The sequence below is a fragment of the Ptychodera flava genome, chromosome 16 (assembly GCF_041260155.1).
Source record: "Ptychodera flava strain L36383 chromosome 16, AS_Pfla_20210202, whole genome shotgun sequence".
In the NCBI taxonomy this organism is placed as follows: domain Eukaryota; kingdom Metazoa; phylum Hemichordata; class Enteropneusta; family Ptychoderidae; genus Ptychodera; species Ptychodera flava.
This window is the reverse complement of record NC_091943.1, coordinates 37552689-37796481: the sequence shown is the minus strand read 5'-3', so window position 1 is coordinate 37796481 and position 243793 is coordinate 37552689. Positions and strand designations below refer to the sequence as shown.

Here is a 243793-nt window from a genome sequence, read left to right as displayed (position 1 = left end):
TTCTGATTGTAGTTTCTTTTTCAAACATGTATGGCTTGGTATGATATATGGCTTGGTATGATATATGGCTTGGTATGATATATGGCTTGGTATGATATTCTGATCAACAAAGATGTCTCTAGAGTAATAACCTGAAAAATCAACTGACATTTAGTCTCACAACTGACAATGAGAGTCACAATTTGACATTTAGAGTCACAAATGACGTCGAGTCACAACTGACATGAGAGTCTCACAACTTGACATTGAGAGTCACAACAACTGACATTGAGAGTGGTCACACTGAGTCTCACAACTGACGTTGAGAGTCACAACTTGAATTGAGTCACGATTAACTGACATTGATGATCACAATTGACATTGAGAGTCACAACTGACATTGAGAGTCACAATTGACATCAACTATAATGATCTAGTTAGCCACAATCTGGTGTGAGTGATATCGACAAATCTGACCTGCTGTCTATTTTTCCCAATATACACAAAGCATCCGGCTAAATCAATGGATACGAGTAGTATTGAAAGTGCAGACTTCTTTCATCATAGCATAAAGGGTCTTGCTTGTACTGTCACGGTCTAAAGGAACCATACAGTGACAAAATTAAGACCTGTGTAGGACAACTTAATAAAAGTTTAGATATGGTTGTGGCCACTATCACTATCACTATTTGAATACGAACAATGATTGATCCATGACATTGATCCAATCATAGCCATGCATTAGGCCACAACCACCTGCCATGTAAACTTTTTGTTAAAAGCATTAGCATAACCCCAGTATTAAAGGTTATTCAAACAACGGGCTACAGGGGCATGATCATGGGGATGCTCTTTCAATCCATTGTCCTGCCAGACACTGAAAAATGATTGCATGTTATTTAAAAGTAAGCTAGGTAGTTTGAAAATACAGGTCTTAGAGCACCCTGGTTTGGCAAAAAAATTGGTCACACAGGGTGTCCTTGATTGTTACGGGCATTACAGCACAGTCATTTAATCAAGCTGTAGACTTCAACAAGGAGGTGAAGAAACCATCACATTAACAGCCAGCATGTATAACATTGGACGGGTAAGTGAATAATCTTTACCAGCCGAGCTTATTACTGTATACAGGCTACTCTGCAAAAACCAAAGTCTCTGTCTGACTACAGCTGCAGTCTTCTATGGAAGATGGAAGCTAAAAAGGCATGTTATGGTGAAAATACTACATAAACGCATAAATAGGGATACAGATCTGTATTTTGTACATTTCATATGTTAAAGTCTGTACCTTGTCCATCATTCAAATTTTAGTTTCATGTAATTAGCACAATACTGCATATACTGGTAAATGTTCACTGGTCTTGGAAAATTAATTGCCTCAATTAATTACTTTTATGCAGAATAACTTACAGCTATCACTTTTGCCTGGATATACACCAGGCCCTATATTTTCAAGTATAAGACTTAATAGAAAGTATAAGAAACTACATTCCTCTTAGACAAATATTCCTACATAGTTGCTATACTGCTATCAAAAGAGCACATTTTCCTTGAAATCATGTTGTCTCTGAAAGTTACACAAACGTGACCATGACAACAGTCTCCATTCTCATATGACCCCAATTATGATCTTCAATTCTGGTTATTAGCATGGTAGTTACCTATCCAAAAATTACCATTTTGCTTGAAGTAGAAAATTGAAGTTGCTTTTGAATGAATTCTTAACACAGCTGCTATTCAGTACATATCAACTGCTAAAGAGACTGATGAAAGTCTGATAAATTATACAAAATGGAATACAGATATGTTTAATATGTCATTTAGGGGTCATAAGGCCAGTGAGTGTCTTGCATGAGATCTTAATCTTCACATATCATTTTCCAATGCAGGTAATTTGTAGGCAGGTCAGCTCTTTAAATATTCCAATTGTGCTCAGAAGAACAATAATGTATTCCCTGTCATCTATCAACCCTGATGAGTTCAAGAGTGTCCAGTACACCACCAAAGATAAAGTGGCTTATATCACCTTGAACAGACCTCATGTACTCAATGGTAAGTTTGAAATTAACTACAGTTTGCTATTGGTGACAGTTCGCAGTTTAATTTTAACTTGTTTGAACCATTCTGATTTCATCAGGCATGTTTTACTTGTGATAGAATATAGGGATATAACATTCTGTTATATTCCACATATGTTGAATATTATCACTTTGTTGGATGTAATAGTAACTTGTTGATGACGATAGCCGCCTTAGTATGGCATCAACAAGTACATCAGATTCTATTCCTGGTCAGTACACATGTCACTTCAAAAAGACCTGCAACAACTTTTGTTCAGTGTCTTCACAGAGTCACAAGTTCAACAGTTCCCTTAACTCTTTTCTAAAATCACTAATATTTCTACAATCCAGTGGATTGTTCAGCAAGCGCAGCATAGTACGTCTTTTTACTTCACACAATCCTCCCCAGGAAAAGTATTGCTTAAAGGGACGAAGTCAGCCATTTTTCATGAATTTTGTTTGATACGATATAATATTGTTTGACATGTTGAAAGATACTGAATGAATGGGTAACCATGCATATATTCAACTCTGATTTTAGACAAATTAAATGAAACCATGCATGGTGAGAAAGAATTAATGGTCATGACCATGCATTTAATTTCTTTCTCGCATTGGTTTCATGTATGCATGGTGTCTAAAAACCACGGTTGAATATATGCATGGTTAACCCATTCATTCAGTATCTTTCAACATGTCAAACAATATAAATAGTGTCTTGTATCAAACAAACTTCATGAAAGATGGCGAACTTTGTCCCTTTAAGCTGACATGACTGAAACTGCATGACCTGGAACTATTTTTAAGTTGATGAGAACTTTAAATAATCAAATTACACAATGTTTCATGACAGATAGCCAATGGTGTAATGTCATCTATCTTGATAAATGAGATAAGCAATCCTGTATTTAAAGAACTATGCAAGCAAAAGCAATGAATCATAACAGTGACTCAAATATATTCATGCTTCACTCAATGATAAAAATCCATGATTTATCCATGATCGAAATCAAGTGTCTGATTTTTATTTGCTTAAACCAAACCAATAAATTGGCACGAAAGTTATGGAGAGTGGTGTACAAGGAAACAGGACCGTCAAGGGACATGTTCATGCCATCTGGGCAGAAGAACAGATACCCTCCTAATGTTTTGCAAATGGTCACCTGCCTGCAGGTCATCTTGAAACAATAATAAATACACTGTGTAGTATGTGTACAACAGTACACAGAATAAATGAATATTCACTTCATAAACTTTTAAACACATTTAAACCATGGCTCAAAAAGGCATGGGATCGGGATTATGGTAAAGAAGATTATTGTCATATTTAATATGTTGCTAAATTTTTGTATAATTATTAGAGTGTGATCATGAACCAAGGTTTAATAATGCCCATCGGCTCATGTTTTATTGACATATTTTGTTTTGTTTAGCATTGTCAAATTATGATAAAGTTATCCTGGTTTGACGATCTGGGTATAACTGCCACATTATGAATCAATTAGCAATTTTGTATTTAATACTACTCTAGTCAGGTATACTCTACACTGGTCTAATGATATGTCATCAAAGGCTTTCTCATCAGTGAATAATTTATGATATATACCCTAGAGAGATGGAGACACAGTACAATTTAGATTTATAAGATTTTTATAAAATGTGGTGTCTTCATCCACACATGGTATTAAAAGGAACTGTGTTTATCAATGTGCTGTTTGGCTATGTTGAGGATAATATGCAATTGTGCTGTCTTTAGACTGGGAACTTATCTGATCAACATACTGTAAGTAATAACTTACAGTATTGTTGAAAAGGATAGGGAATTAAAGACTGGATCTATGATACTCTGAAATGTTTTCTCTTGCCAGCCATCGATGAGCACATGCCAAAGGAACTGCAGCAGTCAGTGCAGTTGGCTAATGATGATGATAAAGTGAAAGTAATTGTGTTGTCTGGAAGTGGTAAGGCTTTCACAACAGGTCATGATTTAAAACAGTATGCAGAAGACTCTGAGGGAGATGTACCAGGTAAGTACCGCAAATGAAGTCATTATACACTCGGTGAGATTTGTAGACCACAAGAACTACACTTACACCACAGGCACAAATAACTGGCAAAACAGCCAGTTATTCAGCAAGATTGCCCCGGGCAGTCTGAGGGCGCTCTGAGTAATGAGGTGAGAGCCTCCTTCACTGATATCAGCTAGCAATAATGCCAGCAACTAAGTGTTTTCACAAATTGCTGTCTCTGCCAATCATGGACACGATCATTGAAGTAAACAAACGGATTTTGAGGACACAAACCCTGCAACCCTTTCATGGACTATGCAATAACTGCCTGGAGTCCTATCCTTAGGATATTGGGAGCATAATACGCTTTGCTTGCACCGTCTGCCTCAAACCAGATCTGACTCGAGGCTCGAGACTTTTTCACAAGTACCAGTGCCACAGTCTTTAGGATCTCTCCATATTGTCTTTTGGCCTTCGCCCACGCTCCATCTAGCCTCAGAGTTCACTTTCAACTCCATAATATGCAAAACCGCCTAATATTTAAATATTTAAATGTGAATAGGCTCCAGCAAAGACCATGATGTCACTGGCGTCCCTTTGATAGTCAATCACTGAAATGATCCTGTTAAGTGACTTGTTCTGGGGTGGAGTTACTGTAACAGTGTAATTACTGTGAGGGAAAACTATATAGCCAGAGAACATACGTGTGCCATATAATTGGGCAAAATGAACATTATTAACAAGCAACACCCATTTAATCGTAGGCTAGTCATGAGAGGACCAATTGAGTGATTGACTATCAAAACGGTGCACTCAGTATCATAACTTGCTTGTAGTCTGACTGACGATGAGGTAGCTTGAATTTTATTCTGTGAAACTAATTTATTACAAAATTTAATTTGATTGACAACTGACACATTTTGGCCCCAAAATGTGCAAAATATCCCCTCCAAAAAATGGTACTGGGAGACAGTGTCCCCTGGTTTAAAATTCCCGGGTGCAAAATATCTGAGCTAATTTGTTACAGTTAAATGACTGCGGCCCCTGCACACACTGTGTGTAGTGTAGAGTTCATAAAGCACTCACTCATACATATTTGCTATCATACATGCAAGAGAGACTTAAATCAATAAATACATAAATTTCTCCATGTTGAAAACTGATTATGTACTATATCTTATATCCGACGCAACAGGAACCCAGAAGATGCCTTGGGATCCATTCATTGATTACAAGAATGTTGAACCAAGCTTAGAAGCATTCATGTCATTTTGGAAAAGTTACAAACCAACACTCTGTAAAGTTCATGGTTATGCTGTGGCTGGAGGCAGTAGCTTGGCATTGTGTTGTGACATGGTTGTCATGGGAGAGAATGCACGGATTGGATACCCTCCTGCAAGGTTCGCAAATATTAATAAATTTTGGGCAATTTTTCTTGTTTGAGTGCCAGTCAGATTATAGTCTTTTTTTAGCATCGGATAGGACACTGTGTAAACTTTGTATTAATTAAGTCGAAGACAAAGCAAAATATTTGTACTATATGAGCATATAGAGCAAAACAATTGACTGTTTTATCTTGACTTCTCAATGATGTCTGTGAAAGTAATTTAAAAGAAGTATATGCATAAGTTATATGTAAACCCTCCTTTACAAGCAATACATTTGTCAATTTATATTGTGAACTAAACATATGATATACGTATGATATCACCACGGTGACCACGATTTATACCAAACCTGTTGTTATCAATGTAGTTAGCAGTATATAGTGATTATTAGACCTCTTTAAAGGGCATCGATTGGGGTGAACAGGTAAAAGCTTCATTTACCGATGACTGGTGAGTTGTAGTGTCAATTTTTTGTGTTTTCTTTTGTGAAATACAGTACTGTTATAATACACCAATAGTAATGTCAGAATCTTATTGTTCAATGTGTCTACATAGCTTTAGCATATATACCAGTATATTCAAACTTTAAGGAAATCCAACATTTGTTCAGAGTTAGTCAATTGTCAACAATAATAACAATGCAGTTTTTAATACAGAGAAAGTTAAGTCTACAGCTTTTGCATTTTCTTTCTTGCATGGTCATATGTGCATGACATTCTATAAGAGCCTGATTTATTCAGTACACATGTCCCAAATGTTTCAGGGAAATTTATGCAAATGAGTACAAGACACAAACCAATCACATTGCACAACCTTGTGCATATGAAGTACCGGTATGTTCCACATTGCATCTAGTGAATATTTCACCTGTACCAAGTTCTGTGCACTCCAGCTGGCCTGCACAGAAATAGAGCCTCGATGTAAATACCACAGTGACAGCTTTGAGCTGTGCAACTATGTATATATCATTGGTTGCAGGGTGTGGGGCTGTCCAATTACAGCTATGTGGGTTTACAGAATTGGAGCAGAGAAAGCCAAGAGGATGTTGTTCACTGGTGACTTGATAGATGGCAAAGAAGCTGCCAGAATAGGACTTGTTCTCAAGGTAATGGCAAGATTCACTTAAGTTTCAAGTTTTATTGTTGTGTTCTCATCATTGTCTCAAATTAATAGACTAAGTATAATATATTCCTTTGAAAAAGATACATCAGTTGTTGCCATTCATGAGCATAATCTTTAGTAAAGCAGTTGCTTGGAAAGTCTGTGCTTAATCCTTCCTTGTTGAATTTTAAATCAGATGCCCACAACAATATTAATGGATAAATGATGATTATGTTCACAGCCCATGTTTGAGGTTGTGGCTTTCAGGCCATGGTCAGACAATGATGCATTCAGCTTATGGCTGCATGTACATTACTCTGAATTTTAAAGTTGAAATGCATCGCCTGAGCAATACTCCACACTGCAAGTAGCAATAACAATTGTCATATACCTACATTCACGTGCCTGTGCAAAGCTATGGGAGAAAGCGCCCTCAGATCCGTGCATTTTTTTTACGTATCACGCCCCAGCCCGGTTCCCAAATATGGGCAATCGCGTGCATTTCTGAACAATCTCAATTCTGGTTACTACGCGTGTTGCTATCCGCAAACGTTCCATTCGTACACAAAGCCAGCGCGAGATTTGGAAAACGTCTGCTCGCTCAGATCGTAGTTGCGCGTGGCGACAGTGAAGCCGCGCCGGTAACATCAGTTTTTATTTCTAAATTCTAGTGAAATCCAGTGTATACTAACTGCGTGCCTGTTCAGTGTAAATTACAAGAAACTGACATCACGCTTTTGTCCTTCTTACACCTCGATTTCAGCCTTGATCTCTGTTGGTCACGTAATAGTACGGATGTTGCTTTGCGCGTTCTAGAATTCTGCAGGTAAACAAATGACGTCATTATGTATGTCAATTCGCGACGGGAAACGGCCATCGTATTTATGAAAAACTGTAACAAATGGCGATGAATTTTTGATATGGCACGCATTTTTATGTCCTAAACAATGTTGAATATTATGTAAACTACATATTTATCATTCCATAAGGTATATGATAAAACCTTTACGGCCCTGATACGGCTTTTGCGGCCCTTGGTCGTATGGCGTACGGGCCCTCGCACGCTCGGGCCCTTCCGCCATACTACCTCGGGCCGCAAAAGCCGTATCAGGGCCGTAAAGATTATTAAGGCATGCATCTATAGTGTAATTCATGATGTTCACATCTAAAGGTGTTACTTCAGAAGGTAATCTTATGAAATAGCTTTTTCAAAATGTCCTTGCTGAAAGAGTCCAAAGCTGTAACCAAACAATACATATTATGTCCATCTGTCAGTTAACTTACAAAGTTTCCCTTACGACCAAACAACGGTGATGAATAATACAAGTGCACGATGAACTTGTCTTCATTCATGCAACATTGCAAAAACCTGCAACCCTAGAATGTATGATATTTTGCTAAGGGCGATCATCATTCCATTTGTTTTTCAACTGTTTCTGTCTATTGCCCAAATTTCCATAGGCAGTTCCAGAGGAGCAATTGGATGATGAAGTGGAGAGACTAGCAAAGAGAATGGTGAATGTCCCCAGTAACCAACTCTTCTTTCAAAAACAAGTCATCAATCAGGTATGGTGGATATCCTAGGGATTTTTTATTCATTCAAAGCCAAATAATTGCTGTCTGTGTTCCGCAGTGAGTGTACGGGTAATTTATGAGTGCAGTTAGGACCCTTAATTTAACCCTTGCACCCTGGTGGTTTGGCCCAAACCCATTGTTATTGATGGTGAATCAGAGTGTATATGGGCCTGTTTACAGGGAATTTGGGTGAAGAGATTTAACCCAATAATCACCAGACCTTGGTATAACATCCCCGTGGTTTTCAAAACAGTAGTTGGACCTATACACGAGCAGGCCATGGGAGGGAAATGGTCCAGTAGATCTTGAAGTACATATAGTTTGTTTATACGTACAGTATAACACAAAAAAGTACAGTGTTTAAAGTAAAGCCAAAAGAAAAATTAGATTATTTTATGGTCATACTAGACCACTTCAAGACCTGCAAGTCATAATATCTTACTTGTGTTCCCTTCAAAGGGTGTGTTAACTACAGAATCCTCATTGTAATATTTGTACATGAATTGCTAACATACAACCATTAATTGCCATAACTGTTCATGATATGATGTTACGAATAGAATTAACTCATGATGCCTTTAAGTTAGTAAATTCCATTTATCCAAAGATGTAACAAAGAGACAATATACTGCAGGTAGTACATACAGATAACACATAATGTTGCTGATATGGTAACTTATGAAGTGCATATAAAAATACATCTTGTCACTTTTGCCCAATATCATGGAAAAGAAACAATTCTTTCTCTTGATGCAATGTTAGATATGTTACATACCAAATTTTGGAAATTTGCAAAACTAAACTAACTAATCAATTACAGTACATGTATTTATAAAGTATTCCTGTACCCAATGATTAAATTTTGCCCATATGATCTAAGTACCTGTGCATGTACATACCACATTGTGCATCACTTATTTAGATTTGACTTTCATATCAGTATTCCCATTTTTTTCATATTTGTATCCTATTTTAGGCCATTGAAAATATGGGCTTATTTTCAACTCAGAGACTTGCTACACTGTTTGATGGTATGTCCAGGCACACACCAGAAGGAGTTCAGTTCCAGGAAAGAGCTGTAGAAGTTGGATTTAAGAAAGCTATTCGTGAAAGGGATTCTGGGGTACGGTAACATCTCTTGCATTTTAGAAATCTTTTTACGTTCAAACACAGATTATAACTATGACAGCTCAAAAGAAAAACACACACACACTAAAAAAAACAAAAGACAGCAACACACCTACAAACACAAACCCAAAACATTTAAAAGATCACTTTTCAGCAAGATTCTCACTTGAATATGGAGCATTGATTTTGAATATTTTATGTAACATTTATAATGTAAAGATTCAGATTTATTGAGGTTATTGCCAGAAAAATAAAGTCATACTTGACTTTCTTGATCATGTGGAGCTGAGATATTAAACATTGCTCCATGTCATTCTATTGATCTTTCATTCTCTATTTCAGGATGACACACAGTGGTCTGGGCTGAACTCTAAACTCTGACAGTTGTGGTCATTTTGCTTTGCATTCAAGGACAGGTCGAAAGGTTCATAGACAATAAATGATGCCAGCAAGTTGTCCAGGTTTTTTGATACATCAAAGATGACGTGAATGGCATCAATGACGACCATGACTCATTAATAATAGCTATCTTCAAAATATAGTACTGTATATAAGATAAATACCTGTAAATGATTCAATTAATGTTTAATGCTATTTTACAATACTTCAATACAAATGTTTAGACTAATTAATTATGCAAATGAGCCTTCATTATGAATATGCTTGCCAGTCCTCATAATTTTGTCGTGTGTCACATGTCAATTACATTGGATGGTAAATGGAATGCACAAACAGACTCATATACTCAAACAGCCAGGAAACATCTGGTCTTCATGAAGTATAACCAACCAATTTTTTAGTGAATAATCTTCATTATTTGTCAAATTTTATGCTGAAAGTGACTGTCTTTTTACGGTTGTTACTTTAATGATTACAAAGTTCCATGGAAAGAAACGAGGGTAGACTTTGCTAACCCTACTAGGAGCTTTTCTGTAGATTCTTATGTTAGTTTGTAAATTTATAGTTGTGGTTTGACACACCCAGCTGCTTTTACATCAAATGAATTATCACCTTAACCTTTAGACTGCTATCTGCAAATATTCTGTTAACTTTTTGGGTACATTGCTAGAAGTCACATTCTGAGGAAACACCTATACTGGTAAGTTCAATCCATAGTTCTGTACTTTACCCCCAGTTCTCTCTGATTGTTGTCTGCAATAACTCTCTGTCCCACATCTTCACAATAATATTTTTATGATAAAATATGTTTATATGTTGCGGCAAAAATTCAACTTTGCTGTTTTGTAACCACAAAAGTCACAGTTTGTATAATGTACTGCAGTTTTGTAAAGCAAATTATCTCTCAATGACCTACATGGTCACTGTCTATATAAAGATAGCATGTAAATTTCTTTTTTCAGATCAATTCATAAAAATCAACACCCCTTTGTCAAACAAAATAGCTGCAACAAGTCTCCTCACTTTCAACATCCTTTGTATGACAAGCCATACAAAAAGTTTGGACATATACACCTGTCAGAATGTTACAAAGAAAGACTGTCTGCTTTTTTCAATCAAATATATTTTTTAACGCATTTAAAATGGGAATTGAAAAGAATGAGGTACCTAAAAATCAGTTGGAAGCTTTAAACTAGTGCATTTGTCTAGACATGGAAGACAGTACGCTATATACCAGACTTCAGTGAGGAATCTGCCTTCAAAGAACATTTAGAATGGGTCATGTGGTACTTAAACTGTGCTATCTGTAACCTGAAATGGCCTGAAATGGCCTGAAATGGCTTGTATGGATAGAATTTAGCCATTCTGCTCTAATTCACATAAGGAGTGTAGTAATTTTATGAAATGTATTCATAGAAATTAATTAAAAGTCCATGTCCTGCTAATTGGTGTTCATGTGTCATTAATAGCATTTGCCTTCTATAGTAATTTTTAACTGCAACATAGGATCGTTTTAAAAGTAAGCTAGGTAGCTCAAAAATATAGGTCATGTCACTCCAAGCGCCATTTACATAACAGTTTGATGAACTCTGTACTTAGGGTGACCAACGTCCATTGCAGAACAGTAAAGCCAGGTTTTTGTTTGCAAGGTAGCTATAGGTGCCATTTGTACAGGTCAGGGATTCAGAATTCACATGTACAGGCATGTTTAAGGTTGGACAGGTAGGTCCCTTGGTTCAAAGTACAATATATCACACCACGACCTCTGCAGTGAATTGTGACCGAAAAATTGTCAGACTGAGAGCTCTTTGCCAGCCATGCTCCATTCTCACAGTTGTTACGTGAACTTATAATAAGCATTGCATACATGAATTTTCATCTTTGTTGAACATTTGTGGCTGTAACTCTTCATGGACACGAATACATTGTAAGTATTGCATTTAAATTTAACATTAGTTGCTGAAGGATTTGATCAGTCTACATGTAGTTTACAACTTTGCAAAAGATATTGTTTCTATGTTTAATGACCATTATCATTGAGATAGAATCCTGATGTTATTGACATGCTTTCAGATTACAACAGCAAGTGTTAAGAGAAACAAAATAAATGCAAAATTCATCAGACTTTGCTATTATCTTCAAAAAAGAGAACAGTCAATTTCAAGGAATAAGTTATACAAACTTGACAATGACAACAGACCCCTATATGACAATCACTGCAGTATATTTTATTCTCTGGTGACTAGGATGGTGATATAGACATTTGAAAATCACCACTTTGTTGCAAGAGAAAATACAAAATTGTGTTTTTAAACAAAGTGCTATTATAAAGCAATAAAGTACAGAAGTCTGTGATACTGGATGTTTAGGTGCTTATCATTCAAAGTCTGGTGAACTTTGGAACACAGGAACGTTATTCTTGAGTCATGAATATGGCCAATTGTGGCATCAAGATCTATAACTGAACAGTGCAAACCAAGCATTATACAGCTGATATCATCTTGTCCTTTGCATATTATTTTCCAATGCAGGTAATCTGTAGGCAGGTCAGCTCTTTAAATATTCCAATTGTGCTCAGAAGAACAATAATGTATTCCCTGTCATCTATCAACCCTGATGAGTTCAAGAGTGTCCAGTACACCACCAAAGATAAAGTGGCTTATATCACCTTGAACAGACCTCATGTACTCAATGGTAAGTATAATATTTGTGTTCAACTTGATTTTTTATCGTCGTACAGCTTTTATTTTAGGCAAATATCAATCAATATGTCAATTCTTTTGAGAATTTAGATTTCGCAGCCACTGAGCATATTGAAGTGATGACAAGCTGCACTGTGTAATCAGGACAAGAAGTTTTCTTGATGCCAGGCAACTATATAAAAGCTAGTATTGGAACCATATGAGTTCCTGATCATTTGTTTTAATTATGAACTACCTGCCTAAACAAAAGTTCTCACAATGATAATCATAATTACAAATACCCATATATTCACTGGTCAGTAAAAAAGATCCAATGTTCTGGTAACAATAGATTATGAAAAAAGACAATCATAGTGTTTGTAAAGGGCAGTAAACAACTCTGTATTTTGGCATATGTGCTAAAATTTAATAGTGTTTGACTGCATGAATGTTACAGCTTAGTTTTCTACCAACGGTATCGTCCTGTGCACAAACTAATACAATGAAGTTATGCAAGTCCATGGTCACTCTGAGTCACTGGTTTGTTAATTGCCAGACTTCATGTTGAAATGCAAAATTACCTCTTTGAACAAGATATTTTGTGACCCCAGGCATTTAGAACACAGGATTTGTTCATCAAAGTTTCCAAATCGTTCAGTCTCTGTACCAGTGAAAAACAAGACACTGTTGATGCAGATGATACCATGGAGGTCAAAAAAGAAAGTTTGAAAGGGGATTTTATGTCGAGGTAAATAATGCAAACATAGTACATGTATAACACATACACTACATAATAGTTTATTGTGAATTACTGTATACTTTGTACATGTGTACAATGTATATATATACCTAGCATATTGTATTATCAATAACAATGTACAAAATGTCTGTGATATAACAGCTATCGATGAGAACACACCGAGAGAAGTATTTCAGTCTGTACTACTGGCCAATGATGATGACCGCGTCAAAGTTATTGTTTTGTCTGGTAAAGGAAAGGCATTTTCATCTGGTTATGACCTGAAGAAGTTAGCAGAGACAGAGAGAGGGGTATCACTTGGTATGTATTAATTACAATACAATTTCCAATCGTTGTATTACACTCATTGTCTTCGTAAAACAGAAAACGGTCCATATGGCTTATGATGGCTATAAGTGAAGTGTGAAATGAACAAAGTTTACTTATCTTCTTTGTTGTAAACTCATGCTGAAATAAGGATGACATCGTAATTTATGTTTTGTTGTTTTGTTTCAATATTGAACTATGACATTTAAACATGAAAAAAGAAAATCAAGGATCAAATAAGTTATTGCCAGAATGCCATATGTATCTTGTTATGATACATGTACCAATACTAAATCATGACATCTGATTTAAAAGTGTTGCTGAAAACTTTGTTCAAAGCAAAGATCTGAGAAAAATTGACTTTTACACACTTTGGGTCAAAGTCACAAATTTTGTTACTATCTTAATATGTGATGTAGTATACAGAATCAGTTGGTTCACCATAATGTATCAAAATGCATAAGCTGTGAACCCCTTAGACACCACCAACCCCCTAAGAAAATGTACAAATTGATCTGATTTTTTTCAGTATATGATTTGTTTCTGACTTTAAGACACCAGATGTTAAATTTGATATTGAAAACACAGAAATGATGTCAAGAGTGACACAATGACAACCATCATCATTATCAGTGTGTACAAGGGGGAGTGGAGGACTGAAACCATGCAGGCACTTAAATGATAATCATGATAATCCATAAACCAAAGATCTTTTGTGAATGTGATGATCTTAAAATTTCTTTTCACTATAGTAGCTTTTGACATTATAATATACCTGGTAAAGCACATCATGCATCTCATAGAGTCTGTTTTTTGCTGCTTGTACCATTTCACCTTCAATTTTCATCAGGTAGCAGCAATTTCAAAGTGAAAGCAAGCCCAGCTGCCATGGCTACCGTGTTTATGTTGGATTCTAAATTGAAAATATACAGCACACAAATCTTCCCAACAGTTTTTGTATGGATGATAATAAGGCTTTCACTTCCTTTCTAATTCTTTATATTGGTATATACCTATGGTTCAATTGTGAATGACTATTAAGTGATGTTGACTGAAAATTTATTTCCTTTTTTCTGTCTTTTATTATTTGATGGGCACCTAATTTAAATTTTCAAGAGTCCTTGCTAAAAGTATTAATAAAACCACTCACAGTGTAATTGGTTTGGATGCTTCTAGTCCAGAATTGTTAAAAAATACCGCAATTATACGGTGTCGCTCAAATTTGATCAGAATTGGTACATACCAAAGATCAACAATAAGTGTTATTTCTATCTGTTCAGTGCAGGAAAATTATACGTTGATGTTATGACAATTTCTGCATAGTACAACCAGAAAAACAACAAGAAATATTTAAACCAGAAAATTAAGAATGACAAAAGTAAATAAGGTCTGAAACTTTAGGTACTGAAGGTCAACTTTAGCAACATGCATAGCAGAGAATCTTTCAACCATGGATGTACAAAAATAGACATCTATGGTTTCAGCAGATCTGTTAATATGTCACAGTTCATAAACAATGACAGGAAATGACCAATTAGCTGTTTCAGTTACTGCTACCACTCCCGAACATAATAGGTACCCTGCATACAAATAGGTTAAAGGTCAAAATCCTCTTATTCAGATGTGTGGGCTGATTCAGTTCACTGCCACCACTCCTGCACACTTGCAGTATTTCCCTTTTTCTTGCCTCATTTGCACATTTTTGACACTAATGTGTTCATTTGAACAAATTCACATCTCAACCCCTACATCTACCTGTACACCAAATACTGAGACGGTAGCTTTGGCGGTATGGGAGCCTTTGTGTGTGACGGACATACATCCGCACATACATACCCACAAATATACAGGCATACAGACGCCACTCAGACTCATCATATAAGCTCTTTTTGGTATTTATATATAAAACCAAATATGAGCTAAAAAGTCATGAGGAACTGCCAACATTGTAGGTCTGTAGCTGGTGTTTATCTATGAAGTTGTGTTTTCTGAATCACGTCTTCAATACCTGAATTCTAGCACCGTACATAAACAACCGACTAAATTCTTTGCCAAGTTCATTCTGAGACTCATCAATGCTTTCAAACGTGCATATTGCTGCATCACGGGCCAAGCCTTACCATATAAGTACAAATAGTATATTGGGAATTACCACAATGAATTCACCCTAGGTGATGTAAGGGTTACTGTATAGATCAAGTCAAGTGAGCGTTAAACCACTACATGTAATCACACTCCTAAGGTTTTATGAGTAGTAACTTTGATTGTAATATTATGATTTTCACACAATCATGACATCCATCACAAACTCTACATTTATGTAGTTTTGATACATAAATATAAATATAGACTTATAATATGCATTTTTTAAAATTTCTCATAAAAGTTTGGTTTTGCCCTTTTTTTTTTGGCCATTGCAGCAAGTCAGAAGATGCCATGGGACCCTTACAAAGACTACAAGCTAGCCAATGCTTGTACACAAGCTTTTATGGGGCTTTGGAAAAGTTACAAGCCTGTTATCTGCAAAATTCATGGCTTTTGTGTGGCAGGTGGTTCAGACATGGCATTGTGCAGTGACATCATTATTATGGCTGAGAATGCAAAGATTGGTTATCCTCCTACAAGGTATGATGATAGTAATATATCTAGTCTTCTAACATCTTTTACGTCTTCACCATCATCATCATGGTTTGGCCTAAATCCATTGTTATCAATGATGATTGGTGGACCAGCATATTAGGGAATTAGGGTGAACGGCTAAAACAGGGCTCAGAACTATACCCAGAGTCAATCAACATTCCACCTTGTAATTATGCATGGATTACGTAAAACTGATCAAAAAAGTTATTTTTGACAGACATTTACTGGTAAAGGTGCGGTGAATTAACAGTTTTCACAATTCCATGCTGTCACCACTAGTCGGTACCTGTTCAGTTATTTTTCAAGTACTGGAAAACAGAAAAAATGGGAACTCAACCCTGATGTAATACAAGATGTCATAAACCATAATCTACGGTTTGGCCACATCTTATTATTGAAATTCAAATACAGAAATATATTTAACAAGACATCATTAACATCGTCAAACTTCTCAAGGTAAAGCAATTAATACAAAGAGGACAAAATTCTTGTCATTTTTATTGACACAAGGTGTTAGTTAGGTCCTAGGATCCTGTCTTGCATGGCTTTATAGAATACAACCAATAATGAAAGAATCAAAACGCCATATTAGAAAAAGCTCCTTGTTCATGTTTCCTTTAAGGTAGTGTGCACCTTGAAAGTGAAAGACTTTAACTTTTGCTCAAACTTTCCTCAGAAGAACTTTCAACCTCTGACTAAATCAAGAATAAAAAGTCAGGGTCACTGTGGCAAGTTTAGTACAGAGAAACAAATTACCGGTAACTTACGTTTATCGATATTTGAAATTATAATTGGCTGCTATCCCTGTATATACTTTATGGGAAAAAAAAAATTTTGGATTTTAAAAAAACTGACAAGGTGATACTTTTTCTTAGTCCAAAAGCTTTAAAATGAACTCCAACAAGCAGTAGACCAGAAAAGTGTTGGCAAAATCTGAAAATCTGAATATCTGTGCCCGAATCACATTCTATCTTACTATGAAGTACATCATAAATCTGCAAATACCAGTAGTTTGCTGTTTGCAGGGTGTGGGGCTGTCCTACTACAGCAATGTGGGTTTACAGAATTGGAGCAGAGAAAGCCAAGAGGATGTTGTTCACTGGTGACTTGATAGATGGCAAAGAAGCTGCCAGAATAGGACTTGTTCTCAAGGTAGGTCAGTGTCAACTTAAGCTCTGGATTCATTATTCGTTTTTGTGAACGTTTATTTCCAAGGTCTGTTGACTGTAAACAGACTTCTAGTTTAATAGCACCGTGCCATTCCACAGTGCTTGCTATTGACAAGTGACTTTGCTAATGAATAAAAATATTGCCAATTCTCCCTCCAAAGTCAAATGCTCAATCACATAATAAAGGCAAAAATATAAAGTCTACTGAACTTGAGAAAATGGGCAATGTGACTTTTCAAATTTTCAACTGTAAGGTAGCACACAAAAAATTGTGTAAATGAATGTCTAGAATATCAAAATACATGATGAGTTGTATAGTCTACTGCCAGTACTATCATCTGGGTGACAAAATAATATGCTTTTTACCTTCTGAATTGCTGATGAAGGCAGTTCCAGAAGAGCAATTGGACGATGAAGTGGAGAGACTAGCAAAGAGAATGGTGAATGTCCCCAGTAACCAACTCTTCTTTCAAAAACAAGTCATCAATCAGGTATGTTTGTACTACCTGTCAATGGGTCATTTTTTCTTTGGTAGGAAATATGTAACATAGCTGTTGCACACATGTAGTGAGACCGCTGATGGAAGGATACAATTTGGTGTACTGATATATCAATGCTTTACACAGTATGTCCTAAACTTTCTCTTCAAGGCTGTAGAATCCATGGGCTTGGAACCAACACAGAGATTGGCCACTCTGTTTGATGGTATGACAAGACACTCACCTGAAGGCGTTGAGTTCCAGAAGCAAGCTGCCAAGTATGGATTCAAAAGACCTGTGCTACAGAGAGACTCTGGAGTAAGTGTTGATGTGTTGTATATTCCAATGGATTGGGGACTCGTTTCTTTCATCGTGTTGTATGTGACACTCTGCGTGACTTTTTAATTGGCAAATATATTTCCGCAATATTAGTATTTAGTGACAGTCAGTGTTTTTTATCTCTTGTACTGAGTATTTGGTCACAGCACAAATGCTGGAAATATAGGACACTCATTGTTTTATCTTTTCATGTGTACCATTACCGATAATTACATGTACATCATATTACTAACACTAAAGTCCTTTCATAGCAAGCACACACATTATTCCTTGATGTTTCTGCATAGTGTAAAGTTGCATAAAGACAATTGCAACTCCCCACCCCTCCCAGTAATCCCGATAACATCCAAAATGCCAGGTTAAATTTATTTCAGTCATTTTTCATATGTACAGAAAAAAACAAAGCAAACACCAACCAGTAACAAACAAAATCAGAATATTTTTGAATAGAACAGGTCTGCCATGATCATGAATATATTGTTTTTGTTTAACAGTCCTAATCAGACTGACTTGAACGATATTACCATAATATAAATTAACGTATGATATCATATTAAAGTGGTTTTCAATTTTTTTTTCTTCTTTACAAAGGAGGAAACACCATGGTCTCATATGAATTCTAAACTCTGAAAATTCCACAAAGATGTGAAGAAGGCTGGCACAGATTTGTGAAATGGATACCTTGGTCACACAGGATTAGTATTGATGTCAGTGTACATATGACTGCGTCCTAGAACTCTATGACATGCCGAGCTCTTTGGGGGAAAACACAAGTTCAAATAAAAAAGTGCTCTATGTTTCAGTCTGTGTGAAATGATTATACCAATCTACTGGCTACATATATTACTACACAATACAGTTCAAAATCTTGCTTTTCACAAAGCCATCCACAGGCTGGCTTCAAAATGCATTGCAGATAACTGATTGAACAAATCAACATGATACATCCTTGTTGGATGCTGTAGATAGATGCCCGTTTTAAAATAATATCAAGTCGATTGACATTGCCCTAATGTGGCCACTAGTACTGAATGATTGCCGGAGAAAGCCGTTTGCAAAATGAGTAAACACACACACTGGTAGGTTACTTTCTCTAGTATTTATTGACTGAACCAAATTTACATCATTCAGTGATTATCTCATGGTTAGAGAAAGACTTTGTTGGCGGAACTTGTAAGTCATGTATAGAGGATGACAAACTAGTATTCCAAATCAAGTTCAGTTACACCACCGAATGATGGGATCTACCCTGTGTTGTTAGCATGTGTTGGAAAATAAAATTTTGTGACCTTGAAAACAACAAATGAACTGTTTGTACGGTTCAGTACCTATCCTGAACATGTAGCTTGGTTACACAGCATCACAGATACAGCTCATTGATTTGTAAACACATGCATGGTGAATCTGCAAGTCAAACAATATTGTTGTCGTTGACTTGCCTGCTGTACAGTAACTCCCATCTCCTAATAGTGCAGTAGCACAAAAACTTCAGAAAATTTTTCACAAGTCCTTCATTGAAAGGATTCTCATCAGTGTCCAGTTCTTTCAAATAGTGGATCCTTTGCCGAGACATGAATTCCCACGTGGTCGTATTTGTGGCAATCAAAAAACTATGGCAACCAAGTAAAAGTCCAGTGACCAAAAGTCCAAACAGCAAGATGCAAAATATTAGTACAAAGAAGATGTTGTAGCTGAACCAGTCTTTCCAGTCGTGTTGGAATTTAAATGCTTTCCTGAAAGAACCAAGTCACTTTGTAAGTCACTTTGTAAGCAAAAATATGGAGATGACTGATTTAAGTGTGGAAGCAGAGTATTTCATTATGGTTACATGAATGAACACAGCTTTATGGCAGGGGCAACATGCTCTTTTGCACCAGGTTAGTGTCTGTTGTTAGGCAGAATGAGCTAACATACCGGTATTACAATGCACAACAATGCCCAGTGGCCTGCCAAGAATATTCATGGATAAACAATTGGTAATAATGCCACACAAAAGCTGGAATTGCTAATGATTTTCTAACAGAAGATAGAGAGTTAAATCTGGTGAAAAACTGAAATTGAATTTTGAGGATAAAAATCGCCTGTTGTGACGGGTTACTTGTTCAATGTACATTTCACCAGCTTGCAACAAATTACGCCATGGACGTAAAAATTTCATTGTAAAATGCAGCCAATGTTGTCTAGTACAATATGTATATAGCATAACATGTGTAAGAATGTGTCACAGACAACATTTCTGATGGTTCTCTGAATATCATCGACACTATCCAACAGTTTACATACTTAGGACTAAGAGCAATAGTATCATGCAAAATACATATGGTACAAGTACCCAGTCAACCTCTTCTCCACTCAATGGATAACACAGTTCTAATATACCAGTTAAGTTAAACTATGGTTCACAACACTAAGTGGAAAATTTTACTTCCAGAAATTTTAGAACAACCACTGTGTCCTTCATCAGCTGGACTAATGCTGGATGACGTCAGAGCGCACATGCGCTTTGACAATCTTGGTGTAGATCTCAGGTAAATGACAACACCTCCCGTCTTTAGTAAGGGATGGTTGCAGGGCCCCGTACGTAGATAGCCTCCTTCACATCTCGTTTAAACCAACGTGGATCTTTGTCTAGGATCTAATAACATGTTTTATGTCAATGGAATGATTCAGACTAGTCTTATGAATGTGGTGTGCCACTTCAAAACTCACCGAAAATTTATGGAGGTAAAATTTTCCACTTAGTGTTGTACAATATCCCAACAAGATGAATTTTCATACACAATTCTAATATCTTATAATAGACCGGTTTCTTTAGACTAGCCATGGAGTAAGAGAACAACTGACAAATGTGCAGTGGAATTCCTAACATACTTGCAGCTTCATTTTCAATGTGTAAATGGTAATACCAAAGTATCCATCAAAACAAAAACATTGCATGTGCTTCAGTTTTCAGTTTACTTATCCTTCAAGAATTCTGTACTTGACACGTTTTAATATTCTCATGTAGAGAGACACAAAAATAAAGGACCTAAATATGTACCAGAATATTGGAAATGCCTGTCACTTAAGTGTCCAACATGTTAAGCAAATCAAAATTGTGTACTGCAACACAAAATATCTGCAACAAAAAAGAATACTAGAAAGGATAACTGTACAGCTACAACACAGTGTACTTTATGCGGCAAATACAGTATACTTTATGCGGCAAATACAGTATACTTTATGAAGACTTTACAGCTACTTCTACAGTGTTCTCCCCAGGATCAAGCAAAAGCGTAGCGGCTAATTTGCATAATCGTTTGCATATCATTAATTTATATTTGCATATGGATATAAGCTTGCACATGCACCCACGCATTCATGTACGCTCACAACAAAATGCAATGGTATCACACAAGTATGCAATTTGAACATCATGGAAACTCTTTATTACACTTAAATAAATAATCACAGTATAGTACAATTGCAATTAAAATAGAAGATTCAAACAGTAACAGCAAGTTCAGATTGAAAGCAAGATATGGTTCGTCTGATTGGAGTTCCATTTATACATATATTGCTAATAAAATTGTCAAAAATTGCCAACGAAGAGGAAAATTCATAAGTTTAAGCTTTACACAATTAAAAGGTAATTGAGTTTTAGATCATTTTTGAACGACAAACACCGCGAATAATGTTTGATCACGGGGATCAATTTCAACCAGCCCCCCCCCCCCCCCTCCCCCCCGGCGTAACTACCACTGCCACTGAACATCGTCGTTCGATTCTTGATTTTAAAAATACCACCAAGATGATCACTAGACATGAACTAAGTACGACTAGAATCACTCGAAAATCAGGTGTAAAATCTTTCTGAGAACGTGTCAGAGTGGAACCACACGCGACGCCAGGATCAATGTCAAATAATCACAATCATACCAATCCATAATCCAATAACACTAGGTCAAAATTTGTAAGACAATAGTTGTAAACATAGACACAAAACAGCACAGAACAGACAGTAAATAGACGGTACAAACAAAGTCAAATTCATGAAAGAAAGATATATGGACCTCTGGCCAAAACGTTATAAACACGTCGGCCAACATGGCTGCCGCCATATTGGAATTTATGCAATGTGAACTCGATCGCGATCGTGATCGTACTCGGACAGAAAAAAAGATCATCGTTGTAAAATCATAATCAACCTCACTAGTCAACTGCTTCTTTTGTTTCTTTTGCGGTCCATTTCGTTGATCAAAGCATGGGAATGTGATCAAAGGCCCCGCTAGTGCTACACCGCCTAACTCTGTGAGTGTGAATACTTGTCCTCGATGTATACCGACTAAAGGTCTTTGTTGGTCGTAATAGTCGTTGTAGAATGAAAACTTGTGAACAACCCAGCCGATTCTTCTATTGTTATAACGTTCCTCTCAACACTTACGGACAAGTTATCGGACGCATACCATACTTCACACCTTCCACTCTTTCACCAGGTTGAAAGTTGCAGTGAGCGCTAATGTGTAGACAATGCATGCAAACAGCTGGTAGCTTCGCAGAGCGCTGGCGTGTGAACTAAAGGATGGCGGGAATATTTTAAAGCGTAGCGGGGAGAATCAAAGTGTAGCGGGGAGAGGCGAAAGCGTAGCGGGACCGCTACGCTAAAATGGCCTGGGGAGAACACTGTTCTAAAAAACATGAACATACATACCAAGTAATTACTGTTGACCATATTATAATCCCAAATTCTGTTAGGAGGAATAACCAGAAATATCTGTGATTACGCTCTCCAACGCAGTTGTCAAGCCAAGGGCAGTGATGATCAAAGCGGCGAACACATTTCCCACAATCTCGACAGTGTTTTACTCGCATTGGTTGCTGAAATAAATGGGGCAGAAATCAGCAGTGACACTCAATTAGTCGTCCAAAGGACTTTTGAAAACACAGTTGTGAGCGACATTGAACACAGAATGGACACTACATCACAGGTAAGCGCCAGCAAATTGCAACTCTACCTAAGGATTCTATATGCAAGTGTAATAGAACAGATGCTATTCTGTGCACAACTGGATCTGTAGCATTCATTTCCACATGCAAAGACTGACATGACTTCATGAATGAAATATCTTATGACATTTTGGTGCAAGAAGAGATACATATCTATCTTTCAGATCACTGAATTATAAAGTTTTTTTTGGTCTTGGAGACTGTAGTTTGGTTACTTTTTTCAAAAACTTCAAACTCTTTGCAAGTATGGTACTAGAAAGTGTTCATACAGGAAATTTCCTATATCTCAAATTATGTGATGATTTGTTTATGTCACTAAAAGAGTAAACAAGGCAGTTCTGTCTTCATGGTTGTGTACCCTCCCAAACAAACACTATATCTGACACTAGCATTGTTGACCTTGACGTGAAGTTAAATGTACCACCCATAGCTCTGCTTAAGGTGGTTGGAAAGGCTATTTTTGCACCAATTCTTTTCTCAGAGTTAATGTCAAATTTCAAGTGTTAGAATCAAGATATTTCGTTCAAATTTTCAGGATAACTCCCTTAGTTAATATTTTCTCCAAAGAATATAAAATTGTATATTTGCAGCCATGATTTTGAAATATGACACCAGTAAATATTGAAATTTAATTTTTCATATTTTTTTTTACATTTTTGAATTAATAATAATTGGATAGTATTAATATTACCAAATTAGTTATAAATATGTTGACACTATTTATTGTAAGATTTGTACGGCAGGATTTGTAAATAAAATTTGTTTTTATGATTTTATATGGGTTTATATATCAAAAAATTATTAAAAATTCTTTCAAATTTCAAAATGTGATTTTTCAAAAAGTACTTCAAATACAGGAAAATTGTGCCGTACAAATCTTATCTGTAACCTTGTTAATAGGCTGTAAAAATTCCATGTCCATATCTCATTTCAAAGTTGGATTAAATTGGTATACAATTATGTAGGAAAACTGTTATTCTGTCAAAAATGTTGAAAACAAGTCATATTTGCACCCTCTTTTGAAGTCATAGAGCAGGTTTTTTGGTTAATCTCACTTTTGACACCTCTTTGACACTCAAACAATCTACAAATGCATTTACAATAGCAGTCACTCACTCTGAATGCCAGCACCGCCTTGTCAACTTTCCTGAAAAACAGCAAATAATGACCTTTCCTTTTCAAACATTTTATTAAAAGCTAGGGGACCTCTACCATAGTTAATACATTAAGGACTCCCCAACTTCTTCTTATTTGGTCAGTTTTTCAGAAGTTTTAACAGGCTATAACTCTGCAATGCCTTTGTGCCCAAATGTCTAGATTTTTTATTCCACAGAGAATGTTGACTACTTTTATATTTTTATAGTTTTGTTGAAATTTATAACTGACGCTCTAGCATTTCCAACCACCTTAACATCTTCCATATTACTGATACATTTTAACAGTGGCATGGTAAAGATAAATTAGACTGGATCACAAATACTAGACCACTGGCTTAGCTTTAGATTCAATATGACATAATATCAAGAAGAGTTGCCAATCCCTGCATTGGACGTTGAACCAGCGTTTCTACATATGTGAATACAATACCACATACAGTAGTGCTGCTGTTGTAAGCGTTCTAGCTGATATCAGTCTAATTCATGTCGGATGGCACTTTTGAAATACCAAAGTAATACTCACAAAAATTTTACAGTAAGAGCATCTTTTCGGTGTAACCCTGGTTGGTGAATCTAACATTTTAGAGACTTCTGATGTGTCCTCTTCAGCATCTGAACTGTCAATAACATTGTGTTCTACATCGCAAGGCCTTGATTTCTATGCAAAAATGAACAATATCATTGTGTTTTACATTGCAAGGCCTTGATTTCTGTGCAAAAATGAACAATATCATTGTGTTCCACACCATGAGGCGGCCTTGATTTCTGTGCAAAGATGAACAGTATCACTACAGGTATAAACAGTCACAGTCCCTCCACATACATTGTACAATGTATATCTCCATTCAACCCATGATTATACTGATATTGATGGGCAATGTTGACAAGGCAGGAGGACAGTGAAAGACTACACAAATGATATACTTTTCATACATATAGATTACTCTGTTGTTGTTGTTTATTTTTACAAAATATATCTGAACAGATTAGGAACTTGCTTTAGAAGTTTTCATAATATAATGACAGTAACGTGTACCTGTGTTGGTAAATCTTCTTTATCTACATATCCTGGATTGATAAGACTGGCAATGAAGTAAAGAATCACAGGTATTGTCACACAGATGAGATACAATACTGGAAGAAAGTAGTCTCCACTTTGCAAAGCTCTGCTTATGTCTGTTGGAAAGAGAAATTGAATTGTATAAATGATGTATCCTCAGGCCAAAACAAATTGTGCTGTTCTGATAACCCAACCTACCCTATTTTTTAACTGCCAACCCTAGACTTTTAGAGCTACATAAAAGTGGAAGTAAAAATAAGAAAGACAAACCCTGCAAAATCACGCGTTCATTACCTGGCATTTGATTTTTGTTTGAACGAGGATGTCTGTTACGTTTTTGTTCCTTTTACATATGCACAATACATTTTTCTGGAAAAGTTGTGGCCAGTGTTTAATCGCCCTGCCCCTGACCCTTGAAAAATCGTATTTAAAAACAAAAATGTTTTGTGAAAAAATTGCTGCCTACCTACACGTACCAACCTACCCTATTTTTGAAAACCATGTTATCGGAACAGCACAATTCATATTTTTTTGGCCTCAGAGTTTTAAAATTCCCACACCTAGAAATATGACATGATGATAATAGCTTAAAATATATGGTAGTCCTTCGGTTAAAGGGACTGCCAGGATGTAGATATACAATGAAACTCATGAAGTTGACACTTATTTTGATAGCAGGAGCAAAAAGTATTAGTTATAGCTTATACTTTATAATTATAAATGAAGCCATCTTGCTAGTGATTAATCATGAATATCTTCCTACCAGGTAAGCTTGGTTTCGGAAAACAGTTCATAATTTCATGTCTTTCTGTATAATAATGACAATGCTATTTAGTTTAACAGTCCCTCCATCCACCAGACTGTGATTAAAACATTACCTTCCATATAAATATAGAGCTAGAAACAACAGGACTTCTTTTTCGTAGTTTATTGACATTGGACATAGTAACCAGGTTGATCACCGAAATTGATATTTTCAAGGTAAAACTCAATAAAATTACCTGCAACACCTATGGAGGTATGAGAAAATCATACTAATTTGGATTAACTTGCAGGTCTGAGCTTGCAGGTCATTAAACACTGAGACAGAACTCAATTCAAATCCAATCACAGAACAACAAACACCCCTTTGTCACTCTCCTTGGTTCTAAATCTGATGTTTTTGTTTATAAAATTACAACAACAATAATATTAGGTACATAATGTACATAATAACGTACTGGGTGCATTTAATAATATCTATGCGTTGCTTGCGTGCTTGTAATAAAGATTTACATCGCATCTTTGTGATGTGTCTGTGTGTTGCTTGCGTGCTTGTAATAAAGATTTACATCGCATCTTTGTGATGTGTCTGTGTGTGCGATGTGTATGGACACAGGGACAGACACTGTTGTAGGCTTGATGTCTGAACTGGAACTGGTTACTATATTGTCCAAGAGTAAAGACTGTAACATATCACGTCATGGATGCTTAATCCGTGGAATGTCATTGTCAAGTCAGTATATTGACTTCAGGATGTTTACTTGATGGAAGTGAACAGATGCGAGATATATGGGGTTCACATCTAGGCCCAGGGCCGGCCAGAACTAATCCGGCAGAATGTGAGAAGATAAGCTAATCTATTGTCAGCGTTCACATTACGTTCAACGCTGTCGCTGCAATTCTTCGCCTAAACTGCAACTGTCCACAACCGAGCCTGCAGCGGGATTTACTGCAGGTCTGCTGCCCTTAATCTGGCTAAGTTCTTCGTAAAACATACAGGTCTTTCTTCCCCGACCGCTTGTCCAATTATTATCAGAAACTTTTTTGAATTCGGACTTCAAATGTTTCATCTTACGTTTGCATTGATCTGGGCTACGATCAAACCCATGCTCTGACAAACGCTGTGAGATGATATTGTAGGCGATTCGATCCCTTGACGTGCCGTCCATCAGATTTTTCACCATATCTTCGTTCCAAATGCCTAAAAGACACTTGATTTCTTCCGTAGCCCAGTTGACTCCTCGACTCGCCATGTCTAAAATGATACTGAATCGTCGAATAGGTCAAAGACTACACTGCATGTCAACTACAGAGGGCGTCAACTGGGACCTGAGTCGGACAAAACGCGTTCACATACGCTGTTTACTGCTCGGCCAGAGACCTGGGTCGGCCACAAACCACCCCTCTCGACTAGGACAGAAACTGTCCGGACAGTGGCCGGCCAGAACCGTTCACACCTGTTTTTTTGGTCGGCCACGAACCTGGCTAGGACAAGGGCCTAGTCTTTTTTGGCTAATGTGAACGGCCCTATAGTGTTGAAACACTACAATCTTTGGGGCAATAAAAGTTTAAAATCGAAACATGGTGAAGTTCTCACTTTAATTAACATGGTTTTGGTATTATGATTTACAACACAGTCTGCCACGGGTAACCATCATAAGTTATTATAGTAACTCAGTGTTTGTGAGAACATGGAGGTAGACAGAAAGATGGTGAGAACAACATGATATTCATATGACCTGAAAATGGACTTGATGCACCGGAAGCTGCTGGACAGCCTAATTTGGCAACCATGCTCAAGTCCTAAAGCTTGAAATGTTGCATGCCCAAGTCAACCCACGGTCCCTTCGTGAAGGGACCTAGCTGCAGTACAGTGGCTCGAGGTTTCGCCTGGGTATTTGGATCGGACGGCAAAACCGGGACCCAAATACCTATGCAAAACCTCGAACTACTACTGTACTGCAGCCTAGGAGGGACCGTGGTCAAGCGTATCAAATTACGACTTACCACTTTCCTTCAGAAATAATACGAGAACCACAGCCAGAGTTAGACCAGAGTGCATCGACCTAATGAAGATACCTGTAGTTATCTCCCAACATAGCTTTCCTCTTGTTTCCATGATGAAGTAAGCGTACTAATGAAATATTGCGAAGATATCCCGCAAGTCGACGTGCATTGCAACCAGGCGAAGCGTTTGTTATTTAGGAAACAACGCAAGGCGACATTTGGTAAACTAAGACTATCTCATCGATACTTGTTTCCATCAGCAAGAAGACAATAAAATACGGGATAAGTATTTTACCCCAATGTATAAACCGTACAAGGTGCAAGAAAGAACAAGAGAACTGAATCCGACTGACTTCAAGATAGACAAATTCACAATATTCGACAATGTTCTCTTCCGCGAATTCTCAACACGTAAGTCAAATCTCGGCAACTCACGTACGTGTTCACTCATAACGCGAGATCGGCATTATCCTGACCCTATTTATGCATTTTGAACACTACGATAAACAAGCCACAGGAACATTCCCATGATCACCACGTTTTATTTCAGTCATTATCCAAATATTTTATTCATATATTTTGAATTATATAGAAAAGTTTTTAGTAAATTTATAGTATCAAATGTAACAGATCAGTCATCCAACTCAGACGAATCATTTACTCTTAATACAAAATTAAACTTTTATCAGCTGTTCCATTTCCTGTCGACTGCTCACATGTCCCTCGTCTCTTCGAAGTCAGTGTATTGCATACATGTCATCGATCGGTACTAAGGCCTCTAAATTACATTCATCATAATGGGAAGGTCTGTTGTTGCCGAAGAAATCGTACAAACGTACGTTGAAAGCATGTTCGGTGTTCATCAATGGTTATTTGGACTGATCATCGGTCAGGTAAATAAATACATTATCAACGGGAATTATGACACTGGGTCTGTAGGTCAGTGTTATTTTGTCAGCCGTTCTCCAACATTTAGATACCTGGCTCAAAATGAGACAACGTTTTAAATGGGTCCGCTACACGACCGGTCGTACGACCATTTTCAAGTCGCAATCTTCAGTTGCGAAACCCGGCATACCGTGCTATGTACGTGTAGGCCGTAATAGTATTGTTACATATGGAAGACCGGTCACGACATGCGACATGCGACCTGCGACTTCAAAACTGCGACCTGCGTCCCGCGAGTTTGAAACATGCGACCTGCGACTTCGGCATTTAGACCTACGTGTAACCTGCGACTTCACAACAGCGACCTGCGTGTTTGTCAAACTGCGACCTGCGACTTCACAACTGCGACATGTGACAACAACACGTAACGTTTCATGGTGTTTTCCTCAGTATTAGATTGGAGGCGTCTTGCGTGAACTTTAATCCTTTGAGCGCCAAAGTCTATTTTTGTCCCCTTTATATAATAAACCCCTGTCAATTTTTCTCCAATTTTTGCAAAAAAATTGGGAAAAACCTGTAGCCAATGAAATGTGATGTCGATTTGGTCCAAAATTATCAAAAAATTACAGAAAAATCATACAATTGGTAAAATTTTGCATTAAAATTTTGGTGGGAGAAAATTACAGCGCTCAAAGGGTAAAACGTGGAAAGGAGATTTAACGTTCAACATCGATCAATTAATAAGCCATTGCTTTCGCTTTGGTAAATCGTTCACCAAGTCTGGCAAAACTCAATTCATGTACACACCAGTTCACTCATTTTCATCTGGAGAGATAATTTTATGACGGAAATGTTGACAGTCCGTGTTAATGCATGGAAAATAATATGCTACGTGATAGGCATTTATATGTTTATATTATAATTTCAAATTATTTTAGATATTCTTCGTCTGCCTTACCTCGCTTCTTTCCTTATGTTATCGACAAACTTTTTGATTTTTAGAAATCTCTGGTATTTATCCTCATTTCACTGTGGTATAACCATCTAGCTGTCTGTTTAATTCATCAGTTGTTCCCCCTGTATCATAACTGCGTCAGTGTCATTGCAAACATTCGAATTTTCAGTTATTGTCGTTCATTTTCTAACATTTCCAATTTTGTTCCAATTCTCTAGTGATTGATCATCGGATGTTGCCATCTTTTCGTCTAATTTTATTTTTACTTTTCGTCAAAAAATCGAATTGATCCAACTTTTGTTCAGTAAATTGGAAAATAAAAATATTCTTACTGGTTAACTTCGGACTACATTTGTCTACACAAATAACATATGCAAAGTAAAGCAGTTAAAATAATACTGATATTGACAGAAGTGCAAACATATTTGCTAACCATGAATAGCCAGAGACCGACTCAAGTTCTTTATAGATAACGCGAGTTAAAACTGTAAAACAGGACATAATTAAACCCTCCTACAATCCTATTTTCAGTCTTTAAGCCTAATATGTACATACTATAATATGTACATATTATTTTTTGTGTGTATATAATATTTTAGATCATGTAGGCAGAAAAGTTCCAGAAACTATTAAACACTGATGTAGACGTTTAAAACCCTATTGCTATTGCATTATTTCAGATCGGTTTGCCTTTCGTAAGAAGGAAAATAAATTTGTGCTCTTCGTTTGTGGAATTCTCTACCGTCACAGCTTCATACACTTCTATCGCTGGTTGAATTCTTTCGCTGGCCGATTTTTGCGTAGGCCAGCGGTGCGAAAATAATGCTCTGGTCGCGAGAATGCGGTAAACCGGCTGTGCAATGGTGTCCCTCGTGTTTTTCAGGCTCGTGTTCAGAGCAATGGTGCGAACAAATCAAGACTGATATCGCAGTTTGACAAACACGCAGGACGCAGGTCGCTGTTGTGAAGTCGCAGGTTAGGCCTACACCTTGGTCTAAATGCCGAAGTCGCAGGTCGTATGTTTCAAACTCGCAGGACGCAGGTCGCAGTTTTGAAGTCGCAGGTCGCATGTCGCATGTCGTGACCGGTCTTCCGTAGTTACAAATGTAACAAGGGTCAACTTCACGCAAAGTACCCGATGTGCGGTAATGACGAAATTCGGCGGCGCGGCGTCACATCGCCACATAAAAGCAAGTAGCTTGTGTGTCATTGGGTAAAGAACAAGCATGAAAGAAAAATGAATAAGACACGTAACTTACACGGTTAACCATTATTTTATTGAATTAAACGCATTTCAGAAATGACAGCAAATATTCACTTTGGATCTAGTTGTAATGTTGGTGCTATGATAAAGTATTAAGTTGCGAATGGATCAATATACATGACACGGCACTTTTGAATCACAAGTGCAATGACATATTTCATGACGATAAGTCACCAGTTCGTGATTTTTTTTTCATTTGTTACTTTAGGTCGCGGATTTTTAGATTCAATTTTTGCAGATATTTTTCTCCGCGACCGGTCGCAAGGTCGCAGATTTAAATAGGCTACTGAGATTTTCTACAACATATTTTTCTACGACCGGTCGCCAGGTCGCGGCTTTTTCGATTCAATTTTTGCAGATATTTTTCTCCGCGACCGGTCGCAAGGTCGCGGATTTAAATACTGAGATTTTCTACTACATATTTTTCTACGACCGGTCGCCAGGTCGCGGCTTTTTAGATTCAATTTTTGCAGATATTTTTCTCCGCGACCGGTCGCAAGGTCGCAGATTTAAATACTGAGATTTTCTACAACATATTTTTCTACGACCGGTCGCCAGGTCGCGGCTTTTTAGATTCAATTTTTGCAGATATTTTTCTCCGCGACCGGTCGCAAGGTCGCAGATTTAAATACTGAGATTTTCTACAACATATTTTTCTACGACCGGTCGCCAGGTCGCGGCTTTTTAGATTCAATTTTTGCAGATATTTTTCTCCGCGACCGGTCGCAAGGTCGCGGATTTAAATACTTGGATTTTCTACTACATATTTTTCTACGACCGGTCGCCAGGTCGCGGCTTTTTCGATTCAATTTTTGCAGATATTTTTCTCCGCGACCGGTCGCAAGGTCGCGGATTTAAATACTGTGATAAGCTTATTTTACAACATTTTTTTCCACGATCGGTCGCAAGGTCGTGGCTTTAAGTTTAGGTTTTTTTGTGTTTTTTTTTCCAGTATTTTCCGAGCTTGAGGTCGTGGCTGTGTTGAATTTTCCCCGACAACTTTCCGTCGTGGCACATACTTTACGATTGTTTGCCGTTTTTGAGACAAAAATGCGTAACATTTGTCGTACGTCGATACGCGTGGACAAATGCCTTTCTGTTCCGTATTTTGCTGCATGCTGCGTACCATGCTAACTTGACCCCTGACCTCTCCAACATGGGGCATCGTTTTAGAGTTTAGAGTTCGCAACAACAGTGAGAGCTCCGTCTATGTGTAGTTTTGGACGTGCTGTTTATCGTCATCGTTTGTCGTCTTGTCATATCATAGTATTAGCGAATGCATAACAGACAAACACGATGCTAGGTGGATGATGTCATCCACCTAAACGCCGTAAAATACATGTCTCCGACTTTTCTTTACGCCCATGAATGCTTCGTTGATCGCTAGCGATTAAGCTGATATGTTCGGGTTTTGAAAGTCACGTTGCGTTGCTCACTGCATCGGATAGAGTTTTTGCAGGAACAGTAATGATGCGGCTATATTGAAGACTTTATTTCATGTCTCGGGTTTGCTGCGAATCCGTAGCCTTTGCCACTCGGGTAGCTTGGTCACTCCCAAAGAACATGTCAAGGAGTGGCAGGGCTCGTTTTCGCAGCAAGTCTCGGGTATGGTCTCGGGTGTGATAGAGTGTTGTCGAATGGGATGTCAGCTCTTATCTCGGGGAGGAGCATCACTCGATCGTCTGGGTGTAAAAACTTGTAGGTTTAATAAGCTTAGGGAGCCTTCAGTAATTACAGGGGCTGGGCCGGGGGAATTTGGGGGTCACTTTTTAGAAAACTGTTCAAGGGGGATGGTCACTTTTTAGAAACCTATACGGGGGAGGGTCACTTTGACAGGAGCTGATTTTATGGCCAAACCATTGATTGTCCATTTGATATTTCCTGAATAGGAAACCAAAATAAAATACACCCATTCTTTTAACCCTTGAGTGCTGTAATTTTTCCTGCCAAAATTTTAGTGCAACATTTTACTAGTCTTTGTAAATTTTTCTGTAATGATTTGATAATTTTTATCAAATGTACATCACATTTCATTGGCAACACTGTCTTATCAAATTTTTTGCAAAAATTGGAAAAAATAGATTTGGGTATATTTTATAAAGGTGACAAAAATTGACTTTGGCGCTCAAAGGGTTAAATACGTACATATTAGGCCTATCTACAAGTTTCACAAGCAAAGAAGATGCAGTGGTATCCTAAATTAAACACTTTGAACAGTTATAATCGATAAAAGACAAGTGACAAAACATATGCAAATTGCATAATGCAATAGGTGAACAGTGTATATCAATTATCAAATGTACATAAATGCAAAGATTTTGTTAGTTTTATATAGTAAAAAATTGTGCATAGTTCTCTCATAGACCGCCATGCATAGTGAATCAACGTTTCGGTGAAATTCCAAAATAAAATTTCTTGCACAACCATGGACTTGTAACCACTCTAGTCTAATCAAGAACGTACAAGAACATAAGCTTAAATATCAATAATCAAGTGTACACAAATAAACTTAGTTTCATCATAGACAGTTATGTATAGTGAACCACGTTTTAGATGAAATTCCAAATCAATTTCTTGTTCACAAATATACATTTTCCTTCCAAATTCAAGCAAAGTACATTAAAATACATTATCAAACATACATAATATACAGATATGGCATGTTTTGTGTGTGTGTGTGTGGGGGGGGGGGGAATTGTCAATCATTTGCTGATAGACTCCATGTATTATGGTTTGATATTTTGGGATAAATAATATATCAGCCACACCTTGGCCTGCTTATAGTTGCACAAAATATGGTGACCCTCCCTTAAATGTATGAAAAATACCACATCTCTTCAAAAATCCTTGAGTGATAAATTGCGACTGTCACTCCAAAAACACCATAATGTAAATTGGCTGGTACTGATAAAGTTATTCCTCGGGAGAATACCACAGTTGTTGGGGAGGGTCAAGTTTTAGAATGTCGGAAAAGGGTGAGGGTCACATTTTACGGTGCAGGTTTGCTCGGAATTCCCCGGGTCACCCCAATATAATTACTGAAGGCTCCCTATAGTTTACCTACACAAGCCCTCCCAAGTTCCGCTAGTGGACACTAGATTCTGGCTATTAATCCTGGTACCTCGGGTTAATTTCATGATAAATTTTGTAAGAAGAGCAAGGGGAAAATATCTCAAAATGTCGAAGGAATTTTGTATTTTTTGTATGCCACTCGGTGTACATAGAAGTTTTGTCTTACCCAAATTTATTAGGATATGCAATGCCATGTGTGCTACACGACCATACGACTTGGAGATTTGTTTCAGCTCGCGACTCTCGTGAATTCACAACCCTTAGTGATTGTCGAACCTGATGTCCTATCCGTATGTTGGTGTCATATCTAAAGAACTAAAATCTGCTCTAAGATTTTGTTTGGCTGTGGCAAGAACTGGATTTGTACGCGTGGCTTGCATTTTGTGCGTGCCATTTAAACGCGGTTTCAAAGCCTCACTTTTTGACTTGTATTATCAGTGATTTTTTTGGTTTGCGGTACATTTTCTTCACCGCAGGACTACTCTTGTTGTGTGTTCTTATCCCTGTCACTTGAGTATTTTGTAAATTTTTCATATTCTTTTGTGTGTTCTGTACAGGGCCTGTGACGTACGTGTATTGAGTTTGTTAAGAAATCTTAATAATAATAATAATAATAATATTTTTTATTTTCAGAAATCAGATATTCATTAGTTTTATTATGGTTCACCGTCTTCCATTGGCGAGTAGCCAGCGAGAGGTCTTTGGGAAAGAAAAATAGAGTCGCGGCTCAAAGATATAACCTCTTAGGGACCGTTCAGTTTTTACGGCCTGGGGGGGGGGGGCAAAATCTTGTCGCCGGTGTTCAAAAAATATAGACCCCCCTGCATTTTTCGTGAAAAAAAGATGACCCCCCTTTGTCAGATGTAAAATTTGATGACCCCCCCACCCCACCCCCCGGCTGAAAAATAACCAAAACCCATATGTCAAATTTACCCGCACAGTTTGGATTTGAACTCCGGTACGCGGCACACTTTATTCGTGTAGCAGAGATGCCAGTGCACAAACTTCTCAGCCACATCCATGCAAACGTCTGTTAATTAGGACGACTGTAAGGCAATTTTTAACTTCATTTCCATAGACAACTTATGTCCATGGATATTGTATAAAGTAAACTTTATTGGAGTGGTTCGCCAAAGGCAGCCCTCTGGTTAAGAGGGTCATGGGCCATTACATAAAGTTAACGTTATTCTTGTGGGCCACCAAAGGTGGCCCGCCGTTAAAGAGGGTCGATCATGGCCATTGCATGAAGTAAACTTTACTGGACAGGGCTGCTGAAGGCGTGCGGCCATTAAGATTGTCATGGGGTATTACATAGAATCAATGTATAGTAGTGGGCCGCCACAGGCGGCCCGCCGTTAAAGAGGGTTGATCATAGCCATTGCATAAGGGACCGTTCAGTTTTTACGGCCGGGGGGGGGGGGCGGCAAAATAAGGGGGGGTCATCATAATTTTGGAATCCGCAAAGGTGGGGGGGTCATCGCTTTTTCACTGGTAGGAAAGGGGGGGTCACCACATTTTTAAAAACATAATACCAACAATAAAGTTCACTTTATGCCATGGCCATGATCGACCCTCTTTTACTGGCGGGACGCCTTCGGCGGCCCACTACAATAAATATACGTTATGTATTACCCATGACCCTCTTAACGGGCAGACACCTTTGGCGGCCCACTCAAATTAGGTTTACTTCATGCAATGGCCATGATTGACCCTCTTTTACCGGCCGCCTGCGGCCACTACAATAAATTGACTTTATGTAATACCCCACGGCAATCTTACATTGAGGACCCCGGACATGCACGAATAATGTAATGGCTGCGCGCCTTCAGCGGCCCTGTCCAGTAAAGTCTACTTTATGCAATAGCCATGATCGACTCTCTTTACCAGCGTGCCAGCTTTGGTGGCCCACTAGAATAAAGTTGACTTTACGTAATGGCCCATGACCCTCTTAACCGGAGGGCTGCCTTTGGCGAACCACTCAATAAAGTTTACTTTATACAATGTCCATGGACATGAGTTGTCTATGGAAATGAAGTTAAAAATTGCCTTACAGTCGTCATAATTAACAGACGTTTCAATGGATGTGGCAGAGAAGTTTGTGCACTGGCATCTCTGCTACACGAATAAAGTGCGCCGCGCACCGGAGTTCAAATCCAAACCATGCGGGTAAATTTGACATATGGGTTTTGGTTATTTTTCAGGGGGGGGGGTGTCATCATTTTTTTCATCTAACAAAGGGGGGGTCATCTTTTTTTCACAAAAAATGCAGGGGGGGGTCATATTTTTTTGAACACCGGCGACAAGATTTTGCCGGCCCCCCAGGCCGTAAAAACTGAACGCCACCTAAAGTAAACCTAATTGGAGTGGGCCGCCAAGGCGTCTGCCCATTTAGAGGGTCATGGGTATACATAAAGTATATTTTTTGTAGTGGGCCGCCGAAGGCGCCCCGCTGGTAAAAAAGATTGATCATGGCCATGGCATAAAGTAAACTTTATTGTAGGTATTATATTTTTGAAAATGTGGTGACGCCCCGGGCCCTTTCCTACCAGTGAAAAGCGATGACCCCCCGTTGCAGATTCCAAAATTACGATGACCCCCTGGATTTTGCCGGCCCCCGGCCGTAAAAACTGAACGGTCCCTTAACTTTAATGATGTATGCACAACTCCCTTTAAGGAAAGAAAAGCCTTACAGAAAAAAATGAGAAAGTTGATCAAAAAAAATAATAATAGTAAAATCCTGCGGTGCTTTCTCAATTATATACATGTGAGCATGCACTGTGCTAGAGCATTTGATGTGGTTTTATTAATCAGCTCTCATCTAACTCTATAGGTCTGACATGAAAACGCAAATTAAGTTCGTCACAATTATATAACATTTATTTCTTGTCATAGTTCTAATGGATGCCATCGCCTATAATATTTCTTAGCATAGATCTAATGATGATCATGGGAGAGTGTAGACATACCTCGGAATTGGGAAACAGTATCATATGCGATGAATCCATTGGAGAAGAACATTAACGAGAAAGGGAATCCTCGTTAATGTGATCGTCTACCTTCATGTTTTTTTTTTACTTAGGGAACGAAAAAGACACAAAAATTACACAACTTTCTGACATTTGGAAGTCCTATCATATCCTCATATTAATTATGCCCCATGGCAGATATTTCGACCCTTAAAGGTGTATATATTTGGTCTTCCACTTGTGGGGATTCATTTAGAAGCTCATGGAGTAAATAACGTTTACACTAGCTTCATTAAAATTGAAAATGTTATTTTTTCCCACAGAGTTCACACTCATACAGAGGTCATTTTGATTTTCACGTGTCGGGAAATATTAGGTATTTGTTTCTCTTGTATCAAATTTTGCACGGTGGTCCCTGATATTTATTCTTGCTTTTAAGAAGGAACAGTTTAAAGTCTTCTTGAAAAAAGTTTGGCAAGTGCCAAATTCTTTGAATTTCAAGGCGTGGACTAACATAGGGACTGGTTAGTTTCTTCAGCCTGGGGGTTTGTGGATTATTAATAGGACATCAAAAAATGGCTGATCCCCATGGAAGAAAATAAAAAGCCCCCCCAACAGGGTGGTCCCAACCTAGTCAAAATGGTGAGTGTGTACTTTTAAAGTTATATCATAAACATTCTGTTTAGTTGACATGATTTTTATTCAGTATATGAAAGACAGAAATCCCCAGACTTCTGTCAGTCAATATAGCATGCAAATAAATAAAGCAGACATGTTATTGCCAATTCATAAAATTTTGGTTTAAAATTCATTTTGGCCTATACATATATATTCAAGCTATTTCAACAATCTTAACGCTTAGTAGTACAACATTATTTTAAGCCTTTTAAATTTTGGTAGCGTTGGTATTACAGAACAAGAAAAAATAATTTGAAAGAAGGTATATGAAAACAAACTATAACTTGGCTCCCGGAAAGAAAAATAGTGTCACTGACACTTTGCTCATACATGTATTTGATTACATGTGGTAGAACACACTAGCTCTTGTAGGCCTATAGCTTGTAATATTCGATAATGTCAAGTGTTTTGAACACTTTTTGATGCACTGTCCATCGAAGTACGTCATGTTCGGCATTATCTGTTGCAACAGACACACACATACACCACCGTGCGGCTTGGTACATCAAAAACAGCAATACAATCAAATCAACCATACCAAAGTAAGGGTGTTCTGTTCTTTACATTGTATTGCATGGAATTAATGTAGAGAATATTTGGTCCCTGCATTGTCTATAATTACATATAAATGAAGACAAAGGTAACATGTGAAAATTGGTTTTCAGCAGAGTCTACTCTTACAAAATCCATTCAGGTTCATAAACATGGCAAAAATTTAAATTCACAGACAAACGCAATATATACTGAAGCAACATATAATGAAACATGTGAGCATTTTCAGTTCATATCTGGTTTTCACAGCATACGTTACTTACATCAACTGAATCTGATGTAATTAAGATTGTAATTAGTAGACTGACATTGCTATATTAAGCAGCCTAGTTTGCTATCTATACAGATAAAAAATTGTTTGTGTGTGTGTATATTTATGTCACCCTTCATACTTGCAAATGAAAAAGTTGGTTGTTTACAAGGTCTGCAGCAATAACTTCTTGAAGACTCAAACCTTTGGCTACTTGCATACTACGTTTTTTGTTGAAAATGGCGAGTCACTGGAGTCAGCCACCTAGGTTACAATTCCAGATATGAGCTACAAAGCAACCAACGTATATAAGGTTTACTTGAGATATATTTTCTAGACAATCTGACTAACAGACAGACTGCCGTACTCAGGGCTCCCCCTAAGTCACCAAAATGATAACCAAATGATTAGCCAAATTAAAAATCTTGTAGCCACTTTGAGCAACTTTTAGCCAGTCTATAATCTCAAGCGTGGCAATTACAGCTTTCTCGGCATTCAGGGGTTCTTATTTTCACAAATCAAGATGTTTTGTATGATGTTCCTGATAGTTTTTACATTGAAGGAAATATTTGTTCAGTTTTTATTGAAATAACCTGCATGACATTTCCAGGATAGAAATACTTTTTCATTTCAGATGGTAAACTTTTACCACCAGAAATAAAATAAGGCATCAATTGAATTCTAAAAATCTGGTAGCAAAGTGATGCAGGGTTCGCGGTAGAGGTCGCCACAGTCGCAAAATGCGACTAAAACTTGTTTGTGGCGAACAAAAACCATCGGCAATCGCCACGATCTCAAAAGCGTGGCGACAGCTGATTTCTATAGTCGAAATTGATAATAAAACAGTCCAAATCTTAATGCTTTTCCACTGATATGCTAAAGACAACATAAAAAACTCTTTATTTAAAGCACTTACTTGAAATTGTAAAGGAAGACAAAATACAGAAAACAGTTATGATTACATTCTCGCGATCTCGATCTCCATGAATTGCATTCCCATCATGTTGATACTAAGATAGACAACCATAGCCAAAAGCAGCAAAACTCACGACGATTCCGAGCTTTATTGACACAGTATTTCATATCAGAGTATCAAATCAAACTGATTACACAATCCCTGGATCAGCGACATTTTAGTGAAATTTCCACATTTATCATAACTTGAAAAAAGTAAACGTGAAACAAAGACGTCGTGTATGCTGTCGATCAACAGCATAGTGTGAACCGTAAACCATGGATGAAAAAATAGGGCGCGGCATGGCATGTGCATTGACTGCACATAAAAGCAAGTCGACGTTGCAATATCAAACGGTCTACATCTTGTGAAAACAACGACACAGCATTGAAAGTTGTAATAGTCACCGGTAAAAACTCTTCACTGATGAAAGGATAATAGCGTCAAACAAATGAAATTGCATATTTAGAGAAGGAAAACCAACGTCGTGGCCTTGAGTGAGAATAACAATGGCGGATGTGCGGAGTGGGACTATTCTATTTAGGTAACGGGGGTACGGAGGGACACAGATTCATGAAGGTACTGGCAAAACGTGCCATTTTCCTAACGATGCTGTCGCGGGAACTTCAATGTCTCATTGTTGTAACACCTTTTAATAGTTTTTCTGATCGGAAAAGTAATTTTACTAACTGTAATGATCTATTATACGCTCATCACCTTTCTGTATCGGGGTTTAACTAGGGTAGGCATGTAAAGTAAAGTGAAGTAAGCCTTTATTGAAATCCTATCCCAATTGGGGATCTTGATCATAAAGTGCAATACAGGTTTTGCAAAATCAACAACAAAAGAGTATATATAGATGAGGATGTAACATGTTCATCAATATTTTACTCTTTTTCATTTTTATTTTGGTCTGAGTTCAAACAATTTTCCCAAATCACATAATGATGATTTGACTGTTCTTAAAAATGTTTATAAGGTCTTGGTGTCTCTGAATGTGTTTTTACAAACGTTTAGTTTACTTAAAGATCATGTCTACCGTCTGTGTAGCCTTTGCTGTGAAAAGAGAAATGTATAACAGCAGAAACGTTAAAAATCAAGCAGTCATGGCCATACTTTAAAAGTTTGTTAATCTTCGTCTTTAGAAAGATAAAAAGAACCACTTAACATTTAAACCTTTTCACATTGAATGCAGAAAGAGGGTATAGATGTCTTATACCAATTTAAGACTGAAGCATGTTTCTACCAGCATTTAGTATGTGTGGCTAATGAAAGTTGCGTGTGCTAATAAAATTAGGACCAAATTAGCCACACTGAGTAAGTGTGGCTACTAACTTGAAAATCCTACCGCTAACCCTGTGATGTGTATATTACAACAGGTACAGAACATTTCTGCGGCATTCATTTTAGTGTTCACAGTATGAGAGCTTGTCATAAGCTACAAGCCTCTCATGTGGCAAATTTATGCAGTCTTCCATGACCAAAATGTTTTTGCCACAAGAATAAAAAAATGGTGCAGAAGTAGCAAACTGGCAGGGTAGATACAATTGGCCCCAGTGTTACTTGTATGTCATAGTTGTGGTCAAGCATGCTGAATAGCATTTTGAGTATGAGTATTTTTCTTGAGACCAGAGGGTTTGGCCAAACACAACTCTTGTAAAACAAGACACAATGATATATATTCATTTAAATTACTCACTGCTTGAGAGTGTGCATTGTTTTAATGACTATGATAACATTTTAGCACAGATATATTTTCATTTGATATTTTGATATCATCAAGAAATGTCTGATGATGTTCACTTCTAGATCATTAAACTGGTGGAATTTGCAAAAATATTAAAATCATTCAGAATCACATAATTTCTTGTATAAGTTATAGCAGTTTGAAATAGACCAAATTAATAATTTTAATGAATTGTTGCTTTAATGTTTACATGCAAAAGTGCAATTCACCAACATGACGATTTGACAATGGATATGCTTACTGCAATTACTGTTGACAATTTCCCTTTGCAATGACTCTTAACAAAATTTAATTTAAAACTGACAGTCAAGCTGAATGCCATCCGTGTCAGACATAGAATAATATTATCAATAATAGGAAAAAATAAAGAATACAAATAAAAAAACTTCACCATGCCATCATTTTAAAAAAGCTGACTGAGGTCACCCCTTGGAATATGCATACCAGTCTAACAAAATTAGACAAGCAATTTCAGAGATGAAACTATTTTCAACCAAAAATGGGGAACGTTATAAAATTTTAAGAATGATACCCCCCCCCCCCCCCCCAATTTGAACAAACCTGACTCAGGTTACTCTTAGGGACATGCATGCCAAGTTTCAAAGCAATCTGACCAGCGCTTTCGAAGGGCAATTTTTTTGACCAAAACGAAAAAAAAATTACCTAAAAAATACAATCATGCAAATTTCACCAGAACCTGAACGCACTAATCAGGTTATCAAACGATTGCAGATTTCATGAATACGCTTTGCAAAAGAGAGTGAATTTGGAAACATCCGTCTTTGATATTTATCTCTGGTACAGTAAAGTTATGCGCCCGAAGGGCCCTAAAATGCTACTAAATGATCGAATTCTTGATTGGTATGATGCATTTTTCGTGATCATGAGCCAGTCTCAAAAACACACAGACACTCCCTCCTCTACCCAGTGAACTTTTCAAAAACACAGTGACCCCTTCACCAAATCAAACATAGAGTCCCTGACCAAAGAAACATGATGAGTCCCTGCATCTAAGACATCAGATTAGGATAGGCAAAATGTCTGAATGCTTAGGTTTCCATCTGAGAAGGAAAGGGGTATGAGAGAATCGTATTTTATCGATGTCGGTACGGTCATATGACTTTAAACACGACACAATATGCAATAATTACGCAAATTGTCCGAGTCGAAAACGTAATGAAAACATCAGGTCGGGCAAACAAAATTAATGAAAAGGCTGGACAAAAATGTTAGAAAGAAATCTGATGTTGGCCTAAGTAAGACTGTGTTTAAAAGAATATTTCATTCATAATATTCAGCAACGAACTCCGAAAAGTAATATATTGAAGTGTGAATTTGTCGGCGATGTTCGAACCTCTAGATATCACCCAGGCTGTACATGGACACACATGCTTTTAGGCCATCTGCACATCGCAAAGTTGTCTAGTGTTTTTTTGAAAGTTGTTCTCTTGTTTAATCAAATGTAATACATTTATGCTACGGTCATTTCTTGTTAATTTTACGACTTCAAATCGTAATGATTTTCTCTGACCAGACCGATTATAACGACTGCGTACGTAGGCTGACCTTGACCCATAAAACATTGCCGGCTTCACGCATGCGCTACATCCGCTATTGCTAAGGGGATACCCACAACACTAGCGACGTGTGCATGGCTGAAGCCGTGTAGAAATACAAGAAGATTGAACTTTATATAATCTAACTTCATATCCATTACGACCAGTATACAGTCGTGGAGAAGAAATGCCAGGAAAAATGTCAAAAACTACTAGCCGCGACCGGTCGCGGAGAAAGATGCGGGAAAAACACAACTCTGCTAAGAGCCACGACCTGCGACCCGTCGTGGAGCAAAAAGGTCAAAAACTAAGAGTCACGACAAGCACAGGTCATGGAGAAAAATCACAGAAAAAACTCTACTGAAAGCCACGACCTGCGACCGGTCGTGGGGAAGAAGGACAAAAATAATCACGCCACGACCTGCGACCGGTCGTGGAAAAGAACGGCAACTTTGCATAAAGCCACGACCTGCGACCGGTCGTGGGGAAGAAAAACAAAAATAATCAAGCCACGACCTGCGACCGGTCGTGGAGCAAAAATTAAAGGGAAAACCAACGCTACTGAAGGCCACAACATGACAACTGGTCGTGGAAGGTTCCTGAATGAAAAAATTAGTTAAAATTCGCCCAACTTCTGGTGTCGGAAAGAACACCCGGTTGGTAGAAAAGATAGGTCGTACACCTCACCGTTGTGGTAATATTACCTCATCACGCATGCGTGTTTAAATCTGTCATGACGGCGCCTAATAGTAATACTGAACATTCGCGACCGAAATTGAGTCGTACGACCGGTCGTGTAGTGTGCTCATATAAAACGTTGTCTCATTTTGGGCCACATATGAAACATTTAGAAACAATATATACTATTTTTATAGGTATCAGATACAACTACTTTACTTAAATCTGCTATTTAGTTGTTTAGGATAAAAGAACAACTAAGAATATTTAATTTCGACCTCCATGGTAAGAGAGATGCACTGTATACTGATAGTGATGTGAAACATATGGAGAAATTACTGTTTTATAAACTGGTATCTACAGAGTAATAGTATCGTATTGCATACAGGATTCATGTGTTTAAACCGGTGTGCGGGGTATAAAAGGCCCCTAACTTATTGAAAATTCATAATGGCACTTGAGTGACAACTGGCAATAGCTAGGTAGACCGCTCCGTGAGAATCGGCCTAAACGATTCTCAAACATATATTATTGGCATATCATGAACATAGACTGTTTCATAAACACCTAGGCCATATAGGTATTTGCAAAGTTTCACAAAGTTTTTTAAAACTACGACGATTAGGGGAAAAATCGCTTTCTGAACAAAGGGAATGGCCCTCAGGAGACAGTCGTTCCATGATTCAAACAATTGTCAATCATTCGGTGACGCGCAGAGGTGTAAACTGGTCAAACATTGCTGTGCATACGAGAACAATTACGATGTAAACAAACTATATGTAAACTTAGAGTTATATCAGCGGGCGAAGGATGGAAACTTGTGTTGCCATAAACTTTTGCTAGCGTTTATGGTGCAATGACATCACGAAAGTGAACCATTTCAGACGTGACTTAGCAAGAGGACTAGTCAGTAAGCTTACCCGTAGTACGATGTTTTCTAGCGAAAAGCGCGTAAGCAGAGTCCGTAGTTTGCACTGAGAATGGCATCGAAAATAACCATCAAAACATGGCGGTAGCCTCCATGATCAATTTAATTATTGTCAGTCGAAGAGATCCACGTTTTTAACAACTTCCCCTTCCAAATCTACGGCCGAACGTGACGGTACTGAACAGTTGTTTTGGATATATATGCTGGCCCCGAAAACGGCCGTATGTACACGTGTTTTTACACGTGGAAATGACATGTCGTGTTTGGAGGGCTGGTACTAGTAAGGTTTTGACATACCGATTATCCCAGTTACATTTGGACTTCTGTGATGAGAATTTAACAAAAATTGTAAGATATTTGAACAGTTCAAACATTCAATCTTTCAGTTCAAGATGAGCAAGTAAGCACCATCAACCAATCTTGTAAACACTTTAGGATACGCGTGTCTGAGGACAGCTCATTGATTCCGCGCTACATCGTTATAATATTTCGGCAAAAGCTGGACTTTACATGTAATTCCTTTTAATAAACATGGAGGTAGAAAGAAAGACGGAGAGGAACCCAGTCTGTCATTGATTCCAGTCGAAGGTTAACAAACGTTTCGAGCAAAACTTGCAATTATTGCTCCGAAAATAAACATAACTCGATATCACTCCGCCGCCAAGCAACCGAGCAACTAACCGCGATCGCTATTACTGATATCATGATACACGAGATTCAAGGAAGTCTCGACCCTTCCGTGAATTTCCTTTATCTTTTGCGATCGGTCATGACGTCGCCGTTTATCTATTTCCTACCATTTTCCTGACGTGTTCCTTTTCCTTCCTAGTTTTTCTTTCTTTCTTTTTTCTTTCGAGTATTGCCATGGCATAACTGAAACCACGGTCCCTCCACAAACGAACCGGGAAACGAAGGCTGTACGTACCCAAGCCTGAGTGTGATTTGAGAGCAAACAGATTACGCAGATAATGCGAACGATCGCAACCGTTGCCAACAGACTCATTATGCAGAGCCATGCCCCAAAACGCCCACCCAAACTTGGCACTAATCCTGATCCCGGTCCATTTCGAGCCGGGCTTTAAGTGATAGATGCATGCAGATAGCACTATAGGTGGATATAAATTTAGGTAGGGCAGGGGAGCCAGTGTGTCTCAGCAGAGATCGATAATAGAGATGAAGATATGGGGGGGGGGGGCGTTTATGAACAAAGTTCATCATAAGTGTGCAAAGGTTTAACATTTTCCATAAAAATTGTATCATTTACATGTTTAGCCCTTTTCCAAGATTTATTTTAAGGAAGTCTACTTATACAAAGATGATAAAAGACAGGACACAACTGGTTATTCTCAAGTTTAGATGGAAAAGGAAGTATCCAATTAAAGCCCAAATGCTCAGTGATGCACTGATGGTCTTACCGAGCAATTTAGCCCCTTTTTAGTCCCCGCAGACGCAGTCCGGCTGGGACTTATAGATTGGGTCCCCTCCGTCCATCCGTCCGTCCGCCATCCATCCGGCCTTCCATCCATCCGTCAGTCATCAGCCGTTTCTCTGTCATCCCTGAGCCGATATATTTCAAACTGTGTGCAAGGATAAAGTACTGTGCCATACAATGCACGTCAATTTATTTCGCAATACGATCCAATATGGCCACCTGGTGGCCATTTAATTGCCATTTTTTTCATGTTTTTGAACTATAACTCAACTGTCCCTGAACCGATTTCATTCAATGTTGGTACACAGATAAAGTACCATGGCATATATATGCACATCAATTTATTTTGCGATATGATCCAATATGGCCGTCAGGCAGCCATTTTGTTGCGATTTTTTCATGTTTTTGAACCATAACTCAACTATCCATGAACAGATTTCATTCAAACTTGGCACACAGACGTTGTATTAGTGTGCATGTGCATCACAATTAATGGTGCGAGCGGGCACTGTGTCATCAGCGATGACTTGTTGTGTGACATTTTTTATAGTTGGTAATATTTTTGTTAGGCTATGTATTACAACTGTTTCAACTTTTTGAAATTCATGTATCTCTCCAGTCTTCATCACCCTGTTTTACGTTAAATTAATTTTACAGAACAGTTCACAAAAAGATTTTGCTATCCAGCTCATAAAAACACCTTCACAAGATGAAGATGCAGACAGCAAAGAAAAGGCAAAAAATAAAGCAAGGCTTGACAGCATAGATGAACAGTGGATAGCAGAACACGCAAGACAGGTGAGCTAAGCTGTCTCTACGGGCTGCTTATTATACAACCTCACTTGTAGGTGCCTCATGATTAACATTTTCTGCACACTTTGGGTCATATATCCCAGTTACATTCACTGAGTTGAAGATTCAACAGTGAACCATACAGGTACAACAGGATAAAATCATTCATGAATAAATACACCTTATGTGGTATTTTGTGAATAAATATTTAGTTTATGTAGACTAACTTGCCACACTCTAAAAATTAAAAAATAATTTGAGTTTCAGTTCAATTAACATACCCAAAATGGATTTGACATAGTTAACCTGTTATGTTGTTAATAGGATATGTTTTTGAATCATAAAGAGCTTGCATCAGTGGAAATGCACAATGTTAACAGGGCTATCATTCTTAATGATAAATGTATATAAGTTACATTTAACCCTTTTCCTGCCAGACAGTAATAACTGTATTACTTCCCCATCAGCCAAATCAGTAAAAAGCGGTATTGAACCAAAACATGACGTATTTTCACCCGCTTGGCTTGGTATGTTATAGCATCTTTTGTCCAAAAAAAATTAAGTTTACAGTATTATGTTTTCAACAGCCTTCAAATGTACAGTATTATGTTAAAATAAATCATATGGAATACGTTGTGTTTCATTAATTTTAATCATCTTGTCCTGGTGGTGAAATATGGACTTGGCAGGAAAAGGGTTAAAGGCGGAGTCTCCCTTTAAAAGGACGAGACGCTATGGTGGCATTCATTGTGTAAGTGGACACCAAACAGGCAACACGCGGGCACAGGCTCAAGAAAATGCCACTTTTTAGTTTTCTTTGGCCGCAAAAACGCAGACAGACTGCCAAGCGGCCAGCGCAAAACTGTTGCCGCTCGAACTCTGTGGTTATATTCAAATTCTAACGCAACTGGAAGACAATTTTTTAGGAAATTCGAGCGTTGGTGGTGGAGAATCAATGACCTGTGGCGATTTGAACCGACCGTCAATCAAACGCTTGAATAAACTCTGCTTGCAGGATCAGCAAAAGGTGACAAAAAGTTGAGATCAGTTTGTATAATTAATGTTATAGAATTCAAACATTGTACTGGCCAAGTGTTTGACCGGGAGGAGAACTCCACTAATGCGAGAACCTGGGATAGAAAATTGCAGCTTTAAGTTTATCATAACCATTTGTACAGTATTATGTGTGTTAAGATAATTACCGTTATCAGTTTCATTGTGGTTGCTGAATGTTTAATCAATTTTATTTTTGTAGGTTTCCAGAATGTTGCCAGGTGGCATCTCTATCATTGGTGTCTTTGCCTTGGCTCCGCCTGACATGATGAATAAGTCACAGGCTAAACTAAGACAGATAATCTTTGAAGTTAGAAAGACCATGAAGAAACAAGAAATATTGGCAAAAGAGGACCAAGTCAGTGAGAGAATTCTACTTCAAATCTGTACAGTCACAAGAAAGTATCCTTTGTTATTGATAAACAGTTACCATCATTTGAATTTCAAATGTATTCACTCAACCCCTTGCTGCATATATGTATTAACAAAACAATCAGAGTGCCCTGGGGGAGACAAGATATAAAATTAAATGCGTTATGTACAGAAGAAGTCACATTTCAATTTCCATAACTTCATACAATCATTTTATAAAGCAATGCTATGTCGTTTGCTCTTTTTCTCATTCAAAAAAGGTCTTTTGGTCTATCGATCTCTCATGGGAGAAAACTTGTCATTAAAATATTCAAACTTCTATTTCCTGTGGGGATTAGAGGAATTAAGTGAATTCAGATCACGTACTACTGGTAATGTGAATGCCAAGTTTACTCCTTAATGCTTCATTATATAGGACTGTTTGCAGGACAATAGATGCATCAGACCCCAAAGTGAGTCATTCTATATTTCAACACTCTCCAGCGTAGTCTCATTTATGCAGAGTTCTCTCATCAGCTTATATTGTCAACAGCTGCTTATGCCATTGTTGCTGGTCATTGCAGCTCAAACATTTCACTTGGCCCGAGTATGACATTTGCTCTTTGTTGTAGGCAAAAGCATATTCATTGATGATGAAAGAGTTACAAGATCTAAGATCAAAAAATTGTCAGTGGTTCCTGTAACAAATAAGGATTTTTATCGAATAGGATTTCCTGTAAATAGTGCCTATCAGTGGAATAATATTGATTTAAATATAAGATCCAGTAACTCATGAGTAGTTTTAAAACTTCTTACCTTAAAGCTTATTGGGAATAATTTTTGTGTTTTGAATTTTAGTTTTCTTGTCAGCGAATTGTTTTTGTTGTTTAGTGTGTGCATTCATTTGTCTCTTGTGTGCTGGTTCACTCCAGCCACCTTTTATTTCTGTGCATTGTATTGTGCAAGCTTTCACTGTCATGTTTCATGTAGTTCTGCTCTGTATCAGCTTGTATGTTCAATTGAGGGCCCCTGGGAAGATAAGAATCTTTACTGAAGCATACCAGGCTACCCTCATCAAATAAGGTTTACCAAAATGAAATAAAATATTCTACCGCATTTGCCACAATGGTTTATATATCAGTGTTTTAGGCGAAGAAGGCATGAGGTACTGTTGACAGTCTGTCATGAAATCTGCTGTTGACATCAATGTAGATATAATAAAAAAGACATGGAGGCCGGAATGAGATATGTTTTGACCAGGCAGTGAAGAAAATATTACCTTATGTTAAAGCTCTGCTGGATAGCTGATCTCAGCAGACTTGGAGGAGTGGGATTTAGAACAAGAAAATGTACAACATTTGTTGTCATGTACACTTATTTATCTTGGTGTATTCCTGAAATCTGCACAAGACATTTTTAGCCATCAAACTTTGAAACTCAAGGGAAATATTGATGTTACACATACATGCTTTTGAGTTAAGTCCATAAATTTACCACTGGCTGATCAAAACTTTATCATGCATTAAATGTTACCATTGTTTTTTATTTCAGAGTACTTTCAGACCAGCAGAGTGGAAATATCAGCCTTTTATTAACAGATGGGCAGTTTTACAGAGTAGAGTCTCCTTAGATATCAGGATACCAATAATCAAAGTCAAAGCAAGTAAAAGTGGCCTTCAAAGACAAATCCAGGTACTTAGTGTAGGAAATTATTCAGATGATACAGATGTCTATAATTTCAGAGTGTTATCAAAGTTCAAAGTCTCGTCAACTGTCACTGGGTCAGAAATTTCAACTGTCAAGAATTCTAATGCATTTGAGACATACACACTGTTTTAACTAGAAAATACTTATATGCTTTCCAAGAGTAGACAAAGAAATTATACATTTAGTTAATTGCAGTGAATGAAAAATTCAGTACATGTACTTGAAAATATGTCAATGTTGCTGTTACTGGCGCTTTATGGCTTTCAGTGATGGCTTCCAATGATAATCTGAAAATGTTGAAAAATATACATGTATCCAGTAAGTGGGATGTACAATACACACATTGCAGATGGTACACTTTGTGATAGAAACTATTGTAAATAGGCTGACAACTTGTACATTATTGTTCTCTCCTCAGAATGGGTTACAGCCATGGTGCAAAATTGTGTCTGATTCATTGACTACCATTGGAGGAAAACTAAGGAAACCAAGTGAGCAACTTGATACTACACAGTCACATAAGGTATGTCACATAAACGTCAGTTTCATCTCATTTTATCTAGTTTATCTAAACCATGTACTAGTATTGTACAGTATTTCAACATCTACATGCTCAATGTTGTTTCCATGTAAGTGACCCTTTCATTTTTCATTACATCAAAGAGTCATAGAACCAACTGGAATGTTTGAATTAACCCTTTCACCCCATTTGCCAGTATAGTGGTCCAATTTTGCCATGTTGAAACAATGTAACTGGACCAAACCATTATGATGAAAAGATTAAAAACTTACATGAAAGAAAACTAAAAAAGCTTTATCTACATTGATATTTGTATTTGCAACATATCGTGTTTATTGGACGTTACGCTACTGGATATCATATTTAGCGTTTCAGTCTTCCTTTACATTTTAACTTTCAGTGAGATATGTGAAAGAAACCTACTTAGTTTTCTGTGTGTACAAAATTTGTGCATGTTAAATTTGCAGTTTAAAAATGTTATTATATTATTATAATTTATTATTATTATTATTATTATTATTTTTATTATTGATTGATTTATTTTTTACAACAGAGGAAAGGAACATCAAGTTCGTCTGCAGGGTCACAGACATTCCATGTTCAGCTCTTGTCAACATTTGTAAGTAAATACCCAAACATTCTCCACTACTGCTTTGTAGTGTCTTGTCAAAATCTCCATCAAAATGTGTGTACAATGTGTTGTAAGTGACATCAGGGGTTGTCTATGCTTTATGGTTACATTGACATTCCACTAAACACCATTATTTTTACACTGATTCATATTTGTTTTCTATCTCATATTTTATTTATCCCAGGATTTGAAAAGCAATGGAATTGTGCAAAAAGAGTGTACATCACAAATCACACTGAGAGGCACTGTACATGGTATGGCCTACGTCAACAACAAAGCTACTGTCAGTGAAGCAACTCAGGTAATATTACGTCTCTCTTGATCAGCTAATGCTACTAAATGTGTAGACACATTACAATGCAGTACACCTAGGAATGATCAGCTAATGCTACTAAATGTGTAGACACATTACAATGCAGTACACCTAGGAATGATCAGCTAATGCTACTAAATGTGTAGACACATTACAATGCAGTACACCTAGGAATGATCAGCTAATGCTACTAAATGTGTAGACACATTACAATGCAGTACACCTAGGAATGATCAGCTATGCTACTAAATGTGTAGACACATTACAATGCAGTACACCTAGGAATGATCAGCTAATGCTACTAAATGTGTAGACACATTACAATGCAGTACACCTAGGAATGATCAGCTAATGCTACTAAATGTGTAGACACATTACAATGCAGTACACCTAGGAATGATAACCTGTATAGTAAATACATTGAAAATAAAAGAAGATGTGTATACCCGTACACAATATATTGATAGGCTTTTAGATGATGGTTTTTGTTTTCCAAAAACTAAATGATTGCCAGATATTTGTCCTACATAGTAGAGCAACATGCAAGGTTAGGAGTCAGTGGATGGTATCCTGCTGTATGATATGGTATGATATGATTTGATATGGTCAATGGTATGATATAGTATGATATGGTTTACAGATATGGTATAATATGGTCAATGGTATAATATCGTATGATATGGCTTGATATTGTATATGATCAATGGTATGATATGGTATGATATGGCCAATGGTATGATATGGTTTGATTTGGTATGATATGGTCTATGATATGATATGGTACGATATGGTCAATGGTATGATATTAATCTTTTCCACTCAGTGGAAATGATGTACTTATGATTTGCAGATGGTTTAATCATTTTGCACACACTTGTTACATATATGTTGAGATAAGTTAACTATCTCAAGACCTATGATCAGCTCCATATACTGGTTTGTCATTCTACCTGTACTTGATGATGGTAGTGTGACAGTAATTCGCGTAATAATGCTATCAGCACTTCATCTAGTGTGTTTGATTTTTGCTGTCACTGAATATCTTTACTCATTGCTGATATTGAAACTATTCTTTTTCTGTTTTGCAGTTTTTGAAGGAAGATCTTATCAACAGTTTGCAGTCAAGATGTGAGTTACTCCTTGAGGATTTAGAGCAGAGTGAGGAAGGTTGGTTCAGTTTCATTCAAGAATCTACTTTCTCAAATGTATTCTAAGTGGTATAGTCTCTCTTTCATGTTATTATAACTACAGAAGAGTGCAAGGAATAACAAAATTATTGCAAAAAGGAAATTGAACAATATAAAACTCAAGTGTGTGTGAAGGTCATTTGATTCTCAGGTATGAACTGGAGAAGACATTGAAGATCTCACTTCCAGATGTTATAACATTTGAATAATGAAGTATAAAAGCCATACTCTTGTGTTGACCAATGAACCCATCTGTCACACATCAAAGCAAAAGTATCCTCATGAACTCATAACATTCTACAGCCATACTTTGTGAAACAAGTTTTCACAAATCTGGTACCTGTGTCTTCATCTCTTTCAGGTGTTCATGACGTGAACATTTTGCCAAGGAGAGTCTGTGTGACATTGCCTAAAGTGTCAGTCAATATCAGTGATTACATGTTCCAAGATGAGGTTGTTCAGGATTCACTTGACAGGTTTTCTGAATTGCTTGGTTTGCCAATCACAGAGAACCAGATACAGACAGACTTAGAATGCTTGCCAGGTTAGTGACAATGCTTTCCAACACTTTCTATTCTTTGTATTATTTTCACATGGCTTGTTTCCAAGAGCCAATTCTGTATTGATGTCATCATGCTCAATCTGATGATATGAAGTTCTCTCAGAGATCACTGATTCTACATAAGAACCATTTGTATTTTTTGTGCCAAATAATAATGTAGACTTTCCAAGAATTCTACCACCATTGTTACAGCTATCAGAAGGATTATAATAATATTCTGATCATTAGAGCACTACACAGATTAGCAGGTAGTATATCTGGTGACTTGCAGATACTCCAAATCTGCATTGTATACTGATGTATTTTGAAAGCAAATTTTGGTGAAGCAAGGGTAGTTATACAGTCGGTAAATTTCAACTGGGGTGGTCATGTAATTTCAACTGGGTGGTCATGTAACACATTTTGGTATTTTAGTCTCTCACACATACTGCTGGTATGTGATAGCAAACAAAAGCCCAAGTCACTTGAACTTTTGACAGTTTCCCAACCAACTACAGTTGGCCAAACCTTGTATGTCAAATTATCCCTTATACAGTCAACACAGCCTGTGTATGTACAGGTAACATATTTCTTGTTGATTCTGGGGGAATATTTAGTGTAACACTAAAGAAACTCACAGTTCTTGATCAACAGTAAGGTGAGTTTATTCTGTTTCAACTCACGGTGATACAGAGTAGTACGCTACATTCTTATGTGTGCTCATTACCGGGGTAAAAAAGCATGATGGAAAATCTGGAAGTCTGGTAGGATGAAAAGGTTAACTTCAGAATTATAACACATAATTGTGATAAATTCAACAGTTTGAAGTAAACTCTTGCTTAAAAGTTTGTAACAAACATGTCCATGTTAACACAGTCTGTTCAAACAAATCACAAAAAAGGTATGGCAATAAGTGTTAATTATTTCAAAGAAAATTCTGCCATCAGCTACATGGATTCTCATGCTGCACTCCAAACTCCAGAAAGTTGTTTAACAAAGTTTATAGTCATGCACAGTGTTTTGAACATCAACTGTTGTTTTACATAAAACTGAATGTCTTGAACAATGGTGAACTCGAAATGAGAATGATCTTCTTGTCTAAATTTGCAATAAAACAAAACAAATTATCAGCATGAATTTTAGAGCCTTTTAATATCCCATACAATTTTATGGAAATATGGAAATATGTAAAAAAAAATACTGCAAAACTTTCAGTTTATGGGGCTTTTATATGACAGTACTGGTGGCAAACAAATTTCTACTACATGTAGTTTTATCCCAGTGAGTGCAAACATATATATCTGCTCTATAGCATATTAAAGTTGTCTAATTCATGTATTTTTACAGAAGAAGCAGACTTAGAAATGCCTAAAGAGACAATTCCAGTGAAAGCTGATCTAAAACAGAGAGAAGATGAAGAGGACAGGGGAAAGAGTAAATCACAGTATCTAAGTGAGTATTACTATAGCGCCCTCAGTGACAGATTTCGTCAATATGTATCCTCACTGATTATGATTACGGAAACAATTTTATCAATATTGATGATATCTGAAACTGTAGCTACACTGGGAATTATTATTATTACCTTTGAACTCCACTGTTTATTGTATATCTGTTGCAAAAGAACCCAATTGTCATGTAGTGTCATATTGAAACTTGAATGACATAACTTGAAGTACATCCACAAAGTGTTATGTTTATGTTAGTGACTTCTGGAGCCGTAGTACAACAGGTTGACCATCTAATCAGTCAGTAACTCTATTCATATTGAGTCTTTAGTTTAAGCCTTGTTTTTTATTATGACGTTGATCAAAAGGTTAATGTCTTGCAAGTTCTAATATACTATTGACAGAAGTTTAATAAAAGTTGAATGTATGTCCAATTTTTCAAAAATGAGGATACAAAGTGGATCATAATGAAATGTCATCTTATTATTGTCACTATCCAGGCATACCAGCATAATCATTGCAACATATGATAAATCACAATAGAAATCATTATTGAAATGGTACCAGTTACATGTGTGAATTCAAATTAACTCTACATTGCAGTAATATTAAAATCATTGCCCTGAAAATTTCACTCAGAATGAACTGTAGGCAATGTAAGTAACATCCTGGTGCAGTAATTTTGCCAAAAATTTCAATACAACCGTGTCTACTAACTTAAAGATGATATATCGTCATTACTGATTCCTTGAGTTTGAAAAAGTAGCCGGTCTTCTATTTTACCTCTGTATATGAAAATGAGTTTCTCTCTCAAACAATGTAATTGTTAGTAGCACATCGAAAATTCCTCACTTTGTCGTTTGTTCTTTGTTACAGATGTTGCTGTCAGTGCAGCAGGTGCAATGTTAGCAGTTGTTATGTCATACTTACTTCTTGTACAAGATACATAGCCGAGAGAGAGAGAGAGAGAGAGAGAGAGAGATGAGATTGAAAAGTGCAATGAACTGGTGAATGTGTAGTTGTATATATGGCATTTTATATTTTAATGAATATCGTCATGGCTACAAGCCAAAACAAGCATACTTACCAACTCAGTGTTTAAGCTGTGACCATAGCACAACTCTCTGCAGCAGTTATAGACGTGTCAAACTTGGAAACCTTGCATTGTCATTTTACTATTGATCTTTATTGAATCAGGAATGACATTCCTTACAATGATCACATTGTAAATATCAGTCTATTTATGTCATCATGTACAACCACAGTTGGAAATCTCAAATTGGACGGATTAAATTCCAGTCTCTGTCCTGAGTAAGGACTGAGAACTGAGTATGTGTTAAGTAAAATGGAATAAATGCTAAATGATGATCAAGACGATGACTTGTTACACTGGTGAATATTTCTTCACAAAATATGAACTTTCATAACCCATACAAATACATGTGGTACACACAATACTTTGTAAGTGCTTAATCCTTTGAGTGCCAAAGTCAATTTTTGTCGCCTTTACAAAATATACCCCAGTCAAATTTTGTAAGCATTTGCTCCAAAATAATCTAAACAAATACGGAAAAATTCATAAAGATTTGTAAAGCGTTGCACTAAAATTTTGGTGGGAAAAATTACAGCACCCAAAGGGTTAAAGACCAGAATTCAACATCTGCTCATACTATGGGACGTCTGGGCTGACCACAATGATGCATACAGTAGAGCGCCCTCACACTGCCAGCACCCGCCTGTTACCTACGGCACAATGTTGTGCCTACGGTAACGGTATTACATACTGTCACAGAAATCACTTCAGCTGCTTGTCTACAGAGGACAGATGCATGATATCCAGATCCAAAAATCTTATTTGAAAAATACAGTAGAGAAAGCTTAACAAGTGATACTGCTATAATCAAAAGTCTGTGCCAAACTGCAATGACTTCAAAATACTACAGTGGTGAACAATATACATGGAGTCATTTCATAAATCAAGCGGAGTATGGTATAGACAACAGATTAGAATTCTCCATTATACATCATAGGTGTCCAGCACAAATGTAAAAAAGTCGGCCAATGGTTTCAAAATAAATATTTTCTTATATCTACATGAACCTATCCTTTGGCATGTTAAAAATTACAACAAATTGGTACATGGCGGAAAATCAAAACAAAATGAAGCTATTTTAAGCATATGTATGAAACCATCAGAAAATGGTTATATAATTATAAAAAGGGGGCAAGAAAGCAACAACTTGAAATTTATGGTGGATACATGGCAAGTGTGTATGGAGTAAATTATTGAAAAATGATGGTACTTGCAACATTTGTAGGCGTGTCACATAGGGGAAATAATCATTTGAAGGCATTTGTGATAGTCTGAGGTAGATTATTTGATGTCGAATAGTTTATTCTGTTTGTTTCTGATATACCATATGCTGAGCGTGTCCTGCCTTGGTATTATTTAGTATCACTGAGTAAGCCAATACACACAGAACACTGGGCATTGTGGCTGAACAGATAGTCATCTGGGCAATGTTTTGAGCACCTGTACTCTCACCATGCAAGGCTTAACATGCATACACTGTTACATAAAGTTTGGACCTCATGCAAGCTTTTGCAATGATAGTGTAAACTGATGGTATGTTTCATACAGAGATGGATACCAGCTTTCCCTTATATTGTGGCAATGTTTATTTGTCAAAAGAAGGGCAAGTAGAATATGAAAAATCTATTTTGTCTAGTAGTCACAAATGTTATGGGTTTTTTTCGATACTTTTGAAATTAGGCATAAACATCATTTTGTAAACAGTCACTTTTTAAGTGTTCTCGATATCACAAAAAGATCACAACAGAATGACTTTAACCCTCTAAACATGTGATTGAGCCATTGCCTGTTCTTGTTTTGTGTTGGCTGATGTGATGGCAACTCTCTATAATTTCAAGATGCTGACCAATATAACATACATTGCAATAATACAATATTTACAAAAATAATGTCTGAATAGCGCAGCTTTGTCAGTTTAGTTAGAAAGTCAAGCCATCATCTGAATCACTGCATCATCCTATAAAAATTGTTGTGCTTTAAGGCCAAGGTAGCACTGTATATTAGAAGTTCTCTTTGGTCAAGGGATTTCTTTATAATATAAAATTGTTGACAAATACTGTATCAAGATCATCAAAAGGCCGTGGAATTATTGGAGACAGAGGCAAGTTCTGTTTGATGACACTTTGATTTTGTTTTCATTTCTGTCTTTCTACTGCATTTTGTTACCTTCCAGGACATTCCTGTTCTATGACATCAAGAGCAATTTTCACTCTACTTTGCATGAGATCTTTGTTATTGAGTAAATGTACTAACTCTTCTTGACCAAGTTCCAGCAGCATTCCTGTGAGCTTGGCTGCATGTTTGGGATAATCCCTCTCTATGACCTGATATAGCTGTTCTCCCAGTGTTTGTTTATTCCTTGTGAAATCCTCTCTGGAAGTGTCCCTGACAGAAAGAGAAAAGTGAAAATAAGAATCAAATTAAACCTGTCCACAGATGATAATTTTTTATATTTCTTTTTGCGTAGGAACTTTGAATTTGTTAAATGCATACATATCTACTTATATTCGACTTTGAGTTGGTAATGCCCTTAAGATACATGGCACAGTTACATGTATGTGATAAATGGATACAGAACAAGATCACTGACAAGGAGAAAAATCATTTGACGCTGTTTATCATAAACATAAAAAAAAATCATTCTCCTGATCGTCCAGGTAGACTGACCTGCTTTGTTCATGTAGGAGTGCTTCTTTTGCTTTGCTGACAGCAGATTGCAAAGCATCTTGGGATAGCAACAGCTGTTGAATTGAATAGCTGTCCATCTCTAGTAGCATTCCTGAAATGATATTGTATTTACTGATGACATTTAATCTGAAAATAAAGTGACTCACTCTTGCAATTCTAAAAGTCAGGTAATGCTGTGCATTACAGGCCATGAGCTGTAGCTTGTTGCTTTCAGTAATTTCCATGATTTTATTTGAAAACTGAAATTGCTGTACATCTACTGACTAAAGGACAAGCGCATATATACAAGTTTGAACATGATAAATAATAAATGGATGCCCTGCTCAAAGACTGCTACCTCTATGCCATTGTGTGAAAAAAGTGTGATGGATGAAAATCGAACCCTTTGAGAAACAAGACATTGTCATCCATTGGCACTGAATGTACTCTACTTAAATGTTGTATTCTCTGTTCTATTTGGAATATGACCAGTTTTGAAAATGGCAGGAAATCAAAAATGAAGGGAAAACTTGTATTTCTGATTCTGTCACAAATGAATGTTATTGTACTGCCATTTTCTAGATGTTTCTGAGAAAAAGGTGTGAAATACAAGGATTTGGCACGACTTTCAAGCAAACAAACCATTTCCCCCTGACTTCGATCAAAATTCAAATACATTGGCATTCAAAGTCTGGAAAATGACATGGTATTTGAAAAATGATCATATTGCAATACTCTGTAAGGGTGTTCCTTTTTCGTTGATCTTCCATACACACAAATTTGAATGAAGGGAACCATTGACAGAGGTCTTTTCAGAAACAGGTGATTTTGCTTCTATTGTCTTCAGTAATTTCAATGAATCTTCAGTAATTTCAATGAATCTTAATAAGTACAATTACATTTGCTTTCTAGTCCCTGGTCTCTTCACAACCAAAGGCAAAAATTGGACATGCACTCAAAATTATTTTTATTACAGAGCAAAAGTTAAAGGGTAATGGGTTTATTAACATGCCATGAGACTTAATTTACTCCATTGTCTGTCATTGCTGAAATGTAACTCTATCTCAAGAAAACCTATTCTGCATGACCAATAGCTCAAATTGCAATGAGCACAATACAATCAACTGGTCCTGCAAACCATTACCTGTGATTTTGGCACACATTACAGGTTCCAACTCTTCTGTTCTTGAGTAAAGTTTTTCACCAAGCAAGTCCTTATTTTTGGATTCTTCTCGCTGCAGAACCTCCATGGCAACTTGCAGCCGCTTCTTTAAGAGGTCATCATACTGCAACATTTGAATGATCTCTTCATTGTCAAGTTCAAGAAGCATCCCAGTAAGTCTCTCTGCATGCTGTGGTTGTAGTGCTTCAATGGCACAATACAGATGTTCGCCTAGTATTTCCTTTGTTGTTGGCAGGCTTGACATTGTCCTTAGTTAACCTTTTTCAACACCAAAATCTTGGACAATATCGTTTTCTTATAAATGTTTGGATGTCTCTGGAAAACAATGAGCTGAAAGAATTACACATGACACATATTTTACCCCTTTTGACGGTCAAGACAACTTGAAAATGACATGCCTGATAGAAGACAGAGGGATCATGTAATTTCGTCATGTGTGCTGTAGCATCAATATTGTTACTTCAATCAATTTTTCAAATATTTGTTAGTCTGTTGGTCTGTCTGTCTCTGCGTGTGATGTATGTTTACTATGGACTATTTTATTTTCACGTGAGTTTATTTTAGCTGAAAACAGATTTTCAATGCTTCATTGTGATCTCATTTTCACTTCCTCGAGTCTGACTACTTGCAAAGTACATGTATAGGAAATTAACATTTTTATTTGGATTTTATTTTAGTGGAAAAAGTTCCAGCGAAAATAAAGTATTCCACAGTGTGTGTATATGTGTGTGTATCTCTCTCTCTCTCTCTCTCTCTCTCTCTCTCTCTCTCTATATATATATATATATATATATATATAATAACAAAATTACTTCAAGTACAAAGTAATGATATCTGTTACTTAAAGGCAGGGGGAGCCTATAAATACCCCCTATCTCCCTGGGCATTCATAATCCAATATGAGTGGCGTATGGTAACAGCGTCAACGAATGCTGCCGAAAATCTGGAGCTTTCAACAACCATGGTGTAAATTAAAGCACTGTTCCAACATATTACGTTTTGTGAATACTTGTTGCATCACCTTGTTGGTGAAATTCTCTCATTTTGTCCATTTTAAGTTGATTTTTGATGCCAAAACTGCTTCGATGTTGTGTTCAAAGCGTCCACAGAACAATAGATGAAAACATTCAAACAGCTGCCAATCATGAGGGGACGCGAAAAGGTGCAAACGATCAAACATTTGTTGTGTACATCGGATCGATTACGATGTCAACAATGAATAAACGATTCTTACCACTGAGCAAAATACTTGACCAACGGTTACTGAACACGAGTCTCAGATGAGTTCAGACACAAACGGACTGCTTCATGGTTTCAAGCAGATTGCCTCTCCCTGTTTGTTTGTTGATCTGTGTACCTGTAGGTCTATGAATGGGTGATGTGTATGTTGACCTGCAGTACGATATTTTATGATAGATCTCTTTTGGAAGTACTAGTATAGTGGCCTAGCCCTGCGTACGATGCCGTGTGTTCCCGGCGTTATATGGCCTCCCACCACGGCTCTGCTGATTGCCATGGACAAAACCGGCAACATGCAAATCCAATTTGGACGGAGCACAAACAACTACTTTTCTGACTATTTTCGGCCGAAATCAACTCCAGTCCAATCCAAATGCAATTGCTTACCCAAATCACTCATAAAACCGTTGTTTGCTGGCGATGCATGGTCAATGGCCGAGGCAGTGGACGCCCATTGGATACGTGGATAGAGGGACGGTGGTTCATGCCACGATTATGCAGGTGCCCATGAGCTGCATTATTTCCTGTCGGGTCGGGGCGATGAAACTAAATCGCGATTGACTCATCTCTGTCGGATTTGACCAAAAAGAGACACTTGAAATAGATTATAGCATCAAATGTTGACATTCAGACTGAAACATGATGAAAGGTCTGAAGATCGCCGTGATGTCGTTCTTCTCTACACGTTTTTCTGAGCTTGTTTTTTACTAAATTGCTCTAATATTATCTGACGTTTTTTTGATCAATTTTTCTTTCCCAACCAGGGCACAACATTACCTTTTTACTTTCATAGTAACCTAGGATTCATTTAATTCGCAGATTACATGTAATAGACTCTTATGTTCTTCCTCGATTGTCTGTGACTGATTTTGCTTTCCCGATATCGATATTGCGTTCGCACTCACATGTCTTGAACCTTACGTCATTCACTGAAATAATTTTCGGACAAACTCAAGAAATTCGACAACTACTAACGAAAGTCGGCAAAATTTACAGAGACTAGCAATAATAATTATGGTCATTTTACCATCGTTAGCTAAGCGGATTCGCTTGGCGGAAGCAGTATATAACGATCTGAGTTCCCAGTTTTACCCTACCGTGTGAGTGTAGTATTCGAACGAGTAAGATCATAATCTTACGATGTTCCGAGTGGCCTGGAGATTTTTTATAATATACAATAAATTGACCCTATCAAAATTACTCTGTTTTACATTGATTGGATATTGATATTTTTTTCTATACTTTTTGACTTTTGATTTTTTTATTCTCCATTGGCGGCAGCACATGTACGGTTACAACCGTCATGTGATGACCGGAGTGCGATTGTAAAGTTGTCGTGAACAGTTGTTGTTCAGAAGAAAGATCATTTTGTATTTAGAGGCTGCAGTTCGGGATTGTTCATGATAAACAACCAATTATACATTTCCTACATCTTTGGAACGGGGATTACGCTAATCTTTCATGTGATGAAAATTTTTTTAACGTGTTTGCAATGTGTTCCCAAGATAGTGTGAACTGATTCTTTGTCAGAGTAAAAATCGTCAGAAATGGTCCAGTAACCATGGTAAAATAGACACAGATGAAAAAAATCATTGCGAGGAAGATAGTAAGAAATTCACATTGCAATATTTGCTGTCGTATTTCTCAGCAGGAATAACCCATTTTTACACGTTGTGTATAAGAAGAGCAAGCAGTTGTTCGGCGGTCAATTGCTTCTATCATAATGATCTTGATCGCAGCTATTTGGCGAGAAGACAGCGGGTACTTATAATCTCGCAAAATTATTGACATCATGTCTTTGTAATGACAATTTTCGATCGGAGGCAGTTCAAATCAACAGCTGTGGTATATTAGGAATCGTTTTTATCACTGGACACCGAACTACCTGCTTTGAAAGTACGTTATGTACCATCGGCGGTAACACATTGGTGGTAATCTTGTCTAATTCTGCCCCGCCTTTTGCACCGTCCTGAAAAAGCTATAATTTTTTTACCCTGACATATAATACAGCGACCTTGCACACTAATGATCATTCCAATGTTTCTGTTGGGGTTTGTTGGCTTTTTAATTTGCTCCGTGGCCCTGGTAAGATTTTTTTCAATACAATACACAGTTTGATTTTTTTTCAACGTAAATTTAGTATATTGCCAGTTTGTTGGGTAAAGTTGTCTGGAATGAAAGTTTGAGTTGACGCTGACAGAGTAGACGTCGAGCCCGGTACAGTTGACTGAGATCCGGTCGGTTTGGGGTCGTTTAGTCTGGAAACCTGCAGAGTTCTGTATGATCATCGTTCGGAAATTAGGTGAATTTTTTGGTCAAAGTAATTCAGTAACAATGTACGCAAGATTCCTTGTGTTGTTTTTGTCACCGTCATACGCGTTTACGGACGGTTTTCGATTAAAAACGGTAAAAATATCCAGTGCTTGTAAATGCATGCACAGTTTATTCAGTGACTGTTTACGCAGCAGTCGTCGATTCGACTAGGATTTGCCACCACGTAACAACTGTAAACACTGCGTCAACAGTCAATACGAAAATTTTGTGCTGAATCGAGTAAGATAATAATTGACTTGCAGTGGGAAAGGTCAGTCCATCATCCGTCAAAGTTGTTGATCCAAAAAATATCCACTGTGCACCAACTACATGAGTGGCTGTTATAGTTGTACACGTAGTTCCATGGGCTTTCCTCTGTCCCTTGTTACGAGCTATGTTCAAAGAGCGTCAAGCTACGAATATCGGTGAAGTACCGGGTACATTGATTTTGTTCAAAGCCACTGCCTGTTTGTTCCCCCGTGTCGTTTTTTGTGTCCCTAACGTTGGCTGGCTCTATATGCGTACAAACATAGCAGTCGGGATTAAGATTTCCTGGATAAATAGATACACTCATAGTTTATTCCGCCTCTGACGCAAAGATACACACTGTTTTACATGTGCCACTCCTACGCCCTGGGATCGATTTCCATACCTTTAAGTTTCATGCATTCTGCAATCATCAGACACAAGAATTCTTGTGTCTGATGATTGCAGGATGCATGAAACATATATCATTACTTTGTATTTGAAGTAACTTATGTTATCATTTATAACGCTCTGCTTTAGCATCGAGCACTGTAATTTCCAACGACATCTGTATAATTCTATATATATATATATATATATATATATACATGTATGTATATATATATGTATATATATATATATATATATATATATATATATATATATATATATATATATATATATATATATATATATATATATATATATATATATATATATATAATAAGTGAAGAGTATGTCTAGTTTTATTTTTTTTTCATTGTAGAGTAAGTTTTTTTGTGTGTTTTCCTCTGGTTTTATGAGTACACTCTCGAATTAAAGAATAAATAAATAATATATATATATATATATATATATATATATATATATATATATATATATACACACACACACATATATATCTATATATATATATATATTTATATTTATACACACGTGTGTGTGCATGTGTGAGTACACATACATATCACACTCATATATACAGAGAGAGAGAGAGAGAGAGAGAGAGAGATACATGGATACAGAGAGAGAGAGAGAGAGAGAGAGAGAGATACAGTGGATATGAATGAATTGAAGTTTATAACTGTACTGAATATGTACGACATATGACTTGCAATTATACCGGACCTACAGTCGCTTTATCGTGCCAGTGGGTTAATTAAGAGCCAGTAAAAGTATTCCCAAATTTGTCTTTGCGTACCGGTTACTTTTTCTCATAAAGGACACTCCCTCCCATCCCTTCAACATTTATTTCATTACAAAATCTTTAATATGTACTAGCCCTGCGTACAGGTCGGTTCCCAGACACTTCGCACCAAAACCAGTTCGCACCTCTCCACCTCGTCCCATACCACTTCGCACCAAAACCACTTCGTACCAAAACCATTTCGTCCCAAGAGTCACTTCGCCCCAAAACCACCTCGTCCCAAGAGTCACTTCGCCCCAAAACCACCTCGTCCCAAGAGTCACTTCGCCCCAAAACCACTTCGCCCCAAAAAATCACTTCGTCCCTTATACCATTTCATCCAAATTACGATTCACTGCTTTCCTTACTCTACCGCTGGGCACCAACCTGTAGAGCTGCATAAATATAGCCAACTAATGCTCACGAATATTTTCCCCTATTAAATCGAGTGGCGGCCATATTTGAGAAACCGACGCGTTGTGTTGCGTTGATATCTGAGTTTAGCCACGGTCCCTCCACATGCACAAAAGGAGGGACCGTGGTTTAGCGAACACACACCGAGAGGACACACAGCTACTTCTCAGGCATTACTTTCTTACCATATCTGCCGTCTTATGATCTCGGGCATATGCTAAGTTCGAGCGCGCGTTCAGCCGATGTCCAGCCACGGAGGGACCGTGGTCCAGCCCACTACCCGAAGTCAATATTGCATCGTAAACCCAGCATCACATCTGATTTAGGTATGTACAGTATACATCCACAGCTAGTAAATAAAGGTAAAGCAACTCCAGACATCGTTCATATATTGGTTGTTTTGCGTTTAATGTATAGTAGTCTGTATTTTCTGTTTCACTGTCTTGTTGTGTGTATCATGTATTATAGAGTCGATTAGGCACGGCGAGACATACACTCTCACAGCCCTAGCCTGCTTCACCTCTGACAATAATACCGCCCTCAGAGGGTGAGTCGAGCGAATTTTAGCGTCATTAGCCTCTGAGATGTGTCTATTATTTTATTCACCTAAATTTAGTGAAAGTCAAACATATTTTCTTCCACCGTATTCCCTATCAATGTCTTCCACGGCTGGTTTGTAAAAAAAAATGTTCTGTGAGGAATCACACTCATTTTACTAGGGTCGTACTATGGGGAAGTGCAGTAAGATACCATTCTCAATACATAGGTACAATAAATCTTACAAATAAGTGACATTTTGAACATGTACAAACATTTCACAATTTGTGACCTTTTAACACAAGGCGAAGGGAGTGCTTTTCATACAAAACGAAATGGATGCAATTGGATTAAGTGTGGACAAAGGCCAAATGCGAAGTATAGAGTCTAAAGGTTATAATTTTCCGGTTTCTTAATTAGGTTTGTTTTAATATGTGTCTCAACTGAAGGTCATTGTATAGACAAGTTTTGTTGTTACAGCGCTTACAGGCAAGCCTTGCCACTTCGATGCCTGGTATGCATGTTTTTTTACACACACCAAACGTTTTCATATCATTAACAGGAAGGAACCTAATGACTAGATTGTTTGTACAGGATAAACAACAGAAAACTGACAGGGAAATATATCTGACATGTAAGCCTTGAGACAGATTACTATCACCAGTCTTGGGTGCAAATTAATGTCTTTACGACCAGATGCCTATTGACTCACACACATCCAAATTAAAGTCAGGCACACTATTACAAACAATCCAGTCATTAGGTTCCTTCCTGTTAATGATATGAAAATGTTTAGTGTGTGTAAAAAAACATGCATACCAGGCATCGAAGTGGCAAGGCTTGCCTGTAAGCACTGGTAAGGTATACCATACCTCTTATCTTTGTCAATGGTTTGTGGGTGGTATTGCAAATTTGTGTCATTCATGTATAACAATCTGCTGTACAGCAGAAACAATGCAATTTATGGTAACTGGGAAAATGTCTATTATGTGTACTTTATGATTTTGTCAATCTTCATTGCTATCTTTTCACTGTTTTCAGCAATTTCATTACCGGTAACTTAATTCAAATTAAGAATTCTCAATTCATTCCTTGTTTACAGGAAATTGCGGTGGCTTATTGATAATTTCCGATACTTCCCTCTCACTTTGTTAAAAATGTAAGTTGGTGAGTACTATGACAACTCTTAGATTCTTGATTCAAGTGTCTATGACATGCCCCAACAACATTCTTGTGAAACTTTCCTCCCGGGGTATTTTGTCCCATCATGCATTTGTATCAATGTAAAATGTGAAAAATAAGCAAAAATTTCTGTTTCTGCCTGGCAAGAGCATGCTGGCACAATGGTGATGTGATTGTGACAAAACTGAGTGACACAATGACAAGATTGTGTTGAAAATTTGCAATATTGGTAACGTCTTGCTTTAAATAATGAGATAACATATAATCCGTTTGCTCAAAACTCTATAGCTTGCGTACCAAATGGTGGTAGAGTTTCATAAGATAACGGATAGGTTATTGGGTTGGTTGATAAGATATCAACTAAAATTAAAGGATGTATGGCTTGGTACTCTTAAACCCTCTTGGGAGAACACTAAATGGTATTTTGTCTCAGTAACAAAATAAAGTTGCAGTTGATTTAATAGATGTCAATGTTAGTTTCAGCAAATTTCATAAGCTACTTGTCACAAACATCTCTACATTTAATGTCCAATCGCCCTTTTATTCCCATATTTCCCTCATTCATTTGGCAAAATTGTAAATCTTCAGATTCTTCATAAGTTGTTGCATCTGGCTGACCGGAAACTAAAAGCTGAGGACTTGTCGAAGTCCATATTTCACAATCAGGTCAAGATGGTTAAAATTAATGAAACACAACACATTCCATATGTGGTATTTTAACATAATACTGTACATTTGAAGGCTGTTGAAAATATAGATACTGTACCATTCCCTGTACCATTTGACATCTCTGTTCATCTTTCAGGAAAGTGATTGTTCAAATTTATCTTGTGGTTAAAGTGATGCTACCAGAATTCAAAAACTCTGATATGTGTCATCAGTATTTGCCTACTGTGTGCCCATGATCCTGTAACTTCCCGCTTTAACTTAGAGGGACAAAGTCGCCTATTTTTCATGAATTTTGTTTGATACGAGATACTACTCATTGTCTCACATGTTGAAAGATACTGATATTTGATGCATATATTTGACCCTGATTTTAGACAAGTTAAATGAAACAATGGCGAAAATGAATTAATTGTCATGACCATTAATTCATTTTCGCCATGGTTTCATGTATCTCGTATCAAACAAAATTCATGAACAAATGGGCGACTTTGTCCCTTTAAAGGGGTGAGTCCCAAACAACACCTTGAAACGTTCACAGTAGACAGTTTTAAAATCAAATTCATGTCATCAAGTCATCCAAAATGTTCGGAAAATCATGTTTCACCCATGCAAAAAACTCATAAAGCACATGTTAGGTAAAAACTTTTTTATTGTTGAAAATAGTGTCAATGACACACTGCTCCCATACAATGTACAATGTAAGTCAAATTCGGTTAAAATATCATTTCTAGAATTGCATCATTCCTATATATAACAACTCAGCCTGGAACAGCACTGTCATACTTGTCTCATAACAAAACCATTCACACAGGCAGTACTTGAATTTTGATGGATAACCTACTATATTTTAAACGTGTGTATTGAAAGCATGGCAAAGAGTACCAAAGCATATGCAAATTTCATTCACCAAGACACTTAAGGTCACTCAAGGAATCCAATTTGAAAGTATGGGCATACAATTTTGAAGAAGATTTTTTGACCTCAAAATTGTCCAAAAAATACAAATGTCTAAATTTCACTGTTATTTCAATGAATGCTATTTTATGAATCACAACAAAGCCACATATCAAATTTTAAAGCAGTCATACCATTGGTTTCAAAGACTAAGATTTCTTTACTATAACAACAGAGCAATTGAGAAAAGATTCATTTCAAATAGACAGTACTTGAGTCGGATGAATGACCTACTACATTGCACTTTCACTTTACCTACTACATTTCACTTTGCATGGCAAAAAGTACTAAAGCATATGCAAATTTCATTCTTCAAGTGATTTCAGGTCACTCTAGGAACCCAATTTGAAATTAAAGGCATACACAGTTGCAAAGAAGATTTGTTTGACCAAAAATGGCACAAATTGCACAAATTTAACTGTTATTTCGACGAATCCTATTTGGGAATCACAACAAAGTCACATATCAAATTTTAAAGCAATCCGACCATTGGTTTCAGAGACCAAGACTTTTCTACTAAACCAACAAAGCAATTGAGAAAAGATTCATCTAATATAGACAATACTTGAATTTGGATGAATGACCCACTACATTTCACATGTGTACATTGAAAGCATGGCAAAAAGTACTAAAGCGTATGCAAATTTCATTCTCCAAATTATTTCAGGTCACTCTAGGAACCCAATTTGAAATTAAAGGGAAGAAGATTTGTTTGACCAAAAATGGCACAAATTGCACAAATTTCACTGTTATTTCAATGAATCCTATTTGGGAATCACAACAAAGCCACATATCAAATTTTAAAGCAATCCGACCATTGGTTTCAAAGACAAAGATTTTTCTACTAAAACAACAGAGCAATTGAGAAAAGTTTCATTTATAATATTGACATCAAAACAATACGGTTAAATGAATTTGGCCTAAAATACCTAAAAAACCAAATATGATCAGAGAAGTAGTTCCTGAGTTCTTGATTTGTTACACTTTTTGAGATTGTCAGGTTCATTTCGCAGTTACTCTTGAAGAATCTGTGGTGCATTGCCATACAATGTAGCCGATGCCCTCAGGAGTCTGTCGGCACTTATCTCCTTGCTTTGAAATTGCTCCCACAAGGTAAAGAGGCGGCCATGAACATTCTTGTACAGCGTCTTCTGGTGTTTCGCAATTTCCTCTCGGAAACCAAGCGGGTTTGCAGCCGGACAAACATGGCTTCACGGTGAAGAAGGTTGACTAACACGTAGAGGCCAAGGTTTCCTTTTCTGCCACGTTTGTTAAGTCGTGAATGCCAACCCTCTACATCATTGTTGGTACGAATGGATTGCTGGTAGCATGACCATGTAGAGGGCGGCATTATTTGTAGAATCTATCCATTGGTTCTGGACGTAGTTGAACACCTGTTGAAGAAGAATGATTAGAACCATTTGTCAATTGAAAACCATACCACTCTGGCTACTCCAGGAAAAATTCCCTAAACCACTTCACAATATACATACCAGAACAACATATCTTTTGAATTTATGTCATTGTGAGAAAGCACACTATGATATTGACTCAATATTAACGGTAAGAATTTATTCTTTACTCCCCTGTGAAATTTAATATACTCCATTTAATTAGCCTTTTGAGTGCCACAGTCATCTTTATAAAATACAACCAAGAAATTTTTTTTTTCAGATCCAAACATTTGTCAGACTTTTCCTAAGATGTTGACTAAAAACTTGTGAAAAATGCTGTCCATTCAGTCCAAAATTTGTAAGAACTGCAGAAAAATCTGTCAAAATCAATAAAGTGTTACACTAATATCTTGGTGGGAAAAATTACAGCAGTCATGGTTAAACTGCCAGAAGTGTTGAAAGTAGCAAACACATTCATGCGTTTTAACATCATTTTAGAGTTTCCACCATTTTCAAAAACTAATCATATGACAGAGAAATTAAAATTTGGGGTTGGGCACCATTTCATGAGTGCAGCAACCCTTTATTCAACATCTTATTAAAATGTGTAGGCATGGTCCAAATCAGTGAGCAGTGATACTTCTACACATGTCCTTCAGTAAGCACATTTACACGAACCAACTTTAGTTTTAAAGTAAAATCATGAAAATAATGCATAAAATTAGCAGCTATTGGGGCTCTAAAGGCATATGGGAAAGAAGTCATCTCAGAATAATGATTCTTCAGCACATTCAGTATAAGTACACAATAGTTGTTGATATACATACCTCCTTGAGTTTATCTGTATCTGCTTTCTGCTTTAATTTCATGAACGTTTCCGCAATGCACTCCTTTGGAAGACACGGTAGGGCCATCAGCCTCCTGAGAAGTTTGAAAACTTCATCCTTCTCCATGTAACTCCTTTGCAGGCCTGCATGTTGGATGTGTCTCCACACAGCCTGCTTCCAGTGGAAAGCACAGCCTTTGACGATCACTCTTGGGAAAACTTCCTTGAGTGCTAGCCATATTGCTGCCTCGAAGTCGACCATGGACTCCACCATCTCTATGTTTGGAGGGAGGAGAGACAACACAGCTCTGAAAACTGCCCTGTAGTCTGCCTTGCTTTTGCCAGACATAATAGCAAAGCAAAGAGGAACCTGTTACAAGTCAAAGGATACAAATATGGTATGAGTTATTGATGACAACAATATTTGTCTTAAGGTCAGTTAACAAATGACGGTCAATGTATGTATATAAAGTACAAAGCATCTCAGGAACACTTTTTACAGTATCTTTTCAGCCTACCACTTGTAGGGGCTCATTTGGAGCTTTAGGGGAAAAGCATGATTACAGCACTGCTGACTGGAAATTGGACACAAAACCAGCAAATTACCCAGCTGTATTGCCAGTCATATAGTGAATTTACTTGGTAGCTAGCGAACAACTTTGTTAACTTGTCAGCGATATCGTTTTACATTTCAGTCTGCTGCAGACACTTCTGGATTTGAGTAATTCAGTGGCTGGTTCTTGCTTCATGGGATTCAGAACTAACAACGAAAATCGTATATGGTTGGCAATACAGCTGCAGGGGTACCTAAGAAAGTGTAGCTTTTGAATGAAAACGATAGCTTTGACATCACTTCTCGGTCTTTTGGCCAGGTCCATATATCTTTCTTTCATGAATTTGACTTTGTGTACCGTCTATTTACTGTCTGTTCTGTGCTGTTTTGTGTCTATGTTTACAACTATTGTCTTACAAATTCTGACCTAGTGTTATTGGATTATGGATTGGTATGATTGCGATTATTTTGACACCGTGCCGGATAGCTTGGCTAGGGAAACGATAGTTGCTGGAATGGAATCGGTAAGTTTGGTCATCTAAAACGATAGCTTTGAACATATTTGATGTTGAAGGTGTAAAACAAGATGGCTGACAGCAAAAGCAGTGGCAGCGGCGGTAAGTATTTTACCCGTTTTCTCAACAAAACACCAAATTCTGTTGTGTAAGATGCCGCGTTCAGTGAGGTTCAGGTTCGATTACACTTCTGTAAAGTTTCTGCGCCCATTTTACAAAACTTGCAGAGAAATCACCATTCCCGTTTTCGAAGTGAACAGGCTATCAGGACGTCCTATTCTAATACATGTACAGGGAAGATAATGTATATGATAGTGTAAAGACGTAGTCGTTAGTGTTGGCAGTGCCTGTTTTCCAGAGTTAAGACTTACCAAGATTTCAAAGTTAGCTTCAGATAAGATGAATAGTTATCTTCTCTACCTTCAATGTCTGCACGAGCAATTTTTTATACACTATCACATACACAATCCATTTACATGTACTAGAATAAGACGTCCTAATAGCCTGTTCAGTTCGCAAACGGGAATGGAGATTTCTCTGCAAGTTTTGTAAAATGGGGGCAGAAACTTTACAAAAGTGTAATCGAACCTGAAACTCACTGAACGCAGGATCTTACACAACTCAACTTGCTGACTTTTTGTCAAAACGGGTAAAATATTTACTACCGCTACCACTGCTTTTGCTGTGAGCCATCTTGTTTTATGCCCTTAACATCAAAATATGTTCAAAGCTATCGTTTTAGATGACCAAACTTACGCATTCCATTCCACCAACTATCGTTTCCCTACCCAAGCTATGCTGCACGGTGTCAAAGCTATTGTTTTCATTCAAAAGCTACACTTTCTAGGTACCCCTGAGCTGGGTTATTTGCTGATCAATTGTCCAATTTCCAGTACCAATCGCAGTAGGAGTAGAGTGGCTGAAGAGAAAATATTTCATCATCTCCCTCCCCCTTAAAACTCCTAACATTTGTGCATTTTTGGATCTTTAAAAAAAATCTTTGCATTTTATGTGTCGTTAGAACTGATATGGATGTACTTTACTAGAATATAGCAAGCACAAAATGTAAATGAAACGTAGCACTTTCATTTGATAACCTAAGAAAACTTATGAAAGATTATATTTCTTCCCTGTTCTGTGTTATTCATTGGTATGATTTGCACTGATTGAAAAATTCAATATTAATTAAATATTATCCTTTTTAATGTAGACTTAGCTTACCTGTTTAGTGACACCATCCTTCTTCAGAAAACAGTGGATACTTAGCAGTTGAGTAAACGGTGCCCGAACAAGTTTAAATGTACCATCTATGTACCACCGTTTCCCTTTAGCAAGATACTGCAGTTGTTCACTTGTGGCAAAAATGAAATGTTTTTTGCCAGCTCGCCGCCTCATTACTTCTTTGTACAGAAATCCTGTCGAGAGAAATAAAAATAAAAGCAAGTAGTACCTCAAGTTGTAACTAATATATATTTGCTATTGTTCAAGTCACTCTAAGTAATAAAATATGGCTGGCTAGAAAGATCAAGACAAATCAAGTAGACAGGGGGTTCTATGCAAATGAACATGCTCTCAGAGAAACATCAGCTGTGAATCTTCAGATCTATGATCAAATATTTATTGATGTAATATTGACAGTAAAGAAAGAACAGCAAATTACCTTCTGGAAGAAAACTTTCATCAAGTTCAAAGTCTAGTAGATCTCTTGGTTCATCTGGCACCATTTTCTGCCGTGCTCTGTTTGCACAACGAGTGAGTGCATCAATGCTTGGGAGAGTTGGTGCAGGTTGATCAACACTTATTTGATTCTGCAGAATGTCTTCAACAATTTCTCCTGCAGGATCGAACAGGTTGTTGACTGCCTTATCCTTAATGCGTGATACAATAGTTGCCACCAAATCTTGACCTGGTTCAGGGGGGTGCAAATGATCATGTACACCACGTTTGTATGAATCCCCACTCTGAAAAACACTGGCAAGGCAGTAAACCTGCTTGTTCCGTTTTGGACAGCTGTAAACAAAAATAAAGGTAGGCCTTTTCAGACATTCAAAAATGTAGAGAGAATTCAGATTTGTCCTCTCAATTCACTATGTCGCTTAAGTTCAAGAAACAGAATTTATTCCTCCCAAATGAGAGTTCAACAGTGCGAAATGGTGATGTCTGCCAGAGAGAACCTCATAATCTTAACACCGGCTAAATTACGGTAGAGTTGACTTTCCAGATCCTCAGATTCAGATCCTCAGATTCAGATCCTCAGAACTCAGATTTCAGATCCTATAACTTCAGATGCAGATTCGAATTTACAAGCCTTTTACAATACCCGTATTAACAGTATGATTGCAATATTAAATTTAATAATTTGAATATGACATGTACAAGGCAGTTATGAAAAAAAACAAGTCTACGTGAACGTTTTCGCTCAACAAGTTTCAACGAACATGGGTCTACAATTACAGATTAGCTAATTTGCTTCTTCCGACCTCTGAATTCTGATTTAGCCCGGGGTAACTGGCCTCAACATGGATTAGTTATATTCCCTCGCCATCAATATTACGAACGATGGTAAAATACGGACTGTCGATAGCCAGCATTTACATGATCATCGCGGTCTTGATCGTTCGATCGCGGGTGTGTTTATCTCCGGGGTTTATCTCTATGAGGGAACGTTCACGTGATGACATAACAAGTGGAATCATTGCGCACCCTGTCTTCGACTGATGACGTTCTGATTCTGAGATCGAAGTTTTTAAGTTCAAGATTCAATATAGAAATAAAATAATTTCTAAAGCCTTTTCAAATCTAAATTATATTTTATTTATCAGTATATTACATCAAACTTTTAAAATTGTGAAATTTTAATTCCAAATCTGCGTCTGAAGTTATAGGATCTGAGGTCTGAGATCTGAGGATCTGAGGTCTGAGATCTGAGGATCTGAATCTGAGGATCTGAAAAGTCAACTCTACCGCTAAATTACTGAAACATAAAGCTGACAGTGCAGTACATTATGGTTCATCCCGGTATCAGATGACCATTGTTGGCTGTAGAATTTGTTACCCGCTGTGTTTGTTTATATCTCATCTTGCCGCTCCAGATAGGAAAACAGAGTTTGACTTAGTTAGTTCCCTTGGTATATTGCAATATGGCTAGCTAAATTGGTAGGTAATTACCAACTTGCCACACCCAAGAATAATGGCCTCAACTGTAGCAAGTCAGGTGGTGAAGAAAAATTTGAAAGACTTTACATATTACTCTTCTCATAGTTTCTAATTGAAAATATCCTACCCCAAGTTACCCAATGTATACACAAAAGGTTTGCCATGCTGTACCACTGTTTTAACCATCATCACAGGAAGATATTATTTACTTACTGCCACTGGGTGCCTTTCCTTGTGTTTCTCTTTACAGTGTAGGTGTACCCTCTTGAATCTACTAACTTCATCCTACGCCTTACGGTTGAACCTTCGATAATCTTGTACTGAATGTCGCTGCTGGTGGAACTGGTGGAACTGGAATCCGAGCCTGTTGAGGTGACAGTTGCATCTTGTAAAGAGTCCTCCTGGACCTCTTCAACCTGTTCAATACTGCAGTCTCTGCTGACATCTTGTGACATGTGAACCTGTGAAGATATCTCAGCTCTGCTCTCTACTGATGCCATGGATACATCATTTGATGGTTCAGAGGATGGCTGATTTGACAAATGAGAAGACTCGGCAATTGGATCACCAATTGGAAACCCCTCCTGAAAATGATGAATATGGCCTTGTTTAGTTCACAAATGTAATGTCCTATTACAGTGATATTATGCTATGATACATCATTTGATGGTTCAGAGGATGGCTGATTCTGGTTATCATTATGAAAACAATTTCTGTAACTGGACCTAAAAAGAAAAGAACAGGTTTTCTGTGTCATCCTTGCATGTATTTATCTAGACTTAGTCTCGGTTCATCATATTTTTGTCATGTTTGCTTGAAAATAAAATATATGTACATGTATATTTGTGTCAAATATGTGTCGTATGTGTCGTATAATAAAAATAAGCCTGAGACTGTTCTGGCAGGTTTAAAAGACATATTTTGTGAATTTATTCATCCAATATGACAGTTGTTCGGTGGCCCTTTTCAATACGTCTTCTATAAGTAAATGCATATATTTAAGGCGTAAAATGAAAAAATTCATTATCAATTTAAGTTAATTTTGTGTCAAATTGTATGTTTTTATGTGTCCAAGACTGTTCTGCAGGTTGTAAAGGTATATTTTGCAATACTGTTCATTTCTAAGTAGAAAACCTACAAAATTTAACTATTGGACTAGCACTCATAGAACCATAGCCTACTTTCAAAAAAACCATGTATTTTTTCACACCAAATACTAAACCTTCATTTTGCCAACGTTAACATGATATTATTAGTTCAGGTAAGAACACCTTCAAAGTACTATGCACATCAGACAACAGCTATAGCAAACACATACTTGCATATTTTGTCAGTATTTTGTCAACTCTTGAGAACTTTCAGCAATAGGAGATGGAGCTATGTCCTACAGGACATGCACAATATTTCTTGTGAATTACTTGTTATAACAGCAATAATCATCTTGTTATTTCCATCCCCAGTCTCTTAGTGTCGGTCTATTGGGCAAATTAAACATTTCAACGAAACTGCAACTGTTGATAATTTTTTCAATTTTCTATGCAGTATATCAAATACAGCTTCTTGCTGTCTCTCAACAGTATGCTGGAACACACACTTTTCAGTTTGTTGACAAACGCCGGCATATTATCATTATAAATGGAATTATTTTAATTTTACCAAATTAGTGTGATTGAAAATTTGAATCTTCCAGTAGTGCCGAATTTGAAAAACTTTGTAAAATTTTGTAAAACATCTACCGTGGCCAGAAATTCACAATTTGCATACTCTGTCATGATCGTCATTTTGTGTGCTCTTCAGCAGTTGCAATTAGCCTGGCCTGATCAAGTTGCAAGGATTAACTCAAGTTGGCTTTGGCTGATAAATAAAAGAGTCCACTGATGTGTTTAAAAGTGAATCAATTGACCAACTTGCCCATGAATATGGCTCTACCAACTGCTAATAACAGGTAGTGTTGGACATCTGCGAGCAGAACTGCCCCAATACATGTTTATTTTTCTCTCTGCGTGCATCCCTAATAAACATGCGGCTACATGACAATTGGGGGGGGGGTTGAAAATTTTGACTATATTGACGGAGGGGCTTGAAAATTGTTTCAGGTATCTTGAAAGGGTGTGAAAAAAAGACTTCAATCGCGATACCTCCACCCCCTCCCAACCGTTATTTTTGAACGCAGCCTAAAGGCAGTAATTTGTATCAAATGCTATCTGTATTATTTCACGATACTGCTTTTCAAAAACTATCTCGTACGTCCATGATTTAAAGTCTTTCCCCTAGCATGTCTTCATTGTTGTACTGAGTAGTCCGCACGTACCGGAATAAATGAATATGACGCCATGATGACACAAAGTAATTTGAAAACCACAGCAAAATAGTTTTAAAAGATCTGCTGGTAAGGCCAAAAAAAAATTGTGCTGTTCCGATTACATGGTTTTCAAAAATAGGGTAGGTAGGTAGGTAATTTTCTTTTTTTCATTTTTTATATTTCTCAATGTGCATTTTGTACGCGTTCAAACAAACTACCAGTGAACAATTTCCTCATAAAATGCACTCAAATTGAATACCAATTTATTAAAATAAAATATTCATCAGTAGAATTGAAGTGTGTGGTTTATTAGACTGCCACAGAAATTGATATGGCTGAATTACAATTCTTTGACAGGAAAGAGAACTGTTTACCCACAGGTAAGTCTGACTTGTAAGAACTGACACAACACGATATTTACAGTCATCAATGCAGTGTTTCATCTAGGATACAATACCAGGGGGGATTGGTCCCCTCTCCTGGAATTGTTGAGGGGGATTTTAAAATTTTGGGGGTGATTTAACTGAAACATTCAATGACATCTTATATGTAAGTTTTAATGTTGCAGTGATGTCACTTGTGATATACACACTTCAAGCCATAAATCACTTGCTTACACAATCCAAGGTGCTGGCTCCAAACACCATCCTCTGTAAGATTTTTTCAAAAGTCAACAAATTTGGGTATCACTGTTGTGAATGTATAGGGCTTCCAAGAGTGGCGGATGGCTCATTAATATTCATAAGCTTTAATATCCCTAAAAACTGTAGCATATTCCCTAATGCTTAAATATTCTGTATGTTTGTTTGCACGTATTCTGTAAGTTTGCTTTCATAGGGCTTAATGTACATTCAAACATTAAAATTAACAGCCAGCCATTCCCACTGTACCTTCAAGGGATTTTTTTATTTTTACTGAACTGTCTGCACTACACAAACCAAGAAAAAAATCTATTGTAGTTTAAAAGAATGTTTTGTAGCTTCTGAAAAAATAATATGCTTGTTTGTCACGATTTTACTGTGCGTATATCATCCCTCACTACTGTAAGTTTGGATCAACATCCTTTGCAAACCAGTGAGCTGTATTTTTCTAGTGACCTAGCTGGTCTTGTAGTTTTGTGCGCAGACTCATTAGAGCTAAAATAAACAACTTAGAGGGTCAGATCCCTTGTTTTGAATTGAATGCAGAGTCGAGTATTTCTCGATGTCAGATTTGCACCAGTTGATTTTTTCAGTCATTTTAGAATGGGGAAAATAACAAACAGAAAGGTTGGTTGTTACGACAGTTAATTTTAGGGTGATTTGCTCCGAAAAATGAGTCGGTGTCTATACACTGAATTCAAAAACCGGGCCATTGAATGACCCCACTGCACTGCACAGCTTGCTTCAATGCTTGTGCAGTCTGCACTTAACCGGTTTCTGTGACAGTAAAGTCCAATTTTTCGTGTCAATTTTGCTATCAGAATTATTTTCAAAGTGTTATGGACATTCATATGATGCACAAAACCTTCAGTTTGTCTCCTTTTCTCAATCGGACAGAGACGATGTGACACAAACCTTATCGGGCTAGCTGGGGCAATGAACTTTTGTGAACGTAACTCAACTGGCTGATAGGCTTTCATATGTAAAATCAGCGTACGGAAATTTGCGCGTGGTATCGTTTCAACAGTATTTTATTGAAGTAGTTCAAAAAGTATCAAAATCGAACTAAAATTGGTTTCATGCGTTTCACGTTTTTTCATATCATTATTTTTACTTCCGGGTTTACAAAACTCTAAAAAGTCAAGGGTCGGGGGGATAAAATTGATTTAGGTCGGGTAATCGGAACAGCACATATATATTTTTTTTGGCCTTTAAAAGCATATCGATATTGGGTTCCTCTGCATTTTTTCAATCCACTCAACAAAAAAGATACTCATTTTCGGACCAAATGATTGCGAATCTGACTGATGGTAAACAACGGTAACAAAAACTATCTATGATCACATTACGTGTAAATCCACGCAAATTAAACCCTTTGTTTCAACGTGACTTAATCCCTTAATCACTTTTTGCTCAAAGTCTCTTCTCTTTATCCGGTGATTGAGACTGCTACTGAGTGCGCATACTAGAAATACCACATTGGTTTGCATCGAGCCGATGCAAATGTAACTTGTTTTCACGTTGATATCCGATATTCCTTGAATGCGATGTGGACTTTTTGAAAAAAACACGCCGAATTTTTAATCCGAAATTTCTCACGGCATAGTCAAGGCCGGCCGCACAAATCAAAAACTATTCGTGAGAAATATGGTTGTACTGAAATCCCAATGCAATATCATAGTGACGTCTTACGAAGTAAGCTATGGATGCCTTAGAGAAACTCACCTCTGGTACGGAAGGCACTGCCTCCGGGCAGAAAGCTGTCGTCTCCAATGCTGAATTTCTTCTGGTAGTCGCTCCAGTCACAACAATCGGTACGCAAGGTGTACAAACGAATTCAAACTTTCCTCCTTGTCGAACAGCCTGTTTGTAAAGTGCCGATGTGATTCCTACGGGAAAAGATTAGGTTAGATTATTGTGTGTCGATAATGCTGACAAGAAAAGGTACTTGGTGACAATGCGGAAAAATTCACTCGGAAATAGGTTTACTAACCTTTAGTGCACCTAAGATGTTGCCATCGTTTGCATACGTCACATTCTATGGCCTGCTGTCTTGGTGTGACGTCTTGATGGCATTTTCCACAAGGAAACTGTGGAGTTACCACTCTTCTGTACTGCTTATTTCTCGTATTCATTGTAGAGATACTCGTAGTGTGAAGTCGTCGACAAGTCATTCACAGTGGTACTTTCAAAGTTTTTTCAGTGAAACTTATAGGGCTACTCACGTGATACTCCCATGCATGTGGCCAGAGACCGACGAATCAGCGATCAAAGATCTTTTTGGGCAAGTGTCGATCAATTTTGTCAAGCGTCATCATGAAGAAGGACCAATCAATGTCATTCGCTTTGGCTATCATTCAATTAAAATCAAAGATGCAAGAAACCTGCAAAACATCTACTAGCATCTATTAATGGACTTGGTACGAAGCAATTCCGTGAATTTACGATACCAATTTCGTCATTTGGTAAAGTTTGTAAAATAAATGTACATAAAATAGTGTAACGTAAAGACGAGAGGTGCGCTTTATTTTATTACAACGAATCGTGTGCATAGAAGTTAGTTACTCAGAACACGATTGGAACTAATTTGGGGTAATTGGATCTTCATATTTTTAAAATTTCACAAATATGTTAGGTGCCCAACGGCCGCATGTAACAATATTACATATTACGCACAAAAACAAGTGTTCAACTTAAAATGAAAAGCAGGTGAGCTTAGTTTGCAGATAAAACAGACGTTACTTCAGAATCCGATTGTCCCAAAATTAGTTTCAATTGTGGTTTAGGTAACATCACTAACTCCCTTGATGCTTAACTTTTTTTTCAGCAGGAAGAGTCGTAAGCTTACTTTATTCTGTATTACTTGCAAAAAAACTTACAAGTTCAAACGAAAACATGTAAGAAGTATTTTGGTTCCACGGTTCTGGTAAAGTTTGTTGAAGTTGAAAACTTAGAAGCGCTTTTACATTATAGATACCCCGAATCATGGACCTCCTAAAATACATCGGGGGTAAAGGATCCATAACCTCATTAAACATCATGGGCGGTGAAGAGGGAAACTTTTGGTGAATTTCATACGCTATAATACATGGTAAAAAACGGCACACTTAAACAGCATAGCATAACAGTGTACGATGAGCAGTTGTAGGCGCGAAATCACTTGATGTCATAATCATTATGTATTTGCGAGAAAGTGTCATTGATTATGACGATTAGCCCCCACGTAAGGTGTAATTTACAGTATGTTTGATAAGCGCATCAACACGTAACCCATTGTTGGCGATGATTGCATGATAAGTCCATCAACACATCGCTTTATTGGTGATGGATGCACACTGGCTTACCGAACGCACGGTTAAAACAGTATTGCACTGAACTGTTTCATGAACTGAACATATGATCGTCTTGAAGAATATTTTAAGCCAGATTGTCTGTTAATGGCAACGCAAATCGTAGTAGTATGTACACAGCCAAGTAGATTATGTTTGTGCGAGAAAGTGTCATTGATTATGACGATTAGCCCCACGTAAGGTGTAATTTACAGTATGTTTGATAAGCGCATCAACACGTAACCCATTGTTGGTGATGAACGCATGATAAGTGCATCAACACATCGCTAATCGCTGGTAATTGATGCATAATGGCTTATTGAACATACAAGGCATACACTATTTATGTATATACACTGAACTGTTTCGTTAATAAAACATGACTTCATCATTTTGAAGGATATTGCAATCCAAGTTGTCAGGGAATGGCGACGCAAACAGTATTAAAAAGAGGTGCAAACAAAAGCAAGTTAGATCCATTACACTGAAAGGTCGTCTTTTCTATGGTCGTGTCTCCGGGAGATTGCATTTTCTCGTTCCCAGCACTGGGTTTTGGTGGGATGGGGAGAGGGGTGTGCCGCAAAAGAAGCGAAACCCACGCTTGTTGTCACAGGCGGCGACGCAGATGGCTTTATTTCCCTTTATCATTCATCTTCGCTTGCCAAGATCTCTTGTCCATGCAGCTTGATGCTCCCCGAAATCAGTCTGTGGGAGTGTGATCGAACTAACGACCCGTCCGTACGGAAGATGATGATCATTGAGATTATTGTACCCGACCTTTATACATCAATCATGCATGATACATTGTCATTCGGTACCTTTAAACCATCACTTTTTATCGGCAGTTTTGCCATATATTTCCATTTGGATGATGCTTGCGCTGTTGTCTTTTTGTTAACAGTTGTCGAAGTTAGAGACATAAATAAGTAAAACAAAGAACAGTGTTGAATATGAAAGTGAAGTTGAAGACCAAACATCGATAGTGGAGCGGAACACAATCTCTCAATTTTCAAACCATGTTACAGCCTACTAAAGTATTGATCAATTCAATGAACGGTTTCCGTTATGGGGTACTCATGACTAAAATTACACAGTCAGTTGTAATTTTCTGGACTAATCACCCTTATGCAAAACAAAATACTTCGTACGAAATGTTGTTTTGCACGAAATAAAACAATTTAAGTATTTTTGCCCAGGTGACTGAGCTGTATACTTTCGTCAAAGTTTCTTTGCATATGGCGTTGTATGTGTCTCAGATCCTCATGCAACTTATTGCAGTTTCTGGCCTTTATGAACTATCAATAAATATAGGATTACGGATACGTTCTCTACGTCCTCTTAAGCCACAGTTCCCCCACCGCGGGACTGTGCGTAAACCAAGCACTACCGAGCTCTCTGTGAATGACCTCTTCTAATTTATCGCCAGGTCATGTGAATGTAAAACTCTCAAACAGAGGAAATAATGATTTTATACAAAACGGCCGCTCATTTTATCAGCTTCATCTACAAGTCTATTGACGATATTGATAGAATATCATTCATGGAAACTACAAATGTCAACAATGACTAATCAGCTTAAGAGAACCAGGGATTGAGGACTGTCCCTTTATTTAAGTTATTCACGTAACACAAATTCACACATACCTGTACACAATACATATTCTTTCTACGTGGAATGAAAATCTAGTAAAACATTCGTTTTCTCCACTATTTGCATATTTACAATATATTTGTCGTTTTCTCTTCAACTCCAAAGGCCGTCGAAACTAGCATAAACGAGTTTCAAAATCATTGATGGGAAAACATGGAAAAATCTATCTATGATACAAAGGTGACAAACTAATTACTTCGTTTATCGAGCATTGATGTAAAAAGGAAAAGGATACAGGACAGCTCGATTAGCCCTTTCACACATGCATTGTTCTTTTCGTCTACATACGCTGGACTTTCCAGTTGTAGCACGGTTGCTGCGATCAGGAAACACCTTTAACACTCACAATTTTGTGTACATCGAAATAGTAGCAAAATTCATATATAAACTTTCAACTTTGTGAAATTACTTGTGTTGAATCCCCTGACAGAACAAAGGAAATCGAGGCATATCAAAGGAAATCGAGGCATATCCGATCAAATTATGACTATTCTTTTGAAGTGATTTGTACAGTCCCCTGGTTCTAAAAAAACTCTCACTTACAAAGTATCTGGCCACGGAGTCTGATTTTTTTTCTTTATTAGGAGGTTAAAGGTGTGAACTCTAAAAAAATATTTGCCCTAAGTGCTGATGGCCTCGCCATTTATATTATCGTAATTTCAAGTTGGGCTCTATTTGCGGGAAGTCGATAATTTGTTTCCGTAGGATTGTGTGCATATACGGTCGTGCTTCATGCCGAGGTTCTTTTTGTACATCCATGTTTACTGTGAGGAGCCAGTTATTGGTTTCTACCTCTATGCTTCAGAAAACTTAGAATAGATAGATCAGTGACATGCGTCTGTGTTACCAGTAAATACTATAGGTGTTAATGATGTCACATTATCGGTTTGTTCATGGCTACTTTTTTCTATTGATTAATTGTGGTTAATTGTGGTTTCTCTCATAAGAATACCGGGTTTGACAAGTACAACCAATAGCTTATTCACATAGGACTGGGGTCTCATTAATAGTGTTACTCGTGAGTCCACTCGGCAGCCCGTCTTTTAATCACCGCCATCGGGTCGGTAGGTGCACTTTCGCCTCTCCCAAGAGATATACCAATTCAACTACAAAATCGATTGGGTCATTTTGATTAATCGTATGTTGGAGAAATATCACGACGAACAAAATAAAAACACGGGGACATTTAAGATAGGACCCGGAAGAGAACTCGAATCCTTTAGAAGAAACGGGACACTATAACTGTACATCAAAGAATCGTCTCTTTAGGGTGTCAGCAACAAAAATTGTTAATTCTTGTTGCATTCCGAGGATAAGCCTTAGTTTTCATTACTGTTTTATCTCCATTATTCATTACATCTTACATGGAGGTAGTAGAGACTCTACTACCTCCATGATCTTACATAGAAGCTTGCCACGAGAACAAATGAAATCATTATCGGCATGATGAAAGAAGAAGCGACTCTTTCAGTCTTTTACAGCTAGTTAAATGTTATTGTCCATGACAAACAGTAACGAGCGTATCAAATATGAACAGTAGATACAAAATAAGAGATTGAAAAAATTAGAGAAAGTGAGGGTTGATGAAAGCTCATAAGTGCATAAGATGCGAAAGTTCATAACGTCGGATATTCAGATTCCTGGAAGCCTTTTCGTGGTGTAGAAAGATAATAAGCTTGCAATCTCTACCGATTAACATCGACGATGTCTACGTATACATTTCTTTTTGTATTCTGAGTAGCCGATATTTTTCCAGTTCGAAATTATCGTCTTCTGACCTCGACAAATTGCGGGCATGTTTTTCAGCTTTGATATTACACAAAGACAGAAATATAACCTTTGAATAATCGAAACTAGTTGTGGAAGGACTGTGCTAGTTTCTGACTTCGTTCCCCGATCTAACTATCGTCGATTCCGGCATATTTTCCTCAAGCATGAACATTTAATTTTTTATCTGCCATTACCCCATAAATATTATATTTTCAATAAGCCAGATGTCGACTAATTACGTTTTTATGAGCATGCATACTATATCTGCTTGGTTTCCTGACATCAGTTGATTCAGAGAAGATGCCATCCGACTTCTTCATATTACATTTATTCTGTTATATTATTGTTCATCCGACATTTCTTTGGAAAAATATATTTTAAGTCTGTCATAGACCCATGTCACAAATTTCATGACCCGGTATAGTATGCAGAATATCATTTTAGTTGTGTCATTTGTTTGTCACCTTCGCTTGCCAAGTCGTGCTGTTCAGGCAGCCGGATGCTTCCTGAAATCAGGAAGTGGGAGACTACTGCTAATGAGCCGTGCTGGCGGACGATGTTTGTTTGTTCGTCTGTTCAGAGTCAGATGCCCCAGATAAAACACGCTGCCATGATCACATTCTACGATGTCGGATTAAGCTTATTTCTGATCTTTATCTTGTCTCGTTCGTTCTAATGTCATATAAATTAAGCATAAACATTTTCAGAGTCAGTTCATGCGCGTGAATAGTACGTAACGGAAATGCGAAGAATGACAATGAAAAGGTATAGGCTATAAAGTCATACAATTCAAAATTATATAGATACTAGAAGAGGCTTTCTGATCCTTGATACATGTTTTATTGCCCAAGTTACCTTCTCATACAAATACAAAGCCAGTATAAGTTGTGCTCTGTCTGTGTCTACGGATGTCAGAAGGTTACGCACGCACGAAAGAACTCTGCGAAAATGAATCTTGACTGGTATTTAACACAAAGCTATAGACGTAACTGACTGATCAGCACCACGGCTAACCTTTGGGAGAAGTGGTTTGGGAACGGGTGGTAAATTGGGGCGAAGTGTAGCCCTACGTACAGGTCTGTGTGTTCCCGGCGTTAGAGGCCGTATAACGCCGGGAATCGGTATTTGGGGCGAAGTGGTTTTGGGACGAGGTGGTATTTGGGACGAAGTGGTTTTGGGACGAGGTGGTATTTGGGACGAAGTGGTTTTGGGACGAGGTGGTCTTTGGGGCGAAGTGTCATGGGACGAAGTGGTGCTTGGGACGAGGTGGTTTTGGTGCGAAGTGGTTTTGGTACGAGGTGGCGTGGGGCGAAGTGGTTTTGGTGCGAAGTGTCTGGGCCCCTACAGGTCTGTGTGTTCCCGGCGTTATACGGCCACCACCACAGGCCGTATAACGCCGGGAACACACAGACCTGTACGCAGGGCCACATATGTACATACACAGTCCCTCTATAGATAGAGGGACTGTGGTACATATTATATTGTTAACTGCATTGCTCAGTTCAATCACAGTCCCTCCACCAAAGTTTTGTGGAGGGACCGTGGTTCAAGCTTTCGAACATCGGACACGGATTCAGAACACACACGGCAATCGACAAAAGGACGAAGGCCCGGCGACATTATGTTACTCTGCCAACAATACTCAACAATTACGTTCCATACTCACCAACAGATGATAAATAATTTTACACACATTCAACACTCATCAGTGAGGTCAGTGGGCTCCGAGCGGAAGTGACTTGAAGGCAGCCATGTTCGAAATTACCCACAATTCTTAATGGTCTTTTCACTCGTTTGTATAAATACGCAAGTGAAAAATAGTATTTTTTACCCGTTGAAGAATACAAGTAATATCAGAATTTTCCATTAACCACGAATATGTTCAAAATCATTTATTTCCAAATCATTAGTTCTATGTGTAAATGATAGAACTAGCAATACACGCTTAATAACTATTATGGCGGAGCGATTTTTAAATGTTGTTCGCCCGTGATCTTCCTCTTTAGCCCGAGAAAGGTGAGAATGATCCTCGTGGTGAACATCCTGAGGGATTTCTGCTAAGAAAACCCTCATGGCAGTCCTGCAATTGCCGCCGAATTCAGGACATATGTATTTTAAGTTAATCAAAGTCAATATTTAAATACAGTTAAGCACTAGCCGACTGTAACAAACCTTTCAAAATAGTTTGTTTATGGGAGACCAAGCTTCAAGTTCTCGTATATAGCAAACTCTAGCGTAGTTGTCACATGTGCCGGTGATGCAAAACAGTGATAAAAGTCTTGAAAGTTTGTAAGCGAATATGTCCATTGCAAACTAAAAGTCCTGTAAATTTTTGCGACGTCAGAGATCATACTTGCCCCAACCCGGTCTCCTAGACATATTGTGGCATGTAAATGGCAGCAAAAGGTCCTTGCTACTGTACTGACTGAACAGTCAGCATGTCATTAGACTTTCATTTCAATTTCAACAAAACTGCAGCGATTTTGTGCATCTTTATTCTTTCCCATTGTATACAATAGCTTTGAAGGTACTGCTACTACTTCTACCGATGAATGCAACCATAGAGCTCCATGATGCAACATATAGTCCTGAGCGTTAGAATCACATAGTATTTGATACATCATTGTAGGGTTAGGGATTTCTATGTCTATATGTTGTGTGTGGCTGGGTGGCCAAGTACTCCATAATTTGACATCAGTCATTTGGTCCCAATCCAGAGTATTGTTCAGTGTAACAGAATTAAAATTGTTCTTTGTAAAATGTCCACTGTAGTTGGGTTAAAGCTCATTTTCATATTGTAAAGTAACACTGAATATTGAATTTGAGCAAATTATATTATGTATCCTTGTAATTGATTAGGTAGCCAAAACAGCAGCAAGATGGTGTCCTGTTCTCCTGATATCCAATGGCTTATCATACGTGATAACTCCAGTTTCCTGGTGAAGAACAACAACATGGTTTTCACCAAGGTTAGTCATTCTCATCATTTTAGCATTTAATTAAACCCACTTATGTGTGGTAGATGTATATTAAGCTGAGGTGTGTGCAATAGCGTTTATCGCGATTTCGGGTTTGTTACTAAATACAGCTGCACGCGCGCAAATTTCGGACAAATATGCTGAAATTCTGACAAATTGTGTCGTTGTATGCGCGGCTGTTGTTGCAGCTTGTAGTCTCAGTCATCAATTCATACGATAAGTGTGACGCTAAATAGCCATTCTAACACTCGCAGGTTTTATTTTCGTCGTTTATGCGGAAAATGTGGACAAATGTTTATTTATCAGTGTTCTCCACGAGGGGTTTTTGACGGGCGGTGCGCCCGGCTTCTTTTTGTCGCTGCCCACCTTTAATCTCGCCCGCCCACCTTTTATCTCGCCCGCCCACCTTTGTTTTCTGTAGCCTAAACTGTTTTCACAGTCAGTTGTCCGAACAATATCTGAAAGCCTATTGAATAAAAATGACAGCAACTGACAACGTCGTGTAATAAAGAGGGGCCGTTCACACATCTGTCGGTTTGTTTTGCGACTGCATGCAATCCTCAATGTTCTCCCCAGGCCGTTTAACAGGATTGACCCCGATCCTTTATTTTTTTTGGCCGATCCTCTTTCATATCCGCCAATACTCTTTAGTAAATGTGGTTGAAGACCTATTGTTTCTCAGCGGCGATTTTGTCACGCTTTTATTTCAGCGAGCTTTTAGTGTGAAACGGCCGTAGTGCCGATGAACATTCGCTAAGACTTCAATTCAAAATGCTTGAAATGTGTTAAGCTGCCGACCGTACCGTACAGACACCGTCCATTTCATACAACGGACACGGTACAAGGCTCGGTGTTGCATTTTTGCCAGCAGGCACTCAGTCAAAGCATCTATACTATAGGCAACTACTGTTGCCGCCAATGTCTCGTACTTGTAACGATCCGAGGGTCAGGAAAAGTGATTTCGATCAGATGTGGCTAAAATCGTACGATTGGTTGACACAAATATCAGATGCAAAAAAGTATGGTACTTCGCGTGTTCAGGTCGTTGCGTATCCGAGCCGAGTTAGCCATTTTGAAATCCGTGTACGTCCACATGACGTTGAAGCCATGTGTGTCACTTCCTGTCACGCATTCGTAACTTGCATGCGATTCACTCGATTGACTTTGAGAAGCAGTTGCGTTTGATCAAGTTTCAAAATCCGTGACCGTTTTAAAATATGAAAGGCACAATGAAATGAAGTAAAAAGAAACTGCGCGAGCTAAAATCATCATTCGTGTGATCATCCGAATACAGCAGCTATGTACATACGGTTCTGTACTGTATAGTTCAAAGGTCGCGTGTGATCGAGATCAAGAGCGCCAGCGTGCTTCACACAAACATCATGGCAGCCTACGCCGCGCAGTTGTCAAAGTTTTGTACGTTTGCCGAACTATGAGTCGATGAAATTTCAAATCGTTTTCTTGGAAATACCTGGTATCATTTTTTTCGGGCCTCTCTTTATTATGAATTGAGTTTTAAAATCAACTGTGCTTCTCTGCAGGCATGCCTCCGCTGACTCCGCATTGTAACTTAGGCTAGTGCAAATATTCAGTCCCGTATCAACTAGTCATGGACGCCGCACGTAAAAAAAGACGTTCATGGCTTTAGCAATCGGGCTACAGACAATCATATAGTAACAGAGGATCATATGAAAACGTGCCACCATTTGCCACCGATTATTTCGAACACTGATTACTTCTTGAATTTTCATGTTGGTATTGTGCAATATATTTACTAAATTGTGTATTGTTTGTATTAGTTCAATGTTTTTTTTTCACTTTTGATGTTTTATTATTTATTTAATGTAAATAAAAAGGATTTAAATTTAAAAATAAATTGTATAGCTTGCCATTTATCACTGCTGAATGGAGAAAAATATTTAAAATGTCAGGAGTATATCTCATCACTGGAATGCCTTGTGAATAGCCCTGGTGATATGTAAATTGTATGCAAATGTTATGCAAATAAATATGCTAATTAGCCGTCCGCCTTTAATTTTCATTTGTGGAGAACACTGTTTATGCATATTAATGAGAGAGAACAGTGACGTCATTTGCGATCAGCGCTATTGCGGTTTTTTTTCGAGGGGTATTTACTTAGATGTTCATCTGATTTAATGTTGAAAGATAGACTCAGTTCAAGTTTGTGAATTTAAACAAAATTATAACATTTTGTAATGCTTCTCTTTTGTTTCTTGTGAACGTGTTATTGTTATTTCGTTGAGCAAAAATGAAAGCTGAAAAAAAGCTGAATAGTGGATTATATGTAGTAGACCTACTACATACAGATGAAGCTAATATTTCCTGATTTCAAATATAATTCAGAGATATCACATCCACCACAACTGTAGATGTTTGAAATGAATTTGACATATACAGTGTCACATGAGAATGTTTTATAAATGACTTTTTTACTAAAGAATGTTTTATAAATGACTTTACTCAAACTTTGGTAATGTTCAAAGAAGTATTTGGCAAAAAAATGAGAATGAAAGAACAAAAAGAAACTAACTTAGATTGGTCTTCCTTGTGTCATTAAGTTCCAGTCACTGCAATGCCAAGTTTACATGGTAGCATTATGTGGCAATTTTATGGCTAATTTTACCCCTGCAAAATAATAGAAAATTCCTTTACACATTTTTCACCTAATTTTGTTTCAGCTGTGTCTTGTCTTTCATGTGTGTTGTCATCCGTGCAAATCTGCTCTGATCAAAGAAACTAAATGAAGCTATCAAATCATACTTATGTGTTCATTATAACTTATTTGTTATCAATGCATATTGAACTGGAAGAGCGGTGTTTCAACTCTGTAATGTCTGTTGATTTTCCTGAGGCTGTTTTGTGATTTTAATTTCCAGGAACCTAACAATCTGAAGAACAAGAATTCATTCAGGTACAATGGTCTCATTCACAGAAAGGTGAGTGTCAAGTCACTGAAATAGCAATTTCAGTTAGTTGTCAACCCTTTGTAAAGAGGTCGTTTAGACAGGTTCCGTCAAGATACCATATACATGTATATCACACAACGTTTTGCTAAGGTTTTTTGGAGATATGAATTTAAGAAGCCCTGTACCCTTCTGTTGGACCCAAATAATAATAATAATAATAATAATGTGTATTTCTTTAAAGAATGCCTTCCATGATATACTGAGAGAAGCCAAGATCAGTCAACTTGGGAACCACCCTGAACAAAAACAATGACTGCACCTTCACTATTCAGCAAACTAAGGGGAAATTGTGCAATTAAACATTGCTAGTAATTGTATTCTGTCATTATGATAAATTTACACATTTAAAGTATGTATCAAGTACACATTGACTCACTTCATATTGATTTCTACTGCTGGTGTGTTTCTAACCATAACAGACTGTTGGCATTGAACCTGCTGAAGATGGTAAGGGTGTTGTCTTAGTTACCAAGAAACAAAATGGTAAGTGTTCAACCTAGTGCATGTTAGTGATATGAACTAGATAACCACTCAAGTGATAACATGAACTCTATAGGTAAGCAAACGTGTCAAAGAAAAACAAATCACCAGGGTAGTTTCTTGCCTTCAGTATTTCATTGAGTCACAGTGTTCATGTAGGAACTTATTGTGCTTAGTTTCAAAAGACATCTTGAGTATATTTCCATCATGTCAAAACGGTAATGAACAGGTATAGTCAATCTGACTAGAATCAGATGTAGAGATGGTGACGCTTCAACCTCAGCTTGTTCTTGGTCGTTCTCATTAGCTTATACTTTCCTCACTACATCAGACCCATTGCCATGGAAGATCAGGTTCAAATGTCATGTTTTGCGGGAGCCAATGAGGGCATGCTTTTTAAATACAATGCTGCAATGCATAACAAGTGGCTGTTGTAAACCTTTTTCTGAATGGCTGGCTGTTCCGGCCCAATGCAAACGATTTGAACACAATCTTCTACGCATTTGGTCAGATGCAGTGCACTGAGGCTACTGTCAGCCGATAAGAACATACATGTGATTTTAGTGAGATTGAGGTATAGTGGAATTGCCTTTCTATCAAGTTTAATTGTACATCAGAGTTCAGTATGTTTGTGAAGACAAAAATTGATTTTCAACCAAGTCAAAGGGCATGTTAATGATGGATTTAAAACTTTATTTTGGATACATTACAGTGAGTTTAAAACTATTCTGGTCATCAGAGTTTAACTAATTGTTTCAACCTTTTTACTGCATTTTCCATTTTCTCACTGCTACTGTTTGACAGCCAAGAGAAATCCAGGCAAGTGGCATCGCAGAGTCACGATGAAAAGGGATGCAAGACGAAACCTTACATCAGTCAGGAATGAAATTGTCAAGGGCAAATACCGTACAGATCTTAAAAAGGTGAGGAACAGCAGTCAGTATGCTAACTTTTCAGCAGCCTGAGAAAAACAATGCTTAAAATGACTTGCTATGCAAGATGTGTTGAATTGAAACCCATGTTTGTCATCGAATAATATATATATCACTAATTCAATCAAGAAAAATTATTGAGAGATAAATGCCAAAATTTTGCCTATAACTACAGTTTTGCTTCCAGAAGGTAAAATATAAAGTAATTTGCATTTCAGCAAGTTGATAAAATCAAACATAATGGAAAGGATATAAGCTTTTTAGTAAACCTCTATGAATGCCAGCACATGTTATTACAGCAGAGTTATGCAAAGATTGTAGCAAACTCATATCACATGCTGTAATACCTGCAAAATTTTTGTGGACACTACATTACTTGATGTGACTTAAGTTATGAGATCATGTCCACTGATCTGTAAAACTACCTTGTCATGATTTGAAGAGAGTAATGCCCTATGCATTGCCATGCTGGCCCCTGAAAATGGTAAGCATTGGATAAAACAAACTAGAACAATATTCTTTCTAATTGTACAAATTTCCATGTGCTGACTTTGTAAACTCTGTTGACTGACCATAATACTGGTTTGTGTTTGTAGGCTGCTTTGAGGCGTGTCAGTGCCATTCTGAGAAGTCAGAAACCAGTGACTACCATCAAAAAGAAGAAGTCGCGTGCCAAGCGTGAATAAGAACTTTACGAATTTACATTGAAGATGTACATTGAAGATGTAAATTAAACAAGTGTATCTCTTGTGAAATAAAAGTTGAGCACAGCTGCTAACTGTCAACTTTGTTTTGTCAGTGTGTGGTATACATTGCAAAGACATTAATTTTTAAGGGCAGGTATTGTTACTAATTTTGATATCTTGCGATGAAGGTGCTCTAAGTTATTTAGTGCATTGGGTTTGACAAACAGGGAAACATTTAGCTAGTTAGCATGTTCAAGTTTTGGAATTGGAATTGGAATTGGAATTATGAACAAACACTTGGCAAATCATTATGGAAGGTGTCCTTGTTCTACCCTTTCCTATTTCTGGATTATATGTTTGAAACATGAGAAATGAGTATAAATGTTCCAAGTCTTCAATGCTTAAATTTCCCCACTCACACACTGCCGTTGATGGTTAAGATTCATTGCACTCCAAACTATTTAAGGTATTATGCACCTTGAAAATGAAAGCCTTATTTTGCTCAAACTTTCAACTATTCTCTATCAAAGTCAAAGTCAAGGAAAAAAATCGGGTCACTGCAAATTTTGGTACTAGAGAAGCAAATTACCCAAGATTTACCGATATTTGAAATGGCTGCCATCCCTGTGTTAACTCTACGGAGAAAAATAAAATTTTCGAATTTTGAAAAAACTAAGCCGATTATAAGTTTTCTTACACCAAGAGCTTTGAAATGAACCCCAACAAGTGGTAGACTAGAAGAGAATTGCAAAAGTTCTAGAGTCCAACTTTGTGTCCCCAAGGGGCATTCTACCTGAAGTGAGGGGTGTGAGCCTAACCTAGTTGGTGGTACTTTTTAAAGCCCCCGCCCCCTATGACATGCAGTGACTTAAATCTGAGTGAGATGCAGAGCATGAAGAGTTTGAGGTTAATAGAATCTCACACCCCCAAGGACCTGGGATCAGATTTCTCACAGGAGTTGGGGATATTTTGTCTCACACGAGCCGCAGGCGAGTGTGAGACAAAATATCCCCAACGAGTCTGAGAAATCTGATCCCAGGTCCTTGGTGTGTGAGATTCTTTTTCTCACATGACTACAAAATGCGTTAAATTCACATTGGACACGTACAACATTATCCAAAATCGTGGAAAGTCTGTCGTCTGCCACTGTACTTTGACCTGCTTACTTTGTAGTTCTGGTCTGTGTGTTACTCGCCGTACCATTGGATAACATTTTGCGCGTGGAACAAAAAGACTTTATCATCCAATCAGAGCTCGTGTAATATTTACAGCAGAGTGTGGGACGGTTTCTGAGAGTGTGGGATCGATTTTTCCCACACTGTCGATCCCGCACTCCCAGCGGCCAGGAATGTGAGAAATATTGTTCCCATATTCGCTGGAACTTAGCATGCACTGGATGTGTTCTCAAACCAATTATGCGATGTTTCAGTTATGATTTGCTTCATCCATGGTTGTGAAGGGACTGTGCTTCATCCTACAAGTTACCTTGTGATCACTGCTCACCGCCATCTCATCGTCTCACAACCAAACAAGTTTAACTAAAAGAAGGTATGGGTATTGCACATGTGCAGCTTTATCTTCCATGGTTTAAATAGTTCAAACTGAAAGCTACCCAAATACAGTATACAGCAAATGGCACCAGACAAAACCAGTAATTCATGTACAGATTCGTTCCCTATGAAGATGGTTCAGGTGGAAAATAGTGCAGACCTGAACTGTTTTGATACCTGCACTAGTGCTTGTTCAGTTCAACTTGAATTTGAAGTATTTTTGAAGAAAAGATAATTGATCTCCTTAAATCAAACGGCAGACTGAAAGATTAATATAGCATGCATGATTCTGTGGTAATATGTTGAGTTGTATGGCCCATGGAAAACCGCCATGAGCATGAATTCCTGCAAAACACCACTGGGGGCGCTATATTCATTTCTGAATCAAAATTTCCATGGACATTCCCATACGAAAAATTTATCACTGGTGAAGTTGACAATTGCTTAAGGGACGTCTCAGATAGTTGCATAAGGTCAAAAAGCGAAATTTGTCAGTTTACAGAGGGAGGGGGGTTTGACCTTCATTTAATTAGTGAACTGCACTTTTGTGATCACAAGTTCTTTGTAAGTAAAAATAAAACTGCACACTCGCGCCAACAAATTTTGCAGTAACTGTTTGCAACTTGTTCTTGTCCCAAACATGTTAACATTGCATCCTAAACCTTTCATTCATCAAATTATACAGATAAAAACTAACATTTTTCAAATGTGCTATAAGCATCCGCCTGCACACCTGGTCATTTCACTGTCACTGTGTTGACAAAACAGCACTGAATACTGCAGTCTTCAAGATACGCATAATTCTCAGAGATGTTGAAATGTTAAAAAAAAACCACATATAGCACAACAAAGGACTTCATTTGGTAAACCAGTTGCTGGCTCAAAGCAATTCTTCAAAAAACACCATAATGACCATGAAAAGTTTGTGGAAGCCTACATGTTTTTACACCAGGGCAACTTGTCAATAACTAAACACAGAGATACACAGGAGGATTGGCAAAGGGTGTACAAGTTTTGACGCTGGAGAGCTGAAAAATATGTGACTGACTATAGCGAGAAGAAGTCATGAGATGCAAAAAGAGGAAGTAAAATAAAATGACACTTCTGTGCGGTTAGTACTCAAATTTGATCGATTACTTGACATTATAATGTGGTCAGGGGAAGATATTCTTCAGTAGCCATAACAAAATGTTACATTGTACTCTCATGCAGACATCAACATTCCACACTTTTGAACTTGTGTTCAGGGGTAGGGGGTTTTGATCTAAACGAAGGAATTTCATTTCTTGAACTTATGCGACAATCTGAGATGGTTCCGAACACCTTGAGCTGATGAACATTTCAAAAAAGAAAAGTTGAGCTTAATGCTACTGTAGTGGTCTATGGGAAATTAATTAGTGGTCTTGTGCCTCATGCTATACAACAGCTTGACATAGCCTACAATCCTTTTTGACATCCTATCTCACATCCACATTGGTTGTCTTTTTATCTTATACAACGTTTAATAGCTGTACCACAAATGCTCCACTTAAACCCCTTGTTATCACAATGTATCATAGAATTGATGTACCAAATGTGAATGCATATAGGATATTGCTGTAATTTTACAGCCACAGGATACATACAGTAATTCATTATGGAACAAGAGATTTCTGGAGTCAATAAAGTTAAGCAAAACTACAGTAAGGTTGATTGCACTGCCTTTTATTATACTATATTCAATATTTCAATTACAAAACATCTGAAAATAAACATCTCTGTAGCATAAAATTCAATGGTAATTACACAAAGAAAAAATTGCAAGTTGATTCTGTTTTACAGATAGGATTTAAGTCACACAAATTTTATTTTCATAGTAAACAGATCAATAACAAACTTGATTTGCAAATACAAGACAGTTTTCTTCATGGACATGTAAAATCAACAATCCAATGTGCACCAACAATAAACTACTTGCAATGATTATGGATCCAGTTTATGGATCCAGTTGATTGTATGAACCAAGCACGTGACTTAATGAGTTCAATGGATCTTTTGAAAAACTTCCTGATTCCAGAATTTTGCTTAAGTGAGTTGACTATTTGTGATTTGAAAAACACATGTAAAAGTAGTTCAATGTGTCAATACATCCGATGAAAAAAAATTTCAATTAAATTTCTCTTTATCACTCGTAAAATCATGACTGCTTTATCTTTCCAACCTATCATCCCTTGCAGACTTAGATTATGTTTCTAACGTTGTTTCCCCTCCCCCCCCCAAAAAAAAACTAAATTTATATTTCTCTTTTCTTGTCAGCCTTGATGTCAAGCTATGATGATTATGTCATAATGTCAGCCTTTGCATTTTCTGTGGGATCTTCTAAGAGTAATGTTTTAATTCAAAGTATCATAAATGATATCAGCCATGTAACTTTCTAAAATATCACTTCTTTCACTAAGAAAATTTCAAGTCTGTAATGATACAGATGTCACAATTGGAGAAATAACATTTGTGAATGTCTGCAATACACAAGTCTTACCAAAGGCTGCAGTATTTTTTGGATGTACCCAAATTTTTTAGCCATAAATTCAAAATGTAATGATGTCGCACTTGCTCTCACCAAATAATGAGGCAAATACACATCTCTGTGTTATTTCAGAAATGTAAGGTTACCAGGTTAAATTTCAAGCAATGTGAGTGCCCATGAACATCTGAAGCCATGGATCTCAATCCATAGAATATGATTGAATGTGAAATTTTCAGACAAGCCTTGTGTATGGTATTCAAGATAACCTTGTGATAACTATGACATATATTCATAAAATTGATGATACCAAGCTGAAATCATAATTTAAAATATCCTCTGATGTAGTAAAGAAGTAAGCTAACTTAGCAAGTTTTGATAACTTCACATTGTCATCTGATGCCATAAATTTGATATTCAAATCATAGTATAGCTTTGCTGTCGTATTTGTGGCTTACTTATTTTTTTGAATGTACTCATCAATGACTTTTTCCAACACTGATATTGGTACACAACCACAGCTCAGGAAAGCCTCATGGAAAGCTCTCACATCAAACTTATCACCTGCAAAACACAAGGGAAATGGTTCTTGTTAATGCAATGTTTACAATACTAGGGAACTAAAAAACAACAAACTATTTAATTCCCAAATTTGTCCTTTGATAATTTATCCATATGAACAAGGTAATTTGTAAGTTATGTGCCACTATCATTAGCCCCCAAGACTTGGAGTACCATCCACTATAAACGCTAATTTTTTATATACAAGTTTGTTTTGGGTTGTTCTGATTATCAAAGTCACAAACGATCCTAAAATGATCTCACACCACTGACCCTATGGCTTCTACCGGTACTTTCCAATGGAGAATTGCTTTAAATGTGAGTGATGCGAAATGAATCTGCATGAACCTGAAATAACTGCAGTTCTTTATTAAAACGGCAAAACAGATTTGTGCTTGGTTTCTGAAGAGTAAGGGTTAGTGATGTTTCATCTTCATCTGAAAGTGTAATTATTCCCATGATTCCAACTTCTGAACACTATGCCATTTATATTGATAGAAACCAATCAATGAAAGCCAAATTTCCCATGATTTAAAGCATGAAATGACAGCCCCATGAGAAGAATTCCAGCTTTGCAAGTATCGTTGAAAGTTTATCTCTAGAGGGCGCTGTTCAAAACTATTGAAGGGCAGCTGGTGAAGACTGCATTGACCATGCAGAAAAATACAAAACTTTCTTATTCAGCTGTTCTATTAAATTTCACATTAGGAAACATGGTCAATGATTACAATGAATATATGTCTTATTTTAATATGGCACAGTGAAACCCTTGAACATACTTTATTTAAGTGTGACAGAAATATCCCTAAATTCCTCATTTCTCATAAAACAAAGTCTGGAAAAGAGCATCAATACTCAAAAAATGAAAACAGAAATTGAAGCTGCAAATATGTAACTTAACTACAAGTGTTATCTAACTACTGTATCCCTTGCTTTCATTTCTTAGGAATTTCAAAAAACCCTAGCAATGGCAGCAATTGACGATGACAACAATGTGATATTAGGTGCTGTAAATTTGTAACATGAGAAGTTCAGTTATTATTGATGAGATAAAGGTTCTACTTGGATCCTATGTAATGCAACTGAAACATTGTTTTTCTTCATTAATCAGTATGTCGTACTATATTTGAACTTAATGAGCATTGAAGGTTCAGGCTGCATGGCATTGAAGTCATTCTTATTGCCAAATTACTGTACATTTTCTCTTACTTCCTGTCATTAAACAAATATATTGTATATCACATCATTTATTGGTACACTTCCTAGAAGTGTATTTTTCTTGCATGTTTTTGCTTTGTCCATCGTCAGTTATGTTGACACATCTTTCCATGTTAATGGTGGACATGTCTGTTGTTAGGGTTTTGTTTCATTCATAAACTTCAAAACACTACATGTTATCTGGTAACATTGTAATGGCAATGACAGTGGAATCATATGTACATGCACAATAATATATATTAAAAGTAAAGTCAGCAAGAGACTTACCAAGCTCCTTCTTGGACTTTTCTCTTAATTCCCTGATCTTCAGTTCTCCAATTTTGTAAGCACATGCCTGATGGAGAATTACAGCAAACTTAGAGTTGGTGTTCTGTAAACTTGCTAACTACTGGTAATTTATGTACTGTTAACCACAGCCCTTTCAGTTGGAGTCATAATGCCCAAGACCACTAATCAATTTCCCAAAAGCCACCACAGTAGCGTTGAGCTCAATTTTCCTATTTTATAACATTCAGCGGCATGAATCCTCTTAACAGGTGTTAGGTCAATGTCAGCTTGATTACTGATGAATTTTTCATGTGGGCAAGTCCACAGAAATTTTGAGATAGCGATGAAAATAGCGCCCTCAGTGGTGTTTTTGACAAAATTCAGGCTTATTGTTATGATTTCTATGGGCCCTAGAACAACTCATATTACCACCAAATGCTTCAGCCATTATTGACAACAGTCTGCATTTTGATTCAGGCAGAAAAATATCTTTACAAAAATACTTGACATTAAAGTTCAAACTAAACAAGCATCCATGCAGGTATCAAAACTTCAAGATCTGCACTATTTTTCTTCCAAACTATCTTTGTGGGTAACGAACCCGGAAGTGAATTAGTGGTCTTGTGCCATATCATCATCATTTTGAAATAAACATTTCACAAGTCCTATAAAATTCCTGAAACAAGTCTCTGTTTCAATCACACCACACTTGTATCTTAGTTTCATCAACAATTCTCTCTCTCTCTTTGCTTACATACAATTAGTTTAAATGGGCCAACTTGGAGGCTGTGAGTGGGACAGTCCAGGGACGAGGCAACCTTACAATTAACCATATTGGCTTTGAGCTGTGAGTGCTAGCCTATGGTGGCGGAAATTGGCTTACAGCCAGTTACCATACCGGTAAGTTGACCTCCCCAACACTTGTGTCTGTCTGAATTAGTACGGTATTAGTATAGGCAGCATTTAATAAATGGAAAAGATATGATTATTCCTGTAATATTTCATTGGCTGCTGTGACAGACTTCTCTGTTAACATTTCTAGCTATAGAGCAAGTTGTCAAACATTTTTTAACCAATCCATAAGAAGATTTTATACCCTATTGATGATGAGGTTGTAAAATTTTGATTGATTTACATATTTTGGTCCAAAAGCTTATTTTTTCAGCACTGAATTAAAATAGCGATAAACTGTTGTACATTTCAAAAGTGACACAATCACTACACTGTTACAAGCAAAGATTGTGGTTTGAAGGTTTATTCATGTGAAATTCACAGAGCTGGTTATACTGTAAAAGCTAAGTGGTTGATGGTTTTTCAGGGTGACAGATCAGAGCTGCATTCACGTGTACCTGACCCAAAATAGTTTTACAAGGTTTCCTGTGATTAACACACTTCTTTATCTGGTATTCAAATATTTTTCAAGCAACTGTCATTTGAACAAGCAGCCAGGGCAGAGGATCTCCTGTCAGCTATAGCTTAGAGACTACAACAAAGTTATCCTGTCACCAGGTAATAAAAGGGTACAATAGTGGCAAGAAGCTATAGTGGAAGGAGCCAAAGGTGTGTGATTTCTTCCGTTAACTTTTAGTACAAAGTAAAGAATCAAGCCATCCAAGAAAATCAGATACAGGATCACACCAACTTCCCATAGTCATGTGATCAACTGCGGTTCCCACAAGAGGTTCTGAATGTGCTATGCCCTTATATGGATGAGGAAATCTTTAATTGGAAAACTATGACAATTTGTGAAAAGGCCATTATTTGCCCAGTTTCCACTGAAAAATGACCCATCTTTGAATAAGTACAACAGATGCATTAAATCTTGAAACTAAAGTTTAGGGTTCAGACTTGCTGTACATCGCCCTTGCATGAAATTTTACAATGAATCCTTGAAATGTACTCATGTAGCAATTTATTATACCTGTCCAGGCCATGTTATATATCTGTCAATCTCAGATATGATGTTATGGTAACCCATCGCTGTATTCTCTTGCAGGTATTTGATGGCCTGGTCACGGCTCCATCCAAGTGCATGCATTCCAGTGTCAACAACAAGACGACAACCCCGGAGAATTTCCATGGAATATCGACCAAACCTGGAAATCAGTAGAGTGATAATATTTACCTGTCACTATCATGAGCATACTTGGTCCCTTTCACAGATCTCATTGTATGGGTATGTGATTGAGAGTGGGCAGGTGGTATTTGAATGTAATACTATCTTATAGTTCATCTAGTTTATTCTAAGTGAGAGTGTTTTCTTTAAATGTTTATCAATGGGGAAAGTGGACCAGCTCCTAACAACATCAGAATTCTGCATATTATAATTAACATAAAATTCCATTTCACACTGGAGACAATGCAGACAATACTGTGATGAGAGTATACTTACAAAGAGTATGGATCTTTGTACAAGCCCATTTCTTCACCAAGGTATTCACAATACAAACCCCAGCCCTGAAAAAAAGAGAAATACACAAGGGTTCAAAGTGTATACCTTAAACTGATGTTGGCAGTCCAAGCAGCATTATGGTCAGTTAAAACTACTTTAACCTGATTCTGTAACTGAATTGAGTGTTGAGGCAAAGCATACATTCTCAATACGAGAACATAAAGATGTAAGACAGTATCAGTCAAAGAGATACAATGTAGGTCTGGTTCAAGTGATGTGAGACAATACAGAGACATTTCAGCCAAATATTTATGAAAGATCTTTAAGTCCTAAGCTATGTGCACACAGTTCCATGACTATCTTGTGGTCACTATGTTCATATATGGTGTCACCTTGAACTCATTTTGAAGAAGTAACATACCTCAAGATAAGCAGTGTTCATTGCAAACCGTGATGGCATCTCATAGTAATGACGATCTTCAACATTACGTCTGAATGCAGGTAAGTTTTTCATTTGTACAAGGAAGGCCCCATTTAAGTGATGGCCGGGCTCTCCCTCATGCAGACTCAGAGCCATCATTTCATATTTAGGTCTGATTGTCAGAAATGAGACCAACAATTAGCTAACTAGAGTGATGACGTGTGAAATGTAACAGTTCAACATGGTGGTGAGTTTTTGATGGGGTATATTTCACTTTCAATGCAATTACCAAATTATATAATCAATAATTGAATCTATTTATCAAATTGACAAATTACTTTATGTTCAGTAGCATGTATAGCAAATTCATGTATATTTGCAACAGATTAATACAAATGACACAGACGACTCTAAATGTACAAGTACATCCAAATATTAACATTTCTTGAAAAGACAATATTTATCACCATTCATCACCTGCAGTACTCAATCTAGACTTGGTTCAAGTCTGTGATTTGTGAATGTTTGAGTGGAGTGAACGCAATGATTTGTATTCTGCTTTCATGTGAAACACGCACGTGAGTGGACGCGATGAGTAGGGTGAACGCGATGAGTGGAGTGACCGCTATACAGCGGAGTTTCACCCGGGTGAATCCGGCAGAAACTAACTCACTACTGCGCAGACTCAAACTTGACGCATTCAATAGTTGGGAAAACCTGGCGTGAGCTGCCAAATTCCGGATAGGTTTGTACGAAATAGGAGAGACACAACAGAAACTATTATAAATGATTTCATTTTTTTTTAATTCACCGACTTGAACCAAGTCTATACTCAATCTTGCACTAGTGGATGTTCCATCCAGAGTCAACATTGTATTGTTTTCATTGGTTTGTATCAACGGCTGCTATAGTAGCTGATTTATAAACATAGATTATCGCCTGCTTTGATAATGTTTGCATTGATTGATAAAGTTTGAGAGATTACAGTTGCTGCAACTACATTTTAAATAAGTCTGTAATCCAAGTCATTCATTGTATGATAATCGACAATGCGAGCCCACAAAAAGTTATATGTTTCCAGGTTCTCACAACAAATATACGTAGTAGAAATATGAATAGACCTTCTCTGGAATAAAATCTTGGATGCAAACTATGGTCATATTCTATGAAAAACTTACAAATATTCATGTCACTGTCAATGAGTGCATACATAGGCATACATATATTTTGGCATGTTATGTTTGTACCGTGGCAACCTGGTGTGTTCACATTACAGATTTCACTGATTACAGCTAGCAGTGTGCCACTTGGTGCAAGACTGTGTCTGCCACCTACCCACTCTAATACCACCACCACTACGACAAGTCAATAGATCAGTGCGCAAAATCACAATTTACATCTGTATTGCTCAAATTTCACAAATTCTTGGAACAATCATCTATTTTTATTCAATTTGGAAACATCGATATTTCAATCACATGGAACAAGCATTTTCTGAATATTGAAACGGTGATCATGATGTACTCAACCAGTCTACGTATTTCACATGACCAAGGTGGTAGTTGGAAGTTAGAAAACAAGCATGGATATATTAGTGTATTAGCATATTTTCTGAGTTGTGTTGCAAGACTTCATTTGATTTGGAACAAAAGAAGTAGAAAAGTCAGATGCATTTCCGATTCACTGTCAAACATGTGAGTTGTGACAAATATGCAGATGATTGGTGGAACATTTTTGCAACTTAGACAAAAGCTACCCATTTGACAAATCATGCACACATGTAATAGCGGAAGTATGCCGTGTCTGAAAAGGAACCACTCAGGATAGTGACCAAGCAGCTATTGGTCCACGCACTTTGCTGAACAGTAGAGGACTGTGACAAAATAAAATAATCCTACCATATCAAATGCATGTATTAATACTGTGGCAATCTAAAGGTACACAAAGTGGCAGTAACAACTGATTCAGGTCAATGACGGAGTCATCAGAAGAAGAGAAGTGCATGCCATTTTGCATTGTATCCCAATTTGCCGGTCATACCGGAACTTTGTCATCATAATGTATGAGGGGTAGCAGTCACTAAACCAAAGCAAATGGCCTTTTAAGGGCCACTAAATTTTCCAAAAAGAGAATTTTTGATAATAATATTTTTTCTTTATCACAGTTACCAAGCAGTTATCGACTTGCATGTAATCGGATCACATTTTTTACCCAAAGAAATGCAGCAGGTAGGTCAAAATTTTGGATTTAATGATAAATTGTGAACAAACTATTACCCATGTCTCTAAACACAAGAAATCTGGATACATATCTTTCATATTATATAGTCACTGTTAGCGGATAAGGTGAATGCTATTAAACGGACATAGGTACACATCTAGCTGACTCATGTTTTACTTTGCACAATGTTTGATTGACAATGATATTCAAATCATAAGTGGGGTCCCCTGGGTCAAGTTTCTCACTGGCCACACTGAATTACTAACTGAAATTGCTGTGAAACTGATCAGTTTGAAAAATAATAAGTCAATACACATTGATAACTTATCTACCATGCTGCAGAGCATGGTCACTTCATTGCCACAATCTCTAAGGAGTTCTCTATCCATGTGACTCATATGGCATCTCTTTGCATAATGAGCGTCTTTTCTAACCAATGGGTGCCTTTAAATGGGTTGTGTTACCTATATTTCCACAAATCATTGAAAGTTTTAACAGTAAAATGATCACTGGAATCAATTAACAAATTATTTGATGTCCACAGCAAATTAGAGAATTTACTTTCTTTCTTATTTCATATTTACACATCACTGGAAATTGTACATACAGGTCTCATTCCTATTGCAGTTGAATTTTGTAAGAAACAGTACATACAGATTTATTGGATTTTCACTGGCTTTTTATCCTTTGAAAAATCCCAAAGGCAATACCATACCTGAGAAATAGGTTAATAAAAATTCACAACAAATGGAAAGTGACCCTGTATCTTTTAAGAAACCTCTGTAGATAAACTTCCCCTTAAACTCTCCACAGTGTTACTGGGTTACATTTCACACAGACTAATGTCTTGCTCCAAGAGTATCAGTGAAACATAACAATTGAGGATGTGGTATTTATTTCTCTCATTTCATAAAGCAAATAGCTTTTAACAAGAAAAGGGTTGCAAAGAAAGAAACAATATAGCTCATGAATAATCTGTCAATATTGTTATGTAGGTCATTTACCCCACACTCATCATGACCTGAGTTCAATTAGTCTAGAACATTCTCAAGGTCACTGCCCTTGATGACCTAACAACCTTGAATTCAATTAGTCATGTTTGGAATGTTCTGGAAAGTTGATTAGTTGTGTAAGGGAGATAATTTTAGAACAGTAATTAGCATGTCAATAAAAGTTCTAGATTGTTCTTATATGCCTTTATAAAAGGGACGTGCTCAGCTTCCAGTCAGACTTTTGGGATCGTGTCTCTTGTGTGTTACTAAACTCCAGCAGTAGTCATTCTCAAGACTTTTCAAGACCTTCACTGCCAACGCTGGATTTATACTGTGGACTTTGTGCAAATTCAAGCCTGCAAGCCAAGGACTGTTCATTCATCCAACTGACTGTTACAACTCTGAGACTGGAGCTTTGCCGTCCCAGCTGAGATAAGTAGTCTGGTACACTTTTAAAGCTTGTACTCTGTCCCTGACTTAGCAATTAGTTTTATTTTCGTAATAAATTTTGTTTAAACGTTAACTGCTGAGTTCACCCTTTTGTTCGTTTTCTCTGCACGTAACAAATTGGGGCTCGTCCGGGATACGAATATTTTGAGCCGTTTGACAACATTTTGCCTACCTTTTCAAAACTACCGTATACTGTGAACTCAGCGAAATTCAATCATGGCGGAATTCAAGCCAGACGAATTTATGGATGACCTTGATCAGGACACATTTAATTCCCTCAGAAAAGACAACCTCATAGCACTGGCCAATTTCCTTAAAGTAGATGTCAAAAGATCTATGCGCAAGCGAGAAATACAGTTCAAGATTGCAAAACATTTAGTTAATTCTGGCCATTTTGAGGAGTCTGCCTTAAAAGATTATGAGCCTGAGTCTTCCTTTGAACTCAAAAATTAGAATTGGAAATACAGGCAGATTTCGAGCTAAAAAATTGGCATTAGAAAAAAAAAGAATTACAAATGAAAGAAAAAGAATTACAAATGGAAAAGGAGAGACAGGCAGTAGAAAAGAAAAAATACAAATGCAGTTAGAAATGGAAGAAAGACAGAAAGAGAGGGAATTGGAAATGAAAGAAAAAGAATTGCAAATGGAAGAAAGACAAAGGGAGAAAGAAAGAGAGGAAAAAGAAAAGGAAAGAGAATTAGCAGAACACCGACTGCAGTTAGAAATAAAACGTTTAGAGCTTGGACAGTCAGGAAAATTCTTCCCTTCAGACAAGTTTGACATCACTAAGCATTTCAGGTTAGTTCCCCCTTTCCAAGAAAAGGATGTCGATAAATATTTCCTTCATTTTGAGAAAATTGCTCAGAGTCTGAACTGGCCTAAGGAGTCCTGGTCTATGCTTTGCAGAGTGCTTTGGTGGGTAAAGCCAGAGAAATTTACATTCAGTTGTCAGTAGAGCAGGCTTCAAATTATGATTCTGTGAAGGAATTAATTCTCAAGGGCTATGAGTTGGTGCCTGAAGCTTATCCGTCAGAAATTTAGGGATTGTGAGAAGGTGAAAGATCAAACTTATGTTGAATTTGCTCGAACAAAAGAACAACTGTTTGATCGTTGGTGTTCTTCGGAAAAGGTCAGTCAGAATTATGACAAATTACGACAACTTGTTTTGATTGAGGAATTTAAAAGGTGCATCCGGAGTGACATCAGACGTTTATCAATGAACAAAAGGCAGATACATTGGAGGTTGCTGCACGTTTGGCCGATGATTATTCTTGACCCACAAATCTTCATTTCTCAGCAAACCATCCCAGTCCTTTTCATACAGAAACAATGCAGGTAAATTTAACTCCTCCTTTTCATCCAAGAATTTTTCAAAGGACAGTAGAAAATCAAATGACAACAGTTCACAAAATTCAAGTAACACTCCCACATCATCAGATCCCAAGTCTCAATCTCCTTCTGACAAACAGTTTGGTACACTTTCTTGTAATTATTGTAAGAAGACGGCCATTTAATGTCAGAGTGTTTCAAATTGAAAAGAAAACGTGAAGGTCAAAGTGGTCAAAGTGGATCTAAGCCAACCGGCTTTATTTCTTCATCAACTCAATTAGAGTCTAATAATGTGTGCAACACATTTTCTGAGGTTAAACCCCTCTCATCCCCAATTAATGAGGTCAAGGTCAATTCTTCTCAAGATAGCATTATGGGTATTTTCGAGCCATTTATTCATAATGGTTTTATATCACTTTCTAGTGATTTCTCTTCCGCTACCCCTGTCAAAATTTTAAGAGATACCGGGGCTTCCCAGTCTCTTTTGTTGGCAGATACCCTGCCGTTTTCTGAAAAGTCATTTTCAGGTTCTAAAGTTCTTATTAAGGGGGTAGATTGTAATGACTACATTCCTGTTCCTCTCCATAATGTCTATTTGTCTTCGGACTTTGTTTCTGGACCTGTGGCTTTAGGTATTAGGCCTTTTTTGCCTTTTGAAGGGATTCACCTTCTTCTTGGAAACGACCTTGCTGGGGACAAGGTCATTACTAATCCACTTGTGACTGATAATCCTAGTTTAGATCAGGATCCAGAGCCAATTGAACAAGAGATACCCGGTTTATTTCCTTCATGTGCCATTACTCGAGCCATGTCAAAGAAAACTTCCGAGAATCAAAATACTCTCAAAAATAATGTCACAGATGTTGACTTAAATGACACCTTTCTCAGTCAGGTGTTTGACACGGATCATTCCGTTATCCCTCGTGGATTTGAAACTTCCAGTAAAACTTCTGCTGACCAAAGTCAGACATTTTCTAGATCAAATCTCATTGCAGAACAACACAAAGACCCAGATATTTTGTCTTTGTTTGACAGGGTAGATGATGAAGTAAAACTTCAGATAGCTCTGTTTCCTATTATACAAAATCTGGTATTCTCATGCGTAAATGGAGACCTCCAGATGTTTTGGTTGATGACGATTGGGCTATAAAACATCAAATTGTGGTTCCAAAGCCCTATCGTGCTGAATATTGCGCCTGGCCCATGAAACCCCCTGGGCTGGTCACTTAGGAGTCAGGAAAACTTATCACAAAATTCTCAGTCACTTTTATTGGCCTAATCTCAGGCAGGATGTAGCACATTTCTGTAAAACTTGTCACACATGTCAAATGGTAGGAAAGCCAAATCAGACCATTCCAAAGGCCCCTTTACAGCCAATTCCTGCATTTCAAGAACCATTTAGTAGGATACTAATAGACTGTGTTGGGCCCCTACCAAAACAAGATCAGGAAATGAGTACATGTTGACAATTATGTGTACATCAACTCGGTTCCCGAAGCCATACCACTGAGAAATATAAAGACAAAGACTATAGTGAGAGCTTTAGTCAAATTTTTCACTTTATTCGGCCTCCCTAAATGTGTCCAGTCCGATCAAGGCTCCAACTTTATGTCTGGAATTTTTCAACAAGTAATGGATCAGCTAGGCATTAAACAGTATAGGTCATCCGCCTATCATCCAGAAAGTCAGGGTGCTCTTGAGCGATTTCATCAAACTTTGAAAAACATGATTAGGACCTACTGTTTTGACACAGAGAAGCAGTGGGATGAAGGAATTCATTTTCTGCTCTTTGCTGTTAGAGAGTCAATTCAAGAGTCTCTTGGTTTTAGCCCATTTGAGCTTGTATTTGGACATACAGTCCGTGGCCCACTTAAGCTCGTTAAAGAGAAATTCTTATCAGACGATGATGATTGTCTGAATATTTTGCAATATGTGTCAGATTTTTGTACGAAACTCTCTAAAGCATGTGAATTAGCCAGAGAAAATCTTGAGTCATCTCAGCAGTCAATGAAAACCAAATATGATAAAAGCACCTCAAAACGGAAGTTTGAACCAGGTCAAAAGGTTCTTGTTCTACTTCCAATTCCTGGCAAACCACTCCATGCTCGTTACTTTGGGCCATACCTAATTGATAAGAAATTGAGTGATTTAAATTACATCATAATAACACCTGACAGGCGAAAACAAAAACAGCTATGTCACATAAATATGCTTAAGCCATATTTGGATAGGGATAATCCTACTATAACTCAGCCTGTCAGTGCAGTCAGTTCAAAACATTATGAAGATAGTGATACTGAAACTGACTTGAGTGAAAATACTCTAAACTCAAAGCTGGGCTCGGTCAAGCTTCAGAACTCAGAAATCCTGGAGAAGCTGGAGTCTACAAAGTTGCACACCTCCAGCCAGAACAACAACAACAGGTGAAAGAACTGCTCCACGAATATAAACACCTGTTTCAAGATGTTCCAACGAGGACAAACGTCATCTATCACGACGTTGATGTTGGGGACAGTAAGCCTGTAAAACAACATCCATACAGACTGAATCCAACAAAAGCGAAATATCTCCAGGAAGAAGTCAAATACCTGCTGGACAATGACTTTATTGAACCCAGTAAAAGTAACTGGAGTTCGCCGTGCATACTTGTTCCCAAATCAGATCACAGTTATCGTATGTGCACGGACTTTAGGAAGGTCAACACTTTAACAAAGACAGACACTTTCCCAATCCCGAGGATTGATGACTGCATCGACCGAGTGGGAAAAGCCAAGTATGTGACGAAATTTGACCTACTGAAGGATTTTGGCAAGTCCCTCTGACGGATCGTGCTCGTGAAATATCCGCCTTTGTTACACCAGACGGATTGTTCCAGTACAAGGTGATGCCATTCGGAATGAAGAACTCTCCGGCAACGTTCCAACGGATGATCAACGACGTCATATCCGGGCTAGACGGGTGTGCAGCCTACGTTGACGACGTCGTCCTGTATAGTGACACCTGGGAGGAACACATCAAGCTCATGCGGAAGTTCTTTGAGAGACTGAGCAAAGCAATGTTGACTGTCAACCTTGCCAAATCTGAGTTTGGTTGGGCAAGGGTAACTTACCTCGGACATACTGTAGGACAGGGTGAGATAAAACCTGTTGATGCTAAAATCAGTGCCATTTCAAGTTTTCCCATACCAAACTGCAAACGACAACTGATGCGCTTTCTCGGTATAGCTGGTTACTACAGAAAATTCTGTCCAAATTTCTCCACAATTACTGAGCCTTTGACTAACTTACTTAAAAAGAAAGTAAAGTTTGTTTGGTCAGAGCAATGCCAACAGGCATTTGATACACTTAAAGCCATACTGCAAAGTGCTCCAGTGTTGTCTGCACCAGATTTCACTTTGCCATTCAAATTAGCTGTAGATGCTAGTGATACGGCTGCTGGTGCTGTTTTATTGCAAGAGGATAGTCATGGTGTAGATCATCCTGTTTGCTATTTTTCACGCAAATTTAACAAATCCCAGAGAAACTACTCTACAATTGAAAAAGAGTGTTTATCTTTGATATTAGCTTTACAGCATTTTGAAGTTTATGTTACTTCTTCAAATCAGCCAATAGTGGTTTATATTGATCACAACCCTCTTGTTTTTCTGCAGAAATTTAAAGGCAAAAATCAGAGATTGCTAAGATGGAGTTTAATGTTACAGGAGTTTAATCTTGACATTAGACATATCAAAGGCAGAGACAATTTAATTGCAGACTGTCTCTCTCGTATTTAGAGTTTATTGTTGTTCACTTTCAAGAAATTTTACTTTAGAGTAAAAAAATTTTGAGTACTTAAATCTTTTTCAAGATTACATTTGTAAAAGAAAGATTTTTCTTTGAAAATTTTCTTTTTTTGAAGAGGGGGTGTTATGTAGGTCATTTACCCCACACTCATCATGACCTGAGTTCAATTAGTCTAGAACATTCTCAAGGTCACTGCCCTTGATGACCTCACAACCTTGAATTCAATTAGTCATGTTTGGAATGTTCTGGAAAGTTGATTAGTTGTGTAAGGGAGATAATTTTAGAACAGTAATTAGCATGTCAATAAAAGTTCTAGATTGTTCTTATATGCCTTTATAAAAGGGACGTGCACAGCTTCCAGTCAGACTTTTGGGATCGTGTCTCTTGTGTGTTACTAAACTCCAGCAGTAGTCATTCTCAAGACTTTTCAAGACCTTCACTGCCAACGCTGGATTTATACTGTGGACTTTGTGCAAGATTCAAGCCTGCAAGCCAAAGGACTGTTCATTCATCCGACTGACTGTTACAACTCTGAGACTGGAGCTTTGCCGTCCCAGCTGAGATAAGTAGTCTGTACACTTTTAAAGCTTGTACTCTGTCCCTGACTTAGCAATTAGTTTTATTTTCGTAATAAATTTTGTTTAAACGTTAACTGCTGAGTTCACCCTTTTGTTCGTTTTCTCTGCACGTAACAATATTATGACTTCAATTGGACTTGTTCAATGACTGGTAGAATTGCACTGCATGGTTTGATAATCTAAACTGATATAATTATTTTAATTGTTTTTTTTTGTTTTTGTTTTTTGTTTTTTTGTTTTTGTTTTTGTTTTTTTTTTGTTTTTTTTTTTGGGGGGGGGGCACATTTTGCCGCTAAAACACAAATCAGTGTTGACAAGGTCATGAAAACTTAGCTCCTAAGTTAAGAAAAATCAATTTTCTTCTGAGTAAAAGAAATATAGCAACACATCCAGTCATGTAACACTAATATTCCTGAACACGATGACAACATACTACTTCCTACCTCAACATAAGCATTGTACGTAGGAAAATGAGATGGACAAGAGTAGAACTTTAAGAAGTCCGTATGGCGTTGAAATGATGGCAGAGAGCTGGTAATGTTAAAAGTGATCTGAAAATGGTGACCTGGTTCTGCCTCATGTAGACACAATGCATGCATTTCAAATTTGGTCCTACGGAATAAAAAATGGAATTAATTACTTTTTAGTAAGTTAATTCAAACATAATACATGTACATGTTGGAAAGCCATAATGAAATCTTTGACTTTGCTGTTTCAATGTCTAAAAATCATATGTAGGGATGGCATATGCCTAGAGAAGTGCCAAAAAGCTAATATGATTAGTAGTGGATGAGCAAAAGAGGAAATAATGACATCTCTACATCTGATTTTCATCAGATTGGAATGCAAATACATAGTAAGTGATGTTACCCACAACTCTCCATGATCTGTACACAATAAGACAACTCTTTGAACTGGAGCCAATTTCTTCTGTACACAGAACAGCTAAGTCCATATTTCAAAATTTTGACAACATTATTTTGATAATCATATCTTTCTTATTTCCCACTGTGAATAATGAGAAGAACCACCACTTTTCCATGGAGGACATAGGAAGTTTTTTTAATTTTATCAACAGATATTTCTGACAGTCATACACAATATTTTCAGGGAAACAAAGGAAATAAGTTGCATCTGTGTTGGCCAAAGAAAGAATATTCATTGTTTTTTTTTAAGTTTTCATGACAAGAAGTTTGCAAGTCTGACAGGTGGTATGATGAGATCATCTCAGTTGCTGATAACTTCACCTTGACAGGTGTACAATTTTTGGCACCTACAAACATCAGCTTCTTATTCAATTTACTTTTGAATTTTAAAAACAATCAACAATGTGGAGATTACTAAGAACACATAATCTTGTCAGAAATAAATCAAACTGAGTTAGCCTTTAGCAAACAACATCTGAGTGCACAAATCAAGGGGAATTGTGGATAACCTCACTTACTGTGGAATGTCTCTTTATACTGCTTCCAGTATGAATGTTATGATGATGCTGTAGGGAAGCGGCAGGTAGGTATAAATGTTGGAGTATCGATTGTGAACAAGCTATTTTGCATGTCTTTTGACACAAGGAATCTTGATAAATTTTTTGTTTATTTGTAGTCACTTTGGCAGATGAGACAAATAGTAATGGATATGGGTACACATCCAGCTGACTCATGTCTGACTTTGCACAAAATTTAGTTGACAGTGATATTCAAATCACAATCAGCAGCCCCTGAGTTGACTTTCTCACTGGCCAACCACAATTTCTTACTAAAAATTGCCCTGAAAATTTATTGATTTGAATAATATTGAGTCTATACATTGATAAGGTATTTACCCTGCATTGTCATTTCATAATTTTTCATAAAAAACACGTAAAACACCACAATATCTGTAGCTTTCAGTTAATATTACTCATACGGTGTCTCTCTGCATAATGAGTGTCCTTTCTTGTAATCCAGCATTTACAACCAATTGGTGACTTTAATTGGGTTGTGTTGGCTATCTTCTAAATATTTCAAAAATCATTGAAAGTTTTATAACAGGAAAATGATCACTGGAATGAATTAGCAACTTATTTGATGTCCAAAGCAATTTTGAAGTTTCTTTCTTACATTATATTTACACATCACTGAAAATTGTACATATAGGTCTCATTCTTACTGCAGTTGAATTTTGTAATGAACAGTACATACAGATTTGTGGGATTTTCACTGGCTTTTTATCTTTTGAAAAGTCCCAAAGGACAATAGTATACCTGAGAAAAAGGGTTTATAAAAATTCACAAGAAACGGCAAATGACCCTCTATTTTTTAAGAAACTTCTGTAGATCAGTTTCCCCTTAAACTCTCCACAGTGTTACTAGGTTACATTTCACACAGACTAATGTCTTGCTCCAAGAGTATCAGTGAAACATAACAATTGAGGATGTGGTTTTTATTTCTCTCATTTCAAAAAGCAAATAGGGTAATTTTTAACAAGAAAAGGGTTGCAAAGAAAGAAACAATATAGCTTATGAATAATCTGTCAATAATTATGACTTCAATTGGACTTGTTCAATGACTGGTAGAATTGCATTGCATGGTTTGATAATCTAACTAATATACTTATTTTAATTGTTTGTTGTTTTTTTTAGGGGGGGCATGTTTTGCTGCTAAAACACAAATCAGTGTTGACAAGGTCATGAAAACTTACTGTAGTCAATTGAAAAACCTTCTTGTGAGATAAAGAAATAAAGCACCACATCCAGTTATTTAACACTAATATTCCTGAACACGATGACAACACACTCCTTCCTACTTCAACATAAGCATTGTACATAGGAAAATGAGATGGACAAGAGTAGAACTTAAACAAGTCCTTATGGCGTTGAAATGATGGAAGAGAGCTAGTGACAGCAGTGGAGATCTGAAAGTGATGACCAGGTTCTGCCTCATGTAGCCAAAATGCACCCATTTCAAATTTGGGCCTACAGAGTAACAAATGGAATGAATTACGGTACTTTTAACTTAGTTAGTCAAACATAGTACATGTAGTACATGTACTGGCTTGATTATGTTGTCCTGGCTAACCCTGTAATCACCATGGTTCTTCCCGATCTAATTGTTTTCTTTGGTGATAGTGGACCTCTATACATGTAAATAGGGTTGAAAGGGGTCAAAAAGCAATTTTCTAATGGCAATAACATCAACTTGAAGTCTATCTGCTATGGGGAAAGTCAATGGAACATGATATTTTTCAATTTTGTATTATTTTGACTTTCAGTTGTACGGGTAGTGAATGATATCTTGAAACAGGCTGAAAGAATGAAGGACAAAATATACCTTCACTCTTGTTGACAGACAGCAAGGTCATAGTGTTTGAAATTTACCAGCAATAGGAAAAGCTCAGAAAGTAAAAACTGCTGCAGCAGACAGCAGGTTGCTGACTAAGTTACAAATGACACTAAGATATCATACATGTACATTTTTGAATGGACAAATGCCATAAGAGTGCAGTTTCATTTTGATTATCAAATACTTGAATTCCTAAGTAAGTGTATTAATGAGCACTGTTTGAGTTCACAAATTAAAAGATGATGAGTCGTTTTCAAATGAGAATATTGCTCCGCCTCAAATCTTACACTTAGTCTATCTATTCAGGAAAGCCGTAAAGAAATCTCTGACTTTGCTATTTCAATGTCTAAAAATCATATGTAGGGATGGCATATGCCTAGAGATGTGCCAAAAAGCTAATATTATTAGTAGTGGATGAGCAAAAGAGGAAATAATGCTATTTCTACATCTGATTTTCATAAGATTGGAATGCAAATACACAGTGAGTGATGTTACCCACAATTCTCCTTGATCGGTACATACTGAGCATTAAACTGGAGCAAATTACACAGAAAAGTTTGGTCCAAAATTTTGACAACATTATTTTGATTATCATATCTTTCTTATTTCCCACTGTGAATAATGAGATACTGCCATACACTATATTTTCAAGGAAACTGTAAGGGAATAAGTTGCATCTGTGCTGGCCAAAGAAAGAGTATTGATTTTTTAAAATATGTTTAGCATTCATAACAAAGGAAATTTGCATGTCTGATAGGTGGTATGATGAGACCATCTCAGTTGTTGATAACTTTACCTTGACAAGTGTACAATTTTTAGCACCTACAAACATCATTTTCTTATTCAATTTACTCTTGAATTTTAAACATAATCAACAATTTTGGAGCAAACTATGATAACATAATCATGAAATTAAATTGTAAGTTTCAAATTCTTCAGAAATAAATCAAACTGAATTAGCCTTTAGCAAACAACGTCTGAGTGCACAAATCAAGGGGAATTGTGGGAAATCTCACTTACTGTGGAATGTCTCTTCATATTTGCATTCTAGTATAAATGCTATGATGACACTCTAGGGATGTTTGAATCAAAATATCTAAATGTTGGGAAAATATCAGCTTACAATCAGCTGTAATCTATGAATCTGTACTCACTGGGTTTTCAGGTTGTTACAATTTACATAGAATGTTCCAGGTCGACTTCCATCCTCTGATGGAGGATAGTAGTATGCAGCCGGAGAATTGGCCTCCTTCTCGGGTGTTGGTTTCAATCTGGAGTAGTTTAAATATATGAACAAAATGGTAGCATTATCTCAGCAACAGTGTAGTAATGTTTACTTCCCTTATTGGAAAATCTTATTATGATGAAAAAATTACTATTATATTGCAGTTATCTGATAAGTGTGCCAAAAGATATAAATATTACCATATACTGCAGTTATCTGATACATTTGGCAACAAATGAATGCAGACCTAAGAATAGTATCTCAAGTGGTATATCATGTCCATGGTAACCTGCCAGGCTGACACAGTCGGATTAGAGGCAGCAATAAAAAAAAAAAAAACATTTTGCTTTCATTTTGAAGTTCGAGAGAACAAGGTTGCTTAAGCACATACATCATCCGTGTTTAATATCAGATTAGGGATATCCTGCTGTTATAGAACTGCTGATGTGCAGCTGGCTCGGAAGCTTATATCTGATTGATCGATTGTCATTATTCACAGCAACTTAGGGAGTCTATTCTGTATCATTCAATGATAACAGTAAGATTAAGCCAACCAATTGGATAACAGCTTCCGAGATGCTGCACTTTAGCCCTTATAGAATGGTGAATAAATGGTTGTACAATATGATATACAGTGATGTACAGGTATTTATGCATGGTACTTACATAAGATCCACCTTTGGTATGTTCTGGAAATATTTTGGGAGCAATGGTCTGATTTGGTTTTCTACGATATCTCTGTAGGCATTCATCATATCCTCCTTGGAGATAAAATCAAACTTCAATTATATTCCTTCCACAACTTGCCCAGATCAACAGGCGTGGGTTAGACCAGTAAACATTAGGGGAAGGCTGCATTAACTTGCATGGTACCTCAAACCTGAGTCCTTGCCTGACCAACTCGGGTGACAAACAGAAGACTTTTAATCCCCAAGGTGTGAATGTTCCATTGTTATGTTAATCTAATCCAGCTGGTGCCATTGCAGTGCCATTGTAGGAAAGGCAGGTCTGTGAAATTGATCCTCTAGGGAAGTCCGGTATTCCTAAGTTAATGGAGCTTTCCCGTAATGAGGACTTATGAGATCGAGAGGAACCGAGTATTGAAGAGCGCCCTCTGGTGTTTGATATTGTAATTCTGGGAGGACATTGCTGACATGCTGGACTGAACTAAAATGTAGTACATGTATATGATCAGAAATATTGCTCTACAAAACAAAAGCATCCCTAATGAGGTAAAGTATTAACAAAAGGTTAGTTGGCAAGGTTTTGTATAGGTGACAAATAAGATATTACTTTTGGTACAAACCCAGCTATCTCTGCCTGTGTTACTTTCGTCAAGCAATCTTACCTTTTTTTCAAAGTAGAATTTGTTATCAGATCGCAAGTACTCCAAGAATGCTTTGAAGTCCCCTTCAAATTCAACTTCTTTGATGACCTTTAATAGTGAATATCAAATAATTTATCAATAACAAAATATGATGAATTTAATTTCAATATTTGTCAAATGTCAAATGCAAGCGGAAACACAGTTTGCATTTAAGGTGAAGTACTACGAATTACGTCCAAATTAAGTTGTGGTGTCATTTTCTTGAAACTTTGCACAAATATTCTTGGAAGTTGTGCAAGTGCAAAAATAAAATAAAAAATGGGGGTCACCATGCTCGTTTCCATGGAAACGGATGTTAAAATGGCGTCGTTAGAAATAAATAAAAATGATATAATTCACTTAAACTAAAGAAAGCAATTATAAAAAGCTTAGCAAATGAGTTAATTTTAATAAATACCAAGACTTAAGATCCATATCTATCGAATGTATAGTTTTCATGATGTTTGTAAAGAAATTTTAACATAAGTATCAATTACAAAATGACGATATCGAAATTATATCACTACATAATTTTCGAACTTTCTTCCTGTCACTTTGAATGGTGTCATTTTGACCAAACTTGGCGAATAAAATCCTGACATAATACCATTTAGTTTACACTTTTAATAAAAGAGTGTCACCACGCTACTTTTTACAATATATCCAGGTGAATGGGTAATATGCGCCATGTAAATGGGAGAGAAATGTTAATTTTTCGCTCATATCGAATAAAAACCAGCTTCCTAGGGGGTCAAAGTATGACAAGGTCATAGGTCACATGTATTTCTAAGAGACTGGGTCAAAAAATTAGGTAAAAGCGCAATTTCAACAATGACAGGTGGAGTTAAATCTGCGCAGAAATGTCTAAAGCGTGTGCGCGTCCGAATTCGTCGCCCTTTACCTTAAGAACAATCTTTCAATATATGCAACTCAAAATAAGGCACCAGAGTGACACAAACTCTTCAACTATTGTTGATTGATCTCAGAGAGTAAACTGTCAATGTAGTTATTTTTATCAATGACAGATGCAGTAGAGTATTTGCAGTACTTGCCATTTAATGCACAATGCATTAAAAATTTGGGTTCTATACCTAACATATGAAAAGTAACCAGTTACATATAGGGGTGTGTTCCCCTTTTTCTTACTTTATCCATATTCTCTCTGATTCTCTTGACTTCCTGCAGTCCAAGGTCATGTATTACTTGTGGAGTGAGATCACAAGTGTTGTGGTACTTGAGACATTGGGTATATTGATTGACACCATCAGGCAAGGAGTGACAGCTGATATCTGGCCGTAAATTCTTCAGATATTCCTAAATTCAACAAAAGGATACCTGTCATAGCTAATTTCGAATCACCTACTGATTAATCTGCTATTGTGACTTCTTTTGGCAAAGAGAGCTCTTCTTGTGCTTGTGCAGATTTTGATGGAACATGTACCTAAATTGTAGTTGATAACATTTGAACAATACTCATGACACTGTTAGAAATGACAGTACATTGGAATACTTGTAAAAAAGCTGATCTAAAACACTGTAACTCTTGTTGGAAGAACCTTGTAATATCCATCAAAACATATATTTTGTGATTTTATTGGAGTACGTGTACATGATGCCACTAAGAGGTTACAGACCTATTGTTGCTAGCCATAGGCTACATTAACATACAAAAGGTAAGGGAGTCTTGAGGGTTTTGAAAATGGCTTAGTGACTCCAACTTTGATCAAAGACAAATGAAACTTGAGAAATTTGATACAAGAAACTCCCAAATCAATGAGTTTTGTTGGTTCTCAAAGTAAACCTGGTACTTATGGTGTTAAAATCTGATTTTGCAATTTCAGTCAAATTTCAATAGATTTACTGCTACATCTACTGATGAGAATTTTCAAGAATATTCTAGGCTTTTTCAAAAGCATCACACATGATCCTACCAAGTTGATGCCAACCTAATTAAAATTGCACAGTTTGCAGGTTTTAACGCAAGTGTGTCACTTTGGGACCTTAGAGTATAAAGAAAGCCGAGTAAAACTTTCATGTGTAAGAGTGTAGATTTGGAACTGTTCACTGCTAGCATTGGTATTAAACAATGCTGACCTTGAATCTATTTGTAGCACTTGAATTGCAGGGAAAAAACAATTTTTGGGAATAGAACTTGTGCTGCACTTATCAGTCTATAGCCAATTATTGCTAGATGAAGTGTCTCGAGTAATCAGCTCTATCAGGTTATGAAAAATATTTAGTTTAGTAGATCTCAAACAGTCATGAAATGTCAGATTACAAATAAACACATCATGAATGCTAGACACTGACAGTATTGAGTATCTTGAATGCTGGAAATGTCCACCACCGCATTGAATTACTATGTACCTTGAGGGCTGGAAAATTCTGGTGAGATCCTATTAAATATGTGTTCACAGTATATTTGTGGTATAGCAAGTTGCAACAATGCGGTAGTCAACGAGTTATTATTACAGTAAGAATTTGCAGATAATGGTACCACACACTTACTCACCTCAGCCAGAAATTTCCTCAGTGTTTGAAATGAACCAAACAAATTCTCTTTAATCAGTTTCAGACCATCTGATTCAAGCTGCTCCTTTCTGTCAACAGATACATTGCATTGTTCAGTGTGTCGCTTTTTCTCATTTTAAATCACAGCTGATTGGGTGTTTATGTTGGGTGAATACTAAAATCAGTACAAACACTGCAGCCATCAGTAATATTCTATGCAGTGTATGTTAAAGGGACAAAGTCGCCACTTTTTCTTGAATTTTGTTTGATACGAGATACTACTTATATTGTTAGACATGTTGAAAGATACAGAATGAATGGGTGACAATGCGTGTATTTGACCAAGGTTAGACACATGATACATGAAACCATCGCGAAAATGAATTAATGGTCATGACCATTAATTCATTCTCGCGATGGTTTTGTTTATCGTGTGTTAAACCGGGGTCCAATATATGCATAATCAAACATTCATTCAGTATCTTTAAACATATCAAACAATATAAGTAGTATCTCGTATCAAACAAAATTCATGCAAAAATGGGCGACTTTGTCCTTTTAAACTGTAAAGTTCGTTACCAGTCGTGTAAAATAATGTGCTGTGGTAAACACAACTTGGAAGACCTTTTCCAGGTTTACCCTGATGGTATCAAACCCTGCCTTTGAATTTTAATCTACAATATGGTTTCCATAGTTATTGCATTGTTACTACATCATTGATATATTGACATGTTCAATAACCACATGCACTTTTTCAGGCAAGAACTTTGAACTTTGCAATTTTTTCATGGTGAAGTATCTACATGACAGCTTTATCGAACATCACAGATAAATTTGAATATAGACAATGTTCACATTCATGGTGTACTGGTACATGTATAAAACAGCAGGTAGACTGGTAGTACAAGTCAACCCTGTGCAAACTCAATATTTAACCCTTGTACAAAATTACTGATAAGTATTTGTCTCACCTGACATCTGAGATGTTGGAAAGTTCCTTCAGTTTGGCGAATGGTTCATAAAATCCAGACTTCTTTGGATCCCCCTGCACAGTTCCATCAATTTGATCTAAAACTGCTTTCTGTTGATAAGGAGGAAAAAACAGTTAAAATAGAGATTGCAATGGCAACGTAATAAAAAAACTACGACTATTTTAATCACACTCAAGTGGTTTCACCAATGACATGATAAACTGATGATGTCATCATATGATATACTGTTCTAATGAGTCTGTCTATTTTGTATGTATCTTGTCTGATGGAAAAATAAAAACTGGAATATAGGATGGTTAGAAGAAGATGACAATGAAACTATCATGATGAAATTTAATTTGGTTAATGCTTTCTTCAAATCAGTCTGTTAAGCCTCAGTGGCAATTTGTATTATACAGTTATGTATGTCAATATTTTGCTTTCTGGATTCTCTATTTATGAAATGGACCCATGGTATAAATGTTGGAATTTGCTGTATCTTACATTCACCATCACTGGTATTGTAAGTGATTGATAGACCTATCCTTGTACCAGTACAGGTATGTCATAAAATATTTAATGTACTTATCGTATACTGATAAATGTATTGCAACACTACAACCTTAATCAGCAGAATAATACCATCTCAACATTGTGACCTGGAAGATGTACAAATTCTTGATAGGGATCCCTGATACTTCAAAAGTGGTGTAAAGGAGGCTGTATATGTCACAGTTAACCAGGCATCTCTTAATAAATACAGTGGATTGTATGAGGTATGTAATTGTCTCACAACTGACATTGTATGAGCAGAAGTACGGCCTCGTACTTTCACAGAACGAGTGACGTAATGTACCCATACTTTCAAAATACGAGTAACGTACAATGCTGGTTTATCATACACAGCAAGATTTTGACGTAAGGCCGTAAAATTCATTAGTGAAGCTGCGGTTTGTATTAGGAACTATTTTTAGACCCTCTCCAATCTTGAACTCCAAAATCCGGTGCGGCTTCTATACGCACATTTGTCTGGACTCAACTGTACGTCACGTTGAAAATTGCCAGCAAGGAGACTATTATTATGCAAATGACCACAGCTGCATTTCTCCGCAGTAGGGAGACTAAGTTATACAATTTCAGCTTTTCTCCTCTTTCTAACCCTTGCACTTCCAAGCCTTAAATAATAGTACACGCCGCTGTCCCACACAAGCGCGGTGCTGTCGACTCCAAGCTATGTTTCACACGCTGCATGCCTGCCAGCTAATTTATGCATACGTTTGCAATAACCTCAGGAACAGCTGTGCGGGCCTGCTCATGTTCCGTCGATCGATATTTTTAGAAATCTGGAGACATGGCACATCACATTTTTATTTTAATAGTTTACAAAATATGTACGAAGCATTGATTTTGACGAAAATTCTGAAAAAAATATAGGAAGATTTTATCGCGAACACATTTTCACTTGGGGTCGACACGGGGTCGCAGCCATGTTGCCTCAAAACTTATTTCTGTCTGCACTCAAAACTCAAAACTTTCGAATATGAACCTGTAAAATCGAGGTCATTTTGTCAAACTTCGGCGAAATTTAAGCCTATAGACAAGATTTCATCTAGGTAAGGTAAATTTACTGAAATTTGATCGACAAATAATCCTGAACTTGAACGTGACAGCTCGCCTTCTCCAGGAAGTCAAGCATCAAGCTGTCCATACACAGCTGCCCATATTGCTTGGTTTATGAGATTGTTTTCAAGCGACGGCGATAGACCGTACGGGGCTCTGGATATGAACCTACCGCTGGTGTAGCTGTAATAACTGTTGCGTTGTTTTTTCTTGAAGTTTTTTTTATATTAAACCTGCCATATTCCTTCAAATTACAACGAGATTTTTTTCGATCACACAGCCATGTATTTCGATATGTCACTCGCAAAAGTACGCTGAACACAGACAGGCTATAGAGAAATACTGACATTACGTCACTTGTACGGTGAAATTGCGGCACATTACGTCACTCGTAATTTGCTCGTACGAGCTCTTATGTCTGCTCGTAGTTCGTCCGTTTTGAGACGATTAGATAAATGATTGTATTAAATACCAAAAAAGTCTGTGACCAGATTCTGTATGATGTCACATGTCACAATGCTGAGATAGGGTTATTCTGCTGATGAAGGTTGTAGCGCAGCAACCAATGATATTTCAGTGACAAAAATTACTGTTTTGAGATGAAAAGTTTAATTGACAGTAACACATGGGTCTACTGGGTAATTGTGTAAAGGTACACAGAAATAGAGCACACTCACTATAACGACTGCATGCTTTGACAGGATTCAATAACACGACAGAAAATCTCACATGAATCATACTCATTATGATGGTAATCTGACAACCATGACAACTTTAACTTTAGATAAACAGTCTAGGGTTCAATAAAGTTCCTGACAGCCTAGAAAACAAAGAGATGTGGGTTGTTTTCAAAATTCAGTTCATAGCTGAGACTGTGTATAGTTGATCCTTACCATGCCGTACTGTGTATTGGTTCTGCCCTCTTTGATACCTTGCTGCAACAGTTCTATGATGCCATTCATCTGTTGGTAGCAAAAAGTATAAAAAAATGAAACAAAATACCTGATAATGCTCACACCCAGTACATGGTACACATATTATAGTGAGATTCCTGTGAATATGAATAGCCATAGTAACTGGAAAAAGTGGTAATTTTCAAATTGTAAGTTTTATGAGTGACTTGCAGAGATAACACCAACCTGCATGTCTTAGTAACTTTATTGTTTTGTCATTTTTGGTGAGAAGACGTTGAAATCATTTCGATGTGGCTTTAGGTCTTTCATCAATGAGTGATAGAGAAGATTCTCACTGTCATATCATAATCTGCAAACTGCCTTGACACATATGCAATGTTTAACCTGTTCACCCCCAATTCCCTGTAAACAGATCCACAATCACCATGGATAACAATGGGTTTGGGCCAAACCATGGAGGTGAAAGGGTTAAAGAACCGTGGGGAAAGCAGTCAACTTTACTGTTCCATTGTTAAATTCTTGTACCATTATGTTGGGCGAAAATTTGTAACCATATGTAAGTTAGTTGGCTGAACGTGTTTATTTGTCGGTGAGTTGTGCAAAACAGGTGAAAGGTCACTTCATCTGACAATAGTCACATCTGTCCTGAACATGCATCTTTAAATTTACATATTCAGTAGATTGTCCTAACAGTGGTATATAATTGACACTGTCTTAACGATGCGACTCAGGTTCAAAGGTCAATTTTAGCAATTTTTTTTTTATTTCAAATTTCGAACCACTGACACGTGGTCTTTCTTTTGGGGAAAGGTGTTGGGTCACATCGTACCGGGAAATTCCTGAAATATTACTAAAATGGCAAACTATCAGCTACACCGCGTGCCATTATTTCCCTTTTGTCTTAACGGTCGCGGATTACCGACCACGATATCTTTGATAAACACGCAGAGATTATGTATAGGCTTTGCGGTGTAGTGCGCATGCGCTAGCTTCAACGTTGGGCCCAGCGTTTTGAACTCCGCATGTATCGGTACGGCAAACACGTCGAGCAGACCAAAGCCGGCGCTCGCGCTCCGTACCGTCGAAAAAGCAAGCGAGGTCCACAAAAGCGGACCTGAAAAAGACGGCAACGTGCGCAAAGGTCGATTTAAATGTAAAACAGTCCGACTTTGGCTCATACTCCCTGCAATAACGATCAAGAATGCAGTGAAGAGTCAGATTTGGCCGAGGACGCAGACGATAACGGAGACGTGCTCAGTTCAACAACTATGAAAGTATTTGACACGCTGCTTTTCGAACATATTAGGCTATGCTGATTACATACCCGAGTCCAAAAATTAGCCTGAGCGAGATGAAACTTCTGTTAGTTGCGATAATTTTATCACTCTTGCTGTACATGCTTGGTGTTAGTATCGTGTTCTTTTATATTTTTAAACTCGAGTTTTCTATCGTGCAGTCTTTTCGTGTCTGCTGAGAAACCTTGAACAACACCGTACCCGACATCACGCGACATTTATGTCAAGGAGTTTCCCAAGCCAGTGCAAGAGTTCATATACACATAATGTAGATTCACAAGAGCAAGTTCACCGATCTGCTAATTTTTCGAAACGAAATGCAAATATTTTTTTATTTCATGCCTTTTCTTTCTTTAAATATAACCCAAAATTTAAATTACGTCAAACGTGAATTGCGAGGGTTCACAAATGATTCTTGTGTGCGTGTTGTCTAAACTTATCAACTACCCGCAGACTCCACAGCTGTTAGCTGGACCTCAACACTGAACGTAAAACAAACCCGGCTCAACTTCTAGAAGTGCTGAAACTAGCAATTTTTGATATATGAGGGCAGTCATCGAAAGTTTGACTAAATAGACTTTTTTACGCAAGTTTCGACGTCTTCGTCTTGACTGTGAACTCTGGTAACCAGATTGTAACCGTTGAGACAACAGTATACAGTTAATATGCTAGTTAAACGTTCCGAAAATGGATTAAATCGCTAAGTACCCCTTTGTGTTTGTTGTGTAAATACCACCCACTGCTGGCACTAAGCATTTGCCAGTTCAGTGTATAATTTCTTTCTATTTTCACACGATCTGCAATCCTAAACATATTCAAAATTCCCAAAACTGACTCTAAATATTTCAACTTAGTCCTGGTGTAAGAAAATTCGCAGAAAATGGTGCGCGAGTCGGACTTCTTGGTCACAATGTGTGACGCATAGGTCGTTTACACAAATCGTCGATTTTCTCAGTTCCGTTTTGGCAGTGCGTACATTATTCAAATAAGTATAAGTCGGCGGCGCCTGGACAGATTAGCCTGATTTTTCACCTGTGGACAGTGAATGAATATATCTGAAAGACCGTGTCTCAGATTTCCGATAAAGGGCCTGGAAGTGAAGATATCCTGACAAACGTGAACAAAGGCCGATAATTTATGCAAAAAACGTCAAGTTGACACTTTGAAGGTGCATTGTGCAAAAACAAAAGCGAATTTCAAAAATCCGGGACACGGTTTTTTGCCCAGTATACCCAGCCGTCGATTGCCGTAAACAGATCACCAAGGCCGATTGGAGATTTGTACTTACACTTTTTTGAGTAAAAAAACTAAAAAACACGTGTTTTTGAGTAAAACAGCCGTATGCGCACTGTTTTTAAAAAACTAACAAATTTTCTGAACTCTTCGGTGACCGAGCAGATAAAAAAAGTACCACATGTTGGGTGTGTGACCACGTCTTCTTTGTGAAAATGAGGATTGAAAATAAGTGACAATGAACCCGAGTCTCTACCTTAAAGGTACTTTTAAGGTGTCAGTGACATAAGCATCGTTGCCTTTACCAAAAATGGACATTGAAAACTCCGATTGAAACATCCGATTGAAAACTATCCGTATTTTCTACCCTGGGTTGGTAACACTGCTGGTGGACAGAATTGTCCCCGAGGTTATCGTTCGCCCAGTTAAAGCAATGAAATTCGTTTCTTAGCTTCGATAAAGTGTGTATGTGCGATGTATGACAGTGAGCATGCGTGCGTGAGTGCTTCACGAACTCTACAACTTGTTGAGCGGTCTCAGTCAGAAAAATGTAACAACTTAGCCGGCTATTGAACCACTCTTTTTTGGGAGTGGAGATTTAGCCGAGTGGTTCTGTCTGTGGCCTCTCAGTTAGGCGACTGATGCCGTATGTTGTGGGTTCGAATCCGATTGAAAACTATCCGTATTTCAATGTTACACAATACACAGCCAAATAAAGGTGCATAAACCATTCATAGTGGAGATAATGAAGACTGCTGACACAAGCAAATTCTATCCTCACTCTATGGGTGAATTTCTTTGCAGGAGAATTATAGTTTATGGTTCAACCACCTGCATTTATCTATGTGTACACAGTCAATGATAAAGCTTGGTGGGATATCAATAGATACATCAAATTGTATAAACACTAACCAAATTTTTGGTCAGATACCTGAACAAAATCTGCCAATAATTGACAGCCATTTCACTTTTTCACTGACATGCATTCATAGTTTTCTAAATATTAACTGCTGTATCTTTGTGAAGTAAGATTGTTATCTTTTGTCCAAACAGCTACACTTGGTATCTAAAAGTTAGTTTATCTTGCTGCATCAACTGAGATGTTTATCTCACTTGGCAAAAAATAAATGATTACCTTACGCTTGCTGCAAATGTACATTTGACATATTACACACAGTCATAGAAAAAAATGGATAATGAAATTTTCCAGGTTGAATACTTTATTTCATGTTATATCATACCAGTATATTGACGGCGCAAATACAGGCATCAGATTGGTCGAGGCGTGAAAAGAACCGTGGTATATTCGCGATATACCACGGCCAGCATACGCGCGAGCTCTCGGCATGAGCAAAAATCCATTTTTGATGTTCCAGGCCAGAATTCCAATATACTGTTATGATATAATAGCAATAAATCACACCCAGCGATGATATACCACTCGATTTTGACCAGTTCACTTCATATATGCACTTGCTATCATGCATATATGTCGTGAACTGGTCAAAATCTTTCGGTATACCATTACTGGTCTACAGCAAAGAGTAGGACAACATCTCATGCATAGCACAGACTGATTTATTGTTCATGATACCAAGGCAATTTATGCATCTGCATCCACGTTATCAAATATTCCCCTGAACATATAGATCCAATTCCTAATCATTTGTAATGCTGGTGTTACAGGGGACTTGGGGAGCTGGATGTTGAGTTACTATGTCTTAGACTCTGCTCCTTCTAGAACCTGAACTTTGAAATTGATGTCTCTGTCTTCATATTGCCTGTCACATAAAATTTTATGTAATTTTATATAATGAAGCACTGGTGCTGAACAGCTGCCTTTGTACACAGAGGCACCAGTTGATCTGGCACCAGAAAGACAGTGTCTGTTGAAGAACACACAATGAAAGCAGTGCAAATTTATATGGTGGTACATGCCTTGGAACTGAAATGATTAAACTTTCCTTGAGGAAACTTTCAACTGTACTCACAGTACAATACAAACACTGAGTAGTAGACACACAACTTTCAGAACATTTACTGATATACAGAATTTGAAATGACCATTATTCCTGTGTTAACTCTATAGGGAGAAATTAAATTTTCGATTTTTGCAAAACTAACATTGTATCCAAGAGCTTCAAAACAAGCTCCCACAAGCACTCTACATAAGAAAAGTTTGGGAAAAAGTTGAGAGTCCAAATATTTGTCTTCACTCTTCACTACATGCCCTCTAGTGGTGGAACAAGGATTTGACCCATCTGTGACATTACAAGCCATGCATTCTTATCCTAAAATCCCATTCTCAGTTACCGTACAGTAGTAGTGACATGTTTTGCTTACCTGTTGAGGAAATTTTTGAAGTCTTGACAAGTACTTCTCATAATCATTTTCATCAGCGAATTTCATGTATGAAACAGTTTTCTCAAAATCCAGATGTTGACCTTCCATGTAATTGATTGGGTACAGGTAGCTGAAAATAGAATGTTAAGTTAAGTTTCATCTTCCATGTTGAAGGTCAGGTTTGCATCAGACCAGGCTTAAAAAGGTATATATGCCTTTTTAAACAGCAATTTGCTTAAAACAACTCATAGGCTATTTAAGCAGTCTTTTGAAATCATATTTAGTGTGCAGCCAACCATCAGCTAGCAAAGAAGTAGTGATGCCAAGCTTTTTTAGCCAGCAGTTCATTTATTTTTATTTACATAACAACAGGGAAACATGTGATATCAGACTAGTTTTAGTTGTAGTTTGGTTTATTCTTCTAGAGTAGTTATTAGTAAAATACTCCTTACTGTCCCAAGACACTTTGCTTGTGTTTGTCTTATTTGTTGATCCCTGTTGTTTTGTCTTTGCTCTTCATTACATGCCCTTTAGTGGTGGAACAAGGATTATAATATGCTTAGATGGAATCCGCCAATCTGATTGGCTGGAGCCGGGGTTTATATTCTCAACAAGAAGACCTGCGCGCTGCATAACATTTTTGAGCTCTCGCAAATTTTGAACGCCAACTTGAGAGCTCAACGCGCCATAATGTCAAACAAGTCTATGGCTTGAGATTGATTTTGATTGTTAAATTTTAGTCTAATGCAGCTTGACGAACCAACAAGTGAAGAGTGTCTGTAAGCAGCAGAGGCTATGTAACAACAACATAATTTTTTAAAGTTTTTGAGCATTTTTTGAAGCAAAATTCTTCAAGTTCGAAGTTCGATGTCTAATCGCGATATTGATGCATTGTGATTATTTCCTGCCAAATTTGCTAATTTTCACCCGAGAGGTCTTATATCCACAACCAAATACCGTCGCTTGCCGTTTATAACCTCTAATTTGACCCATCTGTGACATTACAAGTCATGCATTCTTATCCTATTCTCTAAGTATGTCGGCTAAAATGTTGACAATTCAACATTTCAAACAGCAAGTTAGCTTACGTTGGTGGCTTACAATTGTATGTTTTGTGCACGTGGCTTGTATTACAAAAATTGAGACAAAATTGATAATTCCACGGACATATTTGTTGTTTTTGTCTGTAGTTTATTACAAACCACATTTCATATTCAATTCTGGGTGGACTATATGTATTGTATTTATACAAGTAGAACTGGCTACTAATTTGCCGCACATTTCCCAAATACAAAAAAACACTATTAGAATTATAAATAAAGGTTCTTTCAGAGAGACATGATACAATTTAGTGCCAGGTAATGAGTGTTTTTTCTTATTAGCTCCTTATCAGCTATGCAGTATGGCTCTCTCATGCCCTGAGTTTAACCTTAGTGTAACCGGGTTCAGCAAGCTGGCCTGCTTTCACTATGCACATGTCAGAGATTTAGAAGCTGTATAGTGAAGTTGGGACTGTGAGGGTTAGGTGAATGTTGATCAATATTACTGAATGTTACAGAGACATGATATAAGACATATTATATCATACCAGTATATTGATGGTGCAAATACAGTGATCTGATTGGTCGAGATGCGAAAAGAACTGTGGTATATTGGCAATATACCACGGCTGGCTTACGCGCAAGCTCTCAGCTTGAGAAAAAAATCCATTTTTGACGTTCCACGGCAGAATTTCAATATACTGTTATGATATCATAGCAACAAATCACACTCAACGATAGTATACCACGAGATTTTGACCAGTTCACGACATATATGCACGAGCGATAGCGAGTGCATATATGGAGTGAACTGGTCAAAATCTCGTGGTATACCGTCGCTGGGTGTGCTTTATTGTTTAATTAATGCATACGTATGCTCAATGTGTAGTATTAATAATTGGGCATGCTATTTGTCTTCAAGCATTTTTGCCTTAAAGTTGCCAGTATCTTGAAAATGAAAGCTTTAAACTTTAGTTCATGCTTGTAGTTTGCTTGAAACTGCCCTCTTTCATTTCAGCATGAAAAATTACATGTCCTACATGTACATACTCATAAAATTTTTAAAAGAAAAAAAATGAACCTCAATCTTGGTCTTCAAACTTGTAGCTATTCTTCTGCATACTTCCAAGGGAAAAATTAAACACTGCGAACAATACAAAGTTTTGTATTGCACAGAAAACACATTTTGGATTACATAAAATGTGACCCGTCATAAAAATGCGTCTGTTTGGCATGACTTATTTCAATGATAAAATAACAATTTAGATAGAATCATAGTGATAAATGACTATCATGATTTATATGGTAAGATGGATGCCAAAGTTGACTCCAAAATGGCTACTGGTTTGTGATTGTAATGTTAACTTTTGTTTAAGGATGTACATGCAGAAAGCCAAAAAACATATTGCCCTGTTCTGCACACAGAGGCTCAACACTACCTTTTTACAACCAATGAATAATTATTCTGTAGTGATTATACCCTAGAGATATTGTCAGCAGTTTGTAGAACTCTAAATTCTTAGTCAAGTTCTCAAAGGCCTGAGTCAGGCGTCAGATTGTCTTGCCAAGAAATTTACTTACTAGATTACAATTTCAATGGAAAACAAAAGGCTATGACACTCAATAATCCAAATAATACATGTACATGAAACACGTTTGTCGGTCGGTAAAAAATCACATCCATACTTTACAATACATCAGTTGTCCTCCCCCCCCCACCCCCCCACCCCCCCACCCAAAATTACCATGGATCACCTCAATATTAATTCAAGCTCTTCTGGATGTAGCTTGTACATTGGTATTTTATCAGCTAGTAACCATGGCAACTATGCCAAACTTACCACTTGTACTTCATCCCTTCCAAGTACATTTCCATCTCATTTCTTAGCAAGGTTAGTGTCATCTTATCTTCACCATCCATCTCAGTCTTCTCCAACTCCAAAACTCTACACAAAAATTTGCCGCAGTCATCCTGAGAGAGAACGCAATTGGTAAAATTGTATTAATAAAAAAATCTTGTAAAAAAAAATTGTTATGATGAAAATGATCTGTAATATGTAAAACATTTTCAAATAGGAGGCAATTTGATAAGCAACCAAAAAAGGGTAAGAACACTAAGAATGTATATACCAATTCATGGTTGAGATATTTTTGACAGAAAAACAGCTGCCAAACACTAAACAGCTGGTTCATTTGTAAGCTGCCAAGCAAGAAGGAACACATTCAGAGCATCAGGCATCTACAACTTTTTCAAATTGTAGGTACCTGGGATGGGATAGAAATCGGAAGAGATATAAGAAATCTATACACTTGATTTCAGGGGTTTGAAAAAATTTACATGCCAGAGGGATCTGAAATAATTAACATTACAAGGGGCGGACTTGAAAATTTACTGAATATGTACACACATTCACTTTTTACACATGAATTATTACGCACATGTACGTGTACAGATATAGCTTGATTTTATGGGAAAAATGTTAACAGTTTGCCCAATAGACTCCCATGTATTTTGATTTGATATTGTTTGACAAAGCACTATATAGGTCAAATTTTGCCTTCATTTGAGTTGGGAGGGGACTTCAAAATTACAGTAAGTCACAAGGGGGACTTGAACATATTGCGAGTTTGTTTACATACACTAAATGTGAGCTAACAAAAGTAAGTTTTAGGGAATTTTGAGACCAAAAATGAAAAAAACTGGGCCTGTTTTCTATTGGCACTCCAATGTCAATAGCCTTGAGAAACACTAAATGGCTATGGATATCTGATGTTGATATGGGTCGTCAGCCTTTTGATTAACTCTTTCATCAAGGCTAACCCTAAATTCATTAGGCTCTGTTAATTGTGCTATTCAGCTCTGGGCAGGTTACTATACTGGCAGCGAAACCTGTTATACCATGGAGGTAGCATGGGTATAGTATACCATATGGATCGCAGTAACCCTGGTCATATACCTAAAACCCTAGATTTGATGTGCTCCCCCAGCAGACAGTACTTAGTAGAAGTTTTCACTAGCTAGTAACCTTTGGCCTTCACAGAGATTCATTCACTATTGTCACGAGCTGATAAATATTCTTTTGAAAGCTTTAAACGATCTCTTTTCCTCGGGTGATAAGATTTCTATCTTACAGAATTATCATTTATAAGTTATGCATCTACTGATAATGTTACTGCTGTATGGTACAGAACTAGCTCGAGGTATTATGCCTAGGGTAGTGGGTTGGACGGCAAACGTAGTCGTCCCCCCCCCCCCCCACCATCCACAACCCATGACAAAACCCTACAAACCTCCAACCCGTGACAAAACCTCCAGCTACTGTACTGCAGCAACTGCCGATAGTGCTGACCAAACTGGCTGGACCTTTCGGAGATGATGAGTTGTAAAATTTCTTAATCATGCCGCACCGAAGTGCCTAGCTGCTACTGTACTGTAGCTCGAGGTTTAGCCTGGGTATTTGGGTCGGACGGCAAAACCAGACTGTCTAACCCTCATACCCAGTCAACATACCTCGAGATACAGGACTGCAGCTGCACAACACGCGCCTCCTGAGGTCGGGCACGGAGAGTGTGTGTGTGTGTGTGATAAACCTTCCATAAGCGTCCGACCCACGAACCCAGGCAACATACCTCTCGCTAGGCTCGCGATAGAGGACTGCAGCAGTTAACACGGGTCTGTGGTCGGCTATGGAGTGTGTGTGCATGTACCACAAACCTTTCTCTTTTCATAAGCGTCTAACGTTAGAACATCAAGCTGGTCATCGTACTTGTGGTAACCGGCCATCGTGGCAAACTCTGGACTCTCTCGTATTCTCCATTCCCAGAAATCGTCTGCTAACTTCCGTACACTTGTCATCTCCGCCATCTTGACTTTAATGTCGTATATGTAACCCCCTAACCTGCTAATATTGTGTTCACGTTGCTTGACGGCGCGCCGCCGTGCATGGTATGCATAGAACCACATGTGAACTGAATGTGCTATACGTGTTTTACGACAGGTTCATTAATAGTGGTAGGCTTTACAGAACAATAAGATATATGTTACATCACTATAAGTAGCAGGTTTCATCAACTTTTGCACAGTTACGTGTGTTTCGATACGTCGCGGCCGCCGCTTGGTATGCAAAGAAAAGTAGGGTCCACAGGCGCTCCTTAGCTTGGTAGTCTGCTAAGTAGATCGATTTTCGGCCGTAGTCGATATGCCCGCCACTGCAACCTACAGTGGAGGGCATATCGACTACGGGATCAATAGATCGATCCGAAAATCGATCTACTTAGCAGACTACCCAGCTAAGGAGCGCCTGTGCACTGCTCAATGTTTCATAGCACAATTAGATATTTATCAGATCAATATAGCAGGTTTCACCGTATTAGGTGCCTTAATTTCAGAGTTATATACCTAATTACAAAGTTCATTAAATATGCAGATGAACCCTTAATTAACTTCACACTACTAAATGCTTTTCACCACAGTTAGAGGATCAAGATCTGCAGCAGATTTCATCAAATTTGGTGCAGTTATATCGGAGTTATATGACTATTACAAAACTTCATAAAATATGCAAATGAGCTATTTATTAAATTGACACTGACCAATGCTTCTAAGTACAATTAGATATATATCAGATCAATATTTGTTACATATATCATCAACTTTGGTGCAGGAATTTCAGAGTTATGTCACTAATAACAAAAGTTCATTATATATGCAAATGAGCAGACAATTGACATGACACTCTCCAGTATCATCATAATGTTCTGAGATTGTCATCTGTGAAAAGTTCCATGAAAATTTGTGCAGTATTTCTTAACATATGTCGACACTGTCATTACTGTCTCCTCAGGGAAACCATTATATCAAACCAGATATGAACTGAATATGCTCACGTGTTTTACAACAGGTTCATTAATAGTAGTACGCTTCACAGAACAATAAGATATATGTTATCACTAAATGGAGCAGGTTTTTTCAACATCGCACAGTACTCTCAGATTTTAATCACTAATTACAAAACTTTATTAAATATGCAAATGAGCTGTTAATTAACTTGACACTGCTCAATGCTTCATGGGACAATTAGATATCCATCAGATCAACATTTGTAGCACGTTTTATTTAATTCAATGCAGTAATTTTAGAGAAGTGTCACTAATTACAAAGTTCATTAAATATGCAAATAATCCCTATATTAACTTGACACTGTTCAATGATTCATAGCAAAATTAAATATTTATCTAATCAATATCTGTAGCACCTTTTACAAAATTTGGTGCCGTAATTTCAGAGCTATATACCTAATTACAAGGTTTATTAAATATGCAAATGAACCCTTCATTAACTTTACACTACTAAATGCTTTACAACACAGTTAGATATCTGTCAGATCAGTATATGCAGCAGTTTTCATCACATTTGATGCAGTTATTTCGGAGTTATATGACTAATTATAAAACTTCATGAAATATGCAAATGAGCTAATTATTAACTTGACACTGTTCAGTGCTTCTCAGTACAATTGGATATTTATCAGATCAACATCTGTAGCAAGTTTCATCAAATTTAACGCTGTAATTTTGGAGTAATATCATTAATTACAAAGTTCATTAAATATGCAAATAAACCCTTAATTAACTTCACACAAGTAAATGCTCTACACCACTATTAGATATCTGTCGGATCAGTATCTGCAGCAGATTTCATCACATTTGGTGAAGTTATATCGGAGTTATATGACTAATTACAAAACTTCATAAAATATGCAAATGACCTATTTATTAACTTGACACTGCCCAATGCTTCTAAGTATAATTAGATATATATCAGATCAATATTTGTTGCAAGTATCATCAAGTTTGGTGCAGTAATTTCAGAGTTATCTCACTAATAACAAAAGTTCATTAAATATGCAAATGAGAAGGTAATTGACATGACACTCACAGTATCATCATAATGTTCTGAGATTGTCATCTGTGAAAAGTTTCATGAAATTTTGTGCAGTATTTCTTGATATATGTCTACATTGTCTTTACCGTCTCCATAGGGAAACCATTGTACGGAAAAAAACAATATTGCATAACTTCATTAATATGCAAGCCACACTAACCAAAATCTAATCAGTTCTTGCAAGTAGCATATGGTACCTCTCTACCAAATCTGATATGAATCCATTCAGGCGTTTTTGAGTTATCGTGTAAACAGACAGACAGACAGACACACACACACACACACTAACACACACACACACACACAAACACGGACAGACAGACAGACATCGCTATGACAATAGCCCACGTGTTTACACACGTGAGCTAAAAAAATGACATTGCATAACGTCATTAATATGCAAGCCACACTAACCAAAATCCAATCAGTTCTTGCAATTAGCATATGGTACCTGTCTACCAAATCTGACTTGAATCTGTTCAGGCGTTTTTGAGTTATCCTGTAAACAGACAGGCAGACAGATAAACAGACAGACAGACACACTCACACACACACACACACAAACGGACAGAAAGACAGACATCGCTATGACATTAGCTCACGTGTTTGTCTATTGCATGAACACGTATAGAAGACTAAACTGCCTGCGTGTTTTCCTTTGCACAAGTGGATACTGACAATAGAGTCATCATTACGTAAACTTCTGAGTTCAATTTTAACGTTTCAAAACATTGCCGCACATTCGAATTTCAAAGGGGTTAACTTTGAGACACACCAACATATGTTGTCTTAGGGAGTGTTAAGAACTAACTTCCATGGGGGCCTGGAGGATTTTTAGGGGGGGGGCACCAATTTTCCCCGAGAAAAATTAGGAGGGGGCAGACAAAAATACCACAACATTTTGGGGGGGGGGGGGCTAAGAAAAAACACATCAATTAAATTTTTGCCCAGAAGTCCTGATCTATAAAATTATGCATGGCTGTCAAAAACATCTGCTGAAACATATACAAATTTGCTCGTTCCTACGTGGAAAAAAGGTTGATTTTCCAATAATTTTGTATGTGCATCCAGAAGATCATGTGCATCAATAGTATGGTGCCAGATTGTTGAAATATTGACCATAGCATCCTGTGTACACAAGAAATTTGCTGTAGTTCAAGAAGTGATCTCAGTGTGAATGAATCAAGGAGAATTGTGGGTAAGCTCACATATTGTTTAATGATACTAATACTTTAGAATCCCATTGGTTCTGATTTGTATGATCAAGGATTTCTCAGTGACGGCTGGCATAAAAGGCTAAAACATATCAACATGTTTTATTTCCTGTCATCTGAAAACATGTACATCATGACTATTTTAAAGTTTGTAAAACAAAATGTGAAATATGCATTGTCTGTCAACTTTGAAAGAAAATGAACTGCTGAAAACTGTGAACGTTGATGTATGCAGGATGCATGAGCATTGAATTGTGAATGGAACTAGCAGAAATATAACATATACATTTTGTGACTTCATGCTATGGATAAGTTGTTCTGTTCAACAAAGTTTTTGAAATATTCCTCAGGATAGTTGCTTTCAGTGACAGCCACTTTAGTTTTATGGCAACCAAATATGCACAAAAAGAGAAAAGAAAGCACTAAGTTGGGTTTCCCAAATTTTTGTTGTGAGTCTGCAAGTTATTCAGCGTCATCAGATGAAAATGTACGCTGTACTTGTAACACTTACTTTCCATAAATGTCTGGAGACCTGCAAATTGTGTACTATTATACTTCAAAGTTATATATCGATTTGTCAATTATGTGCTCCGACAATTTCTAACGGAATTTATGTGCTTGTTTTGAGTGTATCAGTGAGAAAACTTACATTGTAGTCAAGTGTATTTACAAATATTGCACTGTTAAAAATAAAGAGAGGATTTGCCCAAGAATGAAAATATAAAATGACTTGTTTTACCTTACAACGAGATAAATAATTCTAGGTTTGATGCAAATAGCGATTTTTCTTGGCATAAGGTAGAAGACTACCCAAGGGCTTTGCAAAATTTGTCATTGCATAGGATTGCATACTTGTAGTAATGTCAGAAAATATACTAGGAATATTGTCAATTTCATAAAACTTTCATAAATGATCCACTGAAAGGTGCTTTATTGAAAAATATCAAACAAATACCATGTTACTGTGCTTGATTTTTAAAGAGAATCATAATGTATGTTTTTCTATGAAAAATCACTGACGCAAAAGGGCTGACTCAGCATTTTTTTACAATATTTTATTACATTAAATAAGGTGGCATCTTTGTCATTAGATGAGTAACTTCATACATGATGTTTATATCAGAAAAACTACATGAAGACGATACTTTAGAATCGCAAGTGTAATGAAATAACAATATTTTTATCCACTATAGCTATTGCTTTCTTTGAACACGTCAAATTTGCAATAAAGTCATGTGAGAGCTCAAAATAATGGGATGATGGATAATTGAATGTAAATTATCTCAAAAAGTAGATTGGGAACGGCCAAGCTACAGCATACATGTATGTGATTTCTAGAAAATGACAATATTCTTCGTATTGGGTAGTCCCCCACCTTAAAAGTCTGTACCTGCCACAGTCAAAGATTTTCCAAGTTTTTCAACTCATTTCCACATATAGGAGAGTACTTCTGAAAAAAGTGAGACAACTTGTCTAGTCAGTGAATTCACCCTGCCTTGTATATCATTTGTATAGTATTTCTTCCTCTGATTATGAGTATTTGCTACAAGTATGTGATGTTAAAAACAACTTGGCAACATTAAGAACCAAAGTGTTTGATATAGACCATTGATACAACAAATCTGGACAAAGATATCGTCAAAATAATCAAGAAACATTGTATATATATATATATATATATATATATATATATATATATATATATATAATATATATATATATTATGTATATATGAAAGATGAAGATATGACATCAGCAGGATTAGTTTATAACAATTAATTATATATAATATATATATATATATATATATATATATATATATATATATATATATATATATATAATGTGTGTGTGTGTGTGTGTGTGTGTGGTATTATAGGCCTCTTGCGCTTTATACAATTCATGAAAATAAAGAGTTATAACAGACAACATTTGGGAAAGAAAGAATACTTGCAGGCTATTTACAGTATATATCTAACAGACTATCACGATTTTATGAATGCATTAGTAATGTAAATTCTGCTATTGTCGGTAAATCATAATGAAAGAAGAGTAAAATTGTTTCTCATTTTATGATATACAGGGTAAACGAGCTTTTTATGGCCACTTAATTGTAACTCTGAAATGTTTTGTTACATCATTCATTAAATTACCACTGTATTGTTCCTGCAAAGTATGATAAACATGTGAGCCTGTATATGTCTTAGTATGTAAGCATGCATGTATATATTGGGGGGACACGGAAAAAAAAGGAAATATGAGGGAACCATAGATTTTCTCCATAATTTACAAGGGGGCCCATGGAAAAATTCACCAGGAAAATAGAAATCCTCCAGGCCCCCTGGAAGTAAATTCTGAACACTCCCTTAGATTTTCGGATAGTCTAGTACATCTACGTTTCTCTGCAGATTCGTACACGAAGCCCCAGTTGCCATATAGCTGCTTGCCATAGTAACCTCGACGGCGGAGTGACGTCAGTAGGTGAAACGCGTACGAGCGCGGTGAATGAGAGATCAGACGATACAGAAGAGCGAATGACACAGATATTGTGTGGAAAAAAGCCGAACTAAACGTTATGTCATTTAGGTATATTGAAACTTTGAATATTGTTTTGGTGGTTGAAAAATCCAAACCCCTTCACGGTGCTGTGACGCAAAAATGACGTAAAAAACCGCAAGTACCCGGATGACCCGCGGTCGAGAATATAAATCTGTACGCCAAGTTGCCCTACAGTTCGAGTTCAGAAAACTACGACAAGGCTGCTTTAGTATAGTACTTCATCGATGTATTCGTCCCTTGTCTGCAATATTTACCACTTTATTATCACCATCTTACTCTCAAAATTGTCAGCCAACGTTATAATTATAAAGGTCAATAGCGAAATGTCGGACAGAGTCATTAAGATTATACCACTCCCCTTCTTTGGAATTCCTCTTTCCATGCATCAGAATGATACCTCCCTCTTCCTATGATCAGAATCTGATCGCCCTGGTTATATTTGCAGTAGAATATAGTTCTCAATAAGAAATGCAAATGTCTTTCGATTTTAAAATTATTTCAAAAAGTCGGAAATAAAAAGAAAAGTGGTTGTTTTAGACGATAGAAATCCGAAGGCTTACGTATATACGCGTTGAAAAATTGGAAATGATACAAAATGTAAAGAATACATGTACAGAAAGTGTTCAAGGGGAATTCGAATTGATGTAATATGCAACAGCATCGAAAGAAATAAAAAATCACGGAAGAAAACTGACAGATAAGATTAACAAATAAAGAAAACTTAATATTTTATTACATAAATAACTATTGCTTGATTGGAATACCAAGACCGAAAAACTTCCCTCCTATCGGTGAAATGTTCTGATAAGAAATGAGGACATCAAAATGGAAAATAATACAAAAGTAGATTGATAACTTACATTTCAAAACTACTTCATTCAAATTCAGTCTACTGTGAAAACTCCACGACAACAGTAAACAACGCACCGCTGTACAAGATTTATATGGGGAGCATTTTCACAAAGGTTTGGTTACAGAAACATAGGTCACGACTTTCGTTTCGAGTGAAGGAAAACGTTTTTAGTTAGAGCTGGCCATACTGAATCCGTGGACCAATAGCTACGCTTCCTTTGAATGCATTGGGGAACAAATATTGAGGAGGACGAATGGACCATGACGAAAATGTGTTGTAAGAATTGAATAGGTGGTTGATTGGATGAGAGCTGCTGTTCAATGCCAAGTGACGTCACTTAAACATTACTTTGTTGCATGAAATTATCATATTTTATGTAGACTTTATCACCACCAATAACTTTTCAGGCTTAATTAATATTTATGATCACAAAATGTATTATTTGTGATAGAATGTGTTACACATTGTAAAGGAACAGTGCGTCCTTGTAGTTGGTCATTATCAAGAGAATCCCATAAACTCAAAATAATGTCGATGCATTATGTGATGAATCTATACTGGAAGCTCACTACACCGTATTCTGTCTGTTCCTCGACATGAAATTCGTTGACGACAGAGACGAAGTAGAACACCACCTTCTGTATTTATCCCATCTTTAGGCTTAAAAAACACTCTTTCAGGCATGTTTGGCGAAAATACACAGCTTTTTCATAAAATACAAAACTAACATGTATAATCTTCAAGAGAGTGCGTTGTCCCTTTCGATGATAAAAATGTCGAAACAGACTTTATAGTAAAACGAAGGGCAATTCATTTTGTAATGTTTATCACTCCTTTTCATTCGCTAACAGCTTGGGATTGTTGTTATCCATGTTTGTTCTAAGAGTCCTGGGAAAATGCAGTATTTTTGTTCATCACCACTGTTCGTGAAAACGGGGGAAAGGGATTATGATCCCTAAAACTTTGTCAATGAAAGGATTAGAATGTTCACCGCACACTCTTAACTCATAAAAATGTGAGGTTTGAGCCTTCTATTTTAAATCGAGATTTTGAAATGAAGATCGGTGTCTCATCGTGATTGCGTCGCCATTGATTGCTAAATCAAAAATGAGATAATATTGTTTCAAATAGTGACTTGTCATCATGTACACGGTGTTTCCGAAAGTTGTCAACTTACATCCAGCATGTATATAAGCTTGCCGCGTTGTAAAGATAGCAATAATTGACTGATGTGCTTATATTGACAACAATATAATTTTCTATTTAGCATAGACATGCCTATAACTGTATAGTGTCAGGACCATTCCCAGATTCACAGGAGTGTCTTTGTCTGATTTCTCTTGTATTTCTAAAAATAGGATAGTCTTTTGAAAAGTCCCGGAAAAGGGCTATACATATGTTGAAATTCGAGAAACAAGCATGAACACTCACCCATCCTTGGAACACCACCACATATGGCTACAAGCGCGTCTTCGTGTTTGGTCAATATTTTTACCAACTAGTAAAACACTCGTGTTGACTTTGAGCTTCGAGGTTGGCGGAAATAAAGATTTAACGGACACAATTTAAGCGGCTTACGACGACAGTCTAATTTCACATAATGACATACATTTTGTTAAGCTGTGAAAAGGTCTCATTTTTCTCAAGAACTTACTTTATGGAAGGTTACGAAAAAAGACACATGCCCTCAATTGCTATATATGCCATTTTAGCTGCTGGTAGATGGTGCTATTATTTAATACTGGTTTACCTATTTATTCATATAGTTATATAAATGCATGCATACTTACTTACTTACTTACTTACTTACTTACTTACTTACTTACTTACTTACTTACTTACTTACTTACTTACTTACTTACTTACTTATCGTCACACCCTTACTAAATAGAGTTAGTCTGACCATAGCAATCCTCGTTTTACTCACATTCCCTCCACCCACTTCCACACGTTTTGTTGATACATGTTCCGATAGTATCTGTGCTTCTTGAAAGGTTTCCATTCCCTTTAAGATCTCAAAAAATCTTTGCAATTGAAATAATGAACAATCTTCCGGACGAAAGGGTAAAGCTTGAACTCTGAAGGCCGTCAGGGTACAAGAACTTTGTGAGAATAATGCGTGACGAAAATATCTCGTTAGGTATCAAATTGAAATCGAAAACAATAAGCAGAGGGAAGGGTTGAATTGCCGATGCAAATGGTAACTTTACTTAAGAGTCAAGAGGATTATATACAACTGCAACATTTACACTCTCCTGTTTGCAAACTTGCATTTCAGCTAATTGCACATTTGCTTCGTTTTAGTGCATTTGATATGGATTTTACATACTAGTAATTAACCGACGAATAGCTAACCTTTTCCAGTGCCCTCTTGTGGCAGAACACCGAAATAGAGGAGAACATATGTGACTTGAAAAGTTTGTTTTACCAAAGGTTCCACTAACAGGCCATTAGAGTGGTCAATGTATCCCTAACCTTGTCATTACGGTAAACGCTTCGAAATCGGGCGATCTATAGTAACACGGTTCAGTATCTTATCATCAGAGAGTAAATAGCAGTTCTGCAAACCAGAAATAAAGGTTCCTCAGATTTTCAACGACCAGATCTTTCTTCCAGTCAATTTATTGCCCCTCAATATGAATAGTTAAAACGTGAATGAGACGGCTTGTCCTCGTCTACCTTTGATTGTAAAATCATTTGCACAGGCTTTAAGAGATTTTGACCTCGGCCCCTCCCCAATCCCAAACTCTGGATATTTTCGAAAGTTTACTTTTATCAAACGTGATCATAATTTATCAAATGTGACAGGTTTAAAAAAAACGTTTGGAGATTACCTTGGATTATATTACAGATCCTTACAATATGAGTTTATTTGAATTGATTTTTTTGATTATATCAATACGATCAATATGGTCAAGAATTTAAACGTTACCAAATTCATGCTGAAATTATGTGCATTGATGAATAATTATGGAAGTCGAATTTGGAGATATTACAATGCAGGTTATATATGAACCTAAGAGAATGCGAGACCTGAAAGTAGCCTTCCCCAACCCCGCAGCACATGTAAAAAACCTTTGTCCTTTGACGTGACTGTTCTGCTCTAGAAGATGTCACACTGGTCAGGTGCAGCCAACGAACAATGCACTTTTAAAAAGGTCCTTACTATGATAAGATATATTGTCCATGACAAATAATGTGAATTCACTAATTTTAAGTCAAGATGGTAATTAACTAGCTGTTCATAATTTGCCCTCCCACAGAACATTTTTCGACTTACCCTCCCACACTCAAACTTCATTTTTACCCACTCCCCACTTATTTTTGCCTGTTTCCCCTCCCCACTGTGAATTTTTGAAGCTCCCTCGCCCTGTGGCGAAAAAAAACTTGCCAATTTCCCCTGCCCTGGAAACAATTCCCCTCAAAAAGTTTTTCGCCAAGCCCTGTCCCCAATACAATCAACCGATATCTGCCCTGCCCTACAAAAAAAAACTAAAATTTGCTCCCCTACCACCTAAAAACATGTCCCCTGCCCTAGCAAAATTAAAATTTCCCCTGCCCTCAAAAATTGCTCCTGGAATAGCTTTTTCGATGAATAGCTCCGTTGGCTGCACCTGACTGGTGTCATTGCGGTATTACCAACATTTTCTCACAGACCATCCTTTCAAAAATCTCCGCTAAAGGAATTCTTAGATCCCTAACCACAAATTACCATCTTGAAGTGAAGGCTGACCTGTGATTAGTTAATTCGAAGCAAGTTCTAACATGTACATTTTAAACTTAAAGTTTTGTCTTGTAATGTATTGCTAGGTCAGACGGGCAAGTCAAACCCTTTCACACGACACAGAGATGGGACACAAAGGATATTAACTTGTCCAAAAGTGTGGTTACTCACAAACGACAAGCAAATAGAGAAATTCGCTGAAACTATTTGCACGTGTACACATAAATAACGTATACATTCATGCATCACACTACCCCAACCGTACATACATAGGCCATACATACATACATACATACATACATACATACATACATACATACATACATACATACATAGGCCATACATACATACATACATATATACATACATACATACATACATACATACATACATACATACATACATACATACACACACACACACATACACACATACACACATACACAGTAAGAAAGGACTAACATCGTGCTCAAAAATTACATATATACAGCTTGGAAGATTCAGTGACTAGTAAAGTCATCGAGGCAGTCGGAAGTATCGTACTAAATATATATGAACAAACTGGTTTGGCCAAAGCGCCCTCTGCACATCGCAGGGCGGCGGTCTACAGACATGGCAACGACTTTATAATTAGATCAGGAATACATGATGAAACGAAACGCAAATACATTTAAAACTGCCATTAATATGGTTTACTAGTAATTGTACAACAAACTCTTAGCATATACGTATATAATGGGGGAATGGGGTGAGTTTCGGTAGGTGTGTAAAATCTGGTGGTTATTGCTGGTTCTCCAGTAGCTCTTCAAATTGCGTGTTTACCACATCAACACAGTCTAGAATACACCCTTGATGTAAAGTCCAATCATTTCATATAATGTAATTTCCAGCATGCGATTGTGTTTATTTTGGTTTTGTAATTCTCGATGTATTTTGCGTATGTTCGCTATTAAAGTATGATAAATATGCCATCAACGCGTTGTCAGTATGTGACACAACCTATCTTGGCTGTTGTACAAGCTAACGCACCTCAGAATTTATAATGGCGCGTAAAATATTATGGGATAGTAGAATGTAAAAGGTAGTGATATTTATAAATTAATAACAACGCGTCCACGTCTAAAACCCCCCCCCCAAAAAAAAAAATCGAAAATAAAACGAGTGCCTCGGAAAGCAAGAAGGTTTCACCAAAAATGTCATTTTAGATCATTACGAGGTGCAAACAGGGATTATGCTCAGGCAGAGTGTATCGCGAATAAAAATATTACGCCTCTTTCACTTTTACACATGGATAGTACACTCGACTATACGGCAAGATCAAGTAGGTCAATAGTAGATGGGGGACAATATGCATTTTAATTTCGGTCGATAAGTTTCGCCGTCATTAGAGTATCAAAGGTCTCTCCTTCAAGTAAGCTCAGTGATTATAGTCTGTTAGACTATTATACTCGATACATCATGAGCCCAGGGTTTCCTGCTATCGTTGCTTGTGTCTGTTAATCTGTCAGGCATTTCCTTGTTTGTCCAGATATTTGCCAAAAATTTGCCTTTCCTGAAAATCTTTTCTGTCTAGCATCCCTCTGAAGCCCGCTAAGTGTCCTCAAAGTCCCTAATTCTGTTGACAGCGTGCCTGCAATCTCCAGTGGCGCGTCGGTCTAAAGATCAGAAGGTGCCATTCTCTGTCACGTATTGCATTGTCTAGGTGCAAGGAAGCGACAACGCTTGCCAATTTTAGACCATTTCGTGGCGAGACCTTCTCCAAACGCACCCGGCGGGTGTCTACGCCTGCACGAAATGTCGAGAAGTCAGTGGTGGTTATTTTTACTCAATCGAGCTCCATTTCAATTGCATTGTCTGTCCATTTCGCCAAATCGGGAACTTGTTATATAGAGAAACACATTAGATTGTTCGCTTAGAGTGGACGACAAAAGCCAATGTACACGCCACTGAACATCTATTGTTGAATCAGCATAATGAGTTGAAAAAGAAACCCTGACAGAATTGCTGACCTCAGCTGCCATGTAGTAAACAAATACAATAAACCATTGAGACTAGACCAGCAGTGATAGATTATGTTGGCTAAAATGGACAAAACAATCTTGAAGTGGTTTGTACACGTTCTGCAAAATGTCAAAGCTTGAAGCTCCTGCAAACGAATCCACGGAAGGAGTTCCCCTCAAACTTCCTTATCCGAGGAAATTCCAGAAATGGCAGTCTGTCTCGGAAACAGGTTTTCAACTCGCAAGTTATTGATACATTACTCAGGATGGGGTCTGTTTTGTCTTACGATTTACCTGTCTCATTTGATCAACGAATGTCGTTAAAATAGTAAAATGTGGCCTCTAATGCGCCATTTTACCGGCCCGATGCTAGAAGGAATACATGTACTTGATTTACTCATGTAGACGGACTGATGTAATTTACGTAAAGAATTTAGCGTATGTGTTGTAGTCAGCATCATTATTGGCCGTTGCAGTTCCTACGACGGATGAAAGAAAACACACATACAATAGTCATTACTTTAAACTTTTTGTATTTTTTTTTAAATTGAAAATTCAAAATAATATTTTACCACTGTAACACCATTCCTATGTTGGTTAATACGATCAAAGAAAGGCTTTCTATGGTACTAGCAGGAAACTCAACACATAATTACATTTAGAAATTGGAAGCTGATGTAAATCCAAGTTTATACGGAGACTAACCAGATTAGTTAGGACAACTGTTTCAATCACCCTGTCTTTACTTTGTGTCACCTAACTTATACATCCTTCTCCTGTAAAATCTTTGACGACGACGAATACTGAAATTTCACCCATGTATTTAGCATATCGAGGCGAGCCCAAGCAACGCTCGTTTCGTCTAGATATTGCAGGTCATGTAGTCATTAATAGAAAGTCATACTGCATTCATGTACCCGAATTTTGGATGGAAACTGTCTGTACTCTTAAGGTACAAACCACATGTTATAGTCGATGGAACAAGTGTAAACGAAAATTTCTGGAAGAAAGGTCCGGGCGGGAAAGAGTTGTGTAATATCGGGGTTAGGGGAGATGGAAGCCGTCGTTTGACTAGAAATCAAACGGCGTGGTATTCTAGCAACTAAATTCAAAAAACTAGTCTGCGAATCATTTGGGAATTTTGGGGCACATCATATTGAGATAGCACTTCATTAGTCAAATGATACATAATTATCGAAACCTCTTTACCTTGTTATTCACGTATTTTACGTTCATGCAGAGGCAGAGAGAGAGAGAGAGAGAGAGAGAGAGAGAGAGAGAGAGAGAGAGAGAGAGAGAGAGAGAGAGAGAGACAGACAGACAGACAGACAGACAGACAGAGACAGACAGACAGAAGCAGAGACAGAGAGAGATGTAAATTTTGGATGCTCACAATAAAAAAATTCATTCTTCGTGTAAAAATTTCATATATGGTTCATAAAATACTAGTTCCACCCTTGCATCGTAAGAAACACAGATTAAAAACTCAAAAGCAATGGCGACTTTGCTCCTTTATTGTTGAAATAATAAAATATCTCACATGAATCATTATTTGTACTCGGAAAATTGAATCATTGTAGTGAATCTATTTGGGTGTGTTCGTTGCCTCGTCGCTTCTACAGTAATGAACGTACATAACTGTACACACACCGAGATACTTATCCGTTTGTATGTAGGCCCCTGTCCATTTTTTTATTTTTCGTGGTGATAAATCGTCACTGAACAGCACACCATTTGTTTATGGCTAGAATGCGTAAATTTCTAATTTTCTGTATTTATTAAATTCAATATTTCGATATTTTGTTGCATTATTTTCATGAAGTTATGTAATATACATCTGAATAGACATTCAAAATGTCAACATAATCTGAAGACCCTTTTCAATGTTAGGACCATGGTGCTGTGTGAAGTCTTTCTGACTCTTGTTGGTATATCTGCTATATAGTCGAGTCGCGTTCTAATTATTTGTCTATTTACCTGTCGAATATTCGTCCAGTACAAGCATGGTACATGTTGTTTGGTTGATTTGCAAGTTTACCTCTCTACAAACATCGCACTTCCACGAATCGCATTATTACTGTTATATCGACGTTCTAAAACAAATTGAATAAGTGACAGATTGCCGTCCCACACCCGATGGGGCCACTTTCTTGCTGTAAAAGCCCATTCCGCCTATAGACCATCGATGTCCACGAATTTTCAACATCTCCACTTCATATGTTTGTCGACGATATACGGAAACAACAAATTGGGTACATTCTTTACATAAAGGCGCGAAAGCTGGAAACAACTGCAAGCCTAAGAACCCGCCACGGTACAGTCTATCAAGTCCTTTTTGTACATTTAGTGACGGGCGACTGGCTATCATAATTGACCGTATCGGGCAATTGTCACTCCTGTATCTATTAAAACTCAAATGCGTTTTATTTTTCAAATATTGCTTGTATGTAAATGAATATAGATCGTAGTAGATCCTATGGAACGAAGCATTGAACTGTGTGTAATTAGACCTCAAAGTTTCAGTAGAACGAATATTACGATACTGGCGTGAACTTGAAGTTCGTGTTGGTGTTATAGCTATAAAGCGAACAGAGTTTATAGATGGCCAGTCGAATATGGCGTCTATATGGAAATCCAGTCGCCCGTGAAAAACACGGCCTCGGCTCGTCTGAGGCGTAACCTGTAACTAACCAATTTCAAGGATATGTTTCTCAACAATTGTACTGTAATTTTCGCCTTACTTTTTTGTCCCATTTGATAATGATAATCCTGAAAATAGAGATGGTTTTCGTACACATAATTTAAAATCGATGGGAGAAGGCGCCATGTTTTTTCTGGAAAAATTGCGATTGTGGTTCAAATGCAACACTGAGTTTGAGATCCACGCTTGAAAAACACTGATTGAGGAATCACTAAGTTGTATACGGGTTGCATCACTCACACCACGCCCTTTGTCCATTCTCGCGTCAAAGTTTTTCTCAAATCTCTAAAACAACGACGACTTGATGGCAAAATTACTAGTAAAATTAAAGCCATAGAGGAATATGCTACATATCTTATTCAACACTATGACAAGGAGTTTTTGCTATTCTGTATTTTCTATTCAGTTATCTTTCAAAGTTCATGGAAGGATACCTTTATGACGTATCTCTTCTGTCCACTGAGGTGTCGAGGGCAGTCCAGTGTACCTAGCCCAATTCTACAGATGTTCGGTATCACTACAGACGATCCGATTGGAAGTGTTGGATTCGTACTTATTATTATTCCCTATCCAACACTTGTTATCGGATGATCAGTAGCAACAAACATATCTCAGTCTTCCTCCAGAGGACATGTGTCCATTTGCTGTCCACTACGTCTCGTCAGCTAAGCCATAGGTCCCACTGGCCGAAGCAATGCGTCGACGCTACACGTATATGGTTGACCGCGCTCAAACGGCGATTGTGGCTGTTGAATCCAATATGGCAGACAGTATAATCTGCATACCAACCATGAGCCTTTTGTTGTACATGTCGTAAAAGTTTCTGTTTTCTGAAGACGGATGATATATGAAATTTCGATCCACCTCTTTCTTACATGTCCAAGCATGACCCCTTCAAAAGTCACCAAGGTTCTGCCGCTACTGCGAGAAAACGGAAGAATAATGGTTAGTTTTTCAAATGAAGGCGGGTGTTTTTTTCATAGGTGTCGGTCTTTAGGACCCACTCGCTATGTCGGTGAAACGGATGCCAACGACAGTTAATATAGTGATTGTGAGTCAAAATGCCTATAAACGAAAATGGCTACACACGAAGACTGATTCATGACGCAAACCAGCCGTTGGTTTCCCTTCATTTGACGATTTTAAAAGAAAATTTTCTCAAAAATGGTAACTGTAAATAGGATTGGCAACCTTCGTTGGTAAAAACGTACAATCTCACCACAATTAAAAAAGATAAGTTATTGTGTTTTGCAGAAATGGACCAGAAAACTGGTACTGAATATAATTATAAACCCAGAAATACATTAATATCCTAATATATTCTCAGAGATTAAGGCGATGGAGATCTAAAATCTTTTGTCTCCGGTTGGACTCTGCCCACACCGTAAATGCATTGCATCTCACCGATATAAACGAATAAACCTACCCAGCCTCGAGTACACGCAATTATTTTGTCGACATCGAGAAGCTGCACCCCAAAATAAGGTTTGACGGTAGACCTACACTCCGTAAGCTTATGGTTCGTTTGAGTACTCGTCTTTTCAACGGCCTATAGTTGTGTGAGAGCTCGGCTGAAATGTCCCTTCAATATTTGAAAAGCCGGTGCCTATATGTTGTACTGTAAATTTATCGCTTGATTGATGGTTTTGTATTGTTGCTCACATTAGGTAGTCCTACATTCGAGCAAGGCGTGATGGATACTGGTCACTGATCGGCGGGATTTCTCATAGATACTACCGTTAAATAAAAATTCCTTAACGACCAACTCAAACAGGCTAGATCGATAAATCAGAACCATGCAAATTTCAGAATTTTTTTCGATAGGAAGAGAAAAATGACTTGTGGAATGGGAGAACTTATTATCATAATTGCAGCAGACAGCAAATTGCATCTTTTTTGTTCGAAAACCGAATGCAATATTTGGAAAATTACTTGTGTACGGACTTTGGAATGTTTGCCCGCTGGGTTCAAAATTACTCATCCTTTGTCGATTTCGTTTTCTCACTGTGAGAAAGTGTTTCACTCTGAAGACGGGGCAGAATATGTTTTGTTGTACTTTGAGTCCCAATATGACCTCCTGGGTCAACACGATGCTTGCTGTAAACAACTGACAACGCTCTCAAGCAGAACGTCTCCCACACAATTCCTGGCCTTGTCCACTTTGTATAGGGTAATTTATTGGTGTCTCGCGGGGTCCTGTGTGTTTCCCGGGCACCAACGATGCGACATCTTAACACAAACGGCCAACAGACAGTCACAAAGAATTGAAAACAGGGATAGTCATGTCCGGACAGATGAACAACCTACGCGAAAAATTGACTGTAAACGTCAGTCATGTTTGTTGACTCATCAAAAACTGTGACGTTCAAAGAGCTGCAAATATGTTTGCATAACTGGTGTAGTAAAATATAAACATTTAAATAATAAACAAGAAATACAGCAGTATTTTTTCGAAACAATGTAGTTTGCCATACCTTTCACGTCACGATGATGACAACATAGGTAGCGCGAACAGGCTTTGGTCATTTGGATTGTCGATATACCACGGGTCTTTGGGCCAGCCCGTGGTCACAAATTTTGTCATTCATCTACCATGATAAATAATATTTCTACTGTATTGAAAGTGCAAACGCAAGCAGAGTCATTGTACAGTTATCTGCTTGTTAAGTTTTTTGAGACTGTCGCAAAATACATAAGAAAGCCGCTTTACGGCGGTGACGTCATGCACAACAAGTGAACGTTGTTGATGCGGTTAACATTCACGAGGGCTGCTACCATCCTTTTGCACTTACAACCAATTTGAAAAATCAACCCTGCTATAAATAGAATGTACCCTGTATACCTGTAAATTAAAGTATGACATAGATCCCCAGAGGATCAAAAGAAATGCTCTTTTTGTTGTTCGACAACTATTTTAAAGAAACGAGAGCAGAAATTACTATCAGTAGAAACGCAGACAACATTAAAATCTATATAAATGTATATATATTTCTTCATTCTTCCTGTTTGTTTTCACGAAATGTTGCCCATTTATGCACACTTCCTGGAAGTCACTCTATTTGAGCAATTCAAGCTGTGTTTACTCGATGACCGACCAAGGCAAGGGAAAATTGCAAATTCAAAGTTTAAACAACATTTCCAAAAGTAGCTTATTTTTTAAAAGAGAAGTTTTTTACAGACAGAAGATAAATCAACTTTATCGAAGAGTTATGGCGAAAACACATAAGATCGCAGGTACATAATATTCACTGAAAGTACATGCACGTACTGTTCTCGATAAATTTTTAAGAAAATAGATCCCGGTTTGTCTTTCATTAATTGTATACATGTACAAGTAATGAAGTACATATTTCATCTCTCTCTGGACAAAATGACGTGGCATTATGCCTGTTTCGAAGACAAAAATGCGAATAAAGGTACAAATGCTCATTTGCTATTTGTACTGTAGACAGGTTTAATAGCTTTAAGAGATCGTATTCTCATCATATTACTGTTATCAGTGTCATGTGTACAACTGAGAGGAAAAACACATTTCTCAAGTAACAGGAATAAACGTAGCAATTTCGGATTTGTCTGGACAAGAAAGATACTCTCATGATTTGACACGGGTCCGTGTGTGACATACCAGTAATACTGACGCTGGCCATTGAAAGAATTTGACGGAGATTGACGTAGCTTAGTTTGGCGTAATATAAAACGATGCCAGTGTTGGAGTTTATTGAGTCTAAAAAACCGAATGGGAGACATCGATGAAGGAAAGGCAAGCACTATAAGGGAGAAAGACTCACCAAGGTCGTGGGTCTATTCATAAACCCGGAGAATGATACATAGAATAAGGCTACTCACCACGGTCCACCTTCACCGATAGTGTCCACCAAGTACATTTGTATGAAAATGTCGTTCATGCATTCGTATGACATTCGTGGTCGACAAAATAATTAATTGGGTTCTCTCTGAATGTATTATGTTAATAAATTTACGTACTACAATGTTAAAACTGTATCTATCATTAAAACTCACAATGATTTTGATCGAACGTTCATTTACCATGCAGTACAGCGAGAAAGTCTTACTCACGAGTCGATCGTCGAAACCCAGCGGCGTCTAGTGGGGTGCCCATCTTTGGGAGTGTTGTCTTCTTCGAGAGGTGATCTTCCTTGACACCACAACTTGCGTGTAGTAGCCGTGAAATAAGCGTCGTTGATGTTAACACTAGAATACAAGCCTGAACAAAATTAACCAAATTAACGACTCTTTGATAGGTAGACAGTCATTCCAGTGAGTGGCCCATCAATGACAAGGGGTAGACAGTCACTCTAGTCAGTGGCCCATCAATGACAAGGGGCCATATTGACAATTGCAATTCATTGGGTCTATCCAACTGACGCAACGTGCACTATTTACTTAAACGCCATATGAAGGAACCAGATATACAAAATTTCATCGCTTCATAGATGGCAAATTAAAAAACAAACTGGACAAATAAATTTGACTTTCACGTGGTTTGAATCCCTAAGAAGACATCTGTGAACGGAAAAGTCTAAACAAATTATGGTCCTGGCACCACCAACACCAACAATAACAACGGCTCGCAGAACATAACAAAGCCAATGAGATTGCAACCGCGAAAAAATAACAAATCTTCAAGACAATTGACACTTACACATCTGGGTGAGATGGAGACATGCGTGAGCTGCTGATTGGCCAGATGAAATTAATGTTTATAAGCGGCTTTATATTTGCACAGGACAGTCTGTTTTTTTTATCTTTTTTACGACCTTGTATGTCACACACGAATTCTCTGGTCATACCATCACCCTAACCGTCAATTCAACCTGACAGTTGGAGCTCAGCTGGACAAATGATAGCATCTACCTGTGACGTTATACACTAGTGTAAAATTATTGTGAAAATTTGAAAAAAAGTAGAATAAGTGACAGGAATGTTGACAGGATCTGCATAATAGTCAGTGACAAATTTTTGATGATTCAAGATGATCACTTTACCACGCTTCATTTCCATAGATAGACGATATCTACTCACATTTACTACTGTGGGAGATATTTGTTCGGGTTTTATCAGCGGCGTGTCAAATTGCAATGTAACGTGTCTTGGCTAAAAACGATCGGATCAGGACCTACTCATATACAGTCCTGATGGATGTAGACATCTCTGATTTGGTTGATTGTCTACGGTTCGTGGATGTAACTTTGGCGGAAAACTAAGTTTCACAAAGAAACTGAAAGGTTTACAGACTTAAAGAGCAAATGTTGCAAACGAATATCTTGTCAGAGATTGTAGGAATGTGTCGCTGCCTCATGTCATTATGGATGTAGGCGTCTCCGATTCGGATGGATTGTCTATGGTTCATACATGCAATTTTGACAGTAAACTATCTATAAGTTTCATAAACAAATCGAAAGCCTAACAGATTGATCGTTATGAAAGAATGAATGTGAAAAATGAATATTTGTAAGAAAATGTATTGTCTAATCAAATGGTTCAAGTGACTGATGTAAATGACTTGTGCAAATAAAGTTTGAAGGAGGGTAAACCCTAGCTGTAATAAAAACACGACAACGTGACAGCGACAACACTGTGTGTAGATCAATCTTGGTCTAATTTGTAGATTGTGTAATCCAGAAAGATTAACTTGTACAAGTAATTTACGGAGGGTAATTAATTATCATTGACACGTTATTGGTTACTACTATCAAACTGAACACAACTAACTCATTAACACTCAAAAGCCGATATTGAATAGGTTTTTTTTGCATGTGACAGAGTTACGACTATGAATTTGTTGTGACATGGCAAGTTGCGGCACGTATGTACATGTTCTCTCTCTCTCTCTCTCTCTCTCTCTCTCTCTCTCTCTCTCTCTCTCTCTCTCTCTCTCTCTCTCTCTCTCTTAATGTCCCACTTACACACCAACCATACGTGTATGTTATCTATATATCGATATCAATTTATATCTCTTCTGTTATTATGTATCTTCGAGTTATGTCTTGTCTACCTTCTTACTAGTCAGTGCATACATACGTTTGTTAATGACAGCCCTTACTGTACTCGGGATCAATTTGCTCGTAATATCAGAATATAAATGAAAGACCTTCCACCTGTAAAATTTTTGCGATGTTATTGGTCAGTTTTACTTCTAACTTTCATGCACAAGACTGTTCGTCATTACATATAATAAAGGTTTTACAGCCAGCCAGTTTAATTCTTGAGTTTAATGTCGGTTATAGTCATCAGAATTTGAAGGATTGTTTAAATTTCAAATTCTTCGACTATTGTCTCACACTCTACTTGCTTTTCAAAACGATATCTCTGTGTGTTCTACGATATCTCGTAATAGCATACGATAAAATACAAGATAAATAGAGTTATTTCGATATCTGACTTTCATTCACTGATCAAAATCATGTAGTTCATCAAAAATAATGCTGTTATGTTCGGTATGCAGACATATGCCGCTGAAAACAGCGACCTCTTTTCCTTACAAGGACAACGTCGCGCAATTTTAGTTCTTTTTGTGTCGCAACCTCCTTTCCAAAATATAATTACGCATTGATGTAAAATAAAACTATGTACGTATATGTTAATTAAAGTCCGTGAGTTCACTAGTATCCTTATTGATTATTAACAACGTGATTGTACCGGATACGTGGTCGCATCCCACTTACAATACATACAGCTCATGTATAATGAGTATGCTAAACAGGTTGACCCGATCACTTATGGATGCGAAAGATGAATTAGTGCCTCATAGCAATGCGTCATCTGAAATTTCGAACACATGGGTAAATTTAATCGGATGTGATCTCGATGAGTGGTAAGAAAACAGATAATTACGTACATCGATGATTTTAATATTATTAATTGTTTTAAGACACTCACAATAGTAATTGCATGTTATGTTGTGATGAAACGGATTAGTGAAATATAAATAGTGCATTGTACCACACTCATCTTGCGGGCCGAAGGAATAATTAATGGTTAATGGTTAATGCAGGAAAGAAGTTGTAAGCATATTGCAAACATTTAGTTTCGAAGTCTTCTGGGAAAACGGTTTTTGAAAATAGAGAAATTAGCGGTATAGCATCGGTGTACCCATCGATCCTAGCGGCACGCTATGGCATAAAACTCACCGTTATGTTCACATCTGCATCTTTGGCAACTGAGACTCTTAGACCGTAAATACATCGCTGGTTATCCACTTTCTGATATATATCAACGAAAATTCAGCCGTAAAACGGTAGATTCAACTTCGACTAGATTTTAATAACCGAGTTGTCGATATAAATGAATAATGGAGGCTTGATGAGGCACGCAACAAGTGACACCAACGGCTGCAAACGTTTTACCCGACGCACTTTTCATGTCAAACTAAATAAAAAGCCGTTAACAGCTGTCAGCTGTCAATTATCCGTGGGTGTCTACCGTTTTCTTCCGTAAATATTCTATATCAGTCTTGTCAGTCGCTAAGAAATAGTCGGATATAATTTGTGAGTCGTGAGATTAACCTGATGGCGAGAACGCATCATTACGACAAAGAATCATGCCTGATTATCATAGAGGGTCTTCCGTTAATATGACGCTATGAGACATGACTTTTTGCGATTCGTGACTCAAAAAGGAATGGAAAGGAAAATGGTTGTATGCCAACTTTGAACAGAATACGTCTGAACCACAAAGGGAACGCCCATCGTGATTCACGAGATGTGTAAATCAGGACAAGGCAACATTTCATCAGGAAAAATGAGCCTGTAAACAAAAGCACACAAAAACACCCACATCGGTCCTGGGCAACCAATGTTACCATAGCAACTCCATTCTTCACTGCAATTTTGGCGTAACCTCACTTTCCACACTAAGCATGAACTTTACCAGAGGTCAAAGATTGAGGCAACTGACGCTATTTCCACTCCCTACCATTACTGCCAAATTTCAATGTATATGACTCAGCAGATCTCGACTATAAAACCTTTGAATATCACCAAGACTACGATAACCCTAGTCTTGATACTGCCGAGATCATCGACAACTTAAAGAAGTAATTATTTCTTTATCCCTGTTATTATCCTAAAATTTCCAATATCACAGCATCGACCGTCGATGGCATAAACAATACAGATCCTCAAAACTGAACCAAGCAGGGCAGTAGAATTTTACTTGGAAATGTCGTATTAAAAGCATTGCAAAAGATTCCTCGCCGGTCTAAATTTTAAATTCACTCCACTCCACCAAACTATACAGAGAGTTTAGCCATCAACAGTTTACGTCTCTGACGAATGAGTAGGTTTATAAGAAGCAAAATATGTCTTTTCTATTGTATCCTCAACTGAATTACACAACCCAAGATTTTAATGAAATTCGACTTTCCGGTTGTGACCGTAACTTTAGCAAATCGGAAAAGCTCTTCTACTGCACTCTTTTCGTAGTCGAAAGCATGGTGCTTTCTCATATGCCGTCGATTATTCAGTACACTGAACAAAGCTGTTCTGTTATGAAAGTTGGTCTACATCGACAAGCGCCTGAAGAGAAATGCAGCCGTCTAAACACTAACAGTCAAGCGTGATTACGCCACAAATTGGTGTATTTCAATGGATCAACTAGCCAATTAAAGATACTGTTACAGGAGCTCAATGGGACGCTGTTATCCAAGATCATCCATGATTCATGAACAATGACAACTCAAAGTTAAAGGTGAAGGTAGCTCGCTAAGGGACTGAACAGAAATTACAGGGGGACGGTGTTTTCAAATGGCGCTGCACCAAAAATAGAGATCATTCAAAAGTGTTTGCATCAAAAATAGTAACCCTCCCAAATTTTCAGTGCAAATCACAATGACCTTCTCCTGCGCGTCACATGGCGTCAACATCAATAATTTCTTAATCGACATATCATTCTAATTTTACCTTTGACCTTTCAAAGAATACTTTTTAACCTTAACAAATAGTCACTTTTATGCAAAGTTTCAACTACTTCGATCAAAATGAGATCACATTTCACAAATAAATAATTATATTAACTACTTGAAGTACAATTGGCTATTCAAAATTTAAGCTGTAATACGTACAACTGTAATAGCTGTGATATTTGCCTTTATTTATAGATTGGTTGTAGTTGTACAGACAGCACAATTGTTGTTTGTCAAATTACTTATTTCAGCCCAAAGTCAATACGTAACAAAATGTACATAAAAATGCACAGATATAGCAAGGTTTGTAAGGGGATAATTGTTAATGGTTTACCACCCCCTAAAAACATGTACACCTGACGGCCCCCTGTAATTTCTATCCAGTCCCCACTTTACCAAATAACGGCAAAGTTGAGCTTTCTGGCAACAGTTGGTGCAAATGGTGTAAAACCATAGTGCCTAAATAACACAAACAAATAACCGTACCTTTACCGAAGAAGACATTCAAAATTGTAGTCATCTGTGTGGTTGCTGTACGGAAAGCCATCCACAGAATTAAAAAAGTGAAAGTTTTAATTCCGTTGCTGATTTAAAAATAGCACAAACTCTAAACACAAAGGCAATATACATATTTTGAGAGTTTAAAATTGTAAACCCGTGGCACATTCTACCGTTAATATCTGAATTGTTCGTAGTTATACGGTAAACATTCGTGGAATAGAAGCTCAGATTCATTGATTCGACGAAAACCAAGAAATCGGATAACAAGACACACATTGCAGGAAGGTACACATACGGGGTTTGCAGTCAGTGCAGTTCATTCAGTTCAATAGGGATTGAATATCATGCCCTAACACAATGTATTGGAATGGCCATTCTTTACCAAGATTTAGCTTTCAATTGCCAATATGATACTATTTCCGCTGCTCTCTCCATTTGATTTCTCTACAACGCCTAGCTGAGAAGAATTGGGATGTTAATGACTGTGAATGTAGGTAACATTACAGACCTATACAAACCCTTTTGTCGGCCGGCCGGCCCTACGAAGAGATACAGCGATGGACAGTAACACGTACGTACATGCACACACGTGTTAACGAAGGGAACCGGATAAACAAAAAAAACTTAAGTGTGAAGAAGGAGTAAGGGAAGGTGAAGGGAACAGAATACTCACCAGTACGCTGCAAAGAAGGCAACTATTTGAATAAATACTTGTTAATAAGGCAAACATCTATAACAAGCAACCTATAAATACTGAAAAAGTGAATAAATTGAAGACGTCAAAGTCTGGCCGTTACAAGTCTAATCTGTTCTTTAATAGCTGATACATTGTTTTCTAACGCCCAGTGGTTTTATCACCAAAAAATCGAATATTAAGTTACCAAACAGAATTTATGCACGGGGAGGTGGTGGTAGTTAGTATGAAGCGAACCTCTCTAAAACGAATTTTGCGATGAAAAGGTGTAAGGTAGCATGCGCCTCGAAAGTGAAAACGTAAACTTTTGTTCAAACTTTTCTAAATGACACTCTCGTCCATTCTCATTCTGAATCAAGAATAAAAATCAGGGTCACTTTGCAAAGTTTGATGCTATTTTGAAAATCAAAATTGCCGCCATCTCTGTGTTAACTCTGTGGAGAAATATAACATTTTCCGTTTTCTAAAAACTTGAGCGAAAAAAGAATACATGTCTTGTTAAATTGTAAACCCAAATCATCATTCATATACAATATTATTACGATTTCGTTAACAAAGGTGGCAATGTCACTATTTTAAACGTTTAAATGATAAAAAAAAACTTTGCTTTTTACGTTCAAATTTTTGATTAACTATTGCAACACTCTTAAGTTTGCATACCATATTGCCGCTAAAAACAGACTGCGTGTTTCCCTTCAAGTTTTGTCATTGCATGTTAGCTTAACTTTAAAAGAGATTGCGTCCATTAAAAAATCTGGAGTAATTTTTCACTTAAACATTGCGGGGGCGACGACTCTCATAAAATCCTATAAGGTGGAGAAGACAAGAGTAAAGAACCACTTTTTCTAGACCCTTTCCCCTGATCGTAAATCGCAATCCACCCTGAAGGCAGAGAAATGAGTTGTCTTGTCTAAACCCTGAATGGAGTGGAGGAATGTTGTCGTAGTGGTCGTTGGGTCTCGTGTAATTCACATCTCTACGTCTACTCATCACTCCTGGAGGGCAGTTGGTAGACATCGTCTTCTGAGAGGTGCTCCCTTAAGACAAAATGTGCAATACAAAGCTAATGAACAGAACGGTAACCCGACTATTAGATCTTAATAACTCAGTTCAGATCACCATTTCTTCACGATATTCTTCCAGAAAACGCTGTTGTCTGCAACAATATTGCAACTGATTTTACGCTTGTGCGGCCTTTATAGTCCACTTACCACGTCCTTCCATTTACGCTGCGTCACAAAATCAGTGAGGGGGTGCTGGAGGAATTCAGGGGAATTCGAAAATTTTGAGGGTAGTAGAGGGGGGAATTGAAAGTTTTTCACTCCCTGTAGGGGACCTGGAATTGTTTGATTCCATTTAATTTTACAGTTTCTGATTCAAAAGTTTGGTGGTTAATTCAATGAAAAATTAATGACATTTTACTGTCATCCAATTGTTCTAATAATAGTAATAATCAAACAAAATCTAGAACCATTTTGTCACGTTCCTGACATTTATCTCGAAAAAAAATCTAAACATGTACTAGTCCCTGGACGGAGTATTTTTGCCTTCGGAGATTTTTCGCCTTCGCCCATACTCCTTGGCTCATACATGGGCGAAGACCAAAAATCTCTGAAGGCAAAAATACTTCATCGAGGGACCTGAGTAGCAAAGATAGATAGTTCTGACTCTGATGAAGTTGAAGAAGAGTGCGCCAAATGACGCTCATGACAATAACATGTACACAAAATCAGACCAAAGAGCAACACATGTTTTGGAAGACCAGGGGACTTGAAAGTTATCAGGGATTTTTTATTTCTTTTTTGAATTCTTGCATATGAGAATAATCAAATATCAAAGAAAAACGATGGGGTCACCATGCTTGATTTTCTAAATGTTCCCATTGGCATCGTAAAAAACACAAAAGTAAAACTTTTAACAGTAAGGACTCTAATTTAAATGAAAAAATGTGTGGCTATGCAATTATTTATTTTCTATCAAATCTGCCATTAGTACACCCAAACTTTCTGAGACCAAAACGTTTATCTTATGGAATATTTTAACCATCCAGCATGTTCAATTTTGAGCAGTATCTACGTCCTATATATGTCTTGTACTTTTGAAAAAAATTTGCAGGTTACTGTGATCAGTTTTTCACAATGTGGCAAAACGTTGCCAGGAATACACAATTTTCATACCCTCTCATGATTGTCATTTTGTGTGCTCTTCAGCAGGTGTCATTGACCAGGAAGAGTTGGATAAACTCAAGTCGGTTTAGACTGATAAATCTAGAATGTCCCTTGATGCGTAAAAAATGAATCAATTTAAGAACTTGCCTTAGGAATATGGCTCTACAAACAACAGGTAGTGTCGAACATCTGTGAGCTGACTGCCCAATACATGTTCATTTTTTCTTTGCGTGCATCTCTGATAAATATGCAGCTTTATGATAATGGGAGTGGGGGAGACTTGAAAAAGTTTGATCATATTGACGGGGGGGGGACTTGACATTTTTTGAGGGTATTGAGGGGGGATCTGAAAAAAAAGATGTCAACCGCGATTCCTCCAGCCCCATTACCGTTTGTGAACGCAGCCTTATGGAAGGTACTCTTCCAATCTCCCAATTCGGAAATTAGCTGTGGCGCATATAAGAACAGCAAAAGAGTAATACATGCAGGTCAGAAGCTACTTTTGTGATTTCAGGGAGCCGTCATCATTTACGGCCAGGGGGGGGGGTCTGAGGAATTGCATCGGAAACTCTGAAATTTCGAGTAACCCCCCTGTCAACCCTGATGAATTTGAGTAACCCCCTCTCTAACGGAATTTTGACTGACACCCCCACTTAGAAAAGTTAAACATCAAGACATCAAGACATGTATTCGTAAAATTTACAAAGATACAGCAATAGTAACGACCTTTCATATCCTGGTGTACCCTGCTAGATTATCATCGGTTCATTGGTTATCTCATGACGGATGCAAAGGATGAAACCAACCTAATGAAAGTGACAATAAAATGTAGGTATAAAAGCTGAAGCTATAACCACTATGCAGCCATAGTATTGTTTCATTTGGATTGGTATCATGACAAGATTTTCACTAAGATATTTGACTGGGTAGAATTTGAAAGTACAGCGGGAAGAACATGTGGGGACAGTGTCAAAGGAGGTTGTACTCTCTTTTGTGTGAAAAAAAAATTAGAAATTGATGTGTGCAATGGTGCAGCCTGGTGCAGCCAATATGAGACGTGTTGTCAATTTGTAATTTTGCTAAGTAAAACTGTGAGAACATGTACCCCAAGGGGAAAGCACGAGGGGGGGTGTCCCCCCTCTCGCATCGAAAAATTTTAGAAATTGATGTGCAGAATAGTGCAATGTTAGTGGGTTTTCAACTCATTTTGCACCAAAAACTGAATAACCCCTTCTTTCCCTCCACCTTTTGAGCAACCCCCTTTGTAGTTTCCAATATTTTGAGTGACTCCCTCACTTCCTCCGACCCAAAGGCCGTAAATAATGACGGCTCCCTACTTACGCTGAAATTAGACATTTCATGGAAATTCTACAATTAGACATTTCATGGAAATTCTAATTTAAGGATTCCTTTCGGAGGTTCGTCATACCCAGGGCTCTGTCCCAAAGAGACACTATTACCATACCATACGATACAATAAAAGTCTGTAATCAAATGGGCAACTCAGTGGCGGGACGAAGTGGCGCCCGCTAGCGGCAAATCTTGACGTTTACCTTTCACTTAATAAGCAGTGACTTTTTGGAGGGGGGCGACATGTAAGGAAAACGCCATGCTCCTTTTCGTAGCTACTTACTCAGCAGTTCAAAATTGTGACGCATAGAAAATGGGTTCCATGACATGCTGTCTATACTTATTACAATACCGCTTGAAACGCTTGTCCTAAACACAGCTGTGTTTTCCTGGGATACATACAGGAAGACATGTGTAAGGCATAAAGGTGCTATCGAGTGTAAAGCTACTGTGCACAAGAAAACAGACTGAAGAAGCTGATTGAATTTGGTGATCATGATAAAATGTTTCAAGCCACTGCTGATAGACAGATAAATGGATGAATTTGGCTGAGTTACGTCCCTCTTGCACTGGGCCATCGATATAATACATTGGCTTGACTGTCTTTCTTCCCCTCCACTCTCTCATAATGTTGTTTTGTAGACTGAGAGACAAACTGACAGATAGACTGATAGAGAGACAGACAAATAGAGAGACAGACATACGGATAGATAGGTAGGTATGTATGTAAAACTATGTAGATAGATAGATAGATAGACAGACCGACATAAATAGACTCTTATATATAGATAGATTTATTGATAGATATACAGATCTTGCGAAATTTAAATCATCTCCTTGTAAAATGCGATCTAGTATATCAAAACTTTATGAATATTTAAAGCCCGAATAGCTGCGAATTTTACACACTATTTCCATGCTTTTCTTTTCTAACCAAAGTTGGTTCATGTAAATGGGCTAATAAAGGACGTGTGTAGAATTATAGCTGCTCGCTGATTTCTATGGCGCCCCCATTGAAAATCACAAAAACACCGTATTTCCTGCACATACATTTCGTAATTATACCAGCAGCAAGGATGCTGACATCTACTTGAATGCACAACACTGAATGGCCAACATTTTGTTGTTGTAATCTTTATTTTCTCTGTCACATTAGTTTTTGAAAATGGCTGGAAATCTAAAATGGTGTTAAAACGTTTGAATTTACATGCAATTTTCGACACTTATGACAGTGTTATACACTTTTTCAGTCTTCAATGGGTCTTAATTAAAGAAAACTCTTGGAAAACTGAGGATATTTTGAGATCGCTTTGTTACACATTCGCAGCTACTGGGGCTTTAACAAAATTTACAGTACAGCAAATTAACGCGTAAATAAACTGAATCATCACAGGGATCCAATTTATAATCTATGATTTCTAAAATGTCTCACTTTGCTAAACGTTAATTGGGACGTTTTCGCCTCGATATCAATAGATATAGGCGATGTAGAAATACACAATGAGCACTATTTGTGTCATCAATGTCAAGAGATGCTAAAATGACCCACATATTGGATCTACAGTCTAGTATCTGGTTCTGAACTAAACTTCCAGATCACAATCTACCGTACATGCTTTGTGTTTCTTTATGAAGGCAAAATTGCATTATTTCTGTTTATGTTGTTTCCGATATAAAAGCACAGAACACGAGCGTTGATTGGCAATCAACAAATTTTGCTGTCATGAAAACATTTGGAGTCGAACTAAAATACACTAAATCATGACAACTTAGATTTAGAATTTACGACTTCTACACGTGCAAAGGAAATATTGAACAATGTGGTCAAAACTAACTGACGACTATTTCGACACACGATAGGTAACTATATCATAAGGGAAGTTGTGTTGATAGCTTAAGGTGGAGCTGCACGTTGCCAAAATTTTTTTTTCAAAGGAATACTTCTCATCTAAGATGACAAAGAAACACCCTCATACTATATGTTTTCAAAAAGCAAAGAATTTAAAGTTTAGTATGGTAGCAATAGTTTACTCGAAGGATGAAGAAGGTGTATATTTGGGATAAAAAACGCAAATTTTGGTATTAATAATTAAAATTAATTTAAGTCAAAACTTGATACTATTTTCTGAAATGTAATTTTTCACTTGAAACATGACTATATGTAGAAAAACGACTACTTTACTTTGCATTATCTATCCCTGAGGTCATTCTAAATTGGCAGGCGTTGAAAGACTGACACTCAATAAATGATTAAAACATGATGAGCAAAATTCAAATGCCTCTTATTTAAAATATAAGAACTTCATTGCCAAACAAAACTAACTAACAAACATTTCCACACACGATGGGTAACTATGACAGAAGTTGTGTTGATGGCTTACTGAGAATTTCAATCTTTGTTAAAGTGTCTCCATAGATTATATGACATATATGTCATATAATCTATATTCTGAACGGCGATGGGCTCTGCACAGTTGAATGCAACTCATACCAACAGATAACTGTTTGCATTTCAAGGCATAGATGATGGGATTAACATAACTGTTCAAATGGGCAATGGCGATGGTTGCGTTATGTGGCTATTTTGCCAGATGATTGACAGGCTTACATTCAATATAAAGAAGAAGATCTCATTCAGTCCTCATAAGTACTGCAACCGATAAGATCACAGGTTATGTCAAGCAATATTCGCCCAGAAGTTAGGAATATGATCAATAAATGTCATGTATTAAACTTTTTTTTCATTGTGCAAGCCTCACCTGTGTCTGTCGTGTGCCTATTACTTTACCCTAGCTATCTGTGTATAGTATTTCAAAGAAAACAGTCTATATCTGTTGATTGCCCTCCCTAATCCCCTTCATTAAGTTGTTCTGCCGATCACCAACGTGGGGTTTTTTAATGTAATAGTCCGTCTACTACCTTATGAGCTGCTAACGAGTTATTTGGTCAGGGCGATTCCCGCACCTGTTAAATGACATTATTGCTAATAGACTATAAAGCATATACATGTTTGAAGTCCAGAGTTGGAGGTACCAAACGTTCGAACGCTGTAAATTTTGTGGGACGATGACAGTACTCGAATGAAAAATAAAAATTCAACTTGTTTCTTGAATACAGGATTTCAAATATGAAAGATTTAGAACAATACAAAAACGTGAGAAATAACTTTAAGAGACTTTGTAGGGAGAAACTGCCTTCTTACCAGGGATATCAAAGACAGCATTGAATGAACTCCTGCATTGATTCTCAAACTTTTAGACAGGTAATGAAAACGTTGCGTGGTACCTCGACTAGTGCCTAACAAAGTAGTATTTCATCATAGTTATTTCCATACTTTGTTAAACGGGGAGAGTAACCTTTCTACAGATGTTGTCTTAGTCTTGAATGAAAGTGCGAAAAGATATTAAGATGAACGTTATCACTACTGTCGAGCATGTAATGAAAATTCTTCGATTTCTGTGAACAAAATTATCTCTGAAGAAGAAATTCATACAGCAATAAAGTCTTTGAAAGACAAAGAAGCTGTAAGTCTCTAGATGATGGATTTGCCGTGAAACTCTTCAGAAATACTATAGGTATGACTGTACTGTAACCTCGTCAATTGTATTATGGATTCTGGTCAATTTCCCGAGGAGTAACGGGACAGTTTTCCCATTATATAAAAAGGAGATGTCGAAAGTTGTGACAAACTATAAGCTGTATGGTACCTTTCAGTTTGCAGTAAAATTTTTACGAAGATTCTAAATCAAAGACTAGCTGAATGGACAAAGGAAAATAATGTAAAGGTAGAAGCTCAAGCTGGCTTTAGGAAGGAATATTGCACTACAGTCAATATTTTTCCCTGTAGTCTTTGATTCAAAAATATATGTCCGTAAAGAATGGTCGACTTTATTAATTTTTATTGATTTTTTCTCAGGCTTTTGACAGAATCAACCACGACCTTCGTGGCACAGATTGATTTCGTATGGAGTACATGGTAATATCTTGAAACCGTTCAGGTGACGCTGACGATATTGCCGATGTAGCAGATCTACTATAAATTTCTTACAACGTAAAATAACTAGAAAATTCTGTTTTCGCAAGGGGGCTACATGAGAAAGTATGAAAAATGTTTTTTAATGCATGCGTACCATATTACACAATATCTTCTACTAATCTATTTTTGTACAGACTAAAAGATTCAGGCCTAGAACCAAAGAATGCAAAATGATCTTCCTAAAAATATCGAACACCACTGAATATGGTCAATCAAAATGAATCAAACTATGCTGAAACAACTATCGTCAATAAATACGGTATGTCAACAGATAGCACGCTATAATATTGCCTACGTAAGTCTAACAAAGAATGACCCCTCTTTGAACTTCTTTGACGCCAACTGATCGGCCGTTTAGAACATCTGTCCATGAAATTTGCATATGCATTGTTTTACAACTCTACTTGATTTGACCTGAATAGAAACAATATCTGAACTGAAATAAAATGTCTCTTCTTTGTTCTGACACCGTCACTTCTTGATAAACAGTAAACTTATTCTCTGCTATTTGCATTACCGTTTATGCAATGTTTCTGTGCAACCCTAAACGGTGTTGGTGAAATGGCAGGCTGTATCTTGGAAATGGAACAATCCATTTATGTTGTGGGAATGAATAATATGACGTAAATATCAATATTTTGACATTAATGTAATATTTAAGAAAGGCAGATGTTAAAGGTTACAACAAGATCGAACAATAATTTTAATTCGGTAATTAGGTTTTGCTATTGTAAATAATATAGTTTCACTGGCCTTTGAAAACGTTATTAATTTCTCTCAATATAATTTCTGATATTATGTTAATCGTTTCAATAAAGTAGGACGCAATGTCAAAAATCTTAGTTTTGTTACCCGCAAGGCATTTGTGTAAACTCGATCGAAGTATTAGCATCGTTGCTCGAAGTATTCCACTGTGCCGATCATCCCACCCTCATGTAAAAGTAATGGTTATCCCTTGAAAGGGTCTGAAGTGCACTTCTCTCCAAATCCGCTCCAAAAGGCCTAAACGGGGTGAATTTTGAGATAAAAACAAACGATCAGCAAAATCTTTACTTGCTATTACGAAAGGTCGGATTTCAAGCCCGTCAGACAACGCACAAAATTTGGCTTACTGTCAGCGTCGTCTCCAACACTAGTTCTGTGATATAGGAATGTTGTCTATCGTCATGTCAACGACTGAGTCAACAAAAGTTGACTTTTTAACTAAAAATCGTACCAAATTTACTGGCGCTGGTGGCGCGATTCCTGGCCGGGCCTACCGGTCCAAATTAAGGCAGAGGCCAACTGAAAACAGCCGGCGGGTTTCAGACAGTCCGTTGATCGATTTTCAATTCTGCCGTTAGTTTTCAAATGGAAAAAGAAACTTTGATACAATAGATATCAGCGATGGGCGTCCACGCATTTTATCGTATTCAGTCGGTGGAACATACCGTTTGAATGATGAAATTAGAGAGCAGGAATGATGACTACGAGAATTGTTCTTCCTTTTGTTTGTTTGGGCTAGTCAGATCAGTGTCGCTCTGACAAATCCATAAATACCTGTTGTGTCTTAACGGAAGTTGAGACATTTGCAGTGATTTACGGGGAAAATACTCGAATCCATCTTGTTTCCTTGTGATTCAAATGTTCTCATGTCTTGAGATTTATGTTCTCTGAAATTCAGTGCAAAAACACCTCTTCCCCTCCTTCTCCCCAACTGAGCTAACCTGACTGACGGCCCTGCTATTCAAATACAACAAATGTTAGTCAAACAATCAAGGCTGACTTGTACCCCCATAATTACATATCAAACAGTGATTTCTACGCATGTTCATTAATACTGAAGGGGCAATTTCTACCCAATTCATCAAAGTTGGAGCGGAACATCTGTCAGCGGAGTTTGGTAATCGTCGTTGAAATACAATTTCTATCACCAGCACCCAGTGGAAGAGATTTTGCAGGGAATATTTTAAATTTGTCTATACGTTTGGCATCCATGTAAAACAGATCCAGCCATAGTCTGATTGAAGTAAACAAACTGAATGCATGTATCACCGGACAGCAAAAACGAAAGTACGTACTTCTACATTCTCGATATATTGAGAGCGCTCGCCTTTACGTAATGCAGGTACCGTACCATATTACAGACAATATCTTCTACTAATCTATTTTTGTACAGACTAAAAGATTCAGGCCTAGAACCAAAGAATGCAAAATGATCTACCCAAAAATATCGAACACCACTGAATATGGTCAATCAAAATGAATCAAACTATGCTGCAACAACTATCGTCAAAAAAAATTGTATGTCAACAGACAGCACGCTATAATATTGCGTACGTAAGTCTAACAAAGAATGACCCCTCTTTGAACTTCTTTGACGCCAACTGATCGGCCGTTTAGAACATCTGTCCATGAAATTTGCATATGCATTGTTTTACAACTCTACTTGATTTGACCTGAATAGAAACAATATCTGAACTGAAATAAAATGTCTCTTCTTTGTTCTGACACCGTCACTTCTTGATAAACAGTAAACTTATTCTCTGCTATTTGCATTACCGTTTATGCAATATTTCTGTGCAACCCTAAACGGTGTTAGTGAATTGGGAGGCTGTATCTTGGAAATGGAACAATCCATTTATGATGTGGGAATGAATAATATGACATCAATATCAATATTTTGACATTAACCTAATATTTAAGAAAGGCAGATGTTAAAGGTTACAACAAGATCGAACAATAATTTTAATTCGGTAATTAGGTTTTGCTATTGTAAATAATATAGTTTCACTGGCCTTTGAAGACGTTATTAATTTCTCTCCATATAATTTCTGATATTATGTTAATCGTTTCAATAAAGTAGGACGCTATGTCAAAAATCTTAGTTTTGTTACCCGCAAGGCATTTGTGTAAACTCGATCGAAGTATTAGCATCGTTGCTCGAAGTATTCCACTGTGCCGATCATCCCACCCTCATGTAAAAGTAATGGTTATCCCTTGAAAGGGTCTGAAGTGCACTTCTCTCCAAATTCGCTCTCAAAGGCCTAAACGGGGTGAATTTTGAGATAAAAACAAACGATCAGCAAAATCTTTACTTGCTATTTCGAAAGGTCGGATTTCAAGCCCATCAGACATCGCACAAAATTTGGCTTACTGTCACCGTCGTCTCCAACACTAGTTCTGTGATATAGGAATGTTGTCTATCGTCACGTCAACGACTGAGTTAACAAAAGTTGACTTTTTAACTAAAAATCGTACCAAATTTACTGGTGCTGGTTGCGCGATTCCTGGCCGGGCCTACCGGTCCAAATTAAGGCAGAGGCCAACTGAAAACAGCCGGCGGGTTTCAGACAGTCCGTTGATCGATTTTCAATTCTGCCGTTAGTTTTCAAATGGAAAAAGAAACTTTGATACAATAGATATCAGCGATGGGCGTCCACGCATTTTATCGTATTCATTCGGTGGAACGTATCGTTTGAATGATGAAATTAGAGAGCAGGAATGATGACTACGAGAATTGTTCTTCCTTTTGTTTGTTTGAGCATGGAGGTAGTAGAGATGGTTTGAGCCAGTCAGATCAGGTTCGCTCTGACAAATCCATAAATACCTGTTGTGTCTTAACGAAAGTTGAGACATTTGCAGTGATTTACGGGGAAAATACTCGAATCCTTCTTGTTTCCTTGTGATTCAAATGTTCTCATGTTTTGAGATTTACGTTCTCTGAAATTCAGTGCAAAAACACCTCTTCCCCTCCTTCTCCCCAACTGAGCTAACCTGACTGACGGCCCTGCTATTCAAATACAATAAATGTTAGTCAAACAATCAAGGCTGACTTGTACCCCCATAATCACATATCAAACAGTGATTTCTATGCATGTTCATTAATACTGAAGGGGCAATTTCTACCCAATTCATCAAAATTGGAGCGGAACATCTGTCAGCGGAGTTTGGTAATCGTCGTTGAAATACAATTTCTATCACCAGCACCCAGTGGAAGAGATTTTGCAGGGAATATTTTAAATTTGTCTATACGTTTGGCACCCATGTAAAACAGATCCAGCCATAGTCTGATTGAAGTAAACAAACTGAATGCATGTATCACCGGACAGCAAAAACGAAAGTACGTACTTCTACATTCTCGATATACTGAGAGCGCTCGCCTTTACGTAATGCAGGTACCGTACCATATTACAGACAATATCTTCTACTAATCTATTTTTGTACAGACTAAAAGATTCAGGCCTAGAACCAAAGAATGCAAAATGATCTTCCTAAAAATATCGAACACCACTGAATATGGTCAATCAAAATGAATCAAACTATGCTGAAACAACTGTCGTCAATAAATACGGTATGTCAACAGATAGCACGCTATAATATTGCCTACGTAAGTCTAACAAAGAATGACCCCTCTTTGAACTTCTTTAAAACCAACTGATCGGCCGTTTAGAACATCTGTCCATGAAATTCGCATATGCATTATTTTACAACTCTACTTGACTTGACCTGAATAGAAACAATATCTGAACTGAAATAAAATGTCTCTTCTTTGTTCTGACACCGTCACTTCTTGATAAACAGTAAACTTATTCTCTGCTATTTGCATTACCGTTTATGCAATATTCTGTGCAACCCTAAACGGTGTTAGTGAATTGGGAGGCTGTATCTTGGAAATGGAACAATCCATTATGTGTGGAATGAATAATATGACATCAATATCAATATTTTGACATTAATGTAATATTTAAGAAAGGCAGATGTTAAAGGTTACAACAAGATCGAACAATAATTTTAATTCGGTAATTAGGTTTTGCTATTGTAAATAATATAGTTTCACTGGCCTTTGAAGACGTTAATAAATTTCTCTCAATATAATTTCTGATATTATGTTAATCGTTTCAATAAAGTAGGACGCTATGTCAAAAATCTTAGTTTTGTTACCCGCAAGGCATTTGTGTAAACTCGATCGAAGTATTAGCATCGTTGCTCGAAGTATTCCACTGTGCCGATCATCCCACCCTCATGTAAAAGTAATGGTTATCCCTTGAAAGGGTCTGAAGTGCACTTCTCTCCAAATTCGCTCTCAAAGGCCTAAACGGGGTGAATTTTGAGATAAAAACAAACGATCAGCAAAATCTTTACTTGCTATTTCGAAAGGTCGGATTTCAAGCCCATCAGACATCGCACAAAATTTGGCTTACTGTCACCGTCGTCTCCAACACTAGTTCTGTGATATAGGAATGTTGTCTATCGTCACGTCAACGACTGAGTTAACAAAAGTTGACTTTTTAACTAAAAATCGTACCAAATTTACTGGTGCTGGTTGCGCGATTCCTGGCGGGCCTACCGGTCCAAATTAAGGCAGAGGCCAACTGAAAACAGCCGGCGGGTTTCAGACAGTCCGTTGATCGATTTTCAATTCTGCCGTTAGTTTTCAAATGGAAAAAGAAACTTTGATACAATAGATATCAGCGATGGGCGTCCACGCATTTTATCGTATTCATTCGGTGGAACGTATCGTTTGAATGATGAAATTAGAGAGCAGGAATGATGACTACGAGAATTGTTCTTCCTTTTGTTTGTTTGAGCATGGAGGTAGTAGAGATGGTTTGAGCCAGTCAGATCAGGTTCGCTCTGACAAATCCATAAATACCTGTTGTGTCTTAACGAAAGTTGAGACATTTGCAGTGATTTACGGGGAAAATACTCGAATCCTTCTTGTTTCCTTGTGATTCAAATGTTCTCATGTTTTGAGATTTACGTTCTCTGAAATTCAGTGCAAAAACACCTCTTCCCCTCCTTCTCCCCAACTGAGCTAACCTGACTGACGGCCCTGCTATTCAAATACAATAAATGTTAGTCAAACAATCAAGGCTGACTTGTACCCCCATAATCACATATCAAACAGTGATTTCTATGCATGTTCATTAATACTGAAGGGGCAATTCTACCCAATTCATCAAAATTGGAGCGGAACATCTGTCAGCGGAGTTTGGTAATCGTCGTTGAAATACAATTTCTATCACCAGCACCCAGTGGAAGAGATTTGCAGGGAATATTTTAAATTTGTCTATACGTTTGGCACCCATGTAAAACAGATCCAGCCATAGTCTGATTGAAGTAAACAAACTGAATGCATGTATCACCGGACAGCAAAAACGAAAGTACGTACTTCTACATTCTCGATATACTGAGAGCGCTCGCCTTTACGTAATGCAGGTACCGTACCATATTACAGACAATATCTTCTACTAATCATTTTTGTACAGACTAAAAGATTCAGGCCTAGAACCAAAGAATGCAAAATGATCTTCCTAAAAATATCGAACACCACTGAATATGGTCAATCAAAATGAATCAAACTATGCTGAAACAACTGTCGTCAATAAATACGGTATGTCAACAGATAGCACGCTATAATATTGCCTACGTAAGTCTAACAAAGAATGACCCCTCTTTGAACTTCTTTAAAACCAACTGATCGGCCGTTTAGAACATCTGTCCATGAAATTCGCATATGCATTATTTTACAACTCTACTTGACTTGACCTGAATAGAAACAATATCTGAACTGAAATAAAATGTCTCTTCTTTGTTCTGACACCGTCACTTCTTGATAAACAGTAAACTTATTCTCTGCTATTTGCATTACCGTTTATGCAATATTTCTGTGCAACCCTAAACGGTGTTGGTGAATTGGGAGGCTGTATCTTGGAAATGGAACAATCCATTTATGTTGTTGGAATGAATAATATGACATCAATATCAATATTTTGACATTAATGTAATATTTAAGAAAGGCAGATGTTAAAGGTTACAACAAGATCGAACAATAATTTTAATTCGGTAATTAGGTTTTGCTATTGTAAATAATATAGTTTCACTGGCCTTTGAAGACGTTAATAAATTTCTCTCAATATAATTTCTGATATTATGTTAATCGTTTCAATAAAGTAGGACGCTATGTCAAAAATCTTAGTTTTGTTACCCACAAGGCATTTGTGTAAAGTCGATTCCACTGTGCCGATCATCCCACCCTCATGTAAAAGTAATGGTTATCCCTTGAAAGGGTCTCAAGTGCACTTCTCTCCAAATTCGCTCTCAAAGGCCTAAACGGGGTAAATTTGAGATAAAAACAAACGATCAGCAAAATCTTTACTTGCTATTACGAAAGGTCGGATTTCAAGCCCGTCAGACAACGCACAAAATTTGGCTTACTGTCACCGTCGTCTCCAATACTAGTTCTGTGATATAGGAATGTTGTCTATCGTCATGTCAACGACTGAGTCAACAAAAGTTGACTTTTTAACTAAAGATCGAACCAAATTTACTGGCGCTGGTGGCGCGATTTCTGGCCAGGCCAACGGGTCCAAATTAAGGTCAGAGGCCAACTGAATACAGCCAGCGGGTACAGACAGTCCGGTGATCAACTTTCAATTTTGCCATTAGTTTTCAAATGGAAGAAGAAACTTTGATATCAGCGATGGGCGTCCACGCATTTTATCGTATTCAGACGGCGGAACATACCGCTTGAATGATGAAATTAGAGAGCAGGAATGATGACTACGAGAATTGTTCTTCCTTTTGTTTGTTTGGGCTAGTCAAATCAGTGTCGCTCTGACAAATCCATAAATACCTGTTGTGTCTTAACGAAAGTTGAGACATTTGCAGTGATTAACGGGGAAAATACTCGAATCCTTCTTGTTTCCTTGTGATTCAAATGTTCTCATGTCTTGAGATTTATGTTCTCTGAAATTCAGTGCAAAACACCTCTTCCCCTCCTCCCCAACTGAGCTAACCTGACTGACGGCCCTGCTATTCAAATACAATAAATGTTAGTCTAACAATCAAGGCTGACTTGTACCCCCCATAATCACATATCAAACAGTGATTTCTATGCATGTTCATTAATACTGAAGGGGCAATTTCCACCCAATTCATCAAATTAGGGGGCCGCCTTGACATTTTAGGGGGCAGCCACTGTTTATGTTGATTTAGTCTTCTCAGAAAGCACTTCCCCACCGATATCGATCTTCGAATTCTGTCGATTTTTCATCCATAGGTTTCCGCGACTCAGACTTTGACGTATTTGTTTCCTTGCAAACGATTTAGTCTGACTCTGGGGGTTTAAATCCATGAAAATATGCGCCGATCAAACGATTGTGTTTCACTATTGCGATCGAGATCGATCGTCACTGCAGCCTGCCTACACAATGCCAAAGCTGGAATTTTCCAGAATTCCGTCACTGATACAGTCTTTCACAACAAGTTCTGTTTTCAAACTTTAGCGCTATCAAAACATGACCATAAACTGATATTGCTCTAGTATCCATGGGGACTGAACCCAACTACGTCGTTGACTGTTCTTTTCGATGTGTACACTCCACGTCATGCATGTGTCAAGCTGAGTGACAGGGGATAGTTTGTCTTTTCCGAGGGAGTATGACTAGAAAAAAGAGCAAATTCACAGGTCACTATACTATGTGCTTGCGTCACCAACAATGCTATCGACATGTGGCGCTATCTCACACCACTCTAACTCTAATTTGACGAGAAGTACCTTGTGAGAAATTAGCTAAATAAAAGAATTATTGATAATAAACCGCAGTTTGGACATCTCAAGGAAGTTATTACTATTCTCAAATAGTACCCAGACACAATGCTGCCTTCTGGTTAATACTCACTATCGTGTAACGCTAATCAAAGACTCGTTACAGCGCACGTGATAACAATCCATGTTGCCATATGGCAAAATGCAAGCAAAGACACAGAGACCAGTGTCATACAATGAGATTGAAGAAATTTAAAAGTTCATTTCACCAATATAAACGCAGCTCCAGGTACCAGAATACAAGAAGTCAGTCCCTGTCCACAGTGAAGAATATCTGTTGATCTGTGTTTGAACTAGATTGTAAACGACATCGATTAATGGACTATTCAAATACTAACATTTTATTTATCAACTCCAAATATTCAAAAAACTATTCGAATGTGTGTTTTTGTATTTATTTCAATTAGCAAAAATGCAGATAAATTTTGCACTCTATGGTTTCAAAAGTGAATGGTGGCTCTGATGTCATTGCACGGCTAGTAGTGGCGGTCAGTACAGCGTTTATCATCGCAATATGATCAGTATTATATCTGCAGAAGCATTGGACCTCTGGTGTTCTTTTATTAACAGGAACAGCACTATCAGAGAAGTGAATGGCTAAATTAAAAAATCTTCCAATCTCGTCGTATGACTGACCGTTTTGCCAGCAATTTAATCGTATGGCTACCCGGACTAGTTACGCACGCGCTGTAACACATACGGGGAATGAACGATGAATTTTTCTCATCAGTTTTCAAATGCTCGATAGACTTAGAAAAATACTACTATCCTAACGTTAGTTTTCTCAGTTGTTTTGAAAAGTAATCTGTGACTTTAAAGACCAATTAGCTGCGAATTTCATGCATTATTTTCATGATTTTATTTTCAAACCAAAGTTGGTTCGTCTAAAGATGCTAACTGAAGGGCGTACATACAAGTAACACTGCTCACTGATTTGACCCATGCAGGTTTCAACAGGTTAAATAAAAAACGGGTGCGGCACTCATAAAATGTCCCCCCACGGATAAGTACAGAAAATGCTGTATTTTCTGCATGTACACACCGTGATCGTAAAAGAAACAATTATGATGTCATTTACTTGATTGCAGAAACACACGATGGCTATCATTTTGTTGCTGTAATCTTTATTGTCTTTGTCGAATGATTCGTTTTTTAAAATGGCAGGAAATCTAAAATGATGTTAAAAAGTTTGAATTTACATGCACTTTCGATACTTATGACGGTGTTGTACACTTTTTCAGTCTATAAAGGGGTTTATTCAAAGAAAACTCTTGGAAAACTGAGGATATTTTGAGATCGGTTTATTACACACTCGCAGCTATTTGGGCTTTAAAGAGATGTCAGCGGAGTTTGGTAATCGTCGTTGAAATACAATTTCTATCACCAGCACCCAGTGAGAGAGATTTTGGAGGGAATATTTTAAATTTGTCTATACGTTTGGCATCCATGTAAAACAGATCCAGCCATAATCTGTTTGAAGTAAACAAACTGAATGCATGTATCCCCGGACAGCAAAAACGAAAGTACGTACTTCTACATTATCGATCTATTGAGAGCGCTCGCCCTCACGTAATGCAGGTACCGTATTATAATCATCAAGGTTTACTTTATCTATACTGAACTTCGAGAATTGATAATTAAATGATACACAACAGCGATAATATGCGGTATGCGGCGGTCGTCACACCCCACGAGCGTACTGTGTACACCCTTGAAAAACTCACCACTTTTATTTACACAATTCCCCCCTTACAACGCTTTGTCAAAAGGCAACAGACTTACAAGATCTATAAAACTGCATCACAAGATTAAGAGAATATACACACAAAAAAACAACTTGTGTGGACATCGTGGAGTTTCGACCGAGACTGAAGACAAAAGACCTTTACACCAATATATACGCATTCAACACCTGGTGACACAAGCGTCAATCAAAGGAATTCTCTTATGTAACGAATAGATAGTAATTATTTGCTAATCTTCGAAACGCATATAATTGTTCATTTCCTCAAGTTCTTGGTCACCTGCAAAATCCAATTTAGCATCCAAGACCTTCAAAGCTTTATTTTCTGTTCATATTGTAATTAAGAAATTAGGTGGAATGCCAATTGAAAACGCCTTTAAATTACTAGTATTTGATGCCATAATTGTAACTGCTATCTGTGACGGTAGTGAAGTGGGGGTTATGGGTATTCAGAGAGTATTGAAAATGTCCAAATCAGGTTTGTAAATTTTAACTGGTGTGAACAGTAGTGTTAACACTGCGACTGTATATAAGGTGAATATGACAGGAATCCGTTTTGCTGTTTTTGTATTGCTTATTGGTTAAAATTAATTGAAATAGAGAACAAAAGGTTACGTACCACAAAGCGCGTAATTGATGTTAAAAACACTGGATGAATGGTCGAGTTACTTGGACTACATGTGTTAAAAATTACTTTTAAATATGGTTTTGTATGGCTCAGACATCGGAAACACAAGTATTTTGTCGAACTTTTCACTAAGGGTGAAAGACTGTTGTTATCAAGAAAGACATACTGATATTACAAGTTCACTGCGTCTTAATCTGTATTGTACATTTACATCCTTACTTGAAACTGAGAAATATTTGAATTTTCTGAGTTATGAGAGACAGAGAATATTATCATGGAGATTAATCAAACAAGCATTTAAGAGACGATAAGACCTTCTCGGCCTGACAGCTTCCCAGATATGTACTTTTGTGATTTGTTCTGTTGATTTAAACCCCATTGAATATTGTCTTCTCTACGTACATAAATTGTAATTTGTCCAGATTTGTAGTTGTGAACGGTCTATTTGTACGTCAATTTTTTGTAATTATTTGTGCAATGTGTTAAGGCCCAGCATTGCATTGCAGACAACCCCTAAAGATACAGAAAACCGATCATCACGACTTGGTCGATCTTTTGAATATGCGTGCTTCAAAATCCTTTACCCTAATATGGATAATGGAAAAGGATTTGAAAATGAGTGAGACCGCAACTGTAACTTTGCGGGGGGTGGGGGGTGGGGGGAGGGTCTTCAGCATGTTATGCATTTCTTTCGGAGTTCCACAGCGATTGCGCAGATTGATTTTTCCACTATGTCCCTATACCATTGTCTTGCCGAGGTGATAAGTACATGATGCGCCTTCAGGAGGCAGAAATATGTTCATGAGCACAAATTTGACGATCGTGTGTCCCAAAAAAAGAAATCAACGGGCATGGTGACCTATTACAAGAAGGAGTCTAATGTGTTGTGTGTGGAAATCCAGCACGATTAGTTTTTGTTCGTTTGTTTCTTTGTTTGTTTTTCGGGTTTTTTTGCGATACCTTCTTCGCTTGGAGCAGCGCCTCTATTGTCTTTAGCGATGGAATCAAATTGATCTATATGAATAATTCTCAGCATGAATTAACCAAAGAAACTGCTGCAGCTGAAACACCATGTTATATGTTTCTAGCTTTGAGCACGTTTCGCTCGATCAACTTTCTTTTAACACCAGAATTAAAAAGCGTGACTTTTGAAGACTAATCTTTTTTCAAACATAATCTAACGAGTATGAATTGGGAGAATGTGGTCGAGATGCAGCATATTCTTCTATTTTCCTTGTGTTATGAATATAGGCAGACATTTCATTGTGCAATTATTACGCCGTTGGCGTATCACTATTAATGCCAACATTAATGGTGAACAGTGAAAAAACAGGTAAGATATATACGAATGTAGAAATTTGAACGACGTTAGAAGACCGAAACTGCTCTTTCTGAATGATAGAGGTATAATTTTGGTATAATCCATATAATTACGATGCTAAAAACCCTTTTTCGTAAAAACAGCTGTCTTTGTACCAAAAGTTTGATTTATAGGGTGGCAATGAGTCACAAACTTACCTTTATTAATCTGAACTTGTAGGTATTTATATTTCGTGTTCCTGAAAGTCTATATTCCTTTCGCGCGATGTCCTTGCTCAGATTTTGACGTATGATATCTTAGATCATTAAAAAGATAACGTGGATCGACGATTGGGAATGACCGTGCAACAAGAAGTGAAGAGAGTTACCCTCGCACGTTTACCAAATTCCAAAATGTAAGAAAATCTTATCCTTCCGTATAATTATTTCCGGAGTTAACAAACTTCAGCAACAGTTCAAGAGACTGGTCCTCGAATTTAAACCCATTCGAAATCTCGAATTAATAAGTGGATAAGATGTATCGTTGCACTCCTTTGTGAAGACAGTGTCCGCTATGACAATGTAATATCAGATACCAAAATAAACTGTCAAGGTACACGTATTAGTGTAAAATGACAAGTAAACTCAAGTGCTTTCAACAGCTTCCTATATTCCGATGATAAAATGTTTCAATTTTTTAACCTGTAAATTTTTCAAAAGTGCATTCTTACCCAACTAATCTCTGAAGAGACATTCTCTGGGAATACGAAACAAAACAAAATTAAGTTATTTTGGTCAAAGTCATAGGCAGTTTGGAATGGGGCGACATCAACATTTTAATGTAGGATAAAATAACTTTACCTCTATAGTTCGGGCGTTTACAGTGGGTGTTTAAACCAAAATAAGTTTACACCTGACAAATCGTTTCAATAAATGGAGACATTAATATTCCAATTCAGGGAAAGTGTTACAACATACTGGAGCCTGTCCTGACCTAGCATTCGCATCAGAACGCGAACCATTGACTATTTGCAATCGTGATTATATATCTTGATACATATCTCATACTCTTGTATATAAGCAAATGGTTTTGCCGCTGATGTAAGACGGCTATCTGACAAAGCGTGCTTATCTTGCAAATGCCTCCCCATTTCGCTGTAACACTACTCGTACAAAATAATTCCTAAACCTGATATTTCAAGCGAGAATACGACTGCATGACATCAAGACTAAGACACCCCAAAATCTTGAACATTTTACAAAATAACGTCTTTGCAAGATGAGTAGGTATCGTAGAATTCGAATCGACAGAAGATTACTGACTTTAAAGCAATCTAAGTTAAGTTACGTTTTTTGGTATCATTGCACATGTGTATGTGTTAACAGCCACCTGAACGGTTTTGAGAAATGTGATCCAAATGTATTACACACAAATTTTTCCTCCAAGGTATATTGAACAATTTTAAATTCAAATTATGAGAGAACAGTGAAAGTCAATCCTTCACTAGTGACTCTCTCTATACTCCCCTTACTCCCCTTCTGGAAGACCCCCGGCTACCCCTCCCCAATTACAAAGCTCCCAACTAGCCCCTCCCCGGACGTAATCTGATCTTTCTAATCGACATACCAGCATTGGCATCCTAAACTCACCTATATATTATAGAAATAACGGGCGACGCGCTGACCATTAACGTTTATTTATGGGCAAGGGCGAGAGGAAGGCCAAAAATTAACGGGCGAGGCTTGCCGAGCCCGTTAATTTGGCTTTCCTCTCGCCCGCGCCCATAAATAAACGTTAATGGTCAGCGCAGAGTCTGTTATTTCAATTATAAAATCAACGAACCCCGAAAAACCGTCAAAATTTACGAAAATTTACCGTGCGAACGACAACGGGCCCCCAGAACCTGTAAGTGAGTAGTGCGCGCTGCAAAAATTTTGCAAATCTGAAATTTTTTTTTGAAAAGAGCGTCTAAACTTGGCCCATAAATGCTCCATTTTATTTTGTGGTTGATTATGATCTTTATACAAATCACAATTTGCGTTTTTAGCTGTAAAGTTACTATGTTTTACGACATTATTCATATTCACGGGCATGTAGATAACCCATTACTGTGTATTTGTGGGCAGTCACTTGGTTCAGCTCGACCAATTAAAATGCGATGGACAGGGCATGGTAACATAATGCCAATTAATCATTAAAACAGGGCGGAGTAGTGCGCGACTTAGGTCGGCGCTATTTTAGTTCATGTATATACGTTGATTTAACAAATAACATTTTCCTAATTAAAGACATACACCATGTAATTCTTGTTCAGAAATACGGTGCTAAGAAAGAACATTCAATATTAAAATTCTGTCCTATTTGTAATGGTCATGTGAACCGATGAAACAATGAAATTTGCCGACATTTGGACTGTCATTCGTTGATTTCACCGGTGAAAAAATGGTTGGCCGAACAATGTCACGAATTATATACTGCTGAGATCACTGTTGTATTCAAAACGTAAAACAAAGACCCTGCCAATTAGTCAAGTAAAGTTTTTATTTTTCACCAGAAAAAAGCAAAGTTTACAATTGCTGATAGTTAATTTATAACAAAAACAAGTAAATAAACATTGTAACGACGATTTATGACAAATCGCGGCCAATCTGTTAACTACAATGAGATTTCAATAAAAGAATTTGAATATAGAGTTTTTGGTTGATTTTTCTGGTAAATTAATATATTGTTTATTGAAATACACACCTGTTACTATTTTCTGTTTTCAATATCAATTTATCATTTCGAAATAAGAATAATGGTGCTTCTTAGTGGCAGAAAGCGGCCAACATTCTGACCAATTAATTTATCAAGATGACGTAAATTGAAAATAGGAAACGCAGTCTATTTTCAATTTGGTGACTCACTAACAATAATAATTACGTTGTCATAAATATGTATCAAAATGATCCTGTGAATGGACCAGAATGTGGCGTCAAGATACACTGGCCGTTGTTTCAAATGACACATACTGGCATATTAGCTCGAAACCTGCGAAGATAGATCCGACCTGTCATCTCCTATTCCCATGGAAAGGCTGACGCACGAATTAATCTCTGACGGTTGTGTAAATTTGAAATAAGGTCAGTGATGTGCATGTCCAAGACATACACAATTCCATATAATTACACTGGTATGCGGATAAGAATGGACAGTGAAATTGATCTAAATGTTGCCACACTTGTGTATTTGGTTTGTAAAGTTGTTCCAAAACTTGCCTCAGAAGTTGCACTTACTTGTTATAACTGCGGTGAAAATCAGAGAGCTTTTATGGACCCATAATAAACACACACCAGGGAGTTCACTTTGAAGTGCACTTCACATACACAGACTCATATTACATTCCTTATAAGCTGCTTTGAGTTACATTATATCACAGCCAAGTCAGAGTCTAGTTGTCATTAGAATCTTGTTGCCTTTGCATTGTAGAAGTTCTTTGGCAAAAAAAAAATCATGATTTACGGGAAAAGAGGTGTACATACGCCAGAAGAAATAAGCGAGAAAGTTGTCGAAATGTACAGGGATAGAAAGTCAGGAAATCTTTACCCTACACACACAGACACTATTCAGTGTCTACTTTATTGCTTTATATCAACAATTACAGCAGAAGCCTACTGTAAAACAACATTATCATCCGTCTGTTGTTTGCCACAACTCAACTAAAGTTACCGATCCTGTAGTAAATTTTGAAACAACTTTACGAACCAATTACACAAGTGTGATAACATTTAGATCAATATCACTGTCTATTCTTATCTGCATACGACAGTAAATAATTCAATGTTAAAGGCAAGTAGCTGTAAAGTTTGATAATATTTGTAAGTGTTTTGTTCAGTGTCACTACATTTTGTTTTACTCTCCATGTTGACATACTACAACCATTACATGTTTCGAGTGCATATTGTTGTTGTGCACATTTAAATTTTAGTGTAGCCTGAGATCCATTGGTACACAATATTAATTGTGTACCTCGTGCGTTCAAAAGTTGAATCCTGGGAATTTCAGTAAACTCGGGAGAGTAGAACAAGCAGCAGTTGATACATTGAAAAAAATCAAGGATAGTGAAAGCTACTGTTTTACAAAGACTGTGTTGTATGATTTTGTTTTACATTAAAACTAACTGTACTGGGCAAAAAAACAGGTAATCTTCGGGAAAAAAATTTGCCGACAGGATGCGTGAGAAAAATGTGTTGCCATTCTCATTTTCTTCAGCTCCCCGGCCCAACGAAATCAAATGGTTCGTCCCTTATCAGTCGTAGCCTGTCAAAGGAAGTGTTTCATTTTTTACCTGATTCCTTCTGTGCGTTTCTATCAGAGATGTTGCGTTGTACACAACGGCAAATATCGTTGTAACATCTGTCCTCTCGCTGTCGCTCTAAACGTTGAGGGAGAACCATCCGATTTCCGGGGGGGGGGTATGGAGGAAGTGGGTATGGGAGCAAATTTTTTTTCCTGTCAGAGTGACAGCATTTTTTTTCTACTGTCAGACCCGCATCAATTTATTTTCTAATGGAGTAGCAGTGCAATTTTTTTGTCGTCAAGTCTGTAATACGTTGTATATAAGGGAGTCATCATTATTTACGGCCTGAAACTCCGAAATTTCGAGTGACCCCCCCCCCTCGCCAACCATGATGAATTTGAATAACCTCCCTCTCTTACTCTGAAATCCCCTTAGACAAGTTAAATACCAATACATGTGATTGTAAAATTTACAAAATACAGCAACAGTAAAGACCTTTCGAATCCTGATGTACCCTGCTAGACTATCATCAATTATCTCATGATGGTTCAAAAAAGGTGAACCCATCAAAATGAAATTCAAAGTCACAATAAAACAAAGATATGAAAGCTCACACAGTATCTAACCATATAGTATATTGTTTAATGTGTATGGGTATTATGTAGGGCTCGAAATTAACTTTTTTCCCTGGTAGCCCGATTTGGCTACCATTTTCTGAAGTTGGTAGCCCAGCGACAAGGTCTGGTAGCTCATGCATGAATGAAGGGGTTTCTTTTTGTTAAGGATATTTTTATTTATATCTAGACAATGAACGATTTATTTTGCATGATTCTATCCAGGAAGTGGATTTTCTAGTCATTTGACATCAACACCTGCAGATCATAGCCTTAGGAGAACGGTATACCATGTGCAGTGGACAACGGTGACGCCTCAAAGTTCACGAATTATTCACACATACGCAGAGCTTATATGCAAATTTTGATGTTCGCAATGACAACGACTTTTCTTGAACTTTTAAGAAACTATAAGTAGAACAGTCTCTGTACTGCCAAACTGGCACCATTTTACAAGTGGTATAGCCACAAACTGATGTCGTCAAAATCGCCGTACACAAAACACAGACGCCCCGCAATTGCGGCACCGACTAACTAATAAGGTTAAAATAATATAAATTTGCACTTTCTTCAAATCACTGTCACAATCTCCGACTGCTTAGTTTTTGTATCGGGAGAAGTACAGTGGGGGCCAGGAATATGGGTTAGCTAACCCCAATTTCTGGCTCCCACTGTGCTTCACCCAACACAAAATCAAGCAAATGGAGACCATCACAGACTTTTTAGGGTTATGGCTAGTTAGTTCATGTGATCGCGGCAATAATTCCGTCTCATTCCGGGTACAATATGTCCCCTCTAACGTTTTATTCATCTAATTTGTTGTCATGTACAAACTGACCCCGACGGCAATGGCCATATTGACCCCTTTTCAATATAGCCGTTGCCAAAGACGGCACATAGTTACATAACAGAATTCAGAGTTCATTCAAATGCAAACAATAATAAATATGACGGCCAAAAATTCTTTGTATGTTTTCATTTGCATTACTTCTTCTACAGACCGAAAATCGCACCTGTACATTAGTTCAAACTCTGTTATTGATTGGTTTAATTTTTTGTCCACAAATTTGTTTCCTTTATCTTTGCGATATGCCTCCCAATAGATTTTTAGCCAGGCTGTATTATGGAAATTTATGAATACACGGATGTAAACAAAAAAAATCATTTATAATGAATTCAAGTTCCGGAAGTCCAAATACAGCTTGAGTCGACACAGTGAGAGACATTTGGTGATTGGAGTCATTGGTCGCGGTATTTGTGCTTGCTTTTTAATTTCTGTTGACCGGCGTACGTAATGCCAATGCTTTATCGATTTGTTCCTACAAGTTCCAATATTATTCCGATGAATGGTAGGGGGCTTAGTCTTCGTTGTCCAAGTCTCCTCAGTTCTACCATTTCACCGCTAATCAGTGTCTTCATTTTGTAGAACCTCAAACCTTCGTACACACCAACACCTTTGAAGGCATGTGGATGCATGCCATGCGAAATTGGATTGGCACCTTCAGACTTATTTCCAACTTGTCTTTATAGACTATTACGAATTCATGTAGCGGAGGCGTTTCGGCGATAAAGCTAAGGCGTGGATTTTACTTGTTCAACATATTTCAATTCTCTGTCCTTCAAGTTTACACTCCCCTTCATCGATTCATTGCAACTCTGCACATAACACCATATTATGCCTAATGTTTTGAGACGGTCTAAACACTAATATCACGCCTAAGTTTACAACTCATGAGGCCACTGCCGCTGATGTGTGACACTGGGAATGCACAAACCAGACGAAGTTCGTGCTAGTGACAATATATGCACCCTAAATCATTATATTGGCAGCGAATTTCGTTTGCTTCTGTACTTAATTCACTTCGTCAATGGGTGGAATTTTTATGTTATTTCCGTGGCATATCCAACGAATTGTTGTTCATGTTTTCATCTACAATAGCAATGAAATATTGCATTTCAGACATGTTGAGTGATGAACCACTTTATGTAAAAGTGTATCCTGTCAAAAACGGAACACACCCCTTTCGTATTGTAAAAAAGGCAGCAAATGACAAATTCAAAAATAAATGTCAAATACAAAGTTTTCAACATATAAAATATCCTAAATAAGTGACAATTTTATACTTTAACTGTGCAAATACAACAAAATAAAATGAAAAATATTCAAACAATAACAAATCTGCACAACTAACACGACAATGCAGAGAAAAAAAATAAAGACAGGCGATAAAGCAATCAATGCAGAGGCATAAATTCAATAAAAGAAGGAAAATGCGTAAAAGACTTTCAAATCATTACAAGTGAACATTATAAATTCATCAGTTCCTGCTTAGCATTATCATCCTAATGTAAATATAAAACATTGCATCCCTTTCTCGCAACTTGTCCTCGTGGAGTACAGCTTAAAATAAACGATTCTCTCTCCCTTGTCATTAATCAACCGTTGCTTCCACATAGGTATTAAGCTGGCTGAAGAAGACGTTGATAGAGTAAAAGGATACTACAAAATGACGGAAAGGAATGAAGATGGTAAAAATTGGGACCCTTCTTTTCAATCATTTCCCCCTGAGTTTCCAAGCCCCCATTCCTAACTCTTACCCCAAAAATAATTTATCGCCCCTTTTAGAACGTAACCTTTGACCTCATTTCTATAAGTATGCACATCTTTGACGTCATCAGTTTGTGGCTATACCACTTGTAAAATGGTGCCGCGAAACTTTCTATGTTTAGATTACAAAGTTTCCAGTAGCAACTTGGAAGTGAGGAGTGACATGTGTTTGCTATTATTTTATGAAAAATAACAAATCTCATACGATAGCTTTTTAGGCTATTGCTTACTTGAATAACGTAATAAAGGTACTTTTCCAGACTGTGGGGAGCGATTAACGGTTTGTGTACAGAATTAAATTATTCAAGCATTTCTTCAGCAAGGCTGTGGGAAGGGGATCAAGACAGCTTGTTTGACTGTATGATGAGAGATAGTTCTTTGGCTCTGGTCGGATAAAAAGACGAGAAACTGGATTTACCAACGATATGAAAATTTAAGAACTAAGAACCTAGTCTATACAAGGATTTATATTTATCTTTCTTGCACACTACAAAGATGGAGGTACAAGCGAGATTACTGGTTGGCAGTTTCACTTTTTGTTGTTGTTTTGCTCATTTTAACACTTCCTTTGTTGTGTTTCGCACCTCCTGCACCCTTTTGTTCTTCTGTGTACATACCTTTTTACAGTGAATAATTATGTGGGTACGTTTGTTTTGGGCCACAGTCCTGTGATTCAGTTTTTGCATGAAGCACTGTCACTTTACCGCAGCGTGCATGCATGGGGATACAAGCAAGAGGATCTTTACTTCTATTACAGTATCTGATGAAGGAGACTTCTAGTTTTCGAAAGCTGATACTATATACCACTGATTGAATTTAGGAATACAATCTATTGCTGTGTTTACCATTGAAGATGGAAACGGCGGTTACTGTCTTGCAGTACCGACACTGATAGTTGCAAAGGCGCCTGGTATATTCATGGAAGCAACAATACATTACATTTCGTGCAACAAATTCTCTGAGGCTCAATGTGTTCAACTTGAATTGTGATAAATCAAAGACTTTTCCATCATCATACCGTATGTTTGGAATAGTGGAATCAAATGTAAGCATTAATATTGTCAAAATTGGTTAAATTGTGAATGATCAAGGGTGGAGGTGGGCTGAACCATCGTGGCGCAGTGGTAGAGTCCAAGCCTTTGGAACTATAGTCACTAGAAGTCAGGCCGAATGAATAGAGTTCAATACCCGCACAGGCCCACCTTGATGCAGAGACACTTGGCGCACCTCTACTTGTACAAGCTACCAAAGACAGAGCGAGGCGAAAACCAGGCCCGAATACGGACTCGAATCTGCAGAGCAGTCTGTATATATTTATTTTTATTAAAATGTGGTTTTATTTTTATTATAATGTGGCGTAGACAGTGGTTTCCATGGTTAGTATAGTGCATTTTTTTCTTTAAAAATATAACTTTAATAAAAACTTTTGCTTTTATATTTGAGGTAGTAAGTTCTAATATATACTTTGTTCTGCTTTCATGACCCATTACCATTATCACTTTGAAAATGTGATGGAAAAAATTTGTGCAAAAGTTGGAACAACCAGGAAAACTCTTTCCATGTAGGATATCCCTATCTAGGCAAGCTATTGATTAAGCAAAAAAGTACCGTTACTGTATTACTGACATCAAAGACATTTTTTCAAAAAACAACATTTGAAAATATGACCAAAATATATACCAACATGACTGTTGTGTAAATCAAAGTCTTGAAATGTAACAAATAAGTCTACTTCTATGACTTCAACAGGACTGTCTGTACATAAATTGCCGTGCCTGTTAACTGCACTAAAAGCGAGATGTGTGTAGATTGAAAACGTTTCATGATACAAGATGTTAGGGCTACAGTTCAACTTGAGAAAAAGTCTGTGCGATAGTGTAGTCCAGGCATGCAGTGAAAGAGAAAGTGTGACACGGTGATATATTCAACTACATCATATGCCATCATCAGTTCGTATAGAACTTGAAGATGAATTCCAACCTATGACCCGGTTGGCCCTGTTACCATGTCCTAATATCAATCCAACAGTAGTAACAAAAATGAGTAAAGATAGAAACATCAAAGTAAGACTAAAGTAAGCTTCATTAAACCAAGGTAAGTTTACTTCAAGTTGAGATTGATGCGGTCGTTAAAAGTAATGCTTGAGTCAAGGACGATGTTAAAATCCCTGATAAGTTAAGCGTCTAATTTTCGTTGTCATTTCTGTTAATTGCCCTCCCTGATCCCCTTCATTAATTTGTCCTACCGATCACCGATGCGGGGGCATATAGCCTTGACCAAATAACTCGTTAGCAGCTCTTATGATATGCTAACGATATATTTGGTCAGGGCGATAAGCCCCCGCGTTAATGAAGGAGAACAGGAAGGATATAAACTGTTTTCTTTGAAACACTATGACGAGTTAGCGATGGTAAAGTAATAGGTACACACGTGACACAGGTAAGGCTTATATAATGAAAAAAGGTCAAATAGACGACATTTAGGGACCGTTCAGTTTTTACGGCCGGGGGGGGGGCCGCCGGCAAAATCCAGGGGGTGGTCATCGTAATTTTTGAATCCGCAAAGGGGGGGGGGTCATCGCTTTTTCACTGGTAGGAAAGGGGGGGGGTCACCAAATTTTCAAAAACATAATACCAACAATAAAGTTCACTTTATGCCATGGCCATGATCGACCCTCTTTACCGGCGGGCCGCCTTTGGCGGCCCATTACAATAAATATACATTATGTATTACCCATGACCCTCTTAGCGGGCAGACGCCTTTGGCGGCCCACTCCAATTAGGTTTACTTCATGTAATGGCCATGATTGACCCTCTTTACCGGCGGGCCACCTGCGGCAGCCCACTACAATAAATTGACTTTATGTCATACCCCACGGCAATCTTACCGTAAAATTCCCAATTGAAGCCGCGGCTTGTATTAGAAACATTTTTGAGGGACCCCTGGGATCACGCACTGAATAATGGTAATGGCTGCGCACCTTCAGCGGCCCTGTCCAGTAAAGTCTACTTTATGCAATAGCCATGATCGACCCTCTTTACCGGCGTGCCACCTTTGGTGGCCCACTAGAATAAAGTTGACTTTACGTAATGGCCCATGACCCTCTTAACCGGAGGGCTGCCTTTGGCGAACCACTCCAATAAGGTTTACTTTATACAATGTCCATGGACATGAGTTGTCTATGGAAATGAAGTTAAAAATTGCCTTACAGTCGTCCTAATTAACAGACGTTTCAATGGATGTGGCTGAGAAGTTTGTGCACTGGCATCTCTGCTACACGAATAAAGTGCGCCGCGTACCGGAGTTCAAATCCAAACCATGCGGGTAAATTTGACATATGGGTTTTGGTTATTTTTCAGGGGGGGGTCATCAATTTTTTTCGTCTGACAAAGGGGGGGTCATCTTTTTTTCACAAAAAATGCAGGGGGGGGTCTATATTTTTTTGAACACCGGCGACAAGATTTTGCCGCCCCCCCCCGGCCGTAAAAACTGAACGCTCCCTTATTGATCATATTCATGACTTCTAGACGAATAATACCTGCAGTACCCCGTGGTCTATGTGAGTGTTTTGCTTACGCTGGCGTACGTAAGGGAATCATACACAAGTAAACTTAGTGAACAGTTTGACTTTTGACCATATGTTGATAATTTATGTAAGGGTATGGAGGTCGTACACTGTACTAGCTCCATGGGTAGCTACATATCTTACACCGCAAACTTGATAGACTTGGGATTGGTCCCATTGCATTTCTTAGATGTAAGTGTCACCTTTCTGAAAGAACATAGTGCAACTAAATATTCTTGTTAAAAGTGTTTGCACTGTAACCGGTGAAAAGGTGATAAGCAATACTTACTGACTTCGCCTTTCTAGGTCAGTCTGCACAATTCAGCGTCCGACGGCGTGAATGACGCCTCCAACAACGTGTAAAAGTTGACGTCATTTGTCAGCCGTCGCCAGTGACGCTTTGATAGGGATTCAGGAACGATATCCAAGACACGTATTGTGCAACATGAATAAAATAAAAGTAACATTAACGATCGTAATACGTTGTTTCAAAATATTATTTTTACAAAATACTATTCACTGCGATATTTTTTCCATGGATGAACCTACTATACCAGTAGGTTCATACTTTAGATTAAAACTTGCAGACCTGACATCAGAACAGTAACTGAGCACTTTTGATTTTGATCAGGGTATGTCAAAAATCATAAGTCAACTTCTCATTTGCAACCAATTTCAAAACTGTATGATGATATTGTTGAAGCTTTGAAGGATGCTGGTTTGCAAAGCATTCCTTCTAATATCCAGTGTAATAATGGGGCTAAATCAATTCTAGGTTGGAATCAACATGTTAAAGATTATCATGCCATTGCTCGTGATGCTTTCCTGTTGTGGCGGGACTCTGGCAGTCCCAGACAAGGTCCGATTTTTGATCTCATGAGGACATCACGTGCTAAGTTTGTTTTTAAGATCTGTAAAAATAGTGAATCTCAAATGAGACCTAACGCCTTAGCGGACAACCTCAGTAATAAAAATGACAAGCAGTTTTGGAGCGTGTTCAAACTAAGAAGAAGACACGTTTATCATCAACCATTGATGGCTGTAATGGGCAACATGACTTTGCAAATTTGTGACGTGACCATTTTGCAAGTCTGCTTTCCTCTGTCACCAACGACAGTAATGGGTATTTTGTGAAAGATATTATTTCGATTCTTTCATTCGATGAGGATATGATTGTCACTCAAACTGCCATTAGAAATTCCATTGCAAAATTGGCCAGTGTTAAATCTGCTGGTCCAGATGGCATTACAGGTGAGCATCTAAAGTTTGCGCATTCACGCCTGCATGTTCTTCTCTCAGTGATGTTTACTGCATGTTCATGGTTATTTGCCATCTCGCATGATGGACACCACCCTGGTTCCACTTGTAAAGAATAAAAATGGTGATACCGGGATCTATCGCCCAATTCCTATTCCCACTGCCATTTCTAAGATGTATGAATTATTCATTCTTGATAAATGTGATACTAGTAGTCTACTGTACACAAGTGATCATCAATTTGGTTTTCAAAAAAAGTCACTCAACTGATATGTGTGTGTTTTCATTAAAAGATATAATTGATTTTTATAAGCGCCATAATACCCCTGTTTTCCTTTGTTTTCTTGATGAGACAAAAGCCTTCGATAAAGTGAATCACTGGACACTATTTCGCAAATTGATTGATAGAGGTTTGTCACTGTCTATCTTTCTACACTATAGGAAAAAAGTGCGAGACTGGAGCGAGAAAGTGACGCTTTCTCGCAATTGGTGAGAATCTCTCACTGCAGTGAGAAATGCACTCCTTGGTGAGAATGGAAATTCTCACCAAGCACTGTGAGAATGGTGATTTTCATGGTGAGAATAAATTCACCAGTGAGAATTAACCAGACTCGTTGTTCAGTGGTAATGACAGGGTTTTTACTAGGATATCTGACCGGGTAGAATTTGAAAGTACAGGGGGAGAATACGCGAGAACCTTAGGGGAAAAGTGTCACAGGGGTTTCCCTTTCTTGCATGGAAATTTTAAAGATATTGATGTGTGCAATGGTGCAGCCTGGTGCAATCTGAGAGGTGTTTTTAATTTTTTTACTAAGTGAAACTGTTAGAATACCCCAAGGGGGAGAGCACGAGAGGGGTATCTCCCCTCTCGTATTGGAAATTTTGAGAAATTGATGTGTTTAATGGTGCAATCTGAGAGGAGTTTCAGTTTATTTTGCACTCGGTAAAACTGTTTGAAAATGACATTGAACACTGATACTTTTTACAGTTTTTGCATGATCAGTGTTTGAGTCACAATATCCAACAACCAAACAATGACAATACAATTTGTGAAAAACAGTTCTGTTTGCCAGAGACTGAAGACAAATGAATATACAGGAACGGAAAATCTGTGACCTTCTTGTGTCATTTCTCCAGCCGCCAGCCACTAATGAAAAGCCTGAATATGGTATGTTTAACTGTCAAAATGGTCATTGAACTGAGGTACATTAAAACATGTTTCTGTGATAATAAAGGTTGAATTCACAACAATTAAGTTTAGTTTAGATCCTGTGAAAATTTTGAGAAACTGATGTGCGCCACGGTGCAGTGAAGTGCAATCTGAGAGGTTACTTAATATTTTCAATTTAAATTTTGTCTTTTACCAGTAAAACTGTTAGAAGACCCAAGGGGGAGAGCACGAGAGGGGGGTCCTCCCCCTCTCACAGTGAAAATTTTGAAAATGGATGTGTGCAATGGTGCCATCTCAGATGTGTTTCAATTTATTTCGCACAAAAAAATTGAGTAACCCCGCCACATTTTGAGTAACACCCCCTGAAGTTTTCAATTTTTAGTGACCCCTAACCCCCTCACATTCCTCCGAATACATGGCGAGACACCGGTGAATCGATAGTTCTTTGACCCGGTATGTGATCCGGTGTGTGATGTCATATTATAATCAACATGACCAAGCATCGATGTAAGTTCTCAGGGAAGATGTTATCTTTTGTGGTCAGAGAAACAAGGCTCGCAATTGTATTTCATTATATTTGTTGTTCCTCAATTTTTCATTGTCAACTTGTACATCTTTCTAACATATTTATATTGAGAGAATAATATATTGGTTTTAACACTAGTTTATTGACTCCTGTCTTGTGTTTTAAATTTTCACAATTTACAGAAGTCAAATAGTCCCCTTTAGATAGTGCCTATGCCATTGAGATATTGCAACAGAAATCCTGAAATGTGATTTTTTGGGTCAGAAAAGAGAAGGAAAACATTGAGTGTACTGAGGTGTAAAGAAGACCTATGTAGTGCATGCTTATATCCATAAGTGCTGGAGGAAAAATAAGAATTGCTTGTGGTAAAAACATTTGCGCCGTCTATGGCGGCGCGCCGGCAAAGAATACATGAGAATAAGGTTCCCAAATTTTGCTAATTTCTGGAGCAGTGTGACAATTTTTTTTTCACTTCTGTCTGTTTATGACAATTTTTTTTTCTCAGACCATGACAGGATCAATTTTTTTTCTTCTATCTCACCTGTTGACAAATTTCTTTACCTCAAAATCCTCCATGCCCCCCGAAATCAAATGGTTCTCCCCTAAACCAAGAAATTAATGAAAAGGGGCGAAATGTAATGAATATAAGATCGGAGATTTACGAACGATTTTGTTTACTTTTGAACGATGAATTTCTGTTAAAATTATGAATTCTTTGGGAATACTCTGTGATGGCCATATCTCGTCTTTCAAAAACTACCGTTCTTCCGTCACTGGGCGATGATCTACGGCGAAATTCTTGGGCGTGCAGCGGTCAGGTTATAACACTGGACTTTGACCAGAGCTAAAATGAGCATGCGCGAATAGGTATCAAGATCCCATGTCGCATACTCATTTTCCTCTGTGGCTTCTCCGCTAGGTGACTGGATACCGTACGTTGTGAGGGGTGGCCCTAAAACGAAGGGGGGAGGGGAAGGGGAAGTACGAAGGGCTTATGACCCTGAAACGAAGGGGGAAGGGGATACAAGGGCTTATGACCCTAAAACGAAGGGGGAAGGGGGATTACGATTGGATTATGATATTCTTATTCTAAGTAGATAAAACTTGGATAACACTATGCAAATATAAAACATTGTCCTTACTATGATAAAAATATGAAAAGAAGAAATATTATCGTCACACTTAAGGGACTTATGTTAGTGGACAAGGCGGGGGTGGCCTTATGTACAATGCAATATATACATGAAACACATGCATGATCAATAACAATCACTGATGCAGTGAAGTTGGATATGATATTCACAGTAACAGAAGAAAACACTTTGATAGCGATATACAAAAATGAAATATTGTCCTTACAATTAAGGAACTTACAGTGGTTTGCTTTGAAGCATTGGCATTACGCGAAGTAGACATATTGTCTAAATTGAGGTGTTGCCAACACTGTCAGGTGTAATTATCAACTCAGTAGTAATTCCAGTCGACCACAGAGAAATCAACTCTGCCAAAGTTGAAACATTGTCTTGCAGCAGGTCAGATGTAGTCAAAACAACTACACCTGAAAGCAAGTGATAAGACTTGGACAGTGCTTGGACATATGTGGTGGTGTTGTTTAGACTACATCTATCCATCTGCTAGACAATGTTTCAACTTTTGCAGAGTTGATTTTTTTATGATCGACTCATGTTACCGCTAAGCTGTTAATTACACCTGAAAGTGTTGGCAACACCTCGATTTAGACAATATGTCTAGTTCGTCTAATGCCAATGCTTCAAAGCAAACCACTGTACGTTAATTGGCGACCCCCGGGGGGAGTTATGTACAATACAGTATATACAGGCACTCACGCCATGCTTAAGGCAGAGCCTATAACTATCACTGAAGTCATGAAGAGGAACAAGATACTCACAGTGTAAGTAGCAAAAAGTTTGAAAAAAGAATGCAAAATGAATTATTATTCTCACGCTTAAGGGACGTATCTTTTTCATGAAGGGGTTTACGTACAATGCAATCTCTAAAGTACTACAAGCATTCAGATCGGGGGCCCTATAACTATCACTGATGCCACGAAGGGAGCATGATATTCTCAGAATTAATATTGAACACACTGACAACAAGATTCAAAAATGAAATATTGTCCTCAGGCATAAGGCACTTACGCTATAGGATGAAGGGGAGGGCTGAGTGTATTATGTACAATATACAGACACTAATGCCATGCTGAAGACGGGGCGGTGCTCCCTTACTTGCCGACTTATTTCTGTTCTCATACGAGGCAGAATTTATCCAGAACCTTATCAAGCAGAAAAAGGTCTCTGTAGCTCGAACTTTCAACCTTACATTTAGATATATGGACGATGTTATTTCATTGAATAACTATGAATTCAATAAATATCTCGCTATGATTTATTCTCCAGAATTGGAGATTAAAGAAACTACAGAAACGGCCTCTTCTGCTTCATATCTGGACATTTTACTTAAATTTGACTCTAATGATCACCTTTCTACTAGGCTATATGACAAGAGACATGATTTCAACTTTAATATAATCAATTTGCCACACCTCATCAGTAATATTCCACTCTCACCTGCTTGTGGGGTATATATTTCCCAGCTTATTCGATATGCAAGAGCATGCAGTTCATATGATGATTTTGTAGAGAGACATGGCCATCTCTCTTACAAATTGTTAAATCAAGGTTACACCAGAGCAAGACTTGTCTCTACATTCAAACGCTTTTTTGGCAGGTATCGCAAGCTGGTAGATAAATACAATATCTCTCTTCGACAAATGATCACTGATGGCATCGTTGACATGGGGCCTTAGTGACCACTACCTATCTGACTTACAGATTGATATATGGCGGGTGCCACATGTGGGACAGGATGCGCTTACTATTTTCGAAACACCTGACATCACTTCTTGGTCTTTTGGCCAGAGGTCCATATATCTTTCTTTCATGGGTTTGACTTTGTTTGTGTACCGTCTATTTACTGTCTGTTCTGTGCTGTTTTGTGTCTATGTTTACAACTATTGTCTTACAAATTCTGACGTAATGTTATTGGATTATGGATTGGTATGATTGCGATTACTTTAAATTATGCCATGAAGGGGGCCATGATATTCTCAGTGTCAGTAGAGAACAAATTGATTGCGAGATGCAAAAATGAAATATCGTCCTCACGCTCAAGGGACTTATGTTATAGAACGACGGGAGGCATTGTGTATAACATATAATATATATGCACTAGCGCCATACTAAAGATAGGGCCTATAACTTTAAATTTTCCACGAAGAGGGACGTAATATTCTCAGTGTCAGTAGAGAAGACATTGATTGCGAGATGCAAAAATGAAATATTGTCCTCACGCTCAAGGGACTTATGTTATAGAACGTGGGAGGCTTTGTGTATAAGGCCAGGAAGAAAAAATAAATTGTTCATCGGAATCGCCGCTTCTACTTTGGCGTATTTGGAAATTTTTTTTTTTTTTTGATCGCGGCAAATTCTTACTTCCGTATTACAAATATTTTTAGTACTGCCGCTGGTGGCGCCCTACACTTTGTCGGGTTTTCGCGGACACGGCATTTTGAATGAGACTTCCGACGTAGTTGACCGCCAACACGTTGTGACGTCTGAATTTGGCGAATCACGACGCAAAGTGGGTCGATTTGGCCAGAAATTTCCTCGTTTTGTAAAGGTTCGTACATGTCACATCGTGAGTATTAATTTGATCGCCAACATTCGACGTGATGGCCAACAGTTAGTTCCAAAGACGCTATTCAGTGTTTGTCCTGATATTACGTCGATGATATTGCGTCGATGTTAAAGTACGATCTGAATGATGACTATATAACTTCATTCCGATCACAGTACAGTGTTGTTAGACCATTGTGTAAAATGTGTAGAGACAGTGGTAAAGAGACCAAAACATGGGGCCAAAGTAAAATGAAAGAACTCAGATGCTAGGTCCCACCAGGACAATATTAAAGGACAATACTGAATTGTTGGATTTCAGTGATTTGCTGTACATTTCAGTTTTATTCTGAGAGAATGTTGAAATTCTTGACCGCGGAGTGACGTCACTTTCACCTATTGCACGCGAGTGAGGTGAATTGGGATTTGACTATACAGGACAGTGAACAATGCAGAAATTATGTGACAAGGGACAGAACTTAGTGTTTATCATTGACATAATGTTGAAACTTTGAATACTGGTGAAAAGGTTGAAATATTCACACTTCAATATTTTGTTCTCACGGCAGTGTGACGCAAAAATGACGTAAAAAACCGCAAGTTCCCGGATGTCCGCGGTCAAGAATACTCAGAATATGTTGTGCAAACACTAACTGTGAATGTAATGGCCTATGTTATTGTTGGGAAATATAGTATTGAATTCGGTTATCAGTATCAGTGTTTCTTGTCTGAGATATTTCTGGTAAAAAGGGAAACAATTATCTTGCCTTGTCTGCATCTGTGCAAAAATGCCAGAGAACCGCGTTTACCTTCGGCCTAAAAAAAAAATAAAAAAAAAAAATTTCGCTCGCCGCTCCTGGGACTTGGTCCAAAAAATCCGATGAACAAGATTTTTTTTTTCTCTGGCCTAACATATAATATATGCACAAGCGCCATACTAAAGATAGGGCCTATAACTTTAAATTTTGCCACGAAGGGGGACGTAATATTCTCAGTGTCACTAGAGAACACACTGATAACAAGATTCAAAAATGAAATATTGTCCTCACGCTCAAGGGACTCATGTTATTGGACGAAGGGGAGGGCATAGTGCATAAAGTATAGTACACAGGCATTAGCGCCATACTGAAGACGGGGCCTATAACTTTAAATTATGCCACGAAGGGGAATATGATATTCACAGTGGCGGCAACAAAGAGTCTGATAGAAAAATTAAAATTAAATTGTCCCAAGGCAAAAGGGTGTTATATTATAGGACGAGGGAGAGGCTTTGTGTATAACGTATAATATATAGGCACTAGAGCCATACTGAAGACGGGGCCTATAACTTTAAATTTTGCCGCAAAGGGGGACATGATATTAACAGTGTTAGCAGAGAGCACTTTGAGTTTTGAGCAAAATACGCTGTGTAGGTGCTGCGCCCCCTTAAGCTCGAAGAAAATAGTTCATTTTTGCTTATTGTTATCGATATGTTCTCTACTGACACTGAGAATATCATGTCCCCCTTAGCGGCAAAATTTTAAGTTACAGGCCCCGTCTTCAGTATGGCACTAATGCCTGTATATTAAACATTCTACACTACGCCTGCCCCTCTTCGTCCAATAACGTAAATTTCTTATGCCTGAGGACAATATTTCGCTTTTGCATCTTGTTATCAATGTGTTCTCTACTGACGCTGAGGATATCATGTCCCCTTCGCAGCAAACTTTAAAGTTTCAGGCCCCGTCTTCAGTACGGCACTAATGCCTTTCATTAAACGTTATACACAAAGCCCCCTTCGTCCAATAACATAAGTCCCTTATGCCTAAAGATAATTATTTAACTTTGCATGTTTCTATCAAACTGTTTGCTACTGACACTGTGAATATCGTGTCCCCCTTCATGGCATATTTTAAAATTTATTGGTCCCGCTTTCAGTATGCTACTAGAGCTCATGTAGTATGGATTGTACTTAAAGCCCTCCCTCTTCGTCTTATAACATCAGTCCCTTAAGCGTTAGGACAATTTTTCTTGTTGTGCATATTGTTCTTATAGTATTCTCTGCTGACACGAGGAATATCATGTCCGCCTTTATGGCTTTAGTGATAGTTATAGGCATTGTCCTCAGTATCAATAATCAATCATCAAATTTATTTCACCATAAGGCCAGAGAAAAAAAAAATCTTGTTCATCGGATTTTTTGGACCAAGTCCCAGGAGCGGCGAGCGAAATTTTTTTTTTTTTTTTTTTTTTTAGGCCGAAGGTAAACGCGGTTCTCTGGCATTTTTGCACAGATGCAGACAAGGCAAGATAATTGTTTCCCTTTTTACCAGAAATATCTCAGACAAGAAACACTGATACTGATAACCGAATTCAATACTATATTTCCCAACAATAACATAGGCCATTACATTCACAGTTAGTGTTTGCACAACATATTCTGAGTATTCTTGACCGCGGACATCCGGGAACTTGCGGTTTTTTACGTCATTTTTGCGTCACACTGCCGTGAGAACAAAATATTGAAGTGTGAATATTTCAACCTTTTCACCAGTATTCAAAGTTTCAACATTATGTCAATGATAAACACTAAGTTCTGTCCCTTGTCACATAATTTCTGCATTGTTCACTGTCCTGTATAGTCAAATCCCAATTCACCTCACTCGCGTGCAATAGGTGAAAGTGACGTCACTCCGCGGTCAAGAATTTCAACATTCTCTCAGAATAAAACTGAAATGTACAGCAAATCACTGAAATCCAACAATTCAGTATTGTCCTTTAATATTGTCCTGGTGGGACCTAGCATCTGAGTTCTTTCATTTTACTTTGGCCCCATGTTTTGTCTCTTTACCACTGTCTCTACACATTTTACACAATGGTCTAACAACACTGTACTGTGATCGGAATGAAGTTATATAGTCATCATTCAGATCGTACTTTAACATCGACGCAATATCATCGACGTAATATCAGGACAAACACTGAATAGCGTCTTTGAACTAACTGTTGGCCATCACGTCGAATGTTGGCGATCAAATTAATACTCACGATGTGACATGTACGAACCTTTACAAAACGAGGAAATTTCTGGCCAAATCGACCCACTTTGCGTCGTGATTCGCCAAATTCAGACGTCACAACGTGTTGGCGGTCAACTACGTCGGAAGTCTCATTCAAAATGCCGTGTCCGCGAAAACCCGACAAAGTGTAGGGCGCCACCAGCGGCAGTACTAAAAATATTTGTAATACGGAAGTAAGAATTTGCCGCGATCAAAAAAAAAAAAAAATTTCCAAATACGCCAAAGTAGAAGCGGCGATTCCGATGAACAATTTATTTTTTCTTCCTGGCCTAAAGAAAAACAACTACAACACAAAAACAAATGTCAAAGTATACCTCGTTACAATGTTTCTGGCGAGGACCATGGAAATAGTCCATAGAGACTAATCTAGTCCATGGCGTCAATCTCAAAGAAAAAGTATAACAAAGCAATCATGCGTACGTATATGAGACAGACGGGAGTCAGCAAATGAGTGGTTAATTGTAATAGAAAATATAAAGTGTCAATCAGCAACAAAAAATATATAAATATAACATTAAAATAAATATGACACTAGAGTTTGTAAAATTAATTTAGTAAATAAGAATTTTTATTCCGTTTTGAATAAACTTCGTGATTCTAGTTTCTTTAATGAAAATGGTAAAGAGTTCAAATGTTTGGTAACTGCATACGTCATGTTATGTTGAATAATTCTAAGTCTTGTATGTGGGGCTCGAATATTATTGTCGGTAATTGAACGTGTTAGATAATCATGGATGACCAGGTCAAAATAACGATCAATTCTATGGGGTAAATTGTTATGCTTTAAGTAAAAAATAAACATACATGAGTAATGTTTACTTACATGTAATTATTATACATCTACCATCGAGAACAATAGAATTTAGCGTGCGCTAAAAAAGCCGTACGGAACTCGCGCCCGTTCCGTACGGCACGGTTTCAAGGCGCCCCATTCCCTGCGGCTGTATCTGCGCGTTCACTGTAGAACGGTTTCAAGGGACCCCTTGGACGAGTGCCAGAACAAGTCTCGCGCGCGCTCTGTACGTGCGTATGTGTGTAGTGCACACACTCCAAAACTTGCAGAAGCGCGTCCGAGGTAGCGTTCCACACTGGCGCGATAAAATCGGAAGAAAAATTGTTGACATTGCACAAAAACGGTCACTACTCCGACATTTTGATGCCCCGATCAGGAATGTAAGATGTATAATAATAAGGTTATTACGAAAATACCGCAAAGGATGCACTCGGACATTGGCGCCGCGCATCGCCCTCCGCTTCGCGTCGGGCGATACGCTGCGCCAATGTCCTCGTGCATCCTTTGCGGTATTTTCGTAATAACCTCATAATATTCAAAATTAGTATTGTGGTGGTGCCTGTATATTATACATTATTCACAAAGCCCCCCCTGTCCTATTATATAAATCCCTTCACCTCGAAGAGAATATATTTTTTTTGCATATTGTTATCAATGTGTTCTGTGCTAACACTTAGTATATCATGTGCCCCATCGCGGCAAAATTTTAAGTATAGGCCCCATCTTCAGTATGGAGCTACTGCCTTTACATTATACATTTTACACAAAGCCCCCCCCCCCTTCGTCCAATAACGAAAGTCCCTTATGCCTGAGGACAATATTTCGCTTTTGCATCTTGTTATCAATGTGTTCTCTACTGACGCTGAGAATATAATGTCCCCCTTCGCGGCAAAATTTAAACTTATAGGCCCCGTCTTCAGTATGGCACTAATGCCTCTATATTAAACATAACGCACAAAGCCCTCCCCTTTTGTTCATGCACATAAGTCCCTGAAGCGTGAGAACAATATTTCATTTTTGCGTGCTTTTCTCAAAGTGTTTCTTCTATTACTATGAATATCTTGTCGCCTTCATGCCATCAGTGATAGTTATATGGGCCCCGATCAGTATGATGCTGGTACTTGTATATATTGCAATGTACAAAAAGCCCTTCCCTTCGGCCAATAGATAAGTACCTTAAGCATAAGGACAAGTTTCCATTTGTGCATGTTGTTATTAAAGTGTTCTCTACTATCACAGTGAATATCATGTCCCCTTCATGGTATCAGTGGTAGTTATAGACCCCATCAGATTGGTGCCAATGCGTGTATATATTGCATTGCGCATAAAGCCCCCTCCTCCTTGGTCTACTGACATACGTCCCTTAAGCGTGTGGATAATATTTCATTTTTGCATATTTTAATCAAAGCCAGGACAATATTTCATTTTTGCATGGTGTTATCTATGTTTTATGTACTTACAATGAGAATATCATAACCCTTCGTATCCCCCCTTCCCCTTCCCCCTTCGTTTTAGTTTTTCCCGTTCTGAGTTTGAACCCGCTTGAAACCACCGTATTGTAGAGACTCTCTCACAGCCCCTCACGTCACCGGCTAGCGGCTACTCCTCAGACCATCATACCGACGCCAGCAGTGGAGTTTATAAAGACTGCCGGCATTTAAACGGACAAGACGTGTACAAGATCACTGTAAAGTTTAAAGTAATGTAATGTAATGTAATGTAATGTAATGTAATGTAAATAATGCAATGTAATGTAATGTAATGTAAATGTAATGTAATGTAATGTAATGTAATGCAATGTAATGTAATGTAATGTAATGTAATGTAATGCAATGTAATGCAATACAATGTAATGTAATGTAATGTAATGTAATGTAATGTAATGTAATACAATGTAATGTAATGTAATGTAATTTATCTTTATTCAATACCAAATTTAAAGTATCCATCTATGAGGAGAAGTAAACCATAACGTGTAACTATGCACAGCTCTTTCAATACTATTACAGTCGGGACTATATGTTTAGATAAGGACACAGAATTGTTTGACCTTCTTAAATTAACTTCACAACTGCATCAGATTTACGTTGGATAAGAAAAGCGCAGCCTGTCATGAAAATTCTCAGTAAGAATGACGGTGACCGTGGTCTAATAGTTGCTGTAACATATTAAAATCGATCACATAACACATGTAAGATATTTTCTTCTGGCTCCCAGTACTATCATAAAGGTCCGAAGGAAAGGAACTCTGAGAGATCAGCAGCACTGCCCAGATCAGTCAGCTCAGAATGTATTTTTTACCAGTCTCTTGTACATAAAATTCAAGGAGCAGAAGTACGTTTCGTAAACTGCCGTTTCATTACTACTTCCACTAAATACAGTTTACTTAAATTTATTTATAGGTAGAGATTTTAACCAGTGACGTACTGGTAGAATTTTCAACCTTTTTTTAAAAAAAATTGTTGCCGAGAAAAAAAATTGTATTGCTTCAGCACACGGAAAAATAATTTGTGCTGATTTGACGATAGAAAACCAATTGCTACCACGTTGACGGGACAAATTGCTGACATACCCATTACCACCACTCCCCCGGTAAATTAAATGGTTCTCCCCTAGGTAGGTTACCTTTGATATGATGCCATAGTTTCGCCGGTGTATACGTGACGGTTTGTTTGCATTGTTTAAGGACTATAAATTGAAGTTTGTCGTAGAACAATAGGCATTCAACTCTTGTGCAAGACCCCGATCCTGCTAGAGATTTTACTATTCGCCACTTTTATCGCTCGAGTTTAATCAAGTCGTCCAATCATCGCGAGGGTACAGGTTATTGTGATGATCCAAATACCTGGGTTGTCAAGAGTTGGTACCCTGTAAGTGAATGGTACAACCACCAAGGTTTGTGTTGGACAACATTTTCTTCAACTTTGGAATACTTCGATCCACTGGCTTAGTCGTCGTGTGTAGATGTTTCTCTCGTAGAAGTCGATATTCAAGTTGTCAGATTTCGAGTTTTTTCAATGATGGCCGTTGAAGTCCTCACGTAAGACAGAATATCACAAGCCATCAGTTGGCTAAGGATTGGCCACGGATATTTTTGACGGTGTCGTCAACCATAATTCTCACTTGCTGTAAAGGAAGTTCAGCGACAGAAAAAGGTCATTTTCTGTAGGAGATAAACAAGAACCGTAATTCGAACTGTTAGGATAAATTAAAAAGTGAGACAGAATGGTGTCAAGGCTGAGAAGATACTGTCTCGTCATTGCTGTGGTCATCTCGCTGCGTCATCTGAGTAAGTTAATTTTGTCATTTTGTTTATTTATTATGAGAGAAGTCCGTAAAACGGACAGAAGCAGAACTTAGAGTTAAATTCGACTAGTTAACCGATGAATTTTCTTTTCTTGTTCTGCATATAAGCTAAATTAAATTATTTTTTGAATTATTAAGATTCCTTCTCGCAGAAGTTACGGGATATTACAGCATGGCATACTTTTTGTACTTGGTAGACGACTTAACATTTTCATTAGGATATAAGGGGTCAGTAAAGTTCATCAGCATAACTACATTTCCTGTGTTGAATTATTCAGTACTCAGTGTTTCTTGGTTCAATGTATGTTAAAGTGAATTAAACCCTAACTCCGTATATCTCATGGACATTAAAGGGAATATACATCTACAAATTGAAATTTTAATCTAATCAACAACTGTCATTTCAAATGCTGGTAACTATTTTTATAGAAATAGTCTCCGGATTTATTTTCCTGACGTAATTATTTCTATCGCATAAAAATCACCAAAAATAGATATGTGTAGCATCTTCTTGTATTCATCTGATATTTCTTTAGTGTCTCATTCAACAGCGACGTAATTTCTGACTTCAGTTGCCAAAGTTGGCATTTCAGTGATGACAAGATGGCCGAAATAAGGAAGTGGAAAAGGATTTTCTGTTATTCTTTTAAGCGTTAGTGGCAGCCATTTCCTTACCGAAACAAGCGTCACTACTTTTTCGCAATACCTGCACTGCACTCAAAATAATGATAACCAAAGTTACGGTAGACACACATCACACAGTTGCATTGACAAATGAATTTTGTTTGATATCAATTTAATAGATCACAGTGATAAACACTCAAATTCTGACATTTAATGTGTGTAACCGTCCAAATCCATGATGGTAAGACAAACGACAATGTTGATTTCAGAAGCCTGACTTATATTAGCATAGCAGCACGTATGAGACGCCTGGCGTCCTCTGCGACTGCGTCGAAAGTTCGAGATACAAATTTATTGATACACTGGGGAAGAAACAATGAAGTGTCTTAAACTTTAATGCACATATATCGTAATATTGTTATTTGTCGAGCATCTGACTGACAGTGTCCGAAAAAATACAAGAATATCCAAAAATATTACTTATAATGTTGGCTTAGACGAAACGTCTTCGTTAAAACATCATTGAATTATTTTGTGTCTGTTATTTACAAAACACCAGCAGTTTCTTTTCAGTCCATTAATTTGTATGATGTCTTTGAGAACAACTTCATGCCAAGCCGTAGAATTATTTTATCCTAAAATTACTGATATAGAAACCCTGAAAATGAAGAAGACTGATAAAACTATGTTTGCAGACATGTTTAACACTTGAATCAAGTATAGATGCGACGCATGCGTTGAGGGAGCAATATCTGCGAACTTATTCTGTCCGTATACGATACTCGGCAGATTTCTTACGAATAGTAACATCATTTTAGGCCAGGTACTTCTAGGTCATGTATAAGTTAATCAAATATCGCTGTGATACTGAGCGCTACCGAAATCATGGTTTTGAGTACTGTAGTCACATGATAGTAATGTAAATCAGTTTGTCCGTGGTTGAAAAGTCATTTGTAAAATAGATAGACACTTTTCACAGAACTGGAAATATACAGTTTGGAACGTTTCATTGTCTGTATCGAAACACGAAAGAAACGCAAAGTTTGTACACTCATAAAAAGAACATATCTGGGACCACGTCCGCCAGTGTGTGAAAAGGTTCACTTTACTCGACATCAGAAATATTTCCAAAAACAGTTTTTCAACCATTGTGGAAGCATTGCATTATGTATTGTTGACACTGTTTCCGGGAAAGCTTCCATAGCCAACATTAAAACATGCCACACCATTTTATGTGGGACCAATCTTCGAATTTTCATCACCTTGGACCAGAGAAGAAGATTCGCAAGTACAATTGTTGTACATATCAGACTATTTCATTCACTGACCGGGAAGTCGTGCTGATAACAGAAGATATAACAATCTTGATTTTTTTTCACTTAACGGCGTAAACATGATTTTAAGCCTTGTGTAAATTTATGGTTCATAGCATAGGAAGTTCAGGTGAGGTGACCCATTATATATACTTGTGTTGGTTTAAGCTTGGACCTTCCTTTGCAGTTGAAATTCACTATCTGTAAGATATTCAGAGCAGCCTATTTGGGCGGTCACACATTCAGCTTCATAATACCCACTTTTACCAGATTCAAAAAGTGTTATTTTTGAAACGTGACCCCTACAGTGGTTAATACGGCTCCTATAGTGGTTAATCATACCACTTAATCATGGATTAAGCTTCGAGTGAATAAAACCACAAAAACTGTTATCTGCATGCTATTCATAACGTTTCGTGATCAAATGATGAATAGTCTTGTTGTCATGATATGGAAATTGAAATATGTCATTACAGCCGCTATAAATGAACATGTGCATATATATAGCTTAACGAAACCGCTTATCAATGTGGTATGTTGATAATCAACGTGTTGTTATTCTAACAAGACTTACTTCCTCGTCGTTAACGTTTATGTTTTACATTTGAGTGTACAGTCAATTGTGCGCTAGCTCGTACGACTTATTTACTTATGTCGTAAAATCTTTTTACCTAAGTAAAGGTTTAAAGTTAAGACATGACTACATGCGTGCCAGACTTCCATGTCTGACTCAGGGTTCAAAGTTCAACCTTTAGCCCATGTATCATTGTCCTTAGGCTACTACCAACGCAACTCCCAGTCCTCATTTACGAAGTAATAGGACGGGGATAGAATAATTTGTAATGGAAGCAGTAGTATATGCTATAGTATGTATAAAAGGCAATTTCATCAACGAATATTAGGTATCAATGAAGCAGCTATTGTAATTTAAAGGGAAATTTATGTCTATTGTTCTTTCTAGACTGAAGTTTTGTGTTAGCAGAGTAAATTTTGCTATAATACTCTATGTTTATAGGCCGTCGGTCACCTGTGTGTTCCATTTTAACGGATAAGGCGGACGCTATGTCATTACAAGGTCACAGTATATGAAAATACTGATCTCATTACATGACTTTTAATTTGGAGGCCTGAACACTGCAAACTTGGCTTATGCATATGACAATCATAGTTAGCGCCTGATATTCGGAATGTTATACTAATAGTCTTACTCAGTTAGAAATTTCAAAGATACCGGTAACAAATGCACCCTCATTTGCATGACTAAGAATGCATACGTGTTCAGCTGATGATGAACTCTCGTCTTTTTGCTCTGCATTTGAAAGAAAAGTTCTCTGTTCCATTTCATTGTAATGGCTACATTAACCATTGTTACAACAATATCACAAGCCTACTAGCTGATATATCGCAATTTAAAGGAGCTCGTCAAGTGTTTTCATCTCCGATAACGCATGTATTGTTGATTGAATATGTATAGTGCATCTACTCAAAGAGGTCGACAAACAAACGTGTCATTAACGTGACATTCCTTCCGCTCACCAAAACGTATATCAGCAGAAAATATTGCCCAAAAATAACGAGAAATGGACACTTTCTCGCCATTTTGCGAGAATGCTCACTAATTGATGGCGGGAATTTTGTTTCTCGCAGATTCATAGCGAGAAAATAAATTGTCTCCCATTGAATGCGAGTAAAAAAAATGAAATCTCGCAGCATTCTCGCAAAAAGCGAGAAAGTGTCCATTTCTCGCTATTTTCTCGCAATATTTTCTACCAGTGGTAATGCATTCTCTTCTGTGTAAACTAAGAAGAAGAAAAACTTTCACCTTATCACAAGCTGTTGCCCGGTAAAGTGAGATTATTATAAAATTAAATTGAGCTTTTTTCCAAATGTTTGGTTGTACACTGCAATTTATTACGCTGACATAGACCGAGGAAGGAACAAAATGCCAAAAAATAGCCAATACACGGTTTTAAGTACCACTTGACACAATTTTATTTCACCGGATCAAAGTGTAAGTATCATAAATATTATTCCTGTAACGTCAATGACTCTTTGCTCACATGCGGTTCTATGTGGCAGGTCAGCGTGAGTGCACGTAAAAATGTAATAGCCTCTACGGGCCTAAGCATGTAATGTTCATACGTCAAGTTTACGTGAACACGTCAAGTTTACGTGAACACATTTTCATGCTCTGTGCCAAGACGAAGTATGTAATGGTTGGCAACTATTGCATCATGCAGCCTGGTACACCAATATTAGCGATACAATCTACCACACGTGGAGACGTCACATGGAATTAATGTAACCAATGTTCAGTCTACCAGAGAACCCCTCATTTTTTAAGTGTTTCTGGTACCAGCAGATTGGACCTCAGACAATAACAATCATTAGCGGTAGCTTATTTACAGAAGGTGTTCCAATTTCATCCCATTGACACAATGTTATATCTCTATATATTAATGCTTAATTCGAGAGTGAGGGCGCTTCACTGATACAACATCGTCCACTTAGGCCTATCTGCTCCGATGCAAGTCAAGTTTTCACACTTGAGTACAGAAGAACTGACAGAACCGAAGACAGAAGTGAAAACACTACGAAAGCAGACTGATGACAACGATATTAACTAGAAGTCGAAGATGCAACTTAGTATTTCGAGGCATTGCACAAGAAATCCCTCATGAAGACTGGGATACGACAGAGAACATTATGCTAAGAAATGCTACACGTTGAAAGGCACATCAGTCAGTATTGACGAAGACTTTTCACCAAGAATGAGAGCAATTCGGAACAAGCTATCGGCCAAAAGACGAGAGATTTTGAATCTCAACAGCCCAGCGAAAGTGAGATTGAACTATGATAAACTTGTTGTCACGTCAGAACGTGGAAAGCAAGTAAACATCTACGACGAAGACCATCGCTCGTGCAAGGAAGTATCTGATGAAAGCCGCCATCAACCTAGCTAGGTAGTCAGCCGGGCCCAGCAAGACAATGAACCACTAGCAATCCTTTTTTGGAACGTTCAAGGTTTACGTAAAATCTGAATAAATTTGATTTCATAAACTTGATAAGAAACTACCATGTAGTGTTTTAAACGAAACTTGGGCAAAGTTCGAAGCTGAATTTGATAATTCAGTCAGTATATATAAATGTTTTTCTTCATATAATGAAAAGCAAAGCCGCTTTGGGAGACATTCGGGAGGTGTATCTATATTTGTTATTAATCATTTAGCTCCATACGTTCATAAAATGTTGTTTTGATCACCATTGATAAAACAATCCTGAGGTTGAATAAAGATATTCTGAGCGCTCACCAATGTACTTAAATTATTCTTATGATGGTATCGAGAATTTAGAGCACATTATCCTTGATGCATATGCTAAGCTAATTGACTTTTATTTGATTATAGCTGGCGACTTTAATGCCCGTACAGGTGAATTGCCTGATTACATAGTGCAAGATAGTGATGTGTTTTTACAACCAGGATATGAGTCTGACAACTTTGACTTGCAACGTAGGTCGAAGGAAAAATGTGCAAATTTATTTGGGAGACATCTGCTTGAGATTTGCTAGAGACGTTCCCGGCTGACAAAGATGGTATTTTGTAGTAAATAAAATGAAAAGTGACCCATGCGGGACTCGAACCCACATCCCCCGAATACATTTCGGATACTCTACCAACTGAGCTAATGAGGAATTACTGTGTAACAGTAATTCGGACTGATCCATTAGCTCAGTTTGTAGAGCATCCGAAATGTATTCGGGGGATGTGGGTTCGAGTCCCGCATGGGTCACTTTCCATTTCATTTACTAGAAAATAAATTAAATTCGTATAGTGGGGTGAGTCACAATTTCAAACCCAAAAAGATGGTAATTATACTTGTTTGTCAAGCAATGGAACAAGTGTCATCAATTTTGTCATCAGAACTTTTGTCTTTTGTGAAAGACTTTTCTTGTATTACTGTAGACATTTCTGATGTACTAAGTATACCATACCTGAAGGAAACTCTGAACTAATGCGGAATACAACCCTGGCACCGTTTTAAATCGAAACCATCACTTTCAAATGTGTTTTTGTTGAGAATGAATGATCAACATACTAGTGATATTCCCACTGATGCGGATGATCAAATCGTAGATAACAGAGCTGATGAAGCTATTCAAATGGTTAGCGACATTTTTAACTACGTAGCACCTGAAATGAAATTAACGAAAAGACTAGACAACCGTAGTCATTGGCAACCAGTTTGGTGGGATTCACAGTGTCAATATGCCAAGAATGAAAAGTATCGATGTCTCAATAATTTCAGACTCACGAGTAGTAATGGTGACTTGCTTTCATATAGATCTTCGAAAAGTAAGTTTTAGGCTATGGGTAGACAAAAGGAATCTGTGTTTCAGGAGAGACAGAAACAAAGATTGTTAGAAGTAAAGAATGGCCCTGTGCAATTTTGGGTCCATTTGCGAAATATGAGGCGCAAGTATGTGTATGCAAGTGATATTACAACAGACCAATGGTATGTGTATTTCCGCTCACTGCTTATTAATCCTTTATCTACAAATATAGATATCACTTTTCGTGATACCGTCACAGCAAGACTTGAAACTCATGATCAACATTTGTCGTGATAATGTCCCTTACGACCTTAATGCAGTTATTTCTCAGGGTGAAATTGAGAGAGCTATTCATTGTATGTCAATGAGAAAGCACCTGGTCATGACGGTATTGTTATTAAATTCGTCAAAATAAAGTTTCAGTAATGTTTTATAACAATACTTTTTCTAACGGTACATTTCCTTCAAGTTGGAGTAAAGCTATTATTACGCCAATTCATAAAAAGGAAGCCTGTGTGATGTAAATAATTATAGAGGCATTTCCCTTCTTCCTGTACTTGGCAAAATATTTACAAAGATTTTGGTTTTTCGTCTAGAAAATTTTTGTCAAAGTAACAAAATTATTTCAGAAGCTCAGGCCAGTTTCCGACGCGGCTATAGTACCATAGATAAAATTTTCACACTGCAAGCTATGGTAGCCAAATATCTGACACTAAGAAAAGGGAGATTTTAATGTATTTTCATAGACTTTTGAAAGGCCTCTGACTCTGTTCAGCATAATTCATTTTGGGATAAATTGATTAGATATGAGATTCACGGTAATTTTTTGTCTATTCCTTAGATCAATGTATAGGAATTTACAATCTTGTGTAAATACTTCTACTTGTATCACTGATTATTTTGAATGCACAATTGGAACATGCACGGTCCCTCCACAGAGGGACCGTGGAACATGGGAAGGCTGTATGCTAAGCCCTATCCTTTTTTTATTCATCAATGACCTTGTATCGTACACTAATAAGGTCGGTTGCGAAGGTGATTATGTTGATGAAGAAGCCCAAAATATTAATATTTTGATGTATGTCGACGATGTGGTCGATGGATCAGATATCAAATCCACATTCAGAGTCATATTAATCAGTTACATCTTTTTTGTTCCCACTGGGGTTTAAGTTTCAACTTTGATAAGACTAAAATTATTGTGTTCCGCAGAGGGGTTTGGATTAAAAATTATGAAAAATGGTTCTTAGATAAAAGGCAAATTCAGGTTGTGCCACATTAATTATAAGTAACTAGGTTTAATTTTTTCCGTTCTGACTTAGATGGAGGCAAACCAAGAAAAACCAAGCGTCACAAGGTAGAAAAGCCACGTTTCAACTGAAAACTGTATTGAGAAAACTTGGCGGAATGTCATTGTCAGATTCTTTTAAACTTTTTGATACTTATGTCACCCCGACTTTATTGTACGGTTGTGAAATCTGGGGCTATGATCATGCCCCGCAGGTTGAGCAAGTTCATTATCAGTTTTGTAAGTTTCTTTTCAATGTAAGCGGGAAAACAAATGATCTAGCTGCAATTGGTAAATGTGGCAGATTTCCCTTCTATGTTGTATATTTCAAAAGATGTGTAAGTTATTGGTTAAAACTTTTACAGATGGACTCTAATAGGTATCCTTACAAGTGTTATCTTATGTTGAAAAGACTTGCAGAAGAACGTACGATAAAATCATTGAATTTGGCTTTTAACGTTAAAACCCTACTTTGTAGTTTTGGATTTGGACATGTATGGATAAATCAGGGTGTAGGTTCTACTAGGCTGTTTTTATTTCAATTTTCTCAGCGATTAAGAGATTGTGCTCGACAAAGTTGGCATGAGGGTATGGAATCATCTCCCAGGTTACGTTCTGTGCCTTCAAATCAATGCTTGATCCAGAGAAATATTTGAGTGGTGCTCACATTTTTAAATTTAGAATTTCATTTTCAAGATTCCGTTGTTTGTCACATGTTTTGGAAGTTGAGAATGGGAGACACGACAATGTACCAGCTGATCAAATGTTTTGTAAATTTTGTATGAAAAATTTTATCGAGGACGAGTTCCATTTTCTCTCTATCTGTCCACTCTATGGAGACCTTTGCAATGAGTTGTTACCAAACTGGTTTTGTATCAATCCGTCATTCGATGTTATCTCACTGATGAGCACAAGTAATGTGACTTAAGCAACTTAGCCTCATTCATTTACTTTGCAATGAAAAGAAGAGTGGGCTCTCTCTCTGTCAGTTAAAGTCTCTTTTCCTGTATGGGCCTGTGGTGTACGGTTATGAAATAAAATGATTACATGATTACATGCTTAATTCTTTTTCTTGTGATTCTTTTTTTGAATGTGTGCAATTACGTGTCAACCATACTTACATTAGACGCAGTTACCCTCATAGAAATGGTCTCAGCCAAAGTTTTGTCACGTGACAGTGATCACGTACTGAAAATGAAATCATAGACATTAAAAGAGAGATGAAATACACACCTTTTATAATTTGTAAAATGATCGGAAAAAGGTACACTTTTGAAAGTGATTGCCTACTTGACAGTAAACAGCACAGTTAAAATGACGAAATTACGCAGCGACAGCTGTAACTGAAAGCGGATGTGACCGTCAAGGCTGTCGGAACGCTACTGTGGGGCGCGTAGGCGCATTGGTACAGGAGAAAACATGCCACGTGCGGTGACCGAGCTGACCCTGTAACCGATTGTCGAACAACCGTACATGGCAATGAAAGACTAATCTTGGCATTCCTTATTTAGGACAAAAGTACAAGTTTTTCTGCTGGTTTGTTTACAAAATATGCGTTGTTCAGGTGACGATCACTACAAGAGTGATAGTGCCAATAAAAATCTACAACTTTTTATTGACGTCAGACACACTTATCCATGTTAAACGGTAGCTGTGTATATACGGCAATGTACATCAATGGTGTGATTAAAGTCTGGTTATTCACAATAGACATCAAATCAGGTCCAATAATCGTTATCATTCAAGGTAAACTATGAAATTTACCAGGTCCAAGGAACATATAGATGATGACAAAGGCAATGGGGCCATCTTGAACCACGAAATAGTGGTGGTACCAGGTGTCCGGAATTGGTAAGCGTACCCTGCCAGCTAGCCGCACCCGTCAAGATTGACCCAAGTGACAAATTCATTGTTATTTGGTGAATTCACCAAATTACTTTTGTGAGTCAAAATTTGGTATGCTGTCACTCATCATTTGAGAAACAGACAGGTCATATTTTGATGCAACATCTCCGTATCTACCGTAGAACTTCTTAAATGATTTCACTAATCTACTTTCAAAATATGGCCACGTAAGACGAGAGATCAATGTATGTATACATAGATACATCTACATAGATACATATATATGTGGATAATTATGAGCTACTGTATTGCGATGATATAAGCATTTGCAAGAGAAAGCGACTAAAAACCAAGCGCATAAGACCAAGCTGTGATTTTTAGCTCACGTGTGTAAACACGTGGGCAAATGTCATAGCTCTGTCTGTCTGTCTGTCCGTGTGTGTCTGTGTTAGTGTGTGTGTGTCTGTCTGTCTGTCTGTTTACACGATAACTCAAAAACGCCTGAACGGATTAAAGTCACATTTAATATACAGGTACCATATGCTACTTGCAAGAACTGATTAGATTTTGGTTAGTGTGGCTTGCAAATTAATGAAGTTATGCAATATCGTTTTTTCCGTACAATGGTTTCCCTATGGAGACGGTAATGACAGTGTACATATATCAAGAAATACTGCACCAAACTTCATGAAACTTTTCACAGATGACAATCTAAGAATATTATGATGATACTGTGAGTGTCATGTCAATTATTTGCTCATTTGCATACTAAATTAACTTTTGTCATTCGTGTCATAACTCTAAAATTCCTGCACCAAACTTGATGATACTTGCGACAAATATTGATCTGATATATATCTAATTATACTTAGAAGCATTTGGAAGTGTCAAGTTAATAAATAGCTAATTTGCATATTTTATGAAGGTTTGTAATTAGTCATATAACTCCAATATAACTTCACCAAATGTGATGAAATCTGCTGCAGATACTGGTCCGACTGATATCTAACTGTAGTGTAAAGCATTAAGTGGTGTGAAATTAATTAGGGGTTCATTTGCATATTGAATGAACTTTGTAATTAGGTATATAACTCTGAAATTACGGCACCCAAGTCAGTGAAATTGGGTACAGATATTGTTTTTATAAATATCTAATTGTACTAAGAAGCATTTGGAAGTGTCAAGTTAATAAATAGGTCATTTGCATATTTTATGAAGTTTAGTAATTAGTGATATAACGCCAAAATAACTGAACCAAATGTGATGAAATCTGCTGCAGATACTGATCCGACATATATCTTATTGTGGTGTAGAGCATTTAGTTGTGTAAAGTTAATCAAGGGTTCATTTGCATATTTAATGAACTTTGTAATTAGTGATATTACTCCAAAATTACAGCCATAAATTTGATGAAACTTGCTACAGATGTTGATCTGATAAATATCCAATTGTACTGAGAAGTATTGAGCAGTATCAAGTTAATAATTAGCTCATTTGCATATATCATGAAATCTTATAATTTGTCATATAACTCCGAAATAACTGCATCAAATGTGATGAAAACTGCTGCACATATTGATACGACAGATATCTAACTGTATTGTAAAGCATTTAGTAGTGTAAAGTTAATTAAGGGTTCATTTGCATATTTAACAAACTTTGTAATTAGGTATATAACTCTATAATTTCGGCACCAAAATTTTGTGAAACGTGCTACAGATATTGATTTGATAAATATTTAATTGTGCTATGAATCATGGAACAGTGTCAAGTTAATTTAGGGTTTATTTGCATATTTAATGAAATTTGTAATTAGTGACATTACTCTAAAATTACAGCATTAAACTAAATAAAACGTGCTACAAATGTTGATCTGATGGATATCTAATTGTCCCATAAAGCATTGAGCAGTGTCAAGTTAATTAACAGCTCATTTGCATATTAAATAAAGTTTTGTAATTAGTGATTAAACTCTGAGAGTACTGTGCGAAGTTTAAAAAAACCCTGCTGCATATAGTGATATAACAAATATCTCATTGTCTGTGAAGCGTACTACTATTAATGAACCTGGTGTAAAACACGTGAGCATATTCAGTTAATATCTGGTTAATTGATTGTTCCGCACGTGACTATGCGCGTAATCTGCTGTGTATGAAATAGCACAAACTAGTCTGATGGACACGTAATACGTAGACGTCACGAACTGGCCTTCAAAAACCGCATCGGCATTATTTTATCTTATTTTTACCACTGTGAATACAACATTTAACCTTTATACCCTTCGTGTAGTGCTTATACTTTATTAGATTTGCTCTATCCATCATGGAGTCAAGGCACGTTGACGTTACCATCAACGTGCTCTACCATTTGCACACATTGATCCAAAATCTAAAGCGTAAAGTTCTAAAGGTTGGACTTTGATTAAGTAGGAGATATTCGGAGGAGCAGAGAAGTAAACGTTACATCTTATATTTGAGTAGAGTAGTTTCTCCTCTTCATTCATTGATTCATGTTTGTCATACATATTTACTAAGATGAGTAGAGAATGTGAATTGCTAAATTTTTGTCAACTGGTGAGTATACAAAGACAATTTCACAAGGAAAGACAGCCGCAAAGCGATTCTGTCGCGAAACCGTAAGGGCAAATTGGTTTCAAAATAGCACGTAACACATGACAAGTTACCCTAATACATCTCAAACTACACCTTTTGGCTCATGCAGAGATTTGTATGTTGAAGAAACTAGAGTATTGACTATGTATTCTTCCAAACTTTATCGAGTGCTCAAGGAAATATCATTCTTATTATCTGTTTTCAGATACCTTCGCCGAGCGTAATGATGTTTCCAAGATTTACACCAGGGTGATAGTTGGATACGTATCTGACCAAGAGGCAAGAGTAGGCTATTACAATGGTACTGCCGGAGATTTATACTCAGCACTGGAGAACGGCAAGATCATAGATGTAATTTCACAATTTAGCGACCGAGACACGATAATAGGCGGTACTTCGTTTGATTATGCGACCTCTATGATTTTCATCGGTGACAATGGTTACAAAACAGTAGACATTTTCTCTCCCGAAGGCAAGTGGAACCGTACCCTTTTTACTGGAACCTCAAGGCAAGTCTTTGGTCTTTGCGTCGATTGGTTGGCTAAAAATGTCTATTGGAGCGACGCGTCATACAAGTGGATTAAAATATCCACTTACAACTCCGTCCCCTCTCACCATTTATCTTTGGTGACAACCAGTTTGGATCGACCTGCCGGTATCGCCTGTGATCCCGAAAGAGGGTAAGAGTCGACCGCTTATATTATACATTTATCAACAAAAGGAAATATTTTATGTTATATTGAAACCGATCGAATTGAAATAAAACCATACGTGGCAACCAGAAGACGATTATCCCAGGTGTAGTAGAAAATTTCATCATTGTTGTATGTCTAACAACTTCAAGCCACGAATCTTCTTATGCATAACATAATGTCCTATACCGAAAGGATATTCATAACTCAAATTGACATCGATATGTCCTTTCAATCGTTAATATGGTTTTTTTTTATGGTCTGATGTTTTGCAAATTTTATCTTCTGTACGCAGACAATTTGTCTGTCCATTGTTTTTGTCTAACCAATTAACGTCCAATTGAAATAGCGTCATAACAGCCCTTTCTGCAATTTACGATGTTTAAGATTTAAACGTACTTTACGGAATGGTAGGGAGCTGAACGCAAAGCGTACTGTTCCAAACTCCCATATAAAAATGAAAGTCTTGAGTCAGATATTGAGGTATATTATCCAGACCCGAACTTCCAATTAAAACATTGAGCAATACATATTTATCTTGTCAATATCATGAAAGCGATCGATTTTTTCTAAAAAAGATGACAAGAGAAAAAATATATGGATGGAACCACCAAAGAAGAAGTAAATAATTGCACCAGGAAAAGATGATTGGGAGTGAAGTCGCCAGAATTATTTCACGAAGAGGGATGAGTTAGGAACTAATTACTTGTGGAAAAATCAGAAGCAATTTGTGTGCTTTTTGATTTGAGTAAAGCAGTCACTCACAAGTGTTTAAGCCTAATTTTAGTCAACTAAAACTGCTACCACATGCACGAGAGTAATGTCTAAAGTGAAAGTCACGAACAGATTGCCTTGAAAGTACAAAGCGGTCAGAAAAATTCAAGGTCGACATCTTAAAAACTTATGTCCACCCCATTTCCTGACAGGGTACAGTAATGAAGCCTCAGTATGCTACGACAAAAGGGCTTTTATTGGTCTGGTTTGGTTTCAGAAATACGCTAATTATATATCACTTTAAGTCAGAAAACACTAATGTCTGCCTGAAACAGGTAGATACAGTTATAGCATTGACTTGTCAATGGCGTCATGACATGTAGCAGTCTCAGAGTGAGGTCACTGAAAAATTACCGAAATATTTGAAGTATTACCCTTCCTTTCTTGACAGGTATTTGTACTGGAGTGATATTGGTGAAGTTAAAAAGATTGAGAGATCAACACTGTCTGGTGAGGAGAGAACTGTTCTATGGGATGAAAATTCTGTCGGGACCACCGTCATCGGAAATCCAGTCTCTCTGAGTATTGATTCTAACATGTATGTACTTTTACTGCTTTCTGGCATGTAACGCTCTCATAGCTATTACTTGAATTGAGGGACAAATCACATCCAAACAATGCACGTTGGCTATCACGTACAAGTAATTTTATGTCATCACATGCACAAGCCAAGTTTGTCATCTGCTGACAAAGAACACGGGGTTTATCATCTGACGCCACTACCAGCCGCGTCTATGCCATCAATTTTGGTGCGTCGGAACTTTTTATGCGTCGATCTTCGATGTATTGTAAATGTAAATGAACAACATGGACGACCATATTTCTCGAACGATCAAGATTTCGTCAAAATCAGTCATAATTATAAGAGTCTGACAAAATGCATCCACTTTGCAAATTTTGAGTACTTGCTTTTAGTTTTGTCGCCAAAATGGGGTTCATATTCGTATATCCAGACCCCATGCACCACGCACCACTGCGTGACTTCCGATGCACGAGAATACTTCCATGCTGTAGACCACAGACAAATAGAAAAACAGACTAGCAACGGGTATTGTTCAAGGTGTGAAGCGGTTACGTTACCGCTCCATGTACGCCTCGCCTAAGGTCCCTCTCGACTCTCTTTTCCGGAGAGTCCCGACCGACTATGTAACCTTCGGTAGTTTCTGGATTTTCGCCAATTTTTAAGCGAAAGTATATTCGGCAAAGTTCGAGTTGTTGTTGTCGAGTGGTGCTGAGCGGAATCGGCGTGCTGGCGAAAACGGGAAAGTTTTGAGCTTCGGGGAGGTGAGTTTTAACATTTTAAAAATTCCTCTCACATTTTTATGAATATACAGTAAGTGTTTGAACCAAATTTGAAGGTCTTTTATCGATAGTGTCAGATTTTACTCAATGGTTCACGGTCAGTCATATCGTCTATTACAAGTTCGTCATAGGAGGAAGTGTTTATGAAACTGCTGGAGTGTTATGTTTCGATTGGCGTAAAGCAGTGATTCTACCCCGAGAGCACACAAAGTAAATATCTGAAACATGGTTGCTACGCGACAGGCAGCATGACGAAATCGACGTGTCCTCTTGTCGAAACTAAAGACAAGGAGAAAAAATGTGGTCTTGTTCAATTATCAACCACACATGAAATCTCCAAAAAGTCTGACAGCTGTGAAGCTCATTTTAATATGAAAAGGCATGACAATGACGGAATGCCGCGTTGCTAGTCTGTCTTTATATTTGTCTGTGTGTAGAAGTACTTTCCTCTACAACAACGGGGCCACGTGCTGCGTCACGGCCGCACGCTGAGCCTCTAAAAGTCGTTTCCTGAAATCAATATTTACATAGACTACGACAATAATAATAGTCAGAACAACGAAAACATAAGAGTGTGACGCCAGCATATTCGTTAGGAATCCGCCTACGTGAATAATTTCCAGAAATAGCGAACTCGAAGCTGATCGCATTAGTGTGGGGTCAAAACTTTGTCTGAGTTCAATATCTTGGCCGATACAAACTTTGAAATCGTGTATAACTTCGCGGAAGGTATGTGTAGACCAAAAGATCGTCTTGCGTTTGCTCCGTGCACGCCGTGTTCCTCGCTCAAGTGACCAACGACTAGAAATGATTGACATTTGCCCATGGCATAGTGAAATTATTCCAAAAGACGTTCAAACGCGGAATCGTTATACAAAATCCTTTTGTTCTACATTTTGTTCTTGGCTTGTTGATGTGGTAAGTATATATTCCCGGTATCCCTGATATTTCTTCGTTCAGCTTGGAAAATTTTAGTGACATAATTATCGTATCACCCACCACTTGTTGCAAAATCATAAAAACCTAACTCGTATTTTCCTCCGTGGAACAAAGAAAAATATTAGGGTATAATAGCAAATTATACAATCAATGCATGAGACGTGATATTTCACAATGTGGGAGCACAGACGAACATAATGACTGAGACTTATAGTTCCATAGCTTGCGACATTCATTGACAAATATTAAATATCTTCCCAAACATGCGCCACTTCTTGAATTTATCGTATTACATACATACATACATACATACATACATACATACATACATACATACATACATACATACATACATACATACATACATACATACATACATACATACATACATACATACATACATACATACATACATACATACATATATATATATATACATATATTGAAATGGTGAATCTTATTTTACTTGGAAAAACTTCCAGACTATACTGGGCAGATAACAATGATGGGAAGATACAAAGCGTCAATTTGAATCTTCCAAAAGATACTCCAGCGACTTTTACAACGTTTTCGGCGGAGGTCTCAGGAATTCGTTCCCTGGATGTAGCAAATGTAGGTAACAATTCATCATACATGTATCTCTCTCCAAATGTCTCCCTCTCGTAGGGTCTATCTTCGTCCCCCTGTAATTATTTATCTGTTCAATGCTTATCAGTCTAACCGTTTCTCGTTTACGCAAACCAGCAGTTCCAAGGTCAGTCTATAGTGAACACATTTGTCCTGTCTCTATTTTGATGACAGTGCCCATTTTATCGCTCAAGTCTGTGGTCACCAGAATTACACAGTTTTTTTCCCAGGGCCTCGGGACAAGGCAATATGTGTTCTGGAACACTTCGCTTACCCATCTTCTTATGTTGAATAGCTCCATGTAGGCATTGCAAGTTGAAATTCACTAGAAGAAAGGTATCTGGTGATCACAGGGGTGCCAATTTCATAACGAAATGAATGATAAATATAACCATGGCATACCGAATAAAATCCGCTCTTAAGCTTCAACATCGTGTTAGGGATTATATGCTAAGACATTCGCAAACATTCTGAAATGACATTCAGCAAATCAAATCACAAGCAGCGTGCGAAATTAACGCTAGTCCGCTGGTCCGAGACCAATAGAATCGATTCCCAAACGGATCAGCTGTTTTTCCAGGCAAAATTCACATAATAATTTTGAAAACCGAATTTGTTTGGCCATGTATCCAACTATTTGTCGGTCCGATCCCCGCGTGCATGAGCGTTTTTCCTAGTTTTGCTACTGCAGTACGTAACGAATTACCAACTCTTCGGACAGAGAACGACAGCCGCTACAGTTAAAACTTTTTTAAATAACACACGCAATTGGCCGATTTCACGGGCAGGCTATTATTTTGACCACTCACGATTTTTGATACAAACAAAGTTTGTTAGAAAGGTCATAGGTCTTGCAAGTCTGCTGTCACATGTGCGCGACCTGACTACGCTGTTGCGGATCGCCCTACCAATAAACTTATGTGGCGTTTTTTTGAAGGGTGTGAGCCCCAAAAAAGAATACAAAAACACATGACAAGGAGAAGCAACAGGTACGAAGGGAATATGAGGCCAAAGGAAAAAAATTGTGCCGTTCCGAGAACCCCCACCTACCCTATTTTTGCCTGCCGACCCTAAACTTTTTAGAGCTACGTAAACACGGAAGTAAAAAAAAGCAAGAAAAACCCCGTAAAACCGGGCGTTCGTTACCTGGCATATGAGTTTTGCTTGAACGAGGATGTCTCTTATGTTTTTATTCCTTTTATATGTATGATAAGTTTTTCTGGAAATGTTGTGGCCAGTGTTTGACCCCTGAAAAGTGCATATTTGAAAATAAAAATATATTTTGGAAAAAAAACTCCCTATCGACCTACCTACCCTATTTTTGAAAACCATGTTACCGGAACAGCAAATTTTTTCCTGATCAAGAAAGACGAAAGCCGCTATCTTTTCAGCATGCAAGACAGAATAAGTTCCGCGACTGGTTGTTATTTGATAAGTGGAAGATGTATGTACTGCGTGCCATGCCGACGAGCATACGGCGATCTCTCTGCCCATAAGGTAGCCGCATATCTTGTAAGTCTGCTTTCTCAACTTATTCTAAGGCTCCGTTTGTGGTTGGCACTAACAACTTTAGACCCTCGAATTTAGCCTTACACAGTTAGTCAGAGGTTCATAAAATCGCTGTGGAACACGCTAAAGAACCGCAATGCGCAACAGCTGAGGTAACACTGCAAAAAATGAACAGAGCGGTCTTCACAAAACTCCGCTATCTCAGTATCTGTTCCGTAATGCCCATGCCATATGTATGAATAACCGTCCATCAAAAGACTTCGTCTGGGTGGCTTCACTCGACGTAAAAAAAGAAGTTGCTGACAGATGCTGTGGCAGTCTCTGCATCTACATCTACTCAGGAACAGAAAACTGTGCAAATGGAGGCAGATGCTGCAAATTCAGTTGCTACTGAGTGTGCTGATCCGTTGTCGGGACACTGATGTAGAATCAGACTATGAATCTGACTTTGAGTTTGGAGACTCTAGCTGCTCTGAGGATGATGATGCCTATGATCTGTTTGAAATAGCTGATGGTGTAATGAAAACTGAAGGCTTGTTCCCATGTAGTAGAGATATGAGATGAAAACTGATTGAAATATTTTTCCCCATGTTTATTTGAAATGAAAACTGAGACTATTTCCCATGTTAATTGCAATAGGACTGAAATAGTTTTTCTAATATTAATTTGGAATGAAAGCTGAAGAACTTTCCCCCATGTTTATTTGAAATGAACACATACTTTTTTCCATGTAAATTGGAAATGAGGACTGAAAGAATTTTTCTCATATTAATTTGGAATGAAAACTTAGACTTTTTCCACATGTTAATTTTTGAATGAACTATGAAATCTTTTCCCATAGAGATCTGGTTCTGGGTGATACCTAACTCTAGTCACGGCATATATTATTGAGAAAAAAATATAAATTTTAAAATACATATTTGTTCATTTATTTGTATCAATATTATATAACAACACCTGAGTAGGAGAGACTGATAATATACCATGTTATCAGCTCTTTTCAATTGTAAGTACATTTTTAAGGGCTTTTTGTTAGTTGTCTGTTGGACAAACATACATCAAGAAGGACCAGCAGATTCCCTTTGCTATTGGTCCTTCGGACCAGCATGCACACACTGATCACAAGGTGCCTTAATTTGTGCCTTACGGTTTGATGAACTAGTACCCTTTCATGTATTTCCGAGCAATGCCCTCAGGCTGTACTGCGACTTGTCGCTATTTTCTTGCCATGTGACCGGCTTGAGCAGATCACGGGCACCTCAGATTAGCATGTGCTGTCTTATAACTCAAGTGAAATTGTTTTGACGGTGGACGGATAACACTGAGCACCATGACTTGGGTGTAGATATACATCATTTACATATCTATAGTCTTGTCTCTTGATGTAAAGGGCCAGTGAAATTTTCGTCTTGTTTGAGAATTTTTCTTTGGAATTATGTGTAATTGTAACCATTTATTCTTGATAGTAACTCGATTACCGTATTTACAATTTCTTCTCGATAGGATTTCGGACTTTTGGTCGCAAACGAAAAAACTAATCATATATACTTTCTTCCATTTGATCGGAGATCGAATGACTTAAGTATGGACATAGCATCTCCTGTGAGTCTTGCCTACTTTTCCGAAGGCAGACAAAAGACTAATCAGAGTAAGTAAAAGTTTCCAAGAATATTTACAAATACAAGTAAACCTCTGCTTTACTAGTTGTACAAACATTCTAATGTCAACGTCTTCATCGTACACAGGAACGACTTATCACACGAAAGCAAAATATCTACATGTATGACTATTTGCTTGGTCTGTAGTACACTTTTATGACGTAGAAATTCCAAGAAGAAACTCAATTTTGTTTAGTTTCTGATATCGGCACTTTTATCCTTGCTATACACATTTCGGCCTTTGACGACCACGCTCATTACTTTTGTGTTTATCATTCAGGACAGCACCCTAGTTGCCAGAATACAAGTTGTACTCAACTATGTACACATGAACCTACCAAGTATACATGTCTTTGTAGTGTAGGATACCGGCTAGATGCTGACTCTAAAACTTGTATCGAAGGTAAGTCTTATTTGCTCCGGAGAACCCAAGGCTACGTTCTTGAAGGGTGGGCTGGAAATTTACAAACTCTGTTAAGAGGCTTCTATATGAAAAAAAGAAATTGAAACAGGGAACTTTGTCTATGATTTCCGACTGAATTAGCTGTGTTATACAGGAAAATACTGTCATTGAAGTATTACCTCGGTTGCAGCCTGTCACAAGCAGTCACGTGATCACTGCACGGTTCTACTGAATGAAACTGACAATGAGAAACTTAATTCCTTCCAAAATCCGGTATTCTTGGTAACTTACAGAGAGAAACACACCTTTCACCAATCTCTTTAAAAGGTAGTTAGCTTAGTTTAGCTTTGCTGGTGCGATATCATTTGGGTTCCTGAACGTGCAAAAGCCAACAACTTTGCAACTACATAGGATATATTAGTGCGTCCAAGTACTGACGCCCTAAAACTTTTGTGATGAATTTGAATTCTATTACAGTGACAAGCAGCTGCGTTGAAGGTAGAGGGCGCCTCGGGGACAATAGTCGGACTCTCAAATTTCTACAATTCTTTTCTGATCTACCACTTGTGGGGGCTCATTTAAAATCCCTTGGAGAAAGAAAGACTATCACCGTCTTACTTTTTCGAAAATCCGAAATTTAATTTTCCCCAAAGAGTTAACACAGGAATGGTGGCCATTTTGAATTTCAAATATAGCAAGATGTTGTGTAATTTGTTTCGATAGTTCCAAACTTTGCACGGTGACACCCGATGTTTATTGTTGATTTGGTAAGAGAATGGTTGAAATTTCATTCAGGAAGTTTAAGCAAAAGTTGAAATCTTTCACTTTCGAAGAGCATACTACCTTAATGAGTCGTGTCAAGACCAAAATAATAGAGACACACCTACACTGAGTCGTGTCAAGACCAAAATACAAGACCAAAATAATAGAGATACAACTACAATGAATCTTGCCGTTGTATGCAACTAATAACAGACTCTGAGTGTTTTAATAGCGTAAAGGAAATTGATATGGAAGATATGCTAGTTTATCACTACAGTTTTCTTATAATTAAAGGCTTGGATTAATATATTAAAGTGTAACGGCTGTTATTTGTTGAAATTTAAAAAGTACAAGCGCTACAACAGAGGAGCATATTAAAACGACATCCGAGTACTGAGTGAATGTGGTCTTTATTCATCAATATAAGGTGTTCGGCCCAAAATACTCTACAGATTAATTACAGAAAATGAAGGACAGCAAATTTGGAAGTTTACTCTCCATTTACATAATTATTTTTCGCATCCTTTCACAACCGCATTTAATGAAATACCTAGGCAGCTAAACGTTGTATGGTAGCTTTATCATCGTCGACCATCAGTTTCTTTCAGAAGTTGGATTAAAATAATTTACAGGAACATACTTTTTTCTCTGATTATCAAAAATGACAAATGAAAAAGAAGTGGTATTAATCTTCAATTACCAAATCTCCCATCAATCTCAACCCGCAAGTAATAGGAAGAACGAAACTTTACAGACATAAAAATCTAGCAACTGGACTCTGAACAATTTAGTAGATGTTGTAAACCAACAACTGTGTTCGAAGAAGTGTATCATCGCCTGCAAATAATGAGCAAAAAAACTTATACAAAATAAGGACAGAGCTGAATACATATCCGAGTAGTATCACGGTAATTCTCCTTAAGCCTCACGCCTTTGTTCAAACTTTCACAAAAGAAATAAATATTTTCGTCCCACAAAACCCTTGAAACAGTAAAATGATGACTTTCACAATTCATCAAAATTTTCAGAGTTGCGTCACCACTAATCATGTTCAAAACTATTTCAAGATGTTTTTATCTCGACACGTTATGGCACGAGACAATAAATCTAGACAATAAATGATTGCTCTCAGAAATATTATATACGCTACGGCTTTCAACGCGTAGACGCCCGCCTCGATCCCTGCTTATCGCATTACTGAGGGTATGAAGTGTTCATTAAAAATTTGTCATTCATTTGTTTTTCATTTAAATTTCGATCTAAGAAACAAATATTCTGCTAGATAAATCTGATACGACAGTTAGGCCTTTAAATCCAAAAAACAATGGGTTTGGTACAGGAAGATGTGTATGAACCAGGCGACATGTAGCGTGTGTGATAAAAATTGCATTCTTTTTTGACACATTTCATTTCAGATGATGCAATCATATTCGATTACGAGTTGGTCTATTCCACGTCTAAAGGGGACTTCTGTAGAGTACCGGTGGACTTTGGCTATGGAGGCCCGGTTGATTCGACCTGTCTGTCATACAAGGCTCTAACGTCAATAGATTTCGATGTCGCTGAGGGGTACATCTACACGGCATCTGATGACAGCGGTGAAATTCGAAAGAGAGCTATACGAGGAGACGACGATTGGGACATTCTGCCTCAGGATGTTACAACTGCAATAAGTGGTAATGATTTAATGTTGATGCATCACACAAATCATTCAGTTCTACGGATGTCATAAACTTTTATATCGAAATATTAAGAGTAAGTGCGCTAATTCTAAACAGAGGTTGTTTGGTAAAGTCACACATCTTCATATTCCTGTCTTTATGCTTTCTTACATGCCTTTTTAGTCTGTAACAATCATGCACAAAATAGATTAATTTTCAGGAAGACAACAAGGGAATCATCAGTTTCATCACCAACTACACAGATTTTATGTGAAAATGACCAACAATATTTGATTTATAAAAAACAACATAATTTTCAATATTTAGTCTGAGCGAAAGCTGGCTTAAAGGTATACTGTCACCTGTAATCTAAATATGCCCATATATGGTCAAAGGGGCGTTCCTTGGTATTCAAAATGCCCATGTGAGGACGCTGTTTTTAAGAGGCGGCCACCCGCTTAAAATCTGTGATTGGTTAGATTTTCTCTTTCCATGGTAACTGTGGCAAAATTGGAACAGGTGACAGTGTACCTTTAAGTTATCTCAAGGGACTTGGTATTGTTTTCCTGAAAGCTATCTGACATCCTGATAACAGCGGCTTTGCTACATAAGCGCATCAACAATACATTGACAAAAGTCCATGATTGGCTTTATACAGCTATTGCAGTCGATTGGGTCCGTCACCATTTATACTGGACTGACTACAGACAAAACAATATTAAAATGGCAGATAGTAATGGCAACTTTGTGACCACCTTAGTATATGAGGTCAATGGTCTGGAAGATGTTGTCGTACATGCTGTTCAGATGTGAGTACAAACCACCATGAATTAGACAGATTTTCCTCGTAGCATCGTGACCAAAACACATGCTGAAAAATTGGGCTAACGATATCTTGCCCTCTTCTGACTGACTTCCTGACTCCTATTAACGAGGTCAGAGACAGTGAAACAATAGAAAATTCCCAGGCCGAAATTGGACGTGCATATTATTTTCTCTTCTTAACAATTCTCGAGGATAATTGATGATCTTGAGGTGATTCTTTAAATCCTGAATATATTATTTTGGATACTTTTGTCATACGTTATACGATAACACATCAGTTGAGACCCTTAGTATTTGAACAAGACGTGAAAATAAGAAAAACGGGTGCATTTTCCATAACCCTTTCGAATCAATAAATGCAGAAATTTTTTTGAGCGATATTCATCATGTTATGTAAGTTGAGGACAGGTAAAGCCAAACTTTATTTTCGTTTGTCACTGAATGCTGGGGAATCGTGGAAAGATATTTGTCTGCCAAATATGTAGGAAACTGTCGAGAGCGTCAACCCATTTTTCATGCCATGAGCGTTGTATGAAATTCATTATAAAATTCATACTTAAATTCCTACATAACCCACCAACTGTGGCATCTGTTTCTTTTCTGAAGGTTTCTGTTTTGGAGTAACGGAGGGTCAAATCCCGGGATCGAGAGATCAGATTTAACAGGGAGATGGCGTAAAGTGATTGTTAGTACTGGCATTAGTTTACCGTCCTACCTAGCAACAGATATCAACAGCGACAGGTAATGAAACTTCGTAACGCCTTTACTTCGACCCGAAGGCAGATATTGTTTACTGGGAAAAGTATATTTGTTTCTGACCCTTGACATCAGGGCAACAGTGAAGTGGAAGATCCAATCCATGTTTTACTTGTCTTTTCCTTTAAAACTCCTACGTCATTGCATTACCAGAACAATCAGTGATTTTGCACACAAACAAATTCTTCCTCGTTCATATATTACTTATATTTATTTAGAGATATACGACAGCTCAGCAAGCAACGTTTCTTTATTCAGGTTGTATGTTGGATGTTTTTCTGGGAACACTACGCAGGCGATTTTTTTGACGTACCAAACAAACAAACAAACAAACAAACAAACATAGAAAGACTTACTTAATGACCAGAATCAAAAACATTTTTGCGTCAGTTTTAGCGTTTTAAGTATGGTATTGACGCTGGGACATGGTCTTGCCGAAGCATAAATCATTTTCTGCTTTTTGAATTTTCCATGACCTCGAATAAAACCGAACATTGAGCAAGCATGAATCGTAAACTGGTACGATGAATTGATTACGACAGCACGTACGTTGTCGACGATAACATCACACAATGCAATACGTCTTATTACGTTGCGACATGCTTCAGAGTGTAGCACAAAGATCACTCTGTTGTACAGCAGACGCAGGTGAACTTTTGTTAGTATTAATGGCGTGTAAATTCTATCCAGGAATTTGATGTAACCGTAATATAAAGCTTGAATAATTGATAACCTGTTTTCAATTTGAAATCATATATATAATGTTCAACGAACAATGTGCATTGGTATTGCAAGATATCATATCGCAGAGCAATCTCGAAGCGCTCTCATGAACAATGGTTAATTTTTGGTTCAGAATTTACTGGACTGATGATGACACAAAGGCAATTGAGTCTGTTGACTTTGAAGGTAATCAGCGGCAGAAGTTCAAGGTATATTCACAAGATGGATTAAATGGATTCGGTGGCCTTACAATATTCCAGGTATAGCTCCTAGGTTAATCTTTGCTAACTGTTTGAATTTGACATGATAAGCAAGCCTTCAGTATGCTCCTCTTTTAGACTTGTAGTTACATTTTTATCGTTCCAACATTCCATTCCAATCATAAATAATTGAAATAAATATATTATAACAACACTAGTGACATTTCCCCTTTTTAAATGTATTGTCACACTCCTGTATCGCAAGCAACTTTACTCAGTGAATTAGCTTGTCGAGAACTAAACAGGGGCGTCACAAAGTTGAGGTTGATGGCTTTATTGAAACTCAGCTGAATCTGACTCATGAACAGCCTGCTATGATCAGGGGACGAAAATGTAGGCCCCTTCAAGTCAAAAGTATCTAGTTGCCCACACAAATCAAAACGTGGCATACAATTTCAAACGCGTATCAAAACGGGTAAAATACTTAACGGAAGTCATCGTACATTTGCGAAAAAGTAAGAAAACTACTTGATTGGATAAAATTAGAAGTTTCAAATACTCGATTTGGAGAAAATCTTAAAGATTTACATGATTTTTCTGATATCACGGATATCAACCGACGCTTTTTAGTAGTTATGATATTCTTGTGAATAAAAATGCGACTTCCAAAACGATAGTCATTAATGTCACATTGTCAAGATTTGTGAAGCCAGGCGTCGATTGTATATGTATAAGCTATTGTTTCATTCTAAGGTTAGTCACGTGTCGATTAAATTGAAGTACCTATATCAATTTCAAATTCTATTCTTACATAAAATGCCAAATTCGTCTACCAGTATCATCATATACATAGTTTGCATTGAAAATTCATTTCTTAACACATGTGTATATTTCAAAGGCCACCTCAAAATTGTTTTCTTGATTAACTTATGCAAATGACGAAAAAGGCACATTTCCCCCGTTGATTGCTACAGGACTTTATCTTCGTATCAAAATTGGGTGAAAACGTCATCGCTGTCAATGAAATATATCAGAAGGAGGATGAGTTACCTCGAAAAGTAGAAAACGTTGACTCATTAACGATGAAAGTCTTCCATAAAGGTCTTCAACCATACCAATCCCCTGGACAAGGTAATCATTTAATTTAACTGGCCAGTAATGCTCACTCTTGATTATTTTTCACTAGTTTTGTTTTTAATGCCAACCATAATTTCTTGTACTCCCCAAAGTATGTTGAGATACACAGTATACAGTTTGTTAACTCAGGGTATTACATGTGTAAAGTGTTTCGTTATTGTTGACAAGTGAATTCTGGTCCGGGCTAGAAGTCAAATGTAAACAATAACAGTATATTTTACACATACAGACGCTATGTTGACGAGCTAATATGTGGGTGTTTTAACACTCTTTGGGAATAGAATAAGATTTTGCAATTGACTCACAAAATAAAAATAATGAAGAACTCATCAAAAGTTAAGATTACTGGCCCTTTCAAATCGTAGATTAATCGGTAGTTTGATGTTACAGTATTAAATGTTTGAGTGACGGAGTTAAGGTAATGTTAATTACAGCAGAGCAGGAGAAAGTGTTTCCTGCTTAAGGCTGCGTTCACAAAAATCGGTTAGGGGACTGGAGGAATTCAGGGGGGATTTGAAAATTTTGGGGGTAGTAGAGGGGGGACTTGAAAATTTTGCTCTACCTGTGGGGGGACTTGAAAATTTTTTGGTTCCCTTTTTATGTTTTACATTTTCCACTTCAAATTTTTGTAGGTAATTCAATGAAAAATGAATACCATTTCTATGTCATCCAATTGTTGTAATGTTTGTAAAAGTTCAACAAAATCTAGAACCATTTTGTTATATTTCATGACTTTTATCTCGAAAAATCTAAACATGTGTGATTTGTTGTAAAAAACCAAACAAGCCTATAAATAACATGGCAGAAGCTGCAAATGTTGGTGATTTTTGCAATATTTCTATGCAATATATAAACTAAAGTTTCTTGCTGTCTCCCTACAGCATGCTCAAACACACAATATTCAGTTTGTCGACAAAACCTGTATATATAAATATATGTTTAGGTCATAATTTAATTAGAGTCCAGATGGATAGTCAGTTGTCAGTGATACAAATGCATGGTACACATACACAGGCTGTAATAGCAAGCTGAATACTGGACAGTTCAACATGCTGTAGGGAGTAGAACAAGAACTCAGTGTCACTGTCACTACATACCAGAGCAGTGATAGAGATAGCTCTGACTCTGATGTACATGGTAGTTGAAGAAGAGTTTGTGTCATGACATACAGGCAAGAGAGCAACATATGGAAGACCAGACTTGAAAAGTTACCGTGAAATTTTGAATTTTGGCATTTAAGAATAATCAAATATTAAAGAAACAAGATGGGGACACGATTCTTGATTTTCTAAATTTTCACATTCTTGTCATAAAATAATACAAAAGTAAAACTTGACCAGTAAAGACTAAATGAAAAAATATGTGAATAAATGGAATTATTTATTTTTTAACCAAATTTGCCATTATTACACCCAAAATTTCAGAGATTAAAACATTTATTTGATGGAATATTTTAGCCTTCCAGTATTGTCAATTTTGAGTAGCATCTAATTCATATATGTCTTATACTTTTGAAACAAATTTTTGGTAGGTCACTGTACTCAGTTTTTTACAATATGGCAATTAGCCAGAATTCACAATTTGCCCACTCTCTCATGATCGTCATTTTATGTGCTTTTCGGCAGGAGCAATTGACCTGGCCAGGGTTGGATTAACTCAAGTTGGCTTAGGCTAATACATCGAAAAAGTTCCCTGGTGCCTTTGAAATGAATCAATTTAAGATCTTGTCTAGAAATATGACTTTAAAAAGTGCTATATAACAGGTAGTGTTGAACACCTGCGAGCGGAACGCCGCAATACGTGATTTTTTCTGCATGCATATCCTTTTCAAATACGCGGGCTTGTGATAGTTGGGGGGGACTTGAAAAATTTTGATCATATAGAGGTGGGCAATTAAAATTTGTTTAGGGTATTGAGAGGGGATCTGAAAAAATAAGATTTCAATCGCGATTTCTCCAGCCCCTCCCCCCAATCGTTATTTGTGAACGCAGCCTAAGTTGCATAGATTCGATGTATCAGGGAACCTACACTTTAGCAAAAACTGCGAGACTGGGGCGAAAAGTGACACTTTCTCGTAATTGATGAGAATGTCTTGTTATTCTCACTGCTCACCAGTGAGAATTCAAAAATTCAAAAATTTTCACCGGTGAGCAGTGAGAGATGCACTCCTTGGTGAGATGACAGATTCTCACTGGTGAGAATGGAAATTCTCACCACGCACTGTTAGAATGGTATTTTTTACTGTGAGAATGTATCATACTCATCGTTCACTGGTGAGAACCAACCAGACTCGCTTTTCATTGGTGAGAGTCAGACAGACTTGTTGTTCACAGGTGTGAATCAGTCTGGCTAATTCTCACTCGTGAATAATGAATCTAGATGATTCTAACCAGTAAATGATAAGTATAATACATTCTTACCCTGAAAATTACCATTCTCACAGTACTTGGTGAGAATTTCCATTCTCAAAGGTGAGAATCTCTTATCTCTCTCTTATGCACTCCTTGGTGAGTCACCAAGGAGTGCATTTCTCACTAACCACCAGTGAGAATTCAAAAAATTCTCACTATTAGCAGTGAGAATGACAAGAGATTCTCACCAAATGCGAGAAAGCGTCACTTTCTCGCTCCAGTCTCGCAATGTTTTCCTATATAGACAATGCTCACGTTTTATAGGTCAACTGTCTTCCATCATTTGTATTTCCTGTTGGGGAGATAGCATTACCTCTTCAATCAGATAAATCGGGCCATCAAAGCTGTGACTTTTACATGAAATCAGTGAAAAACATCGACAACTATATTGTCTGACAAAACGCATCCACTGGATGGTACCAGATATCACTCAAATAGGTGCCGCACAAACAGGTTTAGAAAAACTTTGTGCTCTCATCAATAAGGATTCTCAACTGATTATCTACCAGGTGAATAACTCATCACGGATACGGCTACCGTCATTCTTTTACATTGTACTGTTGTTGATTGACAAGTCCAGTGTTTGGAATTTGGAACTGCACTTTCAATCTTTGTCATCACCGTGTATTTTATTTATCGTGAAATATTTATTTTTAAGGCTGTGTACACCTCAACGCATTTCCATTTTACATTGGATTAACAAAGGATAATAATAGGTACACTGTTGACAAAGTGGGCTGGACTTCTTTAATGAATGACATAAATAAAAGGGCGTTTCACGATCGACTTATTGGACACATGAATTTACAAATATTGATTTTTAGTTATGAAAGTGGTGAAAATTGTCAGTGATACTTTAAACACCATTTACGGATTGATATGTTCCTTTCCCCAAAGGTGATTGTGCGGAAAACGAGGGAATTTGCGACGAGTTGTGTATAGATACAGAGAACGGAGTCGTGTGTTTATGTTCTGATAGACACAGCCATCTTAACTGCACACCAGGTACTGTACCTTTTTGCCATTAAAATCACCCTCACCTATAGTATAAAATACAACACCAGTCTACAATGTTGTAAAGAGTATGAACGATGATATATGCCAGTAGTCCACATAAACACTTCTAAATGTGTATCGAGAATCAAAACGGCGCGCACCGAACAATATTGAAATTGCCTGGATCAACAGACAATTACAATATTATGATCTATACTCTCTCTCTCTCTCTCTCTCTCTCTCTCTCTCTCTCTCTCTCTCTCTCTTATACTCTCTCTCTCTCTCTCTCTCTCTCTCTCTCTCTCTCTCTCTCAGTTTATAGGTGTCCGATAATATTCCCAAACGGTAAGGTCGATGCACAATGTGATAATCGAAATGGTCAGTCTTGTCGATATACATGTGATGATGATTTTAATCCTGCCACGGACGACGAAATAGAATGCTCCACCAGTGGTGAATGGAATATTCCACACGATGAGCTTTGCACAAAAAGTAAGCTGCGGTTCGTTAAAATGGGAAAGTCTTGTATGGAGACTCGGAATATTAAATTTGGAAACATACTGCATTCGCCTTCTCAAATGTTAGAGAAGTGCATCACTTCCATCCTTCACTAAGATTAGGTCCCAACATATACACTTGCCAATCTTCATCCCAACCTACCATCATCAATAGTTTGATTCAACTTGAAGCAAACATATAAGCACCTGAAGCAAATATAGGAAATAATCAACCAAAGTGATACATGATTGTGTTACACTCATGCAAGTAAACGTTGCCACAGCAAATATATGTGATGTATTGTCATTTTTATTGTAATAATGCTCTGCGATCCTGCATCGAGCACCGTGTTATATGTCACACACAGACATATCCACTCCCACACACTGACAGACATATCAACACAGACACACATACACATACATATATGTGTGAATGTATATATGTACAAACAGACACATACATACATATATATATACTTCTGACCATATATATATATATATATATATATATATATATATATATATATATATATATATATATATATATATTATACAATATAGTCAGAAGTAGTCATACAGTTTAAATTTACTTGGGAGGAAATAAGTACAGCAATGGTGTATAGTAACGTCATGCAAATGCAAAGAGTGGATCATTATGTGTTCTCTAAGATGGTGTCTGATGATATTTATCTATCTATCTATCTGTATATATATATATATATATATATATATATATATATATATATATGTATGTATGTATGTATGTATGAATATATATGTATGAATATATATGTATGAATATATATGTGTTATATATATATATATGTATGAATATATATGTATGAAATAGTATGTGTATATATATATATACTATATATATATATATATATATATATATATATATATATATATATTATATTATATTATTATTTTATTGCCTTCCAGTCAATTTGTGCCAGGACAACCCGTGTAAGAATAATGGAACTTGTTTACAGTTGGGTAAGACATTCAACTGTACATGTGCTCCTGGATGGGAAGGAGAGTTATGTGATCGGTCAACAAAGGAAGGTAATATAATTTTCACAAACTTCAACACCGACTTATTATTATTATTATTATTATTATTATTATTATTTAGCGTCAGTCAATGTACCGGTAAGTCATTTTGGTAAAAATCGCTTTGCTATATGTATTAACGTTGTTATTTTAGTCTGGAGCGAGAGAGAGAGAGAGAGAGAGAGAGAGAGAGAGAGAGAGAGAGAGAGAGAGGGAGAGAGAGAGAGAGAGAGAGAGAGAGAGAGAGTCTGATCTCAACTTCGGGAGTTGGCGGAACTCGTCCATTGAAGGTATCGCCATGGTTTGGAGCTAGTGCCATCTTTTGGTTTGAAAAGACCTTTAAGCAGCCACGTAGTTTGTTTTTAGACTTCGTTTATAAATGACCGAGGAACGTTTCTTCAACAAGACTTTGACTAACATTATAATATTAAGTGTCTGCGGTTTTGTCTCCGAGTCTCCATTCAAATTATCGGGCGCGACAATAATAATTCAATGAAAGGCACCCTAGTCTTACACTTTAATAGTGCTTAAAAACTATCTACTGTTGATTGACCGATCAGAGTGCTCAATTCAGGGTGTTTCATTTACTCGTAAAGCCTTGGTCACCAAATTCCAGAAACGAATGACAGCGCCGTAGTAAAGTACTGTCCAATCAAAAGTGAACATGTCATATTCTGTAGACATCTGGTACGTTTTTCCCTAATATTCAAATTTGGTAACATAGAGGAAACCTGCTGCAACACAAAATCGGCTGTGGCACAAACATTTAAACTAATGTGCCCTAGGGCATTTATAGGATGTTCCATTGCATTGGAAGGCTATTTCACAAATAAAAGTTTTAATTCATATCCTAAACATGTTACATTGACAAAGGGGACGGTTGACGTAAACACATTGAAAACGAAAATATATCAGTTAGGCCAGGAAGAAAAAATAAATTGTTCATCGGAATCGCCGCTTCTACTTTGGCATATTTGGAATTTATTTATTTTTTTTTGATCGCGGCAAATTCTTACTTCCGCATTACAAATATTTTTAGTACTGCCGCTGGTGGCGCCCTACACTGTGTCGGGTTTTCGCGGGCACGGGATTTTGAATGAGACTTCATACGTGTTCGGACTTAGTTGACCGCCAACACGTTGTTGTGACGTCTGAATTTGGCGAATCACGACGCAAAGTGGGTCGATTTGGCCAGAAATTTGCTCGTTTTGTAAAGGTTAGTACATGTCACACATGAGTATTAATTTGATCGCCAACATTCGACGTGATGGCCAACAGTTAGTTCCAGAGACGCTATTCAGTCAGTGTTTGTCCTGAATTACGTTCGGCGATTTGTTCAACAAGATCGTGACAGACAGATGGACGGTGCATCCGATTGAATGAAAATTGCATTGAAAGTATAAAAATTTACGGCAATGACAAAACACATGGTTGCGTCGATGTTAAAGTACGATCTGAATGATGACTATATAACTTCACTCCGATCACAGTACAGTGTTGTTAGACCATTGTGTAAAATGTGTATATATAGACAGTGGTAAAGAGGCCAAAACATGGGGCCAAAGTAAAATGAAAAAACTCAGATGCTAGGTCCCACCAGGACAATATTAAAGGACAATACTGAATTGTTGAATTTCAGTGATTTGCTGTACATTTCAGTTTTATTCTGAGAGAATGTTGAAATGCTCAGAATATGTTGTGCAAACACTAACTGTGAATGTAATGGCCTATGTTATTGTTGGGAAATATAGTATTGAATTCAGTTACCAGTATCAGTGTTTCTTGTCTGAGATATTTCTGGTAAAAAGGGAAACAATTATCTTGCCTTGTCTGCATCTGTGCAAAAATGCCACCGCGTTTACCTTCGGCCTAAAAAAAATTAAAAAAAAAAATTTCGCTCGCCGCTCCTGGGACTTGGTCCAAAATCCGATGAACAAGATTTTTTTTTCTCTGGCCTTAGGGGCGATAGTTTTTAAGTCGGATAAAACCCTCGTACTCGGGCTCTTCTGGTATAAAAAGTTCAACCCTACGATAAAATGTCTCGGCCTGCGGCCTCGACATTTTATCGATTGGTTGGCCTTTATATACCAGAAGAGCCCTCGTACTCGGGCTTTATCCTATACATAACAAAAAACAAAGGCATATAAAGGAAATCCCAGACACGGATTGGAAGGATATTACTAAGGCTTGTCAATGCACAAATTTCAACCAGAAATCGTGCAGTGTGTTCGCTGAAGGGAGGAAAAACTGATTTGTGGAAGGTTCAGCCGAACGCTTGTCACGTGACTATGATGCAAATAATGACTATGTACTGTACATGGTCGGATTTCCCAATATCAGGGCTTTCAGAAAAGATACTTTATTGGGGTTTGAGTCTTCTACAATTGAGAAAAAATAAAAGTCTGAAAGTGTCTGTAAGGTGTGTAGCTATACCTTAAAAACATTTCTCTTTCCTTTGTTTGCTTCGTGAAGGCGATTTCTACTCTCTGCTTCCGGGGATTCATATAGAAATGCCTGTGTGGACGAAACAAACAAGGCCAGAGAATACATAAATGCTGGATAGTGACTTTGGATATTTATTTTCGACACAACAAACTACAGTAATTGCTGAACATGTTGTAGTAATAATTGTAATGCCCGCGCCCACCGAGTAACGTTTGTCTTCACATCACGGACCATCGGACGGAAAGCGTGTAAAATTAACCATGAATAATAATATCACAGTACATTTCTACGGATAATGAAATAAACTTCGGTTAAAACATAGACAGAACACTCTACTGTCTATGGTTAAAAACATACAGATCTTACCATTACGAACATATTTCCCAATGCTGTTGCAGCACATGAGACAGATAGCCGCCTAAAAAGTCATTCTAAACAGCTGAACCGCCAAGATGTTGTGTTTTGCCTCGAGTCAAATTTTAAGGGCTACCAAAAAATAGGAAAACGATCTCTGTGTAATCTTTGTATTGGTAAACATTTTTCTTTGTCAGTTTTAGATGCGTGTTACGATTTATTCATACGAAGTCTTTCGAAGGTAAATCTAGCCAGTCTTTGTTCAGTTTTGCAAACTTCAAACGATAAAATGAATGTCATCATAATTGTTGTCGTCGTCGTCGTCGTTGTTGTTGTTGTTGTTGCTGCTGCTGCTGCTGTTCTTGTTAGGGTTAGTTTTATTATTAGCAAACTTAGACTTCAGCTCAAACACCATTAAAGTTCCCGTTTTAGGAAAATTTCTTTGCAAAATATACCCGCTCTATGTTAAGATAGTATGCAACTTGAAAGTGAAAGACTTAAACTGTTGCTCAAACTTTCCTCAATGAAAGTGTCAACAATTCTCCTACCAAAGCAAGAATGAAAACTAGGGGTGACAATGCAAAGTTTGGTACTGGAGAAATAACTTACCTGAGCTGACATTTACCGATATTTGAAATTCAAAATGACCGCTATCCCTGTGTTAGCTTTATAGGGAAAAATACAATTTTCGATGTTCGAAAAACTAAGACGATGAAAATTATTCTTACTACTCCAACAGCGTAAGAAAGAATCCCCCAAAGGCGGTAGATCAGAAAAGAATTGTAAAAGTTTGGGAATATTTTCCCGAGACGCATTCTACAGTAAGCGTAGTCTGGCAGAGACCCTGCGATTCGCGTTCTTCCCTGTAAAACAGTTGGAACACGCGCGCGCCCTTCAAAGACGTGACGCGAATCCCAGGGTCTGGACGTTCTTGCAAACGACCGGTCGGATTTCTGCCTGATCCGGGTACTTTACAGAACTCTACGCATCCGTAAATCAAAAGCAAATGACAAGTACCATAGCCAAATAAAATGTAAAATGACAAATAAAAACATACCGCGTATATAGGTCTATTAGCTACTAGTATAATATTCACTAAGCCCAGTTAGATAGGTTTTTCTTTTGACGTCACCATCCTTATGAATATTCATATCCTTGCAAGAACCGACAGTCCCTGTGTCTGGCAGCGCGTCTTCTCACAGCACAGCGTAGCTTTCGAATGCAGACCCATCGTGGCGCGCACAAAACCAGGCACAGCGACTGTGGAGAGTCTACAGTAAGTGCTGAGAGGACTACGGAGTACGGAAATTCCGAATATTGTACGCCAGGAATGTCTGCTCTCTGCGCTAAACTCTGTGTTTGCAGTCGGTCTGTAAAGTCAATGCTCTCGCCGTAGGGTGGTAATCAGACCTTTATTTGGTCAAGGATAAGAAAACTCGCAAAAATTTACGAGAATTTACCCGCCAAATGTCCAGTTGGAACCATGACGACCTCACGCTTGCAAAAGCGGGTCGGTGACACCGTTTTATGTACATTAGATTTATAATGGTTGTCAAAGCGTTTGCTGTATCAGATGTAAGGGTACACGGTGTTATGGTCAGACAATATACCTAAATCATGGATGATTAGAACGTATCTCCGAACATACATGTGTGTCATATACTTTCTGCAAAACAAAGTAAATTGATTGTATTGTGCGGAAGTTGACGTAATTGCGCCTAGCAACACTCGCAAATAAAAGGTCGCTTCAACCTAATCACGTCTTAGGTTATCTGGGTTCAACGCCACAGATTCTGTAAATAATTGAAAAAGAAGAAATTGCGTGGAAATATTAAGTTAATCGTTAGGCCAACAGGTGATCAACTGAACTGTAAAATCTGCATCGGAATGAATTTTAAAAAAAAGTTTATTATTGCTTTTCCATTTCCAAAACAAAATACTGTGTTTTTCTTCAATTTGTTCTTTTAGATGTGCATCTCATATTTGTTTTGTTTCGAAATGAAATATTTGTTTTCTACAACATTGAGCAGAGTTACATTACGCATTTCAAAATAGGAATTAGCAATAAGAAAGTTATAGAGAGTAGCGGCAATGATTCAGATGAGAGGAACTACAAAATGTACATAGAATAAAATGTATTAGATATATATGTTCATCAAATTACAGTAGCCATCAAATACACGCTGAGAATGAAATGAACGCTGCGTAGGTTATGTGAAAAGTAACAAATATCACCCTTCTTTTACTTCACTGTGGGGCTGGCACTTTGCTGTGCTTCGGATCGATAAAGCGTGAGTTTAACATTCGTAAACAATCCACTGTATATTGGCAACAATGTTTTTTTGGTCAGTTTCTGCAAGATCCACCAAAATGTCGGATGGTTTTCCCTCTCAACATGGGCTCCAGTACTAACATTGTTGTTGTTGTTGTTGCTGTTGATGTCTTTGTTGCTGTTATTGTTACAAGCTTCACTTTGTTCCTTTTCTTCAGGGTTATCTGTGTTTTTGGTAATTATAATAGTACTCAGCGTCACCCTCTTCCTTTTAGCCTGTGTATTATTGGTGTGGTGTTTAAAAAGGTAAGATACAGCTTTTTAGATATATTTCTGAAATCAGGCGACATCGGCGCTTAAACTTTTTGAACTTCAGTCATGTGACACTATACAAGACAGTGTTATAACTATCAAGTGATAAATAACGACTGCATGGCCTTTTTCATTCGACGTATTTTATTCCTCTGATATTTAAATAGATACTGATTTCACATCTGTTTAAAAGTTACTTTGTATTCTTTTACAAGTTATGTAAAATCGGCTTATTTTGAATTAATATCATTAAAAGCAGATTTTTACAATAAGATATTGAAGCATGGCAACATTGGCAAATGACAAATCATGGTCGCTTACAGCCTTCTGTTGTGTAAACTTGGCTTTCAGGGGTTCTGGAGATGCTTGCTCTTGTAGTTGCATGGAAGAGAAGGTAGACGATGAAAGACCACCGACAATAACAGGGGAGCTCATGAAAGTTTTGAGCCATATAGTATATCCAACAGCTCCGTCCGCTGTGCCAAATCCCTACGAAACCACGTCAAGTGAGATGCAACAGAGAGTTCAAGCCACTGAGTCTACTGCGTCAAAACCGCGTCTGATATCAATTACTATGAAGCGCAAAATGAGGCGATCGGGCGACGATGCCTATGATGATGATGCAGACTGCTCTTCGTCCCATAACATATACAATGTACCAACAAACAGTGTTGTTGAATTGATACCAGAAGTGACCGAGGAAGAGGAAGAAGAGGAAGGTTACACCACGATGAGCCAGCATTTGCCTGAGTATGACGCTCTTAATACATCTGATCCAGGACAGAAATACCTACAGCAGCCGCCCCCAGCGGTTGGAGTTAAAATGGACGATAATTCATATGCCATTATGAAAGCTTCAGTGCTCGAAAGTGAAGATGAGAACTATGTTGCACCAAGTGAAATAGCGGGCAGTGCACAGGATGAATCATTTGGACTGCATATGCAGGACGGGAACCAGCAGATTATTCCAGCTTTCAGCGGTAACGAATACGTGGGAACGGATGACATTTCCACATTGGACGATAGAGAAGGAATACCGAGACCCGAAACATCACGTGCAGCCTGCGGCGCCGACTATGATGGACTCTCTGAGGAATACTACGTGAATGCAGACAAGGATGATCATGAAGATTGTCTTCCGTTAAGGACTTCACTTGCCCCGGTCAAATCCACTATGCCATCCAAAGTGCATCACTCTGATACAGAAATAGAATACTTCAAGCCGTATCAACCAAATTCCGATGAGGGAGCACTGGCCTTGCAATCTCGGTCTGAAGGAGACAGGACATCCTTTGTTTAATGAGAGAATGGCAGTCATTTTGTTTCTGATGTCAAAATTTTAAAGTTTGATAAATATATATATATATATATATATATATATATATATATATATATATATATGTGTGTTGTGTGTGTGGGGGTGGTGTGGTTTTTTTTTTTTTTTTTTTTTTGTGTGTTGTATGTATGTATGTATGTATGTATGTATGCATGTATGTATGTGTATGTATGTATATATAAATTACATAAATTGCTTCAAGTGCAAAGTATTAATATATGTTACTCGGGTTTCATGCATCCTGCAATCTTCAGACAGAAGTGAAAAAATTCTTAGCTCTACACTCTCATTTATATGCTTGGGCCGTACTATTCTATTTGTCGGTGGTATTAAAATTTGATAAATAATATTCGTTTTGATGGCGACATTTTGAAACCAAATCAGAGCGTTTGTTTGACAGCGTAGATTTGTCAGCATTTGGCCTAATAGTGTGAAGCTTTTCTGATATACAAAGATTACATCGCTTGCTTATGTTAGATTAACTCGATGCTTTGTTAATAATTGACAGTGCCCAAAACTTTTTTTATTACAACAGTTGTAAGTAACAGCGTCTTCATAGTTTGCTTGATTGTGCGTTTGATTACGGAAAAACATGAGCACACTATTGACACCTGATATTAGTACAAACATATATTGAAGTATTTATCACATTGATATATGGTAAACATGAATATTGCTGAAAATTATGTTTGAGTAGTGATTGTTGTCCTATGGCAGCATTCATTTGCTCATGATTGAACAAAACCGCTACATGATTGTTGAAACTGGGAAGCACGACTGTAACTAATTTGGGAAAATTGGATTTTCATATTTTGCAAATTTCTCAAAAATGTTAGGTGCCGTATAGCTGAATGTTGCAATATTGCAAATTACTCATAAAAACATGGGTAATATAAAGAAGCAAATGAGATAACATTTGTAGATTAAATAGACATTACTTCACCATCCGATTATCCCAAATTAGTTCCAATCGTGTTGGGATTGAAATCATGTGAATGTTACTATTTTCGTTGAGACTGTAGATGCAAGGAATTAAAGCCTGGCTATTGAAGAATTTCAATTACCATTTGATGGCGTACATAATTTCGAAAAACATTAATTAAACAGACCCAATCGAAATGTTCATATTGATTTGTCAAGTGCTACTTTTTCCAAGAAATGCACAGAAATATGTACATGTTGTAAGAATTTCTAAGTGATAAGCAAATAGCCCCTTAAATAATCTCTATATTAAGTAGAATGAACAAAAGTGTCCATACACAGTAGTTCACAGTCAAGGAATCATCATTATTTACAGCCTGGGGTCGGAAGAATGGCAAAGAAGTCACTCAAAACACTGTCAAAATCTGATAAAAACCAGGGGTTACGCAAACTGTTTACGTGTGGCAGTTGTTCTACGTTTCACTAACTGGCGCTATTTTAACATCAATTTTTCTAAAACTGCATTATTAGTGCATTATGAGGGGAGACCCCCCTGACCTACCAAATGTTTTCACTGCTTTACAGCTGCTAGGTTACAAACACACACACTCACCAGTATCGAGTAATGCAGTGATTAGAAACATTACATTTGCTTTCAAACGCTCCCTGTGTTTGTTTGTTTTTTGCAGTAATAACGTATGCTTGTCCTTGATGCATCTCTCTGCTAGAAGATACTTCAGTGTTTATGTAAATATGTAAGCATCAAATGTATAAATGCACAGAAAATTGTGATTGGGTTAGTGGAGATCAGATGTGATATAATGTTCTAGATATCACCAACAGACTTTTTTCAATTTTCAGTTTTCAAATGTGAAGCATCGGAAAGGGGACTCCCCTCCTGGCTTCCCCTAGTCTGGTCATTTTTTCAGACTGCTGCTAGCTTGCTTATTAAACAAAAATTAGAGACAGTTTCATGTTTCTTTTTTTTTTTGTATTTAAAGAATTTTATTGGGTATTTTCCTTAAAATTTTACAATTCTTTATGCTAGTGTACTAGTTTTCCCCTGTGAATACATCAATTATCGCACAAATAATATAGGAAAATACTTTTCCAAGTGCATTGTTATCTTGTTATTCTTTTTTGCAATGAAGTTCTCTTTCTGATATATCGTCGTATGAAAGACACCAATCCTGCAAAACTTGGCTTAACACCGTTCATTTTACAGTAATAGGTATGTTTACTCACAAGTAAACTAATAAAGTTAACTAACAGAGATTCATTCGGATCTGAAATAACCAAGCAGAGTTTGCTTGGAGGTGAGCTCAACTCTAGAGAGTCTCCCCAATAGAATAGTAGATTCCTCTAAAGGGACACTGAAAATGAGCATGCATAAAATAAATATTCATAGCTTTGTTCATGCAGAATGTATACACAGAGGGGTTGGACATTTCTTGGGATTTAGTTTGTGAAGTTTTTCATTGGTAAAAAGAATATTATGTAGTAATTTAAATTGGAATTCCCTCATTTTGCTGTCGATGGTCATCTTCAGCATTAATTTATACATTTTGTCCAATCCAGAGTACCTGAATTCAAAACTTCTTCCAGTTTTGCTTGGCTCGCCGGTGCGGTAAGAACATGCTTGTCAGTTTTATGTTTCTTAACTTTCAAGCTGTCGCAGTATTGTGTAACAGTGACTTAACATAAACGTTTAATTCTTAAGCAGTCACAGATTTTAAGAGAAAAATGTTTTTTGATAATGCAATTTTGGACAGACAGTGACGCAGAAATCATTCAAAACAAATTCATAAACAAATTCGTAGGTTTATCAGTATAGATAAAGTGCAGCTATTCTGGTATACAGAGATTACACCGTTTACATTGAGTTAGTCTAACATATAGATGTTAGACTAACTCAATGCTTTGTCAATGATTGACCAAGGCACGTCAAAGGACTGGCCCTTGTTCTTAAGAGCCCGAATAAAATTTGATAATTCAATACTTTTCTCAAAATATTTGTTATAGACTGATTGCATGTGATAACTGAAGTGCCTCCTGAAGATATTGTCAGTGAGGCTGATGAAAACCTTCTCCTTATTGAAGATCGTTCAAACTTTGGCCTTGTAAATGACACTTCTGGCTTGATAGTCACCATATGACAGAAATACAGACTTGTCCCGGCAATAACAAACAGTTAGTCAATCTTTAAGACATAAGATATATATATATATATATATATATATATATATATATATATATATATATATATATATATATATATATATATATATATATATATATATATACGCATAAAAGAGACAAGAACCGCAGAACCACGAGCGGATCGACAGGAACATTAGAAGCAAAGCAACAGAAATGTTCGAAAATAAAATAAGTTGAACCAATCGTCTGATGATCACTACAGAAAACACATTTAGCATGAAACTTTGAGTACGAGTATCGCCCAAGTCCTGTTTACTACTTGTTATCAATTTTTAGCGTATATATATATATATATATATATATATATATATATATATATATATATTATAGATAGCTCCCAGTGTTAACATTGTTCGTAGCGTGATTTGGTAAGTAATAGCGGATGAATAAATTTGCACACGTCTACTGATCTGGTTGTTTATTTTCTGTTTATTCTGTTGGTAATTTTGACACAACGTTTCGTCCTAAAAGTAGGACTTTATCAGGTTGAAGATGTCTACAAAAGGAGAACACAGGCAAAACAGAACAATGTAAGGCTATCGTGTTGATCGTCATTAAATGCTGAACGTATTTTATAGGCTGAGTAAATTAGAAAGTTACAAAAGATATAGGGTATGGCAATTCTTACCGTTTATGTGTGGCGCAGATGGAAAGTGGCAATTGAAAATTGGCGGTAATGCTTATTTATAGCGCCTGTCCGAGGGCGCTGTGGGCAATCGTTATTTAAATTATTTGTCGAGCACAATTAG

The 243793-nt window shown here is 37.4% G+C and overlaps 11 protein-coding genes and 1 long non-coding RNA gene across 17 annotated transcripts; 7 read left to right on the top strand and 5 right to left on the bottom strand.

Moving 5' to 3' along the window:
- The first annotated feature begins 913 nt into the window (after positions 1 to 913).
- LOC139114765 (putative enoyl-CoA hydratase) lies at positions 914 to 11081 on the top strand. Its single transcript, XM_070676666.1, has 8 exons — positions 914 to 1066; positions 1869 to 2031; positions 3908 to 4066; positions 5244 to 5448; positions 6415 to 6541; positions 7999 to 8103; positions 9089 to 9235; positions 9583 to 11081. Exons 1-8 carry the CDS (start codon positions 1049 to 1051, stop codon positions 9619 to 9621), a joined length of 963 nt encoding a protein of 320 aa, XP_070532767.1. The 5' UTR covers positions 914 to 1048; the 3' UTR covers positions 9622 to 11081.
- A 141-nt stretch (positions 11082 to 11222) lies between these two features.
- Positions 11223 to 19773, top strand: LOC139114764 (putative enoyl-CoA hydratase). Of its 3 annotated transcripts, none has more exons than XM_070676663.1 (8): positions 11223 to 11361; positions 12171 to 12333; positions 13222 to 13380; positions 15807 to 16011; positions 17052 to 17178; positions 17582 to 17686; positions 17846 to 17992; positions 18605 to 19773. In XM_070676663.1, the coding sequence occupies exons 1-8, from the start codon at positions 11344 to 11346 to the stop codon at positions 18641 to 18643; spliced, it is 963 nt and encodes a 320-aa protein (XP_070532764.1). In that variant the 5' UTR covers positions 11223 to 11343; the 3' UTR covers positions 18644 to 19773. The 3 variants fall into 3 exon arrangements, with proteins under 3 accessions (XP_070532764.1, XP_070532765.1, XP_070532766.1); XM_070676664.1 differs by having other exon boundaries at positions 17052 to 17182; positions 17586 to 17686; XM_070676665.1 differs by lacking the exon at positions 11223 to 11361 and adding an exon at positions 11402 to 11566.
- LOC139114768 (palmitoyltransferase ZDHHC12-B-like) lies at positions 19098 to 28429 on the bottom strand. Its single transcript, XM_070676670.1, has 5 exons — positions 27986 to 28429; positions 25193 to 25332; positions 24680 to 24814; positions 22704 to 22870; positions 19098 to 19746 (listed from the first exon to the last, which is right to left on the bottom strand). Exons 1-5 carry the CDS (start codon positions 28095 to 28097, stop codon positions 19425 to 19427), a joined length of 876 nt encoding a protein of 291 aa, XP_070532771.1. The 5' UTR covers positions 28098 to 28429; the 3' UTR covers positions 19098 to 19424.
- A 232-nt stretch (positions 28430 to 28661) lies between these two features.
- Positions 28662 to 55826, top strand: LOC139114761 (protein odr-4 homolog). Of its 2 annotated transcripts, XM_070676654.1 has the most exons (12): positions 28662 to 28878; positions 46564 to 46704; positions 47954 to 48153; positions 48539 to 48575; positions 49654 to 49794; positions 50228 to 50332; positions 50883 to 50948; positions 51145 to 51261; positions 52362 to 52440; positions 52822 to 53004; positions 54349 to 54453; positions 55326 to 55826. In XM_070676654.1, the coding sequence occupies exons 1-12, from the start codon at positions 28783 to 28785 to the stop codon at positions 55397 to 55399; spliced, it is 1344 nt and encodes a 447-aa protein (XP_070532755.1). In that variant the 5' UTR covers positions 28662 to 28782; the 3' UTR covers positions 55400 to 55826. The 2 variants fall into 2 exon arrangements, with proteins under 2 accessions (XP_070532755.1, XP_070532756.1); XM_070676655.1 differs by lacking the exon at positions 48539 to 48575 and having other exon boundaries at positions 28671 to 28878; positions 47954 to 48109; positions 55326 to 55464.
- Positions 53642 to 86048, bottom strand: LOC139114769 (uncharacterized). 2 transcript variants are annotated; one of them, XM_070676671.1, is made up of 4 exons: positions 85936 to 86048; positions 59354 to 59707; positions 58210 to 58321; positions 53642 to 57927 (listed from the first exon to the last, which is right to left on the bottom strand). In XM_070676671.1, the coding sequence occupies exons 2-4, from the start codon at positions 59634 to 59636 to the stop codon at positions 57705 to 57707; spliced, it is 618 nt and encodes a 205-aa protein (XP_070532772.1). In that variant the 5' UTR covers positions 59637 to 59707; positions 85936 to 86048; the 3' UTR covers positions 53642 to 57704. The 2 variants fall into 2 exon arrangements, with proteins under 2 accessions (XP_070532772.1, XP_070532773.1); XM_070676672.1 differs by having other exon boundaries at positions 55614 to 57927; positions 59354 to 59722; positions 85936 to 86038.
- LOC139114772 (uncharacterized) lies at positions 64875 to 69367 on the top strand. The gene is made up of 3 exons (XR_011547943.1): positions 64875 to 65116; positions 66430 to 66494; positions 69246 to 69367. It is a non-coding gene; the product is annotated as an uncharacterized lncRNA (long non-coding RNA).
- Positions 68357 to 70791, bottom strand: LOC139114770 (uncharacterized). The gene is made up of 2 exons (XM_070676674.1): positions 70354 to 70791; positions 68357 to 69526 (listed from the first exon to the last, which is right to left on the bottom strand). Exons 1-2 carry the CDS (start codon positions 70699 to 70701, stop codon positions 69431 to 69433), a joined length of 444 nt encoding a protein of 147 aa, XP_070532775.1. The 5' UTR covers positions 70702 to 70791; the 3' UTR covers positions 68357 to 69430.
- Positions 70913 to 75479, bottom strand: LOC139114007 (uncharacterized). Its single transcript, XM_070675479.1, has 4 exons — positions 74790 to 75479; positions 73081 to 73430; positions 72642 to 72835; positions 70913 to 70927 (listed from the first exon to the last, which is right to left on the bottom strand). Exons 1-4 carry the CDS (start codon positions 75074 to 75076, stop codon positions 70913 to 70915), a joined length of 846 nt encoding a protein of 281 aa, XP_070531580.1. The 5' UTR covers positions 75077 to 75479.
- A 1032-nt stretch (positions 86049 to 87080) lies between the features above and the next one.
- Positions 87081 to 92431, top strand: LOC139114771 (large ribosomal subunit protein eL28-like). Its single transcript, XM_070676675.1, has 5 exons — positions 87081 to 87238; positions 90145 to 90204; positions 90654 to 90717; positions 91519 to 91637; positions 92243 to 92431. The coding sequence occupies exons 1-5, from the start codon at positions 87149 to 87151 to the stop codon at positions 92330 to 92332; spliced, it is 423 nt and encodes a 140-aa protein (XP_070532776.1). The 5' UTR covers positions 87081 to 87148; the 3' UTR covers positions 92333 to 92431.
- Positions 92432 to 95570: 3139 nt separating this feature from the next.
- LOC139114773 (uncharacterized) lies at positions 95571 to 132329 on the bottom strand. Of its 2 annotated transcripts, none has more exons than XM_070676677.1 (15): positions 132149 to 132329; positions 130275 to 130405; positions 127394 to 127523; positions 122502 to 122570; positions 119989 to 120098; positions 119019 to 119106; positions 117653 to 117820; positions 116489 to 116575; positions 115807 to 115901; positions 115070 to 115186; positions 111039 to 111207; positions 100824 to 100888; positions 100353 to 100527; positions 98432 to 98498; positions 95571 to 96949 (listed from the first exon to the last, which is right to left on the bottom strand). In XM_070676677.1, the coding sequence occupies exons 1-15, from the start codon at positions 132296 to 132298 to the stop codon at positions 96840 to 96842; spliced, it is 1731 nt and encodes a 576-aa protein (XP_070532778.1). In that variant the 5' UTR covers positions 132299 to 132329; the 3' UTR covers positions 95571 to 96839. The 2 variants fall into 2 exon arrangements, with proteins under 2 accessions (XP_070532778.1, XP_070532777.1); XM_070676676.1 differs by lacking the exon at positions 111039 to 111207 and adding an exon at positions 101245 to 101416 and having other exon boundaries at positions 132149 to 132328.
- Positions 132330 to 201920: 69591 nt separating this feature from the next.
- LOC139114005 (low-density lipoprotein receptor-related protein 5-like) lies at positions 201921 to 232242 on the top strand. The gene is made up of 13 exons (XM_070675478.1): positions 201921 to 202221; positions 214459 to 214933; positions 216111 to 216257; positions 218443 to 218572; positions 221600 to 221744; positions 222035 to 222157; positions 224335 to 224595; positions 225239 to 225389; positions 226012 to 226146; positions 227018 to 227144; positions 228059 to 228215; positions 231530 to 231637; positions 231944 to 232242. The coding sequence occupies exons 1-13, from the start codon at positions 202158 to 202160 to the stop codon at positions 232240 to 232242; spliced, it is 2322 nt and encodes a 773-aa protein (XP_070531579.1). The 5' UTR covers positions 201921 to 202157.
- An 839-nt stretch (positions 232243 to 233081) lies between these two features.
- Positions 233082 to 239875, top strand: LOC139114759 (uncharacterized). Its single transcript, XM_070676651.1, has 3 exons — positions 233082 to 233196; positions 238474 to 238561; positions 238919 to 239875. The coding sequence occupies exon 3, from the start codon at positions 238950 to 238952 to the stop codon at positions 239865 to 239867; it is 918 nt and encodes a 305-aa protein (XP_070532752.1). The 5' UTR covers positions 233082 to 233196; positions 238474 to 238561; positions 238919 to 238949; the 3' UTR covers positions 239868 to 239875.
- The last annotated feature ends 3918 nt before the right edge of the window (positions 239876 to 243793 follow it).

Bases quoted from the DNA above. Each gene is read 5' to 3' on its own strand.
- LOC139114761 (XM_070676654.1), top strand. From the start codon at position 28,783: ATGGGAAGGTCTGTTGTTGCCGAAGAAATCGTACAAACGTACGTTGAA. The intron at 53,005-54,348 runs GTTAGTGACAAT...GTATTTTTACAG, and splicing joins AGACTTAGAATGCTTGCCAG to AAGAAGCAGACTTAGAAATG. The intron at 54,454-55,325 runs GTGAGTATTACT...TCTTTGTTACAG, and splicing joins GAGTAAATCACAGTATCTAA to ATGTTGCTGTCAGTGCAGCA.
- LOC139114768 (XM_070676670.1), bottom strand. From the start codon at position 28,097: ATGGAAACAAGAGGAAAGCTATGTTGGGAGATAACTACAGGTATCTTC. The intron at 25,333-27,985 runs GTAAGTCGTAAT...TCTTTCCAACAG, and splicing joins ATTATTTCTGAAGGAAAGTG to ACATAAGCAGAGCTTTGCAA. The intron at 22,871-24,679 runs GTGAGTATTACT...CATTTATTTCAG, and splicing joins GCTCTTACTGTAAAATTTTT to CAACCAATGCGAGTAAAACA.
- LOC139114770 (XM_070676674.1), bottom strand. From the start codon at position 70,701: ATGTCTGGCAAAAGCAAGGCAGACTACAGGGCAGTTTTCAGAGCTGTG. The intron at 69,527-70,353 runs GTATGTATATCA...CTTCTTCAACAG, and splicing joins ATACAGATAAACTCAAGGAG to GTGTTCAACTACGTCCAGAA.
- LOC139114773 (XM_070676676.1), bottom strand. From the start codon at position 132,298: ATGGCGGAGATGACAAGTGTACGGAAGTTAGCAGACGATTTCTGGGAA. The intron at 116,576-117,652 runs GTAAGAAAAAGG...TCACTATTAAAG, and splicing joins TCAGAGAGAATATGGATAAA to GTCATCAAAGAAGTTGAATT. The intron at 101,417-115,069 runs GTGAGTACAGAT...TCTGACAATCAG, and splicing joins TGTAACAACCTGAAAACCCA to ACCTAAATATGAAATGATGG.
- LOC139114765 (XM_070676666.1), top strand. The intron at 8,104-9,088 runs GTATGGTGGATA...ATCCTATTTTAG, and splicing joins AAAAACAAGTCATCAATCAG to GCCATTGAAAATATGGGCTT. The intron at 9,236-9,582 runs GTACGGTAACAT...TCTCTATTTCAG, and splicing joins TTCGTGAAAGGGATTCTGGG to GATGACACACAGTGGTCTGG.
- LOC139114771 (XM_070676675.1), top strand. From the start codon at position 87,149: ATGGTGTCCTGTTCTCCTGATATCCAATGGCTTATCATACGTGATAAC. The intron at 87,239-90,144 runs GTTAGTCATTCT...TTTAATTTCCAG, and splicing joins ACAACATGGTTTTCACCAAG to GAACCTAACAATCTGAAGAA. The intron at 91,638-92,242 runs GTGAGGAACAGC...TTGTGTTTGTAG, and splicing joins ACCGTACAGATCTTAAAAAG to GCTGCTTTGAGGCGTGTCAG.
- LOC139114005 (XM_070675478.1), top strand. From the start codon at position 202,158: ATGGTGTCAAGGCTGAGAAGATACTGTCTCGTCATTGCTGTGGTCATC. The intron at 218,573-221,599 runs GTAGGTAACAAT...TCTTCTCGATAG, and splicing joins GTTCCCTGGATGTAGCAAAT to GATTTCGGACTTTTGGTCGC. The intron at 222,158-224,334 runs GTAAGTCTTATT...ATTTCATTTCAG, and splicing joins CTCTAAAACTTGTATCGAAG to ATGATGCAATCATATTCGAT.
- LOC139114769 (XM_070676671.1), bottom strand. From the start codon at position 59,636: ATGTCAAGCCTGCCAACAACAAAGGAAATACTAGGCGAACATCTGTAT. The intron at 58,322-59,353 runs GTAATGGTTTGC...ATATCATTTCAG, and splicing joins AATGTGTGCCAAAATCACAG to GAATGCTACTAGAGATGGAC. The intron at 57,928-58,209 runs GTCAGTCTACCT...TCTTTCTGTCAG, and splicing joins CTCCTACATGAACAAAGCAG to GGACACTTCCAGAGAGGATT.
- LOC139114007 (XM_070675479.1), bottom strand. From the start codon at position 75,076: ATGGCATCAGTAGAGAGCAGAGCTGAGATATCTTCACAGGTTCACATG. The intron at 73,431-74,789 runs GTAAGTAAATAA...TTTTGTTTACAG, and splicing joins AGGAAAGGCACCCAGTGGCA to CTGTCCAAAACGGAACAAGC. The intron at 72,836-73,080 runs GTAATTTGCTGT...TTCTCTCGACAG, and splicing joins TGAAAGTTTTCTTCCAGAAG to GATTTCTGTACAAAGAAGTA.
- LOC139114759 (XM_070676651.1), top strand. From the start codon at position 238,950: ATGGAAGAGAAGGTAGACGATGAAAGACCACCGACAATAACAGGGGAG.
- LOC139114764 (XM_070676663.1), top strand. The intron at 13,381-15,806 runs GTATGTATTAAT...TGGCCATTGCAG, and splicing joins AGAGAGAGGGGTATCACTTG to CAAGTCAGAAGATGCCATGG. The intron at 17,993-18,604 runs GTAAGTGTTGAT...TTCTTTACAAAG, and splicing joins TGCTACAGAGAGACTCTGGA to GAGGAAACACCATGGTCTCA.